Here is a 288,358-nt window from a genome sequence, read left to right on the forward strand (position 1 = left end):
CTCCTTTCCTGCTATGTAATAAAAGACACTAGGAGGCAGATTTATCAAAATGTGAGTTTAGAGCTTAATAAATAAAAGCAGACATTCTATTCATTCCTATTTGATTTTTACAACCATGATTATCAAATGTTTCTAACCTATTGATAAATACAATTCTAAAAATCCCATAGGAATATAAAATCTGCCCCAAGGTTTGTACAGGCTCAGTAACCCATGGCAACTAATAAACAGGTAGCATTTCGTGTTTAATAGTAAACATGTTATTGGTTGCTATGGGCTACTGAACCTGGACAAATATAGTGTATTTATTACATATAGGGGTTTGTATCATATGTGCAGAAAGAATATGGTAGCCTATGCAAGATTCACTGCTACATTTACAAATTAGTTGTGCATTATTTAGTCTACATAAAAAAAAAATTTCATGCTTTTTTGGAAAGAATACTAGGGAGACAGAACATTATTTTTTGTCTCATTTCTATTCCTTAAGCTGCTTGATTGATGGTACAGTAAACGGTTGATAGAATTTACAGTAAAAAGTTGCATCCATGCCCAAGTAAATATGTTTATATGATTTTCCTGTACACTTTTTCTGTCTTTACATTTTTAGATAAAAATTGAATCTTAAAAAACATTTAATCCAGCACTCCTTTTCTTACATTTTAACTCAGTCTTTTTTCTTTAATTCCTCAGACACTAAATTCAAAGCATGACAAGTTTGAGTGACATTAACTTACTAAAACCTACGAGTATTCTGTCCTCATACCTTTCATTAAACCGGCTTGACTTCTTGTAGGACTGAATGTGCTTTCCACTTGTCACTTTGGGATGAGTCGGAGGAGGCATAGCAATAATTGACTGTGTGGTATGGTATAAATAATAAAAAAGAACAATCCAACACAAATTAGAGGTGGGTAAGTGTATTTATTGTAGGATTGTGTCTTTACTGAAGGTTAATTTGTTGCTCTCGGGAAAACTCTATTGATGCTGTAAAAAACAAAGGGTAAACAGAACTAATTTCAAGAGCTCTACTTCTGCTGTGAAGTGGGAAATAAACTGCTATAAGAGCTAGCAATTACTTTGAGTTAACAAATCTTTTTTGTTGTATACTTTAAATCCCAAAGAACAGAGCAAATAAAACACTCGAATGCATTTCTTGAGCACTACTTTATCAAATTAAGAAAGTTTTAAAAGTAACTTTAGTTAATGATGAGTTTTATACATATACAGCAGGAAGACATGGCAAACACAAAAGCCAATTAGTTCATAATGGTATTTAGGATTAATGATGGGACTGTTTATATTGTTTTGTAGCTAGAATTAAAAATTAAGATTTTGCCTGTATCCTTTAGAGCATCTTTGTTAGATATACTAGATATAGATAATACTGATTGGCTACTTTTTACAATTGTTTCCTTTACAGTTTTTCTTTGCACAGGCTTTATATCTCAGGCTGTTTTCGAAATCTTGAAATAAATGTCAATATTTGAAATTGACTGTGGTTCGTCTGCTCTTACTATATTTAGCTTATTCTTTTATTTAATTAAAAATATGTGTACTACAGATATGGGATCCATTATCCGGAAACCTGTTTTTCCAGAAAGCTCTGAATTACGGGAGACAGTCTACCATAGACTCCATTTTAATCAAATAATTCAGATTTTTAAAATTGGATTTTCTTCTTCTCTGTAATAATAAAACAGTACCTTGATCCCAACGAAGATCCTATTGGGTTTATTTAATGTTTAAATTAATTTTAAGTAGACTTAGGTGGTTACTGTATTTATTAAAGATCGAGTGTGCGAGTTTTTTTCTACCTCGGATAAACTCACAATTTAAACAAACTTGAATGTTTGCATAGTTATGAAAATATGCAAATATAATAAACTCGATTGAATGCAATCAGGAAAAAAAAAGTAATTCATTGAGTAAATACCCTTGAGTTTTCGAGCAAAAACCAGCATAAAACACCCAAAAGGCTAGAAACATCATCAAATGGTTAAAGGGACCTCTGCCATTGACTTTTACATGAATGGACAGGTTTTAGCTGGAGCATTTTCAAATTTGGAGTTTTAGGAGCTTCGGGCAAAATAAATCTTTTATTTTTCCCCGAAAGTTATATAGTAAAACTAACCTCGAAAAAGGAAAATATTTCGATAAAAAATACAACTCAACCTTTAATAAATAACCCCATTAAAGGAGAACTAAACGCTAAAAATGAATGTGGCTAATTGTACAAAATACTGTAAATATATAATAAGTTATAAATAACTTATTGCACTAGACTAAAGTTTCAGCTTCTCAATAGCAGCAATGATCCAGGACTTCAAACTTGTCACAGGGGGTCACCATCTTGGAAAGTGTCTGTGACACTCACATGCTCCGTGGGCTCTGAGCAGCTGTTGAGAAGCTAAATTTAGGGGTCGTCGCAAATTATCAAGCAGAAAATGAGGTTGGTCTGTAATATAAGCTGATGCTACAGGGCTGATTATTAAATTCTGATGCTAATTGCACTGGTTTCTGTGCTGCCATGTAGTAATTACCTGTATTAATTACTAATCAGCCTTTTATTGTGACATTTATATTGCATGTGTAAGTATATTTTTAGTTGGTCCCTAAGCTCAAGTGACAGCAGCACAGAGCATGTGCAGTGAATCCGCAGAAAAGAAGATGGGGAGCAACTGGGGTATTTTGGTGGCACAGATCTTTACTACTAAAGCACAAAATATAATGTACAACATTTCTAGATATTTCTTAATTACACTTTAGTTCTCCTTAAATGTATGTCAATCCAAATTACAGAAAGACCCCTACAGAAAGACAGAAGACCCCAGGCCCCCGAGCATTCTGGATAATAGATCCCTTACCTGTACTTACTGTATTTTAAAAAGTTGAAGAACTTTAATGTTATCAACCTGTTTTTCTCTCTCTTCTTTTTTTCCCAAATACTATAACCCTAAACAAATATGGCAAATCTCCTATGAATATATACCAGTTTATCTGTTTCTATGGGGCAAATTTACTAAAGGGCGAAGTAACTAACACTGGCGAAAATTCGCCAGCATGCCGTTATTTCGGTACTTTACTAACGGTCGCTGTCATAACTTCGCTAGGGAAGGAGATACACTCTAGCGGTACTTCGCTCCCTAACGCCAGGTGAATTTGTACTCTGGCGAATGGACGTAACTCCACAAATTCACTAAGATGCGGAATTTACTGAACGTTACCTCTTGCGCCAGACTTGCCTTCACCACCTCAGACCAGGCGAAGTGCAATAAAGCAGATAGGACTTCCTCAGTCACAAAAAATGCTGGTGACTTCTACTTTTTTCAGGGTGATTGGCTGCAAAAGAGCGTAAATGTTTTTTTGTGGTAGCCGGCTTCCCCCCTATATTTCCTAACATATGGCACATAAACTATACAGTGGGCTCATGTGTAGGGAATTATAACAACTTTATTTTATTAAGGTTTCCCTGGGCTTGTGTAGTGTAATTTTTTTGCCGCAACATATACGTCCATCCAACTTTAACTTCCTGCCGTATGCAAATTAGGCAACGATATTGCAGCTTCGCTTCACTTGGTGCAGTAACGCTAGCGCAACTTCACCAGTGTTCTGAGCCCTGGATGCAACTTCGGATTTTAGTGAATTAGCGTTGTCCTGGCGAATCTACTCCTGCCGAAGTGTTGCGATGTGAGTGAAGCCATCGCTGGCGAATTTTCGGAGGTTAGTGAATTTGCCCCTATGAGTGAATGGAACCCATGTTCAAGTTTTTATAATAATTTTTACATATCTGTAATATGTATGTTAAATTTGCTTTTTATGCAGAATAGTATTTCATTTTGCAGCAAAAAAGTGGTGCAAGCATATCTACCTTCTACCATAATGTCCTAACAAATATTCTTTTCATTTATTATTAGATGCATGTAACATCAGCATAAGGGGCATACAGTATGGGGCAGATTTATCAAGGGTCGAATTGAAAACTCGAAGTAAAAAAATTCAAATTTCAAGCATTTTTGTTTACTTCGACTAGGGAATAGTCCAAATTCGATTTGAATTTGAAATAAATTCGGAAATTTGAATATCGAAATTTATTATGTACTGGCTTTTTAAAACTTCAACTTCGGCTATTCGGCATCTAAAATCTGCCGAATTGCTGTTTTAGTCTATAGGGGACCTCCTAGAACCTATTGGTTCTGAGTTTTTTTTTAAAGTACTTTGAATCAAATTTGATCGATAGTACAACAGCCTCTACTCCACTACTTTTCCGACTTCACTGTAAAAACCCCATTAAGATGGAACCTCCTTTGTTCTTTTAGTATGTTATAGAATATCCAATTCTAAGCAACTTTTCACTTGGTGTTCATTATTTATTTTTTATAGTTTCTGAATTATTTGCAGTTTTCTTCTGACTCTTTCCAACTTTCAAATGGCGTCACTGACTCCATCTAAAAATAAATGCTCTGTACGGCTACAAATGTATTGTTATTGCTACTTTTTATTACTTATCTTTCTATTCAGGCCTCTACAAATCATATTCCAGTCTCTTATTCAAATCAATGCATGGTTGCTAGGGGAATTTGAGCCCTGGCAACAAGATTGCCGAAATTGCAAACTGGAGAGCTGCTCACTAGGTGCACTTGCATGCAGTGAATTCGCTGCAAACACTGTTTAGAATGTGCAAATTGATAGAGAGCAAGCAGAAATTAAGCTAGAAAAATGCATTTCAAACAGAGAGAATACATATTAACCAAAATAACATTTAGATCCTCTAGTGGTACACAACCAAAGGCACCTAAGATTTGCTTGTTTTTCTGAAATAAGATACTGTCCTGAGAAAGTGCTGTTAATGGAGGCATGAAACGAGTCAGCAGCTTTTTAATCACACATTGCCAATGTCTGATTGATCTGCTGTTATGAATAATAGAGATGTCTGCTTTTTTAACTGAACTGCTCACGCACAATGGAACAGAAGTAGGCTGCTGGTTGAAACAGGCCCATCTGCTAAATGCATATTAGGGACCAAATATAAAGCAGTTCTTTATAAGGGTAGACAGCTCAACCAGCTGGCAGGATAAGTATTGTGACTTAACAGATTGTTGTACCAGCCATGGCCTTCATTAACTTATACAAACTCTTGTGACCACGGAGCACCAGCAAGTTTAAAACATCCGTTTATTTGAAAATTGTTAAAAAATGAAAACAGAGCGTAATGAGCCCAATAGCTCCATAGCTTTGACGCGTTTCGTGGACAAACCACTTCCTCAAAAAGCTTTTTGAGGAAGTGGTTTGTCCACGAAACGTGTCAAAGCTATGGAGCTATTGGGCTCATTACGCTCTGTTTTCATTTTTTAAAAATTTTCAAATAAACGGATGTTTTAAACTTCATGGTGCTCCGTGGTCAAGAGTTTGTTGATGGATACATGCGTCGGGAGCGTTTTTCACGTAGCAGCACAGCGGCTGTACATCGACGGGTCTGTGAGTAGGGATGTAGCGAACTGCCGATTTGGTGTTCGCGAACTTCGAACACCCGCTAAAATCATTCGATTCGAACGATCGAAGGATTTTAATCGTTCGATCGAACGATTTTCATTCGAATCGAACGATCGAAGCATTCGATCGAATGCTTTTCATTCGATCGAATGCTTACAATCGTTCGAACGAATGGAAATCGTTCGATTTTTAGCGGTCGAAGGAATTCGAATGGTCGAATGGTCGAACGATTTGTATTCGAATCGAACGCGAACTCAAAATGCGAACGTCGCGCGACGTTCGCGAACATTCGGCGGACGCAAACGGTCGAAGTTCGCGCTAACAAGTTCGCCGGCGAACAGTTCGCTACATCCCTATCTGTGAGTGCTCCCTACTCTCCTTTTCTCTTCATTAACTTATACATTAGGTCAAATGATAAAAAAATCACCTCCAGAAATCATGAACTTTTTTCTCTATTGCATTTTTTTGCAGCAATCTCAATTGCTTTTCACTATTAGTTGGCAGGGTTTCATTTTCTTTTACTATTTTCTTTTTTTTGCAGTCATTTACATGATTGAAGGCTAAACACAATCTCCATAAATTAATAAATCTGCCCTTTAGTACATGTCTATAACAAAACATGACAGTTTACTATAGCTATTTGCTATAAAACATGCAATTACTGTTGTCTGATAAGGCCCTCCTGGATATTAAATAACAGCATAATAATATCTATGGTATTTTTTCTGTAGACATTATGGGACATAGTCATCAAAGAGTGAAGTTAGAGATCACCACAGTCCATTAGTGTGAAATCTCACCACTCTCAATTAATTTCTATCGGACTCTTAAGGCAGTATTTATCAATGTATTTATCAATGAGAGAAAGTGAAAGTTCACTCTTTGATGAATATGCCTTTAAATATGCTATAGAAATGAACTGAGAGTGGCAGAATTGCACTTGAGTGCACTGTGATGATCTCTGACTTCACTCTCTGGTAAATATGCCCCTATGACACCTTAGTACAGATTTACCAAAATGTGAGTTTAGAGGTTAATAAATAAAAACTCACCCACATTGTATTCATTCCTATGGGATTTTTAGTATTGTTTTATTATTGGGTGAAAGTTAGAACTCAAAATGACAAATACGGTTCTAAAATGCCCATAGGAATGAATAGAACGTGGGTGAGTTTAAACTCACATTTTTATAAATCTGCCCCTTAAAAAATAAAACAAAATATATATAATATAATATACAGAGCCCCTGAAATGAAGTGTTGTGTTAAAAAAAGCTTTAGTTCCTCACATTTTTATGCAGTCTTTTTGTTCAACCCACTGACTTAAAGCTGAAAGTCTGCAGTTCAAGTGCATCTGAGTTGTTTCATTTCAAAATTCATTGAGGTAATGTACAGAACCAAAATTAGAAAAAAAAAGTTGTCTCTGTCCAACTATTTATGGACCTACAGTAACTGGCACAGGCAGGGATGAGACTAAATCATCAAGGGTGAGCAAAATATGTGGACAGGTGGCAAGCAAATGTGGTCAGGAACAGTTCAATTTTCAGAAAAATTAGTAACTGAAGGGCTTCGGCCAAATCTGAAAACCAGAAATCATCTTTTCATCATCAATCATCTTTTCAATCATCAATCATGATTTTCACCCGAAAACTCACATTTTTGCCGAAAACCCAGCGCACATATGAAAATTGGGACTTTTATGCAACCTCAACAGGTCTGAGATGCCAGTTTTTTTGATTCAGACTTTTCCATCCACTGGGTTTAATAAATTCGGATTTTATATATAAAAAAAAAAAATCACAAATTTTTCGCCATTTTTGCATTGAGTTTAATAAATAACCCCCTTAATAAAAATTTGTGAACTACACATGCCCACAAATGCAAAGAAACATGCCAACCAGAAACCAGAGGAGAGCAGCATTATGCCATGGGTTCATCTTCACCCACACCTCCAGGCATGCATTACAGCAACCCCTTTTATTTTCTAGAAATTACACTTAAGTATGCTGATAAGGTATATATATATATATATATATATATATATATATATATATATATATATATATATATATATATATATATATATATATATATATATATATATATATATATATATATATATATAGTCAACTACAAGAGGTCCTCGGCACTCAACCCATTATCAATATATTTAAGACAGAGACATTCTGTGCACACTGCCACTGAAAAATGCCTTACCCCTTAAACAACACAGGGATTGTTTGTCCATATATTGCAATATATTTAAGCTGGCCAACTACGTCAAAGTCATCCCATATCTGGCCAGTCCTACGCTTAATTTTCATCTGATTCACTAAGAATTCAATTGCTTAATTATACATTTTACAAAGGGACTACGTTTTACCTGCAACTTACTAGCTGCTTTCAAAGTAAAACTCTCATACTTGTCTGCCCTTTTATTAGACACCAGTGGGATCACCTGACTATAGCTGGGAGGGGTGGGAGCTACAACATGGAGCTGGTCACTGCTCCTGTATAACTATAACAAACAAGGGAAAGTTGTGCTCACCACTATTTTTTATTTATTTTATTTTATTTTATTTATTGCAATATATGGACAAACAATCCCTGTTTTGTTTAAAGGGTAAGGCATTTTTCAGTGGCAGTGTGCACAGAATGTCTCTGTCTTAAATATATTGATAATGGGTTGAGTGCAGAGGACTCTTGTAGTTGACTATATGTATTTTGTGGTCACACCCTCATTGCACCCCCGCCTAATGGTTTTAAAAAATAGTGGTGAGCACAACTTTCCCTTGTTTGTTATAGTTATACAGGAGCAGTGACCAGCTCCATGTTGTAGCTCCCACCCCTCCCAGCTATAGTCAGGTGATCCCACTGGTGTCTAATAAAAGGGCAGACAAGTATGGGAGTTTTACTTTGAAAGCAGCTAGTAAGTTGCAGGTAAAACTTAGTCCCTTTGTAAAATGTATAATTAAGCAATTGAATTCTTAGGGAATCAGATGAAAATTAAGCGTAGGACTGGCCAGATATGGGATGACTTTGACGTAGTTGGCCAGCTTAAATATATTGCAATATATGGACAAACAATCCCTGTTTTGTTTAAAGGGTAAGGCATTTTTCAGTGGCAGTATGCACAAAATGTCTCTGTCTTAAATATATTGATAATGGGTTGAGTGCAGAGGACTCTTGTATTTGACTATATGTATTTTGTGGTCACACCCTCATTGCACCCCCGCCTAATGGTTTTAAAAAATAGTGGTGAGCACAACTTTCCCTTGTTTGTTATATATATATATATATATATATATATATATATATATATATATATATATATAGTTCTTTTATTTACTGCTGGACTTTAATTATAATGGTATGAAAACAACTCATTTTCTTTTAGGGCAATATACAGTTATGCTACCATGAAAAAGATAAGACTATAATTTCTTTCTTACTCTTAACAACATCAGCTAATGTATCATATCGATTAGATATAATTTAAATGGCAATAAAATTCGATTTTCATTAGTCAATCAAGTCCATTTACAGCTAATGATTATTTTATGCATCATAGTGCTCTTCTCCATTCTGAATTTCAAAACCATTATAGTAATTACAGGTTGTTTTTTAATACTTTTTGAATAATTAGGATATTATAATCACAAGCTACTTAAAGACTTACGCATAAAGCTGAATACCTTAGCAGATATTTTTTGATAAGTGTAATCTGCATTTAAAAAGAAGCAAGAATGATATAGTACTGTTTAGCACTTTTAAGACATGAAAATCTCAATTTTTTTTATCAGTAAAATAATTATTTACTCTAAATCCTGCTAAAAATAATTTTTGTTTTTTCTGCTTTCAATGAGTGAAAATAAATAGAAAAAAACCTAAAGTATTCAAATAGCTTGCATAGTGTAATATGGCAAAACTTGATTGTAATTTATCATGGTATCAGTGGAGGGGACTCCAAAGTGCTCATAATTTTATGTAAATTGTTATTAATATAGCACTACTTACAGTATGTACAGAGCACTGTTTAGTGGAACAATAAATTAATAGAACAAACAGGGTTATTACAAAAATAAATACAAAGTACAGTTACCATAAAGATTAGGAGTTTAGTTTCAGAGAGACAAGAGGATAGAGGTTCCTGCCTGGTTGAGTTTACAATATAAGTTTGTGCAAATAGCCGCAGGTCATCAAAGCGCAATCCAGCAGACTGTTCTTTGAATCAAGTGTAGCCTGTGGCCATGCTCTATTCAAAAGGGCAGGCAAGGGGAGGCACAAAGGATTCCTCCTATGAGATACCTTCCGCTACCTTGCAAGTCATTCTGAAGTGCAAGGTAGGAGTGGCAGGATGCGCAGCCCACACTGAGGATAGACCATTTATGCCTCATTTATAATGGGAACAGCAAATACAAAGCACTAAAATGGACACAAAATAGACCTTGCTGTGTCTGGAACACCAGACACAATGACATGCAAGTGTCTTGCTACGAGGGTGGTAATTTGCTGTCATATTTGTGCATCATGATTTAATTGCTTGCATATTAGTTATACTGGTAGGGCTTCCTGAGATATCTCATTTTAAGAAGAAGGATTTTGAGAAGGCAATACACAACAGTGTGACTTGTAGGAATTGGCGTGCAATGCTACATTTGAAACAGTACCACAAAACGTTAAAATAACATTTTGTAATTTGTTAAAAAGGGTAGATACCTGCTATACATAACTATGAGAACACAGCTAGGCCAGTACATAATTCCAATATCCAAAGATCAAAAATGCGAAAGAAAAGTTAATAATCTGCAATTTATGACAAATTACCCTGCCTTCAGCAGTTGCCATGTCCAGTCAAATTTGCTGGGGGGGGTATTTAAATGGATTTGTGATTACTTGAACCATGTAACATTTAAAAAAGATATTCATTCAAACCATGTTGTATGAATAAATACTATACTGCAGCTTAGTTCTGCCTGGTGACCTTTCTTCCACATGTTTGTGTTTTGAATGTTATATATGCTCCAATGGAGAGACAGAGGGTTTAAGGTCAAGATTTTGCTTAATATAGTCTGATTCCAGGCACAATACAAATTCCAGTATTGGTGATCAAAAGAGACTACTAACTCCTGGTTGGCTTTGGATGTTCTATGTTGCGACCAAATATAATAAGTTTCCCCTTTTTGCCTACTTTAAATTGACCTTTAATGTTTTAAGTTGATCAACGTAACAGCTAGTTTGAGATGTTTTCCCATTTACAGAACCACTATTGAAATGTCTTATAATACATTTTATTTTAGTAGACATGCCATTTTTTTCACCAATAGTCATTGCATTTGTCACTGCAGCAATAACTTGCACCTACATTCTTTTGACCATAATTCAGCAAGGAAATGCAAGGTAAAATGAAAAATGTAATCACATTGATAAAAGAGTTTCACATACAGAGATGGTGATTTCATAACATAACACTTCTAGTTTCCCTAACCTGCTGTCTTTTTGAATCATAATATTAATTTTGAATTCAGTTTGATTCAAAGCTTAGCATTTTTATTTAATATGCATATTCTCTCCAGCTGTTGGCTTTTTTCCATGGATTACATTACAAAGAAGAAGTATTAAATGTATCGATTTCTCATTTATAATGCTGGAGTGATGTATAGATATTAGTTGTGGAAGCAATCCAGATCTTCAAAAATTGCACAGTATTGATTACAGACTTGATGATCTCATTTAAGTTAATCTGTTAAATGTATAACTTTAGCTTTGAGAGCACATATATGAATATTCAAGCAATAAGCCATAAAATTTTGCAAATACTGAATAAGATCCATCTCTCTCTCTCTCCTCTTTCCAGGGCACATGTAAACATAGAAGCACACAGAGAGGGTTATTTATTAATGGTCAAGTTGTAAAATCTTGCAAAATTTTTGTTTTTTTAATAGAAAACTTGAATTTTTAGATTTATTTTCAAAATTAATAATATCCCAATGCTGCAAAAAGCCTGAATCCAAAAAACTTGAAAAATGTGAGCAATTCAGGAAAAAAGCCCAAAAAATTAGAGCAATTATGGGTTTCGCTCGATTTTATCAAGTTTTTCCACAATCTGATTAAATAGAGGATTTTTTAAATTAATAAATAAGATAAAATTGGGTAGCGGAGTTTGGTCATGTTTTTTAAATAAAGTATGAGATACAGTAAATAAAAATTTTAGTAAATAAACCCCAAGTGTGTCTACATTACTGTATGTAATGTTATTGTAGAAATAAACACCCTTGTAAGTTTGAAGTACTGATGAGGAATGAAACAATAACTAGTTTCTGCAATCCACCATATGTGAATGGTGCTTTCCAGTACATAGGTTAATATTCATTATAGTACCACTTTCTAGTTTAAGCAGGGAGCCATTGTTCTCCATAAAACAGAGAGAGATAGAGCAGTGAAATATTGTGAGAACGATGCTACAGATGAGAGTTTGCTGACAGAATAATGTTTTAACCAGGCATTTACAAGAAAGGGGAAACTCAGTTCACCTTTTTGTGTTATATCTTCCAATGCAATAATCCCAAACCCAAAGAACTAATTTATTTCCTTGTCATACTCTTTCACTGAACTTTTCAAACTTAACTAGACAAAAGCTGTTGTCTACTGCATGTCTAAATCTTTCCACCTCCACAAAGTCTACTCAGATTGCAGTTATTTTGTAATAAATGGTTTAACTGTTTGTCTCTAGCTGAGGGGTTTCACATTTAATGGGCAAACACTTGCTGTCATTATACAGTATGCTGGATGAGTGAGCGCTGCCATTGCATACATTGGCATCTATTTCACAATGATTGAGTTCGTTGGGCCAGAGGGATTTTGCAAGACTGGGTTTTCATGGTTGATATATTTTTAGTCATTTGTCATAAACTCATTCCAGCACACTTCTTGTAAGACGGAATGTTTAATTAATTCAAGTGCCAACGAGCAACATTTATAGTATATAGTATTGAGTGCTCAGTTTTAGTTCCAATTGTAGGATCATCATGCTATTCATTTTATGTATTTAGCAGGCAAACTTTACATTCAGATCAAAATTCTTAAAGAGATACTGACACAACATATTGAAAATTCTAACTGATGCTGAAGTGCCATGTCCATGACCTTATGTATGAGGATGGCATTGTTCCTTTTTTTTTTAAAGCTAAAACAACCTGAAAAAACAACTACATCTTAGATCTAATGGGTTTTTTCACCCCTATTCATTGAATTAAAGCAAAAAGAGTAAAACGTATTTGCCATTATGCTCTGATGAGTGGCAGGGAAAGATGTGATCTGGTCAAATGCTTTATAAGGACAAACACTTAAGCCACTCCTTTATGTTTGGTTAAAGGAGAAAGCATAAGTGAACATTCTTGTCATTACCCTCTCCTGAAATGCCTCAGTAAGTAATCTATATTCATCATTTCTCCATGTCTCCAACATGAGAATTTCTCATGTGACCTAAGTATTACTGCCCATGCATTGGACTTGTGGTGGAAAGAATGCTCTGAAATTCATCATTTTGTCAAGAGAAGGAAAACAGACATTTGCTAACAGCTTCTCATTTATTTGGAACTTAAATAAAGTTTAGAAAAACAAGGAAATCCTAGGGAAAACCATTCTCGGTAAACATATTAAAGTAACATAGCTAATAATTTGAGTTATTGCTGTTTTTTTAACTTTTATTATCAGGGGATAGGAAACAATTATCAGTTTGTCTGAACATAAACAGTGATTGATTACAATAACAGCCAATGCATTTGATCTGTGCTATTGTGCATCACTAACGTAATCAGTAGTTCTAAAGATCTAGAAAGCTCATGACAAAAAACCCAAACATTTGCATGAAAAAGCTGGGCACATAAAACCTGCAGAGTTTCTACAGAAGTCAATGGAAATTGTCTAACTTTATTTCCCAGTCTATTTTTAGCCTCATTGAAAATGAATTGAACAATTTGATTTTTTTTCACTTGTGTGTGAATTTTCTTCTGCGAAAAAAAGCTAGTGCCTGAAAAAAGTATTTTGTAGAAAACTGTCGTATCCATTTCCCCTCAACTTTGAAAATTGATTCAGTACAATGGCCTTGAATTTGTCCTAAAATTGTCCTTTAAAAAAAGACCTTGAAGATACATGTTATTGAAGTTGTCCCCAATAAGTCAATGCCATTTTGAACTGGATACATGCTCTGAATTGCAGAGAAGCTGAATGTAGGATCATAGGTTAAAAACATTAGACAGCAATGTTAATTCTGACAACCATTTTGAAACAAGGGGAAAAAATATTTTATTATATATATTAAAATGCTTTGCAAACATTTGCATGAAGTCTGGGGTAATAACACTTAAAATAGTAGCGGGGTCATTCCATGAATCCATCTTTCTTTGCCCTATTTATGATGTTGGTGATAAAGTCATTGGTAATAAAAAAAAAATAGTTATCTCTATCCTTACCTACCTATATTATGCAGCCATTATAGGGTTTTTTTTATTAATAAACGATTCACCCCGAGCCCATGACCCCTCACCATCTCCTTTCCTCATTTTTAATGAGGGTCGGGATTACTAATTTGAATGATGGTTATGGTGGGGTGAAGTACACAGCGCCAAGGAGTCTTGGGAAACTCACAACTGCAGTTTTTGCTTGTAATTGTACTTTTTCAAATATACAAGAGCACAAATCTAATTAAATAGCGGCACTGGGATCACAACATATGTGCCAACTGCTTATATTTCTTTGGAGTGTAGCCCATTTCAGTTGTCAAAACCACAGATAACTGATAACCTTTATTATTATCACTATCCTGAAGATACTATTTTGGTCTTTCTGCAACTTATAGTAGCTGTTGATATTCTTAAAAGTATATTTTAATCTTTTCTCTTCTTTATTGAGCAATAATCTGTATATCCATAAGGATATGGTTACATAGAGGTGTAGATAAATACATGTAGGGGTACATTAACTAAGCTCGAGTGAAGGATTATAATAAAAAATTCTTTGAATTTCGAAGGTTTTTTTTGGCTACTTCGACCATTGAATTGGCTACTTCGACCTTCGAATCAAACGTTTCGAACTAAAAATCGTTCGACTATTCGACCATTCGATAGTCGAAGTACTTCGACTACCTACTTCGCCACCTAAAACCTACCGAGCACCAATGTTAGCCTATGGGGAAGGTCCCCATAAGCTTTCCTTGCTTTTTTTGATCAAAGGAAAATCGTTCGATCGATGGATTAAAATCCTGGGGGAAGACACTGTACTGTCGTGTGTTTTTGAATGTATTAACATGAATTTTAGCTGAGGTTAAAATGCACTAATAAATGTAAGAAAGTAAGAAGCTGTAGTATTTGAAGTGGACCTATAGTTCTTACTATAAAGATAGCATATGCCCCAAAATTCTCAATTCAATTATATACATTCTTCTGCATTTACAGTGCAATACACCATATTTGCAAAAAGCAATCAAAAAGCCTGCACCAAATGGTATTGGCCAAAGGATCAATTTAAGCAAATTCAAGAAATGCTAGCAGTAACAGAATAATGCAATTGCTATTGCATTTATAAAACATGATTGCTTAGTACAATGGGAATACTGTTATTAGTGTGATACAATAACATCCTGAAAATCCTTAAGCTGGGATACAAATGTATTTTATAAGTACTTACATAGTAAACACGAAACATATTGTTTCATTTTATCATGGTCATTGTATTCTTGGCCTCTTGGTAGAAGTATATTTAAATAGTTTAATTCTAAAATCTGCAAAACAAGAGCTGCACATTTAACTACTAGTATCTTCTTTTTGGTATTTTCTATTTTATATATTTAAGAAATTAACAAACTAAGAAGCAAAATAAAATGTTTATTAGGTGTTTCTGCTTTTGGTTAACTTTATGTAGAATAATACAAGGCTATAATATTTTAAAGTTGTGTAGAGTAATTGCCTGTGTGTTAAATATGTCTTGTCTGGGTGATCTTTTATTTGTCCCCTACAAGTTCTGTCTCGGTTTATTTCAACACAGCAACACATTTTAAGTCCCCTTTGAGAATTAAATAAGAAAAGATGGAAGAATGTATATTTAAGGTATTTGAAGCTGACAGGAGGGCCTTTCATCAGTTATACACTCTATTCTTTTTTTGGAGAAAAAGAAATACCCCTGGTTTTACCACTTATCCACATTCTCAATTTTCATCAGGTCTGTCAAAAGGTGAAATTGACTTTTTCAGATTACATTGCTAAAAACTGCACTGTGTGCACTTTCCCAAGAAAAAACATCCTGTAACTTAAAACCGAATGTGACAATTTATAGCTAGTTTGAAATTGTTAACTGAGAAGAGGAATTACAGATAAAATAAGTGTCTACTTCTGGCATCAAAATGTCCTTGTTTAGGTGACAACGCACCAGCAGGTCGTGTATGGATTGAAGACAAATGCAACGTGTGTTATTAGTTTCATGTGGATGGGTCATTTATTACATTTACACCAAAGGAATGTGTATAGATGACAATACGAGAACTAATGGAAATGTGTATAATTTGATTTTGTTTTATAAAGAAGATAAATAGCAATGTATATAAAACAGTTTGCTGACAGGGCTGTTACTGTTTGAGTTGCTACATAATATGAATTAGAGAGAGGCAATTATGAGTCCTCCATCTGTTTTTGAACTTGATTTTCTCTCAGCTTTAGCAGCTAGTAATGTAACTCAGTTTTGTGGCTCTGTCTGAAGGCACAGATGCATTTTTACTATGCCAAACATGTACTGACGTTATTTTCCCTAAGCATCATATCTGCATATCTACAAACAAACCCAATAGCTACAAATTTCATATGCAAAATATTATTATTGTTGTAATGAAAATACAATAAAATACAAGTTAAAAAGTTAACTATATAAATTATTTGCAATAAAAAAAGTTAAAAGTGGGATAATTAAGACAACATGTGCTGCATCAAAATTGGTGCTAATATTCACAAGACTTAAAAGACAAAATTAAAATATAATTTCTGAAAATGCCACATTACCTAAACCTTGTCTTGTCAGTTATCCTCTCAAAACAACATCTCTCATATTTATACATGTCTACAGAAAAATACTAACTTAGCACATCCTTAATTTATAGAGTCTGGGGACAAAGACCGACAAGACAAACTGACAGAGATAGCAACCTTATGCAGAAGTGCTTCTCAAGTACTAGGTGCAGCTGTATACAACATTATTGTTTAATTGCTAGACTCAAGTTTTAGTAGCTGTACTGCCTTGTTTATTCATTTTATTATTTTATTTATGCTTTTTTAAAGAGATGAGCAAAACTTCCATCTTTTGCTGAAAAAGTAGCAAAACCATGGACAAATTCACAAAATGATGTGGGTTAAACATGGAACAAAAGTCTTGCAAATGTTGCTTAATAAATATATATTTCAATATATTCCCCTTGTAAGCAATTCAATGAAGTCTGGCATGGTGCCGACAAACTGGCAAATTGCTATTGGGGTGCTGCTTAGTGATGGGCGAATTTATTCGGCAGGAGCGAATTTGCGTGATTCGCGAAACGGGGGCGAAAATTCACTGGCGTCAAAAATGGACGCCGGCACGGTTTCTCTAATTATTCGCCGTTTCGCGCAAATCTGCCCATCACTAGTGCTGCTATTCAAAAAGAGATCCCGTTCTCAGCCTAAAAACTTTAGGCCGATTAGTCTGACATCAGTGGTAGGAAAGCTTTTCGAAGGGTTATTAAAAGATGAGATACTGGACTTCATAGCAAATCATAATACTATGAGTTTGTTCCAGCAAGACTTTATGCATAATAGATCTTGCCAGACTAACTTAATTTCTTTTTATGAGAAGGTGAGCAGGGACCTTGATTCTGGGATGGCAGTGGATGTGATTTACTTAGACTTTGCTAAAGCATTTGATACAGTGCCGCACAGAAGGTTACTGGTTAAATTAAGGAATGTTGGCTTGGAACAAAGTATTTGTACCTGGTAGAGAAATGGCTAAAAGAAAGACTACAAAGAGTGGTGGTAAATGGAATATTTTTTAATTGGACCAGTGTTGTTAGTGGAGAACCGCAGGTCTCTGTACTTAGTCCTATGCTTTTCAACTTGTTTATTAATTACTTGGAGGAGGGCATTAAGTACTGTTTCTATTTTTGCTTATGATACAATATTGTGCAGAACTATAGGTTCTGTGCAGGATTCTTCCACTTTGAGAGATTTGACTAAATTGGAAAACTGGGCAGCAAACTTGAAAATGAGGTTCAATGTTGATAAATGCAAGGTTATGCACTTTGGCATAAATAATATAATAACCAGGTCCCTGGTAAGGCCTCTGCTGGAGTATGCAGTGCAGTTTTGGACTCCAGTCCTTAAGAGGGATATAAATGAGCTGGAGAGAGTGCAGAGACGTGCAACCAAACTGATAAGGGGGATGGAAGATTTAAATTATGATGGTAGACTGTCTAGGTTGGGGTTGTTTTCTCTGGAAAAAAGACGCTTGTGAAGGGTTTACAAGTACATTAGAGGACATTATAGACAAATAGCAGGCGACCTTTTTACCCATAAAGAGGATCACTGCATCAGAGGCCACCCCTTCAGACTAGAAGAAAAGAACTTTCATTTGAAGCAACGTAGGGGGTTCTTCACAGTGAGGACAGTGAGGTTGTGGAATGCCTGGTGATGTTATCATGAACGATTCTGTTAATACTTTTAAAAGTGGCTTGGATAATTTCTTGGACAGATAATATCAAAGGCTATTGTGATACTAAACTCTATAGTTAGTATAGATATAGGTATATATAATTTATGTGAGGGTATGGAGGAGTGTGTGTATGGATGCTGGGTTTTCATTTGGAGGGGTTGAACTTGATGGACTTTTTCTTTTTCAACCTGATTTAACTATGTAACTATGATATTTCACTAAAAGTTTGTCAAATTCTCTTGTATCAATGGATGTTTTTTTTGCACATTTTTTCTTGATGGTTGATGTCTAAATTTCCCAATAAATGTTTTTTTCAGAAACAGTGGTACTTACGTTTGTAAGTGACTGGAGGGGGGGGGCACATGGGTCATATCTGTTGCTTTTGAATCTGAGCTGAATGCTGAGGATCAATTGCAAACTCACTGAACAGTTATGTCCCATGTGGTCCCCCTTCAAGTCGCTGACTAGCTCAAGAGTTAGAGAGCTGAAAAGCAGGAAGTAGTGTTCTGACTTTTATGTTAGACATTTACTCACTCCAGCCTTTAAGATTTAATATATTAGAACAGTTTTTTATTTTGCACAACCTATCTATTTACCCAATTTTTATTTTTACACAGAACTATTCATTTAATGTATATTGTGACAAGCAATTATAATACAGCACGTTACCAGTGCTGTTCTTTTGTTCTATTATATTTTTTTCATAATAGTGCTCAAAATAGCGCTGTACACTAAGGGATATATTTATTATGCTGTGAATGAAATTTGCAGGAAAAGCCATGTAAAAAGCTGTGTAAAATAAATGGCGACTTTATCAAGGTGTGTTTTATTTTATGCCATGTGTACACCAGATTTGGCGCCATAATTTTACATTGTTTCCAGTGGAAGTCACTCTAAGGGGCAGATTTTCATATGGTCGAATAATGTAGTTATTGAGAAGCCATTCCATGCTCTTGTCACTTGTATGATATCTGTATTTGATTTTTTTCACATTTGCATTACTGATAGTAATTGCATTAATTCGTCTCTTAGTTCAGAATAAGGTTTTTGTTAGGTGCTAAATTTGTAACTCTACATGCGAGAACTTTAAAACTTGCAAATGTTCTTGCTGCGCAAAGTTGTCAGAAGATCCATCAACATCTTGTCACTTATCTCCTAAACCGTTTACAATAATATTTGTCAGCTTTGCACAGTAATGTGACTGACTTTATCCTATCGTAAGATGCTGTCAATCTATTTTATGAATTTAATAAAATTTCAGATGAAAACTGAGCTTGAATCAGACAACAACAGTTTGTGCCATTTGTTTTAATTGATAGTGATTGAGGCACTGGTTTAACTTTAACAGCTTTGGATTTTAGTGTGACACAGTGCCTTGAAAAAGAATTTTCCGTTGTCCCGACTTTGTCATGTTTTGTAATAAATGACACACACTAAATATTGGAACCCTTTCTTGCCACTATGTTCAGGTCATCCATTTCACACACTTTCTTTTCTACTAAAATCGAATCTGCTGGTGTTCAGCAATACTGTGAATTACCCATGATCCTATGGGAAATTTCACAGGACACAATACTATGGTCCTGCAAGATCTTCCAAACAATGAATAACAATGCATACAAAGTTATGTACTGTTTCATTAGAACAACAAGGGCAAAGAGTCTCTGAGACTAAAGAAATGAATACATACATAAAGTACATGCATGAGCTGTAAATGTTGAGGGATGTTCCTTGAAAATGATTAATACTCAATATTTCAATTAAACATAAGAACTTTACAGAGGCATGTAACCTCTGCTACATTGATTATATAGTTTCCCCAGTGGCTGTAGTTATAATTCAACCAAACTGTCATTAATATTTCCTACCTATATGTGACTGTTTTGCAGGTGTTTCCAGGTATGGAATCTAGTAGAAAACTATATATACTACTATATCTATTCACCCCTGCCAAGGATTTTTTGGACTACATTTGCACCCAACTCAAAGGGGGACATTTACTTAGCTCGAGTGAAGGAATAGAAGAAAAAATACTTTGAATTTCGAATGTTTTTTTGGCTACTTCGACCTTCGACTACGACTTAGAATCGCACGGTTCGAACTAAAAATCGTTCGACTATTCGACCATTTGAAAGTCGAAGTACTGTCTCTTTAAAAAAAACTTCGACCAAGTACTTTGCCACCTAAAACCTACCGAACATCAATGTTAGCCTATGAGGAAGGTCCCCATAGGCTTCCTAACAATTTTCTGATCGAAGGAAAATCGTTCTATCGATGGATTTAATTGTTCGATCGAACGATTATTACTTTGAGCGTTCGATCGTAGGAATAGCGGTAAATCCTTCGACTTCGATATTCGAAGTTGAAGGATTTTACTTCGATGGTCGAATATCGAGGGTTAATTGACCCTCGATATTCGACCCTAAGTAAATGTGCCCCAAAGTATTTCACACAGTATATGATTCATAAACATTTTATATAGAGAGAGGTATGGAATGTGACTGTTTGAACAGTGTTTGTGCTATTGCTTATTGGTGTTTTTGCACTGATACTGTAGTGACAATGTAGTGAGTATCAATATTCATGGTTGAGAGTTCGTAAAATGAATCTGTAAAACTCAATTCCTTTACATTCCTATTTATTGTATTCCTAGCTGATATTAGCATTCAACTCTGAGAAATATGCCCAAGAAAATATATAGCTCTTACTGGATCACCTGCTCTCCTGCTAGTCCACGTCTTGGAAATCACAAGAAAGAGTTCCTCCTTTGGTAGCTTGGGGCCAATTTAACAAAATCCCGAGGTTGCTTTTCGAGGTTCATTTTGAGAAAAAAATGTGTAAATAAACCACAAAATGCGAATATACTCAAGAATATTCTTCGAGACCATGAATAGGTATTTATGAAAGAAGAAACCTGCAAAAAGTCACCAGAAAAAACTTGGCTAGTAAAAGCTAGCTAGGTATGGTTCATTCGTTTAGCCTCATTTAAAATGAATAAAACAATGTCATTATTACTGGCTCTGCAAAAAAAATGCACGTGGGAATATCCTGTAACTAGTGATGAGCAAATTTGCCCCTTCTTGGGCACTTTTTTTTTTCACTTCAAATGTATTGGAGTGAATGGGCAATTTTCCATAGCTACATTTTTTTTGCTGTGAATTTTCATCGCAGTTTCTCAAAAAAAACGGCACCAGTGTTGCACCAAAGAATTAACTATTCCAATTTCAAGAGATTTATGTGATACGAAACAAGAAATTGTCAAGCAAAATCAATCATCTAGCAATACCATTTTAAGTGATACTAAATCACTTTAATTGCTATTATTAAGTTCTGGACATTTTTATATATAACATTGTATAATAAAAATTATATTAAGAACTAAAAACAGCAAAACAGTAAAAGGAGAAAGGAATAAAGATGGCAGGATAAACAAAACTCCCTACTTCAGTGCAAAATATTGTAGGTTTAAAGAGCGAGAACAGGTAGAATCAGACCACAGGAGCTCCCATATCTTTAAATCTCACTGTTAACACAATAAAAATAGAAATAAAATTATTATGTAGCAGTCATTCTAAATCTATAAATAGACACGTGTTAAAAACAAGCATATCAATAAAGTCAACTACAAGCACTTACTTATATAAATAACACTGGTGAGATTTAAAGATATGGGAGCTCCTGAGTCAAAGTAATTCTGGGGTATCAGTCCCCTGAATTCAGTATTGGAGCCAGAGATAAGTAAACTCAAGAGGTCTAATATTGAGATGAAGCAAAGTAAGGCTTCCTGTCCTTGATACTTATGTTGCAGTGGTTATTTAAAAGGATTTTAATACATTGTGTCACTGTTCACTATATAAAAGATTTTTATGTATTACTTGTTACTATATAACACTTATCTCCAATCCACTTTTTTTGTAACAATATATGAGTATGAGGCACTTAACATATGGGATAATTTGGTATATTGAATGTGATTTGGCATGAAAATAACTCACTGTGAATCATGGGTAATATGGGGGTGGAATGGTGTGACTTCTCCCTGTTGTGGGTATAGAAACACATTTAGACACTGTTAATTAATGGCTTGACAAAGGGCCTGTGTAGCCCGAAACGTTGCCTATGGCATTTGAGTTAAGTTTTTCACTATTTTCAACAATACCGGAGTGCTGCTGCTTTATTTGATATATGCATATTTTGCCCTGGCAGGGAGTACGGCTTGCACCCGGGGCTGCAAGGAGCCTAATCCACTTTTGAAGCACACTTCAACTACATTTACAGTATGCTGTAGAAACCACAAAAGTTAATTTGCATGGTGCATAAGAGAAGAAGAGGGGTATATGTAATTAAAATGTATCATTTGGCTGCTTAGTTCTTTTTATATATTAAGTGTTACTTATGTGTATGAGAATTCCATTTGCTTTCATAATTCAAAATTCACATTTTGGGAGGGGGGGGGGAGAATCATATTTAACTATTTCTATTCTCATACAGCTTTCTGTTCTCTGGTTTAAAACCCGAACACTGCTATAAATTAAGGTCTGCACAGAGAGGATACAAACTGTTAATGGGATTTGCATATAAAAATGACATATGAATCATCCTTTTTACTTTTAGATGTAGCATTAGGGTACCTTTATGAGTGTCTTTCTTTCTCATGAAATCTTGGAGCTATCATTCCAGGGAGAATGTGCTTGTGAAACATTCAGATGGGGCTTCCTGATGTAATCTAAGGCTCACAATTTAAAGGGGGCTTGCACATTTTGTGAGCCACAAAGAAATATAAAGGAGATACTCTTACTACCAAATTAACCCTTTGAAAGACAGATGGAAAAGATGCTTGTATCCAATTATTTACCAAATACATTCAGGTATAGAACAGTACTATTTTGAGAAAAAATCTCCCTGTGTCTGAGGGAATATCAGTATCCACTTCCCCTAGAAGGCAGACCTCAGGGGCTAACATTTCTGGCCCTTTCTTAATCTCAGAAACATATCCAGTTACCCCCCTCCAGCATATTGAGTAGCTATTGCTACTGCAGTTCCATACTAGAAAAATACTCAGCTCTCCATTAATTACATCTAGAGCAGGCATTTTCCCCAGATAAATTGCATCTTAGCTAAAGTATTGTACATGGCAAGTATAGGTATCGGACCCATTATTCGGAAACCTGCTATGCAGAAAACTCTGATTTACAGAAAATCCCATAGAATCTATTTTATCGAAATAATTTATTTTTTCTAAATGATTTCCTATTTCTCTGTAATAATAAAACAATACATTGTATGTGATCCCAACTGAGATATGAAGGGTTTATTAATGTTTACATGATTTTCTAGTAGATTTAAGGTATTAAGATCCAAATTATGGAAAGCCCCAGACCATGAGCATTCTGGATAACAGGTCCCATACCTGTAGTAGAAATGCTGAATACATTTAAATTGATCATATTTCTAATAGAGATTAACACCTTCTATATAGATTTGGTGGTAGCCTCCCTGGTCCCCTTGTTCAGCATACAGTAGGTACACTAGGTAAGCAATCTTGTTGAAGATAGAATCTTAGCAATTAAACCTAAAGACTTATATAAGGGGGAACCCATGTTTAATTACTTCTATAAACAATTATCTTTTCAAATTTAACATATTAAACACACAAATCTATATCAGGGCCTAACAATAATTATTAAGGCCAAGACTTGTGTAGACCAATTACCATGGAAAGCCCCTTAATGGTGTTTAAGTTAAAAGCAGAGTGAAACCAAAAGTTTTGTCAACAGAATCTAGCAGACCAGTACTCAAATGAGAAAAATTAACGACTTAGATTTCAACCATAATGGTGAATTAGCGGATTTGTATGAAAAAGGCAAATGTACTTATTTTTAACATTTACTAATTAAGTGTTTAACTTTGAACAAATAACCAGAAAACAATACTTGTTAATTGGCTGCTCTGAGTCACAAGATGTAATGCAAACTTTGACTTTAACTACTGTACATCAATCTCTTTGTTTGTTAGTAGGTTTCATTTTTTATTTATTTGGTGCACTTGATCATTTGGTTTGATATTCTCTGGTTTGATATTACTTTATTCAGACATCAGCAACATCGACAAAACCAAAGAAACCGAGAGCTCAAAGCCATGAAGACATTTGAGGGCCAAATTATTGATTATACAAGTGCCTGAAGCAGCACAGAACAGCCACAATAATTGGTTCTCATTAGACTCTTCTCATCGTAATGATAATTTTGCATTTTCAAGAATAGGATAGATAAAAACAAACCTCTCTGTCTAATATGCGTTATCTGTTTCAAACCTTGTTAACAGTCAACTACTTTGTACTACTACTCAGCCACTTCTTCTACTTCTGTACATAGATGGAGTCATCTTAGTGGACTGAAAAGTAATGTTTTTTTAAATAAAGAGCAAAATATATTACAATAGAACCCCTATTTTATGTTTTTTAGGGGACCAGAAAAAAAATGGTGTAAAATACAGGAAAATGTAAAATTAGGGAAATGTATTAATCATAATATATAGGTGGGACCACAAAACAACAATGTAAAATGAGGGGAAACTTAAAATCAGGGGATGTAAAATTGAGGTTTCACTGTATTGATTCATTTTCATTTAGGAACAATTTCATATTGTTATAATGTTTTGATGGTCAGATCAACTGCATATTAAGCAGTTTTTTGCTCACTGCTGTACAGTTACTGCAGCACATTGTTTTCAGCATTCTTAAAATAACTCTAGTTATAGCTATTTGGCTGCAGGGGGAATTTGCTGGATTTGGCCTACTTAATTAAGTTTTGCTTTTGTGAAACGGTATACACAAATTCAGTACTTTTGAAACATAGAAATCCTTTGCTACTGCAATGTCGGCCAATAGAATAAGATATCTTTGTGTGTGCTGTATTTAGACAATATTGTATTACTTTTTTTCAATATAAGGGACACAACTGAAAGGGAAGTGGTCCACAATCCAAAAAACGGTTTCTGAGAAATGATTGGTGAAAACTATATTTTATCAATAATGTAGTGAAAACATTCCTACTTGTTGGAGTTTGGGGCATTGCTTTACCCTGGAACAGAGCGCTGCTTTTCTTTTCTGGCTGGTTTAATATTTGGTGACCTTATTTTACTTGACTATGGATCAGAAATCAGAAAGTATATTGATAAGCTAAATGGTAGTTCAAAACAACATATGATCAAAAATCCTATATTAAAAATTGGGAGAAGCACACATGATTTGTGAGCAAAGGCCCTTTATTTATTTGAAAATGTATTTCGGAGGTAATACCCCTTTTTCAGGTGAAACCCAAAAATGACGTGTTTCCTAGTGCTTAGTGATATCATTATTATCAATGGTTTACTACGTTTATCACACAAAATAATGTGCCTTATTAGGTATTATTATATATCATATTGTAATAAACCTCAGTTCTTGGACCTTTATACCAGCTTGACCTGTAGCTTTGGTAAATATACAGCATGTAATGGAACTTCTAAGAATTATTATATTTTACAGATGATGAAGGTATTCCCTTCTGATATCTGTCTCTTCTTAGCGATTGTTTGTTTTTATTTTCCCTTCCTTTTAGAAGTTCACCTCATAAAACATCTTCAAAGTTAAATCTGTCTAACATCATCGGCTTCGGATCTAAACAAATACATTTTTAACACATTTGTCACACATCTTTTGAACCTTGAAAGAATTTTTCTTTCAATGCTCTCTCTTTTTTGTTCTTCTTAACACACTAAAAAAACAACAACTTTTCAGTGAGGTGAAACTTCAAAAGGGTTTGTCATTGAATATAGTGTTCTCAAGTAACAGAGATGAGCACATGCACCAAAACATATTTAACTACAGTATGAAATCGTACATGATGCAGTGCTCTTGGTTAATAATTAAAATGAATCCGTATGAAAAAACCAAGAACAACAACCAGAATAATAAAAAAATAATGTTCATTTTTAGGCAGGAGAAATGAAATTAGAATATTGAAAAAGATGCATGATGACTGGGTAAAGTGGGGCTCAGAATGTAAATAAGGTAGTAAAGGTATACAGATATGGGACCTTTTACCCAGACCTTCCCAGCAATAGTCAGGTGATCTCACTGGTGTCTAATAAAAGGGCAGCCAAGTTTGGGCGTTTTACTTTAAAAGCAGCTAGTAAGTTGCAGGTAAAACTTAGTCCCTTTGTAAAATGTATAATTAAGCAATAGAATTCTTAATGAATCAGATGAAAATTGAGCGTAGGACTGGCCTGATATGGGATGACTTTGACGTAGTTGGCCATCTTAAATATATTGCAATATATGGACAAACAACCACTGTTTTGTTTAAAGGGTAAGGCATTTTGTAGTAGCAGTATGCACAAAATGTCTCTGTCTTAAAGGGATCCTGTCATCGGAAAACATGTTTTTTTCAAAACGCATCAGTTAATAGCGCTACTCCAGCAGAATTCTGCACTGAAATCCATTTCTTAAAAGAGCAAATAGATTTTTTTATATTCAATTTTGAAATCTGACATGGGGCTAGACATTTTGTCAATTTCCCAGCTTCCCCTGGTCATATGACTTGTGCCTGCACTTTAGGAGAGAAATGCTTTCTGGTAGGCTGCTGTTTTTCCTTCTCAATGTAACTGAATATGTCTCAGAGAGACATGGGTTTTTACTATTGAGTGTTGTTCTTAGATCTACCAGGCAGCTTTTATCTTGTGTTAGGGAGCTGATATCTGGTTACCTTCCCATTGTTCTTTTGTTAGGCTGCTGGGGGGGAAAAGGGAGGGGGGTGATATCACTCCAACTTGCAGTACAGCAGTAAAGAGTGATTGAAGTTTATCAGAGCACAAGTCACATGACTTGGGGCAGCTGGGAAATTGACAATATGTCTAGCCCCATGTTAGATTTAAAAATTGAATATAAAAAAATCTGTTTGCTCTTTTGAGAAATGGATTTCAGTGCAGAATTCTGCTGGAGCAGCACTATTAACTTGAAAAAATGCTTTTTTCCCATGACAGTATCCCTTTAAATATATTGATAATGGGTTGAGTGCAGAGGACTCTTGTATTTGTTTTTACCCAGAATGCTCAGGACCTGGAGTTTTACAGATAATGGATCTTTCCATAATCCATGGATCTTCATACCCTTGGGGGCAGATTTATCAAGGGTCGAATTCAAGTTGAAAATACTTTGAAATTCGACCATCGAATTTAAATACTTTGAATTCGAATACGATAAAATCCTTCGAATCAAACTATTCAAAGTATTTTAGTGATCAATCGAAGGATTTTAATTCGATGTGTAAAGACTTGGAAAAAGTTTGTAGGAGGTCCCCATAGGCTAACATAGCAATTCGGCAGGTTTAATTTGTATTAAAGTATTGAAGTCAAAGTTTTTTTAAAGAGACAGTACTTCAATTATCGAATGGTCGAATAGTCAAACTATTTTTACTTCGAATCTAATTCGAAGTAAATTTGAAGTCATAGTATCCTATTCGATGATCGAAGTATCCAAAAAATGAATTTGAATTTTGAATTTTTTTACTTTGAAAATTCCCTCTAATTCACTTCGACCCTTGATAAATCTGCCCCTAAAGGTGGCCATACACGGGCCGATAAAAGCTGCCGACAGACCAAGTCGGCAGTTTATTGGCCCGTGTATGGGGGCCCCCGACGGGCTTCCCCGATCGAGATCTGGCCGAAAGTCGGCCAGATCTCGATCGGATGGGATTGAAAATCCCGTCGGATCACGGGCGCATCTGTTCGTTGATGCGGTCCCGCGATCCGACCGCCCGTTTGCGAATGCTAGGATCCGATCGTTGGGCCCTAGGGCCCACGATCGGATCTGCCCGATATTGCCCACCTCAAGGTGGGCATATTGGAGGGAGATCCGCTCGTTTGGCGCCAAACGAGCGGATCTATCCATGTATGGTCACCTTAAGTCTACTAGAAAATAATTTAAACTTTAAATAAACCCTATAGGCTGGTTTTGCTTCCAACACTGTTTTCATTATATCTTAGTTTGGATCAAGTACAAGGTATTGTTTTATTATTACAGAGAAAAAGAAATGATTTAAAAAATTTGGATTATCTGGATAAAATTGAGTATATCGGAAACTGCCTTTCTGTAAGCTTTCTGGATAACAGGCTTCCAGGTAATGGATCCCATACCTGTAGTTTTAAAAATGATGCTAAAAAATACATTTTGTGTAACCCAGCACCAACAGGGATTTACAAACAGTGATCTAAAATAAAAGCCATAGTCATAGAGCAAGGCCAGTCTTATGAATTTGCATCTGCTATACAGTGCTGCCTACATAATTAGCACTATACAAATAAACATATGCATACATTTAAATGAGAACTATAGCCGAATATAATCTTTCTAGAACCCCAGTACTTTGTGTAAATTAACTGTACCAGCCAAAAGGCGCTAAAGTCATGGCATGGCATGGATTTTTTCATTTACCTGCACTTTCATCCGCTCATCAATGACTTGGCCATAGAAGATTCAGATACAGATTAAAGCTGCTGATATTGGTCCTTTAGACTGATTCAGCAGTTTACCTGCCTGTGTATGGGGGCGTCTGACGGGTCTCCACAATCGATAACTGGGCAGAAATTTGCCTGATATCGATCGGGCAGGTTTGATTTTTCCTTTGATCGAGGACGGCAGTTGATGCAGTTGTGTGACCCATCGGCACCCATTTCCTTTGTATACTCCAATCATTTGTCCCTAGGGCCGAATGTTTGGATTAACCTGATATCGCCCTGCCGTTGGTGGGCATATCAGGAAAAGATCCGCTCATTTTTCGTATTTACTTGCTCTCTAAATTTTTCCTATGAACTTGAATTGGTTGTGCCAAAATAATTATTAGCCTAAAATAACAGCATTAATATCGCAATCATGGGATGTAAAAGAATATATGCCTTGATTTTACATTGTGTAATTCATTTTACTCAGCATGATAAATATTTATAATAATATATAGAGATATTCTTTATGTAAAGAATAGTGATGTAATACACAAAAAAAAAAATCTTCAGGTGAAATTTACATTTCATGGACACAGTATTAAACAAATGCTGCAAATTGTGTATTCTAAAGGTAAATTCCCACAGTGCATTTCATTGATACTGCATTCCAATACAAACATGTTTCTTTACTGAATCCGGCATACCAGGGTGATACCTATCTCTTGAACTGCTATTATGGAAGTGTGAGCTACTAGATAGAGCAATGAGATAAAACAACCTAAGGTTATGTTCTTATAAATTACACCTTTTGCTATTTCCACATACCCAAAGAAACTGAATACAGCAATATAGGCATGCAAACAGAATTTTTATTAAGCTCGATGTCCACTAGCAAATAAACGCATCAGAGCACTATTTGATAAAAATACGAGAAGTTACACTTGATGCACAAAATAAACAAGTTGAACACTCGACTAGCTCAACTAATTTGGATAGCTGCACCATTTTGCTCGCATACGCAGCCTTTTCTGCTTTTATTGCTTTTTGTCAGGGTTGACAGTAATCCTTTTAAAGCTTGTGCTACTGAAAATCAAGACTCCTTGGAAGAAAATCAAGCCTAATGGGAAAGGAAACTAGTGCTGGCAGTCTGCATTTTCACATTTTCGGGACTGCAGAATAAGTGAAATGCTTAATGAAGATGAGTTGGCACAATAGTTTGGAAAAATTGAGAGTCACTAACATGAGATTCAGACAATGATTAGGAGAAACAGTTTTCTTATCAATAACAATGGGGTAATTGCAGCTTAAAGCTTAATGTTGTTGTCATGTGGTTTACTTAAATCATTAATCAAGTATTCTGCATTCTTATTTTCTGCAAGCTGGTTTCTACAGTCAGTTATCCATTATGTCTTAGATAATCTATTTATTTAGCCTTCAGTTTGGCGATTTTATGCTCAACCCCCTGCTTTACAACTTCAATAACAAAGTAACTTTCACACACGAGGAGATATATTACATAAGCAGTAGAACATCTTATACGATTTTTAAATACTGTAACTAAATGCATAGTATCTGATTTGTTCAGTTAGCAACAAAGACAACTTTCATGGCACAATCCCATTCCCCACAGCTTTTGTTTATAACCCCTTCTGGTAGTGCTACTTAGCTGGTGACAGACTGCTTTAGTTAAGTATAGCAATTCTATAACGTGTGCGCAGACTGCGAAGATACCTTGAATAAGAATTAATATTTATTGTATTCTAACAACAAAAGCATGTGAGCTCATTGCTCACTTTTTCATTAACTATTGTATATCCCCAGCATCCCAAAATATACATAGCTATTCAAATCCACATGATCGTGTTATTAACTCTTTATATACATAGCAGCAGCAATATCCCTAAACAGTTATATGTATTTTGTTAAAGGGGAATGGGTAATTTCACTTAAGGGAGACAGAAACCTGCTGTGGTTCATTAAGCTCTTTAACAAGAATGCCTTGTGCAAAATAAAAAAATAAAATTCCATAAATCCTCATTTATAAACTTAAAATGTAATATTGCAACCCACTGCCAATCCATATATATATATATATATATATATTAGCCTGCAGCATGTACCCAATCATAATGCAATCCATAAAAAAAGTGTTTTCAAAATGAAGATCCAATACACTTCTAGTGAGATTATCAACTCTTAAATCCCTTCTTATTTTTTCCATTTTCTGGAATACGAATTGTGCGAAATCACGTTTTAATATATTTGGCTATTGCCGCAGGTCTTGGTCAGTGGAGTTAGGTGTTTTCGTCCCTGCAACGACCTGCATGTACTGTCCATAGTTAACCAGGTCAGGTTCTTGTATCACATTATTAATCACTTAGTTAAAGGAACAGTAGCATCAAAAAATTAAATTGTTTTAAAGAAATAAAAATATAACGCAGTGTTTCCCTGCTCTGGTAAAACTGCTGTGTTTGCTTCAGAAACACTACTATTATTTATATAAATAAGCTGCTGTGTAGCTATGGGGGCAGCCATTCAAAGGAGAAAAGGCTCAAGTTACACAGCACATAAGCTCTGTAGAACATAATTGTGTTATCTGTTATCCACTGTTTATCCTGTGCCATACTACACAGCAGCTTGTTTACATGAACTATAGTAGTGTTTTAGATTCGTTTTTACCAGTCCAGGGCAACACAATTTTTTTGTGTTACTGTTCCTTTAATCATTTAGTTGCATAAAATACTTATGACTTCTGTTCCATAATCATTTAAGGAATCTGCAGTCTGTGTGCACTTCATGGAATTGCTATAGCGATCTTGGCAGCTTGTGTGCAAGCACACATATATTTGGTGCTCAGGCAATCATAAAAGAAACACTGTGTGAGTTTACTAATCATGTGGGGTTTTGTGCTAAAAAAAACTCAGCACTCTTTGTAAGTTTGCCAAAACAGGATTTTGTAATGAAGTAAAACTTTCTTCCTTTGGCCCAAAATCCAGTGGGATTATTAAACTCACATGGGTTTCCTTTATGATTGCCTGAACACGAAAGATCAGGCAGGGTGCTTGTGACAGATTACCCTTTCCACCTTTTCTAATAATTGAATCCCCTACAACTAAAATCTGCCTTTCCTTCCTGGCACTCCCCCAATAGTATAGATTATTTTCCAAGAATTAAAATTTCACAATACTACAAAATAAAGGTTATGGTAAAATGGAACTGTCCAAGACTCCTTTACTCTATAGCTTACTAAATATTGTCCTGGATGAGATTATTGGTACCCAGATGTGAGCCCTCACAAGTAGTGGAGGCAGGGTGTTGTGCAGTTAAAACTATCAGGTAGTACTCAGAAAATGGCGTGAGTGGTTCTTATCAGCTAAATAACCCTGAGCCTAACTGTCTCTCCTAGAGAGACCAATAACAGGAAATAGCTGATTAATTACTAGATCCTGCACTTATCTGGGGTTCCCCTCTTGACTCCCTTCCTCTATCAGGGAGTCCCTGGCAAAAGCCCTTAGAACCAAATGGCTCCCAAATATACTGTATATCTTTATACACTACCACTTGTAGCTAAACTAGGGAGATCCAAAGGTCACGATTTGACCCAGGAAGAGTAGCCTGTCTCCTTAATAAACTACAGGGCCCCATAGTGGCCAAACATTAGGAGACTGCACAATAAAAGGGGAACTATTTACCACTCCCCTGCACAAGAGAGAAGAATAAGCATGTAAATAAGGAAACATTGGCGGCACAGACCATTAGTGCCACACTCTTACCATCTACCCCTGACTCTTACCCAGTGACAAACACTGCCAGCCTAGGCCACATGCCAAAGTGTCACCAAGGGACAAATTTATCAAAGGTCGAGGTGAATTTTCAAATTTAAAAAAATCAAATTTTAAACTATTTTTGTGTACTTCGACTAAGGAACAGTTCAAATGCGATTCAAATTTGCAAAAAAATGTGAAAATTCGAATATCGAAATTTATCATGTACGGTCTCTCTAAAACCTGCCAAATTACTGTTTTAGCCTATGGGGGACCTTCTAGAACCTATTTGGAGTCAATTGGTGGACTTTGAAAAATCAAAGTTTTTTTGGGGAAAACTTTGGATCAAACTCGATCAAATGCGCTATTCCTTCCATTTGAACTATTCATCTGAATACGGACCTATTCGATTGAAAACTGACCTATTCGAACCAAAAAAACCTTTGACTTAATTTCGGTTGGTCTTTTTGAATTCGAATTTTGAAGTTTTTTTTAATTCGAAATTCGACCCATGATGAATCTGCCCCCAAGTGTGCGCAAGTGCTGATCAAAGATACACAAGAGATCCCGATGTCACTTCTCAAAAGTCCTTTAGAGCTGTACAGACAAAGACAAGACATCCTCTACACTCATAATCAATAACCTAAAGACATTATATTTTATGTATTAAGCTAACAAAAGATTCCCTCCCCTTTAAACAAAACAGGGATTGTGTGTCCATAAACTACAATATATTCAAGATGGCCAATTAAATAATCCCTGCCTATTCTTCTATTTTGATTTTTTGGCAGTACTGTGAAATGTTAAAATGATAAAATGTAAGGACAAGCTTAGAAAAGATGCTATATTTTTGAACACTTGCTATACTGTCCTAAAGCCCTAAAATAAAGATATAGTGGAGGTCATTTATCAACACTGGGAAAATTTGCCCATGGGCAGTTACCCATGGCAACCAATCAAATTGCTGCATTCATTGTTCTTCTTGCAGTTGGCTTTAAAAAGCTTATCACTGATTGGTTGCTATATGTAACTGTCCATGAGCAAATTTGCCCTGTGTTGATAAATGAGCCCCACTGAGTACAATTGTTGCTGCATTCGCTGTTGTATATATCACTGGGTCAGTAGTGGGTTGTTTATCTTGATAAAGGTCTCAACGTAGATGTAAACTTTGATCACAATAAAACTTTTGGTTTTTTTCTAAATCCTGGGAGTGCTGGATACAATATCACTCTCTGATATAAAGTCATTCAGTAATGGGAAAATACTTATTGTGAGTACACAGATTTTATTTATGGTACAACTGAACATTTACTGCTGTTGCAGAGGTCACATCTTCAACCCCATTGCATTCCATTTCATTATGCAGTGCAAACAAGAATTTAAACTACTCCCAACTACTCATCTTGCCATTTGTCTAAAACTTAAGGAAGATGTTCTATGGCAAGGTTCACTATCAAGATTGATTATGCAAAGTAATGTTCAGAGACAGATGTTGTGGAACAAGCAGGGGAGTTCTTAAATTATTAACAGGTTGTATGTTTAAATAATAAAACCTAAAGGGCAGCACTGCAGGTCTGTTGGATACTGTTAGTAATAAATTACTTCAAGTTCTAGATTTAAGATATTCTAACAGTATGCAGCTAATTACAAGCAGCCACAGTGCTTCCCTTCATTTCAAAATTTACATTCCAAATGCGAAACTGTACTACTTTCTTAAAGTAAACGAGAATTAAAATAGCGTCTTTCAATTGCCATGGACTGACAGATCTGATATTAAAGATTAATGCAGTTTTTTTTAGGAGAATATTATTTTCACTGTATACCTAAACATCAATTTATGCATATTTCATCCTTAAGAATGGTAGGAGAGCTCATGAAAGATTCAAAATAAAATAATGATTAAAATAGCCCACATTCATGAAGCTGAATTATACGTTTGAGAGTACACCCATTCTTGAAATGAGTCATATCCCAAAGTGTCCCAGTTGTACAACTTCCAGTTTTCCCAGCATTCAAGGATCATAATTTGAGATTAAAGTGGAGGCTGTAATGGTTTTCCACACAGGGAACTGGGGTTAAAATGGTGTTTTTTTTCAGGCTGTTTAACTGTAAAGAAGGAGAATAATTGCCAGTGCACAGTTTGCCATCAAATAATTGTTACCAACAAATTAGGTATTAGTAACACACTTTGGCCAAAATATGTAAGCTCATATGTCATGTCAAGCCCCCTCCTTTGTATGTGAGACCTACACTGTCTATTATTATTCCAAGTCTGCAATTCATTTAAGATCATTAGTCTCCCAGCAGACAGTGTGACTGAGTAGGAAGACCATGTTGCACTTACTTAAAGGGGTTTTAGTATCATGTAGAGATATTCTGAGACAATTTGCAATTGGTTTTCATTTTCTATTATCTGTGGTCTTTAAGTTAATTCGTTTTTTATTCAGCTGATCTTCTGTTTGCCATTTTGTCAATCTGGTTGCTAGGGTCCAAATCACCCTAGCAGCCATGCACTGATTTGAATAAGAGACTGAAATATGAATAGGAGAGGCCTAAATAGAAAGATAAGTAATAAAATATAGCAATTACAATACATTTGTAGCCTTATAGAGTATTTGTTTTTTAGATGTGTCAGTGACACCCATTTGAAATCTGGAAGGCAAACAATTTAAAAACTATACACTATAAATTATGAAGACTACGGGGCCGACTCACTAAGGGTCGAATATCGAGGGTTAATTAACCCTCGATATTCGACTAGGAATTAAAATCCTTCGACTTCGAATATCGAAGGATTTAGCTCAGATAATTCCTTCGATCGAATGATAAGATCCTTCGAATCGAAGGATTCGAAGGATTTTAATCCAACGATCGAAGGATTATCCTTTGATCAAAAAAAGTTAGGCAAGCCTATGGGGACCTTCCCCATAGGCTAACATTGACTGGTAGCTTTTAGATGGCGAACTAGGGGGTCGAAGTTTTTTTTGAAGAGACAGTACTTTGACTATCGAATGGTCGAATAGTCGAACGATTTTTACTTCGAATCCTTCGATTCAAAGTCGTAGTCATAGTCGAAGTAGCCCATTCGATGGTCGAAGTAGCCCAAAAAAAACTTTGAAATTTGAAGTTTTTTAACTTCGAATCCTTCACTCGAAGTTAGTGAATCGGCCCCTACGTGAAAAATTGCTTAGGATTGGCATTTTATAACATACTAAAAGTTAACTTAAAGGTGAACCTCCCCTTTGACGCAAGAGTTGTAGTGAGAAAGCAGGGAGCTTTTAAGCTCCTTTTTCACCTTCCAGTCTTCTCTACAACTCCTGAGCTAAAGGGGTTGTTCACCTTTTAGATAACTTTTAGTATGATGTAGAAAGTGATATTCTGAGACAATTTGAGGTTGGTTTCCATTTTTTATTATTTGTGTTTTTTGAGTTATTTAGCTTTTTATTCAGCAGCTCTCCAGTTTGTAATTTGGGGAATCTGGTTGATAGGGTCTGAATCATTGATTTAAGTCTGTAGGATGAAAAAGAGAGGGTCTGGGTAGAAATATGAGTAATAAAAAGTAGCCAAAACAATACATTTGTAGCTTTATAGAGAATCGGTTTTTAGAGTCAGTAGAAGAAGGCAAATAATTAAAAAACTATTAAAGATGAAGTCCAATTGGAAAGTTGCTTAGAATTAGCCATTCTATAACACACTAAAAGTTAACTTAAAGGTGAACCACCTCTTTAAGGGTAAGTGCAACACGATCTTGCTACTCAGTCACACTTTTTGCTGGGGGACTTGATTTTAAGTGCACTACAGACATAGAATGCTAATGTTTAGGACATGGCTCGTAAGCACACTTTCCTATAATTCAAGGAAAAAACAGTGACACCCAGGAATGCACAACAATACAATATGTTCAGCCGAAATAATTCAGCACCTCACAGCATGGAATCATTCTGTCCTTCAAACCTATTATTAGCTCACATGTGTAACCCCAGTTTTCATAGAAGATGCAGTGATGGAAAAAAATAGGCCACACAATTGGGCAAAAATGCACTTAATCCTACTGTCATGTAAAGCAATCCTGAACTGGATTGTGGTCATGGACCAAGGCAGGGGCCCGACACCAGAATAAAGAAGTATTTAGAAAACAGAAATCAGCACACTTGGATACAAGCTGACTTGACCTACAGTGGTTAGTGACTGAGCTCTGAGCTACAGATCATAAAAGGGAGCCAACGGGAATATCTGACCGGTTGAGTAACAGCTGAGGCAGACCATGCCTACTGGAAAACTCAAAGATAACAAGGCACTGCCTTATCTGTCTGTTCATATAGAGCACAGGTATTGTAGAATGATAATAAGCTGCAGGTCTCAGAATACAGGCTTATTAAGCACAATCAGACTTGAAATACAACAGGCAGTGAGTGAGCTCTGAGCTGGCTATTTTATAGGGAAGCTGATAGGGAACTCTAATAATAATAATTGCTGAATCAGACTATTCCTATAGGAAAACTCAAGGATAACTCTGCAGTGAACCAGAAACCAGAAAGTGTTACATAGTGTTACAAAGTGATATTGAATACTGCCTAGTAAGCTGCATGTCCCTGGTTCAAATTCAAGCAAGATGCGGTCTCTGTTGTTACCTGGCACCAAGGTTTGGTACAGGGGGTCACTCTATTTAAAATCTACCTTTACTAAAAGTAAATACTGAGTTGTTTTGTGCTGCATCTACAGGAGACTGAACTTGCACCAAGTGAATTACATGTAAGTGAAGACTTGTAAATATAAATAGTTATATGCTGCCCCATGAAAAGTATTCGATTAGTTGCCTCCCTAAATACTTCCCTGGAAAGAATGTTGGATTGTTGGTAAAAACATGGTAAAGTTTAGCAACTTATTGCACTTTGCACTTCTTGTTTAGTACAATGATCCATTGAGTCTTTTAACTAGATTGTCTTCATGTTAATTGTTGACTTTTTTTGCCTCAGTATTCTCATTCTGTTCAGTAGTCAAATTTAGAAAATCTTATGCCAACACATATTTCAGATTCTACCAATTTATTTGTGTTATTTACTGAAAAAGCGTTTTCAAGATTAATATTATTTAATATTGTGTCTGAGTATAACTTCACAAAAATAATGGTACTATATTATATGAAAAACTTGAAAGTAATCTGCTGTTTATCAAGGGATTTTATTCTAATTTATTACTAAAGGGAGTTTAATATTTACATGTTTGCCATTTTACTGACAGGGAAAATAATTGCTTTTATGCCAGATGGTGAAAATTCCTCAGTTCATCACTTAAAATCGTTTTAAATATTACATCAAAATTTTCTCCAATTCCCACTTTATTTATATTACAGCAACATGAGCACAATAAGTCATTAGTTCTGCCCTTCGCAACGTATTAATCTTAACCAGTGATGTTTAATCATTCAACAAGTAATAGCAATTACTGAAAAATTAATATGCACTATATGGTCATAAATTATCAATTTTTTCTAACTAGAGGCAATAAAACATGCGTGTATGCATGAATAAATACATACATAAACAAACTTTTAAGTTGTTTGATCATAACTTTCTTATCTTTAATTTAAAATATGCAGAGCTGATTTACATTTTTACAGTTTAAGAATATTTACTAAGCTTTGCATACTTTTCAGTGAAATGCCCTGTTTCACCTGGTAACAATGGGTCATCTGTTTCTGCCATGAAAATGCTACATCACAGCAACTGTGATATCACTTCCTTTATGTTACTGATTTTTAGCCAGATATCAATTGAGAAGACCATCAGGAAGCCCCCCATACACAGTCAAAAGTAGAAATGCAGTTTTAAGCTCTAAGCGTCTATTCTCATAAATACTTAACCAAGTTTGGATAATTATTGAACTTAGATTTTTGGGGACATTTATCAGTATGGCTATGAAATGTTTTTAGGCTGTGAATGCTCTGAATTACCACTGAGACAGTAGAAAGTTACTTTTTACATTGTGTGAAGTATTATGTGTATTTTGGAAAGCAATTACAGATTATGGGACCTGTTATCCAGAATGCTTGGGACCTGGGGTTTTCCGGATAATGGATCTTTCTGTAATTTGGATCTTAAGGGGGAAATTTACTGACGTCATTTCGGCACTTCGCCGATTTACTAACGGTAGCTGGCGTAAATTCGCTGGCGTAATTTCGCCAAGGGATAGACTCTGGCTTTGCACTCTAAGGCCAGGTGAATTTTCGGTCTGGCGAAACTTAAGTTTTTGATTGTTCTGACAGTTACCTCTATCGCCAGACTTGCCTTTGGTTTTCTAAGTCCCAATAAACGCTGCTGTTTTATACTATTTAAAAGGTGATAGATTGAAAAAGATTGTACATTTTTTTTTGGGGGTACCCTCCTTCCCCCCTACATTTGCTAACATATAGCACCTAAACTATACTGTGGGCACATGTGTAGGGCAATATAACAACTTTATATAATTTTATTAAGGTTCCCTGGCCTTGTGTAGTGTAATGTATTTGCTGCAGCATATAAATCCATTGTACTTTAACTGCACACCGTATGCTAATTAGCCAATGCTAGCGTAACTTCGAACTGCTGAGCATAATTTCACCAGCGTTCGGTACCCTGTGCGCAACTTCGGATCTTCCTGAATTAGCATTGTCCAGGCGAATTTACGCATGGAGAAGTGTTGCGATGTGCGTGAAGCCAGAATTTTCGCCGGTTAGTGAATTTGCCCCTTAATCTAGTAGAAAATCATGTATAAATTAAATAATCCCAATCAGATGGTTTTGCTTCCAATAAGAATTAATTATATCTTCATTTGGATCAAGCACAAGGTACTGTTTCATTATTACAGAGCAAAGGGAAATTTTTAAAGATTTGGATTACTTGATTATAATGGGGTCGATGAGAGAAAACCTTTCTGTAATTCAGAACTTTCTGGATAATGGGTTTCCGGATAACGGATCCCATACCTGTATAAAGATTACAGGACTTGATCTGGTGGGCCTTTTTTGGTGATTAAAGAAACTGACAACTCTAAAATGGAAATCCAGGGAGTTTAGATGGTCTTATATTCCATATGATTACATTGGCCACTAGACGTATGCTATGCATTTAGTCATCAAATCTGTAGGGAAGCATGTTTGGCCTGGCTATATATGCATCTGGTTAGTAAGGGATTCAGCCAGAGTGTTGTATGTAGATCATCTTACACCTACACAAGTTATGGAAATGATTTGATCACTTTTAAGGAACTAAAGCAATAATATTGGCATATATGCACTTTCATTTACTTAATTGAAGGTATTGCACCAGAGGCGTGTTTTTGTGCTTCCCTACAGATGTGCTGACTTAACTTGTAGGATCTGGCAGAGTGGATCTATTTGGGGAGCTGTTATCAAGTCATTACACCACGATATAGCACTGAATTAACTTTATTTTGCATGCTATGCATTTACTTGCTCAGTTCACTTCCTTTCAATATCCTTTGTTTGTCTTATTGTATTTTGCTAGGGTTGTCAATATTAAAGTAATTAATAATATCAGTTTAATGTTTACCCTCCCCCCCCAAAAAAAATAGCATACATGGTAAAATAAGTTACCACTTAAACATTTTCTTGGCTGGTCAGCATAATTACTTCTGGATGGTCTCCTGAATAGGTTTAGAAACAACTTTATTTATGAATCCTCCTTGTAGATCCCAGGTATGGATGACTCTTTGACCTTACTATTCCATTTGCATTCCATTGTTTTTTTCTTTTTTTTCTAAATCCTAAACTAAACTACATTTATTTATTAACCTCACCTCAGAACATTATGGGGCACATTTACTAAGGGTCAAAGTGAAATATTCGAATTGAAAAACTTTGAATTTCGAAGTAATTTTTGGGTACTTTGACCATCGAGTAGGCCAAATTCGACTTCGATTCGAAGTGAAAATGCTTCAACTATTTGACCATTCGATAATCGAAGTACTGTCTCTTTAAAAAACTTTGACTTTGACACTTCACCACCTTAAACCTGCTGAATTGCTATATTAGCCTATGGGGACCTCCTAGAACAAATAGCCAACATTTGGCTACGTTTTTACACATTGCAGTGCCCATTTTTCTTACTTTACTTTTCTGCAAAGGACTTTGGAAGTAATGCCTCCTGAAGAGAGGTATTAATGGCAGGGTTCCCTTTTGTTTGTGCACCATGTACTTTGCAGTTGCACACATCTGCAGGCAATTAATTGAAGGAGACTCAATGGGCACATTTGGTTCCAAGCAATGTTCATAGGTGCTTAGGAGCAACATTTCTTAATAGCTTTTAAGCTTGCAATTATGCTTTCATTTTAGTGTTTTGCTCTTCTATTCATAAAAGAGCCTTTATGACCTATCTGCAATGTTCTTTTAATAACTTGGATTGCTTCTTTATTATCTGTGTACTAACCTGGCATTTCCTACAGGTTCTCCTAGCTGTAGTCTCATTCATGCTTTATGCTAAGGGTTACACACTTTGTATAATATTTCACATTAAGGGGCAAATTTAGTTAAGGACGAATATCAAAATTAACCCTCGATATTCGACTGTCGAAGTTAAATCATTCGACTTCCAATATTGAAGTTGAAAGATTTAGCGCTATTCGTTTGATCGAACGATTAAATCCTTCGAATCGTTCGATTAGAAGGATTTTAATCCATTGATCGAACGATTTTTGTTCGACCTAAAAAACATTAGAAAGCCTATGGGGACCTTCCCCATAGGCTACCATTGACTTCGGTAGCTTTAAGGTGGCGAACTAGGGGGTCGAAGTTTTTTCTTAAAGAGACAGTACTTCGACTATCGAATGGTCGAATAGTCGAACGATTTTTAGTTCGAATCGAAGTCGAAGTAGCCAAAAAAACATTCGAAATTCTAAGTTTTTTTTCTCTATTCCTTCACTCAAGCTAAGTAAATGGGCCCCCAATTGTAAGAAATGCATGCAACACATTATGGCTACAACATTGGGATTGGGCAAGGTTTATTTTGATACTTGAATAGATACTACTAAATAGATTTTTTTTTTGCTATCCACCTCCACTTCTAAGTTAAAATAATTGTTATACCAGAGTAATGATTGCATCAAATGCAATGCAATTTGTAGTACCATTTTGTCATATGGCTTTATGGTTGTGTGCTATCCCCTCCAAATAGTAAGTCTGCCACTCTTGATAGGCTTTAAGACCCATGAATTCTGTGTTGGCTTACAGTTAATTTTGAATTGCTCAATTGGAGGAAGCAACTCTTCGACAGCTACACTTTGTTATCTACTGTATATAAACCAATTTGATTAATCATGTTTTTAATGTAATGTAAATTGTAATTCATCTGAAAATGTACTATTCCTCATAACATAGTAGATTTCTTTAGTGGGATTTATTTTACCCTTGAATCCCCTCTGCAGCTTGTTGCTGATTGGCTGCTATTTGCCATTTGCAAAAACAGAAAAGATCAGGGGTCAGCAAAGTGAGAGATGGGTCACAAAGCATTTCAGTTAACATGTTCAAAGGCTTATAATGTATTATGAAGGAATGCCATGCTAGATGAGGGTGCAATTCTCTAAAGAAAGGTGTTTTAGGAGATTATTTAAAGACCTTAAATCTGTCTATCTGTGGGAGGGCGTTCTAGTGGTAGAGTGCTGCTCTTCACTACTTGTCAGGAACAATAAGTAACCATCCTGGATAATTCAAAAATATTAGGAACTATAACACAGCCCTGTTCTTTTGCATCCCAGACACAATCAATCACTTATGAAGGCTAAACAATTCTAATTATTATTATTATTATTATCATTATTATTGCTGCTGGCAATATTTGTACTTAAGGTTCAGGCTGAATCCTGTAGCACAATCGGTTACAAGCCCATTCCAATTCATTCATATCATTAATGCTGCCTGAACCTACCTAGGTAGGCAACCTGTCAGCAATAACAATAATTAACCTTTAATTATAGGACATATGTAGGATCACAATGTAAGAGCGGCAGGACACTGCATTCATCACTGAGTCCGATTTATTTTTCGCAGGAGGGTGCAACTACCTTCCTGAATGATCACTAAGGGGCACACTCTAGTGCCTCTTAATACTCTTGTGACCTTGGAGTCATAAATGACCCCTTTGTTGTCTGCACTGGAAATAAAGCATGAGCATCAACACATCCCCTATACCACAGCCCTAAATGTTGCTCTAAAATTGCAAGTAAAAGGAACCTTTCTAACTAAAAGTTAAAGCACATTTTTAATGGCTATTAAAGTCAAAGGAACATAAAGATGTGAATACATTATAATTAATATGAAATTATTATTATTGTAATATGCATGAAACTAACTTGTATATTTACAAAGCTTCCATATTATATTATACATGTTTTAAATAATACCTTAAGAATCGCCTGAGTCCTCTAAAAGGGAAAAAAACATTAAATATGTAACCAGTTTATGGAGCCAAGAACATTGCACGGTTCGTAAACAACTATCATAAAAATATTTTATCTTAACAATCAGATGCAGTTTCAGAATATATTCTGATAACTCCTAGAGGAGTCTGTAAATTAAAATATAGTGCTACCCATTTTTCATCAGTTTTATTTCTTTAAAATGATGTAGAATATGATAAAGTCTGCAAAATTAGGGGCGGCAGAATATCCTTTTGAAAAGCGATACACTGGAGAATATGCTGTAGTAGTGTATATAAAGTATACACTAATGTAAATGTTTTCCACCATTGAATATATCATAGTCCCTAGCACTTTAGAGTTTTTCCTATAGAAACCATTTCTACATACTGTATGTTAAGCTTTCTCATGATATCGTTTCAATAAGCACTACAGTGTAAAGTAATTCATAGGACTGGTTCTTATAAACCTGTCTATGCATTAAAATTGTAATCTTATTTTTTATATATCAATTCTGTCTTTTAATCTATTTTTTACCATTAAAAAACTCATCTTTTTTTGTAGAAGTGTTAGTCTAATTCTCCATGTCATGATTTATGAATCCCAATTCCTTACCACTTTTTCCCCCTCTTTTAATCTTATCAGTTTCACCCAACATTCTTGAAATATTCTAAAGGCTGTTTGAATCCCCCTTTTCACAAAGGGTTACTGCAGGATATGGCTAAAAGCGATAAGCAGTCAGTCTTCCTTCTGCCTTTGTATGTTGTGATACCTTTTGGAACTATGATATATTTAGGAAGTATCCCTTAAAGACTGGACAGTACTTTCTATGGAAATACTTCATTACAGATTTTAAAGGAACTGTGTATACAGATGGTGGTTCTTCATTTATTTGTCCATTAAGGAGTAAGTAGACTATACAGTCTCCCCCTCATATGTAACAAAAGGCACAAAGTATGACCAGGTGTAGTAACTCATGCAAACTATAAGGGGTCTATTTATCATGCTGTGTAAAAAGGGGAGTGAAACATTAACAGTGATGTTGCTCATAGAAAACAAAGATTTGATTGGTTGCTAACTGTTGACATTTAATTGCTGATTGGTTTCTCTGGGCAACATCGCTCCACTTTTTACATGGCGTGATAAATAGGCCCCTAAATGTTTCTTATTAAACAGATGATTTGTGAATTCTAAATAGTTTCTATAGGTGATTACACTTGCAAGACACTTTGTACCTCTTATTACAATAGCCCACTGTTTTTATGCACATAATGTACTGCTGTTTATTTCATATGTATTATTGTTTGTTTATAGATCAGCTGTGACTGTAGTGGTGGAATCCCACCCACCCCTTCTTGCTGGGACTGATATAAACTATATATGCAGGTCTGCCACAGATTTATAATTTATTATTCACAATATACATAATCCTTGCTATTAAATTTCAATTACAGGTATGGGACCTGTTATCCAGAATGCTCGGGACCTGGGGTTTGCCATATAACAGATATTTCCGTAATTTGGGTCTTCATGCCTTAAGTCTACTAGAAATTCATTTAAACATTGAATAAACCCAATAGGCTGGTTTTGCTTCCAATAAGGATTAATTATATCTTAGTTGGGATCTAGTACAAGCTACTGTTATATTATTACAGAGAAAAAGGAAATCATTTTTAAAAATTTGGATTATTTGGATAAAATGGAGTCTATGGGAGACAGCCATTCCATAATTCGGAGCTTTCTGGATATCGGGTTTCCGGATAAGGGATCCCATACCTGTACTTAAATAACCAAGCAAAATAATGGCAGACACCAGCCACTGAGCATTCATTTCCAAAAGATTTTAAGCAAGGACAAAAAACACCAAGCTCTGACAAAAAACATAAAATCGGAAAGAAAAATGCTCATTTCATTTAAAAAAATATAAATAACCATTGATCATGACAACAAAAACTAAACTTTAAAAAGGGCAGGGGATTGGTCATTGTACTGGATGAGACAGGAGGAAAAGAGCAGGAAGGGAAGGTAAGCCCTTAATAAAGGAGGAGGAGATGTACAGTAGATGGGAACATAGCAGAAGTAATACCCCTATTGCTCTGCAAGACCTATCCAAAGGTATTACTTGCCCCCCAGACTTAGATCAGTCAAAGGAGAATAAAGAAGGGACTAAAATCCACCTAAACTTCACAGTCTCAATAATGTTGTTAATCGAGTCTTAAAAATGTGCTAGGTGCAATTAAAAGTTTTCATGTAATAACTGTGCAATGAAAAATATTGCAATGAAAAATGTTGAATTTTGTTTTTATTCACAAGTTTTTAAAAATCTTTTTATTGCATTGCCCCAGTAATATTCAAATTTTTATGGTAGATAAATTGGGTTTATTTTACATTTATCAATTAGTTACATAATCTGGAAAGTTTTTACAATAGCTGAATGAATAAAGAGTGGATTAATAAAGAATGAGTATTCAGGGGTGGTTCTGCACATTAATATGCATGACATCAAGTGTACATATAAAATTAATATTTCAATGTAAATTACTAGATTTCCTTTTCACTATTAAACTATTAATTAGTCAGTCATATACATTTTTTAATTATGTCCTAAAAGACACAACTTTTTGAATTCATCCAGGTCTAAACAAAACTCCCCAGAGCTCGGGGCCCAGTTTAACTTTTTTTTGTATTAAAAATGTACAGTGTCAGACTGGGACACCAGGGGCCCACCCAAAAACTTTTGAATAGGGCCCACCAATTAATCTTAGATCAGGGGCCCACTCTTAGTAATATTATACTTTCTCTCCTCACTCAACCTCTGTTCTCCTAGTCTCTTTTCCTTACATTCTACAATCTTTTATTCCATCTATTTCTCATAGAAATAGGGAATGGCCATGAAATAGGCCAAATGTTTAGCAGCATAAGGGCCCACTGACACCTTGGCCCACCAAGACTTTTCCTGGTATCCCTGTGGGCCCGTCCAACACTGAAAAAGCATAACCTATGGAGTCCTAACCATGTACAGTGATGCCCAATTTTTATTTTGCAGAAAAATGTAGCAGGAGAGCATCTGTATTAGGGAACATATATAGCTCTCTGTATCTCATAATACAGCTTAATTTCCACAAAATAGTTTCATCTTGAAGACACTGTCTCATGGGGACAGAATGTTTGCAAATTTACATGTCATTCAGGTGTATGAGGAAGGAGGGGGCACACATACATGTCTTACCCAAGCCTCCCCTCATGAACACAGCACTGCTGAACACAGGTAGCACTATATTTATGAGACAAAACAGGTATTTGGCTCTATTTTGGCATATCTTCTACCTGCGGAACAAAGTGCAGAATAAAACCTCAAGGTGGGCTGCACCCGTTTTTGTAATTTCCACTCTGCCCTTCAGGTAATAAATGACTGCTACAGAGTATAGAACAGTAATTAAAAATAAACATTAGGAGCGTGCAGTATAACCGATTCTTATTTTACTGCCATCACTTTGGAAAGACATGAGGCCTTTATAATGAAGCATATCATGGAACTGGAAGATGGCCTCCAGTGATTTCATTATAGCTAAATGCCACCCCAGGACATTGGGCACTTTTGCATCAGTTAAAATCATGGATGTCAGTGTCCAAAGGACTGAGTGATTGAACTATGAGCAACAAATTGTACCCACCATGAATATAGTTGCCAAAATATGGATTGAACCATTACTTTTAAAGGGATTCTGTCATGGGAAAACATGTTTTTAAACATTTTACAAAATGCATCAGTTAATAGCTCTCCTTAAGCAGAATCCTGCATTGAAATCAATATTTCAAGACCAAACAGATTCTCTTTTATATGTAGAGGGTGATTAACTAGACTTCTTTTTCTTTCTGGTCAAGGTTTTTTAGGCAAAAACTCACATTTCTAGATGAAAAAAACTAAAATTTTTTGAGATTTATTCAACCCCCGAAGCTGCTAAAAGTTTGAATTCTAAAATCCGCCATCTCATCAACGGAACAATTGAAAGGTAACAGGATAACAACTCCCTGGGGCTCATTTATAAACAGTGGGCAAATTTGCACCTGGGCAGTAACCTATAGCAACCAATGAAAGGTTTGATTTCATTGTTCAACCTGCAGGTGGCTGAAAATAGCCAGTCACTGATTGGTTGCTATGGGTTACTGCCCAGGAGCAAATTTGCCCACTGTTTATAACTGAGCCCCCCTGACACTTGCATTGTTTAAAATGCTCCCATGCCCCACCTAGCAGTAGATATAAGAACAGCACTCAACAATAGTAAAAAAATCCAAGTCGTGACTTACCCAAGTCATGAATCCTTCTGTTATATTGAGTAGGAGAAACAATGGCCCATCTGAAAGCAGTTAAATCATGGCTCTTCTGAAAGCACATGCCCGGGAAAACTGACCTGAGATGGCTGCCTACACATCAATAATATAACTAAAAAAAATACTGTACACAGTATAAATTAGTAGTAAAAACATCATGACGTTAAATCCCCTTGAGTTTTAAATAATAGCATCGTTATGTTTATTAGTCACAATAGAATCAAGCTTGCAAGGCTCTTTTGGGACTGATATTTTATAAACATATAAACTCTCAGCACCTTAGCATAAGGTACTGTTTTACTATCAAAAAGTGCACTTTTATTAAACATTAATGGTAACTGACTTTACTACAGCTTTCATTTACTCACCACAAAGTTTTGACTGTAAAAGATGATCTTGGCATAATTCACAGCAAGTCTTCCTTACCCAACAAAACAGTTGCTTGAGTCAGCATATAGTTCCCTAGCAAACAGACATGGTGGATATAGAAGTCTGACAGAATTCAACAGGAGTAAGGGGTCCAAGCTTCACAACAGTGGTTAAAAGGCAGTGTAATTGTAAACATATAAATAAAGCCTGACATGAAGTGGACTAGAAGGACATCTGAGCAGAGTGATTTAGTAGAAGAGTATCCAAATAGTCTAATGGACAGCTGTGAGTGATTTATCAGCAAACCTATTTAGTAGTAGTAGATTGAACCCTTGGAAAGTAAATAGCCTCTTTTTTATTGCTTTGGTGATAGGTATACATGATCAAAAATAACCAAAACTGATTACTGAACTCAACAAAATGTATGAAATAGATTTAAATCAAATATAATTGAAACATTTTTCTTTTGATACAGGGAAAAAAGAGCATTTATGGCTTATATGTTACCATAAATGTAAAACATTGTATTTGAAAATATATTTCATTCATTTAAATTAGTACCACAGCTTTAAAGTGCCAGTGTAATCATTGGCTTTATGCCAGACATTATGTGCAGTACTGCTCAGCTGTTTCGTTGTATTTGCTTTTAAAGAACCACCCAAGGACAGAAAAGAGTGTGAATTTATTGGTATGGGGAAGGGCCAGCATTAGTGACCTGCCACAAGATACACTACAAAAATCAACTAGAGTTTTAATAATAGACTCCATTGAAAGAATTAAACTACAGCTATATGCTGTATGCCATTGGTCAATGACTTTGTATCTGTCAAGGGAAGCCTGGGACAGCGTATGCTGGTTGAGGGATTATGACAGGGGAGCTGCCAGGCAGGGGTTGTTAGTTGGGATTAGTTATGTAGTGGGGGCGGGTTAGTTAACTTGAGGCAGCAGCAGTTAGGGAGGGTATCCATTTTGGATAGACAAAAAGTAGTCTCACCTTCCCTCCCTTGGATTAACCCTTTGTGCTAGCCACAATTGTGGTTGGGTTTAGTGGGATACAGGTTAAGTTGATGTGGTATGGAGAGCATTTGGGATTTATGATTAAATTAAGCTGCAAAGAGGATAGCCCATTGCTGGGGGGCGGGTCCCTGGCAATGAGGATAGTTGGTTGACAGTGTGGATTTTACCAAGTCGCAGGTTGGTCAGTGGGACTTGGTTGATGGTTTTCTTCTCTAAAAGCATTGGTTTCTGGGAGGGTTATGTTACATTGGTTGAAGCATGCAATCCGGCAAACCTACCGTGCTGGAGGGCACAAGCAGCTGGTGGCTGGTACAATGGTCATGCACCTAATTTGGTCCATTGCCAGGGATCTTGCAGATGGCAAGATACTAGGTTATTGTTATATTACGGTCATGGTTTTATTGTTATAATGCTGTTAATATGGAATTGTTATTTATTTATATGTTTATGGTTATGTATTCTTAACGCTTATGTATTGTTATAAAGCTGTGGCCAACAAAGGTTCCATTTGTAAAACAAGTGGTGAGAGTTATTTATTTCTAGGAAGGTTTGGGGCAGTTATTTGTCTCTGCCCATGTCATGTGATTAGCTTTTCATTTACAGTAGTTTATGTATTGTGGAGAAAGTGGCTTGAGATAAAAATGGTCATTTACTGAGACACAAGTGCTGTATTCTTGGGATGATAGCAGGTCTATATGCTCCATTAGGATATGCAGAGACCTCTGGCTGCACTTGCAAAGCAGCATGCAAAGGGCAACAAACATGGCAAATTGTGCTTATCTGTGTGCACTCTACCATTTGGGTGGTAAATGACTCCTAAATAGTTTACCTTGCTGGTCCCCTATGAAGACCTTACCTTGTTTCACTTTTCCCAAAACAAGCCAATTAAAATTAAATAACTAAGTAATTACAGGTATGAGACCTGTTATCCAGAATACTCAGGATCCAGGATTTTCTGGATAGGGGATCTTATAGCATTTTGGATCTCTATACTAAAAAATTATTTAAACAATTAAACCAAAAGGGAGTTTTTTTAAAATGTGACTTATTTGATTAAATTGGAGTCTATGGGAGATAGTCTTCCCATAATTAAGAGCTTTTTTGCTAAAGTGTTTTCAGAAAATGGATCCCAAACCTGTATAAATAATCCCATGTGATGTCCACACATTTGTAGGTCTGTTAAAGGACATTTCAAATTGCTAGCAACATGTTTCTTTTTCCTAACTTTGTGAAAAATAGGCTGTAAAAACACAAATTATAATAACATTTTAACGGGAAAGGGTGCATTAGCACTTAAATTCAGTATAATGAAGACTCAAAAATAATTGGATACACTGAATCACATTAACTTATTCAGCAATAGTATACAGTAGGTATTGGTAGTGCACATCTAATTTAATGATTAGAGTTGTAGGAAAATGTAGCTTATAAAACTCATTATTCTGCTTTTGTTATAAAGCAATGGAAAGGAATCATGCAATTACAGTCTTAATAATTAGTCTACCTTTAATTTCATTTTCAATTTTCTCCAGAGTGTAATACATGCAGAACAGAAAAATTTGCACACGCCGCAGATTTGCTAATGATTTTCTGTATAAACGATCTTTCCTATTTCATAGGAGTAGCATTTTCTAAAAAGTCATCGGCATGATTAATTGTTCCCTTTGTGTTTACAAGTAATAGTGCTTTAACATATCTGTTAATTCCATGCAGCAATTCTTTAATGTTTCACATAGAATACCCATTAAACCAGTGGGTGTGAAATTGTGTCTGTGCACAAAACATAGCATGATTTAATTAGATGTCATGTCTAAATGTGCATCAGGCATTCAGAATGTTTATGAATGAAACTTTCATATTGTTCTGTTTTAAAGCTGTTGTCACTAGACAGATTTTTCATTAAAGGAAAGAATGTGCCAAACAGTGCAGCTCAAATCCAGCCAAATTAAAAATATATTTTCTTGGATTATATAGCATATTTGACATTTTGAACTGAAGCAAAATGAGAGTATTAATGTGTTCATTAAAGTATTTTCTAATAACTATAGCAATTTTGCTAAATACAGCACCTGCAGTCATGGATGTGTGCAGTCTTGGCTTGAAACTAAAGAACTGATTTAAACAAATAATAAAGTCTTGATGAATGGAATGTTTTCTAATTGGTCCAGTGTTATTAGTGTAGTACATCAGGGGTCTGAACTAAACTATGCAAAACTATAGGGTTCATTTATGATTGTGTAGGGGACTGGTAAATTAGTCTCCCAGTATTATTTAGCAGGCAGTCCCCTAGTGTTATAGACATCTAACTGAGTCCAATATTTGCTTTAGTAGCCACTGAATGCCATTGCCTAGAGTTACACAGCATGTTATCCACTAAAGTTTCCAGATCCTTTTCAATTAACTATGGCCCCAATACTCATTTACTGTATAACTAGTGTATGAAAAATGAAATCTTTCTCTTATGATTATCCATAATAAGGCTGGAGAAAGAGATGGCTTTGTTATACCAAGCTGAGAGGCCTGCAATAACGATCGTATACGTTTCTAATATGGTAGCCAACTAACACAGATGGGGTCAGTTATAACCACAGCTGCAGTTTTAGCATGTTTTGTAACCACATCTCAATTCCAGCATAACTGTGGCTGTGAGGTGGTGATGCACCCTGTGCAATTGCAGCAATGACATTAAAACATATGCATATGCCTGCACTTTTCCAAGACTCAGACACAGTTGAGCTGAAAATCTTCAATGTTGGATGTTGTCATTTCCAATGCTAATTTTTAAAATTATGTCTGTGTCTAATTTTTTGTGCAAAAGTTCAATGCATTATTCATGAAGATCCTGGGAGAATCCCCCCATGCACTCCATAGGGAAACCGTACTAACCGGCGACGGCTTCTCAGCCATCGCAACACTTCGCCAGATGAAAATTCGCTCAGACAATGCTAATTTACTACAATGCAAAGTTTCGTCCTGGGTGTAGAACGGTGGTGAATTTTCACTAGCGTTACTTTGGCAATGCGAGCAAATCAAAGCGAAGAAGCGCTAGCGTTCAATTCTGCCTAGTGCAACTTCGCGAGAGGTCTTGTGCCCAGGCTAATTTTCATACGGTGGGAAATTTAAAGTTGAATGGACCTCTTTAAGTTACATGCTGCATCTAATACATTACATTTACACTGATAACTACACATGCCAAGGGAACCCTAAGTCAATTGAGTAGTTATAATGCCCTACACAAAAGCCTAGTGTAAAATAATGTTTTCATATGTTATAAAATGTTTGGGGGAAATCCGTTACACAAAAAAAAAATAATTTAAACCCTTTTGCAGCCTATCACCCTGAAAAAAGGAAAAGACGCAAATGTTTTTTGGACTGAAGTTTTTCCACTTGAAATATATGATGTAAGTAACAAGATTGAGGAAGTTCTATGCACTCCATTGCACTTCGCCTGGTCTGAGCTGGCAAAGGCAAGTCTGGTGAGAGAGGTAACGTTCAGTAAAATCCGCATTTTAGTGAATTTGCCGAGTAACGTCGATTGACCAGAGTGAAAAGTCGCCTGGCGTTAGAGTGTGAATCACCACTAGCGTCTATCTCCTTCACCAGTGAAGTCCCTGAAAGCGGTAATGCTGGAGAATTGCCACCAGCGTTAGTCACTTCACCCTTTAGTAAATCTGCCCCCATGTGATTTGCAAGAGGAAGCAGGAAGGAAATGGCAGCACCAAGTGCAAGTAGACCTTTAGATGCAAGAATATTTTATGAATTACTTTTTTTTTTGCTTAAAGTGATACTGACACTAAAACGACTTTTTAAAATATGAATGTACATTAAGGGGCCGATTCATCAATAGTCGAATATCGAGGGTTAATTAACCCTCGATATTCGACTGGGAACTAAAATCGTTCGACTTCGAATATCGAAGTCGAACGATTTTGCGCAAATCCTGCGATCGATCGATCGAAGGATTTTTCGTTCGACCGAACGATTAAATCCTTCGAATCGAACGATTCGAAGGATTTGAATCCAACGATCGAAGGAAAATCCTTCGATCAAAAAATCACAGGCAAGCCTATGGGGACCTTCCCCATAGGCTAACATTGACTTCGGTAGGTTTTATCTACCGAAGTAGGTGGTCGAAGTATTTTTTAAAGAGACAGTACTTCGATTATCGAATGGTCGAATAGTCGAACGATTTTTACTTCGAATCGTTCGTATCGTTCGAATTCGAACGAATTTAACCAATTCGATGGTCGAAGTACCCAAAAAATACTTCGAAATTCGAAGTTTTTTACATTCGAATTCTTCACTCGAATTTTGTAAATCTGCCCCTAAAAGTTACCTATAGGTCGTGTTGATCGTTTTTTGCTGAGCGGTTTGTTTTGGTAAGTTATTGTTAGTTGAAGTTTCTAAACCTGACTGTTTTGCCAACCTGACTGTCCCATCTCAGCCTGCCAGTTAAAGTTTCTGCAGTAAAGCACTGAGACCTCAACAGCGCTTGTAAATTTGAATGAAGCTGTCTTTCTAAAATCAGCCCTAAATATTACTATTAGTTTGATAGTTACTGCCAAATAACTTTGTATAAAGAATTAGCAAAATGCATGCAGGTCATACACCCCTTTGAGAGGGCGCAATCTGAGTGTAAGGGGCAGGGCATTTAATGCCATGTTCTGCTTCAACACAGAGACCACTTGGCTTGATCTCAATATCTCTGCACATTGATTGTCTTTTGTCACTTTGGCTTTATATAGTTTGTATCTTTTAGAACTTATTGGTTCCAGTATGGGGCAATAATGAGTCTGCTCACAAGCAGCATATTTAAGATGATATATTTTTGTTCCTTAAATCCTTGGGGAAAAGTGTTCTTTCTCACATTTTAGTGCCAAATAACAAAGGATAAAATGCATTGAAAGGAAAATTCACATGTGATAATAGCCTCTACAAATTAAAATAGCATGTAGAAAAAACCTTTTCGAATTGCCAAAGGGAATTGTCATCAGATATCTGGGATTATATGAATTAACACATTAAATATTACATTGGAATTACTCCTTATTAATTATCCAAACTAACCCAAACCTTAGCATAATGATAAGTAGTGCCACTTTGTACAGTTTCCTTGACAGCTTGTATGGAAAATGATTTGACTGGAAATAAGCATGGCCAATTATGCATCAGTTAAAAGTGAAAAAAATGCCTATGTATATTAAAACGTGTATTTTACAAATGCTTGCAAACAAACAAACTCTGCTGTTGACACAAGCACTGCTTGCTCTGAAATGTGGTGATGTTATAGATAATGACATTCTTTTGCTTTTTCCCTCCATGTAAAACAAAACCCAATTTTCTTGGGTTAATGGGGAGCACTTTGGGTAACTTTGGGAAAATTTAGATCAATACAGGATCCCTCTATGGTTTTTACAGTTACTGAAAAACATTACCAAAGTTCCTCTTTTGGGAATTAACTCTTGCCCTAGTGAAGACTGAATTTGCAACCTGAAATTCAATTAAATTTAGCAGCTGGAAAGTTTATTTTAGAGCTATACAATGAGACATTGACTATCTGGCATTACAGATGTACTTTATATATTGGCAGATTAAAAAAAAAAAAAAAAAAAAATAAATATATATATATATATATATATATATATATATATATATATATATATATATATATATATATATATATATATACTGTATACACACAATACAGTTCAGATACCAGCACTTACATATAAATAACAATACCAGCTTGTGTGCAGTCCACATGATGCATTGAAGTGACAGGAAACAAAAGGTAGGTCACATGTAAAGGTCTTAGGTGAATTAAGGTGAAAATTTGTTTGTGCAGGCTGATGTTTCGGCTAATACAACAGCCATGGATAAAGGCTGTTGTCAGCCTTCACTTCCAAGGCCTGGTGAAAGTAATCTAGACTACTGGATTCATTTAAATCAAGTAATTGGCCTTGCCAATGAGTTTTTAAAAAGACAGGGGAAATGTGTCCCAGACCCAGGTCATAAAGTGGTAATGATGTTTATTAGATACTGCCTAGAGACAGATTTGCAGGGTGTATTCAGGTGTAAGGCTGCTGGAAAATTGACTGTGTGTGAGGTTCAAAAGAAGATAGATAAAGCTACAGGAGGCAGGAATGTCCAAAAAAAAAATGTCAAAAAAAAACTGCCACACCAGTTAAACTAAAAAGCCTGCCCTTAGAGGGTAGGCACACATTTGTAAACCCCAATTTGTCATGATACCCATGACCTAGAGAATTGCTATGGGGAACATGTTCAAACCATAACAGATGAAATGCTGGTTATATTTCAACACACACAAAGGGTTGCACCATATAACAATTTGTTCTGTACTACTGTTGTTGAAGAAAAATGAGAACTAAATGATATAATTGATAGGTATCCAATGGCCTGTACAATCAGTGAACAAGTAGAGGAGGTAGTGCAAGCTAATTTACTAAAACAAAGTTCTGGTTTATCAAATGGCATTGTACTTGTAGGCTGTGGTGGCAACTAAGGGTTCAGTATGAAATACTGTTAGACATGTTTAACTGTAAAATGTTTGAGCCAATATAAGTGGTGCCAGGACAAACTGATGATATAATCATTGGTATAAATGTTATCAAACACATTACCCATCAGCTAAAAAGAAAAGAGGACAGGTGCTAATTGCTCCTGAAAAGCATAGCAATGATTCCAATTCCTTTTTACATCTATTAGCTACTGTAAGCCACTGGGAAGGGGACACAATCCCAGAAAAAGTAGGTACTGTAAATCTTAACACTTATATTACCTTGCAGCTCCACCAGGAACATTTAGTATGGGGTAAGCTCCCAGAAAAGTGTAGTTTATCAGTTGACAGCACAGTCATCATAGAACCTACTACCTTTAAGTCATGTCCAGGTAATGTTTTGGTAGGGTGCTCAGTCACACTACTTTTGGGTGACAGGTGGATTCCTATGAAACTGATTAATACATCTGATAAATAGAAAAGCAACAATTGCTGATGTCCACCCATGTATTGCTTTAGAAGACTTTGAACATCAGGAAAAAGTAAAGATGTGACAACATCACTCAGTACATGAAAATACTTACATTGGTAATTCGATGATAAGAGGATGTTCCATATCCGAAAAATGTTAACCTCATGAAGATATCAGGATTGTCATGAAAAGTCTTGGCTTAGAGCTGAACATAGATTTATGTGAGGTCTTGGAATTCTGGAAACAAAAACTAGGAAATTATTTATTAGGAACAGATATTTTCCTGGGGAAGCTCGACTGTGGCGAGGCTAAGGACTTTATACTGTACATCGTATACGACTAACAGAAGACAGACCTTTTAGTATTCCATACTGAAGAGTTCCTCCTGAGCATTTTCAAAAATTGTGTGAAGTTTTGAATGAAATGGAGGAGAAGGGAATTATCTGAAAATCCAATTTATAGCATCGCTATACTCGAAGAAGACACAAATTACACCAGTGCACCTGTTGGACTATTTGAGTATAACAGAATGGGACAAGGATTATGCAATAGCCCTGCAACTTTTGCCCGTATGATGACATCAATCTTTGGTGACCAAAATTTCCTAAGTTTATTTTGTTATTTGGATGATCTCTTGGTATTTGGAAAGACTGAACATGAAGCCACAGAATTGAAATGGTCTTTAGTCAACTTCATGAATATAACCTGCTCCCAAGAAATGTAAACTCTTAAGGCAATCTGTAAGGCCCTTCTCCACTAAAAAATGATGTTCTGAAAGGTATCCATGTTGATGCTGAACACCAAGGTCAAGACTGAACAAACTTTCCAGCCAGTGAAAGATTTTTCTGGATTCAGATGAAAGAGGATATTAAAACCAATGTAAGGCAGTGCAAGTGATTTGTAGTTAGTAAAACTCTAGAACCAAAAGGAAGAGCTCCTCTTGAATCCACCATTACTACCAACCCAATGGAACTTGTATGTATTGATTTTTGGTCTACTGAGTACAGAATAATGAAAGCATTGATGATATGTTCAGGGTCAGACTGGGCTGGGAAAAAACCTGGTGGGCTCCAACTCCTGTGGGCCCCACCAGCCCAGACCTGCTCCCTGCAAATATGATCTCCAGGTAACGGCAAAAAAACCTGTATGCATGTGCAATCGCGAGAATAAAATCCAGTATGTGTGCGCATGCGCAATTTTGATGCTGTGCACCGCAGCGGAGAAAGGGGCAAGGGGCCCTTGAGCCCCCCAGTCCAACCCTGGTTCTGTTTGTTACAGGCCATTTTACAAAACAAGCTTGTGCATTGCCATGTTTAAACCAGACTGCAAAGCAAGTAAATGTTGGGACAATTTCTTTTGTGTATATGAATTACCTGACAGGTTACATTCAGACAGAGGAGCTAATTTTGAAAGTGAACTGATTAGTGAGCTTCTCTTCAATTAGCTGAAGTAGAAGAATCTCACACAATGCCCTATCATCCTATGGAAAATGGTCAAGCTCTTTAATCATACACTTGGAAATATGTTAAGATATAGGGATATCTAGTAAATAACTGCCTGTTGTAATGTATATACAGTATACCTTATTATATGTAAATGTTGTTACCACTCACTGTTTCAGTTATGTTAAAAAACAAGTGCATTAAGATCTATGGGCGAGGTGGGCTGATGGGCTTGGTGTTTTCATGACAGTGACAGTGTGATTCCCTGCTGTTTTACAGCATTCCACCTTAATAAAAAGAGTCGAAAAAACCCAGAACAACTCCTTTTATCAGCAGCTGTGTGTCTATTTGCTGAGTGAGTGTGGGGGCTTAGGTGTCTGCAAAGGCTGGTGCAACAAGGCAGGTTACAGAGGCACAAAGGGGTGCTAAATCAGTTGCGCTTAATTTGTCAAAATGAATTCAGTTGCACATTGCTGCAAATTAAACACAGAATATTTTAAAATGTTGTCTGGTGTCATTCCCAGTATTTGCCCTGCAAGTGACATGTGCACACTGGCTCGCTGTGGGAACCCTGAAGCTATTGCCTGGTCAGGAGGTGGCAGTAACTCCAAGGTTCCCCTGTATCAATAGCTGCAGTAGAGCTAGAATTAGAATGGAAGGTAAAAAGGACTGAGCAATGCTGAGCTCAGCTATCTTCCAGTGTGAAGAGTGTATTTTGAATAAAATACATGAAAGTGGTGTTACACTCAACTCACTGCAAAGGACAAATGTAAGTTGCCCACTGTGCTTGCAGATATAAATGAGCCCTTATCGGGGGAATGCAATTAAATTTGCAAAGAGCAAAACAATTCACACCAATAAGAATAAAAATCCACATCTCGCAATGTAATATTGTTCCTTAAACTGTTAATGCATTGCGAATTGTAATTGCAATTGCTTGAAGATGTAGTAATCTTTTGGAGCAATAAGAAGTTTTATTACAATTACTGCATATTGGCGCAAACTATAACATTAGCAAAGGGTTCCGTGTTCGCAAAAGCTTTATTAAATTTGCGCAAAGCAAAATTTGTGTGCGCACAGGCATACCTTTTCACATTTCGAATAGTTTTTCCATTACTGACTTTAATTACATTCCCCCATATATGTTTTGAGATAAGTGTTTGCCAACTTTGTTGTTAGGAATTGATTGAGGTCCAGTCTTGCAGGTAGATTTGTTCCAGGTTCTTCAGTTTAGTGGAATAACACTGTAGGGGCAGATTTGTCAAAGTGTGAAATTAGAGCTCACCACAGAAAAACTCACTTTCTATTCATTCCAATGCGATTTTAGAAGCATATTTATCAATAGATGTAAGTTCAACATTTGATAAATATACTTCTTACAAAGGAAAAAGGGTTTTTCTGTGGTGAGCTCTAATTTCAAACGTTGATAAATTTTCCCTTATAATGAATTATGTTTTTTAAATAAAAATGCAGCAGAGAGCATTTTTTTTATTCAGTATAAGAGAAATGAGAGAATTGATCATCTCTTTGAATACTTTCTCAAGCAGTAAATAACTAAATATATAAAGAGAGAGAGACACAGACAGAGATACAGATATAAATAAAGCTAAATGTCAACTATCGTATGCAATACTGTTTATTTGATGGGAAATTACATTTCTTTATTTCAGAGCTTTCTGAATAGTTTCCAGATGATGGATCCAAAATCTTTAATAGTTTCTAAAGCACCATTTATTTTAAGGGTAAACCTTACTCTGTGGTATGTCTAAACTTAATTTCAATCAAATGATTACATTCTCTTCTGACAGATTGCTCCATGCATACACATTTCAGTTTATTTTAGCTTAACTGAAAATGTGTTTTAATTAATATAAGAATAATAACATTAAAATGCATCCAATTGGCTCATAAACCAAGAACCTGACAGCCTGCTAAATGGTATCCTGCAATGAAGAATATTACATAATTAATTACCTAAACAGTGAATGTCTGAAACACAGCGAGGAAAACAGGAAAATGCTGACAGAAGGAAATTCACATTCTACTGCCTCACCCAATTTACAGGAAAACGGGAAATCATGAACAATTGATACACTCGGTTAGCTCCCATCATGGAGACTGAGTTCACATGTAGCCTTAGGGGTATCTTACACAGTTTAGCACTGAAAATAAAAGGTAATGTTCTTGGCAAAGAGCTTGAGGGATTAAATGTGTGAGGCTGGCAGCAGCCTTGAATTGTAGTCAATAAAATGGAGCAAATAGTAATTTTGTAATTTTACTGTGCCGGTTCTGCCCAATGAGTCAGGCACTTGTGAAGTAAACCATGTAAATAGAAAATACTGTTCAACTCCTTCTTTCTGGGGAACATTAGCTAGTATGAATCCCAATGGCATCATGATGGCGTGTTTAGCTAAACAAAAATCTAAAGCTATTTATGTGGCAGAAATATTGAACTAACAAAGTCATTTACGATATTGTTAAAAAAAAGGTAATTAATAACTATACTAAATACATTTAATTGTGGATAATTCACTAATATCCTTTTTTTAAGCAAAGGTATGCCATAAAATAATTAAACATACATATACCAACAAAAGAATATTTATTTATTTTGTGCTTTGATACAGTGAATGAGTGCATTGCTTGATGGTAGGAATTCTACTCCTGGACCAAGGGTAATAAATTGTCTAATTTACTAAGGGGCAGATTTATCAATGTTGTAACTCGTGTTTTTTTTTAGCTGAAACTCAAATAGAAGTTTACAAAACTTGAATGCTTGAGTTAAATGTAAAAAATTTCCATCAAATAGTTCATCTAAAAGCCAATGGAAGTCTATTAAAAATATATATTTAATATATTTTTATATATTTTTTTAAAGTTATCAAATTAATTGAAAGAGATGTGTGGAATGTGATTTTGCTGCATTCAAGTTTTGTTTTTCATATTTTTAATCAATCAAGAATACGAGTTAATGGGGTATATTTATCAAAGAATTAAGGTAGAGATCACCACAGTCCGCTAGAGTGAAATTCCACTTTCCATTCATTTCTATGGTATTTTTAAGAGTTTTTGTGGGTTTTTTTTATTATCTAAAAGCCAAAATGTCACCAAAAGCATTGGAGTCAATGGCCATTTTTTCTTTATGTCAAATGCATTTTTTTCATGTGCTTTTTTTTTTTGCTTCAAATGCATTGGTCTTTATAGACGGGTTTGCCTACTTTTTTCCCAGCATAAAAAAAGTTGGGGTTTTTTGTTAAAAAAAATGCATGGATAATTTTTTTTTTTCAAATTCTTTATTTTGAGTTTTCTTAGAAAAGAAGGGTACACAAAAAAGCGGAACAGAAAAAGAAATAAGGGAATGTGTAATAAGCATCAAATAATAATAAAATAAAAAAAATATATCTATAAAGCTGAACAACAAAATAAGGCAGCAAGTCACACCTTAAATGCTACCCTTACATACTTTAACAATAATATAGAAACATTAAACAATATATAATATAAGCATACAAAATTTTACTTTAACCAATAAAAGTCTCCATATAGTTTATCCATACTGACCATATTTTCCAATATTGACCACTTTTATTGTTACATAGTTACATAGTTAATTTGGATTTAAAAAATACAAAATCCATCAAGTTCAACCCCTCCAAATGAAAACCCAGCATCCATACACACACCCCTCCCTACTTTCACATAAATTCTATATACCCATACCTATACTAACTATAGAGTTTAGTATCACAATAACCTTTGATATTATGTCTGTCCAAAAAATCATCCAAGCCATTCTTAAAGGCATTAACTGAATCAGCCATCACAACATCACCCGGCAGTGCATTCCACAACCTCACTGTCCTGACTGTGAAGAACCCCCTACGTTGCTTCAAATGAAAGTTCGTTTCCTCTAGTCTAAAGGGGTGGCCTCTGGTACGGTGATCCACTTTATGGGTAAAAAGGTCCCCTGCTATAATGTCCTCTAATGTACTTGTAAAGTGTAATCATGTCCCCTCGCAAGCGCCTTTTTTCCAGAGAAAACAACCCCAACCTTGACAGTCTACCCTCATAATTTAAGTTTTCCATCCCTCTAACCAATTTAGTTGCACGTCTCTGCACGCTCTCCAGCTCATTTATATCCCTCTTAAGGACTGGAGTCCAAAATGCACTGCATACTCCAGATGAGGCCTTACCAGGGACCTATAAAGAGGCAGAATTATGTTTTCATCCCTTGAGTTAATGCCCTTTTTTATGCAAGACAGAACTTTATTTGCTTTAGTAGCCACAGAATGACACTGCCCAGAATTAGACAACTTGTTATTTACAAAAAACCCAGATCCTTCTCATTTAAAGAAACTCCCAACACACTGCCATTTAGTATATAACTTGCATTTAAATTATTTTTAATTAAATGTTGTTAGCATTATTCTGTTTTCCTTGTAACAGAGGGACCTCCTTAGCTGGTAAACTGTATGACCCCCTTACTCCTCCCCCATGACGCCTTACTAATCCCACTGCCCCGTCTACCCTAACTTCCCCATAAATCTTTATCTCACCTGCCCTCCCCCCTTGCCTAGTTTAAACACTCCTCCAACTTCTTAGCCATTCTTTCCCCTAGCACCGTGGACCCCCTTCCATTGAGTAGCAAACCGTCACAACTGTATAGGTTGTACCCCAAGGAAAAATCAGAAAATTGTTCTGAAACTGGGCATGTAAGACAAATATGATTTGTTTTGAGACCAAACGTTTAATGTCACCTTTATAAGGGGGTGATCTGAATTTATTTTCTAACCATAAAGTATTTTCTATTGAATATTTAAATAAAGTTAAATAAAGAACACCATTACAGAATCCTAGAGAGTTGCATGGGGAAATTTTAATGCTATTGTTTTTTCTGATGCAAAAAAAAATGCATTTTTTTCTGGCAAAACGCTAATGCTGTCATTGATGTTTATTCTTTTCCATATTTTTTTCCAGAAATTTGTCACTGGCGGAAGTGGGCAATTCACTGCAAAACTGTATCATACAAAAGTTTATTTATTACATTCATTTTACAAAAGCACTTACTTATATACATGAGAAGCACAGCCTTACTAGGACACAAATAGGGTCAACTTTCCATATGAGGAACAAACATTACTTATTATGTTAAGAAAATAAATCTGTGCCATATATTTATCACTGCAGCATCTTTGGAGAGAATTTGGATATTGTAATTTACTTTAAGGGATTTTGTGACCTGTGTAATGCACCGTAAATAATATGTCATTTTGTGTAGATGCTATGTATAGAACTTCAGGGGACATTGTGAGCAAAGACTTGCATGGTAATGAAATATGCTACTGGATTTGGTGTGGCGTATAATTGCAAAAACTTTTAGATCTGTACTGTATAGAATATTTGGAGGAACTGTAAATGTTTTACTGTTGATGGCACAATAAATATTTTTATGTTAATGTTGGGAGTGTGCATTTCTATAGAAACAGTAGAATTCTTAAATGGATTCTGTCTGCTTTTTCAAAACATATTAATGAAAGGGGTTGTTCATCTTTCAGTTAAAGGAAAACTATACCCCCCCCAAACAATGTAGGTCTCTATAAAAAGATATTGCATAAAACAACTCATATGTAAAACCCTGCTTCATGTAAATAAACCATTTTCATAATAATATACTTTTTTAGTAGTATGTGCCATTGGGTAATCCTAAATCGAAAATTTCCATTTTAAAAAATAAGGGTCGCCCCCTGGAATTGTACGATTCACTGTGCACACAAACATACCAAACAAAACATACTTGTTAGGTCACATGAGCCAATTAACAGACAGAGTTCTCTGTTTTGCTTCAACACTTCTTCCTGTTACAGTTAGAGTTGTAGTATTTCTGGTCAGGTGATCTCTGAGACAGCGCAGAGACCATCACAAAATGGTGCTTCAAGGCAAGAGATGTAAAAGGGCAATATTTACTTAAATATATATTTCAGTTTGGTAAGAGTCTTTAATATGTCACTTAATATGATGTAAACTATCTGTTGCTTAAGTATTCAATTTGGGGGTATAGTTTTCCTGTAACTTTTAGTATGATGTAGAGAGTACCGTATATACTCGAGTATAAACCGACCCGAGTATAAGCCGAGGTACCTAATTTTACCTTCAAAAACTGGGAAAACTTATTGACTTGAGGATAAGCCTAGACACAACTACAGCCCTGTCTCCCAGCAGCGCACATTCCGCCAAATCGACCCCCCCCAGCGATCAACCGGACTTCTTTGCAAAGTTGATGGTGACAGAGAATTGCCAAACGGATTACTGTGTGCATTGTCCCACTGTCCCACTACCATGTGCAGAGGGTGCTGTGTAATATTGCCATCACTGTTAATCTTTCGTATAACCAACAGAGGGCGCTGTGTGATATTGCCATCACTGTTAATCCTTCATATAACAAACAGAGGGTGCTGTGTGCTATTGCAGTCACTGTTATTCTTTCATATAACCAACAGAGGGCGCTGTGTGATATTGCAGTCACTGTTATTCTTTCATATAACCAACAGAGGGCGCTGTGTGATATTGCAGTCACTGTTATTCTTTCATATAACTAACAGAGGGCGCTGTGTGATATTGCAGTCACTGTTATTCTTTGATATAAACAACAGAGGGCGCACTGTTATTCTTTCATATAACTAACAGAGGGTGCTGTGTGATATTGCAGTCACTGTTATTCTTTCATATAACCAACAGATGGTGCTGTGTGATATTGCAGTCACTGTTATTCTTTCATATAACCAACAGAGGGCACACTGTTATTCTTTCATATAACCAACAGATGGCGCTGTGTGATATTGCAGTCACTGTTATTCTTTTATATAACCAACAGAGGGTGCACTGTTATTATTTCATATAACCAACAGAGGGCGCTGTGTGATATTGCAGTCTCTCCCCAAGCGAACTGCTGGTATAGGAATGATTAAAAGTGACTGCAATCTCAGCTACTGCCCACTGACTCGAGTATAAGCCGAGGTAGACTTTTCCAGCACATTTTGGATGCTGAAAAACTCGGCTTATACTCGAGTATATACGGTAATATTCTGAGACAATTTTCAATTGGTTTTAATGTGTTATTATTTGTGGCTATTGAATTATTTAGCTTTTTATACAGCAGCTCTCCAGTTTTCAATTTCAGCAATCTGGTTGCTAGGGTCTAAATTACAATAGCAACCATGCATTTATTTGAATAAGATACTGTAATACAGATAGGAGAGGACCTTAACAGAAAGGTGATTAATAAAAAGTAGAAATAACAATATATTTGTAGCCTTACAGAGCCCTTGTTCTTTTGATAGGTGACAGTGACCTCTATTTGAAAGCTAGAATGAGTCAGAAGAAAATTAATAATTAAAAATTATCTAGCCTTAAAGGGCACCTGTAGGGTAAAAATGTTATCCCCAACCAAAGGTGCAGGCTAATAGAGCCCACATTCTGGTTGGGGATAACAGCAGTTTTTTTTTTAAAAAAAAAGCCCCCCACCAGCGCTACGCTAACCACACCAGGAGTGAAGCATAATTAAAAGTTGCCCCGAATTGTTCATTATGCGTATGGAGATGACGTCACATGCGAGTGACCGGATATGGCTGCTTGCACCGGGAGCTTCCCTCCTGGTGCGGGTAGTGTAGCGCTGGCAGGGGGCATTTTTTAAAAACCTATTGTTATGCCCAACAGGAATGCAGGCTCTATTAGCCCGCACCTTTGGTTGGGGTTAACATTTTTACCCAACATGTGCCCTTTAAGTGTACTGTACTGAACTATTACCTACTTTTCAGGGCAGCTTTTCTAAATTTACTTTGAAGTAACTACTGACCTCAGCATAAAAACAAGACAAAAATACCATGCTGAATAAATGCACCTACACGATCAGGCTAAAAATAGAATAAATAATTTTAAAAGTGTTCCTTTAAATTTCAGGTTGGAAGGCAGCAGAATAGACAGGCAAATAATTCAAAATCTACAAAAACACACAAAAATACTGTTTTCTGTATCTACATCAAACAAACATTTATTTTATTAGGAATGGGATTGATGGGATAAGGCAATTTTTCCAAAAACACACATTAAGAGGCAGATTTCTCAAAGGTCGAGGTGAATTTTCGAATGAAAAAAATGTGAATTTCGAGCAATTTTTTGTGTACTTCGACTAGGGAATAGTAGAAATTCGTTTTGGATTTAAACTTTTTTTAGAAAATTCGAATATCGAAATTTATCATGTATTATATCTTTAGTAATTTGACTTCGACCATTCGCCAAACCTGCCGAATTGCTGTTACTTACTAGAACCTATTTGGAGTCAATTGGTGGATTTTGAAAAATCAAAAAAGTTTTTTTTGGGGAAAAAAGTTTGAATTGAATTCTATCGAATGCGCTATTCCTTCGATTCGTATGATCGAAAATGGACCTATTCGACCAAAAAAAATTGGTCTTTTTGAATTCAAATTTCGAAGTTTTTTTCAATTTGAAATCCGACCCTTAATAAATATGCCCCTTAAAAGTGGCATCTTCAGTGTAGTCCTAATTAATATTTTCCATGATTATTTTCGGGTAATGACATTGAGTACCATGTCATGACCAGTGTTATGTATGCAATGTTCAGGGTCAATAAAAGCTATCTACCAATGAGAGTGTAAATCTTCACTTTAGTTAGTAAATATGTCTCTCTGCTATAAAACCATAGCAATATATACCGATACTGCTCTGAAGATAAGCTATGACCTCATGAATTTATTTTGAATTTAAAAAATATATTTTGTAAGGGTTTAACATAATCTTATAATCATAAACTATTTATTATGCAGAACCAGTAAAGAAAATGTTAATATTTATGGTTTATCCACAGTTTTTTGCTGTTCCATAGCTAATGAATAGCATATGCCAAAACTCATTTTTTTATTGACAAGAATATAAAGTGACATCCCGAGACTCCCGATATATTTTATTAATTTATCCTAAACCCTGAACATTAATCACATTTTATAATGTCTAGCATATGCAGCATTTAAAAATCTAAAGGGATGTTTAGAAGTTTCAGCAGATAATAGAAAACTAACTAAAAAAACAAAGCAATTTTTTTCAAAGTTAATACTAATGCAGTACAGGTATAGGTCCTGTTAGTAATGAGAAACATTTTAAAGCTAAAAACATGAAGGGTGTTATTTATCAAGGTTGAATGTTAGAGATTTTTATACCTCAAACGAAATCACAACTCGAATGGTTGATTCTGCGAGTAGCAAAAACCAAAAACTCAAATTGATTGATTGAGTTTTTAGAGAAAAAAACTTGAATTGCTCAAATTTTTAAAGTTTTCGGGCAAAATGCTCAGAAAAACCTCAAACATCATGAAGGCTATTAACATCTTCAAATGGTTAAAGGGACCTCTGCCATTGACTCCTACATGACTTTAGATGGTGTATTTTCAGATTCAAGCTATTTCCAGGGTATTTAATATATTTGGGGCTAAAGTTCCAACTCCTCATGGTTTTTAATGTACTTTCAGTGCCACTACTTCTGCCCCTCACAGTATGATGTATTTAAAATCTGGCTTTATTGTTCATAGTTAGTGATGGGCGAATTTAGGGCTTTTCGCTTCGCCGAAAAAATTTGTGAATTTCCAGCGCCCATATTTTTTTTGGCACTGGCAAATTTTCGCAGCGGTTTTTGCGAATTTATTCGCCGGCAGCAAATCGCAGGAATTCGCTAAAGCGACCCAAATACATTGTAAGAAGTATATGCAGTTTTGCCTGTTCACCCACTTACTAAAATACAGGACAGTACCGGCAGTGCTATTATAGCACTGCCCATGCAGCTCCTAACAGGTCAGGCAGCTGAATCATTTAGCAGAGGTGTCAGGAAACTGTTATCTGGTTACCTGCCCATTTTTCTGTTAAAAGATTTGTGGGGGGAGGGAGGCGGATGCTATCACTCCAATGTGTAATGCGGCAGTAAAGAATGACTGAATCTTATTAGAGCGCACATTACATGACTAAGGGCACCTGGGAAATTAAAAACATGCCTTGCCCCATGCAAAAAATTCAAAATTCAATGCAAAAAAACCTGTTTGCTCTTTTAGAAGAAATGGATTTCAGTGCAGAATTCTGCAGGAGCAGCACTATTAATGATGGTGAAAGCACGAGTGCAGGTTTGAGGCAACTGTGAAAATAAGGGCTTTAGGTGTTCACTGCATTATTATGAGCTTGGGATCACTGAATTAGCATGGCTTTTTGGCCAGATACAATGACTATAGTACTTAAACATGGGAAGCACACCTCTATATGAAACACAGTCCCTATATCCAACTTGTTTTGATACGCTCATTTTTATTGCCTCCCTTGTTGCTACATGAATATTAAAAATGTATTTGTAATAAGGAAAAGTAAGACACCAACCAATGAAACAGGTAACAACATGTGGTGTCGTGGGAAGTTTATTAAACCTATCAATTTTTAGATGCAAAGTGTTTGATAAGTGCAACATCAGCCTTTTTGCCTTGCCAGAGTCAATGGGCTTAATGGATTTGCATAATATAATCACTTTGTGACAGAGATAGATCATGGTATTTAAAAATATATGAGCACACTGTAGACCTGATCTTCCTAACGGTCTTTTATGATGTCTGTTGATACCTACTATCAAATGAGACAACTTTCTTTTTGATTTAGTTTCTTCTTCTTTAAAACATTTAACACTTATTTTAGCATAGGCTACATCCCTCTTCACCCTTACCAAAATTTTGAAATAACACGGTTAATTAAAGAAAAACATTTTATGGAAGAAATTCTTTTTAATTAAATCCATAAATTAAATCAGTTTATTTACCAAGTAATTATAATAGCTATTTGGAAACTTTTATTGCTTTAATAACAATAAAAATCATTATAACAGTTGGAAAAAGACCAACATGGTAAATAGCAATAACACTCACCAACACACATTTCAAAACAGCCACTTTGCATTTTGCATAGCAATTGTAATTTTATATGACTTTGTTCTAGACTCTCTATAATGCATTGCTTACATACCCAGATCCCTTACACTATCTTTAGAGTGTAGATCTTAAGGGTCATTTTCAAATGACTGTAAAGTTTATCTCTCAATAGCAACAGGCCAAAGGGTCTCCATCAGTATTTTAAATATCACAATTTTGAAAGGTTTTATTTTATTGTTCAGACATTTCAGGGCACAGTGATAGTAAAACTATGTATTACATAACTTACTTGGTATTCATAGTCACTGCATTCATTATTATTATTATTATTATTATTATTCATTAGTGTCAAATATCAAACAAACCCATGTCTGCTTCTGAGTTAATCAAATCAGGATCTTTCTCTGCTTACTGGAATTTTAATTATTATTGCTATTACTAGTGATCACTAGGGCCACTAGTTTCCTCTTTTAAACTCAAGTTGGTTATACTTTTTTACTCTGTACTCTCTAGCTCAGGCTCCTACAGTATATGTGCACTAACCCTATAACAGGTTAAGCCCCATTGATGGCATCCTCCAATCCTTAGCCTCCCTTTTTTAACCACCTTTTCAGGTGGGGTATCAAGAAGAGTAATCGTTTCTAACATAAGCGTTGTTATCTAGAGGGGGCACTCCCATAATGCTTCCCAAAGGAAATGTTTCCTTCTGGAATGAATTCCCATTCTCTGCTGCATTATACAGGGATGCCTATTTATCAGGAATGAGCAGTCATTTTGGTATAATATTTATAATAATTGTTCAGCTGTATTTATTTTAATTACACATAACTTCCCATGTTCAAGTGGTAAAAAGGGCAAGACAAAGGGGCAGATTTAAATAGGGTTGAATATCGAGGGTTAATTAACCGAATTAGACAAATTGAAATCCTTCGACTTTGAATATCGAAGTCGAAGGATTTAGCGCTATTCCTATGATCGAATGATTCAAGGTATTATCTTTCGATCGAACGAATGCTTAAATCCTTCAAATCGAACAATTCGAAGGATTTTAATGCATAAGGATTATTCCTTTGATCAGAAAATTTTCCTTCGATCAGAAAATTTGGATTTTCCTTCGATCAGAAAATTGTTAGGAAGCCTATGGGGACCTTCCCCATAGGCTAACATTGGCCTCGGTAGGTTTTAGGTGGCAAAGTATTTTTTAAAGAGACAGTACTTCCATGGTTGAATAGTCGAACGATTTTTACTTCGGATCTTTCGATTTGAAGTCGAAGTCGTAGTCGAAGATCGAAGTAGCCTATTCGATGGTCGAAGTAGCCATATTCGACCATTCGAAATTCGAAGTATTTTTTCTTCTAATCCTTCACGTGAGCTAAGTAAATGGGCCCCAAAATGTAGAGCGGAAATAAGCTGTTATGATTCTGCTCTTGAGTCATGGTCCAGAGGACCAGCACTAAGAGAAATGTATAGAGTACACTGGTCATACAGATGTGCAACACCGTAGCTACCAAGGCTGTAGCAGCTCATTTATGACAATCCCTTGAAAAAATAAAAATGAAATTGAAATAATTGTGCAAAAGCTGTAGGAACAAACTTTAGTATTTTTTGGGATCTTCTGGGGTGCTGCTGAAGATCTAGGGAATCATTTAGTATTAAGCACAGAATCATAAAAAATTCTGTTGTTGCAGTGATTCATTAACTGGTACAGAACACATTTTATATTGGAGTTTGGAATGACTGCTTTTCTTGAGTAATCATTAAAGACAAACATTGCTTCTGAAGAATATTGGAGACTTCAGTTTCCTTTACCATCACTGCAGTACAAGGCCTTAAACACCCTGCAATAACTAAAGGTTATGCTTTAACAAGCAAGTCGGTTCCTGACAAGGGCTCAGCAAAACTCAATTATATTAAGTCTCTCAGTATAATTCCTAGAAGTCAGTACTGAATGATATGTGACTGATGCCCTCTCTCTTTAAAAATAATATTTTACTCCATTCATAAGTAAACAATTCTGCAAAACGTTATTTCTCACGGAATTATTTCCACTAGAATTTGTGGCACGCAGTGCATTGTGGATACTACAGTACTCTCTCTTACTTATTTTTTTTCTTGCAGTATAGTACTATGGGTAATTTAATACCCTGCAAATGGCTAAATGGAAATAGATTTTTTTTTTTTTGGATACCATGTGTATTTGTGACAAGTCGTACATGCAACATCAGGTAGCAAATCTCATAAACTAATATCAATACAGATTTAAATAGAGGTAAATATTTCATGAGGTTCAATTTATGTGCTGGTTAAATAAAATAGGAACATTATAGACTTTAGTGGACATAGTAGATGAATTTGAAACATTTATCCAAGTTTAGGGTAAGTGAAACCTACCTAAGTATATAATAAGCAGCATGGAATAGTTATGCCATTGATGCGTTTGCCAACCATAGGGGTGGGTGGCTATAAATTATATATCCTCAATAGAATATTTATACCAAAACACTATTGTGTCTTTAAAAAAACAACAAAATAAGCAGTCCTATACACTTTGCTATGGAGAAAAGTATAGAACTGCTTGGAAAGGTCCTCTTCCCTTTGTCACCAAACATGACTGATAGATGCGGATCTGTACTGATTTATGCAGCTTATACCTCTAAGAGGGTTTCCACCAGGAGTGCCCATACAATGTATATTGTTATATTTAACAAACAACTATTTCTTATGTAACCATAACATAATTAATATCTGAATGAAAAGCCTGAAACAGGAGGGTGATTTAGACAAGCTGTTTGTTGACAGTTTCTACTGATCACCAGCTAAAGGTCTACTGGCAGATCCCGATCTACATTTTGGGCACCCCTGGTTTACACCTATAGCCCAAGGTAATGGCATGCAAGTATGGAATCTGCTATCCAAACTGCTTGGGGGTTTTCTATAACCTAGACTTCTGTACATTTATGTAAAAACAATAAAAATTACATAAACCCAATAGGATTGTTTTGCCTCCAGTAAGGATTAATTATATCTGGGATCTGGGATAAAATAAAATGTACTGTATCATTAGACTGTATTATTAGTACAGAGAAAATTAACAAAAATTAAAACCATGAATTATTTGTTTAAAATTGAGTTTATGGGACACGGCCTTCCTGTAATTCAGAGCTTTCTAGATCACGGATCCTATACCAATATTAAATTCTTTTACTTTCTGCGTTTCTGTGCATGATCTGGTTGCTGGATGTTTTGAAAGATTAAGAACTATGCACATTTTTTACAGAATGTGTTTACACGGTTTGCTGTAAAACCAACACCAACTTACACCTAAAATATACAAATAAGAGGAAAAGCCGAACAAGAAAATGCTTAACCCAATCTCTTTTCCTTTAGGCTTTAAGATTATTTATGATGAGGGCAGGATAACACATTTTATGATTACTATTGCTGTTCATGCTTAGCCAGTAGCTAAAAGATATAACACAGATATTTTATTTCAATTTATGCATGAATACCCATGTGTGTGACAAATATATGCACATTATCCATTGTTACGATTGTTGACTACTTGTTACTTGTATATTTACAGTTCTTGTCAGATTTTTATTACAAAGTGGATAGTAGAATGGAACATTTTAGACATTTTCCTTAAGCAATCTCTGTTACACGTTTGTTAATTAAAATCTACATTGTTTAATAAATTATTAAAGAAATATATATGTATGGCATAAACTCTAAATATAACTGAAAATTAAAATAGTTGCATTTATAGTAAAACTCAGGCTCAACATCAAAGCATAGCTTTGATATTATTAATATTTTACTGCATGCTATCTAAAGTAAAAAGAAGTGAAAATGTTGAACGTTAAATACATCTGGCATATCTAAAAAAGCTATGCTAGATTTCCAATATACCCAGGACTTTAAAAGCATTATTTATACTGAAGTATGTATTTTAGAGAAACTATTTTCTGCAGCTCAATGAAAATATAAACTACGGAACATAAAGTTAGAAAATGACACATTAAACCATTTCAAAGAGACACTGTTTTTGACATAAAATGTGTCCCATATTTACAATGTAAACAGTCACATTATTTATTTTCTATTGTGCAGAATGCCTGGCCATAATTTTAATCTAACGTCCCTTCTGATGGCATAGAACAGATTTGAAGTTTCACCTATAAATTACATCAGTAAATAATGTTCAGTGAGCAACCAACACTGCCGTAAATTTGATCAGATATGATCTAGAAGTCCCACTCACATTCTCATACTCTTTACAACTGTAGTAAACTGCACTGACTTAGAAAACAGAAGGTATTTTGGGAAAATGCATGAAATCTAATGCTTTTAGAATTATTGAATAAAGAATGTGGGATAATGCTGCTGCAGTTAATAGCTCAGGTTAAAAAAAAAAAGTAATATAAAAAGTAATATAAGGGAAAAATAAGGAAAAAGCACTAGGGAAACTGATGGGGCAAAGGTTGAAAAAGGAGACAATACTTTAATTATAAAACCAAAACCATAATCAATTTGTTATTTAAGCAGAAAATAAAGAATATTTTCAATTAAACTTTAGACCATGAGCCCCAAAGATGGAAGTATGCAATGTTAAAAATGTATTTCAATCTTTAGTATAAGATTTATTACTTGAAATTAAAACTGTTATTCTACCAGCTACACCAGATATGGCCACATTATTATATTTTGTACATTATTTATTATTGATCCAGACCAGACCAAATTCTTCTTGTGACCACCAATATGGCCATCTGCAACAACTGGTGCAGCCACTAAAAATATGGGGTGGCCTCATTCACAGTTTAAAGCTACAGTACATTATATGGTATAGAGAATAGACCTAAGCAGGTTCCGAACTATGAGCTTGACATTGATGATGAATGTGACCCCAAAGTTCCCATGTATTGTCATTGTTCTGTAATAGAAGAGGCCAACTTTTTATTTTCTTCACACCTCCACACTACCATACTACCAGTTTCAAGAAAAATACACCTTTTAAAATGCTTTTCACCACTCTTCATAACTGTTCTACAGATACTGTATATATATCATGACAACCACAAAAAGAGTGAAATATTAGAGCTCATTTACATCCGCAGTGACCAAAGTGCAATTTTGAGCTTAGCCGCCATGTTTTTTTCCCCACAATGCAGCATTTTTTATGCCGAATGCCAGTGTCATTAAAGGGGATGTAAAGGCAAAATGTGAAGGCATTGGGGTAAATCTATCAAAGAGTGAAGTTCCGCCACTAGAGTGAAATTCCGCAGCTCTCAATTCATTTCTATGGGATTTTGAAAGGCGCATTTATCAATGGGTGAAAGTGAAAGTTCACCCTTTGATAAATACACCTATAAAAATCCCATAGAAATGAATGAAGAGTGGCGGAATTTCACTCTAGCGGCGGAACTTCACTATTAACTTCACTCTTTGATAAATATACCCCATTATGTCTAACATAGTCGTGCTGTGCCTGATGGAATTGCAACTGATTGTGCCAAATATTTTAGAAGTCTGCCTGGTGCAATTTCTGGTGTTCTGGTGCTTGTGTCAGTTCTCGTGCTTGGCATGTGAGTGATGTCTGTGCTTTTAGGTACAAGTGTGCAAATGTATTGACCCAGGGCACGCGAGAGCCCTTAATCTATAATGGAACATAGAAAGGACTGAGTGGTGCCAAGAACAACTCACAAGTGGGAAGAGTTCATTAGGGAGCAAGTACCTTTAATGAAAAGGTTGTAGGTGTAACTCACTGCTGGGTAAAGCGCAAGTTTGTCTCTGCCTCTGCAGACTCGAGCCCTGTTATATTATTTAGCCTACCCAGTGTCGGACTGGGATGCCACATGCCCACCAGAAAACCTTAGACCGTGGGTCCACTTTCCAAACTATAATTCCTCCTCTTCTTACTCAACCTCTTTATTCTCCTAGTCTTTTATATCTGCTTACTATATTCTTCCATTATTATGCATTTTGTCCCCAATGAAGAAATAGAGAATGACCATGAAATTGGCCAAGTGTCTAGAACAAGAGGACCCACTGACACTTGCACCCACCGGGCGCTTTCTTGGTATCCCAGTGGGCAAGTTTGACAGTGAGCCTACCCCCAGACAAATTAAATAAATAAATACCAGAATCAATAACTTATTGATTGGATGAGGCTATCGAGAAGAGCATATAAATGCATCGATAAAGATGGACATATAAATATACCCACCATTACAGATTTGTATTTTTATGATTTTTTTTTATTACTATTAACTTATGTAACCCTATAAATTACCTATAACTACATTGTTCCATTCATTTTCAATTAGGCTGAAAAACGTTGCTTTAATATACTGGGGAAATATAAACTGTAAATACATTTATTATACTATATCCCCATTTACTTCTATGGCAATGCAGCAGTTTTTACTAGCAAATTAATTAATTTATTCATTAGTGGATTTGGTATGGAGATCCAGATTACAGAAAGCCCCTTATTTGGAAAACCCCAGGTCTTGAGCATTATTGTGCAAGTACAATAATTTGACAACCAAAATTCTAAGGGCTTATTTATCTATAAATTGTGGAACATCTGACAGATGTTATGAAACTGTCCATTATTGATCTTGACAGATATTCCAAAATTAATTATCTTGTCTAGGCTCTACAAAGATATATATAAAATTCTACCATTCATAAAATTAAACATTAAATTACTTGTAGAGTTCCTGTGTGAAGAATACATGTGCTTTTATTAGGTATCCTCTAATTTATCAGAATATTTGTTTCTCCTAATATTTTTTCTGAAAAGTCTCTCAGGGGCTTAAATGGCCTTATATAGATTTGATTCTAAATGCTTTTAGCAATTTGTTATATGTTGAGGTTTATCAACTCCATATATGTGACAGGCAACCTTCATTTAATACAAAACTTGAGTTTTTGACATCAAATAACAAGCTGATTCCTCAGAGGAAACCTCTTGAGGTTATGTTTCCTTTCTGCAATACTCAATAAGGATCAATCAATGGAGATGCAATTCAATTTCATGGTTTTTAGTTCTGTTAAATCCCTTAGGAAATCTTCAGGATTGTCAGATACAAATGGCTCCTTAAATTTGATTTAAATAAGATGGCATGGTCGTTATGCTCATTTTATAAAATACTATTACTTGGCACTAGTTTGTTAAGAAGTAAACATTTAATAATAACTACAGTATAATGTTTTACAGGACGACTCTTATATGGTGCAATAAACAATTCTAAAATATTAATTGTGAATAATAGTTATGACATAAATTACTGACTGCATTGGTGAGCTGATCATTTATGGAAGTGTTTTTTGTATGAACTTATTGTGCTATCAAAACCTGTTTTTAATTAAAGCTTATGACTGTTAGATTAATACCCTGTGACATGCAGTTCTTTCCCAACACCCCAGGAGTCTCAGTGAGTACCAAATATTATTTACTTTTTAACACCAGTTCCTCAATATCTGTCAAACAGCAATGCTGAATACATTCAAAATGCTCAGTAAACAGCACTTACTATAGATTTAACATTTTTAAACCAGCAACCATGAACTATTATCTCCACCATATTGCAGAAGGTGTTGAGAAGTTTATAGAGGGACAAACAGCCTTTAGATTATATGATTGCTACATTATGGAAAGAGTGAGGACATTCTTCCAACAGGCTCAGTTGGATCATGTCTTATCTCTGTTGATGATTGCTTTTGTAACACCACAATAACAATATATTGTGCATATATCTCATAAGTTTTATTGACTACTGTTACTATTGTGAGCATTAATCATGAAAGATAATTACTTCTTTATATTAATCCAGTGAAGGTTTTCTTATGACATTTTAGCAATTTCATTGTTGTCAATTTCTTGTTTTTCCCATATAAATTCCATTTTATGTAAATGTCTGTAAATGTTGTAAACATGCTAATTCCAATCAATCAAGCAGGTATTGCACTTATTTTGCTATGCATAATACAGTATATTGTTTATTTAGGAACCACAATTTTAGCTAGGAAAATTGATCTGCATATTTGCATTGGATTTTTAACATGCATATATGTGTTATTTGGTAATACTATGCATGTTTGGCATCAAACTGTTCAAAAGACCCCTGGCATTCATATTTAGGAGGTTTTATCTTTGTATGTAAATACATATGGTAGAAAGCAAGCTATACACTGCAAATCTGAGGCAGTTTTAATTAAAAATGACATTTGAGAAATGGCGGTTGTTTGCTATGGTGCGAGGAGGGATTAGTTGGGAATTGGTGGCAAGGGTAAAATGGGTTTATTGGGTTAAGTGTGGCAGGGTTGCCATCATCAGAGACAGTGAGAGGGGACTTGGAAGGTAACCTGGCTTCGGTGCAAGATGCAAGTAAGATGCAGTCCTCCATGGAAAAGGGGAAGATGGTAATGACAGGGGACATCCCTGTTGCAGCAGGATTGAACCTTTGATTAGGTTTGGCAAAAATGACTAAAATAACTTTAAAATCAGAATTTTAATGGAAACATGTCTCTTCTAGAGCAGTGAATGCAAAGGGCAAATGGACCAGGATTGCCCCTGTTATATGCAGCTTTAAAATAGGAGTATTGGGCAATAGGCAGTATGCATTCCTCTGTGCACTGAACTGGAAGCCAGCTTTGTTGTGAAGAAGCTTCAGCAATCAAGCTTCAATTTGCAGTTCAAATTTAAGTTCACAGTCTCTCACAACATTCCTCCCAAAGCTGTCCAAAGTTGAAACCATATATTGAAAAGTTTGATGATCATTGACTTACTTCCCTTGCTCTCATACTGTAGGTTTCCTTCAGGAAATGACCCTAAAGATATTATTTGCCATTTATTGTACCATTGTAGGAAACTGCCAGTAAAAGGGGTCAGTAAGGAAAAGTCATCTCCCATTTGGAATTTTTTTCAAATGTTTTGATAATTTATGCATGAATAACACATTAGGTTTTGAATGCAATATGCAGCAAATTAATGTTATTTATCCTGACAGTGAAACCACTTTCTAATAATTTACAAAAAAATATTGGTACCAGATACCAGTGTGTTGACTGTGTCCGAACCAGATATATTTTTCATAATGTTCTAAAAATGTTTTTCTAGTTTAAAACAAAAATTTTGCTCTATGTGAAATATTTGAGTACTCAAATTAATTGAAAAAAGAACCTCTGTTGATAACAGATTTTTATGTGAACCTTCCAAACAAGTTTCTCTTACTTACAACATTTAGGGGCCGATTCACTAAGCTCGAGTGAAGGATTCGAATGAAAAATACTTCGAATTTCGAAGTATTTTTTGGGTACTTCGACCATCGAATGGGCTACTTCGACCTTCGACTACGACCTTCGATTCGAACGATTCGAAGGAAAAATCGTTCGACTATTCGACCATTCGATAGTCGAAGTACTTTCCCTTTAAAAAAAACTTTGACCCCCTACTTCGGCAGATAAAACCTACCGAAGTCAATGTTAGCCTATGGGGAAGGTCCCCATAGGCTTGCTAAACTTTTTTTGATCGAAGGATTTTCCTTCGATCGTTGGATTAAAATCCTTCGAATCGTTCGATTCGAAGGATTTAATCGTTTGATCGAACGAAAAATCCTTCGATCGATCGAACGTTTAGCGCTAAATCCTTCAACTTCGATATTCGAAGTCGAAGGATTTCAATTCGAGGGTCGAATTTCTAAGTATTTTTTACTTCGAAATTCGACCCTTAGTGAATCTGCCCCCAAGAAATGTAATATTCTATATAACTGTTGCAAATTATTTCAAATGTACTCTTTTGCTAAGAACAATACACTGAGTCATAAAAGTTTATCCAGCACTTTTTGTTCATTATAACCTCAAGCAAAAAATAAACCATAAAATATTCATTCAGCATTTTTTATATGCATTTAAATCTGCTTATAACTGCAGTGCATTGCTGCATTTGTCACTGATCATTACTGAAATGTATCATATTATTACATAATGTCTTGCAAAGCGTATGGACAAATAATATTGTTGTACTTATTTTACCAAAATTTAATTAAGAATATATTCAGCAGGTTCTTTATAAAGTTGACAGTTTGTTGAGAAAGTTGGTTGCAATTGAGATTACTTTATATTAAAAAGAGAACCATGTTCTTGAATGTTAAGTCAATTATGTTTATCTTAATTCATTAGTAATAGTTGTTTCAGAGAGAAAATATATTTGATTTAATTTTCAGAAACATGTTTACATTTTTAGTCAGCAAAATTTATATTGTATGCAACCTTGAATGACCATGTGTGGTTAAAGGAGAATGAAAGTTAGAATACATTTGGATCTCTCAATGGCGCACGCACAATAAAATACCCTGGCCCAGGGCAGTTTTCTGATAACTGGAGTTCCAGTCCAAAGTCAGAGTTCCAGCCCAGGTAAGTGATTACAGTCATTGGGATGCCTTAGGCAACCCCTGGTGATTTTAACTGTCATTCTCCTTTAAGTAGAGAAGGACCAATTACAAAGGTAAAACATTGACCATACTAACTTATTATACTGTATATTATGGAAAACATAACTGCAATTTTTGTGGTTCCCACCTAAGGTTGATTCCTTAATTCAATTAGCATTTATGAACTGCCAAATTCCCCTGAGGACAATGCACAAAAGGGCAAAGTTAAAACAAAGTGTAAAGCATAGAATGTGTTATCATCTGACTTTTTTCCTTACAATCCAGAATTTCCTAGGAGACTATGCATGGGACCTGTTATCCAAAATGCTTGAGACCTGGGGTTTTCTGAATAAGGGGTTTTTGGATCCCCATAATCTAAGTCTGCTAAAAGAAAAATATTGACACAAGTGTCACTTTTTTTAACCTACAACCTGCAAGGGTTGTGTTACTTCTGATGCTTATCATGAAAATTACATGTGCACCCAAAACATTAGTCACAAGTTTGCTGCTTCAATTGACAGAAGAGACTGTGGGAGTCATGGAGCTAGCACCACTTCCGAAGAGGGTTTTCATGCAGGACCCAAAAATGTAGTAAAGGATTCAGCGCCGGATTCACTGGGCGGGCGCCCCTAGGCCGTGCGCTCCGCGCGGTCCTAGTGCCCGTCCGCACTACCACACGCTGGCGCAAAAGCGCCAGGGTGCGAGCGCCAAAGCATGCCGCAGCATGCCGCCCCCAAAAATGTGCCGCCCTAGGCCTGGGCCTATGTGGCCTCGCCACAAATCCGGGCCTGAAAGGATTCACAAGGGTAGCAATTCTGTCTTGCAATGCTGGGGTTTTTGATTTGATTCTGGCTTGTGCGCGATTGATAAGGTGTTTGTATATCATACCCATGGCTGTGAGGGTTTCCTCTGGGTGCTCTAGTTTCATTCCACATTCCAAAAACATACAGGCTTACTTGTCTCCCTTGTTGTGTGAATGTTAGGCACCTTAGTTGTAAGTTGTTCTTCACAACCACAGTGAGGGTGTGAAATGCCCTGCCAGATGATGTTGTGAGGGCTGATTCTGTTATTACCAAGCACAATATTGGCAATAGGCTATTGTGATACTAAAATCTACAATTCGTATAGATATTGGTATATGTAGTTTATGTGAGTGTATGGAGGAATCAATGAGTGTGTGTATGTCTGTTAATTGTCCCCATAGCGACAGTTTTCTAGTGGATGATCACAATAACAGTAGTTGAAATGAAAAGTGTGCCATAAAGCCAAAACCATAATTGTCATAGCAGCAGTCTTCATTACATGGTCTCTCAAAAGGCAGAAGTTGCTGTGGTAGAAAGGGTATGTATATGACACGTCATATACGCAATAACCTCTCCCTTTGATAAGATCTTTATGAAAGCTATGTTTATGATGTGTTTCTCACAGTGGTCTCCATGGCACTGGTTATCATATAAATACCAGTCATATAGTCACATACAAAGTCCCATAATAATAATCAGTTGCACTGGCAATGTTTTCTATGGGAGGTTGGTGACATTTGTTAAGGTACAGTATAGTAGGCTGGAATAGGTTTTAGGACAAGGAAAGCCTCACCCTACATGTTACCCATCTGAAAGAATGCATTAAAAGCAAACTGAAATCTCATATCCAGCTTCTATATTCTGCACTATATTCCCTGAAGGTCTCAAAAGAATTAGCCACTTTCACAGGTTAGAAGAAGTAATGTGATTGGAAGCAACACCAAGACTGCGGTGCATGTGCAGAACATCCAGTACAAGTCTTCCAGCACAGAGCAACCCATTAAAATGAACAAGATCAGTAGTTGCCACTAGGTGGTGCATGCACACAAGGAGCACAAGGAGTCTAGAAGAGGATGTAAACAGATCCAATATGGCCCCATTAATCTTGAAAATTAGGAGAATTTCAGGGAATATAATGCAGTGATTAGCAGGAGGTGGGGTGGACTTTTGTTAGACAAAGTGCAGGTTTGGGGGCTTTTTTTGTTCTTTAACCGACATTGACTGCCATGGTACCATCTTTTTTGGCTAAACATTCCCTTGCAGTTACTGGTTATCAAGATAATATTCTACATGTTCTCAGCACATTCCAAAATCATCCCAAAATAATCAAATATATTAGCTGAAGTCATCCAGTATTGTAAACATTGATCAAATATAGCAACTACTTGGCTGTAATGGTTTGCAAAGACTGTAGTGGATTAAATGTAGAGAAGTTATAAATCCATACCATATTGGGCCCAATTCTATTCACTGACATGCTATGTCATGATATGTCATGTAATCCTAGATTTTTCATATTTATGTCAGAGCAGTTTTAACTATGTACACTATGGGGGTTATTTACTAAACTCTGTGATTTTTTTTATATTTTATACAAAATCAGACTTAAAAAATCATTTTTTTCAAAATTTATTAAACCCTGTGGATGGAAAATTATGAATCTGAAAATCCGGCATCTCAGACCTATCAAGGTTGTATATAAGTCAATGGGAGAAGTCCCAATGATTTTTTGATGTGCGCTAGGTTTCGCGCTATTCCCTGATGTTTTTGGGTGAAAATTCTGAAAATTCGGATGAAAAAAATCCAAATAAAAGTGAAAATATGATTTTTTTTTCCGCAAAGCAAATTTTCGGGAAAATAAATAATAAATAAGTGTAAAAAACCCGAGCAACTTTGATTCGAGTTTGTAGCAGAAAATATTACGATAATTTAAAACTTTGATAAATAACCACCTACGAGTTTTTTCAGTCTATATAGTAGGTAATTTTGCATTGACCAGATTACTACATTGTTAATTATTGTTTCACTTGTTAATTATTTCTATTTCCTCACCCTTTAGATTGTAAGTTCTTGTCAACAGGGCCTTCTGCTCCCATTTTCATGCTCTAACTTGTTAAATTATTGTAGCACCCGGTTAGTTATACATTTATGTAAAGCATTGCATAATTAGCTGGCATTATATAAATGACATTTATGCATCAACTAAAATGCAGCTTCATTATACAATATCTATTTGCAGTAATGGCTATAACACTCTCAAAATACAGGATCTGCTGTGAGTCGTATTCTCAGGATATGTCTGTGGGGAAATCCTTATTAGGCTATCTATAGAAAAGAGGTCAGGTCATAGGGGATAGGGGTATGGGATTCTGGGGGCTTAGCTAGAAGCTCATATTGAGCCAAATATCCATATGGACTTGTACTTTATTTTGGATTTATGCTATTTCTCCTGCTTATTATTTTTTATGGACTTCTGATATTGTAGGGTATTTTCCAATTTGCTGCTACAGCTTTACAGGCAGCCGTTAAAATATGGTTTATCAATTTCTTTGAAGGGTAAGAAAAGCTCTTCACTGGCTTCCCTAATAGAAAGATCAAATGGTCTCTCCCTGTACCTCCTCCCACAAGTGGCAATATAAGGGATATTTCACCTGTCTTATACAGAATGACATTTTTGCCTTAAAATATTCAAGTCATCTGGCATATGTTGGCAAAGCCAATAGACAAGTACATATAAGCCTTAATTAGTTCAGAAGTGCCAATTAACAATTCAACAACTTTGGTTACATAATGTAAGTTAACTTAAGTGGCAGGTGCTGGAACAGGTGTTCTGTCCTTGTGGAGGCATAGATAAAAAGTTACTACAACATAAGCTACATTGGATATGGAAATTGGACATTCTGGCTCCTAAGATATTGAATGCAGAAGCCAGTTGTAAACCTTTTTATTAGACATGTGATTATGCATATTCATTAACCTTGTGTTATTTTGGTGACAGATGGAGAAGGGTTTATAGTTGGGAAGAAAGATAGATTCCCCCTTCTCCATTCATTTTCAATAAGATATAAATATCTTATTTTCCATTCTTTAGTCTTCCCATAGGTAAACACTCTTATTACATTCTGTATGCTTCAGTGTGAAATTGGTCTTATGAACTTTAAAGCACAATATTGAATTGCAGAAGAGGTTAATGCATGCTTTAAATATTTTATTTCTTTACTCCAACCACTATCGATTTTAAAAGCTTTATAGGAATTTTAAAGCCGAGGTTAAAGAACTAGGAACACAAAAAAGTAGATGTGTTACTATGTAACCATGGAGGGGAATGTACAAGTTATGACAATAGCTAATATAAGTATGGTGTTTATGATCCAGAAAAACATTATCCAGTACTAAGCGTCATGCCATTATCCATAGTTCCATATTAGCAAATAAGTCTTAATATTTGACAGATTTGCTTTTTCCTGCAATAATAAAATATTACCTATTACTTGATGGTTATTTAGATATCATTAATCTATGTTTATGTCGAAATAATCCTAGTGGGGTTTTACAGCTTTAAATGTTTTAGTAGCCTTAAGGAAAGAAAAACATAATAGTCTGCATTTGAATGTTATTAACCATTTTTCAACCCCCTACGACTCATTCCCTCTTGCAACTTTACCTTCTTCTATTGATTTGATAGACTTTGAAGTCCTAGTGCTTTTTTAATGTACGCACACCCTGGTGGGCTAGTGGCCAGCGGAAATGCCCTCGGCGTGGTTCCTTGTTCCTCCATTGCCGGTTTCTCTATGGCACACGCAGCATGCCCTTCCTGGTTTTATGTGCCAGCGTGATGATGTCATTGCACCTTGACGCGTAATTCAATGGTTTTTAAAGGGGCTTTGAATGAGAGCTGATTGCCCATTGTTAGATCTAACTTGATTAGTTCCTGGGTGTTTATTCCTTGTGAATTCTGGTTTTGACCCTTGCCTGCCTGACTATTCTAAATTTTGCAATCTTGACCTTTGCTGGCCTGACTATTCTACACTCTCCAATCCTCATCCTTGCCAGTCTGACTATCCTGTGAACTCTGCCTCTACTGACCCAGCCTGTCTGACCTTGCTTGAACTCTGCCTGTACTGACTCGGCAAGTTGTGTTGCCTTCCGTTCTAAAATCCTTGGTAAACAATTGTGCCCCTTTGCCTGTCCAGAGCTCTTGCTTTGCTCCTCTTTTATTAAGACCTGGTGGCATCTGAGAAGCAGAGGGCTCCTCCTGAGGCCAAAGGTGGCTGCTACAGAGGCACCTGTTCTGGATTTAGGGAGCCGATCAGGACAGCTTTCAGTGGAAGGTAGTGCATAGATTCTCTGAAAAGCAGAAGGAGATGTTTCATTATATTGGGACCCAAATTAAGAGGCCCCATACAACCAAATTTCCCAGCTGCCCCTGGTCATGTGACTTGTGCCTGCACTTTAGGAGAGAAATGCTTTCTGGCAGGCTGCTGTTTTTCCTTCTCAATGTAACTGAATGTGTCTCAGTGGGACATGAGTTTTTACTATTGAGTGCTGTTCTTAGATCTACCAGGCAGCTGTTATCTAGTGTTAGGGAGCTGCTATCTGGTTACCTTCCCATTGTTCTTTTGTTTGGCTGCTGTGGGTGGAAAGAGAGGGGGGGATATCACTCCAACTTGCAGTACAGCAGTAAAGAGTGATTGAAGTTTATCAGAGCACAAGTCACATGACTTGGGGCAGCTGGGAAATTGACAATATGTCTAGCCCCATGTCAGATTTCAAAATTGAATATAAAAAAATCTGTTTGCTCTTTTGAGAAATGGATTTCAGTGCAGAATTCTGCTGGAGCCGGACTTTTAACTGATTCAGTTTGAAATTTTTTTTTTCCCATGACAGTATCCCTTTGAATTGAGACCAACTTATTTGTTACCTGTTAATGTTAACTGATGTGTCATTCCTATGCTTTGAAAATGTTGTGTGAAGTTTACTAAACAATTATCAATGGCTACAAACAAATGTAAAAATAGTTAGCAGAGAGACAGAGAGAGGTTAGAGGTAGTTTATATTGTATGTTGGCATAATAGGCTCCATTTTATTTGGTGCCCTGTCATCATTTACTTTTCTTAATGCCTCATAAGCATTGTTGCATGGAACCAGTTATTGTTTTACCATGTCTCAATCAAACAATGACTTGGGTAATTGAATTATGATGTTTATCTTGGACCTTGTTGCTGAGTACTGCAGTGTAACAACGACTCGCCCTGGTGGTCTGGTGGTCTAGTGGGACTTCCGAGTTTTATGCGCGGTGCGCGTGATGTCATCATGCTATGGAGCTAAATTCAAAATGTATTTAAAGGGACTTTGGGCTAGAAACGTTGCCCATTGTTAGATCTAACTCTTTAGTATATTGGTGCGATTTACTGTATATCTGTTTATATTCTGCCTGTCTGACTATTCTGAACTCTGCCAATATTGATCCCTGCCTGCCTGACTATTCTGAACTCTGCCGATATTGACCCTTGCCTGCCTGACTATTCTGAACTTTGCCGATATTGACCCTTGCCTACCTGACTATTCTGAACTTTGCCGATATTGACCCTTGCCTGCCTGACTATTCTCTGAACGGTGCCTGTACAGGCCCTGGCGTGATTGACCTTGCATGATCTCCGACTGTACTGACCACTGCCTGTCTGACCCTGCTTGAACTCCACCTGTATCGACCTCGGCCTGCCTGACTATGCTTTTTGTCTACTCCCTGAACTTTTGCCTTCCGTCCAAAACCTTGGAAATGCACGTGGCCCTTTGCTTTTCTACTTTCAAGTTAAGACCTGGCGGCGTCTGAGTAGCTGAGGGCTCCTCCCTGGGCTAAAAGTGGCAGCTACAGGCAGAAGATTGAGCTGAGACCAGGGAGCTTAGCACTTGTTCTGAATTTAGGGAGCCGTACGTGAAATGCAGTTTATAATTTAAAACTACTTGTATTTGAAAGGTAAATAAATCATAGCCAGATGTTCACTTCAAGCTAATCCCATGCAAAGAGCCACTTGCTGTTTTAACTAAAATCATTATATTAACCATTTTAAAAAAAGCTGTTTGAAATGGGCCACAATGCTCTAATCCTCTGTTTAGCAACTTCTGCAGCTGAGTGGGCAAAATCAGCATTTAGGTGCAGGGTGCAAAGCAGAGCTTATATTGATGCAGGAAAAGAACATGAACTGTACTGACAAAAATACCTTTGTGAATAACATTTTAATGTATGCAACTTAACCCTATGCACTGTACCTAGAGTTTGTAAATAAGCCCTCTTATGTATATAAATATAGCATTTTAAAGGAAATAAAGCATTTTACTATTCTTATTTACATGGAAAAATATTCTTTAGGATCATAAAATGTAAATATCTCAATATTTATGGTTTACATTCATGACATTGCCATTTTCTGCCAATGATGTACATTTTCTGTTGGTAAAACCTTAAACATCCATGAGATTTCTGATGTAGATGCTGCTATTTTTTCCCTTACAATGACAGCAGCATCTATCACTTTTCCCATCTTTCTTGAGAACACCATTTATCACTTAAAAAGTCAGCTTCTTGCGAGATTTAAACAGGGATCTCCTGGGTGCAGCTGATGATTAAAGAGCTCTTCAATTTTTTTTCCCTTGATTTGTTTTGTTTATAAATTTTGTGTCCTTATGTTTTAACTGTGTAGACTTTATTCTTTTGGGAAATAAATGGATTTTTGTGCAATTCATATATATATATTTATGTATATACGCAATATGTTGGCGCTATATAAATACATGTTAATAATATATGTATATGTGTATGTGTATGTATATATATATATATATATATATATATATATATATATATATGTGTGTGTGTGTGTGTGTGTGTGTGTGTTGTTAAAATGTTAATTCATATTGGCAAGATGCAATATATTTCACATGTTATATAATAAAATATGCATGGAAACACCGGGGAACTGGCAATCTATATCATGCAATGCCATGTAATTACCTGGATTTAAAACAAACCAGAGAAATGGCGAAAAAAGCATATGACTAAGATTACATTAAGCACCTGTTCTGTATCACATCCATAAAGTCATTGGTTCTTATTCTTAATAGACTATATTCAGTTGTAGTAGGTAGACTATTCAAAATAATGTCTCTAATGCATTGCAATGCTCAGACTGCCATGAAAATCATATATATAGTACAAAACAAGTATTCTTTCATGCTAACTTCATAATGTGAAAAACAACTGAGACAATAGATTGTGAAACAAGAAAAGTTTAATAGTCAATAGTCTTGTATAACTAACCGCGAAAAATATTCGGTATTCCACTGAAAAGGGATTACTGTACCACATCATAGGGCTCATTTAAGTCCGCAAGTGCGGATGTGGATTCTGCAATTTCCCCACAGTCAGTTGCATGTAAAACCATGTTCATTAAAGGTTCTTGCATCAAAACGCATTTATTCCCCTTCCATATACTGTAGTTGCATTCGGCACTGCTCAGCCCTTCCTGCCTTTCTTTCTAAATTGGGTGCTGTGCCTGTTGATGCAGGGGAAACCTGTAGCTACCACCATCTCATGACCAGGCAGTAGCTCCAGGGTTGCATAAGATCTGGGTGCAGACGTCAAACACTGAAAATGTGGCTCGGCAGACGTCTGTGCAATTGTGTACAATTTGCAATTCAATGCATATGCAGATGTATCCATTTGGGAAAATTGGACACCAAAGCGTAAAAAGAGAATCACTGATGTGCGTTTCGAAATGACACTGGAATTCTGGTAAAAATTGCCAATTTTGAAAAGTTGGTCTGGGCAGTCTCCCCTTCAAAAGCCGCATATGCAGGTGGTGGGGGAGGATCTAGTCCACAGATTGAAACCAAGGTTTTATATTTTGATCACAGGTAAACAGGTTAGGGACCACCATATGGGGTTTACCTCGATGTGGTATGGCGGCTTACCAACGACTGTGAGACACCCATTATATTTGCTGCACTTATCACTAGGTAACACTTGCACAGACCCACAAACATTACACCTATTACACTCCTCATTTAGCTTTTCCTTTTTCATCTCCTTCTACATCTATACCCACACCTGTTCTTATATTTATACTTACACACATACACACACAAGTGTGCACTTATATATACAACTTTACTTTTCCTTCATTATAGTCTCTTCACAATCACCTTCTTTTAAAAATGGGCATTGGTCTGGGCAGTCTCCCCTTCAAAAGCCGCATATGCAGGTGGCGGGGGAGGATCTAGTCCACAGATTGAAACCAAGGTTTTATATTTTGATCACAGGTAAACAGGTTAGGGACCGCCGTATGGGGTTTACCTTGACGTGGTATGGCAGTTTACCAATTTTATGATCATAACTTTATAACAAAAAACCCTGTTTTTCTTTTTTTTTTTAGACAGGGGATTATTGTATTAAATATGTTTTTATATGGCCTTAGGAGTGCACCCACAACTGCCTCTTATCTCTATTAAAGCCAAAGGACTAAACAGTATCACTAAGAGATACTAAATTCTAAAGCAGATTAGAAATGCTGATATAGCTTTAATCCAAGAAACTCATTTTGCCCGAGACTCCTCTTACAAATTTCAATCTAAAAACTATCCTAAAGGTTATTATGCTTTAAATATACAAAAAAAAGCTGGGGTAGCTATCCTTATATATAAGGACTGCCCCTGACAGTTGACCAGACTCTTTGCGACCCAAATGGGCAATACATTATTTTGCAAGGCAGATACATGGAGATGCCAATTCTTATTGTTAATGCATATTCGCTAAACAGGAGCCAAATCAAGTTTTTAAAAATGGTTTTCACAAAATGCTCTAGATTTAATATTCCATACCAGATTATAGGAGGGGATTTAAATGTTGTTTTTAGCAAATCAAAGATGTTACCCTTCTTTGATTGTTGGAGGATAAATCACCCAATAGATAGCCAACAAATGTATTATTTCCCAGTACATAAAGTGCATTTCCCAGATAGATTGCTTTCTTATATCACAACCATGCCTACAGTTACAATTCTCCACAGAAATTCTCCCGATTACCTGGTCTGACCAGTCACCAATAACTTTATGTCTGGAACTTTCAATACTTCCTCCTAGGGAACCACATTGGCGTATGCACAAGACACTTCTGCATGATCTAACAATGTTTAAACAAATAGAACTGGCACTTAGGGAATACTTTCAATTTAATGAGGAATCAGTCCAATCCTTATCTACTCTTTGGGAGGCCCATAAGGCTACCATAAGAGGACACATTATAGCTCTCTCAATACAAAAGAAAAAACAATCCCTACTTAAGTACAATACCCTCAAAGTCCAGCTCTTTACTCTTGAAAGCCAATATAACAAAAGTAACTCCAGACCATTGTTAACACAAACACTAAGCACTAGAAAATATCTGTCTATACTTCAACACACAGCAGCACAAAACGATATTATATGGACAAAACAAAGGTTCTACAAAAAAGGGGACAAACAGCATACAATATTGGCAAGGAAATTAAGGGAACAGCAAACACAATCCAGAATCTCCTCCATACAAAATCCTACAGGTCAATTTACCTATAATCAAACTCAGATTGGGTAAATATTCCATAACTACTACTCCCAACTATATAATATACAGACAGCTCAGCAAGTTGACCCAGATTTACTGTCTACATTTCTTACAGAGGCAGGGCTCCCTAAATTAACATAAGAGGACATTCAAGTACTAAATGAAGATATAACATTAGAGGAACTAGCCAACACACAGAAAAAACAGCAGGTCCCGACGGTCTACCTTATAAATATTATAAAGTATTTGCACATACTGTATCTTGAATCCCTACCTGGTGAAATAATTCCACAAATTCTTGTAGGTCAACCCAATACCAAATTCAAATTTAAAGTCTTACCTATCCCTAACTCCTAAGGAAAATAAGGATCATTCAAACTGTGCTATTTGAAGCTTTTTTTCCAAAATTTTAGCTAACAGACTAGCTCCCATTCTTCCTAGGCTGATCAATGAGGATCAGGTTGGTTTCATTCAAGGTAGTCAAGCGGGTGACAACACAATATAGATGATAGACCTGATAGAGGTGCTGAATAGGAGGCACATTCAGGCAATACCCTTGAGCCTAGATGCTGAAAAAGCATTTGATTGTCTAAGCTGGCCTTACTTGTTTGCCCTAGTTCAAACCCTAAATTTCTTAGGTCCCTTTCTCTTAGCCCTTCAAACATTTATAGTAACCCTACTACACAGCTAAAATGCCCTGGCCAGATATCGTCAGTTATCAACATCAGGAATGGCACAAGGCAGGGGTGCCCTCTTTCCTCACTTCTGTATGCACTCAGCACAGAACCCATATTTGCCACTATTAGAAATTCAGTAGATATTACAGGGGTCAATAGTAATGGGGCACAGTTTAAAATATTGCTATTTGCTGACCATGTACTGCTTACACTGACAACCCAACAATTTTTTTTACCAAATCTACATAAGGTTTTGGACATCTATAGCAAACTTTATAAATACAAAGCCAATGTCAACAAAACAGAGGCATTTCCACTTAACATCCCCTGGAATGCCTTGCTGGCCCTTCAATCATTTTTCCAGTTTAAGTGGAAAACTGTCTCACTATCCTACCTAGGGACCCAAATTACACCACAATACTCTGACCTCTTTAAGCAAAACCTCACCCCTTTAATTCAGCAAATGAAATTGTTGTTAAAAAAATGGTCTACATATCCAATCTCCTGGTTTGGCAAAATATCCGCAGTAAAAATGAATATTTTACCTAAGTTCTTGTATTTATTTCAAACGCTACCCATCTCTGTTCCTTTATATGTATTAAAGGAAATTCAATTGTGCTGTCATAAAATTATATGGAGCAATAGCAGACACAGAATCTCAGGTAGAGTGTTAACGACTTCCACTAACTATGGAGTTCCCTCCATCCAAAAATATTATGAGGCTGCTCAACTTAAACTAATTTTGGCATGGTCAAGATGGACTTCAAATAACAACTGGAGTTTTATAGAGAATGCTTTTTCACCAGAAGGCCATGTAAACCATCTCATTTGGTCTCAACCAGCCCGTACTCCCTCCCACACTGAGTATGTTAACTCTGTGGAACAGGCATAGAACCAAATTGTCCTCCACAAAGTCTCCAAATTTGATGTTTTTAAACAATCCAAGCTTTCAACCTGGTATCTATCACCACTTTACTACCAGATGGCAATTTATTCAGTTCCAGACAATAAGCGACCTGATTAATCCGCTTACCATAGATATGATTTCCGTCAATGACCTAACAGAGAAAATACCGCAAGGAACATGCAGATTCTTCGAATATCTGCAACTTAGACACTTTCATAAACTTTTTGTGATGAGATCAAGAATACACCACCTACCCCCTTTAAGAACCTTGCAAAATGAGGGCTTCCACAAAGGGGTCTCATATCAAAGATCTATAAAACACTCAACAACCCTCATTAGGACACTCTCCTAAGACATCCATACATGACTAAATGGGATGCTACTGTACCTCAACCATTATTGGATAACGACTGGACAGCTACATTGGTACCACACACCGGCCAAACTGCATTCTTTCTTTCCTGACCATTCACCACTCTGCTGGAGAGGCTGCGCGGAAATTGGCAATGTGTCTCATATTTTTTGGACTCACAAGTAGACTTATTCACAAATCCGTAACAAAAGTCATTCTAACTTTTCTGATGGGCAAACCTAAGTAAGACATCCATAAGCATTCACAAGCTCACCTCAATAAAATCTATATGGCTATGCTATATCTATACTCGCATGAGTATAGCAGCTAAATGGAAGACACAAGCCATACCTTCACTAGGCAAAATAAAAAACAGAGTAAATAGCAATAAAGTCTTCGAGGCAAGCATAGCAGAACTACATAACCAAATGACTCATTTTACAGAAATATGGTCAGCCTAGGAACTACTGTCACAGGTCTGAGATGCTAACTGGGCCTAGTCCCCTGAGGCAAGGCCACCAAACATAAAAATTATTGTACAAAGGTACTTGAAAAATGGTCCATCCCACCAAAAGAACCTACTTTATAAAGTCTAGTTATTACCATCTCTCATCCTGCTAAAAAATGTTTTAGTTCACTACAGATCCTCAGCGATATATTGTCACTATGTAGTAGAAAAACAGATGCCACAGTACTATTACTTTGTTTTTTCCTTTAATTATTTTGGTTCTATACAAAGCAATGTTAAGATTGATTGGTATGAATACTTTTTGATGTAAAATGCTTTGTAATTAATAAAACATGTAAGTAACAAAAAAAAAAAAAGAATTAGTACTGATGATGACAGACAAGACTCTTCAGTTTTATTGGCTGCAGAATTATGCTACTACATGAGAGGTAGGAACATTCCACTGATTACCACAAATGTGGAAAGGGGAGAACAAAACTGATCTAAATGCTTTTTGCCTCCAGTATCTGAATACCATGACAAGGGGACTCCTCAACTGACCCTTCACCATCCCACTGAACCTCATTGTTACATACATAAATGAAACTCCAGGGACCAGAAATGGGGTAAAATGGCTGCAGCGTTTATTTATATTTTATCAATTAAATAGGACCATGCCAGCCTCACCCCAAGGCAATCTTTAAAGCCAGAATTTAACAAGAGATCACTATTATGCTCTGCCATTCCTCACTAAAGACTTGAGATCAGCGCTATGTCATTTTATCCACCATTGAGTATTAGGCTGCCTCTACCTACAGAGAGGATGGCCCCAGAGTATGCTACAGGAAGGAGCTTATGTTAAATGAATGACAAATCCTTAATCCAGTGAATGTTTCTGATTGCCATTGTGGTCAGGAAGAATTTTTTTCCCTCTTGAGGCATAATTGGCACTGGCTTCAGGCTAGGGTGTTTTACCATCTTCTAGATGTATTTTAAGTTTTATTTGTCACAGCAGTGGTAGGACCTTGCCAGAGTACTGCACATACAATTTTAGAAGAGGGATAAAAGAGGTTCTCTCCTGTGACTGCACGGTGGGTTGATTGATACAGACGTTATTTCTGCTTGTGCTACGTGACAGCCTGCTTGGATTTCCTATCATAGAGACACTGCAGATTCAGGAGTGGCAGCAGCAGGGTTGCTGAACTTCTCGTATGGTGGGATAACAGTGCATTATGAAAAATATCCACATCTACAGTAGTTATTAATAGAAAATATGAGAACTTAAAGAAAAAAAAAACTCCTGACATTTCTCAAAATATGCAAAAAAGGGGAGGGTGGATGTAATGTTTCTACCTGCTCAAAAGATAAGGAAGTGAATAGCATCTTCCCCTGACATCACATCCCTCTCTTTCTCCACCCACAGTCCAGCTTTACCCTGCCTTAATGAATTGCTTTTCATCCAATCACAGCTACATTCTGACAATCTCTAAATATAAATCAGCGCAATCTGGCTGCTGATCATTCAGATTCCTTTTCATGCAGCCCCTGCACATATAGCTCCAGGACTTTCCTTTCTTATAAATGTAAACATGCTGTTCTTTGGCACCCCGCAATTCCATTATTGGTGTTCTTAGTTAACATAAAATCCAATGTGCTGTAAGTCAGCATCTTTCTATTAACCAGAATATTTAGTGATGGCATTTTCAGCCCCCTAAGTGTTACAGTAATTAGTAGATACACAGCTACAAGGTCCCAACTTCTCTAATTTCTGGGTGAACTTGCATAACATTTACCAGATCTACATTGAGAAACATTGTGCTAATTTTCTCTGACTTTTTAGATCTAAGCAGATTGCAAACTTATCTACTGCTTTTGCTCTGTTGATATGAGTAAGTTAACAGTGTTTGGCATATTCAGATGATAACATATTTTAATGGTGAATAATGAATGTTGTTCCTAAAAATGGACCATCTTCATGATACTATTGAATACTAATGTGATCATATCATTCTTGTTTCTAACATGGGCCATATTCATGCTAAAACTCCTGTAAAACTGTGCACTTACTGCAATATGTAAAAGGCAAGGCAAATTGAGATGCAACCCGCAGGTCATCATAGAGCATGATCCACCTAGTATTATCATTTGAAGGCATTGGTGGCACATGGTATTTCATATTGGAGGCATATTTGTGTAAGGCATATATATGTTGTTACATTACATTATACATCTGTTTAATTTCCCGTTTTACAAAATAATTCAGATCAGGCACTTTACCATCCATGTCAAATGCATCAAAATAAAAATGAATTGCACAATATATATATATATATATATATATATATATATATATATATATATATATATATATATATATATATACACAGTAGAATATGATAGGAGCCAATCCTTTAGAATCAAAACTCAAAATTTTCAATTTCTAATGATGGGGATGGGCAAGACATCCTGCTTAGTGCTGTTTTTGTGTCCGCACTTCATTTTTCTTTTTAGCAAACGTTCACTATTTTGAATCCCAATCATATTATAAATTCCTGAGTGAGATAGTTTCCAATTTTGGACACATCCTTGAATCTGCCAGCAATTTTTGAAATAAACGCCTGAAGGCAATGATGCATGCAGATTTTTCAGACCTATAAATTAAGTGAATGTCAGACAGTGGCTGGATGGGATCAACAATAGGTTATGAAAAAGTTACTAGACGTAACATTCAGAAGTTACATTATTATTAACCTGCATATGTTTTTATGTGTGCTGTTATGTGATCTATGTTGCCATTGTAGGACCCATGCCCAACTCTTACCTTAGTCTTCTCACTCTATAAGCTACTTCTGTACACACCTCAGATTCCAAGACAGGGTATCTTTGGGAGCAGAGGAGGAGTGTATTTTCCCGGACCTGCACCTAAACCTAACCCGTAATGGTCATCCGAATTTCAGCCTGACCTGGCCCAATTGACAATAAACCCATGGTTCTGCGTGTGTTTCAAGTCAACCTGCACATAACTATTTAACATAATGTACATTCTTATCACTTATATAGAAACCCTTTATCCAGAAAGCTCCAAAATATGGGAAGAACAACTCCATAGATTCAATTATGAGCAAATGATTAAGATTTTTTCAAGATGATTTCCTTTTTTTGACATATGTCTATATTGGTGGCACCATATTCCTATTGGGTTTATTTAATGTTTAAATGTTTTTTAGTAGAATTAAGGTATAGTAATTCATATGTAAATGCCTTGCATCCAGTTATTTGTGCATAACGGGTACAAAATTATGATTTGTGCCTGAAATTGCATTTTTAAGGGAAACACTGTTGATCAAATTGAATATGCTACTGTATTTAAGAGATATAGACCATCTACTAGTGCAGATGATGGCAAAGTCAGCTCTTCTTCCTTAGCAAAGCTTTATTTGCAAATCGATTGTTCTGCAGAAGAAGGCAATGATGAGCCCTGTGGAACTGACCATAAACTAGTATAATTGTTCAAGGTCTGTGAGACCTTGTCATTGCAGAACAGGGATTGCTCTTCTACCTCTCCTAGATAACAGTATAAATCAGTGCCACAGTCACTGAGAAAATAGAGAAAATAACAAACAACAGAACTTAGCACATTATTGTTAACATTCAGTACAGACACCAGGGTGTCACAACACAACCATGTGTGTGTCTAGAACCATAAAAGGATTCAAGGATGTTTTTGTGTGTTCTAAAGTGCTATAGTGTTTTCTCCAAAATAAAAATCATTATATGGAAATCCTTTTGTCTGCAGAAGACAACTATGAAGAGTCTTGTGTATTTGTCATAGTAGAACTGGAGTGCCTCTTTTAACTCTGTTGTACTGGTTTATACAAAGAATAATGACTTTCCCCATTATTTCAGAAAAACTAATTTATTATCAATTCCAAGTGGCAACAAATCTGCTTAAAATCTGCAGTAACAAAGTAAACTTTTCAGTAACATGCTGATCCACACAAGTGTTAAAAGTAAATGTGGCATTATTAGTGTTAAATGATCCAAAAAGCCATTGGTAAAAATTGGCATTTGAAAGGCTAAGTCAAAATGCGTCTTTAAAATCAACGACAATTAACAGCAAGGCTGGACACCTGACAATTCTGGCACATGGGCCAGTAATCATAGATAGGCTAGTGAGATAATCTTTTTGTTTTAATTAATGATACTTGAGGATTTGCAGTATACTTTATAAGCCTTGGTTGCCCCCCTGTTGCAGTACAATTAAGTGCTGATATGACCATGCAGTGTTGCTTTGACAGCTTGCCAAAACAGTAAGGCAGTGTAATTGTTTTATTTAATGCTCTTGTATTATTTCTAGGTAGCTTTATGCTACCCTTAAATCTTTGTGAATTAATTAGGAAATTGTGCATATGCTACCCATAAAGGATAAGTAAGGCTTTATTTGAAAATCACATAAAATTACTCTAAAGAGCTCCCAGAATAACATACATTTTATGTATTCAGATGTATTTAGTTTCTCTATTATAGCCAGTTTAACTGCAGCTCTTTAAGTTACTTCCTTGTCTAGCATGCAGCTCTGTTCAATTTTGCTTTCTAAGCACTCCTACTCTCTCCAACTGTGAAGACCTTAAAGAAGTGCCTATTGGGCATGCTTACAACCTCTATTTCAATGGAAATCAGACATGTGCAGTAGGCAGCAAAAGGGTGTGGAGCTTCTCAATAGACAACTAATAAGCTCCAGCTGAACTGGCTGTAATGGAGAAAGGACATCTGAATGCAGGGATAAAGTTATGTTATTCTGGGGGCTATTTAGAGTAATTTAGAGCTAAAAAAAGGTTTCTTATTCTTTAAGGCAACTGCATTGGGTTGGTTATGGTTAGGGTGACGGTAACCAGAGCATGACATTACCATGTATGACCCTTTTATGTGTATTCATTCAGTAATGTATATTGATTCTGTAATATATTTATTAGCAATTACCTATACAAATAATTTCAAAAATCACTAAAAATGGTTAATTTTCAATATGTAAAAATCATAGATGACCCTACAGGCCCCAGTGAGGGGGACCCAATGGACTAGTCCGAGTCTGACACATCCACCCAGGTCACCATCTAGAAAAGCTCAACATATCCATACCATGACCTCACTGTTTAATATAAATCGGGGAGAGTCCTCCAAAACTTCAATTATGCCACTGATAAAAATGTTTATTTGGCATTACAACTCCTTTAAACACAAAAATTTTCATCTTCTAAAAATACTGATGTAAACTATTTTGCTTTACAAAACCCTGCTATATTCCACCTAGAAAAATTACTCAACTGGAAAGTTTTACACAAGAAAAACAAATTAACAACAGTCATTATTAAACACAATAGATTTGTCATAAAATTACAACTAATTCTATAAACAAACTCATCATTTGTCATTCCAATGTGATATTTCATTCAGAAATAATAAAAGCACTTATCTTTTTTCACAGACATAATTTGATAAAGCAAGTAAAGGGATTCATAAAATGTCATAAAGTCCCATTATCTCTAAAACACGAAAATAAAAAAGCTGAAACTATGTATTAATTTTGAGACTTTCATCTAGTATTAGGATTTAAATTTATATATGAAATATTTCTTGGTATATAATTACTAATTTTCTGTTTGTTTCCTGTGTTTTGGAATACAGACAACACAAATAAGCCAACAGAATGAAGGGGGAGAATTATTATTAACATGTATTTATATAGCGCCAACATATTGCGTAGCACTGTATATACACAATTATTCTTGTAAATTCATAAATGTACATATAAAGCTTATAATAAGTCAACAGTTTGGCAAGTTTTTAAATGTCTAGATTTCATTGTATATACATCTAAAATTTAGTTTAAAATGTATGACTTGAAAAGTAGAAAGACTCAGTTGGTTGGAACAGAATTAGTATATTTTATGCACAACGATTCTCCACCAGATAAAATAACGCTAACACTCTGCGCGTGCAACACATCTCAGTCTCTTGTAGTATGGTCTCATGGCCTAAGCCTTCTCTAACGAGCAGTCTACTGTCCAAACATGCTCATTTGACCAGCAGGAAGAGACAAAGTTAACTTATAGATACACATAATTTGGAAATTAAAAGAGAATCAACAACTAAAACTGGAGACTTTTATTACAAAGGGTGAAAATTTTAATTTTATATCACAACAGACTTGTTATTGAAAAACACTGTTATAAAAATACATTATTTTCATGTCAGTAATGACTTCTAGCCATGGCCATGAAATAATAGCAAAAATAATTCTGTCACAAATTGAAGTGGTAATACTATAGTAATATACACACACTGAAATGAAGCAAGAGAAAAAAAGAAAATTTTTTGATGAGTGTATGGGATATGGCTTTCCTATAATTCTGAGCTTTCTGGATAAAGATTCTCATACCTGCACTAGTTGCTCTACAATAAGCTACACAATACACTGTGGGCTAATGGTCAGCCGTGGCTGCATAGTGCCAAAAAACCCTAGAGAAATTCTTAAAACAAGCCTAGAATTTTTGCTATGTGACACTTGAAGGTGCTCTTTCTGTTGCACTGTATACTACAGTTTATGCTCCAGTCTTTCCTGTTTTTCTCTTTTGCTTGACACAGGGACACCATTTATTAGTTCATTGGAAGAGCCTGAAATTATGACAGTATCAGAAAAGAACATGCACAGGTTGATCCAAAAGGCTATATTTAAATGTGGTACCTTTTATTTTAACTAATTTATGTAAAAATGCAAGCTTAAGATTTGAAAATTACATATATTTATTATGCATAATATATTAAGCATGTATGACTATGAAGATTTTCATTTTTTTTTTTTTTTTTTAGATTGACCTATACTAGATATATTAAGGATGATTAACCTAAATTTGCTATATGCTTTACACACACATGGACATGAAAATAGAAGTATGTAAAAGAAGATTCAGTACGGTTCAGCTAAGGATGTAAGGTGGCCATGTGATGCTATCAGACCCTTTAAATTATCTGTGTCCTATAGTATGGTTCTCTTGGAAAAAGGGCCCTGGAACACAGAGACCGTAGCCCATAATTGCATATAACGCTTCTCAAAACCACTACTCAAATTTCTATCCCTTCAAAAAAGTTAGATTTGAAAATGTTTTATACCAGCTCATATCATTTTGATTCAAATAGGGAGGACAACTACCAAACCAGTTATAAGCACACTCCATATATGCAAATAGGGCATACGATGGTATAAATATCCCTTAACAAATCTAGAAAAAAAATGATCAGCATGTGATAACGGTCAATTTGTAAAACCCAATGCACAATTCGTATTCTCACTTCCTCAGATATGGAAGGTTTGTTGGATTTATGAGTTTCATGACCAGGTTTTCATTTGTCCTGTGGTTTGATTGAGGTGGGTGGAATATGAGGGTGGCAATCATTGGATAACACAGCTGGCAGGTAGGGTGGACACTGTGTTCATATGGTGTAATTGCACAGCTGGTGGCCTCATGAATGTGTGGGCAGATTAAAAGACATCAAATTCAAACCATCAAAACAATGTGTGGAAGAATGGGTACATTAATTTTTAAAGACAATGTATATATAGTCATTTTTCATTTTCTGAAGCTATGCTAATATATATATATATATATATATATATATATATATATATATATATATATATATATATATATATATATATATATATATATATATATATATATATATATATTGTATATATATGACTAATTTCTCCAGATTACATACCTGTGAATAGTTACTGAACACAAATCTGACACCATTCAATTTAATCCCAAAATGTACTCTACCCAAACCTCAACAGTACCTATCTGGTAGAAATCCATTACTCTCAACTTTGAGATGGTTTGAAAAAATGTCTCTTTGACACAAGTCTGATATTTGCGCATTTAGATCTTGGTGGTAAAGTTGTAGTAGAGGGTGTAGTATATTGTGCATGTGTGATCCCTGGAGAAAAATGGTTTGTATGTCCATTTACTTTGACAAGACTGAGTTTGTATGTACTGGCTGAAATCCCTTTTTAAATTGCTTTGGATGGCCCCAGAGTATATGTCCCCTGGCTTTCAAAAGATGCCATGTCATCCCTGAGTTTGAATCATCAAATTATGAATAGTTTAAGTCATCCTAGTGCATTATATATTGACTATTGTCCATGATATGTCTGAGCTAGTATATTTATATTTCAGCTGTATCATCACTAGTAACTTCCCCACGTATTTTGGGGAGCATTAACATGTGTAATGTTTATTCTTTGACTGTGTATTATTATTTAATTTAGCATTATAAAATGTGATTAAATGCATAAATATACTGTAAGAAACACCTTTTTTTATTTCTTTATTTTTTTATTTATCTTTATAATAACATTACTATTTAATCATCATGACAACCCACCCCCTATAAAAGTAACTTCTATATAATCCTTAATGACACCTCAATATTGAAAATATGCACAACATTTTGTTGCTTAGGGTAACATACATAGTAAATTAGGCTGATAAAAGAAATGTCCATCAAGTTTAACTTTTTAAGTCTATATATAACCTGCCTAACTGCTAGTTGATCTACAATTTGCCACTGAGGCAGAAAAAAATGCTTTCTAACTCCAAGATGGCAATTGGACCAGTCCCTTAATCAACTTGTACTATGAGCCATCTTCCATAACCCTGTATTGCCTCACTTGCTTAAAAGCCAACCCCTTCTTAAAGCTAATGTATCAGCCCGTACAACTGATTCAGGGAGAGAATTCCACATTTCCACAGCTCTCACTTTAAAAAAATCCCTTATGAATATTTAGACAGAACCTCCTTTCTTCTAATGGGTGCCTTCTTGTCAGCTGGAAGGACATACTAGTAAATAAAGCATTAGAGAGGTTATTGTACAATCCCCTTTATACATAGTTATCATATCTCCCCTTAAGAGCCTCTTCTCCAGCGTGAACAACCCAAACTTGGCCAGTCTTTCCTCATAGCTGAAATTTTCCATACCTTTTACCAGCTTAGTTGCCCTTCTCTGGACCCTATCTAATTCAATAATATCCAGTTTCCTATCCATGTGCAAACAACTTCATTAATTCCAACAGACCTTAGTTTAGAAAGCAGTCATTTGTGGGGCACTGTATCAAATGCTTTGGCAAAATCCTAATCGATCAGATCTACTGCTCCCCCACTGTCCATCATCTTACTTAACTCATAATAAATGGTTCTTGGTGCTTTTACATTTACTTCTTAAAGGTATAAATTGAGAACAGTAAAGATTTAATATAATTTTAAATGACAACCATTGATTTTCTGTGTTCTTAGCAGAAAACATAATGTCCCAATCTATGCTCTGAAGGGCAGCCTTTAAGGTGCTAAAATTAGCTTTTCTGAAATTCAGAATTTTTGTTGCCCCAGTGTGTATTTGTTTTATTGCACCAGAAATTAAATGAGATCAGATTATGGTCACTATTGCCCAGGTGTTCAATTAAATGCACATTTGCTATACATTCTGGGTCATTATAGCTCACCAGATCCAATATAATTTTTTTTTATGATTGGCTCCTTAACAACCTGTTCCATTAAAATTGTCATGCAACAAGTTTAGAAACTTGTTCCCATTAACTTTCCTGGCAGTACTGTTGCTCCAGTCGATATCTGGTTAATTAAAACCGCCCCATTATCATTACTTGCCCCAAACTAGCAGCCTTTTCTATTTGCATCAGGGGCTTAGCCTCCTCCTCTTCACTTACATTAGGGGTCTATAATATACTCCTACAAATAATTTGCTGGACTCTTTACAATCAGTGAAAAGCTCCACCCATAAGGCTTTAGCCCCCTCATTTTCTAACATCACCTACTCCTTTTAAATCCTGCCTAACAAACAGACATATACCCATCCTCCGCCTCTTTTCCTCTGAAACAAAGTATAGCCACTACTATTAACTGGCCAATCATGCGAGTCTAGCACCAAGTGAGCAGCAGACTATTCAGCATTATCCACCTTATCCACCTTTCTAATAACTGAACCTCCTATTACCAAAAGCTGCCTTTCCTTCCTTATGTGCACTCAACCCAGGGTGCTCTTGAGAGTCAGCCTGCTCCATACATGCCAGGTCAGAGTGGTCCTCCTCAGCATCCTCACCCAAAATGGCAAATCTGTTGCTTTGGACCAACTATGGACCAGCCCCCCATACCCTTCCATCCCCTTCTTCCCCTCTTGACTGTCACAAACCTATTTCCCTCATTTGTCTCCACTGTCCCTTCTCCACCCCCCCCACTATACTGCCCCCTGCCAGAGGTTGCTCTGAAAGCCTCTTTTCCTACCCCATGTTTGCCGCTGCCCTCAGTGCTGCAAGTTCCCCTTAGAGTCCAGGATGAAAACCCCACCTGTATATTTTGCTCATAAATACTGCATGGAACTGCTGCTCCAACGCCACATACATGTGACAAGACACACACTGAGTGATACCGCAAACCCAAGTCTGCCTTTAGGTATTTAATGCTGCTAAACACTTAGCTCACGTGCAAAACTTGTCAGTGACTTGCAGTTACCCACTTATTAAGGTATCAAACACAAAATATGCCAATAATGTAGGAACATGGACATCAAGAACAGAGTAATTTTTTATTGACTCCTTAATTACTGTAGGTGTCACAAATAGTTGTCATAATCTCATACTCATCCTCTCATCATTATTGCTATGGTTTCAATGGCCCACTATATAACCAAGTAGTTTAAAGGCCATATACTTAGACATTCATACAGTACAATACAATACATTTGCATTATTAGTAACTCCTTTTTTGTTTGGTTGCTGGTTTTGGTACTTTCCACAATGACACGGGACTTGTAGGATTAACCATAAAATGAAACTACAAGCGATCTATCATGACTTAGTAGTTAGTTCAACTTTCTCAAATATATTTCTACATACAGCATTACATACAATTTGATTAGTATGGATGAAGATAACATGAACACATTTACCATGGGTGGCCATATCAATTGAATCACCCCCTATCAATTCATCTTAGAAAATCTAATACTTAACCAAAGCATTAGGGAAATTGTCCTTGGCATCCTGCTATGCTATCCCAATCTCTACCCACATAGCGCTAAAATTGTGCCAATCTTTGAAATAGTGTTGTACATATTTTTCCTCCTTTTTTTCTCTTCCAACTTTATAGCACTGTAAAAACGAAAACAAAAGTGTCTTTATCAAAAACAGATATGAATGTGCCATTCGGCAATTGCATGTTGTTTCTTATCCTTGGAATATTTCCCCAACACTTCTATTGAGCAAGTCTAATGAAAATGCTTTATGATGTCCCTTTAAGATCTCCGTAGCATTGTCACCACCCATACATCATTCTGACACTGCTAGCTTTCAAATTCATAGCCTTCTTATTTAATTGGCCTAACATGTTTTGCCATGAATGGAATGTGTCTTTTACATCACTTTCACAATTGTATACCTCTATATTTCACTCTTAACATCTGAATGTTTGCCTTTATGATTGACAATGACTTACTGTATTTATGTCCCCATTAGCTGTAAATATACAATGCTCATTAAGTTCTTTAGAATCGTATTCTTAATGGCAATTCAGCACAAGTAAAGTGTAAAGCTTATTTAGAACATTCACCATGTTTGTTGCTTTTGAAGGCATATACAAAATTCCATCAGGGCTCAAAAAGGCAATTGGATAAATGTTCTTGTGTCCTCCGGAAGGAATTACTGGTGAATAAAGCATTAAAGAGGTTATTTATAGTTCTCCTTTTTCCAATTAAGTGCCTTTCCAATGTCTATACAATCATTTTTTACATGTGAAACCTTCCATAGCCGTTAGCAGCTTAGTTGTTCTTCTTTGGATTTTCATTTTTTCATTAATATCCATTTTTAGAACCAGAGACCAAAACTGCACTGTATATTTTAGACGAGAACTTACCAGGGCTTTGTAAAAAGTAAGAGGTCATCTCCTCCTATAATTCAATATCCCTTTTAATGCAGGACAATTTATTGTAGTCTATTCATGTGGCTGACTGATATTGCTTTCTAGAGCTAAGTTTATTATTTACCAGTAACAACAGGTCCTTCTCCATCACGAATTCTCATAACTTAGTCCCATTAAGTGTATAAGTGTATCTGGATTTTTAGTTAGTCCAAAGTATAATAGACTTCTCTGTGTGTCTCTCTAAAGAGAATGTGGTCCTTGCTTATGACTTGTTTGAGTAGAACTACTGTATGTGTACCTCTACAGAGTCAATGCTTTAACTATGACTCCTGCGTTATGTATATTGAAGAATAGAAATGATTTAGTACTTTTTCTTTTTCAGTGTGATTACATTCCAACTTAGAGATATCTCCAAATCATCTAGATGTCTCAATCCTCAATTGCACCAATTTATGGTCTCAAGTCATTTAAAACACATTTTATATGTGACAGTAATTGCATGTCAGCATCTACAATACCTTCTATATAATCTATTATATATAGTTATGGTTGGGGTTGAGGATTTAAGAATAATACTGCTAATTGGGTCTATAAGTATATTTTTCCAATCATGATACCTTCCAGATATCACAGTGAATGTTGCTGACTGATTCAACCTACTTGGAAAATTGATCTGATGTATGAAATAGTAACCTCAAATCGATCAAATTTTTTCCCCTCAGACCTACTGAGATGTCAGTATTATCAATGAAAATTGATATTTGATTATTTGCACAATTTGTTTTGCATGTTCTTGATCTTATCATTATATTTAGCTACTCATTGTTAGTAAATATTTCCCTTTTCCTTATGGGAAGCCCTATTTTGAGTATTCACAATCAATAGAAACAAGCACATTCAAATTTTGCAAAAGGTATTGGATACAAATGTAATTAAATTATTGAGAACTTTTTCAATCAGGAAATTTCATATGAAATGTATGGTTTTCCATTTTTAGCTTCAACATTTGGTTTTGAAAAATCTGTCCCATTACTGGGGAAAGAACAATAATATGATTTTTAGAAGACAAGGATTCTATACACTGCAATGTAATATGCTATTTTTATATAGTTCACAAGGATTAGAATAATCTTAAATGCCATTAAATATATATGTAAATTCCAAATCTTTGGCATAGTAATATATTTTGTAGTAATATACCTTTTTGGTACTTCTAACATACTGATATAGAACATTATGCAAGAATACGTATACCAATGTAAATTGTGGTCAAAGCTTCAGTACAATGTTACATAATTTCATTTTTTAATGTACAGTACTTGATGTTAATATGTTTACATGAAATAATTATTATAAGATTTTTAAAATATGTAACTATAGCAATGTGTATGAGTGTACATATGGGTCAATATATATTATACAAAATACACTGACTGCTGAGGGTTTCTTTCTGTCAGGGGCTTAATGTACACAATAAATGAGGCAGATTTAGAGCTACAGGCATTTTACATTAATCTGTAATATTAAATTAGTTGGCAGAGTGTTGCTGCCTTAGCAAAAAATTCAGAGCTACAGTGGAATGGATGTTATGAGAGGATCATAACTTGTACAAATCTTCTGCTGTGACCTGCCATATGGGAAATAGAGATCCTCAAAGGAAAAATGAAAATGCCAAGTAATTACCAAATGTTTCTAAAAAGTTTGTTGCTTAAGTGGAATTACATTTTAATTTATCATATCAATTATCAGGAAAGCAATTTAATACATATACAAATATAAATTAAACAGATTTACTGGTTCAATTTTCATTAGCGATGCAAATTATGATGCACTGAGCACCTTTTATTTATTATTTATGAATGGTAAAAAGCTACCACTGTGTGTTTCAGTGTCAATCACAGTAGGCCATGAAAGTACAATATTTCACTGGAAACATTAACAGATGACACAATTCTCCCCAGATGCAATCTTTCAAATTTCTCGAACCTCAAGACATATGTTTTGCTTTAGATTCATTTCTTGCAGGTGTATTACTGTAATTAAGATTGGTGAAGGAGCTTTGTTGAAATAAAAGCAAAAAACAATATTTTCCTTAGTTATTGGGTTTTTTTTGTATGCAATCTGTAAGTTCATTGTATAGGGCCATTTATTGTACAGTCCTTTGATTTATGTTAGCACTTTATAATTCTGTGTTCAAAATAATAATAATTATAATAATACAAAGAACCTAATTCATAGAGTGAAATATACAGTGATTTGTTATTAAAGAACATTGTTTTTTTGAATAGTTCAATTTACATTTCTAAGTAAGTGCTGCCATATTGTTTGCTTTAGCTTCAATAAATGGAAACTTTCTCAACAGAGAATAAAAGTGACGGCTAAATGTGGCAGGTTTAATGGAGGGAAGGTATGTCTCTCTATGAATGTTCTGTGAGACAAAAGGCTGTCAAAGGCTGTACTCACTTTGGCTGAAAAGCCAGCCGATTAATGAATCATCATCGGTGATAAAGGGGTTGGACTATGAGTTACAGCTCTGTACAGAAACAGGGAATAGAGGAAGCAGGTCATGGCAGCTTAGAGATACCTGAAAAATTAAGGGACACTTTAAAAGCTTTTATGCAAAGGGCATGTCTTATAGTAAAACCACAATATCTGAGCATTATGAGAATAATTATGAACAGGGGTGAAGACTGGAGAACACACATAGTAGTATGTGTTTGGAAGAGAGCGGAAGACATATTATTTGGAATATTATGTGTTTTATTTATACAGAGGCAGTGGCCAGTTCCATGTTGTAGCTCCCACCCTTTTCAGCTGATCCCACTGGTGGCCAATAAAAGGGCAACCAAGTTTGGGAGTTTTACTCTGAAAGCAGCAAGCAAGTGGCAGGTAAAACTTTGGTTTCTGAAATGTATACAGAGGCAATAGAATTCTTAAAGGGATACTGTCATGGGAAAAAATTTTTTTTTCCAAAATGAATCAGTTAATAGTGCTGCTCCAGCAGAATTCTGCACTGAAATCCATTTCTCAAAATAGCAAACAGATTTTTTTATATTCAATTTTGAAATCTGACATGGGGCTAGACATATTGTCCATTTCCCAGCTGCCCCAAGTCAAGTGACTTGTGCTCTGATAAACTTCAATCACTCTTTACTGCTGTACTGCAAGTGAGAGTGATATCACCCCCTCCCTTTTCCCCCCCAACAGCCAAACAAAAGAACAATGGGAAGCTAACCAGATAGCAGCTCCCTAACACAAGATAACAGCTGCCTGGTAGATCTAAGAACAACACTCAATAGTAAAATCCAGGTCCCACTGAGACACATTCAGTTACATTGAAAAGGAAAAACAGCAGCCTGCCAGAAAGCATTTCTCTCCTGAAGTGCAGGCACAAGTCACATGACTGGGGGCAGCTGGGAAATTGACAAAATGTCTAGCCCCATGTCAGATTTCAAAATTGAGTATAAAAAAATCTGTTTGCTCTTTTGAGAAATGGATTTCAGTGCAGAATTCTGCTGGAACAGCACTATTAACTGATTAATTTTGAAAAAAATTTTTTTCCCATGACAGTATCACTTTAATGAATGATATGCAAGTTCAGTGTAGGACTGGCCACATCGGGGATGACTTTGACGTAGTTGGCCATCTTAAATATATTGCAATATATAGACAAACAATCCTTGTTTTGTTTAAAGGGTAAGGCATTTTTAGTAGCTTAAGGCACAAAATGCAAAATGTTTCAATGTCCTTAATATATTGATAATGGGTTTAGTGCAGAGGACCTCTTGTATTTGTCTATGTGAGTTTTGTGGTCACAGCGTCATTGCACCCCCACTTAAAAATTTGTGGTGAGCACAACTTTCCCTTGTCTCTTATAGTAAATATATATATACACACAAACACACACACACACACACACACACACACACACACACACACACACACACACACACACACACACACACACACACACACAACACACACACACACACACACACACACACACACACACACACACACACATATATATCTATATCTATATATATATGTGTGTGTTTATAATAAGGTATGCGATCTGTTATCCTCAAACCCATTATCAAGAAAGCTCAGAATTACAGAATGCCCATCTCCCATAGACTCAATTTTATCCAAATAATCCAAATTTTTAAAAATGATTCCCTTTTTCTCTGTAATAATAAAACAGTAGCTTGTACTTGATGCAGACTAAGATATAAATAATCCTTTAGAGGAGATGCATGCCACATACAGTACTATAACATATTATGACTAACTGGTAACTGAACTTAACTGTGCATCTACATAATAACTTGTCATCTATAGCTGACTTAACTTAACTATCTGAATGGTGGGGCTTACTGCACTGACAGTTCAGGCCATCTAGGAAAGGATTTTTTGGTAAGTAATATCTTCCTTTCTCTAGACTGGCCCTCCTGTCAGTGCAGACGCTATGGGGAAGTTCTAAAGCTGTCCCAAGACTAGGAAGGGTTACAGTTACTGTACTACGGCCTGTATGACCTTCCTCCCAAACGCTGCAGGAGCCTGGCATTATATGAGGAGGGTGGAGCCAAAAACTGTTTATTTCTTCTGTCCTGCCTCCGGAGGTGGAACTTAACCCCATAGCGTCTGCACTGACAAGAGGGCCAGTCTAGAAAAATTAAAATTTTCACTTCGACCCTTGATAAATCTTTATAAATTGATAAAGTCAGAATTTATCTCAATATTTTCTGCTATAAACTCCAATCAAATCTGCTTGAGTTTTTACCCTTATTTATTATTAAATTTTCCTGATAATTTGCTTTGTTGGAAAAAAATATGATTTTCATGATTTTTTTGGATTTTGCCATTCGATTTTCACGAATTTCACAATTTTTTAGGAATCTTCACCCGAAAACTCAGAAAACTCAGAAAACATCGGGGTATTGCACAAAAACCCAGCGCACATCAAAAAATCATTGGGACTTCTCCCATTGACTTATATGCAGCCCGACAGGTCTGAGATGCCAGATTTTCAGATTTTGACTTTTCCATCCTTAGGGTTTAATAAATTCCATTAATTCGTGATTTCTTAAAAGTCAGATTTTACATAAAAAATCTAAAATTTTTCATGATTTTTTCATTCGGGGTTTAGTAAATAACCCCCCTAATGTATGAAGATCCAAATGACGAAAATATCCATTACCCGGAAAACCCCAGCTCCCGAGCATTCTGGATAACAGGTCCTATACCTATACTAAAGTTAGAAAGGAAATGCGAAAGCATTCAGGGTGGAACACTGGTCTCTCCAATTTGGTAAGTTTATATAGACTAATACTCTTGTGCTGGATAGTAAATGTGTGTCTAGCAGCCTGATGATGTATACATATTATTGGAAACATGTGTTTGTCCATCTTATTATGTTTGCTACCTTTTTAATATCTCTTCTATCTCATATTCTTTTTTCTCTATGACAGAAGGAATGAATCAGAATCATTTTAATTGAATGTTAGTATTTGAAGATTGAATTGCATGGATATTAGAAGAAAATACAGTGCAAGACTAAGGGGCCGATTCATCAAGGGTCGAATATCGAGGGTTAATTAACCCTCGATATTCGACTAGGAATTGAAATCCTAGGATTTAGCGCAAATGCTACGATCGTACGATCGAAGGATTATTCCTTCGATCGAACGATTAAATCCTTCGAATCGAACGATTCGAAGGATTTTAATCCATCGATCGAAGGAATATCCTTCGATCAAAAAAACTTAGGCAAGCCTATGGGGACCTTCCCCATAGGCTAACATTGACTTCGGTAGCTTTTAGCTTTTTTTACTTCGAATCCTTCACTCGAGCTTGATGAATCGGCCCCTAATTTTACATCAATGGGCTGATTTTTGGCTGATATTTATCATTCTGTAGCTTTTTTTTCAAGCTGTTTAGCTGTGTACTACTCTTAAAAATACACTTATCCTTTCACCATTTAGCAATTCATGTTCTGCACTGGAATGATTCGTTCTAGTGTTGAAATGTATTGTGCAAATCCTTTCAATGTGCTTCAGGGAGTAGGGATTCAGGCATGTCTTAAAATAAACAAACGTTTCATATGGAGGTGAAGAAAAAAGTTACACAGTCAGTGGGGAATATTTGGAATTTTCTCCTTGTCCTTGTTCTACTGACAGATACAATATATCATAAAAATATATTTTGCATAATCATCTATTGGGTTCACTAGAAATACAACAACATATTTATTACTGTATCTGATGCAGAAAAATATATAAATGCATTTTCTTTGCAGGTGGAGATAAGGCTGATCTGTCATCTTCTGTGCCCTGTGTACACTGACAAGCATGGTATCAAGGCAAGTACAGAGCAGATTTTGGAACAAAAATTGATACTTTCAAGTTTTGTACTGAAAGTCACTTTGTATGTGCTGACTAGTGATGAGTGAATTTTTCCTGTCTCGACAAAAAATTCACAAAACAGCGAAAATTTTGCCAAACACATTGAAGTCAACGGGTATTTTTATGTGCGACAATTTTTACTCGCGCAACAATTTTTCTTGCTCCAAATGCATTAAGGGAGTTTTTTTTTGTGGCGACTTTTTTGTCCTGTACATTAGTCAAAGGGTGTTTTTTCTTATGGCGACTTTTGTCATAATGCATTAAAGTCAATAGGCGGTTTTTTCTCATGGGTTTTTCTTATGGGCATTTTTTCTTGGCAATTTTTATCCGCAGTTTCACAAAAAAATTTGCAAATGACAAATTTGGAATTTTGCTCATCACTAGTAAAGATGCTGTGCCTGATATTGCACCCAAAACTTTGTGATGAAGACAGCAGATTAGCCTTTGCTCTATCTGTTTTTTTATGCAGACAGAGAAAACACAGAATATGCCACTATCCTTAATGTATATTTGCTATATATAATTAGTAAAAAGTAGAAACAACCACTACTAACAGTTCAGGTTATTTGTTAGGCTTTTCAATGGAGTTTCAATGTCATTTTTTCAGTAGGCGTGCAATGCCTCTATACAGTCCCTATATTGGTTAACAAGCTGGACATTGTAAATGTTTATTTTATTTATGTTTTCCTAGCTTATAAAAACAAGATTTTCAATCACATTGAAAATAAATGGAACAATGGGATTTTTATTTTTGTGAATTTTTTTTCTATGACAAAACATGACTGAGACTATTCTGTCCAAGTCTTCTCCTAAAGGGTTTCTGTCATGAAAAAAAAACGCATCAGCTAATAGTGCTGTTCCAGCAGAATTCTGCACTGAAATCCAATGGAGCTAGACATGTTGTTAGCTTTCCAGGTCCCTCAGTAATGTGATAAACTTAAGTAACTCTTTACTGCTGCACTGCAAGTTGCAGTGAGTTAATATACCCCCCCTTCCCCCCCATGCAGCCGATCAATAGAACAGTGGGTATGTAACAAGATAACAGCTTCCTGACACAAATTAACAGTTCCTTGATTTATATGAAAATGGCACACAATACTAAAAGTCCAAGTCCTACTGTGACTCCTTCAGTTACATTGAGTTGGAGAAATAATAGCCTATATGAAAGCAGTTCCATCATGAAGTGCTGGCACTTGCTGATAGCACTGGATCAGGCAAAATGACCTAAGATGGCTGCCTACACACCAATATTACAACTAAAAAAAATACAATTCAGGAATAAAATTTTATATGGTAGTATGAATTATGGTAGTGTGAATTATTTGCAGTGTATACAATGTAATTTATAAATAAAAATGACCATAAAAATCATGACAGATTCCCTTTAAATATGATAGATAAACACAGTTGTAGATAAAAATGTCAGTTTTTCTTTCCGCAATTCTTTTTCTATAGAAGTCAACAGTAATAATTTCAAGCAACTTTATTTTCCCAGTTTATTTAAACATTTGGGATTTTCAGCCTCATTGAAGATGGAACTTTTTTTCCCGTGAAAAAATATATGAATGTTCTGATGCATTTTTTCTTAAACAAACTAACATTCGAAAAAAAAGTTGCATGAATTATGCTGCTTTTTTCACGCTTGCACTTCTTTCCCTTGAGTTAGAAAATTAGTAAATGGCCCTCCACATGAATAATACCTGAAAATGCAGGCAGGGAATTTTTGATTTTACTGGCCTTTAAAGGCTTATTAAATTACTAACCTTTTAAAGCTAATGGCAAATGGAACATGGTACTGCCATTGTCATAGATCCATTGGTGAAGTTAAAGAAGACACAAGGTTAACCTTTTGTTGTAATGTTCCTAACACACCTGTTTGATTCCTATCCAAAGCCATCTCAAATTCTTTCTAAACCAAAAAGCAGAAATAGAACTAGTGGATCAATTTTGCACAAAGAGTTTATTTCAATAAATAAGGGACAGATTTGATAACTGTATAAATGATGTTGCTTTTCAGTACTGGAGACCAAAACTGTATTACACCAGTGCTTCTGTGAATGTGTCTGACTTACACTAACTACTGTATATAAGGAATCTTAGGAATCTTTGAAAACTCCATGCTGATAACTTGAGTCAAGGACCTTTGGGCAAATTGGTGAGTCTACACCTCAGTATAACTAATTATTATCATTTTCATTCATCGTGTAATAAGAAAGGGAGAAACAGAGAGAGAGAGAGAGAGAGAGAGAGAGAGAGAGAAGAAGATGTACAGTATTCATCTTTTTATAAATCATAATGTTTATTTATTTAAAATTGCAATTACATTTGTAAATTTGAAGTTTAGAAGTGTTCAGTATTTAAAACTGGCAGAGGGATAAACAACATAAATTATTTGACTCCATTTTGTAGTAGGAACATTTTTTTATTATTTAATTTATGTAGGAAGCCACTAATTGAAAAAAAAGGAAAATAACAGAAATGGAATTCAAAAAAAACATTAGGCAAAAAACATACCATACATTTTATGAAAGTAAAAAAAAAAAAAATAGAACTTGACGGTATTGATAATTTAGTTACAGATGGTTCAAAAATATTAACTACGTTTGGTATAATCACAACTACATTTATAGATATATAAAGTCAATCTTAAATGCTATATAAATGCTATATAGAAAATCTAATTTTGGAAAGGAATGGCTAGAATTTTTCTTTTTGCAGAAATTTTTTTTTCCGTATTGGACGATTAAGACAAATACACTGCATTTGATTAAACTGCAATAACAAACAAGTTATGATAATGCAAAAAGGAACCTTACGGGGCATTTATGAGAAAAAGACATTTACATTAGAAGCGACTCCTACTAAGTTTGTTTCCTATTAAACATTTCAGGTAATTTGTTAGGCATTTCAAATGCAATCACTAAGCTGTCCCAGAAGGTTTGCAATTTCTCTCTTCAATAAAGAAAAATTAGTTAAAACCAGACACAGCAGTTCCCATATCAGTTAACAAGCCTTTAGGAGCCCTCTTAAACAGGAGTCTTACGATTTCTTTCCACCCTGCTGTTGGACAGATGGTCGATTTCATATAGAAACAATCTAACTCTTATTTTATTTTCATTTAGATTCAACCAAATAATACTGATTAGTAAACTAAATTAATGAGCTTAATGACATTTTATGCAACTGTACATAAAATATTTCAACAGAAGTAATGTTTGAATAATTTAAAGCATGCATCTACATGTTTGAGTAACCTGAAAATGCATATGTTCAGCTTGCTCATATAAACATAAAGACATATAGACGTGTGATGCATGCAAACCAAGGTGCACATATGCACCTGCTACTTTAAATTCATCAGTATTAGAAAATAATTGTGCTTGCAAAGCCTCAAAACTTGAGAGAGGTTTGTATGAAAAAAAATTAGAGGTTTGCATAAAAAATGAAGATGCTTTATGAAGCAGCATAACATTATTCTGTTTTCTGTGTTGTTAAAAATGTAGAATATAGTCATCACAATCCTTTGTGCTGCAGTCAGTTGGTAAGTGCCTAGTTTGACATAGAACCTATTACTTACTTTAATAAAGAGGAGGTTCATTAAGTTGCTGCCAATATCCTCTGCTTGAAAGGGTTTGCTCTTATCTCTCCTGCCTTTACAGAATCTTCAGTTCACACCTTCAGTGCAAGGACTACTGCCCCTTCTAATCTCCAATGGAGGAAGGGGAATAGGACAGCAGGAGCACTCTTGCTCTGTGATGGCAGATAAATTGTCAATTTTTCTTCTATTTAAGCAATAAACCAAATTATCACGGCTGCAACATAACATCAATGGTCTGACTTTAGTTAAAGTCAAATGTGTTACTTATCACAAATAAAATGGAGTCAGTTCCACATAAAAGCAGTAAAGCAGGGGGTACACATATATACTGAAAATTAGGGCACTGAAAAGATGTGTGTAAATACTACTGTATGTACTGTATGTACCGATTCTGTCTTTTTGGTTACTAGTCACTCAACCAGATAGCTATTGAAATTCAAAATTTAAGAAATCAGAACAATGAAAGATAAAAACAACTGCAAATTGCAAACATACTAAAGTTCTACCCCATTACAATTACTAAAATACCGTTTAATATACAAGGAACAACATATAGAGAAAAAGCAAAACACAGTTGTTTGTTCAGAGCTTTCTGGAAAATGTATTTTTTTAGATTATAGGTCCCATGATGCACTGATTTGTGGGAAAACCCTATAGGCATGCACCTAGAGAACAAGTTAATAGGAGCGGTAGACCTGCCACTGCTCATGGGGCAGCTGTGTTGTGTCTTTTGTAATGACACAACAGTAATGGATATGTTCTATGTTACTAAAGCGTGTGTGTAGTTGGTAAAGGATGGGTGATAATTAGAAAAAGATAAAATTAGGAATAAACTTGCATTTAAGAATCTACCACCATAAAACAGAATTATCTACCACCAATGACAAGTCTAATATCAATGCCTCTTAAGATTTTATTGGAAGCCTAACATCTATAATGTTTTGGGGAGACTGTCACTTTCCACAAAAGAACTCAAAGATCAGGTGAATGACAATCCATAAAAAGCCAAGGATATCTCATTTAAAACTTGGTCTGACAAAGACTGAAATTTTATTAAAACTTAATAATTCAAAAAAGGTAATACCTATACGGCAATATAAATATGGAGCCCATAAAGAAATCAGTGTGTCAGCAGGCAGTGATAAGTATCCATAGATATGTTAAATATAGTTTAGTGATTTACTCACCTATGTTTGAGAAAATATTTTTTTTGCAAGACCAAAACACTGGAATTTGAATATTTTAGAGCATTCTGCATAAAAGTTTTTCTGATAATAGATCCAATATCTTTATAATTTTTTTTTATTCTATAGCAAGTACATACTTGTGTTTTTTCTTAAAAAGTTTTATTCAGAACTCAAACACATTAAACCTGTCAACAACATTCAAGTGACAATTAGTTTGTCATTACTGACTTGGGAAAGATTTAAACTGATGAGCTATAGAAAATCCGTGTGCCAAAGCACAGTCATTACAATACACTTGTGTTACATTATATAAACTTTTCAAATACAAGGGCGAACTAAACTACCAAACTTATTAAAATGTCAAGGATCCAAGATGATTTGCAGTTAATACTAATCATTTATATGTTATGAAATTCAAAAAGCGTAAGCATGAAAAGAAAAAAAAGCATCTCAGTATCAAATGTAAACATCAGCATATATCAGTATGGTAGTAGAATGCAACCAAATTAAGTAGTGTAATATAACATCATGTTCCTTTGAGTGAATAGAAGGTGAGACAGAAGGTATCAAAACTTTTATGCAGATGTTTACCTAATATTTTTTCCCAAATAATTTTGATTGACGAATATTTTTCATCTAAAAGACAGTTGAGTGCTGAAGTTTTTAGTACCGTCTGAAAGGGGACAATAGGTCCTCCTCACCGAATTCCATCTGTTTCCTAAATTAGTCTTCCCACTAAAGCTACCATTTGAAAATTATCCAAATGATTGTTGCATTTAAAGCTAGATTAAAATCTTCAGGCGGTACTGAATTTAATTTGCCTACAACTTTTAAGATTTACAGTACAGTAAGTCCAAAAAAACAAATGTTATGTAATTTACACTTGACAGATGGAAAAAAGGGACAGGTACCCATTGGACACATAGTAAAAGGCTTTAAACTTGTTTTATTGTAAACAGTTGGGATAAAGTACCTAAAAAATACCTAATGAAATGGATTTGGCTCCAATTCCAAGTCCAAGTCCATATTTCTTTACAGAAAAATTAAGGAGATTTATCAAAGGTCAAATTGAGATTCCTAACATTGGCAGCATTAAAAATTTTGTTACATTGAATAACCTTTTCCTGACATTCTGGAAAAATTCGGGAATATTGGAAAATACTGTTACTTAAAAATAAAAAATATGATGCATATTTGTCAAAAAATGTCACCACTTGTAACACATGCAGCAGTAATCATCATTGCCCCTTATTATTTTCTTTTTGAAAAATGCGTGACCACAGTTTTATGCCATATACTTGCCAATAAACATCCTTAGGCTATTTGTGTAGGATGTTTTACTGGATAAAGATTTTTCTTCTAATAAATATTGACCTAAATGGATTCAGTGAATGCATGCCTTTCCATGATTATTACACCACTATACATTCAAAATTAAATTAGGGATTATATTATTACAGTATGTGCCTTGAATGGACAGCACGTTGGATAAAAAGTAGTAAAAAAATATTAATTTACAGGATGAGAGGGTAATTCAAATCCAAACAATGGAGGTTCTACCAACATACGTTTCGCTGAGGCTTTATCAAGGCAAAATGGACTCGCTTGTGCAAGGTTATTTAAAGCTTCTGTGTTGAGAAAATTGTGCGACAATTGTGTCACCAGTGACATTGAGGCACCCCATCAACACGTGACATACATGGAAGCTCAATCGTCGCACAACGATGATCTGATATCATGGATCAGCGTGCCTCCATTTTTTGGATATTAGAATTGATTCCAAACATTTGATTTTGTATTATTAATCCAATTGTAGATAGCAAATATTACTAGCCTTCCTTGACTGCATTTAAACCTTCTCAATTCTCGTTTGACTCTATGGCACTGAGGGATTTGTGGTCTTATAGGGAAGATTAGTTCTCCTCATTAGATAGAAAGATAACCATTGTGTTTGCAGTCCCCAGCATCCTACTTTCTCTCCATGGGGGTCCCAAGGCCTAGAAATACCAATCTGATAGAAGCTTCTTGGGATATCTCCACCTCTTCACTTTCTTCATTTTTCTGACTTATATTTCTTAAATGCTTGGTTTTTTAAAATTAGGAACTCATTTTCTAACACGTATCAGCACTAGCAATTTTCTTATAACCAATTCTATTTAATTTACTGAATCACTGGCAACCTGATGTTGCAATTAGGATTAGCACTAGCAATTTAATTCAAATTTATTTCATAGGTGTACGATTTAAAGTTTTAAATCACTTTAATTTATTAATGAGCTGACATGTATGTACGTAATTAATTGGCATGCAGCAATTTGGAGCATTGATAAAACACATATTAAATTAGCACAGGCACTTTAATCCATTGATTTTGTATTAAAAAATGTTATCAATTAATTACAACCATTAATGAATAACACCAATGACTATATAGTATCATTTTAGCACCCTTACTGCATTGGCACATAGCACTTTGTCAGTGGGTAGAGATCAAGAATTGGTTGTGGTTGGAGAGTGAATGAAATAATGTATAAACTACCACCATTGCATTTTATCATCATCTCTAACACAACTGGTTTGTTTTTGCTTGAATAGTAATTTGTACAGTTTTCCAATAGGTCATGGTGCTAAGAAAACTCAAGAAAGCTACATTAGAGATTAATTTATGTTTATGCAATTTGTAAAAATTTATGCAAAAATGTAATTGCATCTTTTCATGCTTTCTATAGAGTGATTGGTCAAAATGTTATTTTATTTAAAAAAAAACCTAAAAAAAACCTAAAAAAAAAACCTGCCTAGATGTTCAGCAAATTGCTCAAGGGTTTTTTGGTTGATTTTTTACACTGTTTTTCATCAGTATATTAACAAATTTTCGAAGTACTGCTCCAAAAACCTGATTTAGCTACTTATTACTCCTTACACCTTAAACAGTACAGGATCTGTTATCTGAAAACCTATTATACAGAAAGCTCAGAATTATGGGAAGGCCAATCACCCATAGATTATTTTTTAATAAAGTAATTCATATTTTAAAAAAATATTTCCTTCTCTGTAATAATAAAACAGTACCTTGTACTTGATCCCAGCTAAAATATAATTTAAGCCTTACAAAAGGCCAAACAATCCTATTTGATTTGTTTAATGTTTATATTATTTTTTTAGTGATCCAAATTAGAGAAAGACCCCAAAACCCATTTCCGAAACATTTTTGATAGCAGGTCCCATACCTGTGCTGAAATTTCATTATGTAAAATAATGATATAATATTCATTATGTATAAGTGTATATTTGCCAATTTTATTTTAGAAAGATTAATGCTATTTACAATTATTGCAAATGGACAATGTACAAGAAGGTAAATCTTTTACATGCAAATTACACTTCACCTCTGTGTTTGTGTTGTCTAGTGATTCGTCATTATCCATGATTTATTTTACCCATATATTAATAAATTCAATTTGTAAGGGACACAAAAAAATTGTATAAATTAACAAAAATTTTATTCTGGAGATTAAAATGCAGTAAGTATGGTACAATCAGTCAGTAATACAGTACATATAATCATCAGAATTTGTTGTGCGTGTTGCATTTTCAAAATTCTCTTTAGATGTAAGGTAAAAACAATCTAAGCATTGATTTTTTATAACCAAACTGTTGTTTAATATTGTGACATGCGTTTATCCTGCAATTGAAAATAACTTTTATAATAGGAATAGCATATTAAAGACAAAAGAAAACTTAACAAGATATATCGAAATGCTGGAATAGTTGTACAGCAGCAATTTTTCCAGTAAGCTTAGCACTGTTTGCTGAGTTTTGCACTATCAAGCTATTAGTAGGCTGGTCAATGCATTGCTTTATGAGGCAATTATTTCAGCACACTGTATTCAAAATATACATTAGAACTTAACCTTCTGAATCTTGAAGCACCATTTTTATCACCCAACATTAGAAAAGTGTTAGAGTCAGCATTTTACCAATTTTTATTACCCAGAATCATTTAATAAAGAATTGTGCTGCTAACTTCACATCTTCATGAATTTACACAGTGTGTTATATGTTAGAATTGTCAGTTAGAAAGCAGAAGTAATAAAAACATGTTATTTTTTCCATTTATAAGCATCTCACTTATGGAAGCATACATCGTGTATAGAATATGTGCCTGAAAACAGAAGTAAACAAATTCTAACTTTCTTAAAGGGGACCTGTCACCTGAAAAAATTATTCCAAATCCTATTTTATGACATTAGTCAAGAAAAATAAACTTTAATTACATGGTTTAAATTATTTGAATCTTGTTTCCTTTTGTCTGGGAATTCATAATTATAACAAGCAGGCAGGAGCCATTTTGTGGACACTGCTATTAAGACAAGCCTTGCATCATCTCAGAATCTTGTTTGTGCACCAGAATGGGGGACCTGATGTCCATCCCCATGTCCTGGCTACACACTTAAATGGGGGAATGTGGGGAGTGCAGTGATATCTAGGAAGTGCTGAATGGAAAGTGAAAGTAGTTGCCTGCCCTGCCTCTATGCCTACGGCATAGAGGAGGGGCAGACAACATTTGATTGACAGCTATGATTTTTAAATTAATTTACAACAGCTATAAATTGTTTAATAAAAAAAGTATTTGGATTTCATGTTTAATTTGAAAAGGACTTTTATTATACAGCTTTTTATGTCTGGGTGACAGGTCCACTTTAAGGAGGATGTATAAGTAAAAGATAACTGGTGACCCAAAATTGACCTCCAAAGATTGTCAGGTAAGTAAATATTTAAAATGCAAATAATGTAAAAATATGCCTGAGCACAGCAGTCAAACCCCTGCTTGCCATAGGCCTAAGATCTTAAAAACCAATATAATGTCTTGTCACATCGGGCCACTATTAATGTCTGCTTCGTGGGTATATCTTACTGCATTTGCTTACCTGTTGCTGGTATAAAAGTGTAACATAACCTTCTCAGTATATATAGTAACTTACATTACATAGGTGTATACTATTCAGTGTGATTGTGACAGGGAGTTAGCATTATGAATACATAACTACAGGGTTACAATAATTGGAGCATGTTTGGAGAAAACAGGATAGACCTAATTGCTAGCAAGAAATGTAAGACTGTAAACTATACTACTTAAAATAGTTGTCAGGTCTGGAAACAAATATGTATTGTTATATGAAAAAATATTGTGAGTGATGATCATATTTTGTTTTCATCATGGTATCTGCAGGGTTGCTGTCAAGGCAATGAGCAGTATTGTCTTAATGCTATTTTAAAATTTAGATATGCCTTCAACAACATGACTCATATGATATCACACAAGACTAGGACATAGGCAAGGGACTGACTGCAAAGGAGAAAAGCAAAATGGAAACAATTCATACTCCCAGTGCCATACAAAGGGTTACATTATAAACATGAAAAACAAAATGCATAAAAAATTTGCAGCAAACATTTCCAGCAAACAGTAATCACATCAGGATAACATGCCATTAGGGTGGACACCACAGAATCATCACAGACTATATGGATAAATAGATACCAAGGTAATTGATTTATTTTGGTTAGAAAAAAGGATTGAAGACCTGGAAATATTGTTAATAATGCAAATTAATGAGATGTCCATGGAAGAAGACATTTAATTTATAGGAGATTTGAATATGCCCAATGTGAACCGGAATGTACTTTCTAAATATCATCAAGGATATTCTGGATATACAGTGGAACTTGTTTTAGAGATAAAATTGCAAGTGCAATATTTTATTGAATGTAGCTGTAGGGAACAGTCAGCACTATTTAAAAGCCACTTAATTGGGAAGTGGAAATTAAAGCACTATATAAACAGTAAAGTAGTGAGTTCATATAATTGTGTAAATGAGCATTTTACTTATTTATAAAACTATAACCTTGTTGCAAATGTTTCTTTCCAATTCCATGTCAACCCAACTTTTACTCCACCTGGCTTTACTCGCATGGCTCTATTTATGAAACCGCCAATATCTCATTTTATATTAGAGGAGGACTTTGAATGTGCCTCCTAGTAACCACAATAATTAACAAAAGACTATTGTAAGATTACATACACAAATACATTTAGCGAAAGATAGGATTGTATGTGGCAGAGATTTAACACAACGTAATTGCAAGAAAAGTGTATCTTCAGCACACTTGCATTAAAAATACAAGAAAACAGATTTGCAACAAATTCCATGATTTTTCCCCAGGATTTTACAGGATCATAATTAGGCTATTTGTGGTAAATATTTATTTGTAATTGTGTATCTCTGCCCAATTTTACAAATATTTAATAAATGTGCACCTTAGTGCAGAGGAGAGGATGCTAGAATTCCCCATGTTAAAATACAAGCCTATGGGTAGGCAGGCGCATATCCAGCGATTTATTCAATTCAATTTAACTGTCATTTACGAGCATAGAGCAGTGTGGACAGGGCAAGTTGGCATGTTTTTTTTTTATCAACAATGTTTACTCTAGAATTTCAGCACAAATGTGGCCATGTAGGGACTGATGCATCAAACAAATGATATCATGCTTGCATGTGTTTGGATATTGGATGCAAGTTGTGACTACTATTGTGGGGGAAAAAGGACTCAAAGGGGTAACTAGGCGTTTCGTTTCTTATCTCTGCTCTTTCCTGATATATTTAATTTTGACAAGGGCACCAAGAGCTGCAGCAGGACTGATATAAATAAAAATGCAAAACACAAACTAAATAGTTATTAACTGTTCAGAATCAGAAGAACTTAACCTAGGAATTTCAAATTAAAGAAAGCAAACAATGCGGTAACAGTGTCAAAACAGATCAAATACTATGTCACACACACAGATGTTTTACTGGTAACAAAATTAAAATAAAAGAGGGGAAATTATACTGACACTTTTTAAGTCATGGGAGATATCTTATTTTTTACACATTGAAGGACTTGTCTACAGGAAAAACATGAATTGTTTACAGTAGGGCATTCAAGATGTTTTATGATCTACACAGCATAACATGTTGAAAATGTTAGAAAAAGTAATATTTATTGTTTAGAGGAGAGAAGAAAGAGCAGGCTGATGCTCTGAAATGATAGAGAAAATGAAATATGTTCATATGGGAAGTACTGTCTGCAAAAAGATCATGGCAAGAACCAAAAGGGCATCACCCCGAAACGTTGCATCTCGCAAATAAAACACAGCAAGGGTTGTCCCTGCTTGCAATTAAGACCTGTGTGCCGGTTGAATTTATTTACTCATTAAGTTTGGAGGATTCCGAAGCCTTCTCTGCTGGGCACCGGGCAACTCACGACACTGAGAGCCAGGGTGAGCAAGCTGGTAACTACACTCTATAAGAAGCAAAATATGGAAAGTTGGAAGGCAGAAACCTGAAATGTAACATAAGAAACCGTTCTTAATACAAAAGATGACCGTGATAAATATAATATCACTATACCAAATCATTATTGTAACTTTTATGATATAGTAAAGAATGTGTGCATAGTGTCCTTGCTTGCTTACAGAATCTATGATGCTTGCACTCAAGTTACAGAGCACCAGTTCCATAGTTTATGTCTCTGGGATCATGTTTTTCATGTTTTTCTATGTGAATTTTTAGTTGCCTGGCAATTAATGACCATGCTCACTTAAGCAACTGCATCTATAATGTTCAAAAAGTGTTCAACAAGTTATAATATAGAAGAATTATTAGTAATCAGTGTGGTTTATGATGGAAATATTATGTTAAACAAAATTAATAGCTTTTTCCAATAAAGTGAGCAGTAGGTTAAATAGTTGTATTGGATGTTATTTACTTAAATTATGCAAAGGCCTTTAATTCAATGTTGCATGATTACTGCAAAAATGAAGTGCTGCACATAGAATGTTTGCAGATAAAGAATTTGCTGATGAACCACAAGAGTCAGGGTTGGGACCCTTTAATTAATGGATGTGGTCATGAGTGAAATTTTTCTCCATGTTTCGCAGTGAAAATTATGCCAATAGACTCCGATGGGTGAAAAAAAGTGTCAAGTGTCAAAAAAAAGTTTGTTGTGCATCAAAACTTGTTTGATTACCATAGACTTTAATTTGGTGAATTTTCAACATTTTGTGAATTTTTTGCAAATCTAAACGGGTCAGATTCACCCATCACTAGCTGTGATCGTGAGAATAAACTATGTAGAACAAAAGAATTTTCTCCTTGTGCACAAACTGCAATCTAATATGTGTTTACTGTAGAAAATATAGTTGCACTTACAACAATAAGGGGCAGATTCATTAAGGGTCGAATTTCGAAGTTAAAAATACTTCGAAATTCGACCCTCGAATATCGAAGTCGAAGGATTTAGCGCTAAACGTTCGTTCGTTCGATCGAAGGATTTTTCGTTCGATTGAACGATTAAATCCTTCGAATCGAACGGTTCGAAGGATTTTAATCCAACGATCGAAGGAAAATCCTTCGATCAAAAAAAGGTTAGCAAACCTATGGGGACCTTCCCCATAGGCTAACATTGACTTCGGTAGGTTTTATCTGCCGAAGTAGGGGGTTGAAGTTTTTTTTAAAGGAAAAGTACTTCGACTATCGAATGGTCGAATAGTCGAACGATTTTTCGTTCGATTCGTTCGATTTCGTTCGTATTCGAACGAATTTAACCAATTCGATGGTCGAAGTACCCAAAAAATACTTCGAAATTCGAATCTTTTTCATTCGAGTCCTTCACTCGAGCTTAGTGAATCAGCCCCTAAATCTATTGTTATATTTTATTTATTGTTATATATAATTTATAAATGTATTTTAATATAATGCATTTCCTTGTCTTTACATAAATGGGTTGCTTACAGTATGGTACTTAATACAATGAGATAAGGGCTACTGGCATCCCCATAAGATTCTGTAGTTTAACATATTTGTTGGTTTTGAGGTTGGTAAGAAAAGACATGCTTTTAAGGCTTTCAAGTTAGCTGGGATACCTGAAACATTTGACAGGTATAAGTAGGCCACTACATCATGCAAAAAAAGCCATCAAACATGCTAAAATTGATATGGGAAAGGGCATTGCAGCAAGGAGTAAAATTAACCCAAAATTATTTTTGAAATATGTAACTGGTAAAAAACCAGGATGGAAACCGGATGGGGTGGGACCATTGTTGTCAGAGGGGGTCAGTTGAGAAAAGAGATAAAGCAGAAATTCTGAACTGTTTTCATCTGTCTACATAAATGAGGAACCAAGTAAGGAAGATTTCCTTCTAAAAGCAAAAGTCCCAATTCTATTAATTCAACAAATGATGAATGGTTCACACAATGGGAAATTCAAAAGAGACAAGAACATGTAAAGATAAATAAAAGGTCCAGGACCAGATGTTATTCATCCCATGGTTCTAAAAGAGCTTAGCTCTGATTGCCAAACCTCTTTACTTAATTTTTTAGGATTCATTGAGGTCTGGCATGGTGCAGAGAGACTGGTGAATTGCTAATGTGGTGCGACTATTCAAAAAGGGATCCTGTTCCCATCCTCAAAACTATAGGCCAGTTAGTCTGACATCAGTGGTAGGAAAGCTTTTCGAAGGGGTATTAAGGGATAAAATAGTTGACTTCTTTGCAAATCATAATACTGTAAGTTTGTGCCAGAATGGTTTTATGTGTAAGCGATCTTGCCAGACAGATCTAATTGCCTTTTATGAGGAGGTGAGCAGGAAAATGGCAGTGGATAAATTAAGGAATATTGGCCTGGGACATATTATTTGTAATTGAATAGAGAACTGGCTGAAGGATAGACAAAGCGTGGTGGTAAATGACCAGTGTTGCCAGTGGAGCACCGCAAGGGTCTATACTTGGCTCCTTTCTTTTCAACATGTGCCTGGAAGTGGGCATTGAAAGTATGATTTCTATTTTTGCTGATGATACTAAATTGTGATACTAAATTGTGCAGAACTATAAATTCCATGCAAGATGTTACCACTTTGCAGAGTGATTTGACTAGATTAAAAATCTAGGTTATGCAAGGTTATGCACTTTGGCAGAAATAATATAAATGCAAGTTATAAACTAAATGGCTGTGCATTGGGGGTTTCCTTAATTGAGAAGGATCTAGGGTTTTTTGTAGGTAACAAGGTAACAAGTTGTCAAGTTAGCGCATAAAAACTGACCAAGAAATCACTTCAGCCGATGATTAAGCAACATGTTATCTGCATGTTTTGTGGGGTAAATAGAAGGCATAGAAAGAGACTGACGCTATTGTACGTTTGATAATTCAAATGAGGGGGTACGGACTCAACCGGAAAAAATCCACATCGGAACCAATATTCTAAAACTTAAATAGCTTTATTGATTAAAATCACAAATAGCGGGCAGGGTGAAGCGTAGCTCGACGCGTTTCGTGACCTCTGGGTCACTTCATATTTCATATTGTACGTTTGGACCCTTTCGCTAGGCAACTTTTCACTCAGGGCAATGGTCGTTACTCAAATTCACTAGTGTGCGAATTTTACCTCTTTCACCAGAGTTTCCTTCGCCACCTTAGACCAGGAGAACTGATAAAATTAAGCTACATCCTCCTCAATCTGTATGCCGGAAAGTCATCGTAAAAGTTGCAAAAAATGCTGGTGTCTTTTCATATTTTAAATCAGGATTGCCTTAAAAAGTCCTAAGTATTAAAGATTTTTGTGATAACAATTTTTTTAACCAATTTGAGGGGCATGCCACATTTGTTTTAGGGCGGGCTCATGTCTATAGCATTAGAGGATCTCTTTACTCTTTATTTTGCTTCCTTGGACATGTGTAATAATACGTAGCCACTTCAAGCATTTTAACCCACATTTCTGATAAAGCAGTCTATGGGGTAAATTTATCAAAGAGTGAAGTTCCGCAGGTCTCAATTAATTTCTAATGGATTTTGAAAGGCGTATTTATTAATGGGTGAAAGTTCACCCTTTGATAAATACGCCTATAAAAATCCCATAGAAATGAATGGAGAGTGGCGGAATTTCACTCTAGTGGTGGAACTTCACTATTAACTTCACTCTTTGATAAATATACCCCCTATATGAGCTATATGTACCCGCAATATGCAAATTGACTTTAGCGTAAGAGTACTAACACATTTTTGCTAGGCAGAATTGAATGCTAGCAAAAGATCACTAAGAAATGCTCGCGCTGATTAATTACTGCTAACAAAATTTCGCAAGCGTTCAGCTGCAGAGAAGCGACTTCGCATTTTAGTGAATTATCATAGTGGGAACGAATTTGCAACTGACAAAGGGGAGCAAAGTGTGGTGAAGCGGTCCCTGCCAAAAATTTGCCCCATAGTATTAGGTGCCAAGTGCAAACATCCCTAAGTATAGGGCATAGGAATGCCATGGTTCCACTGAATAGTTTGATGCCCATTGTGCATTGGATTACCAAAGTATCTGCCATTCAAAGCCCCCAAAATGAATTTAGTTCATACAAACTGTCCCAGCATGAAACCTCCTAAATTTGAATACCAGGGGTGTACAGAATAATTTGATGCCCAATATACATAGAGTTACCGAACTATGTGGCATACAGAGACCCCAAATGATAAACAGCACATATGAATTTTGACGACTGACACTCTAGCTGCTGCAGTATAAGCAAACAGTATGTGTATTCTGTGCCATATAATAAAAAAATAAAAAAATGTCTAAATATGTCTTTCTGCTGCAGACTATAAAACTGCAAAGCCATGCTAAACATAGTGATTTTATGAAATTTTTTAAAAATCGTCACTAAGCTTGCATTGTACCCCATATGTGCTCCATATTTCATAATTAGTGATAGGTGAATTTATTCGGCAGGTGCAAATTTGCGGCAACGTTTTTTGCCGCCGGCGACAGTTTCGGACGCCGGCAACGATTAATGGAAACTTTAAAAAAAATAGGCATTTTGCGATTTTTTTGCCCGTTTCACGAATTTTGCGGGACAAATCCGCCCATCACTATTCATAATGTACTAGCATAAAACATCCTAAATATGAATACCAGGGGGCAACTGAATAGTTTGATGCCCAATATGCATAGATTTACCAAACTATGTGGTGTGCAGAGGCACCAAAATGGATATACAGCACATAAAATTTCTATGGGCAAAAAACAAGTAACAAAGAAATTTCAGAATGCAATAACATCCCTGAAATGCAATAAAACCACTAAAACCAATGCTTTTCTTGGCTTAGTGTAATCAGCTTTCAGAATCACAGTTTGAATATTTTAGCTTGGCCAAATAAGTTTTATGGACAGAAAAAAGCGAGCAACGCCTATGCAGAAAGGAAAATGCAATAAAACGGCTAAAAATGCAATAATATGCTTAAAAATGCACCAAAATCACTCCACTCCTTTGTGCTGCAGACTGTAGAATCTACGTTCTGTGGCACTTTGGTACTTTTATCCACGTTACATAGCTTATAACTTAGTCCTAGCTGTGAACCAACCCTTTTTTGTAATTACAAGGTTTACATTTGTTAATATTGGCATCTTATTCACAGGAATGCAAGTCACTTTTGAATATTCTATGTTTATTACAATACATTTACAAAAGAGAAGATACATATGTATGTGTGTATATATATATATATATATATATATATATAAATATATATATATATATGCTTTTTTCTGCATTCTTAATGTAGTCATTGGCATTTGATTTTACATTATTAAAAAAAAGCCAGTTAGCTGTATACTGTATACTAATACTCTCTACCCTCAAGTTAGCTTTATGATACTTCAAATTTAATTTTAATAATACATTTAAAAATTTATGGACACAATCATTAATGAAAATGAGGCATGAATTGTTAATTATGCTATTATATAGATAAGTGTGACTGGGTTTAAACTGATTCTTTTTTTTATAGTTCCTTTTACTTGAATGGCTAATATACGATGCAGGGATTATTAATGAACTGGGCACTCGGTGTGGAGCGATTTTTCATATTACAATTACAGTAGTTTTCATTACCGAATTGAAATAAAAAATATATGAAAAAGTAATTACAATTGTTAAATTCACTAAGGCTTGCTTCATTTGCATTAATTACACGAAGTGTATTTTAATTTAAGGGGAACTGTTCTTGATGTAATAATTTTGCCAAACTGTTGTGAATGTTCAATTATGCTTTTTGCACAGGTAAGTTTTATTACTTTTTTCTTCATGAGTTTGAGATATAAATGATTTATGAGTGTGCTTCCTCAACCTAACATATTTGAAAACAGATTTATTAACCACATACTACAGTGGATTGTTTAATAATAGCAACTGTTAGAATTAGGAGGTTTTTTAAAATCCAAAAGCTAAAAACTAGAAAAATTTTAAAAAGTTTTTACCATAAAATCAGAATTTTTAGTGAAAAAAACCTCACATTTTTCAAGGCTGCAAAAAGTCCAAATCAGAAAATCCAGCATCTCAGACTTGCCGAGGTTGTATATAAGTCAATGGGAGAGGTCCTTATCATATTTCGAAGTTTCTGTGGTCTGCTCTGGAATTAGCCTGAAAATCTGACTATTTCGGGCTTTTTGGGCCAATATCTGAAACCATTCTGGCTTTTCAGGAAAAAGCCTAAAAAATCTAGCGATTCTGGAAAAAAATCTGAAAAATTGCACGACTTGGGTTTTTGCTCTTTTTTATAGAGTTTTTCCCCAATCCAATTAAATTGTGTTTTTTTAATAATAAATAAGGTAAAATAGAGGATTCTAGGTCTGACTATTTTTAAAAAAAATGATAAATTCGGATTTTGATAAATAAACCCCTTAATGGTTACAGTGGAACCAGGAGTGGTTTTGAAAAAAATCTCTCTCTTAAGTGCTACAGAATATGAATTGGTATCAGCCACATCATTAGAAAATGTGCTTATAGTTAAGGCAGTGTAGAAGTTGAAAAGTACTGACATGATACCATCAAAAAGAGGATACAACATACTCATATACCTTGACTGAAAATGGAAATGTCTAAACCTACATACAGGTATGGGATCTGTTATCTAGAAACCATCTCCCATAGACTCCATTTTAATCAAATACAGTATTTCAAATTTTAAAAACTGATTTCCCTGTACTTGATCCCAACTATGAAATAATTGATCCGTACTGGAGGCAAAACAATCCTATTGAGATTTTTTATGTGTAATTCATTTTTTAGAAGACAAAGTATGGCGATTCAAATTACAGAAAGATCTCTTATCTGGTACAGCTTAGATCCCAATCATTTTGGATAACTGATTCCATACCTGTAGCTTGATGTGGCTTGAACTCCCATCTAGACAGTATATCTGGTCTCATTACACCACCACTACCAACATACTTTTGGATATCACAGGATCCGCTGGGCCTAATTAGCCCCATTTATCCAACAGCCTTTAATGTGATATGTTACACCAGGGCCTAAACATTGCAGGATTCCTCATTTTGGGACTACCCCCTAGTTATCCAACATGGGACTAACATGACGTATGTGGATTCAATCTTCCAAGGCACCATCCAGATGTGAATAATAGGCATATGACAGACCTGTCCTTAACTATTTAATAAATAGTATCCATTTCAGCACGTAAGTCAGTGTCCATTCCAACTATTCGCTTTTCACACACCTGATACACAATTCAGGTGGTGTGATTAAGCACATACAAGAGAGGGATCCCTCCTTCAGGATGCAGTACTGCTTGGTTTTAATATGTTTTTAACTCTTATTTCGGTTGTGAATAAATATTGCCTTTTAAGCATTTGAGTTTGAATTATTTATATTATGAAATATTATGAGAGTTGATTTGCTTGGGGGTTAAGTCCCGTTTTTGATAGTTTTCAATTGATTAATGTGTTTGTGGACACCCCAATACTCTCAACTCTTGACTACAACAATCATTGGTTTTCTTTGCTTAAAGAACTTTTGGTATTTCCTACCCCTTTAATTACATTTCTCCATGATACAGAGCAGCTTGTAAAACTGCATAATCATTCACAGTTATAATTCCTGCATCTTCTAGATGTAGCTTGCATTATATTTATTTTTCATCTTACACTAGTCTCTCACAAGCAAAGAACCTTTGTGCCAACATAGTAATTAGCAAATTGCTTTTCTTGTTTATATTGTGTCTATTTAATGAACTCCAGGTGTCAGCTGGAATAATTTATTTCAATCGTTGAATTAAAGCAAGCCAGATAAATATACTGTACATAATATATTATATATTGTGTATGTTCAGAGTTACTGATTCTTGTAATAGATACTGTATATGTGTCACATTTTCCTCAGATTCGGATTAGTCTGGAATTATTTAGTCTAAAAATGGCTCTCTTTTTAGCTTTATAAGTTTGCTACCTTTATGTAATTATTTTAAATATACTTGAGTAATTATTTTGGTCAATATAAAATGCTAGAATGACTTGACCATATATCTTCTAAATTATTTTAGGCCCTCTAAGAGGTGTATCTGTAGCACATTCCTTGAGAATTATTAGATGATATTTCCTAGGGTAGATGGATATAATTGTAACCATAATGTAATATTGGTCAACACTATAAAGTGGCAGTATATCTATGAGGGACATTTTTATTTATCAATGCTTTGTCTCCCCTTTTTTGTATCAAGTTTATTATTTAATTATCTTATTATGTCTATCCATTTTTAGCAAGATTTTTACATATGCAAATGTTGTTATATGCTTCATGATGATTGACATGGGTGGCTCTTCACTGTGCTTACTACCAGCTGATTTGTTGCCCTTTCACTGAAGGAATTATTAATTTACCTAGGAAAACTATGTTTTAATTTTTTTCAGTACTTTCTAAATTTTCTTAATCTAATTGCAAGGCTATAAAAGCCACTAACTCTTAGGGGCATATTTATCAAAGGTCGAGTGATGGAGGGTTTTTTACATCGAATTAACTTGAATGACCTCGAATTACATCGAATTACTTCAAAACTCGAAAAGTATCTTATTTAAAAAACAAAACTTGAATTTCTAAAACTCGAATGAATATTACTGACCCAAAAACTCAAAACAAAGTCAAATTGAATTTGACGGAACTCAAATCAAATTTTTTTCGGAGGTCGAATATCATGGAAGGCTATTAACATCTTCAAATGGGTCACTGGACTTCTGCCATTGACTTCTAAATGAACTCTTAAGGTTTTAGGTGGCATACTATTGAGTTGTTCCCAGAGTCGAGGTATCATAAATCTCAAATTCAAATTAGATTTTGGATTATTCCCAACTCGAATTTGTGAGTTTTGACCAAAAATCCAACTCGAAAATTAGAATTCAAATTTACCATTCGAAAATGAATAAACCTGCCCCTACCCCAGAATACTATACTGTTTGTAACATATGAATAAATACTCAAATTAAAGGCATTCATGGGCCAGATATCTTGTATGGGTGGGCTAGAGTTCAGAACTACTTTCTACAATATTGTATTGTTGGGACAGCCCCTGTCATATGCACTAACTGTAGTGGTGTAACTTTGGGGGGTAATTTTCTTTTTCCTGCCTCTTGACCTAAATTGAGGATCATGAAAAAAATGTGCAGGTCTCCAGAAACAAAAGGGAAAATGCAGATGGCCTGCAATGCAGAAAAAGAGTTTAATCAGTGATGCAACTTAAATTCCTTAAAGCAGAAGCAGACCCAGCCTCCCTCTGCAGTCACAGAGATTGTTTCCTCTGACTAACTGGACTGCATAACTACTAGTAAACAGTCTCTGAATAGTGAATGTTTTTGCTAAAGACAAAAGCGTCACCTGGTATCCAGAGAACTAAACCTACTAAAAAAAAAAGTCCCACTGGGCCCCGTAGTTTGTTCTTTGCCAAAATCATAATTACATTTGTAATTACATTTCTTTATCTAGAATGCAGAATACCATTGATGTGTCAGTGATTTTGTTGTTTATGTTAAACAACATAATTTTGTATTTTTGGCCTTATGATATTACAGTGTAATCAGGTAACATCAGTTACCATGGATAGTACTTTGATGCTGTGCCAAACCATGGAGAAAAGGCCAATAATGTGCCAAGTTACTCTGTGTCAGATTTCAACCTTGAAACTCTTGTGTGTGCACACTTTTGGGAAGTTTAGTGCGGTATTGCCATTTTCTTATTTTTCATAGAAACCGCATGATATATAGCCCAAAACTTATAACACAATTATATTACTTTTGTTTAACTCAGTACTACACTTTCTAACTTCATATTGCTACAGTATAACAAACCAAGCACAATTTAGTATTATTACATCCTAGAAACTATATTTATCTGCAAAGTAAAAAGTTGTGTTTACTAATTTGGATCTGTCAGAAAGTAATTGCCTTTCTCTGCAGTTCTTCACTTTTTTAATAATGCTGATTCTAATTTATATATTATTTGCAGCTGCATCTGTCAGCTTAAAGCTTATTACATTTTATTTAGCCAGCCATACATTAAAATAAAAATCTAATGATTATTAAGCCAGTGTATTTATAAAAATCTTGGGAGTACTTGAAAGATAAAGAAGAAAAAACATTTCTTACAATGCCCTAAATAATCTCTTACAGCAAAACAAAAGTGTAATGCTGTTGGTACTGTATTGAGCTTGTTTTTGATTTAGATGAACTGCATTTTCACTGGGCACACTGGCTAATTTGACACAGGCATATAAATTCGAGATTTATCCAATCTTTACCCTGGGAATAATTTGAATTCGCCACCCAAAACCTGCCAAGTTTATGTATAAGTCAAAGGGAGAAGATATTAATAGCCTTCCTGACATTCAAGTTTTTTTCAGAGAAAAAACTCTATTCGAGTTTAGTTGAATTTGAATCGAATTCGATTCGAGTTTTCAAGTTGGTAAAATTAGTTCAAGTTTTAGATATTCAATTGTATCCTTAAATAACCTCCCAAATAGAATTCCGAATAAAATCGAATTTATTAGAGTTAAAAAAAACTCACATGAATTTGAATCAATAAATGGGCCTCACCGTGTGTATAATCACAAAACAATTACTTTTGATTATTTTTTTGTATAGTTTTATTATGTCCCATTTTAGAACTCACAGTCATTATTAAGTGAATTTATCAAGATTTTTCCATTGATAACACCAAGGGGCCGATTCATGAAGCTCGAGTGAAGGATTCGAAGTAAAAAAACTTCGAATTTCGAAGTGTTTTTTGGGCTACTTCGACCGTCGAATGGGCTACTTCGACCTTCGACTACGACTACCACTACGAATCGAAGGATTCGCACTAAAAATTGTTCGACTATTCGACCATTCGATAGTCGAAGTACTGTCTCTTTAAAAAAAACTTCGACCCCCTACTTCGGCAGCTAAAAGCTACCAAAGTCAATGTTAGCCTATGGGGAAGGTCCCCATAGGCTTGCCTACGTTTTTTTGATCGAAGGATATTCCTTCGATCGTTGGATTAAAATCCTTCGAATCGTTCGATTCGAAGGATTTAATCGTTCGATCGAAGGAATAATCCTTCGATCGTTCGATCGCAGCATTTGCGCTAAATCCTTCGACTTCGATATTCGAAGTCGAAGGATTTTAGTTCCTAGTCGAATATCGAGGGTTAATTAACCCTCGATATTCGACCCTTAATACATCTGCCCCCAAGGAGTCATTTTAGCAAACGTCAAATTTTAGTTTTTTCATGATTTGAGAAAAACGCTGGCAAAAAAACCTGAATATACGCGAGAATTTTTTTTAGGACCTCGAATGATCAGGATTTATTAAGGGGTTTGCGTTTAACCTTTGAGTTAACTTTTGGTATGATGTAGAGAGTGATATATACTAGATCCATAGATAAATAGACAATTTGCAATTGTTTTTAATTTGTTATAATTTGTAGTTTTTGAGTTATTTAGCTTCTAATTTGGCAGCTCTCCAGTTTGCACTTTCAGCAATCTGGTTGCTAGGGTCCAAATTACCCTAGCAACCATTCATTGATTTGAATAAGAAACTGGAATATAAATAGGAAAGGCCCCAAATAGAAAGATGAGTAATAAAAAGTAGAATAACAAAAAAAATGTAGCTTTACGGAGCATTTGTTTTTAGATGGTGTCAGTGACCCTCATTTGAAAGCTGGAAAGAGTCAGGAGAAAAATGCAAATAGTGAAAAAAATATAAAAACTAGATAATGAAGATCAATTGAAAAGTTGCTTAGGATTGGTCATTCTATAACATACTAAAAGTTACCTTAAAGGTGAACCACACCTTTAAAGAATAAAACCATGAAAAGTCTCAAGTGAAAACTGAGAGGTTCAATAGGAGTCAATGGGTATTGTCTCTTTAATTATCCCAGTTCATTAAAACAATCATGTTTTTAGTCTTATTTATCATTTGATTGGCCATAAATTGGTTTATCACTATGATTTCTATTATTGTAGTAATAGCGAATAGTGATGGGCGAATTCGCTGCGAATTTGCCTGTTTTGCCGCCAGCGAATAAATTTGCGAATTTGCAGCGAAAATTCACCGGCATCGAAAAAAAGTTGACGTCTGCGACGATAAACGAACACGCATTGACTTTAATGGGCGTCGGCGTCAACTTTGATGCCGTCGGCCATTTTGAATTCGCCAGCGTAAAAATGAAGGTGATTCGTGAATTTTTCGCCAGTTTCGTGAATTCTCAAAATTCGTGGCACAGAGATACGAGACAAATTCACCCATCACTAATAGCGAATGTTATACAATTACATGTGTCACAATCATCAGTCTCTAGGTTAACTTTATCACAGCCATTCTAGTTTTAGCCAACTTCCCTTTTTAGTGTTATTCGTTATCGAATATTAAAATAGTCTTTTCATTAACATGTGAGTATCACAAGACTTGATTGGCCATTGATAGTTACTAATCATTTTAATCACAGATGCAGTTTGAATTAGTATTAATATGATGGCAATTAATGATTGCTTATCAATGTGATGCTCACCAGTAGCTGACAAGACCTGGTCCTAACAAGAATCAGAATACATAATGTGCAGCATGTCTAGCCTAGTTTTTTGTTAAGCTTTGATCTCTTTCTGTACAGGGAATAGAAAAAGTAAGATTGGGTAGTAGACGAGGAAATTTGGCAGGGCTGTTAGCAAAAAGAGAACTGTTTTGGATTTTTTATTTGCATACTCGGTTACCACTTGGTTTGAACTACGAGTTTGATGTAACGTGTTTTACGTAAATTATAATGTAACTGGTTATGTTTATAACGAGGTAGATATATAGAACTGTATGGGGCAGATAAGAGAATGTGACATATACAAATAATAATATTAGGAGAGAGAACCTAATGTAATGGGGCAGTGATTGCCATTTAAATGCTTGTTTAAATGTGGGTATCCTAATATGTAAATAAAATAGTTCTGAGATGTAACAGAGTATAGGCAGAGAAACAATGCTAATATGACCAATTTGATAAGATATGTATGTTGCTTTAAGAAAAGAAATGTGAGGTGGCAACACGTGATTGGTTTTAACGTTTGGGGAGGGATTTCCTGGGGTATACATTTTGTGACCAAATGCCTATGAATAAGTGCCTGTGGGTGCGAAACGCGTAAGGCAGAGCATCAATTGGTCTGTATGCCTACTTTTTAATATTTATGCTAAATAAAGAGTAACTTTTTAACTTTGAGAGTATTGACTGGGAATATATTTTTGGATTTTTGATTTGGGTGCCCTTTGGAGTTGGGGGCTATATTCCAGCATTTTTGGCCCTTTGTTTTGACAGGCCTGTGTAGACTGCAGCAGCTGAGTAACAAGTATTTTTAAGCTTTGATCTCTATTAAGAAGATATTTGCCTGTGTTTTACTCACTGCAGAGAATTTGCAAAACATATGACAGGTCAACTGCCATTCTGAACAGCAGTGTGAGGAAACCTGTTTTTTGTATCATGTCTCAGTCACTATAGAGCAAATGAATCCAAATAATGATTGTAATCACTTGCTTTTCTTTCTCTTTCTTTCCCCTTTGGTTCCTACTTCCTGGACAGAGTGCTCACTCACACCTCCTCCCCTTTAATTGGTGATGAGTTATCAATTCCAACTGCCTTTTCCAGCCCCAGTGAACACAGCTCCTTATATTCTCCATATTTGCTCTAATATAGCTTTCTACAAGAAATATAACTTTCCAGCTATTGGGTCATACTCATATATTCAGATGTATTACTCTGACAACCATTTCTTTGTTGACTGATTATCTGTTGGCAATTAAACATCCAGCTATGATATCAAAGTAAAGTATATATCAATTAAAAAAAGAAACATGGGTATTAAATGGGACACTGTAGGTATCTTATATCTAATGGTTCTAGTGACAAAGTATTTGGCTAGGGATTTAGCTGGCATAGTCCAAGAGCTGTGCTAAGACATTTATCCATTCCACATTAAAATGAGGAACTTGAGATAAAAGTATAACTCTCCATGTATTGCTCACAGTAACAACATTGCGGGGCAAATTTATCAAAGGTCGAGGTGAATTTTCGAATGAAAAAAATTTGAATTTTGAGCTATTTTTGTGTACTTTGACTAGGGAATAGTCCAAATTCGATTAAAATTTGAAAAAAATTCAAAAACTCGAATATTGAAATTCATCATGTACTGTCTCTTTAAAAATTCGACTATGGGTGACCTCCTAGAACCTATTTGGCATCCATTGGGAAAAACGTTGAATCGAATTAGTTCGAATGCACTATTCCTTCAATTCGTTCGATTCGAATATGGCCGAAACTGACCTATTCTATCGAAAATGGACCTATTCGACCAAAAAAAAAAAACCTCAACTTATTTCGATTGGTCTTTTTGAATTCGAATTTTGACGTTTTTTCAATTCGAAATTCGACCCTTGATAAATATGCCCCTATGGCACTGTATAGTTGAAATAAATGTACATGAATATGAGTAAATATTATTACTTTATTCAATATGTATTAGCCACTCAGTAAGTCCAGTAAGCCAAACTGTGTCTCAGCAGAACAGCTACCAAATAGGCAATCAGGTTTTTCAGTGTTTCAGTATATAACCCTTTTTAACTTGTGACCACCATACTACACTGGACACTCCAATACATTTGAGTTTGACTTCAGTTCTCCCATTTTAATCTTTAATTCTTCAATTTTAAATATTATATTAGCTGATACCAAGCTGCTACTGGGAAACAAGAAGGGGAGAAAGCAAAACTAATTAAAATGTAAACTTTGGAAAAAGAAATGAAAAATAGAAAGAACATGAAAAAAATCATTATTTTCTCTGTAATAAAACACTACCTTGAACTTGATCCTAACTAAGCTGCATGAATCTGGTGAATCTGGCAAAATAATCATATTTGGTTTATTTAAATGTTTTTTTTAGCAGATTTAAGGAATGGTGATCCAAATTACATAAAGACTCCTTATTATAAAAGCTTTAAAATATGGCTCTCTCCTATAGAATCAATTTTAAGGAAATAATTTAATTTTTAATCATTTAAATTTTCTCTGTAATAAAAACACTACCTTGTACTTGATCCTAACTAAGCTGCACAAATCTATGCTGGTGGCAGAATAATCCTATTTGGTTTATTGAAATGTTTTTTAGAAGATTTAAGGAATGGTGATCTAAATTACATAAAGACTCCTTATCATAAAAACCCCAGGTCCCAAGCATTCCAGATAATAGCTCCCATATCAGTACTTGTAAATGTTTCCATTGTAACCTGCAGTCTCTAGATAGCATATCTATGGATCTAGTATATAACAATTCATTTATGCTATATATCTTATATATATGCTATAAATCTTGTCAAATTTACACTTTACCAAATGTTGACAATTTTGTTCTTACTAACAAAACAAGTTTACTAAAAATGGAATTACTGTAATGTCAGGACAAACAAACCTGTGTTGAGTTTGTATGTAACCTGCCTATTCAGCACTCTGCAAGCAGATAGAATGTATATAGCAATGTAGGTTAATTATTTTTGATCTTAGCTTGTCAATTTGTATTTCTCACTTGTCTACCAGAACATACCATGTGAATCAGTAGTAACCTAATTATACTTATTAGACAGGTGCATTAAGCTGATGTTCCATAGATCATTTCTCAAACCATAAATAAAATATGAGGAAACAATTAGGAGCATCTTACAACACAAACAACAGAAAAAGAAACACTGGAATGGTGTAATTATATTTTTGCAGTACCAAGTCAGCAGTTTTCTTAACTTTTCCATAACAAGATTACAAAAGATGGAAAAGAAGAGCTTACTTCAGCTTTTATGAAGGATGTAAGCAATTTTAAATTGCTCTTTGTCTCCAGAGACACAGTGACAATAATTCTAATAAAATGTAATAAAAGCTTCTTAGAAAAAATGTTTGTGTTTTTATTTAGCATGTCTAATTTAAGTTATACTAGCACAGGATTAAAAGCATCTTGGATAATCAACATTTTTCTGGTCTGCACTCCAAATGACAATGCTTCTGTCTGTATTTTTCACTTGCAGAAACCTTACTTCCAATTAAACTTACCAACAACGCACATTTTTAACAACACACTATTTTTTTCCCATTTATAAAACTGATTTGTTGTAAATAAAAAAGTTAAACACTCCTTAAATCATTTTGTATTGGCAAAGATTTGTTTTAGTTTTCAGCAAAACTTAATACCTAGAATTCTAAAATAGCTATTGTTATCCTAGTGCTCATAAAATGTTTTCTGAAACAACAAAAATGCAGTGAGCCCTTTTTTATATGGTCATTCAATATCTGTTTATATGAAGCATAACAGATAGCAGTCCAGTATCACGATTACTATAAACAATCAATAACATTGTGGGGCAGATTTATCAAGGGTCGAAGCTCAAAGTTAAAAAACTTCGAAATTTGACCATCGAATTGGCTAAATTCGATAGTTGAAGTTTACTTTTTGAATTTTTTTGGCCGTTTTCAGTCGAAGTTAAATCGTTCGATCGGTTGTAGATATCGTTCGAATCGAACGTTTCGAACGATTTAATAGATCGATCGAAACGATTTTCAAAAAAAAAACTTTGACTTTTTAAAACGTAGCCAAATTTTGGCTCTAGGTTCTAGAAGGTCCCCATAGGCTAACATAGCAATTCGGCAGGTTTAAAGTGGCGAAGTGTCAAAGTCGGAGTTTTTAAAGAGACAGTACTTCGATTTTCAAATGGTCGAATATTCAAAGTATTTTCAATTTGAATCGAAGTCTAATTTGGCCTATTCGATGGTCGAAGTACCCAAAAAATACCTCGAAATTCAACGTTTTTTAGTTCGAAAATTAACTTTGACCCTTAGTAAATGTGCCCCTTAGTAAATGTGCCCCTATACTGTATGTATAAAAAAGTTCCCCGCTTGTTCTATTGTTTGTTTGTGTCTTTGTTCTTTATATGTTTGGATGAGGTATGACTGACTAAAGCAAAACTTCATCAGGTTGCCATATATGAGCTTCTCCACACAGTCAGATGGATACAATATACAGTATAAACCATACACTGTAGGAGACCATATATTTTTTATTGCTTCACAGTTGACCCAAATGATCTGAACAGAAAATGAAGACACAGAGCAGCCGATCCTCTTAAATTCCTTTCTGCTGACCAACAATAATTTTCTGCCAGAGCCAATCCAAGAGCCACAAGAATCACAAGTTTATTGGTTTAAACCATCCACAAATGACCATACATCCCCCTAGATGGCCTTGCAGTATTGTAGAAATTGGCTAAACTACCAGACCAAATCTGGTTATGTATGACAGCTTTAGGGTCCATGCTCTCATCCATGAAGAGGTCAATCACTAATATTGTGCAAAAACATCTGACCCTTGCATGTAACAACCCTACAGTATGTATTGTGGGCCCAGTCTGGTAATGTTATTTTAAATAATCACATATCATTCGTTTCACACAAAAGTTTTTACAAACAGTCTTCTGATCTAGGAGGTCATCACTACTATTGATAAAATAGGATAAACTGCCACAGAAGGAAGCTAGATAGACTGAATACTAGAAATTCAAATTAAGGATTTGCCCTCAGTCCTTTTTGTAAAAAAAAAAATCTATATATAATCAAATAAGGTATTGCTGAATTACTTTAGCGAAACTAATATTAAAAACTGAATGGAGTGATTAGAAATGTGTTATATTAATGGGAGCTTTAGTACCCTGGTATGGGAATATTTTCGTGGTAAGAGTCAGTATTACTGGGCTTGTGGCCAACTGTGGTGCAGTATGATCAGTATCAGTGGAAAAAATAGATTTTTCATTGCAAGTACTATTGAACTACTGTTTACAGCAGAAGTGTGGTATCACTGCCTTTAATAAGTGATATCTAATATGGCCCAAATTAAAATTTTTAGTCAAACTTACCCTTTTTTATTTTTCAAAATACACTAGCCTATAATTGAATTAAAGTTAACAGCTTTTCTTGTATCAGACATAGATAAATTTATCTTGTGTTCACAGAATTAACAGTCACATGTAGGGTCAATCTGATATACAATGCAGGTAGTTTCTCTCACACAGAGATCTTTAATTGCACACACCTAAAGCTCCATCAATCATACAGAGACTTTTTAATGATACTCGTTGTTAAGATAACCGATGATATTGCTTTGAGCCATTCTGCAAGGAGAAGACGTTCTGTTTTGGAAACACAGTAAATAAAACAGCCCCTTAAAAAGGCATTCAGAAAAAAATAGAAATATATAACTTAAATATTTATACTGTTCAGTTTCATCATAAAAGTAATTAAATACTCAAAATCCTAATACATTTGTGGTATCCATCACATTTTCTTGGTTCAAAGTTTTTCTGTGTGCATTGTGTTGTAGGGATACATATAATATAGCTAATTTAAAGGAACAGTAACACCAAAAATAACGTATTTTAAATATATATATATATATATAATATACACTAATACACATATATAGATACAGTTAGGAGCACTCACGGGTATCGTGATAAAGAAGTATCTTTTATTGGAGTGTTACAAACTACCCCTCATCAACGCGTTTCGGTTCTCTCTGAATGAACCGTCGTCAGGATGCCGAGTATATATATATATATACATATATATACTAATACACACACACATATGTATATATATATATATATATATATATATATATATATATATATATATATATAGGGATGTAGCGAACGTCGGAAAAAAAGTTCGCGAACATATTCGCGAACTTGCGCAAAAATGCGAGCGGTTCGCGAACGGTTCGCGAACCCCATAGACTTCAATGGGAAGGCGAACTTTAACATCTAGAAAAGACATTTCTGGCCAGAAAAATGATTTTAAAGTTGTTTAAAGGGTGCAACGACCTGGACAGTGGCATGCCAGAGGGGGATCAAGGGCAAAAATGTATCTGAAAAATCTGCCTGTGTGTGCTTGGAAGAGATAGTGTAGGGGGAGAGCTGTTAGTGATTTCAGGGACAGATGATAGTAAGTTTGCTGGCTAGTAATCTGCTTGATACTGCTCTGTATTGGAGGGACAGAAGTCTGCAGGGATTTGAGGGACATTTTAGCTTAGGTAGCTTTGCTGGCTAGTAATCTACTGTTCTCTTTAAACAACTGCCATACGTTGACCTTGTAGGCATTGTTTGCCCAGTTTTTTTGGACGCAGCCACTGAAGCACAGTTGCCAGAAAAAATATGCCATATAAATGCTGAAAATAGTCATTTTTCGCCATACGTTGACCTTGTAGACATTGTTTGCCCAGTTTTTTTGGACGCAGCCACTGAAGCACAGTTGCCAGAAAAAATATGCCATATAAATGCTGAAAATAGTAATTTTTCGCCATACGTTGACCTTGTAGACATTGTTTGCCCAGTTTTTTTGGTTGCAGCCACTGAAGCACAGTTGCCAGAAAAAATATGCCACATAAATGCTGAAAATAGTCATTTTTTGCCATATACGTTGAGTCAACGTATGGCAAAAAATGACTATTTTCAGCATTTATATGGCATATTTTTCTGGCCTCTGTGCTTCAGTGGCTGTGGCCAAAAAAACTGGGCAAACAATGCCTACAAGGTCAACGTCGTTGACCTTGTAGGCATTGTTTGCCCAGTTTTTTTGGCCACAGCCACTGAAGCACAGAGGCCAGAAAAAATATGCCATATAAATGCTGAAAATAGTCATTTTTTTGGTCGCAGCCACTGAAGCACAGTTGCCAGAAAAATTATGCCATATAAATGCTGAAAATATAAATTTTTTTGGTTGCAGCCACTGAAGCACAGAGGCCAGAAAAATTATGCCATATAAATGCAGAAAATATGAATTTTTTTGGTCGCAGCCACTGAAGCACAGTTGACAGAAAAATTATGCCATATAAATGCTGAAAATATAAATTTTTTTGGTTGCAGCCACTGAAGCACAGAGGCCAGAAAAATTATGCCATATAAATGCAGAAAATATGCATTTTTTTGGTCGCAGCCACTGAAGCACAGTTGCCAGAAAAATTATGCCATATAAATGCTGAAAATAGTAATTTTTTTGGTTGCAGCCACTGAAGCACAGAGGCCAGAAAAATTATGCCATATAAATGCAGAAAATATGCATTTTTTTGGTCGCAGCCACTGAAGCACAGTTGACAGAAAAATTATGCCATATAAATGCTGAAAATATAAATTTTTTTGGTTGCAGCCACTGAAGCACAGAGGCCAGAAAAATTATGTCATATAAATGCAGAAAATAGGCATTTTTTTGGTCGCAGCCACTGAAGCACAGAGGCCAGAAAAAATTAAACCAGTAGGGTTTGCACCCTAGTTTGTAACGGTGGCGGAGGGAGGAGGAGGACGCTAAAGGACAGCTGTGTGTGGAGTCATGAGGCTTGAAGAGAAGGACAGCTGCATAGAAGTCAGAACAAGTCTTCCGGCGTGCAGTAACCCTCCGAGATCCACCCCTCATTCATTTTAATAAAGGTCAGGTAATCGACACTTTTGTGACCTAGGCGAGTTCTCTTCTCAGTTACAATCCCTCCTGCTGCACTGAAGGTCCTTTCTGAGAGCACACTTGAGGCTGGGCAAGACAAGAGGTTCATGGCAAATTGTGACAGCTCTGGCCACAGATCAAGCCTGCGCACCCAGTAGTCCAGGGGTTCATCGCTCCTCAGAGTGTCGATATCTGCAGTTAATGCCAGGTAGTCCGCTACCTGCCGGTCGAGGCGTTCTTTGAGGGTGGATCCAGAAGGGTTGTGGCGCTGCCTTGGACAGAAAAACATTTGCATGTCTGACGTTACAGACTGGCCAAAGGGCTTTGTCCTTGCAGGTGTGCTCGTGGCAGGATTACTGGCACCTCTGCCCCTGGAATGTTGATGAGTTCCTGAAGTGACATCACCCTTAAAAGCATTGTACAACATGTTTTGCAGGCTGGTTTGTAAATGCCGCATCTTTTCGGACTTGTGGTATGTTGGTAACATTTCTGACACTTTATGCTTGTACCGAGGGTCTAGTAGCGTTGCGACCCAGTACAGGTCCTTCTCCTTAAGCCTCTTGATACGGGGGTCCTTCAACAGGCATGACAGCATGAAAGACCCCATTCTCACAAGGTTGGATGCAGAGCTATCCATCTCCGCTTCCTCATTATCAAGGACTGCATCATCCACGGTCTCCTCCCCCCAGCCACGTACAAGACCAGGGGTCCCCAAAAGGTCACCACTAGCCCCCTGGGAAGCCTGCTCCTGTTGGTCCTCCTCCTCCTCCTCCACAAAGCCACCTTCCTCCTCTGACTCCACTTCTGGCACCTCTCCCTGCGTTGCAGCATGTGCCTGGGTTCGTTCTGGTGATTCCGACCAGAAATCGTGCGCTTCCAGCTCCTCGTCACGCTGGTCTACAGCCTCATCTGTCACTCGTCGCACGGCACGCTCCAGGAATAAAGCGAAGGGTATTAGGTCGCTGATGGTGCCTTCGGTGCGACTGACCATATTTGTCACCTCTTCAAAAGGTCGCATGAGCCTGCAGGCATCGCGCATAAGCACCCAGTAACGGGGGAAAAAAAATCCCCAGCTGTGCAGATCCAGTCCTACCACCCAGTTCAAAAAGGTACTCGTTGACGGCCCTTTGTTGTTGCAGCAGACGTTCCAACATAAGGAGCGTTGAATTCCAGCGAGTCTGGCTGTCAGAAATCAAACGCCTGACTGGCATGTTGTAGCGCTGCTGAATGTCAGCAAGGCGTGCCATGGCTGTGTAGGAACGTCTGAAATGGGCCGACACCTTTCTGGACTGGGTGAGAACGTCCTGGAATCCTGGGTACTTGGAGACAAAACGTTGGACTATTAAATTTAACACATGTGCCATGCAGGGCACATGTGTTAAATTGCCTAGTCTCAACGCTGCCAACAGATTGCTTCCATTGTCACACACCACTTTTCCGATCTGCAGTTGGTGTGGGGTCAGCCACCGATCGGCCTGTGACTGCAGAGATGACAGGAGTACAGATCCGGTATGGTTTTTGCTTTCCAGGCACGTCATCCCCAAGACAGCGTGACAACGGCGTACCTGGCACGTCGAATAGCCTAGGGGGAGCTGGGGGTGCACAGGTGTGGAGGAGGAGAAGGAGGACCCAGCAGCAGAGTAAGAAGAAGAAGAAGACGAGGTAGAGAGCGATGGAGGAGTAGAGGTGGTGGCAGAACCGCGTGCAATCCGTGGCGGTGACACCAACTCCACTGTTGTTGTTGAGCTACCCATTCCCTGCTTCCCAGCCATTACCAAGTTCACCCAGTGGGCAGTGTAGGTGACATACCTGCCCTGACCATGCTTGGAGGACCATGCGTCAGTAGTCATATGGACCTTTGGCCCAACACTAAGTGACAGAGATGCGGTAACTTGGCTCTGCACATGTTGGTACAGGTGTGGTATTCCCTTTTTAGAAAAAAAATTGCGGCTGGGTACCTTCCACTGCGGTGTCCCAATTGCTACAAATTTGCGGAAGGCCTCAGAGTCCACCAGCTGGTATGGTAAAAGCTGGCGGGCTAAGAGTGCAGACAAGCCAGCTGTCAGACGCCGGGCAAGGGGGTGACAGTCAGACATTGGCTTCTTACGCTCAAACATGGCCTTCACAGAAACTTGGCTGGTGGCAGATGACTGGGAATGGGAACAGGTGGTCAAGGTGGAAGGCGGAGTGGAGGGTGGTTCAGACGGGTCAAGGAGAGCAGAGGTAGAGCAGTAAGATGCTGGACCAGAAGGAGTGTGGCTTTTAGTTTGCCTGTTGCCTTTGAGGTGTTGCTCCCAAAGTGCTTTGTGCTTGCCGCTCATGTGCCTTCGCATAGAAGTTGTACCTATGTGGCTGTTGGGCTTACCAAGGCTCAGTTTCTGACTGCACTCATTGCAAATTACAATGCTTTTGTCAGAGGCACACACATTAAAAAAATCCCACACTGCTGACTTTTTGGAAGTGTGCGATCTGGCGGTAACAGTAGAAGTTGGCGGAGTTGGCGGTATTGGCGGCAATGGCGGGTGCGTTGGCCGGCTGAACACAGGTGCCGATACATGTTGTTGCCCTACTGATCCCTGCGGGCTGTCCTCCCTGCTTCTTCTAAGTCTTATTCTCCTACTGCCTCTCTGACTCTCCGTCTCTCCATCTGAACTACCCTCCTCTTGCTCTCTTCTACTAGGCACCCACAAAACATCAATCTCCTCATCATCATTCTCCTCAGATGCATCAATTTCTTCTGACACATCACAGAAGGAAGCAGCAGCGGGGACCTCCTCCTCATCACTCATTATGTCCATCTCTATCGTGTTCTCTGCCAGAATTAAATCTGGTGTAAGGTCCTCATCTCCTTCATCTTCTTCTGGCAATAATGGTTGCGCATTACTCAGTTCAAGAAACTCATGGGAAAATAACTCCTCTGACCCCAGTGAAGAAGGGGCACCGGTGGTGGAGGAAGTGTTACGTGGGGTGGCCATAGCAGTGGAGGATGAGGAGGATGTTGTGGTAAAGTTAGAAACGGTAGAGGATGGGGTGTGCTGTGTAAGCCAGTCAACTACCTCTTCAGCATTTTGGGAGTTCAGGGTCATTGGCTTTTTAAAACTGGGCAATTTGCTAGGGCCACAGGATTGCATAGCAGCACGGCCCTAGCACGGCCTCTGCGTGGCGGCCTGCCTTTGCCTGGCATTATTTTTAAAAAAAACAACAACAACAAAAACTCAGTTGGTTTTTCTGGAAACGATAATACACACAGCTAGATGGCGGGTTGAAGAAAACACTGTGCAAATAATGCCTACAAAGTCAACGTATACACTACTAACAGGGTGGATACGGATTACGTAAAATATATGAATGCTGCTTGAAAAAAAGTAACTCAAGTGGTTTTTCTAGAGACGATAATATTATCAATATTTAGACAAAATGTGAACAAGCTCACACAGCTCGATGGCGGGTTGAAGAAACAGTGTTGCAAATAATGCCTACAAGGTCAACGTAATACACTACTACAGCGGTGGATACGGATTACGTAAAATATATGAATGCTGCTTGAAAAAAGTAACTCAAGTGGTTTTTTCTAGAGACGATAATATTATCAATATTTAGACAAAATGTGAACAAGCTCACACAGCTCGATGGCGGGTTGAAGAAAACAGTGTGCAAATAATGCCTACAAGGTCAACGTATACACTACTACAGCGGTGGATACGGATTACGTAAAATATATGAATGCTGCTTGAAAAAAGTGACTCCGGTGTTTTTTTCTGGAGACGGTAATATTATGGATATTTAGACAGAATGGGAACAAGGTCACACAGCTCGATGGCGGGTTGAAGAAAACAGTGTGCAAATAATGCCTACAAGGCCAACGTATACACTACTACAAGCGGTGGATACGGATTACGTAAAATATATGAATGCTGCTTGAAAAAAGTGACTCCGGTGTTTTTTCTGGAGACGGTAATATTATGGATATTTAGACAGAATGGGAACAAGGTCACACAGCTCGATGGCGGGTTGAAGAAAACAGTGTGCAAATAATGCCTACAAGGCCAACGTATACACTACTACAGCGGTGGATACGGATTACGTAAAATATATGAATGCTGCTTGAAAAAAGTGACTCCGGTGTTTTTTCTGGAGACGGTAATATTATGGATATTTAGACAGAATGGGAACAAGGTCACACAGCTCGATGGCGGGTTGAAGAAAACAGTGTGCAAATAATGCCTACAAGGCCAACGTATACACTACTACAGCGGTGGATACGGATTACGTAAAATATATGAATGCTGCTTGAAAAAAGTGACTCCGGTGTTTTTTCTGGAGACGGTAATATTATGGATATTTAGACAGAATGGGAACAAGGTCACACAGCTCGATGGCGGGTTGAAGAAAACAGTGTGCAAATAATGCCTACAAGGCCAACGTATACACTACTACAGCGGTGGATACGGATTACGTAAAATATATTATGGCTGCTTGAAAAAGTGACTCCGGTGTTTTTTCTGGAGACGGTAATATTATGGATATTTAGACAGAATGGGAACAAGGTCACACAGCTCGATGGCGGGTTGAAGAAAACACTGTGCAAATAATGCCTACAGGGCAAATAATGCCTAAAAGGTCAACTTATACACTACTACAGCGGTAGTAAAAAAAAAAAGTAAAATAAAAAAAAAATGAATATTAAAAAAAAAAATTAAAGTTGGTGCTGCTGAACTACTAGGAGCAGCAGATTAGCACACCAGTCCCACTCCCCAACACTGCTAGACTAATAGCACTGGGCTCTTATAGTAGTAGTAGTAGTAGTAGTAGTAAAACAACAAAAAAATAAATAAAAGCAGTCCTTACAAGGACTACTGTTATTGCAGCAGTCAGCAGATGAGATCAGAAGCAGGACAGCTGCCCACTGCAGCTACATACAGAGCACTGCAGTAGAAGGTAGATTACTAGCCAGCAAAGCTACCTAAGCTTAAATGTCCCTCAAACCCCTGCAGACTTCTGTCCCTCCAATAACAGAGCAGTATCAAAACGATTACTAGCCAGCAAACTTTCAACTGTCCCTGAAATCACTAACAGGCAGCAGCTCTCTCCCTACACTATCTCTTCAGCACACACAGGCAGAGTGAAAAAACGCTGCAGGGCTTCGTTTTTTATAGGGAAGGGGAGTGGTCCAGGGGAGAGCTTCCTGATTGGCTGCCATGTACCTGCTGGTCTGGGGTGAGAGGGCAAAAAAAAGCGCCAACAATGGCGAACCCAAAATGGCGAACGTCGCGCGACGTTCGCGAACTTCCGGCGAGCGCGAACACCCGATGTTCGCGCGAACAAGTTCGCCGGCGAACAGTTCGCGACATCTCTATATATATATATGTATATATATATATAGTAATGTTTCTGAAGCAAACACACTAGTTTTATCAATGTTGAGCATCAGACAGTACCCTATATTTTAATTACTTTAAAACACTTTTTTTAATGTTACTGTTCCTTTAAGAACCAACAAAAGGCAATTTCAAAAGCAGTGTGAAGGAACAGAGTCAGACCTTAGAGAAGCAAAGGACAGAGCAGAAAGATTAACAGATATAAAATTAGGAACTTCATTCCTAGTCAAAGTGGACCTCACTTGCCTTTCATATAGGTCCCTTGCCGTCTCAGTCTCTGCCAGAATGACCCTCTGCCTTAGGACTTGGGAGGCAGACTCTCATCCCAATGCTCCCTGTGTGCTCTGCCATTCCAAGTTCAAGTTCTGTTCAGGAAGGAATTAGATTACCAAGGCTTTGGGTGAAAAGATACAGTCATCAAGGCAGCCCATGCTAGGATGAGGGAAGTCTAGACAAATCAGAAGTAGGAAAGATACTCCAAAGATAGATTCCTGGTCTGGGAATCAGAAGGGTTCCTTTTTTGCAATTCAATCACAAGTTGGCAGCTAACACTTAGGAAGAAATATTTCTTAAGGTGGTTATCCCTAGGGAGAGACACAATTCAGGGGCATCTGGGAAAGCTCCATATCAGACAACTGGGTCCTAGACAGCATCTGAGTGGATTACAGGCTGGAGTTCTTCCAGCTGATACTAAATCACCTGAGACAGATAATCATGACTAATAGCAGCCTTGAGGTGGAAGAAGATGGGGTTGGTCCAATAGCTCAACAATCTGATTTACCTATCAGGTTTAAGAACTAAAGCCATAGTCCAAAGGGATATGGTGATTCAGGCTCTGGCACATCATGCTTGGTGAATAAATAATTTAAAAAGTAAGTTTATACTTTTTCCAGAAATCATCTTTCTGGAAGTCAAGATAGACTCAAGAATGTGGACTGCAACCCTGTCAGAACGAAGACAGAACAATCTACAGAAAGTGGTTTGGCAATCCTGTTGGTGACCAGAGTGCCAGACAGCACACTTTTCCGGGTAGTAGACATGATGGCATTCTCGGTCTGCCTGGTCTTTTAGGCACAATGTGGCGTTCTTGAGGTTCATTGATCAGGGCAGGGGGCTCAGTCCAGATCCCTGCGGATTGATTCTTGATTGATTCTTGGGAAAGTTCAAGAATGAGGTTGCAGCCCACAGGGGTATCTCTGTTCCCAGAGGATTAGATGGTATTAACAATGGACACATCAGGTGCAGGATGGTGAGTAGTGCTCCAAGATTGCGCAGCTCAGGGATTGTAGCCACAACTCATCTCAGATGTGAACTCATTTATTTTAGAACTACGAAACATATTCCAGCCATATAGTTAGGAATTTCTTGTTCCCACCGAATTGTAAGTATAAAGCAATTTTCTCTTTTGCATGTGTCATAACTGACCTGAGCCTGCATCTGGATTCTGGTTGCTTTGACCTTAACTATGCATTCTGCAGCATACTTTACCTAGTGCCTTGTCTACAATTCTCGTCAGCCTTGGGAATATATACAATCCTAATAAAATCCTGGGATATCAATCTAATATTCTGCCTGTCTGCACTCTAATGCAGCTAATGGACTCCTGCAGTACATAAAAATGCATGTCCAATGCCTCTTTATAAGTGTAATGGTGAGGGAAACAAGTAAGACATTACAATTTTAAAATTAAAATAAGAAAATCTGCCAATGTGACAAATGGATTACTTATCAAATGAGGGACAAATTAGAATTTTTCATTTTAAGCTGTGTTATTGTGTCACTGACACATTTCAGCACAGTGTATAAGTCAACATCACTGCTATCAAGCATGGTGGCAGCAAAGACTGGGATATTTGCCAAAATTAAGAAAGAAAATAGGAGTAATGTGCCAGAAAATTCTCAGAGAAGGACCATTATTCAGCCTGATCAAGAGCTAATAAAGAAAAGAATATACAGGTGCATTTCAGTAGGGCAATCATCCACAGCATTAAAACCAATCTAATGATAGGTAGCACGAAAAAATAACATTTACTAGTCTATTTGGCATATAAATGGTGGCAGATTGCACTCTGTGACTACTAAAGCAAATAAAGTTCTGTCTTGCATAAAAAAGGGCATTAACTCAAGGGATGAAAACATAATTATGCCTCTTTATAGGTCCCTGGTAAGGCCTCATCTGGAGTATGCAGTTCAGTTTTGGACTCCAGTCCTTAAGAGGGATATAAATGAGCTGGAGAGAGTGCAGAGACGTGCAACTAAATTGGTTAGAGGGACGAAAGACTTAAATTATGAGGGTAGACTGTCAAGGTTGGGGTTGTTTTCTCTGGAAAAAAGGCGCTTGCGAGGGGACATGATTACACTTTACAAGTACATTAGAGGACACTATAGACAAATGGCAGGGGACCTTTTTACCCATAAAGTGGATCACCGTACCAGAGGCCACCCCTTTAGACTAGAAGAAAAGAACTTTCATTTGAAGCAACGTAGAGGGTTCTTCACAGTCAGGATAGTGAGGTTGTGGAATGCACTGCCGGGTGATGTTGTGATGGCTGATTCAGTTAATGCCTTTAAGAATGGCTTGGATGATTTTTTGGACAGACATAATATCAAAGGCTATTGTGATACTAAACTCTATAGTTAGTATAGGTATGGGTATATAGAATTTTAATTAAAAGTAGTTAGGGGTGTGTGTATGGATGCTGGGTTTTCATTTGGAGGGGTTGAACTTGATGGACTTTGTCTTTTTTCAACCCAATTTAACTATGTAACTATGTAACTATGTAACTCCGTAATGAAAAAAACTGTAAAAAGTGCTCTACTTTTAGTGCATCAAACCCTTTCACAGCAGTAATTTTTGAGCTAAATTTCAGTTTAGTTGCAGTTAAAAAAATTCTGAGGTTTAAGATATAACCCAACAATGCTGTTAGTTAATCACCTGGTAGTTGCCACTGGTCAAAAATAAACTTTATTTTTGGCTTAAGTCATTTGGTCACCTTACTAGATTGTGTAATTATAGCTAAAAAACATTTGTGATGTATTCAATTTTTCTGTGTATGGGTATGGGACCTGTTATTGAGAATGTTCAGGACCTGCCCTTTTCTGGATAATGGATCTTTCTGTAATTTGGATCTCCATAATATTAGTAATTCTACTAAAAAATCATTTAAACATTGAATCAATCAAATTGGATTGTTTGCCAATAAGGATTAATTATATCTAGTTTGGATCAAGTACAAGGTACAGTTTGATTATTACAGTGATAAGGGAAATTCTTAACAATTAGAATTATTTGCTTATAATGGAGTATGGGCGATGACCTTCCCATAATTCTGAGCTTTCTGGATAATGGATCCTATACCTGTACATTTTATACAGTAAACAAGGTGATTCTTTCAGAATACATGAATGGATTACATGAAAATATGTAAACACTGCAAAGTGCTCTTACAAAAGTTGCAGTTTAAGAGAGCCCTAAAACTAGAGTACCGTATATAATCGAGTATAAGCCGAGTTTTTCAGCATCCAAAATGTGCTGAAAAAGTCTACCTCAGCTTATACTCGAGTCAGTGGGCAGTAGCTGAGATTGCAGTCACTTTTAATCATTCCTATACCAACAGTTCGCTTGGGGAGAGACTGCAATATCACACAGCGCCCTCTGTTGGTTATATGAAAGAATAACAGTGACTGGAATATCACACAGTGCCCTCTGTTGGTTATATGAAGGATTAACAGTGATGGCAATATCACACAGCGCCCTCTGTTGGTTATACGAAAGATTAACAGTGATGGCAATATCACTGTCAGGGAGCCGGGAGCTCCCTCCAGGGAGGTAGTCAGGATCGAGGAGGAAGCCCTCTTGAGGGAACAAGGTCGCGGTGTCCAAAGGGTTAATCAAAAGGGTAGTCGAGATCCAGGCAAAAGTTCACAGGCAGGCAGATATCAGCAAAGTCCAAAGTCCAGGCAAAGGGTCAGAATATAAATCAGGAACAAGATTAGGCAATAAGGCACACAGGAAACCCAGGATACACTTTAGGGAAGTAATCCTATTCTTGGGCGCCATTCTGGCGTCTGGATGGTGTTTTTATTTTGAATTTGGCGCCATTGACGTCATTGACGTCCTTGCGCCGACGTTGGCGCACTGACGTCATCGCGCCGGCGCCGCTTACCCACGTGGCGGCCATGGGCGCCGCCATTTTGGGAGCGACGCCGGCAGGAGAGGACGCGCCGCCCGGAGCTCCTGGACCTGCTCCGGGCGGCGATCGCGACAGAACCCCCCCCCCTCACGGGGGGCCTCCGGACCACCAGGACTTGGCTTCTGGGGAAATTTGGAGTGGAACTCCCTCACCAGACGAGGAGCATGGACATCAGAGCGTCCCTCCCAGGAACATTCTTCAGGGCCAAAGCCTTTCCACTTGATGAGGTACTGAAGAGAACCCCTGGAGATTCTGGAGTCAAGGATCTTCTCCACTTCATATTCTTGTTGACCATCCACAGAGATAGTAGGAGGAGGGGGCTGGACAACAGAAAAGCGGTTGGAGGTAGCGGGTTTCACCAAGGAGACATGAAACACGTTGGGAATTCGCATCTCAGGGGGAAGCTGAAGTCTGACAGCCACAGGATTGATCACCTCCAGGATGGAAAAAGGACCTACGAACCTCGGACCCAACTTAGGAGATGGTACCTTCAACCGAATGTTCCTGGAAGACAACCAGACTTTATCACCGACCTTGTAGGGAGGAGAGGGTCTACGTCTACGATCTGCAAATGTCTTATGAACCAGAGCACTCTTCTCCAGGTTGGACTTGGTTGCAGCCCAAATAGCAGACATGTGGGCTGCATGGTCATCAGCGGCCGGGACATCGGACAACACAAAGTCTTGTGGGAAGGCTTGGGGATGTTGACCATACACCGACATAAATGGGGACCTTCCAGGGGAAGTGTGGCAGGCATTGTTATGAGCAAATTCCGCCCACGGGAGGAGATCAGACCAATCATCTTGACAAAGGGAAACGTGGTTTCTCAAGAACTGTTCCAAGGCTTGGTTCACTCGCTCAGCCGCTCCATTCGTCTGGGGATGATAAGCTGAGGAGAACTGAAGATTAATACCCAGATCTTTGCACAGGGAGCGCCAGAACTTTGCAGTGAATTGGGACCCTCTGTCAGAAACGATCTCGGCCGGGAAGCCATGCAGGCGAAAAATGAACTGGATGAACAACTGTGACAACTCCACTGCAGATGGAAGCTTCCGTAGAGGGACGAAGTGGGCCATCTTGCTGAAGCGGTCAATGACAACCCAGATCACGGTGTTCCCACTGGAGGGAGGAAGTTCAACAATGAAGTCCATTGCCAAATGTGTCCAAGGACGAGAGGGAACAGGCAACGGCTGTAGTAACCCGCTAGGGCGAGAATGGCTAGACTTGGAAGTGGCACAAACGGTACAGGCAGCAACAAAGTCTTTGACATCTTTACAAATAGTCGGCCACCAGACTAGACGTCGTAAAAGTTCAAGAGTCCTAGCAGGACCAGGATGTCCCGCCTGCTTGGAACTATGAGTCTGTTGCAGGATAGGCAGACGAAGTTCAGGAGGAACGAATGCCATTCCAATGGGAGTATCAGGAGGGGCAGAAAATTGACTAGCCAGGATTTGATCAGCAAATTGAGGGTACAAAGAGGCGATGATCTTGACAGGAGGAATAATAGGCTCTTGTCTTTCAGGAGTACGATCCACCGGAGTGAAACTTCGAGATAGAGCATCGGCCTTCCGATTCTTGGAGCCAGGGCGAAAAGTCAAGACAAAGTTAAATCGAGAAAAGAAGAGAGACCACCTTGCTTGTCTGGGATTCAGCCTCTTGAGAGATTGGATAAACTCAAGATTTTTATGATCCGTGTAGATTGTGACTGGGATCAAGGAACCTTCAAGGAGGTGACGCCACTCTTCTAAGGCAAGCTTAACAGCCAGGAGTTCTCGATTTCCTACATCATAATTTTGTTCAGCAGGAGAGAACTTTTTAGAGAAATATGCACATGGGTGCAGTTTCCCATCAGAGGGATGTCTTTGGGACAGGATAGCACCAGCTCCAACTTCAGAAGCATCTACCTCGATGAAGAAAGGTAACTCCGGATCAGGATGGCGGAGAACCGAAGCAGAAGTGAAGGCATCCTTCAAGGACTGAAAAGCTTCTATAGCGGGCGGGGGCCATGAGCTGGGTTTACCCCCTTTTCGGATGAGGGCCAGGATAGGAGCAATACGAGAAGAGAATCCCTTTATGAACTGCCGGTAGTAATTGGCAAAACCAATGAATCTCTGGATTGCCTTAGTGCTCAGCGGTAGAGGCCACTCTTGGATTGCAGACACTTTCACAGGATCCATCTCGAAACCCTCTGGGGAGATGATATAACCCAGAAAAGGGATCTTGGACACTTCAAACACACATTTCTCCAGTTTGGCAAAGAGAGAGTTCTTCCTCAAACGAGAGAGGACTTCCTTCACCTGGGAACGATGGCTTGAAAGGTCCTTGGAGAAAATCAGGATGTCGTCAAGGTACACGACCACAAACTTTCCCAAGAGATCCCGGAAAATGTCGTTCACGAATTCTTGGAAGACAGCGGGGGCATTGCAGAGACCAAAGGGCATTACGAGGTACTCATAGTGCCCATCCCGAGTGTTGAATGCTGTCTTCCATTCGTCACCTTCCCGGATGCGGATAAGGTTATACGCCCCACGGAGATCCAACTTAGTGAAGATTTTAGCCCCCTTCAGTTGGTCAAAGAGTTCGGCAATCAAGGGCAAGGGATACCGGTTCTTAACCGTAATCTTATTAAGACCCCGGTAGTCGATGCAAGGACGTAGGCCTCCATCCTTCTTTTCCACGAAGAAGAATCCAGCCCCGGCAGGAGAAGTAGAAGGGCGAATAAACCCCCACTGGAGATTTTCTTGGATATACTGCTTCATGGCAGTGGTCTCCGCTGGAGAGAGAGGATAAGTACGACCTCTAGGGGCATGGTTCCAGGCAGGAGATCGACAGGACAATCGTATTGTCGATGTGGAGGAAGGAATTCTGCAGACTTCTTACAGAACACATCAGCGAATTCCTTGTAAAAGGGGGGTAGAGTCTTCAGATCAGACAAAGAGATATTCACCCTCTGGAGGGGTTCAGCAGGAAGACAGTGCTGCTGGCAAAATGGGCTCCAACGGGAAATCTGTCCTGCGGACCAATCAATGGAAGGATTATGCAGGCGCAGCCAAGGGAGACCCAACACAACTGGAACGGATGGGCAGGAAATAATTAGGAACGAAAGTCTTTCTTTATGCAGCGTCCCAACCTGCACAGGCAATTCCCCAGTCGTCATGGAGATAAATTCAGCCTCCAGGGGTCTGTCGTCAATGGCAGTGACTCGGAGAGGAGTAGACAATGGGAATAAGGGAACTTCCATGTGTTTGGCGAAAAGAGCGTCCATGAAGTTCCCAGCAGCTCCAGAGTCAATGAAAGCGGAGCCGACAATGGTCTTAGTGGCTAGGCGAATCTGTAAAGGAAGGAGAAACCTGTGAGAGTTCTCTTGAGACTTTGGAGTAGTGCCCCCTACATGAGTTACCCTGGAAATACCTCGGGGAACAGAACTCGTGGGCTTCACCGGACAAGAGTTCGCAAAATGAGACTGTCCGCCACAATACAGACATAAGCCAGCCATTCGTCTACGGAGTCTTTCTTGTTCAGAGAGACGAGCCCTTCCAACTTGCATCGGTTCCTCCGGAGGAAAAGGAGCGGCTTGAGCAGCTGGAGTTTGCAAGAGAGGTCTCTGGAAGCGAGGTGCCAACACGGGTTGAAATCGTTTACAACTCTCCCTCTCTACTTGATGCTCTCTAAGACGAGTGTCCACCTTAATGGATAGTGCAATCAGATCTTCCAGCAGATCAGGGAACTCCCTGGAGACAAGATCATCTTTAATGCGAATAGACAGACCTTGATAGAATACGGCCTTATAGGCATCGTCATTCCAGGAAGTTTCAGCCATCAAAGTTCTAAAGTCAATAGCATAGTCACTGACACTGCGGTTACCCTGTCGGAGTTGCAGAAGACGAGAAGGGGCATTAGTGACCCGACCCGGGCATCAAACACAGTACGAAATGCTTGAAGAAAAGCCTTGGCATCAAAAGTCAGTGGAGAATTCTTCTCCCAAAGAGATGTTGCCCACTCAAGCGGTTTGCCCACCAAACGAGACATCACATACCCCACCTTGGAACGTTCATTGGGGAAATGCGAGGGTTGAAACTCGAACTGGATCTGGCACTGTGTAGTGAAACCTCTGCAGGCCTGTGGGTCCCCACTGAAGCGAGGAGGAGGCGGAATACGAGGCTCACCAGACGAGAAACCTGTGCTAGACGAGACGTCCGCCATGGGAGGATTTGCAGCCGCTTGGGAAGCAGGAGGCGCTGGAGGCACTCGGGAGAGAAGGGTATCGAGTGCCTGTGCTATGTGGTACTGCTGGGCTTCATGTTCCTCCATGCGGGATGCCAGTCCGCGGAGCGCTCGTCCGACATCAGGCGTAGCTTCCTCAGTAGGATCCATGGCCCAAGAATAATGTCAGGGAGCCGGGAGCTCCCTCCAGGGAGGTAGTCAGGATCGAGGAGGAAGCCCTCTTGAGGGAACAAGGTCGCGGTGTCCAAAGGGTTAATCAAAAGGGTAGTCGAGATCCAGGCAAAAGTTCACAGGCAGGCAGATATCAGCAAAGTCCAAAGTCCAGGCAAAGGGTCAGAATATAAATCAGGAACAAGATTAGGCAATAAGGCACACAGGAAACCCAGGATACACTTTAGGGAAATAATCCTATTCTTGGGCGCCATTCTGGCGTCTGGATGGTGTTTTTATTTTGAATTTGGCGCCATTGACGTCCTTGCGCCGACGTCGGCGCACTGACGTCATCGCGCCGGCGCCGCTTACCCACGTGGCGGCCATGGGCGCCACCATTTAGGGAGCGACGCCGGCAGGAGAGGACGCGCCGCCCGGAGCTCCTGGACCTGCTCCGGGCGGCGATCGCGACAATCACACAGCACCCTCTGCACATGGTAGTGGGACAGTGGGACAATGCACACAGTAATCTGCTTGGCACCATCAACTTTGCAAAGAAGTCCGGTTGATCGCTGGGGGGGTCGCTTTGGCGGAATGTGCGCTGCTGGGAGACAGGGCTGTAGTTGTGTCTAGGCTTATACTCGAGTTACTAAGTTTTCCCAGTTTTCATAGGTAAAATTAGGTACCTCGGCTTATACTCGGGTCGGCTTATACTCGAGTATATACGGTACCTACTGTACATGCAAAGTCTACAGGTTCACAGGTATGGATAGCAAAAGTATAAAGGCATATTAATGGAGGTTGTTCTCATACATGCTAAACTGGGGTTTGGATCACTTTAGTCCTTTAATAAATTCCTGGAAATAAAAAAAATTGATGATATGGTTTAAAAAAACCTACAAATAAAGAAGGGTATTCTGTCCTGTTGCCTAAAGAGATATATAAAATGGAACTTGGCAGGACAGATGGGGGAACTGTAGATATTGAGATGCCTGTAGCTTTGGATACTATGCTTGTCCAAGAAGTTATCTAAAGGCATTTAAAGAACATCACTCAGCAGGTACTTTTAACTCATCTAGAGATATATAGGAGCGTTGTTCGATTAAAAAAAGGCCATTAAATGTGTTTTTTTAATATCTTTAACATATAAAAAGTTGCTGCCTAAAACCTGGAAAACTTTCTATTTTGTTAAAAATGCACATTCTGGGAAATAAAATCTCACACAAGAGAAAAGAAAACAATTAATGGAAGAAAACACATCAACACCGTTGAGATCTCTCTTGTATTTTGTTACTACATTTGTCATAATCCTGACATTTGATGGATAATAAATCAGCCCCAAAGTACATCAAGTGAGTCAAGTGGACAAAATCTGCAAACAAGCAGGCTTAAATACCAAACCAAAAACAATCCAATACAAGGTGTAGCGATAATCAGAGACCATGACACACAAAATACAAGTTAATTTCCCTCTCTAAGACCTCAGGAAACAAATTCAATTTGCAACATGGCAATGAGGTAGGACTGAAAATAATTGTTTTCTTTGACTGGCTATGGGAATAGAGCTATTTAACCCTTGTGTAAATCTTTAATTGAAATCCCTGCAGCCTTCATCCAAGGGGAAAGAAACAACTAAGTTGATGACTATGGAAAACAGCCATAGAGTGTACTTGCATAACGTAGAGCTGTCGCTGATATAAACATACACAATGGTTAGTTGGTGACTCACAGAGTGATTGAGTTCATTGCAGCTGGGCTAAAAAGCATAGGTTGAGAAATACATAAATAACACATTTAATATATAAACAACTGTATATTTTTTTTTACTGCAGAGTGCTAAAAAATAACAAACACAGCAAACGGCACACAGCAGCAAGTTCTGTACCCCTATGCTGCTTGAAAATGCTAACATTGTAGTGGAATGTACTTACTTGACTATGCTAGTTTTTTTTTAGTATAATGTTCTGAAAATAATAAACCATGGAAATAATAACATAATTAACTTATTTTAACCCAACCTAGTAAAGTGTGATTGCCTTTTTTGCCACTGGCAGACGTACTGTATATATTTTAAATTATACAGTTCTTGTAATTCTGCTAACAAATAATATATTACAGGCATCTTTATCTGCATTTTAATGTACAATATAAAATTATATTTAAAAAAAAATGTAGTGCTAGAGGAAAAAGTCAATTGCATGCTAACATAATCACTTTAAAATGCTTCAGGAGCAATAGAGTACCTGCCTATTCCCAGAAAATCTCACAGGGGCTAAATTAATGCATGCGTATTGTATTGATTGAAGCAAATAAGTGTCTAAATGATTTGATGTGAGGCATGGAAATTATAAAGGGTAGCAGGAAAATGCAGCTTGAAAGAAATATGCAGTTTCATTATAGTATGAATTTCACCAATCCACCTTCCTCTTAGGAATTTAACAAATAGGCCTAAGTGCACTTAGCTGTTCTTGACATCTGTTGAAATTACATCTGCCTGTGCAGGAAGAATCATGGGAATAGGTCTTGGGTATTGTCAGGATCAGTAAGCCACAGGAAACTGCCATACTGCCTGTAAAATTACAAAAAAGAAGACTCTGTATTAGCACTTTGAGGTTAAACTATACTGATTATGTCTTCTCTAAATGAATCCAGCCTGTGATTTAATGAAGCTGGCTGCTACAAGTTCTGTACGAAGGTGCGGGGGGGGGGGGGGCAAAATGGAGTGAGTCAAAGGTAATGAATAATAATGTTTCTGCACACTATATACATGCAGTTTGTTAGAACAGTTCTACTTTATATCTTTTTTATGAGACATTATGAACTGTTATGAAACTCCAGCTCTCCTTGGTAAACAACAGTGATTGCAGCATTAGAATTGATGGAGGCAGGAGAAATACTGCTTTGGTTCAAAAATAATGTTGCATATGTGCCTGTGTTTTCATTACACCAATAATTCTGGGAAAGCATGGATCAGTTAATCATTTTTACTGAATGTGATAGCATTCAATCACCACGGCATAAAGTTTCATGGAATTATTTTCAAAGTTATAAATACTGTAGTTTGGTCATGTTTTATTCATCTATTCCTAAGGAAACAAAGATATATATTATTTGGCATCTGTGGCCACCATCAAACTAGCCCCAGCTAAGGTTATTCTAGCAATGATCTTCCTAAAATAAACTGCTCCTTTGCATCTTAATAAACATTGAAAACCTTTTACCATTGGCTAACTGTGTTGTAATCATTGTAAGATAATTAGACATCCCTCCCTAGCTTTACAGCTATAGTCCTTTCTTTGAACATAATTTTGCCTGGATTTATTAACAGGGGTTGTATAAGCATAACAAGGAATATAGAATTGCAATACAGATATGGGACTTGTTATCCAGAAAGTTCTGAATTACTAGGAAAGTCATCCCGGTTTGTGTCACCATGATCAAGATAGCAGAATCACAATTGGAGAAAGCACTCTACCCTTTCTTGCTGTGCAATGAATCCTTTAAAGCCAGATTTACCATAAAGATGCAGCTGGGCTTCAGAGTGCAGAAACGAACGCAGGATTCACCATTACCACAGTGTGTAGCAGAGACCACGTGAACGCTAGAGCGAGAGAGGCACATTACATGACCTGGAAGGAGCCAGAAATCCTGCAGAAGAATTCAGCACAAACACAGCATCTCCTCCAAGCCAAGGAAGTGTTTTAGGCAGTGGAGGTGAGGGACAGGAGGCAGAAAGCACTCAGGACAAGAAAGATGCAAGAAGAGATGCAGCTTACCACCAGGGCAACCAATACACCCTGCACAGGGGAGGGTGATGAAAGGAATACTGTCATGGGAAAAAAAAAACATTTTCAAAATGAATCAGTTAATAATGCTGCTCCAGCAGAATTCTGCAGTGAAATCCATTTCTCAAAAGAGCAAACAGATTTTTTTATATTCAATTTTGAAATCTGACATGGGGCTAGACATATTGTCAATTTCCCAGCTGCCCCAAGTCATGTGACTTGTGCTCTGATAAACTTCAATCACTCTTTACTGCTGTACTTGCAAGTTGGAGTGATATCACCCCCTCCCTTTTCCCCCCAGCAGCCAAACAAAAGAACAATGGGAAGGTAACCAGATAACAGCTCCCTAACACAAGATAACAGCTGCCTGGTAGATCTAAGAATAACACTCAATAGTAAAAACCCATGTCTCACTGAGACACATTCAGTTACATTGAGAAGGAAAAACAGCAGCCTGCCAGAAAGCATTTCTCTCCGAAAGTGCAGGTACAAGTCACATGACCAGGGGCAGCTGGGAAATTGACAAAATATCTAGCCCCATGTCAGATTTCAAAATTTAATATAAAAAAATCTGTTTGCTCTTTTGAGAAATGGATTTCAGTGCAGAATTCTGCTGGAGTAGCACTATTAACTGATGTGTTTTGAAAAAAACATGTTTTCTGATGACAGGATCCCTTTAACCCAGTTTACAATCTCTCGTATGCTGAATCCCAGTGAGATTAAGGTCCTTAATTAGGGTATGGGGTTTGTATCTGTGTAAACACCTGACCCTTTTAAGGTACAGGTGGAAATGTTTAGATTTTACAGACAAATTAAATTGTACATTTTGTACATAGACAAATCAACAGCCACATGGAAACCCTCTACTAAAAAGAACATTCTAGCTAATAAATTGAAAGTTAAAAGTTCCTATATGCCCAACATTAATAATGCATCTATGGAGACATTTATACATTTGGTAAATACAGACAAAGTTTGGAAAAAACAGGATAACTTAAGCAGAGATGAAACATGATCCCTCAATTATTATTTAAAAGGTGGATAAGGGAGGGGGTGTTGATATTATGAACAGGAATGACTATGAGGAGGAGGCCATCAGACAACTTAACAACACAAAATGCTATAAAAATGTTTTTTTTACTTACAAATGGGATATTGATATTTTCCTGGAAGATTCTTTGGTAAATGGGACAATAGATCCAGACACACATGAACTCTTAAAGAAAAATAATCCAAGGGTTCCCATTTTTTACTTATTGCTAAAGATACATAAATATTGAATAAGCCACCGGGTAGACCCATCGTTTCTGTAGTGGACTCCTTACTACAGCCATTAGCAATGTACATTGCCTAAGAGACACTGCAGATTTTCTTAAAATATTGGAACATATTGAAATACCAACTGAGGAAGTTATACTTTGTACAATAGATGTGAAGGACCTCTACACTTCATTAATGCACAATAAGGGAATAGAGGGTGTAAGGGAGTATCAAACTATGGCCTCCCACAAAATTATGTTTGTATGTGATTCCTTGGATATTGTACTCACCAAAAGCTACTTCAGGTTGAGTGAGATGTTTTTCATGCAAAAACAAGGAACCAGTATGGGTGCAAATATGATACCTACTTATGCCAATATTTATAAGCATAAATTTGAAATGACCCATATACTGACACACTGTATTTGGATAAGGTATGCCAAATAAGGGCTGTGATTGGCCATTTGGTAGCCCCTATGTGGATTGTGAACCTACATTGAGGCTCAATTCGGAAGTACACCTGGTTTTTATACAACTAAAACTAGCCTACAAGCCTGGTATTGAAAAATAAGCAGCTTCTTTAAGGCCACTGGGAGCAACATCCAAGGGGTTGGAGAGCAACATGTTGCTCACAAGCTACTGGTTGGGGATCACTGCATTACATGAAACAACAATATTGGCAAAACATTTTTTTGAATTGAGACACACAGCCAAATTAAGTGGCAAGTTTTGGAATTAGTGGAGGCAAAAAATTAAAATATGAAACAAAAACTATTGCTACAAAGGGAAAGATTCTTGATATGGAGGTTGGAAACAGTGTATCCAAGAGGCATCGATGAACAACAGAATATAAGTTGCTTGTTGTAATGTTAGTGCATTTTCTTAAAATTAACTTATTCTTTAAATTAACCTATGCTTTTTTTTATAATTAACTGAAGCTTTGTATTTTATTCGCAGATAACCGGCTGTGGAATAGATACACATAAGAGTAATGATAATATGCCCAGCTGGTAACTTAATTTTTGTAATTTCTAATTAAATAGTGACTACACTGCATTGTTGAACTATAACACAATTCAAGGAAAATGGACTCTGGACTTTGTCATAAATATTCGGATAATCACACACACTATGAGGTCATGAAGGTGGGGTTATGGGGTACATTTAAGGGTTGTTTTAGCTCACTTTTGTAACCTGAAGAAGGGAGGTGTAGACCCCCTGGAACTTTGTTGTGCATCTGTGTGGTAAATCTGACTCAATAAAGGATTCATTGCACAGTAAGAAATGATAGAGTGCTTTATCTGTTTGTGATTCTTCAAACCAATCAATCCATTTTTCCTTGGTACAACCTGTTTGGCTGTAAGATAGAGGGCAACACAATATACATACTGAAGACCTACAGAAGTAGGTTGCATCCCCCCTGCAGAATAAATAATCCATTTTCAACCTAAATACAGAGGAGAAATTACTTCATTTATTTTTCTTAAGGAAATTAGATGTTATGTATTTTAAATCCAAATCCTTGTGGACATAAAAGGACTTACTGAACCTAATCCTTGAGAAAAAGTATTCCACTAGAACAGGCTATATCCTACCATCATCCTTAGGGATGGATCAGCATACAGTTCATTTTAACAGCCCACCTCTTTGTCAATATAAAACTGCAAGGCTTGAAGTCCTTAAAGACTAAAACTATACACGTAAGCTATTAAACTGCTATTAAACTTCAGCTTCTATCATTCTGATTGAAGGAGATGTAACTCAAAACCTGTTTCAAGTTTCCTGCCAATGTCCTGAAAGCTTTGAATGGAAAGTTTCATGTTAAAAGAAAAAAAAAAATTATATTTACTATGCAAATATAAAGTAATCTTGTGATATAGATTAACTATCCAAATGTTTTTTAAGCTATTAGCTATTCTTACTACAGATGGAGGATGCAAAATCAAAAACAGTTACTGAGAATTTGCTTACAGTAATTTAAACAAAACCTTTTCATTTTCCTTCTACTGTAAATTGAATTCACAAATACTGGATGATTAAACAGGTTGATGAGATCAGGAATCTAGAAAAAAAATGAGAGAAGAACCTGCAGCCAAAATGACAAATACTTCAATGTGGCTATAAAACACCCAGTTTAGTAGCACAGAGCCATAAGAATATATTGACCGGGGTCCAAACTCATCAGTAGATTGATCAATCCAGCTGACTTGCATTAATTGTGAAATAGAAAGAACGATGAGATCAATGATAGGAATGAAAGTGCAACAGTAATGATGCCACATCTAGCTAATCCAATAATGGAGGGCCTGATGTATAGCATATTGGAATTCTACTGTTCAGAGCCCTGTCAAAATAAAGTATATCCTCTAATTATGGGGAAAAATTGCGCTGGCGGCAGTTGAGCCAGCCTAATCAACCACTGCAACAGTAGTTCTTCTGATTAAACACTAAATGAAGTGGCACTCAAGTTCTATAACCTGCCTGAATTTCCTTACCTTAGAATATATTGCATTGTATATACTGTAAACCTAATTTTTATTACAGTTTTACACTGTCAACACGTTTCAACACATTTGAGATTAAATGTGCAATAGTTCAAAAATATATTCAAAGCTATAACGTAAACAACCTTTCCTTGCTAGTGAACATCTTTTGAGCATTTTCACAATGCCCCTTAGAACTCAATGAAATCTATATTTCTGGCAGGTAAATGTTCTAAAGGCTTTATCTTTAAAGATTAAATAATTCAAATATCTCATTACACAATATGAAAATCTCAGTGCTTAAATGGATTGGATAATGTTATACGGCTAATATGCATAACATTGTAGACACTGAAAAGTGTTTTTCAACACTAACCAGAAAAAGCTGTCAGCTTTGCTGTTGCAGTTTTCTAAGAGAAGCTGATGATTGCAGGACTGAGTGGTTGTGTATCAGGGATTTATCAAATAAAAAAATATTTTGGAAAATAATTGAGTTGGTGCTTATCTACAGATGATTTTTTTTTCTTATTACAGAAGAGAGATTTTATTTTCTGAGCTCTGCTGTTCTTGTTATTTCTGTTAGTAACTGTTATATGGCATGAGTTCACCAATAGGACTATTTCACTATTTTTTGGGCAAAGTTTGGTTTAAAACAACTGTATAACCAGAAAAACGTATTATGAAAACATTTATACTAATAGTGCTAGAAATAACTACTAATGAGTTATAATGAAATTACAATTAATATGTGACACAAAATTTGGTTTATTAAATGGCTTTGTCACGGTCGGCACCCTAAATCTCAGCTCTTGCTTCTGCCTTTAACAGCCGCCTTTCACCTCTGGAGGAGCCCTCAGCTAATCGGATGCTGCCAGGTCTTATTGAGAGAGGTGCCAAGCAAAGGGTTCTGAACGAGCAAAGGGGCACGGTAAAGCAAAGTCTTTGGGCAGAAGGTCACAGCACAAGGAGTAACAGTTGGTGTAGTCGAAGTCGGGGCAGGCAGAGTACAAGCGGAGTCAGACAGGCAGGGGTCAAACCAGGAGATCAATCAGAAGGGATACGGATACAGAAGAGCCGCCGATTACCAGGCAGGGTCAGAATTACAGAAGCCAGGATCGTCAAAACAGGCAGGGGTCACAACCGGTATCATATATCATACAGGAATTAACTCAGAAAGGCACCAGGAACTCACAAGAAATGAACCTATAATGGGCAATGAGAAATCCAAACTGTCACTTTAAATACTTTTAACTTCGAGCCATTGTGCGCTTGCGTCATCACGCCAGCGCGCAAGCACCAATAAATAGGAAGAATATAGCTATTCTTAATCCAAACCCTTAATATTATTTTTAAATGGATAAAAAAAACCCGGAAAAAACATTTTTTCCCAAATCAGTTTTACCGGTTTTGCAAAAATTAAAAACAAAATTTCCTTTAATTTTTTTACAGTGGGGTCGGCACATTCATGAATAGAACATTATAACAAGGTGCTAAAATAGTTACTGTTTGGTAAAATATAATCAGTTAGATATTTATATGCCAATGAAGATAATAATTGCCAGAAAGATGTACTGTAAGTATGGAGCACTGCCGTTGAACTCTGATACCCCATGGCAATTCCTACGCAACAAAATGTTGGCTTTGGGGGAGTATATGGCAGAACAATGGTGTGCAGCCAGCTGACCTTTCTGGAGCTATTTACAAATGTAGTGCCTGTGTTTGTATGGGAAAGGGTACTGTGAGATAGAAGCATTGTGTTTTTCCTCACATAAAAGGATTGTGGTGCAGGGTATTAATAACTGTTCACTTCATCACAACATTAGGCTGCATAGGGTGGTTATAATGTCTTAGGGTTAAAGGATGCTGTATGGCTGGTCATCTGGTGGGGGATGCAGAAAAGTGGTCACATTTCCCTCATCAGTCTCAGATGCTGAACTTGAAACTAATGTAGCTGGTCAAAAAGTCAGTAGAAAAAACCTTGGAAGACATCAGAGATTGTGAGGGAAGATTGGTAGCAGTTGGAGATTTAGGCTGAAAGCTTCAGGAGCAGAGTGGTTGCTGATAGGATGCTTTATGTAGCGTGGTTCACTGTCCTCACCATGAAAACAAACTATGCTGCTTCAAATGAAAATTTGGGGGTGGCAGATCTCAACACTGCACTTCTTGTGCCAGTTCAATGGCGCGTAGAGAAGAAAGACTAAGACAAGACTTGGATGGTTGCCCTCCTTTCCCTTCTCCTAGGTTGCTGTGACTAGACAGTTTTCCAGATTAGGGATTTGTGGGAGGCCAATAGGTAACTAACCAGTTCTGAATGTCCAGTGGGTGGAAGGACTAGCAGCAGAAAAAGCATCCCTCCCTTCATATGGGTTATGAAAGGAGGTGATGTTGCAGTAGGCCTGGGATGCTGGGGGAGGTGGTGATCCTCAAATGGTACTTGGCAAAGAAGGCAACAAGCAGACTTTAGGCTACAGCTCATGTATGTTCCTTTTGGATGACATGGCATTGTTTGCTACTAATGTTTGTTTTACAAATACATTTTGGATGGTATACTTGTTAGCTATGTTAAGCAATTTTGTTACTCAACAACTCTAGTCTTCTCTTTTCTAAAAGTGCATACTTTGATGGACTTCTGTCTTTGTTCAACCCAAATGTAACTACTGTATTCATGTAAAAATAGTGTCACCTTTGGTGCATGTCTCCACTAACCTCTTTAGGGTTACATTATGTTGGTGCAATTCATTTTCAGCTATGGATGCTATGGAATTACTGGCATGTCCAGGCTGCTAATTCCAGTATTCCCTCAATTTATTAAGAGCAATTGGGGTGGAAGAATGTTTTGAAAAACTTTTATTTGAGGCTGTTTGTTACTTTTACTAACAACATGTTTATCCGACATTAAAATCAACCTTGTAGTTTTCTGCTATGCATCTGCAGTAATGATTCTGAAAATATTAACAATTTTAGTTATATTCAGTTATTTCCTTCACAAGTGTGCTAGTTTGCTACTATGTATGTATTCAAAAATCAATTCCTTCAAATATTTGCTTTGCTTTTACATATTATGTTTTTGTTCAGTGACAGAAAGTGCAACCTTCTATGAATAATTTGATTTGAATTGCTCAGTGCAAAATGTGCAAACAGGATATGGAATATTTGCTGGAGTCTAATATGGAAATCCTATTTATAAGATGTAGCCAATAAACAAGAAGAAAAAGCATTGAATTTAACCCTACAAATATAAAGTACACTTTCTTCCAAATTCAAAATTGGTAAATCTCTTTCTATGCGCCAAACCACCACACTTTCCAAACTTAGCACTTTTGAACAAATATATGAAAATCACCTTGAAGCTTGCGTTTTACATTATCTTATTTCGCACACGTCATGAGGTACAATGATCAGACTTCATAAAAATTAAAGCCAGGGGTCCACCAAACAGTTTGTTGCCCAGCATGCAAAGTATCTGGCATGTGAAGACCCCAAAACAGAAAATATGAATCATTATGCGTGTACTTCAACTGAAAAATTAAAATATGTATTGCATTTTATAAAGCCACAGAAAAATACATTAACCTCAAAACATCTTATATCGTTTTGAAATATAGATATTGTGATAGATAATATTAATAATCAAAAATCTGTGAAGATGTCTTTTTTCTTCAAACTACCAAGCTGCAAAGCTTTTCTCGGCTTAGTGGTTCTGATTGAAATATCTGCCTTAAAGCTTGATAAAATATCATAAATATGAATGCCAGAGGTCCATTGAACAGTTTGACCAGTATGCATAGGATTATGCAACTACATAGTATGAGCTGCGTACATAAATATTTTATGGTATATATATAGATATGCAAAAACATACTGCCTGTTTTATGTTTTTCTTCCTCCAACCACTTTTCCCCACTTAATGTCCTTACTGTTAATGTTTTTTTTCTCTTGTTCTTGAGAATTGAAAAAAAAAAACTATATATACAGCACTGTTACTACATGAAGGGGCCCATTTATTAAACCTAAAATTTATCTGGTCGAGTTTTTAAAGGGAAAACGCTTATTTTTAGAGGAAAAAATCCCCCCCAAAGATGCTAAAAATTTGAATTAGAAAATACTCGATAATAATAATCTCAAATGTGTCACGGTCATGTAGAAGTCAATGGCAGATGTCCATGAAGTTGTTTCTTGGCATTGTGATCTGCGCTGGATAATCTGATAAAGATGGGGTAATCCGATAAAGTCGAGTTTTTGGAGCGTCAATCGTACTATTCCCATTGATGCTTGATTTTGGCTCTACGTTTTTTTGGTCCTACTTTTTCGAGAAAAATTATTGATAAATGAGTTGAAATCAGGGCTGGAGATATGGTCGACTTTGTTTTAATAAAACACTGAGATAAACTTGAGATTTAGTAAATAACCCCCTAAATATTGACTTGTACCATTTAATTAATAATGAAACTAAAAAATTGCTCTTCAATATATTTAATGTACATTCAAAGTTACCTATAGGTCATATTGATGCCAACCTGATTGACTAATGGACTACTGTTACACAAATATGGTGGCCCCTTGATAGAGGAACATGGTGGATCAAAGAGGTAATGTAAAAGCATGAGGCATTTACATCTATAGCAAAATTATATATTGCACACAAAGACAAAATTATGATAAATGCAATATCTTGTGTCATTATCTCTTTATGAATATGCTTGCAGCCATTTTTTAATAGACCTTTTCCATAAGCAATTTAAACTTAAACTAAGTCAGATAGTAGCACAGGAGGAATAATCACATAAGGTTCTGTCAAGCTTACTCCTCCACATGAGCTATTCTGAGTATATCTAAAAGGAATTGTTGTTAATGACAGGTTTTGGCATCTTTCCTCTTTTTTAGGAACCTGCAAGATATATCTAATTATTTCCTGATTTTATCTCTACTCAGTAATATCAGTTATGCAATGCTTACAAAATCTTTGTAATATACATAAATACAATTTTTTTAAAAAATCACTCATCATGAGGTAGTTTTAACATTGTTTTGATTGCGGGTGAGAGGTGTTAGCATAGTTCAATAAATCTATATTTCAGTCTGAAGTTCTGCCCACAAGTGGAAGTATGTTTGAAATCCAGCAAAAAGTGGTGCAGGAGCAAATGCACTTTTTAAATCAGTTTAATTAAATAAAAATATTTCCTTCAGAAACTCTGGGTGAGTTAATAAAATTAAAAAAGGCAAAACAAACTTCATAACTCCTACTGTTATCATGATTCCTACTCATTCATCACACGGATAGAGAAGATCTGCCAGAATAGAAAACATTACATTTATGAATCATGAAAATTTAGATCCAACCATTGACCATAGGGCCAATATTGTAGTGGGGAGGGGGGCATTGGCATTAGCATTTTAGAAAACTGGCCTAATTTTTTCCATTGCCAGGGACTGACTGTGTTTCAATGATAATGGTTCAGTTTTTTTTGGAGGAGAAAATAGCTAGAATCTTGGAGATTTTAAATTGGGCAAGGGGGTGGGGTGGGAGCAGTAGGAAGTTTAGCCGAAGACAGGTTACATGAGGATCTGGGTATAGTAAGTTAATGGGAATGGAGAGATCTAATGCACAGCAGGGAGGACAATATGCCACTTATATTAGATGTAATAACTGGTACCTGAATTAAATGTATGTAAGTTGGGAAAGCTATAATGGCTTTGTTCCAAATAATAATATAGGGTAAATAGAAAAGGAGGTGAGATGTGTTTTTACATTAAGCATGTTTCTAACCCCAAATTGTGAAGGTGAAAAAGAGGGCTAATGTCTTATGGGTTGAACTGTGGATCACATATTTTTACAGGCTGGCTTCCACCCATAGTTCATTCATTCCCGCTCTCTTTGTTAGTATCACCAAAGTAGAATCAGGCTAAAAGAAGAAGCTAAGTGAAATAATTCAAAAGAGTATCTATAGCTTCCACGATATAACCTGTATAAATATGTGATCCACAGCATTATATATATATATATATATATATATATATATATATATATATATATATATATATATATATATATATAGCAGTCCAGTGAAAGCACTCACGGCAATGACCCTTCAGGGGTATATCAAAATATTTTTATTAGTGCATGGTGCATCTCAACGTGTTTCGACTCGCAGAGAGCTGTCGTCATGTGATGTGATGTTGTGAAGATGGGCGCAAAGAACTAAATGCACGTACTCTAATATTCCACTTCTCCCTTGACCCAAGCATGTCAAAGTAAGCTGGATAACTACTGTATGTACAACAATGCAGCTAACGATATGTAGATGTCTGGATGAAGGAGGCAGGAAAAGTAGAGAAACACGCACCAATCTGCTCAGAGGAGAACAAAGTAATAAGCACTGGCCAATTGCTGTATACATGTTTTGGCTTGATTTGCGCATCACCATGGCAACCTTGTGAGTCAGTTGCAATTGGTGCTCACTTACTGATGGGAGGGCTCTGCTAGGGTCAGTGCTTAGGAGAGCTTATTCTCCTTGTGCACAAGGTGTGTCTTGGTCTTAAGGAAGTAGAGGTGAATCTTGGGATTTTTGTACTTGATCAGTTACTGCTAGTTCTTTAACAAATCAGAAAGAAAATTAATTTGCTTTTAAATTATATAATTAATTGCCATTGCAAATTTTCTTCATACTGAATACTGTAATCTGGCATCACTAACAGTAAAGAAATATTTCCAATGTTAATAGTGAGACCTCCTTTCCTCCATTATCAATCAATTCAAAAATGAGACGCCTGCGCCGTTTCGCAAATTCGCTAGAGATCATTTCTTTAATTTTCAGAAACAATGTTCTAAAGCTTGGACATATCCAAACTATATGTAGGATGTCCATTTCTTACAATATTGCTGCAGTAAGTTTTCAAGTGTACTTGATGATGCTTATTAATCCCTTTTGAGGGCGGAATAATTGATTTTCCTTGGCTAAATATGTGCAGTTTAACAGTAGCTAAGAGGTAGATGTTTAATAATTTGTCTTGCTTTTTAACTGAAAGCACAAATTCATCTGTGATCATTTTATTCTTAATGATCGATTCCCTTTAAACAAAACAAGATGTAGGCTGGGTAGCTAAAATGTAAAAAATAATATTTCAAAAAACATCTAGACAGTCCTGTACAATAGAAGAAAAATGAGTGGAATATCTTGTGTTATTAGGGAATGTTTGTTTTTTAAATAACAGGATATATTGCAGGCATAGTATGTTAGTACATTTCAGGTCATAAATTAAATATGCAGTGGGTTCTGACTTATATGGTTTCCCTGCAAGCTTACATAAAGCAATAGATTTATATTGAACACTAAGGGGCAGATTTACTAAGGGTCGAATATCGAGGGTTAATTAACCCTCGATATTCGACTAGGAACTAAAATCGTTCGACTTCGAATATCGAAGTCGAACGATTTAGCGCTAATCGTACGATCGAAGGATTATTCGTTCGATCGAACGATTAAATCCTTCGAATCGAACGATTCGAAGGATTTTAATCCAACGATCGAAGGAATATCCTTCGATCAAAAAAACACAGGCAAGCCTATGGGGACCTTCCCCATAGGCTAACATTGAGTTCGGTAGCTTTTAGCTGCCGAACTAGGGGGTCGAAGTTTTTCTTAAAGATACAGTACTTCGATTATCGAATGGTCGAATAGTCGAACGATTTTTAGTAGGAATCGTTCGACTCGTAGTCGAAGTCGTAGTCGAAGGTAGAAGTAGCCCATTCGATGGTCGAAGTAGCCAAAAAAACACTTCGAAATTCGACGTTTTTTTAATTCGAATCCTTCACTCGAGCTTTGTAAATGTGCCCCTAAGTGGCATTATTTTCTGAGGCCTCTTAAAAAGCACGTTTCAAAAGAGGTAAAAACATTTAACTGCAGGTGTAGAATTTCTAGCAGGAACAGAAAATATGCTACATGTTTGTGACATTCTACATTTTCTGACATTAAAATTGAAATTGAAATTACTACAAAAGATCACTTTAAAACAAACAAGCAAACATATTCTTTAGGTAATAAATTCATCCTGCACACTCTAATTTTACAGATAGGGGTAAAGGATGTCCCTACAAAGAAAGATTACAAAATATTAAGACATTGTCTTGGCATTTACCTAGAACTTACATTCTCTCATATTATAACTTTTTCTGTCTTAATACAGCAGTTTACGTCTTTTGCCCTTCCTGTGTCTAACCTTAAACATTATTTCTCCTTCTAGTACTTGTCCCTATTGTTAACTGAAAATCCCAACTTGACTTAGTTAAACCCAAGAATTTGAAAATGCTCTCAATCAAGTCTTAGCATTAAGATGCAAAACAAAACATTTTATATCCTATATGCAATGGAGGTTTGAAAATACTAATAAGCATTTTTAATACATAAATATTAAACATATACAGGTTTAGACTATGAGTTAATACAAAAATGTAAATAACTTGCCATATTGTATTTTTCAATTACAAGTTAGGGACTATTATACCTAACAATGCTTTATATTTTCAGTCAGTTCTTACTACCATCCAGTGTCATGCTGAATAAGTAGATATAGTATAGTATATATAGATATAGTGCCCACAGCAGTATTATCCAAAACATTTCTGTGATTCTGGAGTTCTGTTTTTATATGCTTAAAGCAGTATTCATAACATTCTTATTTAATTCATGGATTACCTTTGACTGTTTTGTCCGGCTAAATAAAGCATCCAACTGAATTTATGGATTTTAAGATGTAGTAATTTCATGGCTCAAATAGCCAAGATGTATATACTGTAGGTATTGTACACATTTATGTGCCACAGATTGTAGATATTACCATCTGCAGCACTTTCGAGAGAGGGATTGGAGAAGCACCTTTTTATTGCATTATTCTTGATTACTTGTTCTGGCCTTGAAAATTTTGTGTGCTATATTTTTATTTTAGTGCCACAGCATACACTATGGTTTGGTAAATCTAGTCTGGACCTAGTTTAGTTTGTAGTAGAAATACATGTTTACTCATTTTTTATTCAGCAGAATCCAAATATATATATATATATATATATATATATATTGTTTTCTAAATGTTTAAGACTGTTTGGGGGTCTTATTATTTATCCTGAAATTCCAATCTGGAACAAAAATCTATAAATAAATAGGTCACTCAGAATATCACTATCTACATAATACAAAGGGGCCCTTTTTTAAACCTCAATTTTTTCTGGTCAAGATTTTTAGGGTGAGAACTCTAATTTTTCGTGGAAAAATAATAACTCGAATTTGTAAAGATTTATCATACCACAGAGCTTCTAAAAATCAAAATTCGAATAAACGCCATCTCAAACCTGTTGAGGTTATGTAGAAGGTAATGGCAGATGGCCTGAAATTGTTTCTTGACATCATGATCTGTGCTGAATAATCCAAAAAAATTGCGGTTTTCAGGTAATAATTCGATATAGATAAGATAGAGTTTTCCGATATGATACGAATTGGCACTCGATTATGTCATGACCTTTTGTTGCTTCAATTTTTTTTGGAGAAAAAACATTGATAAATGAGTAAAAATCACAGAAGGGACTTTGGTCAGATTTCTTTTACAAAAATATTAGATTAATTTGAGTTTTAGTAAATGTGCCCCCACAAGTTAATTTAAAAGTCAAGACCTCCTTTAACTCAAGGGTTAAAAATATAATTTTGCCTCTTTACAGGTCTCTGGTAAGGCCTATGCAGTGCAATTCTGGTCCCTGGTCCTTAAAAAGAATATTAACGAGCTGGAGAGTGTGCAGAGATGTTCAAATCAACAGGTGAACTAAATGGAAGAATTAAAATATGAGTAAAGACAGTAGAGTCGCGGTCACAGTAGAGTTTAGAGGTTGCTTTCTCTGGAAAAAAGGCTCTTGCAAGGGGGCATGATTATTGATGGGTGAATAAATCCGCCAGACATGAACTCGCAGTGAATTTCCGGTTTCACTCTAGTGAATTAATTTGCGAAAATTGTGGCGATAATTTGCAGGCGTAAATATCAAATTTATTGCACGCTCATTGACTTTAATGCATTTGGACCAAAAAGGCATGCCTATAAAAATTGTCCCTCACGTCAAAATTGGCGCGCATCAAAATTATTTTGACCCCCATTGACTTCAATGCGTTTCGCAAATTTTGCAGTAAATTCTCAAATATTTCTGCAAAGCGAAAGGCCACAAATTCGCCCATCAATAGACATAATTACTCTTTACAAGTACGTTACAGGACCTTATAAACATATAGTGGGGGGAGCAAAGAATCAGAGGTGACCCTTTTATACCTTCAGTTGAAGCAGCAACAATTATTCTCAACAATGGGATCAGTGAATAACCTGCCAGGAGATAGTGTAAAGGCAGATTATGTTAATGCCTTTAAGAGTGACTTGTTGACAAGCATAATAGCCAAGTTTACAACAATCTCAAACATAGATAAATATAGGTATGTATGTATACTGAGTTTTATACAGTATATGTGAGTGTCTACATAGATCTGTGTGTATAGGAAGATATATGTGTAGCGCGAAATTCGCGAAACGGCGAAAAATTCGCGAAACGGCAAAAAATTCGCAAAACGGCGCTGGCGTCTAGTTTTTTTACGCTGGTGCCCGTTTTTTGACACAGGCAGCCGTTTTTGACGCTGGCGTCAGTTTTTTCTGACGCCGGCGAATTTTTTCGGGCGAATTTTCACGGGCGTTTTGCGAATTTATTCGCTGGCGGCGAATCGCGCAAATTCGCCGCAAATTCGCCGCAAATTCGCGCCTGGCGAATAAATTCGCCCATCACTATATATGTGTACTGGGGGTCATTTGAAGAGGTTGAACTTGATTTTTTCAACCTAAAATCCTAAAATTACTATATACTATAGAACTTTATATTTTAATTGACTAATCATCTATTATATTATATATTGTTATATAATGTATTTTAGCATGGTTAATAATAAAATGCAATAAAAAGTACTTTGCAACACAGTACACTTCCAAAACAAGTATAGAATGCACATGCTAGAATACAGGAGCAAAACAATGGACCTGTAGGCAAACTGCTCTTGTCTGGCATGTGACAGATCAGTGTTCTCCTCAGACCCTTTTTTGCTGGGCCGAATTTCTCCCTCCCTGTCCAGTTTCCCTGAGGCCCACACCTCACATGCTGTATTAGAATTCTTCTTTAAGAAGCTGAAAGTACTGGGCGCAATATTTACAGAAGCAGACAGTCCAGCTGCCTTCTGCAAAAGCTGTTATAATAGGCTGGGAGGTAGGGAGATATGTAATTGTGGATTTTTTCATGCCAGCTCAAATTTTTCCCATCCCTGTATTTTTTTTATGGGGAGAATGGTGCAGTCATGCCTACAGTTTCCTATGGAAGAAATTTAGAATTTCATTGGTCTCTTTAGCAAAGCTCATATCTCATCATGTCATATCCTATATAATAAAGTTGAAGTGTCTCTGCGTCCAGTCCCTGTGTCTTGGGATTGCGCTACTGCACATGTGCCCCACGGACCGTCTCTGACAAATTTTTAAGTTGAAGTGTCTCTGCGTCCAGTGTGTTACCACAACAAAATGGCGCCCAAGCCCACCATAAAGCGACAAACTCAGTTCTACCATCACAATTCAAAAAGAAACAGCCGGCACTGAAAGGGGCGGCGCTACGTGCAACACACCCTCCCCACATCAACGGCCAGAGCATTAAACCCGCCACGCCAACAGCGCCCACCCACTGCCTCTTCCATGAACTATGGAGGCTGAACCCCATCTCCGTCTCCTGATTGGTCGAAATGTCTTGAAGGGCGGCACTCACAGTAATAGGTGGGGACGTAGTAAATCATTGTGTCAGGACCATGCATGTCCACACCTACTTACGAAGCTGCAGTTGACGGCCCGCGCAGGTTGGGAGGTGGAGAGTATAGAATTTGTAAGCATAAAGTAGCCAATGAGAGAGCGGAGGATGCTTTTGGAGGCAGGGAATAGGGGGTTAGAGACTGTAGTTGCTCGGTGAGAGACTGTGAACATCCAGTCACTGCACTTCCTTCCCTGAACCGTCTCTGGCGATTCTTTTTTAGATAACAAAGTTGAAGTGTCTCTGCGTCCAGTCCCTGTGTCCGTGGGATTGCGCTACTGCCGTCTCTGGCGAATTTTTTAAAGACTAGAACAATTCTGTTTTTATAAATGTTTGACTACATATGTTCTAGCGCCCGTTAATTTAACGGGCTTAATGTCTAGTAAAATATAAACTGCCTGAATCACTTCAGATATACAGTTACACACACTCAGAAGTAATCTCTTGCTATAAGTAAAACTGCAGTTGTAAAGCACTGCATTAAGTAGGACATTTTTGGCCTAAAGTCCACAAACAACTTTGTGTGCTGCTGCTAGTATAAAAACGTGACTTGGGGCAGCTGGGAAATTGACAATATGTCTAGCCCCATGTCAGATTTCAAAATTGAATCTGTTTGCTCTTTTGAGAAATGGATTTCAGTGCAGAATTCTGCTGGAGCAGCACTATTAACTGATTAATTTTGAATTTTTTTTTTTTTCCCATGACAGTATCCCTTTAATGTTTACATGATTTTCTAGATTTAAAGATTGATTATTTGGAAAACCCCAGGTCCTGAGCCTTCTGAATTAGAGGTCCCATACCTGTATCACAAGCTGAGACCCATAATAGATCATTTTAATTATGGGAAGTATTTATTACAGTTATTTTGTTGAATAGCATTTTCTTATTCATTGCTTTGAAAGACAAGTATATTCTTTTAATTCTGCATGATGAATCATAATTTCTTTACAAAAAGAAAATATTTCCAATAAGCCCAGTACATAAATATACTTTTAATGAAAATATGTTTCTGTTGCAAGAAAAGGCTGTTTACTTACCATAAAAGTGTCAGAATACTGAATTAGTAATATACCCATTGCTAGAATAATGACCCACTATGTTTGTGGAAGTTTAACCTTATTTATAAGAAATTATATAGTATTTTAATACTAATTTAGACTATTTATATATAATTACTTAAAATGAAATTAGATTATGTTCATATGATGTTGCAAAAGCACAATGGCCTCAGAATCTCACAAATTACCATCTGTTCCCACAATGACTTAAAGAAAGGTTTATTAATGGGGCGTTTGAGGCACTCTTGAACATAAATTCTCATTGACTTCAATGGCCATTTAAATTACACTGTGGCTCAATAGTTACTGTCACACTTAAATGAAAATCCCCAAGAGAATTACACAGCTGCTGTATATCTCAAGCAGCATCAATGAGAATCTGCAACACAATTTGTCCACAATGTTATTTATTTTCATAGATAAAAAGTATAGGTTATGCTTGCTTTAAGAAAAATTAGGTTGGTAAAAGAAAAGAGCACTGCAGGATATAGAAGAAAATTGTAACATTTAGTAATCTTATGCAGTCAGCTATCCATGGTTGTTCAAACCACTAACTACAACATTAATAATGTATGGAGTTAATTAGATAATATAAATATTGTGTTGCTATGTCAACAAAACATAGTAACTACCTCTAATTAGGAGTGAAATATGATATTAATTTAAGATATAGTAATGTAATACAAGATTCTAAAGCAACAGTTCTTACTGGTCACCTGTTTAAAAGCAAGCATGTTATTGGTTGATATGGGTTCCTGCACCTGGGCAAACCTAATGTATTTTATGACATACATAGTTACATAGTTACATAGTTAAATTGGGTTGAAAAAAGACAAAGTCCATCAAGTTCAACCCCTCCAAATGAAAACCCAGCATCTATACACACACCCCTCCCTACTTTCATATAAATTCTATATACCCATACCTATACTAACTATAGAGTTCAGTATCACAATAGCCTTTGACATTATGTCTGTCCAAAAAATCATCCAAGCCATTCTTAAAGGCATTAACAGAATCAGCCATCATAAAATCACCCGGCAGTGCATTCCACAACCTCACTGTCCTGACTGTGAAGAACCCCCTACGTTGCTTCAAATGAAAGTTCTTTTCTAGTCTAAAGGGGTGGCCTCTGGTACAGTGATCCACATATGGGCAAAGAAATTATAACATGATGGTATATAAAGATTTCATGGCCCAAAAGAATGCATGGTAGATTTTCAGGTTTTTGACTCAGTTTCTTAGTGGTCAGGGAAATGATCTAATAATGATATGAAGCTAAAATTCTGGGTGCAAATTTCTAATAAGTGATAAAAGTTTTAATTGATTTGCCACAAAGTAAGTGTTTATAAATATGGGTAACAGCACTTCCTTATTCAAAAAAACAACTTGCTTGGGTAGAGACAGAGTTTGTATTAAGTATAAACTGTATATACATCTGAAATTGGAATTCTCTTCAAATCAGCTCAGTATCTCATGACTGCTATGGTTGCCATGCCAGTTGCATATAAATACCCATAATAACTATAGTCAACTTTTACAAAACAAATAAGCAAATACAATGGTATTACTTCCTACGTATATTAGCAAAATAAATGGGTCAAATGTCATTCATAGCAAGTCAGTGACAACCTTTTTGAGGTCCTCATATTGGAATATTCAGGAATTTCAATTACCATGTGAACACTACTTTTTTCCCCAATAAAGGATTCAGAATTTTGTACCCTGTTACATAACCTGTACCCACAGACATTTGGTGGAACACAACACAGAGGGGTATAACACCAACACCAGGATGCCACCAGCAAGGGAATAAGTACGTAAAATATCACAGTTGAAACGTCAATAATGTCCTCTCAAGACATACCCATTTAATAGGCAATAATGTGCTATGCAACACTGACAAAGTGATAGTAGGTGCTTTGTGTTTTCATTGATGCTAACAATATGTACTTTATTCCTAATGAGTTTTACTAGGCTTGTAATGTGCTAATCAACACTGAGAACCTGATAGTATATACCTTATGTTTCTATCAATCCTAACAATCTGTAGTTTGTCTCTGTGTGTTTTCTATTGCTTCTAATAACTTGCTTTTAGGAGTTTGTTAATTGATTTGGTCTTGATTAAACTGCTAAGGTTACGATGTGTGCCTGCTGCTTCTAATATTGCCAACAATTAGTTCATGATACATAATGTGTTAAAATTGTGCATAACTAACGACATCTTTTTGCTTGTTTGTGTTAATTAACTTTTGATATTTGCCATTAATATTTTTTGTAGAGTTATAATAGTATCACTGTTTTTTTTTTTAACAGAAACAGCTGAACTTTCTGCTTCACCCCTAATAGTGAATACCCTTTTGTAAATAATTTAATGTAAGTGATTCAGTAATGGTTCATATATATTGTGAGAATTCTCACAAATGGCAGACTTGGCAATATTGATGCAGATTTACTAAAGGGTAAAGTGACTGTCTTTAGCGAAAATTTGTCAGATGTCCCATCCGCAGGGACATTGCCAATTTACTAACAGGCATAGATGACAATTTGCTAGCAAAAGAGACGGTCGCCAAGAGTTTCCTTTGCCATTTTAGACCAGGCAAACTGATAAGATGAAGCTTCATCCTCCTCAATCTTATGTCATTGACATCATATCCTGTATGCTGGAAACTCATAAAAGTTATATAAAATGCTGGTGTTTCTTCTTCATTTTTCAAAGCCGGATTGCCTTCAAAAGTCCTAATTTTAAAAGATTTTTGTGTTAACAATTTTTTTTAACCAATTTGAGGGGCATGCCACATTTGTTTTAGGGTGGGCTCATGTCTAGGGCATTAGAGGATCTCTTTACTCATACCAACATCTCTAATAAAGATGTCTCTATGACCTATACACACCCACTCTATTCAAATTGACCTAATCGTAAAAGTACTAACAAAGTTTCGCTAGGCAGAATTGAACGCTAGTGAAAGATCACTAAGAAATGCACGCACTGACAAATTAACGCTAGCAAAACTTCATCAGTGTTCGGCTGCTGAGACACAACTTCGCATTTTAGTGAATTAGCGTAGTGTGAAGTGTGATGGAACATCACGAAGTGTGATGGAACGTTCGTTGGTGAAAGTTCACCCTTTAGTGAATTTGCCCCAATGTCTCAAAGTCATAGACTGCGACTTCCAAGACAACTTTAAACAGAAGTCTGTCTGTTTTATTCAGACCCAGTATTGGGGATGGCACTCGTGTCTGGGGCATGGCACGATCGGTCATTTTTCCTAAGTGCTAATATTTCACAAGTAGGGATGGGCGAATTTGACCCGTTTCGTTTCGTCGCTGATGGGCATTAAAGTCTATGGGCGTCAAAAAAATTTTGTTGCGCGACTAAATTTTTTTGACACGCGTCTTTTTATTTTGACGCACAAAGCCATACAAGTCTATGGGCGTCATTTTTTCGGCAAAACAAAGCAAAAAAAATTCACCCATCCCTATTCACAAGTGCTTAGAAATGACAGTTAAACAAGGCAGTTGGACAAGGCATTGACAAGGCAAAAGGAACAGGACTATCTTCTATCAACTTCGAACCAGCTGGGATAAGAAGAACACAGATTTGTTTGTACCTGCCAGTTTGTAACTTCTTACTCCAAACATGCTTTATTCTGCATTTCTCCTCCTTTCACTCTCATGCTTCATAAAACATTTTTCACTACCTCCTCCCTCAAATCCCAGTTCTATACAAATCTCAGCCTCTCTACTCTCTACTCTTTCCCTCTCCACACATGACGTTTATAAAGTACTCTGTTTAGCTATTCCACAAAACTCCTGTTTTTCATACAAACTAAGAACTTACAAATCCCGCTCTCACTTAGTCTATCTTTCCTTTCTATTGCTGGCAGCTGGGGACATTTCCCCAAACCCTGGCCCTTACCCCATGCCTTCATGACACAGCCCTGTCCTGGTTCTCTTCTTACATCACCAATCGTTCCTTCAGTGTCTCCTACAACAGAGTAGCATCTTCTCCCCTACCTCTTTCTGTTGGAGTTCCTCAAGGCTCTGTCCTGGGACCATTACTATTCTCCCTCTATACTTCCTCCCTCGGCAAATTAATCAACTCGTATGGTTACCACCTCTATGCTGACGATACTCAGATCTATCTCTCATCTCCTGATCTCAACCCAGAACTCCTAACTCGCGTCTCCTCCTGCCTGTCCGCTATCTCTACCTGGATGTTGCAACGCTACCTTACATTAAACCTCTCTAAAACTCAAATGGTTCTCTTTCCTCCAACTAACAACAGGAACATCTTGGAAGTATCCATCATAGTTAACAATTCCACTATCACCCCCTCTCCCCAGGCCCGGTGCCTTGGGGTTATCCTAGATTCTGCCCTGTCATTCACTTCTCATATCCAGTCACTTATTAAATCAGTCACTTCCACCTAAGGAACATATCCAAAATACGATCATTTATCAATGCCAAAATTCTTATTCACTCTCTCGTCATATCACGTCTAGACTACTGTAACTCTCTTTTAATTGGCCTTCCCTTCCAGAGACTGTCACCTCTCCAGTCCATAATGAACACTGCTGCGAGGCTCATACACCACAGCAACCGCTCCTCCTCTGCCTCACCATTCTGTCAATCCCTGCACTGGCTTCTGTTACCTTTCAGAATCAAATTCAAATTAATGACACTGACATTCAAAGCACTTCATAACTCTGCCCCACCCTACATCTCTGAACTCATCTCTATATACTCACCCAACCGCTTACTACGCTCCTCTACTGACCTGCTACTCAACTATTCTCTCATTACCTACTCACATGCTCACATTCAAGACTTTGCAAGGGCTGCACCCCTCCTCTGGAACTCTCTCCCATGGTCTGTCTGACTTTCTCCCAACCTTTCTGCTTTCAAGAAATCTCTTAAAACGCACTTCTTTCGAGAAATTTGCCCTCACTCTGCTTAACTACCAAACGCAACACCACATACAGTACCACATTTCTCACCCACTTAATTAGATCTTGCCCACTCCCACACCTTGTGTATTACTCCCTTCCCTTTAGAGTGTATGCCTATGCATAGGGCCTTCCTGACCTTAAGCAGACACAGGGAGGAACTCAGCAAATGAAGAAAGCACTTCTGTAGAAGGGGCCTCATCTAGCATCTGCTGACACTCTGAATTCTGTCAGTAACTTACAAAGTGAACTCTCATCACTGGGTGTCATTAATAAGAGAAATAATAAATGGGGGAACATCACCCATTCCTTCACCTTTCCTGCCTTGGGCATTTGGTTATTGTAGCGTCAGAATGATAGGGGCATTTGTTATTAGATTTTATTATTCTTACACTCTGACACATAACCATTTGTCCGTCATTGGAATAGGCTGTTCTCATATAAATGTGGTCATATAAAAATATATTATCACTGGTCTTGATTGTGATGTATGTAAACCATATGTTCTATGTATATAATTCATGTGATTTAGTTGTATAATCACATTTACTTTACAGTGCTACGCAGTATGTTGGCGCTATATAAATACATGTTAATAATAATAATAAATTGAGTTTTCAAAACAGTGCAACAGTATATAACAAACATATACAGTAATCTCATAGATTAATCGTCCCTGGCTGTCCACATATATATGGCAATTTGACAGAGCTTTAGCTATCCTTAGGTTGTTTACTCCAAAAATACAGGTTTTCCAGACCTGGCTCTCCACATCTCCTATTTCCTGCCTCCCTGGTAGAGAACTCCCCTACCACAGGTGGTCACATCACTCTCTGCACCTGAACTAGCTATCACACATAGTAATGGGTGAATGTATTCACCAGGCGCGAATTCGCGGCAAATTTGCCCATTTTGCCACCTGTGAATAAATTCGCGAATTTGGCACAAAAATTAGCTGGCGGCAAAATTCGTTGAGAAACGGGACAAATTCGCCCATCACTAATCACACACTAACTGCACCCGAGCCTCTGTTATTCTGCTCATATGCTAGGTTTTGTAAAAGATCTTTCTGGGAGATACTGTATATGATGCAAACTGTAATATTTTCTGAAATGTCATAAAAAGCGCTTCCTTTAGCATTGCTTTGCAGTGTGATAACTTGGAGTAGAAAGATATAATTGCCCATTTTGGATTCATCAGAGCTTTCATCGGACAATATATATGGTTTTCAGAGGCCTTTGTACTGTTAGGGGTCTTATGCAGTCAGAAAGTTTCTTCACATTTGCAGTCGAGAAGATTCATATGGACTGTTTTCATTTGACTTCCAAGCATGCCACATCAAATTGTTCAATTTGTTCAGAAAAGCTTTGCAGTTTAGTAGTTTTGATTAGAAAGACACAATTACCATTTGTTTTTAATTTTGTAGCCTATATCTTGTTACAGAAGTAGAAATAACACCAAAATTCTAGTATATTTTGAAAGCTAGGGTTTAACAAAGTTACAAGATGTCAGCCCCCTGTGGCCAACTTTGAAAGCATAAATCATTTGTTTGATTAGGCTTTGTGGTGCAGAAAGTTCATGTTTATGTTTAGTATACAAAATACAACATTTCTAGCCTAATTCTATTTTAGACTTTCCTAGTCCTTTAATGTAGGGGTACCTCAAGGCTCTGTACATGGCCTATAATTGTTCTCCCTATACACCCAAATATATTTATCCACCGCTTCATTAACAGCTGAAACTGATGCTAGAATCTCTAACTGCCGTCTAGCAATCTCCAACTGGATGAACCAGCACCAACTCAAACTCAACCTAACAAAAACTAAACTAATCATCTTTCCACCTAAGCCTGGTCCTACTCCCCTATTTATTATCTCTATTGAGGGCATGCTCATTAACCCTGTCAATTCAGCACACTGTCTGGGGGCAATCTTTGACTCCTCTCTCTCTTTCTCTGATCATATTAAAGGAACAGTAACACCAAAAAACAAAAGTGTCTTAAAGTAACTAAAATATAATGTACTGTTCCCCTGCATTAGGACAATTGGTGAGTTTGCTTTAGAATCACTACTATACTTTATATAAACAAGCTGCTGTTTAGAAATGGGGGCAGCCATTCAAGGCTTAGGTTACATAACAGATAACACATGTACGCTGTAGAATCCCATTGTATTTTACTTTATCTGTAACCTGTGCCTTTTCTTCTTTTTCAGTTTGAATGGCTGCCCCCATGGCTATACAGCTGGCTATTTATATAAATTATAGCAGTGTTTCTAATGCAAACACATAACTTTTATCAATGCAGGGCAATAATACATGATATTTGAATTACTTTAAAACACTTTCATTTTTTGGTGTTACTGTTTCTTTTTCTTTTTTTTGTCTATTTGTGCCCATGAGGAAGACCCTTAAGGTTGAAATGCGTTAGGCTCCCCTCTTTATATAATTTTTGTACATTTTTGTAATTTTTTTCTTGTTTTTGCTTTTTTGTAATAAATTCATTATTTTTGGAATTGGGTGTGCAATCCATTATTTGTACTATTTGAGGTTCTTATCATGGTTTCCCATAAAACAAAGAATAACTTTCAACTGGAACTTATATGACAGTGTCACTCCCCCTATTTGTGTCTTTAAGTTACCATTTCATTTAGACTTTAAGCTCTATAAAACAGGGAGATCCATACTATTGTCTGCTTGACACTGAGCCCTTAATCTGTATTATAACTATACTTTATTTTTGTACTTATTTGTATTGCTTATTGCAATGACTCCCTGTTTGTTCTACTAATTAATTGTTCTGATTTACAGTGCTTTGCCCTCAAAATATAAATACATATACATACATACAATACTGATTTATTTAAATTAAGTGATATGGTGTGAAAGCTCACTTAACTCAATTGTCTGAAGTCTGTAACTGTAGTAGAATTGAAATGTATTATTTAACAAAATATGTTCCTTTCTTTTAAATTTCTAAATCAAACTTAGGAAACCAGTTTTATTTACCTGCATGCTTCTTATACAGTAGGTTCATTCATTTGCTAACAACTACATACTAATTCATTGCAAACATTTAGAATGCTGCCTATATTTCTCTGCATGCATTGTTTTAGAATAGCGGGTATTGCCAGTTTCTATAATTACATAATAAAATCTTTTGCTAGATAGAAATAAATTTAATTGAGTGTTGACACTGATATATTATGCAACAGTAGTTAGTATGTTAGATTCTTTTCTACCTTGACAGTCTGGAGGTAGTCATCAGTGTATTTGATAAAGTGTTTTATGCAAATTAATTCACATTTGGATAGAGAATGCAATGCTTAAACTGATTTGGGTGTAAATTGTCAAACGATTATGCTGAAATACAAACTTTTTTTATTGGATATAGAATTTATTTAGATTTAATTACATAATCATTGATGTCAAATGACAATCATGATCCCAAAAAAGCAGAAAATCATCAAGCACATTATACAGTAAATAGCAAATTTGAATGGTAATACAATTTTATACATAAATGCATTACAAATACAAGATGATTCCTAAAACCCATTTAATTTTAATAATGCACACCAATGGATTTTTAGGTGGTATGGTTTATTCAAATATGAAATGTAACCTGCATAACTTTAAGACATTTAAAATTGAAAACATAGAAACTAGCACCCATAATTTACCTGTTTTAAACACTTTGTTGTTTGAGCAAAAAGTTGGATAGACTTTTTTGTGGTTGTTATAGAAAATGTTTGTTATAGGAAACAAAGATATGTATTTTATAAAGAGCAAAGTACCACAGTATGTTTTTATCAACAGAGATGCTGTCCAACGTGCACTGACCTTGATGCTTTATTAGTATAAACAGCACTGCCAAACAGAGCTCATTTCATCACAATGAATACAGCAGACATGCATTTCCATCATGTGCTTTGACCCCAACTTTAAAATAATATGCTCACTGTGAAATTGTAGAAAACAGGCAATTTCCTACTTAAGGAATGCAAAATCCAATTTGTGCAGCCACACAGTGTAGTATCATACCCTCAAGCATCCTAGTTTAATTGGACATTCACAAAAAATGTTCAGTGCAGGACTTTTCTGGGGTGTAACATAAAACCGTATTATCAGACATTTCTAAGAAGGAAAAAAATTCAATGAACTAAATGTGGCTGAAAATATTGAACATTTTGCAGAATAGATTTTTAATACGTAAAGGAACTGAACAATTAACATTTGAAGAAATAAAATAACAACAACACATGTTAGGTTATGGGAGTGCTATAACAACCCATCACTACAGAAAAAAAAAATATTTGCACTGAAAGTATAGTTTATAACAGAGGTAAACAATCTCTAAAATAAAGTTGTATTAGTAATGACTGAATGTTTTCCTGAATTTTTTGTTATAATGGGACAAAAATTTGCTGTGGAGAATTTTTCACAGAGAAAAAACTTAATTCGCTTCAATGCATTTGGGGGCAAATTCACTAAGATTCGTAGTTGCGCCAGGCGTAACTTCGCCGCACTTCGCCGCACTTCGCCAGGCGTAGTTTCGCCAGCGCTTTGCAAATTCACTAAAATCCAAAGTTGCGCTCAGGGGTAGCGTAAGGTTGCGAAGTTGCGCTAGCATTGATTCGCTAAGTAAAGCGAAGTTACGCTAGCGAAGGCTAATTTGCATACGGCGCCAAATTCAAAAAATTTTGACTTTTTTTGAAGCAATCCCTATCCACTCTATTGCGCTTCGCCTGGTCTGAGGTGGCGAAGGAGGTCTAGCGTAAAAGGTAGCGTTCAGTACACTGCGCGCGTTAGTGAATTTGCGTAGTTACTTCGCTTGCGAAACTTCGCCAGGCGTAAGGGTGCGAAGTAACACTAGCGAAACTACGCCAGCGTTCGTTAGTGAATTTGCGCAGTAACGAAAATGCCAAACACTAGCGAAGTAACGCTAGCGTTCGGCACTTCGGCGCTTAGTGAATTTGCCCCTTGGAGTGAGACAAAACTTGAGAAAAATGACGAGAGAAAAAGTTGCCCATAATACTACTATAATATATTTTGCTACAAAAACTCATAGTGACTAAAAAGTCTGCCATAGACTAATATAATTTGCTACAAAAAAAAATCACCCATAGGGGCAAATTCACTAAAGCGTGAAGCGCCTAACGATAGCGCAAATTCGCCAGCGTGACGTCATTTCGTTACTTTGCTGATTTACTAACGGGCGCTGGCGTGCATTTGGCACCTAAACTATACAGTGGGCACATGTGTAGGGCAAAATAACAACTCTATTTTACTTTATGAAGTTTTCCCAGGCTTGTGTAGTGTAATGTATTTGCTGCTACATATACGTCCATTGTACTTTAACTTGGTGCCGTATGAAAATTAGGCATCGCTAGCGTAACTTCGCTTTGCTTGACCGCAAATTTGCTTCCGTTTGCCTCCGTGAGCGTAACTTCGCATTTTAGTGAATTTGCGTAGTGCTGGCAAAACTACGCCTGGCGAAGTGTGGCGAAGCTTTAGCTGGTGCAACTTCGGATCTTAGTGAATTTGCCCCATAGACTTAGCATAGCAAAGCAAAACAAGGCAAATACATATTAAAATTGAAGGTGCAAATATTTGTTCATAATACACAATTCTTATTCATTATACGCCATGAATATACTAGAATTATGTTCTTATAAATAGTGATCAGTGAATTTTTTTCAGCAGGCTTGGATTTGCAGCGAAATTCTACATTCTGCCATCTATGAATTTTTTTGCTAAACTGCAACAAAAACGCACAGTGAAAAAAAATCTGCAGCAATAAAAAAGTTGCAGAGACAAAGGGGGAAATTTACTAAAGGGCCAGCGTTACTTAATCTTGCCACTTCGCTGATTTAGTAACGGGCGCTGGCGTAAATTCACTAGCGAAAGAGACTCTGGCGCTACTTCGCACTCTAATGCCAGGCGAATTTTCGCACTGGCAAATGGGCGTAACTACGCTAATTCACTAATTATTTGATTTTACTGAACGTTACCTCTATCGTCAGACTTGCCTTTGCCACCTCATTCCAGGAGAAGTGCAATAGAGTAGATAGGACTTGGTCCAAAAAAAGTTGAAAATGTTTCTAAGTCCCAAAAAACGCCGGCGTTTTTTCATATTTAAAGGGTGATAGACTGAAAAAGATCGTAAATTTTTTTTGGGTACCCTCCTTCCCCCCTACATTTGCTAACATATGGCACATAAACTATACTGCGGGGGCATTATAACAACTTAATATAATTTAATTAATGTTCCCTGGCCTTGTGTAGTGTAATATATTTGCTGCAGCATATACGGCCAGTGTTCTTTAACTGCACTTCGTATGCTAATTAGCCAACGTTATCGTAACTTCAAACTGCTTATCGTATTTTCGCTAGTGCAACTTCGCAAACGTTCGGAACCCTGGCGAATTTTTGCGGGTTAGTGAATTTGCCCCAAAAATGCCCGTTGACTTTGCATTTGGGGTAAAAAAAAATTTGCTCATCAAAAAAAACCTGTTGCCTTTTGACTTCAATGCATTTTGCCAATTTTTTGCCGTTCACAAATTTTTCAGCAGTTTGCAAACCGGACAGATTCGCTCATCATTCTTATAAACACTACTTACTGATATATTTTCTGTGACATAACTCACTGAAACTTGTGTTTTATTATAACTAATGTACCCTCTGCTGAAAAATATATGGATATTAGAATTACCCTCAGTGTTCCATGACCTATATAATAACCTTTTGGCTCCTCTGTGACAAATGTCTTCATAGTTTACAATATGGGGTACATTATTCAATATATATTCTACAGTTTGGTCATCTCTCAGTTGCACTTTAAATGATATTCTTATAAACAGTGTTCTGATATAACTTAAGGAGACACATTCAGTGTGCCTTTTAGAAGTCTCCACATATTTTTAAATTTGAAAAAGGAGATTTTTCTCTGCAGAAACAGCATATAGAGATGTGGGGTTGACATGTTTATTTTTGTGCCCACTCACACTCGGAGCCAAGGGTATATGTGGAGGGGGGTCAATGCAGGGTATGTAGGTATCAAAGGACCCTTGTTGCATATGTATTATTAAAATGATCCTTTATATAGCACTTGTACATTGCACTGTGCTTTACAGACTAACAAAGGCATGAACAGAACACCTTGCAAATCCTGCCCTATTTAGAAGAAAACTCCAGAGCTCAACAGTGCATGGCAGCAATGCTAACCACAGTTCCACTATGCCCACCTGATGATGTTAAGTTCATCTCAGCAGTAAAAACTTTATCTAAACTGAGCATTTGGTAATATTTTTTTCAACATTAGAAAACTGTATTCCATTGAATCAAGTATCCTTAGCTTTGCTTCTAATTTTTTTAGTGTGTCTTACAGTTTCATTAGAACAATAACTTCATTTTAGAGATTAATGCTTAAATAACATTCTGGTAAAACATGAAAGTGCTTCCTACCTAAAGGAATAATAATAATGAATTTTGTGATGTCAAAATGTTGTCAGGGTTATCATCAAGCAACCGAAAACTCTATTTTACTGAAACTTTGCAAAGTGATTGATGTGCCAACAAAATATTGGTCAAAGAAGATTGATGGGATTTTTGTTTAACAATGTTTTCAGCAAATGAGTGACTACGATTTTTTCAGATAGTCTCGAAAGACATTAAATGGCAAGTAATGAATTGCACATACAAAGGCACTGGTTAATTATTTCTAAGTTCATTACATTTTGTAATATGCATTATATTATGAATGATCCATTAATTATTTGCTTGCGGCCTTTACTGCTCCATTTTACAAAGTATTAAGGGACATTTTCCATTAATGAAGTTCCATCCTATACTATATGTTATGTTCTTTCCCCTATTCCCATAACTTAACTTAATTAAATGTTCAGAGTGTCCTGCTGACATTTAGCTTGTTTTTGCTTTCTTAAGAGAAGCTCATGATACTAGTCTTTGTTTGATGCCATGAGGTGTTCCAAAATCATGTATGTAATGGGACCCTTACAGACCATCCTTTCTGGTGTTATTTCACCATGGCATCAGCTTTGTCCAAAGATAAATAATGTTTTGCTTAATTACAACTGCACTTCTTTTAAACTAAGGGGAGTTATGCATCAAAAATAGAGTTAGCGTTTTCTCAGATAGAGTTTCTCAAATAGAGTTAGAAAAAATGCAGTGAAAATGCAAATATTCAAACAGGTATTTTCTAAAACCTCAAAAATTTGAGATTTTCAGCCTTATTGAAAATACATGGAACAATGTGATTCTTGCTGGTATACTGGTAACCTGACTTTTCAGTTTGACTTTCTTCTTAAATATTCTAGCTTTTAAGGGAGAAAATGCAAGAAGTTGCTCAAACATCATTCTGTATTGCAATGTGCCATAAGATGTTTTTTGAAAAATGTTATGTATTCACATATGTCCTGTGCTTTAACAGGCAATAATATTAGTGTTATGACTAATAAACAAGACAATATTCAGACATGACAATTAAGCTATTAGTTTTCTTGCTGAATAAAGCAAAATCATCCCCAAGTTTGGAAGATATTAATTCAAATGTCTTTAATAAATAAATTAAGCAATTATTTTAATATTTTCCATATTAATGGATGAAAATGGTGATTGGGGATGATAAAATTAATTTTCAGAATGACCAATATTCATATTTTTAGTAAACATTTACAGGAAACAGAGGAAGACACTGTTTATATATAGAATGTTTCCTTTAACTGAACTACCCCGCCATGTGTTTCCTTGTAATTCTTTTTGAAATTGTGCAATTAAACATATAGAACCCAATGCCAAAATGAACAGTGGCACACTATTCACTTACTCTGTATCTGCTGAATAGTGTTAGTGTTCTGATACACAGAAATCGAATATATTTTTTTACAATAATATATTTGTTTTTGATAAAGCATACAGCATTATGCAGAAATTGCGTAATTTTGATGTAGTATGATATAAGAAATGTAATAAGTCACTCTGGTTTAATTGAATGCAGAAATGTGGGATGGTATGCATGACATGGCAGGGCTGCTTTGTGGTTCCAGTGTGGGCCTCTTAGGAATGCCTCTCTCCAGGACATTTTTATATGATATTATTTTGTGTCAGCTAGAGTAGATCTGCCAAATGACAGTTAAATACTAACATGCACATGAACGTATAATATTTTATTTTATTTTGTCAAAAACTACACGTAGGCGCCGTTTCGCGCATTTTTCGGCGAAACGCCCCAAATTCGCCCATCACTATTTATAATCCGCCTCAAAGCATTTATTGATGCTTCTCATTTTGAGACTTTAATTGACATGAGGGAGAGTTTAGAATTTAACATATATGCATTTGTACACTGCTACAAATACCTCCTACAGTAGGCATTCCTTATGTACAGTATATATTTTGTGTGGTTGAAAAAATACATTAATCTCAAAATGCATGTTTTGCTTGATGGAAATAAATATATTTCAGATTAAGGAAGTCTAACATAGAATGTTTTCTCCCATTTGCTGAAATTGCTGACTGTGTGATATTCAGCTTCATAAAATGACAAGTGATACTTCGTTTTTGTTAAAAGGTTAATGTTTTATCTCCAAACCTTATAAATTGTGCTCTCTCTGCACTATAAAACATCTTACACTGATGGGTATGATTAGAGAAAAATGTTCATACTGTTAAAAACTGGAAAACTGGTAAAAAAATAAAAAGATGGATTTTCCATTCTGTGCTGTCAAGTGTTACAGCAGATACAATCAATAGATCATTGCATAATTATTATTGCAGATGATGCACATCCATGCTGTAAATCTTAAGGACAATTTAATGAGGCATAAAGCATATCAAAAATAGAAGCTACTTAAGTTTTTCACACACATTTACATTCATGTTTTCCAGTTGTTATTCTTGCTGTTAAACTTTTTCTTCTGTTTAAGTTAGTATAAATCCAATCATTTAACTAGTGAAATAGTAGAGAAACAGGAATTTTGAGGTTCCCTGTTTTAAAATTGTATTGAAAAGGGGGTTTTGATTTGGTAGATTTTTAACAGGAATTGGAACTGTTCAAATATTTTGGCAAAAAGCAATGAAAGTGTTTCACTCACCTTTGTCCATTAACCTAGTATGATAAAATAAACCCATTATACAGATATGGAATCCGTTATCTGGAAAACCATTATCCAGAATGCTCTGAATTACGGGAAGGCCATATAGACTCCATTTTATCCAAATATGCATATCTTTAAAAATAATTAATTTTTTCTCTGTAATAATAAAACAGTACCTTGTACTTGGTCCAAACTAAGATATTATTTATCCTTAATAAAGGCAAAATAAGTATTAGATTTATTTAATGTCTAAGTGATTTTCTAGTAGACTGTTTATCAACAGTCTCTTTTTGGGGTTTTAGTGGTTTTTGAAACTATGACTAAACTCACAAACTCTAAGGGGGTTATTTACTAAGCTCCGAATACCCGAAATTCCCCGAAATCCGAAAAATTTGTGATTTTTTTTTTATAAAATGGGACTTTTAAAAAAATCACGAATTTTTTGGAATATTTTAAACTCCGAGGGCTAAAAAGCCAGAATATAAAAACACGGCATCTCAAACCTGTCGAGGTTGCATAAAAGTCAATGAGAACAGTCACATTGATTTTTGGTTGTGTTGGGGGTTTCGGGTAATTCCACAATGTTTTCGGAGCTTTCGGGTGAAAAATCCGAAAAATTCAGGGAAAATTCACGAAAAAGTAATGAAAATCGGAGTTTTTCCCGCAAAGCAAATTTTTGGGAAAATGTAATAATAAAGAAGCATTAAAAACCCAAGCGGGTTAGATCAAAGTTTGTAGCAGCCGATATTGAGATAAATTCAGACCTTGATAAATAACCACCTAAAACTTAGAATTTCATGAAATTTATTACAAATTGCAAATATAAAAAGGACTAATGGAAAACGATGCTGAACTTTGCGCTTACAAATACGAATACCTCGAAAACATCTAAACGTCATTCAGACAATTCCTAAAAAAAATGTAAACCTTTAAAAGTCTGAATTGAATTAGAGTGTTCCAAAAAGATCAGAGCAGCCACTATTGACTTCTATAGGATCTTGACAACTTTTACTTGGAGAAGATTTGTATTAGTGGTTTTCTAAGTTTAAGATTTTCATAAATCTTAAACTTTTAGAGCTGTTTAAAAAATTTAGAAAACCGTATATTGTAGAGATTTTTGGAAAAGTTAGAAATTCGACTGTTAGTAAATTACCCCCTTAAGATGTGAAGATTCAAATTATAGAACGATCCTTTATTCAGAAAACCCCAGGTCCCAAGCATGCTTGATAATATGCCCCATACCTGTAGTGGGACTGTTGAACTGGAGGCAGGGTACATCCTTCATAAATTCATAAACCATGTTCCTGTGCAGTTTATTGAAATAAACCAATTACATATGTCACCTTAAACTCCACATAGTGATACTGTTCTAGTGACAGCAATTTTTCGCACTTTATTTGTGTTGAATGTTATTATAATGTTATTATGTATTGGTATTTCTAAATGTTATGCTTTTTAACTTTATGGGTTACTCCTTGATCGGCTTAATCTGCTCATGTATTACCAATCACCTTCCTAAGAGCCAAAGGATAAACTGATAAATGAGGTATCTCTTGCTCAGGTCTGTAGCTCATAATGACAGGAGTCAGACAGACTGAACAGCAGCAGGTGATCCTGATAGAAAAACAAAACTGCTAATCTAAAAATTATAAGAAAAATATGTAAAATGCATAAATGTTTAGAAGAACACTTTAAGAAATCTTACAATGAGTTATTTGGCTACATATACAAGTTTTCCTTTAAGTAAAATTTCCTCCAAACTGTTTAATTTTTTGATCCCTCCATTGGAAACACCTGTCACAATCACCAGAATTTAAGTTTGTTAATTTTATTGGTCCAATTGTTACTCCCAAACAGTAGATCCTTCTGTGAAGTCCGGACCTTTAACTTGGAATGTGATGTGCTTTTGATGCTGAACTGTTTGTGAGTAGGCAATTGGTGTTCTGTGATCGTTTTTAAAATATTTATTATACTATTATGCTATTATTTTCTCTTTTATCTTCACTTCATGTACTGAGTAATGAATTAACTGCGGAACACAAAACAAATATGACATGCAAGCTGAACATTGACTGTTTGTAAGTACATGCCCAAATGGGAAGCCTGATTCATGTGTGCACCTTGGGTGGATCCAATTAAACTTTTTTTTTGAACACTAGTGATGGGCGAATACATTTGGCAGGCATGGATCAGAATTGACGAGCGCATAAAAATGGCTGCACTTAAAAATAGCAGCGCATGAAAATAGCTGCACATAAAAATTATTCAGACACCCATTGATTTTAATGCATTGGACAAATAGACGCTTGTATAAAATTGTCGATCGCGTCAAAAATTGACACGGGTCAGAATTATTTTGACGCCCATTAACTTCAATGCGTTTCGCGAATTTTCGACACATTCACCCATTACTACTGAACACCTATTAACCCTATTGTGGCTGGATTGCCCTTATCAAACAACATAAAACAGTATTGACCTATGTGCGCTTCCTTCTCTTTTAGATATTTTGCAGCACTGACCAACTTTGCGGGAGAGTTGGAATTAAGGAAGAATACTTAGTGAAGTAGTGCAGTATTGATAAAAGCCTCTCCCAGTGCTTTTAATTGCCTTTGTTAATTTGATTACATGGTGATTAGTGATGGGTGAACCTGACCCATTTCGATTCACTGTAAATTCGCGAAATGGTGAAAATTTGCTGAAATGCATTGAAATCTATGGGCACAATTTTTTTTTTACGCACAATTATTTTTATTGACATACAACAATTTTTTTCGCCCCTTGGAGCTTATTTCGTAGTGAAACTTGGTGAAAAATTTCACTCATAACTAATGCCGATTTCTAATATTATGTTTTGTAGTCTATTTAATCTTTTCATTGCCAGCCAATTTGGTACATATTGCCAGACCATTTTTGAACATTCAAATTCGATTTTCAAAATTTATAATGTACTGGTCTTTTAAGAATTCAAATTAGAATATTCATCATCTTAAACCTGCTGAAATATTGTTTTAGCCTGTGGGGGACGTCCTGGGATCAATTTGGAGGTGTTTGTAGCCTTCCTGAAAATTTAATTTGATTCAAATTTGAGTTTGCGGGTCCATCCCATTCATACAAATTTAAAAATTCTATTTTTTTTGAAAATCTCAATTGTTTTTTTTTTTTTTCAATTTTCAAGTTCATGGGAGTTTATGGGTGTTTTTACAAACTCCCATGAAGTCGAAATTCAACCCTTGATAAATCTGCCCCTAAAAGTATGGAAATACTTTTCAGACAATAAAGTTGCTATAAAATATTTGCAGTGTGTATTTGTGTGTATTTTGAATGTTGTATTCTTTTCCATGACTTGACCATGCCCTATTGAATGTGAAAAAAAAATATTGATATTACAGTTGTCCAAAGTACTTTTGAGTTATTCTTTACATTGCTGTATTAACATAGGGGCAAACTCCCATCCAGATATTGTACTTCTGCAAAACAAAAAAGAAGATATTTCTTGTATGTAAACATGAACATATAAAGTTTTCTGTTCCTACTTAGTTGTCTTCTGGTTCTGCTCAACTTTCTGTGACTATTCTCGCTATGATTAAGTACAGTTGTGTTGAATTAAATTCCATATATTATGTTCAGATTGGTTACTGGTTGGTTCTAGCCCTGTCTGTTTCAAAGTTGGTTACACATAAATAGAGCAATAAATCAAATGTTTAGATGCACATAATCAGTTTTTAACAGTGCATTTCATATCTGCATGGCAACCAATTATTTCTGTCCAAAATAAATGCTTTTCATCAGTCATCATACATCAATGCCCTTAATGCTAAATTGTATCATTAACTCCTCTACACACTGGTTTCACCTTTAAATGACCTTTTAGCATGACTTACAGTGGTTTATTCACAGCAATATTCCGTTTAATTTTTTTGTTTTTACAGTTAATTATATATATTTTCTTATATTTGTCATCAAATTCTGCCTATTTTCTGTTTTACAGTTTAGCATTTTTTCTTCAGCACCCCACACACAGGATTATAAACCCTAACCTGTTAGATTATGCAAAGAAATTGATGCCTATGATTAAGGGAGTGATTCCCGAAACGCGTAGGGCGTTGGATCCTTGTATGTGTTTGGAATAAACATCTATTCCACGTATCGGAGTGCCGTCCTTTCTTCTGGATGTCTATATGCAAAGAAATTCCCTCAAGTGTTGAGCAAGCCTATTTAGCGCCAAAAAAAAGAAAAGTACAGTGTTGTATTGAAGCAGAAATCATTGCTCGTACAAAATTAAAAAATCATGAATTCTTCATGGGACCAATCCACCCAGAAGCATCTGATGCATTTTGCTCACACTTCTGAGCTAAATTATTAATGCTAATGATCCAGTGGGCAAATATAGTCAGAGCCATAGTCCTTGCCCTGTGTCCTTTTGTTTTTTAAATCAAATTGGTTCAAATTGTTTCTTAAAAAAGGACTTATCTAAAACTGAAGGTTTTAAATTGAACATGTTACAAGATGGCAGCAAGTTAGTGGTGAGCCTGCAGGCTGCGTCATAATTGTACCTTTGGGAATAAAGCTAAAGGGGTAGTTCACTTCTAAGTTAACTTATAGTATATTATATAATCAACACTAAGCAACGTTTCAATCTGTCTTCATTTTTTTTATTTTTACTGTATTTACCATCTTCTTATAACTCTGTTAAGTTTTTAAATGTGGAATCAGTGACCCTGCAGCCAAAAAACTATTGCTCTGTGAGACTACAATTTTATTGTTATTGCTACTTTTTATTACTTTTCTTTCAGTCCTATTCACATTACAGTCTTTAAGTCAAATCACTCCATGGAATGTTCCAAAAAGCTCAATTTCCCATAAGGCCTGGATATGTGTTACAGAGGATGAGCATGGAGGCATGAGCTGCAGTTTAACATAGGGTAGGATCCCATAAGAGATTATTATCTATTGCAGGTCTATATCCAAGGTTGAGTTGCTCTAAGAGTAATAGGCATTAAGGGATAAGTAACTGAGCCAAAATCATTTGCAAATGTATTAGTATACTGGTGACAGCTTACCACCATGAGAAAAGTGACACCTTTATGTAGAACAAGACTAGAGGTGATTTTCCTGTACATTCTATTTATTTTTGTAATTAATATTTGATTGCATTAATGAGCATTCTGTCAATAGCTTTATTGAATATTCATTGTGCCTCTCTCTGTGAATGAGGTAGTCATACAAGCATAAAACATTCTACTTTTTTCAAAGTCACTGTTTCATTTTTTGGGTGTTTGGTGATCTAATTGCTGCTTTAACATTGTAGCTGTTGGGTATAAACTTACATAGAAATATGCATTCATTGTTTTTAATTCTGCATTGTATTGTTGATTGAATTGCCTAGTGTGCAGATTTCTACCCTGACTATAGTAAATGAAAGTCAAGCCATAAAGTGCTAGCTAAACAGATTATATAAATTTGAGATATATTAGGAAGGTATTTTAATAGATATGTGTAAACATAAAAAGGCTGACAATGCATAGAATGGATAGAATAAAAAATAGGGAAAAAATAATTGTGAGGAGACAGGATAATGATAAAAGCCTCTGCATAATGACAACCACAATCTCCTCCTTCAAGCTTACTTAGCAAGAAATGCAGTAGAATATAAATGTCAGATCAACTGTATCAGAGAACTGGTAAATATGTGGATAAAGAGTATTCTTATGACCAAATGAAGATCATTTTATCTGTCTTACAAATCTTGCTATAATATACTTAGTAGTAGTGATGGGCGAATTTATTCGCCATGCGCGAATTCGCGGCGAATTTGCGCGATTCGCGTCCAGCGAATAAATTCGCGGAAAAAATTCGCCGGCGCCAAAATTTTATTTTTGGAAAAACGGACGCCAGCGTCAAAAACGGGCGCCGGCGTCGAAAAACGGGCGCCGGCATCAAAAACGAGACGCCCGCGCCATTTCGCGAATTTTTCGCCGTTTCGTGAATTTCACGCGAAATTCACGAATTTTTCGGCGAACCAAAACGGCGCAAATTCACCCATCACTACTTAGTAGTAAACTAAGTCCCCCCACAGATCCCCAGTTAACTGTGAGCATTAGCCATGCTACCGAACACTAACCCATTTGCATACTATTCATCTGCTGGTACCAAGCTCACTGCAAAAATGACACCCATAGTCTCCAATGGGTGAAAAAAAAATTGTTGCGTGTCAAAAAATTTTGTCGCCAATAGACTTCAATCCATTTCAGTGAATTTTCAGCGAAGCAAAACGGGTCAGATTTGTCCACAGTCATCACAATACATTTTATTCTTTAGATTAGTCCTGCATGATTTATTTGACAGATACTGACATGAAATGATCATGATACTAAAGTAACTTTTGTTTGCGTTTTACTTTTGAAATGGATGTGATACCTTATTTTACTTTATCTAACATGTGCTGTATAACTTTCAAATATAAAATATGGTATGGGAAAGATATCAACAAAGCTCAGATATTTTCCTGCAGATACAGTATATCTGTGCTTTGTTAATATCTGTCCCATACAATATTTTACAAAGTGCTTTGCTGTGTATGGGAGTTATCAAGGGTACTCTATTAATATTGTCCAGAGAGATGAGCAGCAACCAACTACATGCAGTATATTTTTACCTTTCACTTCTCTTGCAATGCGCTGCAATATGTTTACAATGCTTGACATGTTACTCTAGCTTTTTTTGGTAAATATGGCGGGGGAGGGTGGAATTTCAATGTGTGTATGAGTTTTAGCCCTGATTGTTGGTCCCTTAGAAAGAACACAGCAGTGCTCGAAACATTGGCTTTTTTTCAGTTAATAGCTCTGGTATGATATAAAATGATATTTTATACATATACAGTATGTATACTGTATACAGTGTATCTATCTATCTATATATATATATATATATATATATATATATATATATATATATATATATATATATATATATATATATATATCTTTGATAAAGGCCCCAATGTGGGCCAAACCGTTGGATACACGAGTGATATGAAAATAAAAGGAATCTGAACACTTGAAAATCTGGTGTGCTGGTCCATTTTGAAGGCTATACATATATATATATATATACATATATATATATATATATATATATATATATATATATATATATATATATATAATATATATATATATAATATATATATAGTCCAATTTTTTCAGCACACCACTTAACGATGAACATATGACCCAGGTGCTACCATCCAAATGCTGTACATATATTTATATATATATATATATATATATATATATATATATATATATATATATATACACACACACACACACTATATAAATATATATACACACTATATAAATATATATACTGTAAATCTATATATATATATTATTTATATATATATATATATATATATTGGTCTTATTGGTCTTGAAAAAGGTCTTAGGAACAGACCGAAACGTCGACCCACTTTTAACATGTATTTAATAAATTTGACATTTCAGACGTTGAAAAGATTCCCAGTGTGCACCTTATTTTTTGGATTTATATATATATACACACACACACACACACACACACACACACACACACACACACACACACACACACACACACACACACACACACACACACACACACACACACACACACACACACACACAACCACACACACACACACACACACACACACACACACACACACACACACACACACACACACACACACACACACACCACACACACACACACACACACACACACACACACACACAACACACACACACACACACACACACACACACACACACACACAACACACCACACACACACACACAACCTAATGAATAGAACCACTTCTGTAGGAGAACCATATCACAATCTTCTTATGCTTCTTTGATCTGAGGCAAACATGCATAGTGAAGTGAAAACCCCGATTTTTGCTTCAAATTAATCTTTTCACTCTACTGCTCATGTGCATCATGTGCATCAAGACTGAATTTTACAAGAAGTTGAAGAAGATGACATTGTGGCGCTTCTATAGTAGAACCCTGGTTGGTGCCGTTTTTAGAGAACAGGTTTAAGCAAAGTGGCAGTATTGATTTAGGGGCCGATTCACTAAGGGTCGAATTTCGAAGTTAAAAATACTTCGAAATTCGACCCTCGGATTGAAATCCTTCGACTTCGAATATCGAAGTCGAAGGATTTAGCGCTAATCCTGCGATCGATCGATCGAAGGATTTTCCGTTCGATCGAACGATTAAATCCTTCGAATCGAACGATTCGAAGGATTTTAATCCAACGATCGAAGGAAAATCCTTCGATCAAAAAATCACAGGCAAGCCTATGGGGACCTTCCCCATAGGCTAACATTGACTTCGGTAGCTTTTAGCTGCCGAAGTAGGGGGTCGAAGTTTTTTTTAAAGGGGAAGTACTTCGACTATCGAATGGTCGAATAGTCGAACGATTTTTCGTTTGATTCGTTCGATTTCGTTCGAATTCGAACGAATTTAACCAATTTGATGGTCGAAGTACCCAAAAAATACTTCGAAATTCGAAGTTTTTTCATTCGAATCCTTCACTCGAGCTTAGTGAATCAGCCCCTTAGTATCATAAGCAAAGATAGAGACATTACTTTCAATGCTAATCTCAAGGTTATTAATAAACCAATGAAAAATCAAAGGACCAAGGACAGATCTGCAGTACTCCACAAACTGCACTGGTCCAATTTCAAAATCTTACATTTACCACTAGTGATGGGCAAATCTGATCTTTTTCAATTCGCCATAAATTTGTGGAATGGTAAAAATTCACCGAAATGCATTGAAGTCTATGGGCGACAAAATTTTCCAGGTCAATATGCCTTAAACTAAATTGTCAAACTTTTGCATGTTGTATCAAATGCTTTAGAAAAGACTAAGTAAATCACAATTACTGCCACACAGTCTAGACATCTGCTCACCTCCCTTTAGAAAGCAATTAAATTGGCCTGGCATAAATTCATTTTAGCACAAGCTACCAAGTCATAGGGGCAGATATCCTAAAGGGTGAAGTGGCTACCTCTAGCGCCAATCCACTATCGTATAGTGAATTTACTCCTGGCAAAGTGCTGCGATGGTTGTGAAACCATCGCTGGCAAATTTTCGCCGGTTAGAGAATTTACCCCACAGTATATGCAATGGATATGCAATAGATTTAAGGATTTTATTTACCCCTGTTTCTTATGTCAAACTAACAGGCTTATAGTTTTCAGGCTGAGAATGAGATTTTTTTTTAATAGTGGCACCACATTAGCAATCCACCAATGTTTAGGCACCATGGCAGACCTCAAAGAATACTGAAAGGTAAAGAGTTTTATCAATCACAGAGTTATTTTATTAACCTGGGATGAATACCATACAGTCCTGCATACCTGTTTACCTTCATATGTTCTAGTCTCTATTGATAGATGGGTGAGAAAATTCAAACAAATAATATTAGAACTGAGCCTATTAAAAAGTAAACTTTCATTAGCTGGTTCCTCAGTTGTGTAGGCAGATGATAAATAACAGTTCAGAATTAGTGATGGGTGAATCTGACCCATTTTACTTCAACAAATATTAGCGAAATGACAAAAAAATTGGAAGAATGGGTGTTTTTTTCAACCACACAACTTTTTTTTTACTGTCCATTCTAGTGTGTTTTGTCTCAGTCAAACTTGAAGAATGTTGTGGATCCCTATTCAGAATATTGTTTTTTCCCTGCTCTCATCAACCAACTGACCTCTGATGCTAAGGGGCTGACTAATTAAAGTTCATATTTTTTCGTCAAAACTTAAACTTTTAGTGCTAGAAATCGTGCAAGGGTTAGAAATTACAGAGACACAATTCTACCCTACATGGACACGTTTAATGCTTTATGCACATGATCTATTGCAGTTATTATATTAACATAAACACATCACTCTATGACAGTATAAACATTGACATTTATGTGAAATTTCTGGCATAACTTTGTTTCTTCCATTTTCTTATTTCACAGTTCTCTGGTCTTTTTGTGAGTATATAAGAGAAAATACAAGGTGCATAGATAATCATAAAGATGAGAGAAAATTATGCGGTGAGCTGCTTGAATAAAAAAAAATATAAAATAATGTAATTTACAGGCATTACCTTTTTAATTAATGTATCTATTCAATGGCGATTCATTCTTTTAATTAAGCGCATGTATTGTTGAATTTTAATAGAAAACACCCATACAATCCCTTCATATACAAATTAATGCATAAGAACAAAGTTACTTTAGAAGAATTAAAGAAGAAGGAAAGCATTTTACAATTGGGGTGCCAAAAGTTAGAACCGGTGCGGTTTTCTGCTGATAGGAGCGCCAGCCTGGGGTGTCAGGTAAGTAAAAATAGTCACTTGGGGTGCCTAACTTTTGGCACCCACCAAGTGCAAAATGCTATTCCTTCTCCTTTTAGGATATTTTTTTTTGACAAAACAAACTTACATGAATGAAATTATCAAGTATGAATACTGGTCAAGGATCCTTTAAAATGTATAGGCTTTTGCTTTCTTTTGGGAAGGATATATACAGTATGTTATTGCTACATACTCCTCTGCTTTGCATCTGTCACTCAGATAATGTCTTTTGTGATTGCATGTAGTTTGCTCACTATGAAGGGCAGATTTCTCAAAAGTCAAATTTCGAGGTTTCAAAAAAATCTAATTTTTCAAATGCAGGTGAATGTGATCAACCCGCAAACTCGAATCGAATTTGAATCAGAAAACCCACGATTTTAAGGAAGAATGCAAACAACTCCAAGTTGAAAATAGGACGTCCCCCCAGTCAAATTCGAATTCATAAAGGTCCAGTACATGATAAATTTCAAAAATCAAATACATTTTTTTTTAAAACTCAAATCTAATTTTAACGAAAGTATCGTTGCACTACACTTGGGTGATCCTTTGGTAAAATATTCAATCTAAATGTCATCCGGTAAAATAGAGGGATAATAACTCACCAGTTAACATATATAATGGTTTCCTGACCTGAGCTGAGGACCGCACTTTACCTCATTTTATTTAATGGTGTTAACACAAAAGAAGATTCTTAATTGCAGACCTTACACCTGCACTCAAGCTCTGCTACTTTGTAACACAAATGGTCTAGCTAATAGCATTTGTATCCAAGACAGGAAATGTTTGTTACTTAGTATTGTTTTTAATGCTACATGTTTTTAATTCTTTAGCTAGCCAAATGAAAAGGGGTTTATAGCAGTATTGACACAATATATTACAATAATATATAATACAATGTTTTTTGTGTAGTTCAACTATCTGATGACTATGTTGATAGGACAGCCAATTAATGTTTCCTGCCGTCATGTGTATTTAAGGCATTCATATTGTGCTTTTCCACACTTTGAGAAAGGCCTCGGAGAGGCCGAAACATTAGTCATTTAATAAAACATTTTTGTTTAGGTCCTGAGAGTGCGGACCTTCTCTGTGTGATATGTCGGTTATACATACCATGTAATTAATACATATATTTTTTTCCACATTAAGCTGCTGGCTTATTTTTTACTTTTATCTACTACATTTCCTTGCACAGGGGCAGCTACTAGGTAGCTTTATGGCAAGAGGTGCTGTCCAAAGACATTGTTTTATATATATATATATATATAGATAGATAGATAGATAGATAGATAGATAGATAGATAGATAGATAGATAGATAGATAGAACACCATTTCTATTAGAGCAACATTGTTCATTGTGTTTATAATGCACTAATCTAGCATAAATACATTCTGATGGCAGAATGGATATTTTTTTGTGTTTCATATGGTTAAATCTTTCCTATAGGAATGTTGTGACTGTGGTGCTTCAGATCACAGAATGATCCTTTTTCTGGAAAACTCCAGGTCATTTCATATAATAGATACTACACCAGTGTGTAGTATGGCAGGAGAAGAACGTTGAGAACAGAAAAATATTTTATTATTTATAAATATACCCTTATGTTACCTTTGTAGAGGGTAAAAAGTAATCTAATACAACAGCAATATCTTAAATATAAACCCATGGAGTTTCAGTATTACATTCATTTGGATTTAATATATGTATAAAAAGTTGCAAGTGTGGCTATGTCAAAATTTAAAAAATATCACTAAGTTTGAATTATTGTTTCAGAAAAATATCCATGAATATGCAAATATATGTAAAGGTAAATATAAAATGCAATATTCAAGCATGTCAGACCAAACATTTGAAGAATTTCATTGACTGTGGTACACTGAATTCATGTTTAAACATATTAGGCTACAATATTTAATCCAGATAAGGTAGATAAGGTAGTATATAAACTGAAGATTAGAATACCATATTTTTTTCTTTAGCTGACCACATTAAATAATGGCATACCTAACAACATATAACTCCACTGACTTTAAATATATTTTTTTATTTATTTCAAGCATATATAAACTCTAGGTTGGGTAAGCAAGTACATTTAATTTAATGACACGCTTTCAGATTTAGCTCATTTGATCATGCCTCTTGCACCTGCCTCAGGGAGAATATAATGCAAATTTATGGCAGGAAATGTGCACGGATATATCTATATAGATGTACTGATGCAGAAAGAAATATAAGATTGCAAACTCATTGAAATTTAACTCATTTAGCACTTCTATGTCAATTACACTGCAGAATCATAGATAATTCTGAACATACTGGTTATATTTATCTGGTCAATTCCCAGATATTCATGTTTATATTGTTTTTTTTACTAGAAAATAATATAAACATGCAATAAGCATCATTACATTCACTGTTAATCCACTGGAAAGCAGTTTAAAAACATGTATTAAATATGGGTTGTTACATAAAAATTGTTTTATGTAATGTCTTAGTTAGGACATAGGACCATACCACTTCCCATAGTCATGTGACTCATGTTAAAGGGTCAAACTTCTAGGTTCCTATCCAAGGTTGTTTTTCCCCCAAATCCAGGGTATAGCATATGCTACTAGAATCCTGAACTCAATGGGTTATACCACATGCAAAAAGAATCAGAGACAGGGGAAAAAAGTTCTGTGGGTGGGGAAATTAATGCAAAAAATATACAGGTATGGAACCTGTTATCCAAAATGCTTGGAACCTTGGGTTTTCTGGAAAACGGGTCATTGCATAGCTCTCCATACCTTAAGCCTACTAAAACACAATTTAAACATAATTAAATCCAATAGCATAGTTTTGCTTCCAATAAGGATTAATTATATCTTAGTTGGGAACAAATATAAGGTACTGATTTATTACTACAGGGATAAATTAAATCATTTTTAAAAATGTTAATGGATTAAAATGAGGTCTATGGGAGATAGCCAATCTATAATTTGGAGCTTTCTGGGTAACAGGTTTTTGGATAATTGGATCCCATACCTGTATACAACTCTAGTCCCTGAACAAATTCTTGTATGTTAAGCTTTAAATTGTGCCACTGGTACATGGTTCAACTATACTATTTTGTTAACAATATACCCTGTAGTTATTTTCTGTTTTTTACAAAAACAATTGTTATAACACATGTAGTAAAAGAGAAAGGTAGTATTTTAGCCCAATATAAGCTTGTCTTTTTAGAACAGCTAGGCTACAAATTCAACAAATTGAATGATAATAAAGAAAATGCCAAAAACAATTTAAAAAGTACCTTATTCATTAAAAAGTCACCTAAATGGTAATGGCAATATTCTCGGCATGTGCCCTTCGAGCTCTAAACTTTATATCCCCTGTAGTGTCAGAGCTTCTGGAGCAAGTCCATAAAATGAAAATGTTTAAAATGTAGTTGCCTGGTATTTGTGGTTCTGTGAAATGGAAATGAGATATTACATATTTTGATTTAGCTTTTTGTATTTGGACTGGACTGTAATTACTAATATCATTTATATATATATATATATATATTATATATATATATATATATATATATATGTATATCTCATACATTTTTATGTTTAAAGCTTTTTATTTATCCAACTAATTAGGAAAGAGCACAAAGGAGAGAATATGTGAGTACAATCTAACAATTACAAGAAAATGCATTTTTTGTATTTTCTCTCAATTGCATCCTAGGACTAAAGAAGAACAGGGGCAGTGACATTGGGCATGGAGTTGATACATTTGGCAACAGAACAGTGATGTTTAATGTTGATGACACAGAAGCCAGTGATAGGCTGAATACTGCATTAAGGAGTTCATAACAAATTAGCATCCCCAGCAACTTTAATTTTCTTTGTACCACAAATGGAGGAACTGCATTTAAGCATCTAAAGGGGCAGGGTAAATTGGCTGCACTGTGTGTTTCTCCTACATCAGTATATGTAATCATTTTTGCTTCCTCAATTTTGCTTAATTTTAACACATTTGATCCCCATTCTTCTCTATTTTTGTTTATGGGTATAGTGCATCTTCAAGATTAGTTACTTTATTATTGGGCAGGTTGACTCTCCTCACCTCACCACCTCCAACTAAACAAGTGCTCCCACTTTCTGCCAGTCAACTACCTGTCATAACAAGAGTCTTGCCACCTCTCTAAATACTCCCAGTTGTAAGCTTTGGTCTGCACTTGACCTGTATAAGATTCTCTTAGAATTGCCAGGCCATGAAATAATCAATTATAACCCTCCATTTTATTCAAATGTTATGTCTTTGCTTACAGACACACACTGGCTCATGTATTAACAATTAACTTATTTGAACCTGGGCGCCAACCATAACAGACAATACATTTTTTGCCTTCATTGTTCTACCTGTAACTCACTACAAGACACTCTCCACTTGTCAGCTCTCCACCCACCAGGTATGTATAGGTAGTATATAGGTAAAAGGATTGCTTAGTTTGCATTCAGTTATTATGTTTTAAGCAAGTTATATTAGTAACTGACAGCTGTATGGGAAAAGAAGATTTCTAACAGAGCTATAAGACTAAAAGACCATAAAAACACATACAGATGAAGCCACTTGGATTTGTGAGTTAAATGCGTCATGACTCAGAGTTAATTGAAGAAACTGTGTTATCTAAAGTTATCTTAACTCATTTAATGCATTTAACCATTAGCATACCAAAGCACCATTGTTCACAATGGTGAATGCTTTAATTAGATGGGATGTTGTGTCACAGTTTTCTGTGTTAAATGAGATAAATGGGATATCTGTGTTTAGTTATTCTGTGTCAAACAGACAAACCAAAGTGGCTGCATCTGTATAGGGGCAGATTTATCAAGGGTCGAATTTCGAAATAAAAAATACTTCAACTTCGAATATCGAAGTCGAAGTATTTTTCACCGAATTTGGCCATTGAATGATCAAAGTAAAATCGTTCGATCGAATGATTAAATTGTTCGATTCAAACGATTCGAACGATTTTCGCGAGCGTTCGAACGATTTTACTTTGATGGGTGAAGACTTAGAAAAATGGTCTATAAGGTCCCCATAGGCTAACATAGCACTTCAGCAGGTTTAATTTGGCAAAGTATTGAAGTCGAAGTTTTTTTAAAGAGACAGTACTTCGATTATCGAATGGTCGAATATTCGAATGATTTTTACTTCGAATTGAAGTCAAAGTAAATTTGAAGTCATAGTATCCTATTTGATGGTCGAAGTATCCAAAAAATTACTTTGAATTTTGAATATTTTTAGTTTGAAAATTCCCTCGAATTCACTTCGACCCTTGATAAATCTGCCCCATACAGTAGTTTACAAAACCCATTTATTAACATTGGAGACAAAAATCTTCAATGATGTTGCCCATAGAGGCCAATTAGATCTTTGCTTTTGTTTTCTAACTTGTAGGTGGCTGTTCAAATATAATTGTTGGTTGGTTGCTAAAGGCAATGGCTGAACCAGACAAATACCAACTTGAGAGGTAGAGCATGGGTTACACACGACCCTCTTTCACCAGGATGGGCTTTTGCAAAATGGAAACACACATTCTGATGTTATTGAACTACAACTCACTACTGCCAAAAATTACACAAAAATAGAGTTGAACGCCAGGGTTTTTTTCAAAACAGTAGAACAGGTTTTATATAATACAAAGCACCACAGGGATTGTAATGCACACATGAGGTAGCCACATTACATCTCCAAGTACATTCACAGGTGCAGCAGAGACAGCATATAGACACACCACACTAGGCATAGCCCAAAGGAGTTGAGAGATCACCTACAAAGATTTTAGTACCACATTTGCCTTGGACCCCCACAGCAGACTTGGAACAGGGTTACACCATAGCCTAATTCCTTCATCGCTATTGCGGTCCCTTCACTATAGGCAAAGAAAAGCCTGGGGGAGAGCTACTCCCTTCTATCCTCCTAGTTAGAGCTTGAGCTGCTCTTTCTCACTAGCCTCACTGCCTCACTCTCTCTATAGAGTGCTATAACAGGAGCTACACTACACACTAGCTCACCTCGCTCACAGGGTCCCTGTACCCCGACACTCCTGGGGTCTTGTTGACTCCAGGCTCAGTGGAACAACTGCCCAGGTCAACTGCTGCAGGCCAAAGAGGAAGTGCAATGGTGTAGGACCTCGCACACCCAGCAAATAGATAATGCAGGGAAGCCTGATGCACACTGGTAGAGGCTTGGCCACCTCACGACAACGGTCAAGGAAAGAAATTCAAATGGCACACAGTACTACTAGAACACTTCAAGTATTTATTGTGGAGTGCAGTGCAATGTTTCGGGGTTTGCCCGCAAGAAACACTTGAAGTGTTCTAGCAGTCCTGTGTGCCATTTGGATTTCTTTCCTTGACCAAAGAGGACGTGCCCCACCTTGCAAAGCACTTTGTTACAGCACTGCAGGAAGTGGTCACAACCTAGAACCAATGGCATAGGTATGCAAATGAGGTATACAATGCTACATGGGATTTAACCCAGCAACAGTGGAAAGGAGGCACTGGCTAGGGAATGAAGCCATAAGGGCCATTACACTTATGGGTCCCTACAGCAACATCACCAGTTAAGAAATATGCCCGTTAGTATCAATACATCTTAATATACCTTCACTGTTTTTTTAACATTTTAGTACCAGATTTTTAAAATATAGGTATTTATCAATTATCCAGATTACTCGGGCCTGGGGTTTTCTAGAGAAGGAGACTTTTTGTAATTTGGATCACCATACCTTAAGTCTGCTAAAATTAATTTTAACATTAAATAAACCCAATAGGATTTTTGCTTTGCCACCAATATGGATCCATGCATTATTTTAGATTAAAAGTAAATCAATTATAAAAACGAAATTATTAGCTAAAATGGAGTCTAGGGGAGATGCTCTTCCTGTAATTCAGAGATATCTGGATAACGGATTTCCAGATAAGCGGTCCTATGCCTGTACTAAATATCTTTCCTGTACCTGTTACTGTATATTCAAAGAGGGAAATGCATTATTTCATTTGTAATTAAATATTGAAAAACACTGAGCAAAGAGATAGATAACAGACTGACAGAATGCAACAAGTACAGATTATAATGAAGTGCTTTTAACATTGACAAGTATAGCTATTTCCCTTGTGATTCAACAACAGTTTTTATTGTATCAAGATTTGCCTTGGATTTATAAAAAAAGATCTGATATAAAGTATACATTTGTGAGAAATGCAACATCAGCACTAAGGTAACTATTCCAAAAGGCTACTAGTCTCATAAAAATCATGGATGTTATGTCAGGAGCCAATGAATTCTAAGAGCTCTAGAATTGCACAGTCATGGAGATATATAACATTTAAACTACATTTTAAATTGTATTGTGTTGTATTTTTGTATTTTCTTGTATTATTCCTCTTAATTTTTGGTAAAGCCAGAAACAAATATTCAGACTTAACCTTAGTCCCAAATTTTCATCTGGAAAAGCTGTGCAGGAAGAGATGGCCCAATTTCTGTTCTATAAAATAGACCCGGTTTTGTGAAAAAAAAAACTGACCCGAACACTGCTTTTACACTGCTGTTGTATTTCTAATCTCTAATAAACTAATATACAAAGAACCGATATGCATTACTCCAAACACCTTCTATTGCATACAAAATATATTCATACTGTTATTGTATACTGGAACTAAAATCATTAAGGAGGTGATTTACCATATCTATCCTGCCACATTTAAGAAGTTCTTTTCCTTTGTGGTTTATAAAATAACTTCATTAAGTTGCTTTGATTTAATTGTAATACAATACCCGTTCATTTTCAGAAATGTACAATTTTGTGGGATGTGGAGCTCGATACTGTTGCTAAACTTTTACATCCCATGGCATGAATGGCATATGAAGTTACACAGGGACACATCAAAATAAGATTGGAATATGTATTTAACACAAAAAGAGTACAAAGAAGAGAAAAAATTAAGGTGGTATTTACAATGCTCCATGAAGTGTGCAAAGTGAAAAAAAAAAGCAAAAAATCTGCCATGTTTTCACTTTTGCCTATGTGGGGCATTGGGCAAATAGCTGCAGGCCTTTGTGTTCCAATTCAGAGCACAGAGACCTGCAGACTTCCCCTTGTGCTGACTGCATAAGACAGTGCTTGATTCAAGAAAGGCAGGGGGGGGCTCGTAGGCTTCCCATACCACATGTAATTCGGGCACACAAACTATGGAGCGGCAAGTGGTGCAGCAGCCATCGGGGCCCCATCCTTATCAGCAGAGCAAGTTTGGGGCACAATTATCTAATTATCCAAGTCTAAAGGAAATGATCTAATATTCAGGAGTATTTTGAAACTGTTCAGTTTGCCTAAATGTGTAATTGTGTGTGACTTTACAGGTAACATTAACATTTCCTATTATTGCTAAAATGCTTGTATTTAATCGAATACTGTTCAAATTATCCTCCCCATAAGATAATTTTCTGTATCCTAAATTGGTAGCATAATGTGTTTTTGGGGCAGGACAGTCACGACAAGACTATTGCTTATTTGTAATACAGTGGTAGGAATAGTGCTGGACAGGAGCCAATGTGCTATGTAACAAACAGTTTTAATAATAAAGAGAAAATGTGCACACACACCTCTGCAGACAAATATAAATGGAGGGCAGTAACAAGTCCTTGAAGCAGGCTGAGAGTCAGGGCTGGCAGCAAAAATCATGTCCATATAACGGGCCAAAGGTCGAGGGCAGGCAGCATACATACCATGTCTGAAAACAGGCAAGGGGGCAAACATGGAAATCAGATCAATGGAAACAAGGGCAGAAGCAGGACTTATTAGGCAGGAGCAGGGTCACAGGAGCAAGGTTGCAGGATTTCACAATCACTCAGCTTGGAGTAGGCAGATTGACCAACATTGGGGAGCTTAAATAGCCCTTTCATGAGCAATTGCCCACAGCTGGAATGTGGGCGTTAACCAGAGAATATTGGCTTGGAGGCAGAGTCACAGATGATATTTTGTCAGTGTCCGGCTGATGCCATACTGCCTCCTGTGGCTTAAGCAAGAGGAGCAGCGACCAGTATCCAACGGGTCTTTGGTTTGAAACCAACTTCAATAAAGGTGGGTTTTGAAAGGTACACTGAATGGGAGCAAATTTTGTATTATGCTTAGGGGGAAGTAACTTTGGAATCTCCTTTTGGTGTTGCTGTGATCCTGCATGACAACTGATATAAGTGTATATATATTTATTATATTATTTGCTGTGACGAAAAAATTCTCGAATGACAAAATTGCTGCGTGCACAAAAATTGTTGCGCATCTATATTTTTTGGATGCCCAGTGACTTTAATGCATTTGGACAAAAGAGTCACACTTAAAAAAAAAAATTGTTGCTTGTGTCAAAATTGACGCTCATATTATTTTGACACCCGTTGACTTCGATGCATATTGAAAATGTTTCACCATTTCACGAATTTCTCCGAAGTTTTGCAAATTTTTAATCGAAACGGGACAGATTTTCCCATCACTACACAAGAGATTTCAATATTCTGTAAATTGTTTTTTTATTAATGGTACTTGGTGATGTCAGCAGTTATAATCACTGCTTAGTGATGCAATTTCTGTCACTTTGACTGACTCACTGACACTTGTGGATTATAATAAATGTACCCTATGTTGTAAAATATGAGGATATTCACCTTGGAGTTCCATGACATGTATAATAGCACTTGGCATCTGGTCATGGAAATCCTTGGAAACTAATAACCTCCTCATATTTTACGGCAGGGGGTACATAATTAAATATATAATAAGGGTTATAATGTCACAAGGGGCCTAATTTTGCTATGTTATCGGCTGCTTGCTAATGGCCACTCACTAGTAATCCTATTGCATTCCTCCACTAACACCGCCAAAGGTGTATGCTATGCCCCTGGAGCTTGGTGCCTAACACCTGGGAGAATTCTATTTAAATATAAAAACAACTATATATTATTCTACATTTGTTAATATGCATATACCTACATATGTTAATATAGTAACAAAGATGGTTAAAAAGTGAGTATTATTAAATTGGCATATAAACCTGTATGTTTTTAATTTAAAATCTCTTTGCATTTCTGTTTGTGAGCCAAACTGCAGGAAAACATTTAATAAAAATTGTAATTCCCAAATATGATTGTAGTTTTGGCATACATAGGTGGTATTAGCTGCCAAATATATAAAGCATGTTGTTATTCAAAGCAAAATGAGAGAATAACCACAATAAAACAAATAAAAATTGCACTTTTTGTAATATTAATTATTACGATTATAATACTTTTCTTTAATTTAAATATTTAGGATGTTAAATATATTGCTCATCTGTGAAGGTTAGATACCAAGAAATTAGAATAATATTTAACATGCAGCATCTCAAACACTCTTATGATATGAACTTAGAGTAACCCTCATGTTTAACAAACAGCGTTATGTTCTTTGGTTCACAAGGATACGTCTTAGGACAAGATAATATATGACCTTTGATATTTAATTGCACAAGGAACAGATGAAAGCATCAATCAATATTGTGCAGAAGGAAGTTGCAGGTTCACTACTTTTTTCTATTATTACTGCATTGTTTATATTATTTGGAGACGCAATGATAAGTGACTTCCTGACATTTGCTTGAGACATTCAAAGGTATATATATTTAGTAGAATCGAAGAACTTCATTAATTTTGTATGTGTTTGTAAATATTCAGAATATATGGTTTATGTGTTGAAATTCATTTAAATCTGGGGCCTATTTACTAACATTCTAATTACTATTTTTTTTTTACAAATCATATTAATTGTCTAAAAATGTGTGTTTATATTTTCATTACCCTAAAACTAGAAATGTTTAAAACTCTTTCCAAGTAAAAGCAGTACAGGTCCCATAGAAATTAGTGGGAACTGTGCTGATCCAATGATATTGAACCTTTTTTTTTGCCATTCAGACTTTTAGAGAATTTTGGATTTTTTTTAGTATTTGTCTGAAAAAAACTCCACATTTTAGTGGTTTTAGAAATTTTCAGATTTTTTTTAGCAGATCTTTCGGCTTTTTTTTTACATTTGGGGTTTTTATTTTCTGATCTTTAATAAATGAAATGGCATTCGTAGTTTAAGAGAAAACGTGTTACTGAATATTAATGAATATTAATTAACATTCTCAAATAAATTTTTAACATAATTTGTAACATAATTTTCAATTGATAAATTGTAGTTTTACAAAAATACAATCAGTCCTTAAAGGAATTTGCTTTCTATGGCCCTTGGTGTCTCAATCATTCCATATAAAAATGACACATTTCATTGTCTAGTACATAATTTCTATAAACATATAGATTTTTTCCTAATAAACAGAAGTCTACCACTATATAATAGAAAGTAAATCTAGAAATATTACAGGGTTAGAATATGCTCAAATCAATGTATGTTTTTAGTAAACCCGCATGAAGACTGAGCATGCAGTTTATTTCGTTTCTGAAAGCAAACAACAAGTAGAAGATAACATAGCACACATCAACTAAACCTCGCACACTCTCTCTCAAAAAACAAAACAACATAAAGCCCAATAAAGCAGCATCCCTGCAAATTGTATCAATGAAAACAGCTATAGAAAATCCTCCTGAATAAGTTGGAATATAATCTAACCAAAGCCTCATCTACTAAGCTCAACAGAACAAATACATGGTTAATGAACAGACTCTATTAACAATATATAAACAAAGCAATAGCATACTAGAGATATTGCCAGTGAGTTTAGCAAGTGTAGGGACCCATAGGGTTAATATACCCCTATGGCTTTAATTCCCTACCCCTCCTACTTTCTCCCTAGTTGCTGGGCAGATAGTCATGTAGCTAAATGTAATTTGCATATCCAAGTTATTGGCCAGGAGCAGAAACGTAACTAGAGGGGGGCGGGCCCTGGCGCAGGATGCGCAGCCGGGCCCCCCGCCCCCCTCCATACACCAGGAACTGGCCGGGAATATGCGGCGCAAAGCGGCGCGTGGACTGCCGGGGGGGCCCTGAGGGGGTGCGGGTCCTGGCCCGCTCGCACCCCCTGCTCCCCCGATAGTTCCGCCACTGGCCAGGAGGCACTGTGACCACACCCTGTCACACTTGGTTTAGTGAGAGAGAAGAGGTGGATGTTCTTTGGCTTCTGGTTGCTGACACAGCTGGATGATCCAGGGAGCCTGAGTGCAACAAGGCCCAGTAAAGCCATGTGTCCTAGAGGGACCATACCTCTAGAGAGATAAGTCGGGGAGCAGGGACCCCTTGAATGAGGCCAGCTAGAGATAGGTTACTACCTGTAATAGGACTCTCTAGGAGATTAAGACAGGTATGTTAAGTAGCAAGAACAGATTGGCTTCGACTAGGAGGATAGCAAGGAGTTAGCTCTCCCCTCAGTTAAGACTGGCCTGTAGTATAGGGACACAGCCTAATAGGGAACTAGGGCTAGTGAGTTCCCTGATCCAACGTGTGGGATCCAGTTCATGGTTATGAGATCCTGAGGGTGTATCTATCCTGGTGTGATGCTATCACCTCAGGGAGTTCCAATATGCTGTCTCTGAGGGACATGTTGTAGCCATGTCATGATTGTCTGCTGGACATCTGTGACTTTTTAAGTACAACCCTGTGGATCATTTGTCTCTGACAAATAAAAGTTTTATTCTGTTTGATTGCAAGAATCTCCTGGCACCCATTTCTTTATTGGTTGAAGCACAGTAGTTGTAGTTAAACGACATCACACCTTTAAGCTTCCATTTAGCAAAGGCCCAAGCCTGAAGTGTTAAGAATCACGTGTAACCCATACTCTAGTGAACTAGCTGGTGATTAACCCTGTTGGTCTGTATAGCCCAAATAGTGTTATACTGCAAGTATTACAGTACCCCATAAATCTTTAGAAATCATCTAACATTTTCATGATATATAGATAACAAAACAGTGTACTAAAATACAAAATATAAGAGACATAATTTTATTACAATGCTGTGATCATTTACACAATATTTCCAATTCATGAGTAACCATAAATTGATGATTTTTGAAGCCAGTACCTAGGAGTTTTACACTGGTGCTGAAACACATAATGTTTCCTGTACTATATTCCTAGTTTTATGTTCTCCAGAATTTTAGTTATTGCACATCTCTGGCTAAAATGTTTTTTGATGATTTTTTTTTTTCAATTGGGTATAATTATCATTACTTCTGTAGGTGCCAGGGAGGTAACTACCCACTATTTTCTGTTTTTAAGCACTGGGTGGTAATTAATTTGTCCAGTCCCTGAAAATATCTCACTTAAAGGAGACTGGGATTTGATTGTGCCTGGAAACTTGCACCAAGAAAATTAAAAAAGCAATGGGTGTCCACAGAAATTTTTCCAAGGGGGGAGCAATAAGCTAATATTACATAGGGTAGAATCCCACTGAAGATTAACCTATTCGTGCAGTAGATAAATTAATTTTGCATAATATGGTCATTCATACACTTCTAGCTAAATTCATTTTTATTCATGAAAACTTTTACAACTGTTATTATTTAATGCTACTCTGTTGTGCTCAGAATATGTGGCAGACTTAAATTATAACCTGCTTTTCACATATTTAGGAATCAGGAAATTTCACATTCAGAACACACTTCCTCCCTCCTAAGCCCTCCCACTAACACGGAAACTGCTTGGGGATCCACTAAATCCACTATTTTCAGATTTGGCTGAAACCTGAATCCTTCGTGAAAGAATTAGCCAAATACCGAACCGAATTAGAACACTAATTTACATATGCAAATCAAGGAGAGGAGGGTAGAAAGAGAACAGCACACTTAGCACACAGTTAAAACATTTTTTACTTCCTTGCTTGTGTGATGAAAAGTCACTTGATCTTAAGGATTCATATTCAGTTCGGCCAGGCATGTGGATTTGGCCGAATCCTAATCCTACTGAAAAAGGCAGAATCCTGGCTGAATACCAAACCTAATCCTGAATTAAGTGCATCTCTAGTAACAGCCAATGAACACTCCACAAAGCATGCATCTTCTTTCCTCAGTGAATCCCCCTGCAAAGGCTATAGGTAAGATGCTGCTTAACAATAAACTTCAGGCTTCCCTTCAATTCCTCCTTTGTCCCTTCCAATGTCAATGTGTGAGTAAAAGGTTACTAAAGAATGTTTTGTGTTGTTGGGAATGAAATTTACAAACAATTTCTTGCAACTACACTGTAGCTGAAAAAGTCAGGGTGGGGCAACTGCCCCCTCTTGCCCTCTTCTGCAGACTCCCATGTACAAAGCACTTTATTTTAAAATGTATAGTTTTGTCTACTGATGCCTTTTGGCTGAAAAACAGGTTGGGGAAAATTGACCCCATCAGCTCCTGATATAAGTAAATGACAAACACCCAGTATGAAGCACACCAGGCAACCTCGGCTGATAAAATGCTCAAGCTGAGTGCTGAAAGGCTGACAGGGGATTTCTTCTGCAACTGTTTCCCACTGGATGGCAGACAAAACACCTCATAAGTCTAAATGTCCTACTCTTCTCAAGTCACAAGTGTACTGGAGACGTACTGTAATTCAATAGAACTCTCAAAACATAATTTCTGATTACCTATAAAATGTGTATAAATGTTTAAAAGAGAGACAGAACTGCTTTAATATTGTTGCTTTTGCACGTTTTACACAATTTAAACCATAAAAACCATACAAATAACCATTTTATCAAACATGCTGAAAAATATACATTTGCATATTTCTCACTGTTAATGTTATTGCATTGTAAATTAAAACATTCAATAAATATTGAAATCACTTGAAATTAAATCAGATGGGCCTCCACAAATTATAGTGCTTTGTGACAGCTGAATATTGATTAGGCACTTTCATCAGAATATTAAGGTTTTGTCTATTTGAAAGCAATAGAAATAGTGGATTGAGGGGAGCGATTAACAATAACCCGGATATTAATCAACTGAATGTCAGTTTGAATTTTTATTTAGAAAATCCCTTCTACATGCACAAAGCACTGAACATTTAAGGGGACCTGTCACACTAAGAAATACTTCCAAATTCTATTTTAGCATGTTAGTCAAGCAAAATAAACTTTACTTGCACTATATACAGTAAATTATTTAAATCTTGTTCCCTTCAATCTGGGAATTGCACAATCACAGCAAGCAGACAGACGCCATTTTGTAACCACTGTAATTAAGGCTCATTTTCTATCACCCCCAAAGTTTATGCTCCAGAGTGGAGTACCTGATGCACATGCCCATGCACTTTCAAAAGGCCAGTTGTGTTCTAAATATGTATGATTTGATTTCCCGTCAATTTTCTCTCCAAGTAGGGCTTAAAACTTCCTTGGGACACCCCACTGTGTTGTGCAGGAACTATGATATAAAGAAGATTAGGAAATGTTTAGGAAAAAATGTGAAGTGAAGGGTTAATCAGTCCCATTTTTCTTTGCTGAAATATTTGTGAAACAGAGGAAAGAATCTGCAAAATGCATCGAAGTCAATGGACTTTTTTTTGCAACAACTTTTTATTTGCTGTATTTCAGTGAAATACATGGAATTTATTTCCAGCAACTTTTTTTTTTTGGGGGGGGGGCACATTTTTCCACGTACATTGGGCTCTACATGAGTTTTTGTCATCACATTTTTTTTGCTGTGGAATTTTGCGTCACTTCCATAAAATCACTTCCATAAAAATGTTCACCAATGGTGTTTGTGGCATTTTGCAGTAAATCCATAATTGACGAAAAATGTTGTTCATCACTAGTTAAGGGAACTCAATGTGTGAAAAATAATGAGCCAAAATAGTAATAAGAATACTACAGTACATCTTAGTGCAGCAAAAAAATGCAGAGATTAAATAGGCCACTAAAATTTGGGTCTGATCTGAACATGTTCACACAAATCTTATTTCTATTGCTCTGTAATACTTTGCAATGCAATAAAAAATATACTCAACTTAATATGATGCACACTAATGCTATAAAATCATTCTATTCAATACTTTATCTTATGTTGGGCATAAGATGATGAAACCAAATGGGTCACATAGCATTTTACCTGGCACAAAGGAGAAACTTCCTACTAAACAATTGTTACTTAAAGCAGAGCACAAGCTATCATTCAATTAATTTTGTTGCCTGGCATCGACACCATTAGGAAAAGTTTGACCTAATTATGGCTTTTTGTGCATTATGCCCTTTAAGCAGATGGATGCAGAAAAAGGGTCATAAAATATTATTAAAAATGACATTCCTTGTCCTTGACATTCCTATCTTTTGAAATTGAATTATTGTACTTATTATAAATAATACCTTCACTGAAATAGACCATTGTTGGTTGAGAGGAGAAGCATAAATAACTAGTTTTAACACAGTTTGCTAGTTAATGTATGATACATTTTTTATTAAGAAAATGTTTTAATTAATAAATTATATAATAATACATTAACAAAAATATCATGTGGCAAAAGGAGAAAAGAATATAGGTATTTTTCTGTATCATGTAGGTTTCTTCAAACTTAAAAGGGTAGATCACTGTTGGGCGAATTTATTCGCCAGGCGGGAATTTGTGGCAAATTCCTGCAAAAATTCGTTGGCATAAAAAAAAATGGACGCTGGCGAATGTGCGTCAAAAACTAAAAGCTGGCACAGTTTTGTGAATTTTCCGCGTTTCACAAATTTCGAGGGTAATTTTTTGGGAAAGTGAAACGGCCCAAATTCTACAATCACTATAGATAACATTAAAATTAACTTTTAGTATGATTTATACAGCAGTATTCACAATGTGCAGTTAGTCTTAAGGTTTTGTATGTATTTTTTATTTATGCAACTCTTAAGTTTAGAATAAACTGTAATCTAAATATAACAACAATAAAATTTAAACATTATAGTCATTGCAATTATTTTTCAAAAATAATCATCCATCCATCCATCTGAAAGTTATTTTGAATAGGTTCATCTATAACATACTGAAACCTAATATAAAGGTGAGCATCTTTTACAAAGACTGTTTTAATAAAATAACATCTTGCAATTTAAACTTTTAAATTTAATTCTGAAGGTCCCCCTTTTGCTAGGATCTATTTGACCTTTGGACTACAAACTTTGGCTATATAAGGTAAAATACCCCACTTCCTTTAGATATTAGTTCATACAGTTGGGCTTATGTAGGGGTGCATAAACACCATCATCAATTTACCTGATTTTACAAATAGAAGGGAAACCATTAAAACTCAGATGAACCCACTTCCCAAAGCACCAGTCTGAAACTTGGGATCCTTTTAAAGCAGGTGTAGGCTGGGTCCACAAGAGCCAAAGGCCCATTGGTTTTTTCCTGGTGTCCCACCAGCCCAGTCTGACCCTATCCTTCTCTGAGCAGCAGCTCATTATCAGAGGGATTCTTATCAGACGGCTTCTCGGTGGACATTTGATTCATTTTATAAGATCCACACCCCTATTCATCGAGCCCATGTTACTTTAAAGGGGTGGGGAACTGCTCCCTGTGAAGAGAGACAGACTGTTATGATTTCTAAAAGACAGGTATATTTTGCCTTTAATATTTAATAATATATTAAAGGCAAAATATACCTGCCTAATATATACTATTTGTCAACATCAACTAACTCCATGCCACTGGGGAGATAATTATCCTGTCCTAGTATTTGTCCTGTTACTATTTTTAGTGTTTTGTGGGATGGAGTATTTTAAATGCCTGGCTGTATATTTTTGTCCTGATTTTGCTTATATATATAGTATTATAATTATTTTCCAGGGATTCGGAGAACAAACCTAATATAATGCTGTATTATGTTATATTAAAGGTCATAGCAAATTATACATTACCACTCCATAATTAATTCTCTTGACATAGACCCTGCACACTAAATATTATATGCTAATAGTGTAAACATTCTTGAAAATTAAACCTCAATAATTGATTGTAGGGATACTCAAAGATACAGTACATGGTAAGACAGATAGTAAAGTATTGTATACTGATTCATATTCAATAAATGTAAAACTGTTCAAAAGTATTTGCTCATTGTCCCCTCTCATGGGGACCTATAATAACACTGCTCATCACATATATCTGTGAGGGAATATAGGCCAATAGAAACCCCCTGGATCATGGGTGGAATTTAAGTAAAATAGTGAATACCATCAATATGGAGTGTAGTGGGATGAACTATATTTTGTGTTAATAGGAAAAATATTATAAAGGCAAACTCTAATAACATAATGTAGATCTACACTAGTCCAGATACAAATTGGCGAAACAAAAAAAAAAAATATTTAAAACTGTATGTAATTTCTTAATAAAGCAGGCTCCATTACATTTTCCTCTGGGCACCATTTTAAATTATTTTGGTTAAATCAAATAAAAACAAACCAGACCATGAAAGGGCACCTAACCCAAATCAACAAGGGACAAGAATGGAGTAAGTGCCTACATTTAACACATAATATCAACGATGATACTGGCTACAGATGACACAATAGATCACAGGTACAGGACACATTCAATGGTGATGCTGATACCAATCGTCAAACTTACCTGAGAGTTCTCCCTACTTGTAATGGGTGAATCTGTCTGAAAATTTGTGAAATGGATTGAAGTCAATGGGCGTCCAGAGAATTTTGCTGCGCAACAATTTTATACGTGCAACAATTTTTGAACCAATTGACAATTATTATACACGTGTGAATTTTGCCGCACAACTAATTTTTTTATGTTGCAGCGGATTTTTCACCAGTGAATTTTTGACGCAGCTAGACGCAGAAATTTGTAAGAGAATCCATTTATTCTACCATCACTACTCCCTACAATATTGGACATCTAAAAACTTTCTGATAAGGCTGAGAGATTTAGGAGGTTATTTACTAAACTCCATATTTCATGTTTTCAGAGTTTTTGGCCAAAAAGCACAAGAAATTCCCTGGAGTTTTCGGTGAAAAATCTGAAAAAATCGTGAAAATATGATCTCTTTCCCGCAAAGCAAATTTTTGGGAAAATGTAATAATAAATAAGCGTAAAAAACCTGAGCAGATTTGATCAGAGTTTGTAGCAGAAAATATTGAGTTAAAATCGGACTTTGATAAATAACCCCCTAAGGGTCCTAATGTCAAATCACTGTTAGGGGACTATTTATCATGCTGTGTAAAATTGGAGGAAAACATCACCAGTGATTTTGCCCAAATCAATTAGTCACCTACAAGTTAGAAAACAAAAGCAAAGATTTAATTGGTTGCTGTGTTTAACAACACTGGTGATGTTTTCCAACATTGCACTTGAGGAATGAGTCAAACATCTTTATTCCCACCAAAGTTTTCCCCTGCCCTAAAATGTCAAAATAAAATGTTTAGCAAGCTTTAGATGAGTAATAATCAATACAAAAAACCCTTTAGGTGTTATTATGACTCATACACAAAAATATACCTTTTTGATCTTTATTCAAATGGTATGTAAAGGTGATGTAATTGAGCACAAAACAAGAAAATTTTACTTAATTTCAATAATCTATTCAGCAAAAAAAAAAAAAAATGAACAGATACAATATGCTATTTCCTTCTGTGTAAAATGTATACCCATAGGTCTATCACTTGGATTTCCCCTGTTTGTCAGAAATAACCTCAAGTAGGTGGTTCTTATAACTGTCCACAAGCTACCATAGCTGGAAGAAATATTACTGCAATTTTTCTGCAGTAATATTTCTTCCAGCTATGATAGCTTGAAGTATTATATTAATTTTATGGTAGCTTGTGTATTATTTAATGGTTTCCTTCAGCATGTTGATTTAGATCAGAGCTTTTACATGGCCATTCCAGAACTTTCCCTTTCTTTATTTCAGCCATTCCCTGTTTTGTATTAAATCAGCATTCCAGATAAATATATAGAAACACAAGTATTCTCACAAACACTGACCAAGCCTTAAAATGGTATCTAATCTTAATTAATGTATATTAGCAACATTTATCCTGCACAAGTTTCATTTCAGTTTACAGACAAAATTGGCAGAGAACCAACAGCTTATTAAACTGACAGTTTATATAGGTATATAAAGAATGTGAGTTTCCTTCTGTACAAGTAGCTCGAACTTTCAAAGAGAGATCTGTTTTCATCTGACTGCTAACCTTACATAAAATATGGCCTATAATAACATTAAATTCCCATTAATTGATCAAGCCCAGACCTTTTTTGCTGTATCAGGATTGTATACAAATAATATTATCAACTGTATAGTTTGTTTATCCACATTAGTAGCACTCCAAATAGATGTAGACTTATACATGAACACTTTTGCCAATATTATGTTCTGTGGACAATAAAATATAGTCTATTTGTCTGAGATATTAAAATGATACTGACAGAGCCTGCACAAAGAATCCCCATTGTATCCTGGGGACACTGCCTTTTAGAAAATTAGTGCAGGAAATGTTATAGCTACTGTACTTAGAGCCAGAGCATCACAAAACACACATTACTTTCAACATAGATTATTTTTATGAGAAATTGTCCTCCCAAGGACCCCCTGGTTTTTCAAGATACATTAGAACTTTCCTGTACAACCCTTACTGTACCAGTTTAATGAATGCAAAAATATGCATGCTCCAGTCTGCTACTAATCAAAATAACAAGGAAGGCATATGGCCTCCATATTAAAATGTAAAGTGCAGAAAGCTGCACAGTTCAATATGATACAAATGAATAGCTAGGGTTTTGCATGGAGATTTGCATTAAAATTCTGATCTTGGTCAAGCGTATATGTTTTTTTAAAGCATCAGGAATCTATAGAGACACATGAGCTCATTTGTAATTTGGCCAAATTAGCAATACCCCATATAAATTGTATGTGCACGGGGGTCACTTTTGCACAGGTAAAGTACACAGGGTTTCAAACATCACAAGTAGCAGTCTTACTGACAAAGAATTTGTCCCTTATCAAAGACTCACAGCCACACTTGGGCACATTAATGCCATACAAGTAAATACTAGACACACTCGCAGCCCCTTGGAGAGTTCCCGTGCTGATTTAGCAGCAGCTTGCACCTCCGTACCTGTCAGGAACAGCCAGGAATCGAACCCTGGTCCCTGTTGTTGGGAGGCTCTGCATTACCAGGGTGAGCCACTGGAGGATCTCTGTCCTCATGTTAGACACTGCTCTGGACAGACTTGAAATATATTCTTTCTCCCCTGCCTCATTATCCACATGTGTCTTCCATTCCCAATTAATGACCCTTTATAAGCCTGTCCCTGCCCTAAGATCCTGGCTTGATTATCTGAGCTCCTGAGCCCGATCCAGCCCCTTACTTGCGACTCCTGATTCCTGACTCCTGACTCCTGTGTCCCCTGCCTGGTTCCTGTGTTCCCTGCCTCGACTCCTGATTCCTGTTCCCACCTGGTTCCTAATTCCTTTCTCTGTGGATTCCCTGGTTTGACCTTCGGCCTGTTATCTCGACCCTGCTTGAACGCTGCCTGCCTTTGACCTTGCCTTCTCTTTGGACCTTGCTTGCCTGCCGCCTGCCCAGACCTTCTCCGCCTGTTTATTGGACTTTGCTTTGCCTTTACCCAGGTTGTATCTTTCAGTTTATGATATTTCATTCATCTCCATTAAAAACTCCTTTATCATAACATGGCTTTTGCTGTTAAACCTGCAGTAAATGTGTATCACCTGGGTTATCCAGCATATAGGCTCCATTCAACAGCACCCAAACCTGACAGTATAATCAAGCCACACAATAAGGAGCCTGCTGTTAACCCCTCTATATCACCTGAACAGGGTGAACTGCAACTCTCTGCTCAGTGGCTCTCATCAGTTAAAAAATATGAAGGAGAAGAGGGAACTTTTTCTGACTTTCTACTCGCATGTAAGAAATTTGCCTCTATTCCTTTTGTCAAGCAGACTCCAGACTCTATGAAGAGCAGACTCGTTATAATATTCCTCTTAGGGGGTAAAGCACAAGAGTGGGCAGAGGCTTGCATTGATGAAGAAGCTCACTTTTTGGAAGACCCCTGTTCTTTTCTTTCTTTTTTGAAAACAACCTTCACGGGTGATTTATGGCCAGTCCCTTCCGACATTTTTTCCTCCTCAAGTTCTCCTGTCGTTCAAGGCTTTGTTAAGCCATTTCAACTTACCCCTCCAGTGCCAAGATATTCCCAACTTGTTGGCCTCAAAAATATCTATCAACCTGTTATACCCTATGACGAGAGTGAGGAAGAGGAAAGTTATTGGGAGGATATTTATGACGAGAGTGACTATGATGCCTGTAATGATGAAGACTGGGAAGATGTGGAGTCAGACGATGAAGTTCAAACTGCATTTACCACTAAATTTAAGGGTCGGTCAGTCTCCCAGTATCTGCCTGCAATGCACTCTCCAGCTATCTCCCAGTCTGCTTCTAAGCCTGTTGCTTTCCATAAATCAGCCTCCCTGGGTCTCAGGCCTGAACCACAGTTTATTTCTTTTTCTAATATACCACGGCCGGCTTCCCAGCCAAACTTCTCTCCCATCCCAGGCTCTGTGCCAGCAGCCCAGCCGGTTCCAGCAGCCCAGCCGGTTCCAGCAGCCCAGCCGGTTCCAGCAGCCCAGCCGGTTCCAGTGATGGCTTCCCAGTCGGTTCCAGCAGCCCAGTCGGTTCCAGCAGCCCAGTCGGTTCCAGCAGCCCAGCCGGTTCCAGCAGCCCAGCCGGTTCCAGCAGCCCAGCCGGTTCCAGCAGCCCAGCCGGTTCCAGCAGCCCAGCCGGTCCAGCAGCCCAGCCGGTCCCAGCAGCCCAGCCGGTCCCAGCAGCCCAGCCGGTCCCAGCAGCCCAGCCGGTCCCAGCAGCCCAGCCGGTCCCAGCAGCCCAGCCGGTCCCAGCAGCCCAGCCGGTCCCAGCAGCCCAGCCGGTCCCAGCAGCCCAGCCGGTCCCAGCAGCCCAGCCGGTCCCAGCAGCCCAGCCGGTCCCAGCAGCCCAGCCGGTCCCAGCAGCCCAGCCGGTCCCAGCAGCCCAGCCGGTCCCAGCAGCCCAGCCGGTCCCAGCAGCCCAGCCGGTCCCAGCAGCCCAGCCGGTCCCAGCAGCCCAGCCGGTCCCAGCAGCCCAGCCGGTCCCAGCAGCCCAGCCGGTCCCAGCAGCCCAGCCGGTCCCAGTGATGGCTTCCCAGCCGGTCCCAGTGATGGCTTCCCAGCCGGTCCCAGTGATGGCTTCCCAGCCGGTTCCCCGAAAGCTGCCTCCCGTGCCGGTTCCCCGAAAGCTGCCTCCCGTGCCGGTTCCCCGAAAGCTGCCTCCTGTGCCAGCAGCCTTCCAGCCTGCATCTCCTGTGCCAGCAGCCTTCCAGCCTGCATCTCCTGTGCCAGCAGCCTTCCAGCCTGCATCTCCTGTGCCAGCAGCCTTCCAGCCTGCATCTCCTGTGCCAGCAGCCTTCCAGCCTGCATCTCCTGTGCCAGCAGCCTTCCAGCCTGCATCTCCTGTGCCAGCAGCCTATGGGCCCAAGGACAAATCCACCTTCACTGCATTGAGATCCAATGGTTCTGATGCAACAGATACTACTGGACTCATTGTCATATATGGTGGTCATTCTGCTATCCTGGGCAACTCACCTGTAATGGGTGACTTGGCTGTTTCCTCTGCTCAGTTGGCTGACTCCTGCAATTCCTCTCCTGCTATGGGTGATGCTCCCGACCCTGGCTACTCCTCTATTCTGGCTCCCGATCCTGGCAACTTACCTGTTTGGACTCCTGCATCATGTGGTCCCCCGGTTCCAGAAGTGGCATCAGGTGGTCCCCCGGTTCCAGAAGTGGCATCAGGTGGTCCCCCGGTTCCAGAAGTGGCATCAGGTGGTCCCCCGGTTCCAGAAGTGGCATCAGGTGGTCCCCCGGTTCCAGAAGTGGCATCAGGTGGTCCCCCGGTTCCAGAAGTGGCATCAGGTGGTCCCCCGGTTCCAGAAGTGGCATCAGGTGGTCCCCCGGTTCCAGAAGTGGCATCAGGTGGTCCCCCGGTTCCAGAAGTGGCATCAGGTGGTCCCCCGGTTCCAGAAGTGGCATCAGGTGGTCCCCCGGTTCCAGAAGTGGCATCAGGTGGTCCCCCGGTTCCAGAAGTGGCATCAGGTGGTCCCCCGGTTCCAGAAGTGGCATCAGGTGGTCCCCCGGTTCCAGAAGTGGCATCAGGTGGTCCCCCGGCTCCTGACTCTGGCAAATCCTCTTCGGCTCCTGACTCTGGCAAATCCTCTTCGGCTCCTGACTCTGGCAAATCCTCTTCGGCTCCTGACTCTGGCAAATCCTCTTCGGCTCCTGACTCTGGCAAATCCTCTTCGGCTCCTGACTCTGGCAAATCCTCTTCGGCTCCTGACTCTGGCAAATCCTCTTCGGCTCCTGACTCTGGCAAATCCTCTTCGGCTCCTGACTCTGGCAAATCCTCTTCGGCTCCTGACTCTGGCAAATCCTCTTCGGCTCCTGACTCTGGCAAATCCTCTTCGGCTCCTGACCCTGGCAACTCCTCTTCGGCTCCTGACCCTGGCAACTCCTCTTCGGCTCCTGACCCTGGCAACTCCTCTTCGGCTCCTGACCCTGGCAACTCCTCTTTGGCTCCTGACCCTGGCAACTCCTCTTTGGCTCCTGACCCTGGCAACTCCTCTTTGGCTCCTGACCCTGGCAACTCCTCTTTGGCTCCTGACCCTGGCAACTCCTCTTTGGCTCCTGACCCTGGCAACTCCTCTTTGGCTCCTGACCCTGGCAACTCCTCTTTGGCTCCTGACCCCGGCAACTCCTCTTTGGCTCCTGACCCTGGCAACTCCTCTTCTGATTTGGCTCCTAGTTTATTTGGATTCATTTATTTCCACTGGTTTCAAGTCTATTTAAGAATATTCATTTTTTACTTTGTTTTCCTGTCCATATCCATACAGTTTTCCCATTGGTTTCTCAGTCCCACTTTAAATTATCTGGCTTTGACTGTGGACAATGATATGAATCAGAGACGTTTAAATGCTTGCTTGGACAATCTAGCTACTGCATCATTTCAAGAGTTTACTAAAAGGAACTTTCTCTTTGAACTCATGTACCCACCTGACCCTGGGATCGCCCTGAGGTCGATCCTTTGGGTGGGGGTAATGTCAGGAACAGCCAGGAATCGAACCCTGGTCCCTGTTGTTGGGAGGCTCTGCATTACCAGGGTGAGCCACTGGAGGATCTCTGTCCTCATGTTAGACACTGCTCTGGACAGACTTGAAATATATTCTTTCTCCCCTGCCTCATTATCCACATGTGTCTTCCATTCCCAATTAATGACCCTTTATAAGCCTGTCCCTGCCCTAAGATCCTGGCTTGATTATCTGAGCTCCTGAGCCCGATCCAGCCCCTTACTTGCGACTCCTGATTCCTGACTCCTGACTCCTGTGTCCCCTGCCTGGTTCCTGTGTTCCCTGCCTCGACTCCTGATTCCTGTTCCCACCTGGTTCCTAATTCCTTTCTCTGTGGATTCCCTGGTTTGACCTTCGGCCTGTTATCTCGACCCTGCTTGAACGCTGCCTGCCTTTGACCTTGCCTTCTCTTTGGACCTTGCTTGCCTGCCGCCTGCCCAGACCTTCTCCGCCTGTTTATTGGACTTTGCTTTGCCTTTACCCAGGTTGTATCTTTCAGTTTATGATATTTCATTCATCTCCATTAAAAACTCCTTTATCATAACATGGCTTTTGCTGTTAAACCTGCAGTAAATGTGTATCACCTGGGTTATCCAGCATATAGGCTCCATTCAACAGCACCCAAACCTGACAGTACCAATTCTTTGGAGTAGCAGATAGTAGACAGTACGTATCCAACAGTTCTTTTAATTCTGAGCAGACCCTTATTTTCACAGCCTTCTGTGCTGCTTGATATAGGATTGTAGGAGGGGTATACCCTCCTTCTATGATTTTCCCAGGAATCATACTACAAAATGTAGATTTGTATACTTGTCAATATTGGTATAATTATAGACATGAAAATATTGTCCAGTTCACTGAGATGTTAAGAAGATCTTTACAGAGTTGCCCTAGGTACTTCTACAAAAGGAAACTATATTTTTTAAAAAAAACCAGGAAGGAAATAGTACAGCCATTTCAAGTTAGTGCCACATCACCCACAACATCACCAAGAGATGAGCTGCAGGCACTATGCAACTTATCTATCTTACGTATGGTATCTTACACCTTTACCAGTCACACCACTTCCAACATGCATTATCTTACAAAGAACAGGTATTCCCCAGAACCACTGGTTCCCAGGATACTCTATATAATCTATAGAGTTTTTAGAGCAAAGGTAGGCAACTCTTCTGGAAGGGTATTTAGTGGAGTGCTGGCCACGCTTATTAACTGCCCCCCCCCCCACCATAATTTGTGGCGCTGTACAGCAGAGGTCTGCCATACAATCCATTGGGAAAACCCACCAAAACAATGAAGAAATAAATGTAATTCATACAACTTTCCTGCATACATAATTTAAAAAATATAAACAGTTTTGTTGGTAAATCAGTGGCAGATTATGATAGGAAAGATTGTGGCAGTTGACCGTTTGTCACAAAGTGACAGCCCATTTATCTAAAATAATGACCCCTTTTCGCTACTTGTTGAACTACAAAAAAGTGACTTCCAGTGACTTCTAGGTGAAAGCAGGCAAATACAGAGAAAGCAAAATTAATGTCATTTTTTCATTGCATATAGAGTCAGTTTAATCATAACTGCAACGGACTTTTGGTCCTTGTTCTTCTTAGTTTTTGTGCCCCATACTACACTTGCAAATATATTCAAACTGATGGGAGCTTTTTCAATAACACAATATGAGGGATAATGTACAATGCCCCACTAAGAAGGTTATTTATCAAAGTGTGAATTTATCTCAATATTTTCTGCTACAAACTCCGATCAAATCCACACTGGTTTTTTATGCTTATTGATTATTACATTTTCCTGAAAATTTGTTTTGTGGGAAAAAATCTGAATTTCAAAATTTTTTGAATTTTTTTCATCTGATTTTCACGAATTTCACGATTTTTTCTGAATTTTCACCCGAAAACTCTGAAAACGTCGGGGTATTGCACGAAACCCAGCACACATCAAAAAATCATTGGGACTTCTCCCATTGATTGATATGCAACCTCGACAGGTCTGAGATGCTGGATTTTCAGATTTGGACTTTTACATACTCAGGGTTTAATAAATTCTGAAAAATTCATGATTTTTTTAAAAGTCTGATTTTATGAAAAAAATCACAAATTTTTCGTATTCAGAGTTTAGTAAATAAGTGCAAAGTTCAACAAAATGCCTTTCTAAATGGAAAGATTGTGTCCAATGCATTTTTACGCTTTTGATGCTACTGCCCTAAATGCCTCCCCCAATGTATGCAATAATGCTGGAATCATGGGGTTAAAAATGCACATTTAATACCGTTAAGGAGTTTTGTTGACATTCTAAACAGTATATTACAAGACATTTGCACTTAAGTTTTTCTTTTCAGCATTTGTCGTTTCTGTAAAACGTTTCTCCATTTTTAACAGCTGTGTAATGTGAGTTACTTTACATAAAACCTTTTCCATAAAATTAGTGTGTATTTGGGAAGAAAAGGGAGAACCATACAGAACTAAACCAGAATTGGCTTATAAAGCAGGCACATTAATCTTTTACCACTGGTTACCTCGTGACTTAATGGACCACAAATCTCCATCTGCTGCACTGCAGAAGCTAACTGGATTTCCATTTATTATAAATAATGAATGCATGTAAAAAGTCTCGTGCTTAGTGAATAAATAGTTTCCAAAACAGAAAGCAAGAGGACTATATGGCATAGTATCATAAACTTATTAGAACATGATGGGACATTAATCAAAGTTTTAGTCCCATTTAGAACTGGGTTGAAAAAAATAACTAATAATTTATTAATCAATTATTCTTCTACAACATATATGCCTTTTTTATTTGTTCTATATAAGCAAAATATTTTGTGTATTGTACAATTTCATGCCCCATTGAAAAGCTTGAATTCTCTGTCATAATTAATTTGCAACTTCACCATTATAACTATTCCTCTCAGAAACAGTTACAAATGCTACACAAATGAAAAAAATGTTCAGATAAATATTTTTTCATGTTACTATTAGATGCTTGTATGTTATAATATAACTGGAATATTACCATTTTATGTACATTGAAACCAGTGTATTTTGTTTGCATATTTATAAATCTGCATCCTCATGTTCATGCCCCTCCTTTAGTTGTCAATCCTATAGGCAGTTTCCTTGGTCCTTTGGTGCCCCTGGAGAAGGGGGAACTGCAATGCAGCAGTGCAATCTGGTAACATCACATGCAGTAGTTCATGCCTCTTTGTCATCAAGCCAACATCACATAATGACAATATCTAACTGAAATGTTTTTTAAAAGATGGTTACCTGAAAATCTGCTATATATTTCACTTATATCTTTTTTTACCCAAACTCAGGCAAGGATATTGTTTTTCAAGCAACACAATGTTTATCCCTAAGAGGTTGCTGAATAACTTGTGATAAAAGCTTATTGAAGCTCCTTATGGAAACAATATCACATCTTCTTAACGTGTTTCCACTTTCCTGTTTTTTGACCCTTAGTAGCACTCCATCTTGCTGATGTTTCCTTTTTATGGGTACTCTGCATTACACTTTCTTATTACAATTTCTTCTCTTCTTGCAATGTCTTGCTCTACATAATTGTAAACAATTCTCTTATTTCATTTTTCATTAACTCTTTCAGTATATTTATTTCAAATGCTTTTCACCATAGAGGACCATAATATATATTTGTTATGAGACCTCTGTTTAATTACAGCAGTTATTAAGCTCCCAAATGTTTAGAAAGTTATGCAATTAAAATAAAACATTTTGAACACTTTTCATTTGGTTCCAGCTCTAAACTCTAAAACTGGTGGACATGACTATGACTAGTTGCTCATAAGAAAATAGAAATTTGTCAGTACTTTGCAATATGAACACTGAGACTGTGCACAGCAGAACAATTTATTTCCAATGAGCATGCACAAAGTAAGATTTATGACTTTTGCTGCTTAGATGACATTCCTTAGAGCTGCAGAGCTAGAGCAAATTAAAGGCATCTGTGAATACTATAGGGCGTGTTTTGTTAATGAGAGAGAAGAGACAGAGATAATAAGAAGATAATTAAGGTAACAACTTGTGAAAAATTAAAGTGTTTCGGTCTTTCATTTTTGAGTCTCTAAGTATAAACTTTGTAGTTGTTAATTTAATTGCTGATGTTCACTGTATCCCTGAAGAATAGAAAGGATTAATCATCTGATTTATTTCAACAAGACCAAAGTGAATTTAAATGCCACCAATTTAACCCTATCATTTGAACGATAATACGCAATTAACATTTTAATTAGCTTTGCACATTTATTTTGTGGTGGCAATAGTAACAGAAAAGAAAAAAGGTGGCATGGAAATTGAAATTTTGTGAACCAAAAGCATCTGGTAGCCAACTGGTAAAATGGGGTATTAGCCATTTTAGAACAGTGGTCATACTTATAATTAATAATAATTATGATAAACTGACAACTTAGTTTGCCAATTTTGCCACTGTTTTATATCTTTTCCACACTATTTCTCATTATTGTTACCATAGCAAGAAATGATCACTATGATGATTTATTTGATTCTGGAGTGCATGTCTCTAGATCAGTGCTATTCAACTGGCCCGCAGGACCCCCTTGGGTGGCTCCCCACATGAAAGTCTATATGCTGTGTCTGCTTACCATGTGTAAGATTTAAAAGGTATCACTACATAGATTAACTGTCCGCTGCATTGTTTACATCTCAAATTCAGACTATAAACTCGTGTATTGTTCACACCTTTAATCCCCTTTAATTCTCACCTGTTCACACTTCAGACAAATTATTGAATGGGCCCCAGGTCCTTATAAATTTCCATTTCTCCTGCTGTATTCTGCCTGCCCTATTCTCCCTGTGTTCCATACTCTGCCTGTCCTGTGCTGCCTGTGTGTGCCATACTTTGCCTGCTTTATGCTCCTTGTGTGTGACATACTCTGCCTGTCCCATGCTCAATGTGTGTGCCTTACTTTGCCTGCTCCGTGCTCCATGTGTCATAATTTTCCTGTCCTAATTTGCCTGTATGTGCCATACTCTGCCTGCCCTATGCTCCTGGGTGTTCTATACTCTGCCATCCCTATGCATAGTGGCATACATGGGGTGGCACATAGGCATTCACCCTCCTACCTCCTATTTGTCACTCTAACGTGTGCATCATTCAGCTGCATAACTTAGGGAGTGTCAACAGTCACTAGCTAATTGGAAAGTATTTTCACATATGTTCTGTTCCAACAATATAATTTGAATTGTTTTTTTTTTTTAATTATTTATATGAATGTTTTAAATATATTAGTGGAGGGTAATTATCCTTTAACCAAGACCTTTTTGCCAAGCATAAACCATTTTAAGAAAGGGTCAAGAGGAAAACAAAACACATTGATTTATAAATTATCTTTTACATTGAATAAAAAAAGTTATTACTTACACTGGAGTTCAGGCAACATCATTGAAATATAAGGTTTTGCATTGGAACTCGAGCTAGCAAAGACGGGCTACCAACTGTTTCTGAGATTTGCACTAAAGCACTGTGTATGTATAATAATACGATTTTAGCCCATCTCACCCTAACCAGGTTTGGTTTTCTATTTTGCTACGCTCCAAGTCCTACCCCCTCAGAAGCCATGTTCCAATATCTTGCACTTATGAGCTCTAACAGAATCAAAACAGGATGCATAGTTGGCCAAAGGGTCTTAAAGAAGTAAATTTGCATGTCTCCGCCCATGATGCCTTATGGGATAATTTATAGCTCTCATTTTTGGTATTTGGGCAGTGTTATGTGTATGGCATAAGACAAGTAAACACTTTTTGATTTCAGAAGGCTTCACTGTATGTATAATCAAATAAGTGCAGGTGCAATTTGTATTAAAAAAATGCATGACTGAGTGTTTAATTTTGCTGGAAGGAGGATGTGCTGAACTATAACAATACACTATCCTAAAGGATGCAGCATTGAATAAGAAATAAGAAATAAGAAGAAAGAGCCATGGTTTCTTTTAAAAAAATTAGTTACATGATGGGGTCGATTCATTAACTTCGAGTGAAGGATTCGAAGTAAAAAAACTTCGAATTTCGAAGTGTTTTTTGGGCTACTTCGACCATCGAATGGGCTAGTTCGACCTTCGACTACGACTACGACTTCGAATCGAAGGATTCGAAGTAAAAATCGTTCAACTATTCGACCATTCGATAGTCGAAGTACTGTCTCTTTAAAAAAAACTTCGACCCCCTAGTTCGGCAGATAAAAGCTACCGAAGTCAATGTTAGCCTATGGGGAAGGTCCCCATAGGCTTGCCTAAGTTTTTTTGATTGAAGGATATTCCTTCGAACGTTGGATTCAAATCCTTCGAATCGTTCGATTCAAAGGATTTAATCGTTCGATCGAAGGAATAATCCTTCGATCATACGATCGCAGAATTTGCGCTAAATCCTTCGACTTCGATATTCGAAGTCGAAGGATTTCAATTCCTAGTCGAATATCGAGGGTTAATTAACCCTTGATATTCGACCCTTGATGAATCGGCCCCCAAATGTATTAAATTATGGTGGGCTACAAGGAACTGTGGAAATCTTGTTGACAAGTCCTCATTAGGTATTATTCTGATAGCAGACTCCATTAATTTCTTTAAGAGAAATGTGGGTGCCTTTTTGGCCAAGCATAATATCCATGGATACAGAAATATCAAAACCTACAGTTATCTTTTTAAATAGTATATATGGTATGTGTGCATGTGTGAGTATATCAATAGCATATGCACAGTATATATAAACTATGGGGATCAACGGAGGGGTTGTCTTTTTTCAAAACAGCTAACTTGTATGTAAAACTCTACAATAATCTTATTTAAGTGATATTTATTTAGAGATCTGCAGTTTTGTTTTTCCATAAAGTTGTCATTATACAGCGAGACTATGGGGTTATTTACTAAGCCCCAAATGCAAAAATCACAAAAAAATTTTGATTTTTTTTTTAAAAAATCTGGCTTTAAAAAAAATATTTCAGAATTTATTAAACCCCAAGGCTAGAAAACTCAGAATCTAAAATCCAGACCTGTCGAGGTTGCATATTAGTCAATGGGAGAAGTCCCAATGATTTTATTGATGTGCGCTGGGTCTCGTGCCAAACCCCAGAGTTTTCTGAGGTTTTGGGCAAAAATCTGAGGTTTCGGGTGAAAACTAAAAAAAAAAACATGAAAATCGGGTGAAACCTCAGGAAAAAATTGTGAAAATCGGAGTTTTTACCGCAAATTTTTGGGAAAATGTAATAATAAATAGGAGTTAAAAACCCGGGCAGCTTTGATCGAAATTTGTAGCAGACAATATTGAGATAAGTTCGCACCTTAATAAATAACCCCCCAGGTATTTTGATCTCTCAGCACACTATGCAATCATTTTTTTTAATATATGTGTGGATTTATTGCATATTGAAGTTGGAATTATTGGTAGGTGCTATTAAAACTGGCATTGCATATTATTTTTCAAATAACGCTTTTCATGTCACCCATCTAATGTGTCCAAAATAAACGATTCAATAAATATTCTCATATAAAACATTTATAATTTGCATTTATAAATCTTCCCAAGCTACTCGTAACAAAATACTTTTGTAAGTTTGATAATGAAAAAAAGCTTAAAGTCATTTGGGCATTAACTGTAGTATGGTGAAAAATTAAGTAAGGTATATTAGCTTTGCTATTTGTGAAATCAATCATTGTTAAGCTAATTTGAAAATAGCAGGGTTTTTTTGAGAAACACATTTTAAAACCCCTAGAGTGCATATCTGCTTTTAATGTACAGTTACATGTCAACTTAAACCATTTCTGGCATCGTCGGCGCAAACCGCAAATGAAAATTGCTTTCTGCAGTTGAAAGCAGTATATTCTATTTTCCTATGTAACAAGACAGGACAAGGTTCTCAAATATAGGCTTTGGTAACTATGTACTTTGAGCATACAATAAAAGTACAATTCATTGGAAGATTACTGAAGTTGAAAAATGGTAAATGAAGAGGCAAAGGAAAGCAAGTGAACTCATTAAGGGAAATAAATATTATAGTTATGATTTTTTTTCACTCCAGGAAATAGATAAGATTGTTGTACTATAAATAGCAGAATACATTCATTATAGCATATGGAAATAAAGAAAATGGAGATGTTTTAATGTTAAATTCTTTGTGTTTTCAAGGTAAAAATAAAACAGTAAAAATATATGTGTCATTATACCGGTATGGGACCAGAATGAGAACTGGTATTTTCAAGATAAGGGATCTTTCCTTAATTTGGACCACCATACCTTCAGTCTACTAGAAAATCATTTAAACATTAAATAAACCCCCTCTAATAAGGATAATTACATCTTAGTTGGGATCAAGTACAAGGTACTGTTCCATTATTACAGAGAAAAAGGAAATCTTTTTTAAAAATGTAAACTATTTAATTTAAACTGAATGTATGTTAGATGGTAATTTGGAGCTTTCTGGATAATGGGTTTCTAGATAAAGGCTCCTGTCATGTCTGAACTCAGAGATCAAGAAGGCAAAATACAAATGTAGTTTAAATCCTACAGTTTTCTGGTTTCCAATATATTTACATGTGATATAGTACCTGTGAGCTGTGACCTGTTTGGCAAATGTGCCTTTTGGCTTCAGTGCCTTTTCCCAGTTTGTGTTCCCATCTTTAATGACACTAGCTTTTATATTTTGCCCTGAATTAACCCAAATATTTTATAATAACATTTAGGGGCTGATTCACTAACTTCGAGTGAAGGATTCGAAGGTAAAAAACGTCGAATTTCGAAGTTTTTTTTTGGCTACTTCGACCATCGAATGGGCTACTTTGACTACGACTACGACTTCGAAACAAAGGATTCGAAGTAAAAATCGTTCGACTATTCGACCATTTGATAGTCGAAGTACTGTCTCTTTAAAAAAAACTTTGACCCCCTAGTTCGCCATCTAAAAGCTACCTAAGTCAATGTTAGCCTATGGGGAAAGTCCCCATAGGCTTGGCTAACTTTTTTTGATCGAAGGATATTCCTTTGATCGTTGGATTAAAATCCTTCAAATTTTATCGAAGGATATTCCTTTGATCGTTGGATTAAAATCCTTCGTATTTTATCGTTCGATCGAACTATCTGCGCTAAATCCTTCGACTTCGATATTCGAAGTCGAAGGATTTTAATTCCTAGTCGAATATCGAGGGTTAATTAACCCTCGATATTCGACCCTTAGTGAATCGGCCCCTTAGTAATATGTTGGCACTAAGCTTAAGCCTAGTGGGCTATCATAGTTCAGAAACAATAATAAAAATTAGCGGGATTATGTGACTGAATCAGGTGGACACAGCTCTCCACAACATAGTTTGCAAATAAAACAAAAAAAGCTGTTGAACCTTTATAATACAGGAAAATGTTTCACCAGCTGTTTTTATAAAATCAATCTGGTTTGTTGTGAAATAAGAGGAGGATAACCTTTTAATACAAACTGTGTGATGAGACTTTTTCATCCCCAAGATACCCTTGTTAAAGCTATGTATTTTCTGAGACCAAGACAAAAGCTAAAGAGTATATGAAATCGTCACAGCTTTTTAAGAAAACATGTTTTTGTTTAATGTTCAATGTCTCTTGTTTACTGCAATTTTATTATGTTTATACATTTTGCAGTTCTGTTTACATTTTGTTCCAATGTATGCTAATTTATCTCTGCAAGCTTATAATGATGTTATTGTACCCAACAGCAACACAAATTCTGTGCTAATATTAAAATGCCACATAGTAGTTTTCATAAATTTATAATAAGATTCCTTGAAACTTAATTATATTGAACTAATCAAATTCTGCATTTATAATAATTCTGCTTATTATAATTAGGTTTTAAAAATACGTAAATGGAAGGCACTACAAACAAAGTGTTTCTGTGCTTACTTAAAAAATAAAAATGGTTGTCAAAATTGGCAAATTTTACTAGACTGTAATATAGGAGACTGAATTAGTCTCATAACGTATTAGAGTTGTGCTGTTTTGCATAAGCAAAGGGCACAAAGAACAAAGGCATACCATTGCCTTGCAGTTTATAAAAAACATAAGGACACCTCAACCTGGGATATAAGTTGATGACACCATATATATTTTTATTTTTTTTCCAACATGTTTTTATTCAATTATAACACATATAACATATGTTCACTTTTTGCAGTTATATATATATAGCAAGAACAAGTGCTTATCAAAGATGATCAGATTTTCAAGAATGTTTTTACAACAATATGTACAAAACATACAGCTCTAAATGTAGTACAAGGTCTTATAAGGGACTCGATGGGCATGATGCCAGTAGTCTGTTTATCTGATGACTCCTGGGGGGTGCAAAAACCAGTTCTTCTTGTTCACGGTGCCAGTTATCGAGGTATTGGGATGCCTCCATCACAAGTGGGTGTTCTCTGAGTGACTCCTCATCGTACCATGTCGTTTGTCTAAATGTATAGACCGTAAGATACCTAGCGTGGTGTGGGAGTGTTGTTATGTATGATAGCCAGGTGTGAAAAAATGTCGTTGTGTTGTGTTCTTTTCTGGTCATTGCTTCCAACCAATCCATATGGAATAGGTGGTGTAATTTTTGTTTGACTATCAACATAGACGGGGAATCCGTAGTCAACCACTGTTGTAAGATTGTTTTCCTAGCCGCAGCAGCCAGTCTGCCTATCAGGTTTTTGTCAGGTTTTGATAGCTGGGCATAGAATGTGGTATGACTGAATAATGCCCATTCAATTTGCAATTGGATAGGTTTCCCGATCATCTGTCCACCATATGTGACTACTTCTTGCCAAAAGGTTTGTAGTTTTGAACATGACCAAAGGTTGTGCAGTAAGTCAGCTCTTGGTGAGCGGCAGCGCAAGCAGCTGTCTGAGGAGAGATTTCCCATTTTATGTCTTCTAAGTGGGGTAAGATAAGAGTTATGTAGTATTTGGAGAGTCATCTCTTGATATCTACTCGCTGGGAGTAGTTTCATTATTTGTATGTGATGATTTAAAATATCTATTTGTGTTATGTCTGGGATATCTGTGGTCCATTTAAAGTTCGGGTGTTCCTCGTCTTCTATGTCTATTATTGTTCGTATCGTCTGATATATTTGTGATGTTGATTGTTTGATTGTTGAGTTTTTCCATAATTTGTATAGTGGGTCTTCCTTGTCTTTATCTTTTAATTGAGTCATAGTATGGGTTGCGAAATGAACGAGTTGTTGTCTCAAGAATATGTGTTGTGTGGTAAATGGGAATTTCTCTGTAAGTTGTGTTTGAGTAACTGGAGAGTGGTCACCCGTTAGTAAGTCTTTGAGGATAGAAAGACCGTTGTCACGCCACTGTAAAAGTATGGGGTTACGTATGCCTATGGGAAATTGTTTGTTTCCTATCCAGGATAAATATGGAGATATGAATGGTGATAGACCCTGTTTTTTCCTAGTTGTGTGCCACGCTTTATACGTGTCTGCGAATAGAGGATTGTCACGTAGGTGTGGGGGGGTTTCAGTAGGTGAAATGTGCAATAGGTAATTAAGGGAGTAGTCTTTGCTTAAGTATTGATCTAGGGAAGGTGAAGCGTATTGATCTCGATGGAGGAGCCAGTTACCTGCGTATCTCAGCAGTGCCGCGGTGTTATATTCTTTAATATTAGGGAGGTTAACTCCCCCTTGAGCTTTAGGTTGTTCCAGTTTGAACAAGCTGATCCTAGAGCGTTTCCTGTTCCAGATAAAGGTTCGGAATATATTGTTAATTCGTTTGATATCCGTGGGTTTGATGTAGTAAGGTAGCATTTGTATTGGGTATAAAAGCTTTGGGAATATGATCATTTTTATTAAATGTATTCTACCCAGGAAGGTAAGGTTTAGGTATTTCCATTGTTGCGTTTCTTGTTGTATTTCATCTATTGTTTTCCTTATGTTCAACGTATATAGATGTTTATGGTGTGATGGAGTTTTGATCCCTAGGTATTTTATGTAATTTTTGGTTTTCTTAAAGGGGAAGTGGGGAAGCCAGTCCGTAGGGTCTGAATGATGTAGTTGAAGAGCTTCCGATTTATGTAAATTTATTTGGAATCCAGCTATGCTCCCAAATCTTTGTATGATGTTTAATAATACAGGTACGTCGGATTTAGGTTGTCCAAGGAATAGAAAAATATCATCTGCGAATGCTGTAACTTTTAAGTTTGTTTTACCTATTTGTATACCCTTAAATGTTGTGTTGAGGATTATATGTTTAATTAGCGGGTCTATGGCGATATTAAAGAAAAGGGGCGATAAAGGGCACCCTTGTCGGGTACCTCTCTTGATTAGGAATCTATCAGAGTTTATGTTATTTACAGTTAAATATGTCGTAGGTGTGGAATATAAATTTTTGAATAAGTTAAATATATGTAAGCCAAAATGTTGGAATTTTAATAGACGTCGCAGATGTGCATGTGATATTCTATCGAAAGCTTTGTCAGCATCTAAGTTTATTAACATGCCGTGTTTTCTTTTTTCTAGGTTACTATAGTAAACTGCTGCTATAATTTTCCGAAGTCCTTGAACTGGATGTCTGTTTCTAAGGAAACCTACTTGATGTTCGGTGAGTATATTGGGTAGTATTTTTTGCAGTCTATCCGCCATAATTTTGGTCATGATTTTAACATCCTGGTTTAAAAGAGATATTGGTCTATATGAGGCTGGATCAGTCGGGTCTTTATTTTCTTTAGGGATTAAAATTATCCTAGCTACATTTGCTTCATGCCATGACACCATATATTTGGTTTTGTTACCCTTATCTTGCCCACACTAAATTAAATTTGCCACCCCAGCATGGGAATGGGTCTCTTGCCCACACATCCTTGCCTAGCAGGGAGTCGCTTACCGGCTCAGATGCGGAGGTCAGAATCAAGGAGGAAGCCAAATAGTGTAACAAAGTCCAAGTGAGTTATCCGAAGGGTTAAATAAAGTTTGTGGTCTTTATCCAGGCAGAGGGTCAAATACAGGCAGCAAGATTTGTGGTCAAAAGGAAAGCCGAGGTCAAGATCAGGAAACAGTCCAAAATAGTAGCAAAAGCACACCCAGGAATGTAGAGTACAAATCATATACATGGGCAGTGTTTCTGGTCTTTTGCCGACTATTAAACTTTGAATTTGGCACTGTGTGCTGATGCCGGCGTCACGTGCCGTGGTGTAGCGTCTTCCCCTGGGCCCACCATCTTGCGAGCGGCACGGCGGAGGAGAGGAGTGCCATTGGCCACTCCTCACAGAGTCACCTTGTGCTTAACACTTGGAACCTACATTCAGGTAGAATTCCAACTCTGCCACCATGATGATCTCTAAGTCCAGGGGTTTGAGAATGTTAGAAGCCTCAGGACATTAAGTGAAGCAGTGTCAGTAGTAATAAGCATGTTTATAATAACAGTGAGAAAGTTATAGGATTTTTACAAAGGGAGGGTGATGTAGGGGAGCTATGTATACTTGTCTCTCTGTGTAGGGAGGGGAGAAGCAGAGTGAAAGTTCCCAGATATCACTGTGTCAAACGTCATTAGGGAACCCCAGTGGCATAAAAGCGTGCTCTATTTAGGGTGCAGAAGGAAAGGGGGTCTTTGTCAGGGCTCTAAAGCTCTGTGTGTATCTGATTGCATACCAGGGAAGTTCCCAGGGAGGGGTATCACCGCCCAGTCTCTCCAACCCATAGTGTATCTGCTCTCCCCGGTAGCAGAGACCCAAGACTCCTGTAGCACCCCACACAAATAAATCAGTGCTGGATTTAGTGCAGTAGCAGAATAGGGTTACATGTAAATAAGGTTTGAAGGATAAGTGTTGCATAAAGTCATAGCGAAAGATTTATAAAAATGTGAGATTAAAGTTAACCACTGGAAAAAATAACTGATTTTCTATTTATTCCTATGGGATTTTTAATCAATGGGTGAAGGTTAGAGTTCATTATTTTATAAATACACTTTTAAAAATCCTATAAAAATGATGATAAAGTGGGTGAATTTTTTTCTGTGGTCAACTCGAATCTTAAATTTCATGAATTAATAGTATCATAATATAGACCGTGCACTTAGATAAGAGAGGGTTATGGGAGCAGTGAATAGGAGATTAGTATTTCAGGGTAGATAGATGCTGAAGCAATTTGAAAATAGTCAAATGGTAAAATCTGGCGTATGTTGTTGATGAAAGCAATGAACAACAGTTATGCCTGGATGAGATGTCCACTGTTCACGTGAAGGTTACATGCCAGCTACTAATCCAATGTCTGTCCAACTCTAAAATTAGAGCTCACCACAAAAACTCATCCACTTTCTATTCATTCCCATGGGGCTTTTAAAAGCATATTTATCTATGTTTGAAAGTTAAGAGTTCAACATTTGATAAATATGCTTCTAAAAATCACATAGGAATGAATCGATGGTGGGTGTTTTTCTGTGGTGAGCTCTACTGTCCCTGTTGTACTTAAATTTCCTGTACTTTAAATTACAAAAAATTGTTCCTTTGCAGGAGTCTTTTGCTTCAGAGAAAACAACCCCATCCTTGATAGTATTTCCTGATAGTTTGCTCCATTCCTTTCACCAGCTTAGTTGCACATCTCTGCACTTTCGCCAGCTCATTAATATCCTTCTTAATGACAAGATGTATTTAGAATCTTTAAGTTTAGAATTTTTTATTAAAATATACTGTATGGCTTTCTGAGGTCACCTTATTGTTAGGGCTTTTATGACTTGTGTGGAAATCTCTCTTAGGAATCTGCATAAAACTATTCATACAGTATTTGGTATGCTTGGAAAACATGGAACTTTTTATGCATGTAAAATAATGCGTCATCTATTTCAAAATCTTCTATGTCAATCAGCAGCTGGGCAGGTATCAATAGAAAAAAAGGTTGCACTTTGTGGACACGTCTGTTTTTTCAACATTATCTTGTACACAAAATATTAATAATTGACCTGGCATTCCATGAAAAACGTAGGTTCAGTTATTAAAGTTAATTTACTTTTACATCTGCCATTTTACTATCTTTTTTTCCAGAATGCAGATTCTAGAGCAGTATTTAAACCAAGCAGTTGCATTGGCTTACAGAGCTAAATAATATAGGATACTTGACAGCCATGAAAACAAATTGATGATGTCTTTAGCAATTACACAGATTTTGCAGCTGATTTAGCATTGTAAACTCTGTAAACTGTCTGTTTTAGAAAATCTGTTTGACATTTCATTGTAGATATAATACAAATAAAGCTCTGACACTTATAAAGGTGCCATCACTTGTTTTAAGATCCTGGTAGCTTGCAGTGATGTGATGTAGTATCTGTGAATTAAATTTGGAACGTAGTGGGCTGCTTATTACATTTGCCTCTAATTATAAAAAGTGTCAGTTATATCTGCTGTTACTGTCTGCCTACCTATAACAGTATCTGTGACATGCAGTTAAGGCCCAGAACTTTACTATATAAAATGTAAGAAATCTCTTTATAACTCATTAAAACAGAATATACTGTGCGGTTTTGAGAAAATCTGAGAAAATATATGTGATGGTGAACAATGGTAATCCATTTTTGGCTCATGTGGTTACTACACTGGGCACAAATCTGGCAAATAACGCTGTTCTGTTGAGTTGTTTTACAGGACACAAATAAGCAATACAATTTAACTGACTGTAAATAGGGAATGTGAATGTAGAAAACCTAACATGGTGATAGAATTAGTTAGCCAACTGGAATATATGCTCCCATTACAATTAACTTAACATTTAAAAGGCCTTCTTTGCCAAATTCTGCTGTTTCTAATTTTCATAATAGTAGATGAGGTTGAAAATAGACACACAGACATCAGGTTCAACTTTTTATTTCTGTGAAACATGTCTAGCTGCTAATACAGAGGAAGCCTCTTCCATTTGCCTCAGAGGTAGAAAAAAGTAATAATTCATGTCTCCAAGAGGGCAATTAGAACAGTCTGTGGGTGAACTTTGTGCTAAGAATGTTACAGTGACCTTTTATTTTCAAGGTATTCAACCCTCTCTTAAAACTATTTAATGTATCTGCCAGTACAACTATTTCAGTAAATCTATTTCACAGTTGCACAGCTATCAATTTAAAAAAAACCTTGGATTTTATAGACACTTTATTTTCCTCGAATCTAATTGGATGCCCTTGGTCCGCTGGAGTGATCTACTGTTGAATAAAGCATAAAAGGTTATTGTATACAGCCCTTGTTTATTTATACATAGTTAACATACCCACCCCTTAAGTGGCTACTTTCCAGTCTAAACAATGCCAATGTTGCCAGCCTTTCATCATAAATGAGACCTTCCATATCTTTTATTAACTAAGTTGCATTTGTTTCTCTATTACCTTAATATCGTTCTTAAGCACATTTTAACACATTTTAGATGTAGCATTACCATTGCTTTGTAAATTGGCAAAATTATCCTCCTATGAATCTATTCCCCATTCAAAGAAGACAATACTTTATTGGCCCTTCCTGATGCTAAATCGAAGGCTTAGTTTATTATCCACAAGTACCCCTAGGCCCTTCTCTATAAAGGATGTGCCTAACTTTGTCCCATCAAGGGACAAAAAAAAAAGTTGTTTTCATATTTTAAATACCAAATCCATAACCTTACTTTTAAGAACACTGCATTTCATATGCCTCTTAGTCACCGAGATTGACAGTCTCGTTTGTCCAGATCCCAGAAAAACGTAACTCATAAACCACAGATACATTACTTGTAAGGATCTCCCCCATGTCAATTATGCCTCTTAGTCACCCAGATTGACAGTCTCATTTGTCCAGATCCCAGAAAAAGGTAACTCATAAAACACAGATACATTGCTTGTACAGATCTCCCCCAAGTCATTAATGAGCAAATTGTTCAGCAGTGGGCCCAATAACCCACAACACCCCATTAGCACACAAACCCAAAACCAACAAGCCTTAGTTTATTCAGAGCTGTAGCAAAACCTTTGGCAAACACCAAGTAGATCACATCTACTGCCACCCCTCTGCCCAAACGTCCTACTTGTCCAAAATAGATGGCAAACTCACATGCTTACAATTGCTAGGTAGAGATTGTAATACCTTTGTGAAATATTGTAATTATATTAGTTGTCCTCTATTCCCTTAAAACTACAACAGATTAAAGGAAATCTTAGAATCTTCATGAACATGTCACCTGCCTATTATCATGCTCCATTCCTGCTTTACTTACTCAGCATAAAGGTTCCTACCTGCCAGCCACCCACCTGTGGTCCATCCTGACAATTTTCTATTACCCTAATAAAACAGATACAAATCCTTGAAAGTGCCTATATCGAAATTTGACTGGGGAAAATGTGAACAAAAATGTAATATTTATCATTTAGATATTTGTGAAAATCCCCAATGAGATCAAATGATCCACCCCAAATGAATTAGAGGTCGTCAATATATTGACCATATTATATAATGTTATTATGATGGGTGTTATCATATCCAAAATTTGGAACCATTCCCACCAGCCCATATATACTGTACGTTGGCATAGGAGGGGGCAAAGAATGCCCCACTAGCTGTAAAAAAAAAACCATTATAGTAAAAAAAAGTATGAGTAAAAATTCCAATTCAATTCAAGTGTAATTAATAAAATCTTGTGTGTACTGCTTCGAATTAGAATGTCTCAATGATAGCCCTTAAACCCCTATCATGTGGTATAGAGGAATACAAGGACTTTATGTCCATAGAAATCCAACAATATGTGTCTAACCAAGAATGGCCAGAATCCCGCAAAATAGCAAAACCAAAGGCCAGTGTCTATCCAATTCCGATAGTCCCTCGTTAGCCGATCCAATATTGGCCACAATAGGTCTCTCTTCAGTGAAGTCATGGATTTGTGTATCTTTGGGAGATGGTGGAAAATCGGTAACACAGGGAATTGTCCGATAATCCCTATCCTGAGAGTCCACCACTCCCAAAGAGACAACATATGATACCAAGCGCTCTATCTCAGCTGTAATTTTAGTCTGTGGATTTGAAGATAATTTCACATATGTGTTAGCATCATTTAGCTGGTGCTCAGCCTCAGGTATATAATCTTTAGTATTGACTACAACAACACTCCCACCTTGTGGCTAGGGTTCTCCTCCTGTAAAGACTGCAAATCAGATAGAAAGCATTGCTCCCCAAAAGTGTAAAGGAACATTAGCTCCCCCTCGTGCCTAGCATTTCCTAAATTCACATCAGTATCAGCTGTAATAAAATAATTTCTATAATTGTTAGTGTATATAGTATCTGTGAATATTTAGACAAAACCCCATTCCACTTCTAAATAGTCATTATTTATTATACTTTTCCAGACTCAAAATGTCCCAACAAAGCAACAATTCTTGCAACATCAATTTCTCCAAATTTTTAAATAACATGGATGTAGGATAATGCACCTAATTTTTTGTATCAACCCTCTCCCGATAAGGAAAATCTACTCACTCCATCTTCCAATTTCTCCAAGGCACACAAGGTGTTTAGTTCAGCAAGAACTGCAGCTCTATTGCCTTCCATGTATAGCTATATTTGTACTGTGTATTTAAAGGGATCCTATCATCGGAAAACATGTTTTTTTCAAAACGCATCAGTTAATAGTGCTACTCACATGACTTGGGGCAGCTGGGAAATTGACAATATGTCTAGCCCCATGTCAGATTTCAAAATCGAATATAAAAAAATCTGTTTGCTCTTTTGAGAAATGGATTTCAGTTCAGAATTCTGCTGGAGCAGCACTATTAACTGATTCATTTTGAAAAATTTTTTTTTTCCATGCCAGTATCCCTTTAAGGATTTAAGAAATTAAGCCAAAGTTATCCAATTACATTAAATTTGTGTCAAGAAAAGCTCCAACACTGGGGAGTATTTTGGCCCCTAGCTTGGTGTCTTCTTCCTCTACACTCAACACAGGAACCAATTGGCTTTCCCTAAAAGGAACTTTGAAATGTGAAGCTACTATGTGTAAAACTTGCAGAGTGATTGAGGTTAGCCATGATTTTAAATCAAATGTTACATGTTTTATATATCAGAATAGGGGCTTTTATAATTGCAATTCAAAATATATAGTCTATCTTCTGGAATGCAAATGCTGTATGAAGCAATATGTTGGTCGTTCCATTCGCTGTCTAAAAGATAGAATAAGAGAGCACTTAAGAGCACATAATATAAGTATTTTATATTCGAATCCTTCACTTGAGCTTAGTAAATGTGCCCCTTTGTGTTATGCTCCTCTAGGATTTGAGTGTGAAAGTTATAGAACCCTTGGACCTTTGAATTTGAGAGAGGCCTTTTGGATCTTTAAGTTAGACACAAGAGTACCTAGGCGCTTGAATACAAGATATGATCTTGCATATTTATATTAATCCCAATAGGGTTTAAGTATTTTAAAGAATTTCCAAAAAACCCACCCTCATTTCTCTGCATTTTTTCATTTTACATACACAGATTTTGGTTACATTTTGGCTCACATTTTCCCCAATCTAATTCCGATATAGGCACTTTCAAGGATTTTTATCTGTTTTTTTAGGGTAATAGAATAAAGTGTATGCTTTTATTTTTGTTCATTTGAAACTTACATTTATGTAATATGTAACATTCAATGTGAGTTTTCAACTTCAATTTTAATGGTTAATTTATATGTTGTCCATTAGAGGTCATAACATGTATTTAAGGAAGTAGCAATGACCGACTTTTTAGCCTATGATTAAGGGGATGTTCTTCTGAAATGTGTCAGGCAATGCAGGTACTTAACTTGTTGCAAGAAAGATTCTCTTTTTCATCCAGGTTGCCGTCAATTTTGGAGTGGTTACAAACACATTTATATGCCCATGGTACCCATCAAGTCAATGGTATAAAAATATAAAAAAAATAAAGTGAATGTTGAATGTTGAATGTTCTATTATGGGGGATTTGGATCCAGATCAGATCCAGTAGTACTCAGTAAATTAGCACACACAAGAGGCTTCAGTTTCAATCTTTGAATCCTCTCCTTTTATGTAGTTGACACTCCCTAGAAAAATATATTTTGACAAAAACATAGAGACAAATTAACTTTGTTACTGATAAAACTAACCATAATGCATGTGTGTTGTGTGAATGTATAATAGGGGCATCAGATTTGTAAGCACTGATAATAAAGATGATTTTATGTATGTGTAACACAGCATAATGTGTTGATACTACATGAATAAAAGATGACTATAATAATATCCCTTCCTTCCTTGACCAAAGCCCTTGGTTGAGCCAACTCAATTAATTTAAGATTTTTAAATTTGCCTTATTACAGGTATGGGATCTCAGGTAACCCATTATCCAGAAAGCTCTGAATTACGGAATGGCTATTTCCCATAGACTTCATTATAATCAAATAATCCAAATTTAAAAAAAAATGATTTCCCTTTTCTCTGCAATAATAAAACAGTACCTTGTACTTGATTCAAACTAAGATATAATTAATCCTTTTGGAAGCAAAACCAGCCTATTGCGTTTATTTAATATTTACATGATTGTCTAGTAGACTCAATGTTTGATCCAAATTATGGAAAGATCCATTATCCAGAAAAACGCAGGTCCTGAGCATTCTGGATAACAGGTTTATTATGCCTTATGAAACAATCACCAAAGAATAACACACAGCAAATGTTAACAAGTGGCAAGAAGTAATAGAATGACAGATAAATGGGGACAAATGAAATGAAGCCTTTTACACAGTGTTTAAAACTGCCAAATTAATTAAATTCTTGGAATGCCATATTAAAATTATGTCCAGATGGTATTATGATTCAGCCAGACTAATGACAAATTTCCCACATTCATATACTGAAAAATGAATGGCAAATTGTAATTCCGCTTGAAAATTTCTGCAATAGAATTGTAAAAAAGCTGTAAAACAAAAATGTATTTGTTCCTATCTAAACTTCTCAACCTAATGCATCCTTTACTCCCCAAACATTTTAAAATCTTGTCTGTAAATCTGATATTCAAGATTTAAAAACTTAAGAACCAACTGGACTTGCAGAATAATGTTGAAAATAATTCACCACTCATCTGGCTTCTTCAGTTCTACAGCTTATAATAATTCTAGGTCTATTTTCTCCATCCTAACAGCATTTCTATTAGCTTTTGCCAATCTCTGGAAAAGTGAAAACCTTCCTCTTTATAGTGAATAATGTCAACTAGGCAGAGACAAATGCAAACATTTTCTACATTCCATAACATTTTGCATCCTTGCATGAAGGGTGAATATGTTGTTTCTGATAACAGAACAGCATAGGGAACAGTTTACTAACACTATCAGTAAAGGTTTCCCAAATGAAGGGGGGGGGGGTTATATTAACTTATTTTTAATTTGAAAAACAAAGGTAAGAAAACAATTGTAACTTATTTCCACAGTACTTTTTTCCTTTTATTTTTTTTACTGTGAAAATTGTTATACATTTATAATATAAAATGTATTATTAATACATTTATTACAATAAATATGGCTATAAAGACTCGTATGCACAAGCATGTTTTCCTGTGTTCCCTTGCAGTAGCTTTTGTTCTGAGTTATGTTGAGAATGAGTTAATGCAGGCCATTGTTTTCTATAGTGTCTGCTCACTGCACCACATCTGCGTTCTACCTGCATTTGGCAGTTCCATGCGGCACAGTAAGCACAGACACTACAGAAAACAATGAGCTGTGTTAATTCATGCATTCCCTTGTGGTGAAATGCATAAAAAAAGACACAATAGCGGGGACGCAGAGGGGAAAATACAGTAAATGAGCTGGGACCGTATCTGCAGTTTACTGGCATCTCTTATATACTGCAGACCCAGGCTACATACCCTTGCCTTTTTTGTACAGAACGCTACTTATATTGTCTGTGTTTCATGCTGGTCTCAGCTGCACTGCATTACCTCTGTGGGTCATGCAATAAAAGTGGAAGGAAAAAAAATGCACAAATGAGACAATGTAACATTATTCATTTGACATTTCTTACATTGTGAATTTGTATGTTTTTCAGTTGCACATTTTATTACATACAGAATACACTAGTGCAAAGTATTGAAGTTGGAGTTGCTAAATACACTACAGGTTTGCAAAAGCTATATTACAATTAGCACAACAATGTGTTCTTTTTACTATTGAAGTAAAGTGTTCTATTTACAATGAAGGGGAATACAAATGTACTATGTAACTATGTAACAGTTATTCTATAGGCACTGTTCGGGAGTACTCAGTGTTGAGATATAAATAAATGTGTAAACATATATTCAAATCATAGTATCTTACCTCTGTAAGGGCTACCCAAAATCCAAACAGTGCATATGAATTCTCATGTATGACACTCTGGCTACTACAATTTAAACACCCGGTATATGTATTTTGTGCCATAAGACCCCCTAACAGCATGGAGACCCTAGAAAACCATATATCTGAAAGTACACATTCCAATGAATCTAAAATGGGTAAATACGTCTTTCTACTGCAAACTACCAAACTGCAAAGCCATGCTCAACATAACACTTTTTTCTGAAATTTCTGAAATCGTCACAAAGCTTGCATTTAACCCCATTATATACCCCACATTTCGCAACATACCAGCAGAAGGCATCCTAAATATGAATGCCAGGGGTCTACTAAACAGCTTGATGCATAGATACACCAAACTGTGTCATGCCCCAAATGGATATATAGCAGCCAAAATTTGAAATGCTATAAAATCACTAAAATCCAACAAAACCACAAAAATCAATGAATTTTTTTTTGCCTAGAGCAATCAGCAGTCAGAATCACAGTTTTAATATTTTGGCACTGCCAAATAGGTTTTACAGACAGAAATAAGCAAACAACACCTACACAATGCTGAAAATGCAATAAAATGGCTAAACATAAAATAAAATGTTTAGAAATGCACCGAAATCACAATATAATCACCAAAATAGCATAAACCAAAATTCTCACCAGTGTGGGGCTCTCCAATAGGTTCCAGACGATCACATATCCCTCATCCAGATCCCTGGCAGCGGATTCTTCTACACCATCACAATTACGGGCTATTTTGACACTCTTTTCTTGATGAATAAAAATGTCGTTATTTGTTCACATATAATAAAGGTTAGTCAGCTTTGACCCAGTGCATCATGTTTACTACTGGCGCGTTTCATACCCCAGGGCACTTCCTCCTTCCATGTGGCACGACAAGCGTCAATAGTAAGCATGATGCACTGGGTCAAAGCTGACAATCCTTTATTATTATTATTTATTCATCAAGAAAAGCATGTAAAAATAGTCCATAATTGTGATGGACCAAAATAACACACAAAAGGTATTGTGCAGTGCAATTAGCGAATACGCTATTCGCAATGGCAATAAAACTCTTTTTTTCTGGCAAAACAACACATGATGCAGAAAAAAAGCTACAAAATTGTCTGTGTGTATATGTGTGGGTACACGTGGCAAAATGTGTGTTGTGTGTGCAAGTATGTGTGAATGTGTTGAACCCCCCTGATCCCCCCCAAAATGTATGTGAGTGTGTGTAAGTGTGTAATAGTGTAAAGAGTGTGTGTTTTGTGTGTGTTAACACTAACCAGGGGTTGTTGCAGGCAGCAGATCCTCTGTGGCGTGGGACAGGCTGGAGATGCTGATCCATGTGATTCCGCAAAGATAAAGGTCCGGGGTCATTGATGGGGTAAGTTGGAAGTGTGGGCAGGAGCAGGCAGCAGCAGACCCACGTGTCTGCTGCACCATTGGGGGCCCTGGGCGATTGCGCCCCAGTGGCCACTTTCAACCCACTCTGCATGTTGCCTAGGGGCTTCTGAGCGAGAGGGGAAGGAGCAAGCAGCTTTAAAAGTCACTCATCTACTTCCTCACCTGGATATGCTGCACAACGTAGAATCTACATTCTGTGGCATTTCAAAAACATTATCCACAGAATGTAGACTCTACTTTCTGTGGCATTTAAAAAGTTAAGGTACCATTGAGCCCATGGAAAAGATCTCATTGGTGCTTTCCCCCCAACAGCTGTTTACCCCTAAAATAAATACTTAAGAAGTTTATATTAGGGATTAACCAAATCCACTGTTTTAGGATTCGGTCGAATCCCAAACCCTTTGTGAAAGATTCACCCAAAATCCGAACCAAATCTGGACACTAGTTTGCATATGTAAATTAGGGAAAAGAAGGGGAAAGAGAACCACATGCACAGTGTGCAGTTAAAAAACTTTTTGATTTCCTTGTTTGTGTAATGAAAAAGTCATGTGATTTTTTTGGATTCGGATTTGGTTCTGCCAGGCACTTGGATTGTCTGAATCAGAATCCTGCTGAAAAAGGCAGTATCTTGGCCGAATCCCGAACCAGATTCTGGATATCATATCATATTACTTTGGCATATTAGAGAATCTTACCAAACATGAATATATATTTAGGTAAATATTGTCCTTTTACATCTCTGAACCACCATACTGTGATGGTCTGTGATGCTTTAGAGATCACCTGACCAGAAATGCTGCAGCTCTAACTGTAATAAGAGGAAGTGTGAAAGCCTGCTCCTGCTCACACTTCCAATTTACCCAATCGATGACCCCGGCCCCTTACATTTTCTCTTTGCAAGGTTCTGTACATTAACAAAACTAATTTTAAAACCCTATTTAAGTCATTCATACAGTTTACATTAGTAGTTTACATTTACTGCAATCCCATTGACCAGGTTCCTACTTACTTCTAACTATCATTCTCCATTGAATCCCCAGAACATAATTTTGAGTATAATCCCTTATCAAAGCTTTAAATATTTTTTTTTTTTATCTTTCAAATATCTTTTATTAAGATTTAATATAAGAACAGGGGATTGCTATCATGAATTAACATTACAGAAAGTATGTTACACAGGATATAAAACATCAACATCATGCAGTATATTCATGTGCTTTTCCTGGTATCTATTCGTCACCCCTACTGACTATGTGTCAGAGTGTGTAAGTGTGTGCGGGGGCATGCAGAGGATGGGGGGGGGAGCATTTGTTTGTTGCATGAGACAACCTATTGGTAGGTTTGGTTTGTCATGCTATCAGCTGAGTATATTCTTGACTTCCTTTGAATACGACCCAAGTGAACCATTGTGCGGTATAGTTTCTGGCCTGTTTGTCAGTGTGTGTTGATCGTTCTTCAAATTGTTGGATCTCCTCTATCTTTAGCAACCATTCTCGGAGTGTTGGTATTTGCTGATTTTTCCAATACCTGGGTATCAATAGTTTTGCGGCATTTAGCAGATGCGGGAGGGCTGAGTTATTAAAATGGAACTTGTCTTCCATGGACATGTGAAATAGTAAGGTGTAAGCAGGATCGTTTAGGTTTCTATCCCCAGCTACATTTTGGCACACCTGGAGGACCGAGTCCCAGTAAGGCTTGATCATGGGACAAGACCAAAAGATGTGGAGCAAAGAGCCTTCATCGCTTCTGCATCTCCAACAGATGCTCGTTGTGTTAGGGTATATTTTATGGAGTTTCTGTGGCGTGTAGTACCATTTGGTCAGGATTTTGTAATTCAACTCTTGAATCCTATTGCACCTGGAGCTGTATGATAGAGTACGGATCATGTCTCTTGTTTCTTCCTCAGTCAGGTTTATGTTCAGGTCTTTAGACCAGGTTTTAATAAACGGTAGTTCCATGATGTTGTGCTCGCCTGTGACAGCCTTATAAATTGCAGATAGGGTATGTCTCGGAGGAGTAGCGCTGTTGCACAGCTGTTCAAATTTCGTGAGTTTTCTGCCAAAGACCCTGTCACCTCCTAGTGTACAATAAAAATGTTTAAGCTGACTGTATTGGAGATGCATACGTGGGGTAAAAGAACATCGCTGGTCCAATTTCTCCCTGGTGACCATGGTGCCTTTATCCACGAGGTGAATCATTTGTAACTGATCATCTACGAGCCACGGTTTGTATTCTTCTCTGTTTAATGCAGGCGGGATGTCTGGGTTATTTGTAATAGGCAACAGGGGAGAAGGAGCCTTCGTTATGTCCTGTGTTTGTTGGATGCTGTCCCACGTTTAAAGCGTGTGGTGTAACAGGGGATGTTTTCTGGTTAAGAGCCGTCTATGGTTCTTATTTATCCATGGGATATGGAGCAGGTGAGTTGAGGTCTCTTGCTGTTCTATTTCGATCCATAATTTGTTGTCCAGGTGGTGTGACCAGTCAACTATCCTGTTGAGAATGGCTGACTTATAGTAGCGGTGAATGTCTGGTAAGGAGACTCCGCCCGAGGGCCTAGGTCTAGTTAGTATCTGTTTGCGTAATCGGGGTGATTTGTCAAGCCAGATGAATCTGGTGATTGCTGTCTGAAATTTGTTCAGCCAGTTGTTCGAGTATTGGACCGGGAGGGCTTGAAATAGATATAGCAATCTGGGAAGTACGTTCATCTTCACTACATTCATGCGGCCGAACCATGAGAGTGTGGTGGATCTCCATCTTTTCAGGTCTGATTCTATTTTTTTGTATAGATTGATACAATTCAACTCTCCCCATATGGTATAATCCTTTGACATATTAAGGCCCAGGTAAGTGATGGTAGATGAAGCCCACTTGTATGGGAAATTCTGGGACATCCCTTGAATCGTGCGTTGTGGTATTGAAATGTTGAGGGCCTGTGACTTCTTTTGATTGATTTTGAAGTTGCTGACTTTTCCAAATTGGGTTAGGGTGTTGGTTAGATTTGGTATTGTGATAATTGGGTTGGTGACAAAGAATAATAAATCGTCAGCGTATGCCGCCGTTTTGTGGTGTCTGCCTCCGGCTTGAACTCCTCCAATGTCGGGATTGTTTCGTATGGCGATTAAAAGTGGTTCGAGTGTCAATACGAATAGCGTGGGAGATAGAGGGCAGCCTTGTCTGGTGCCATTTCTTATGGCTATGGGGTTTGATAGAAGGTTATTAATTTTCACTTTGGCAGTGGGATTATGGTATAGAGCTTGGATCCACTTTAGCAATCTTGGACCAAAACCATATTTCTGTAGGCATTTGAACATAAACTTCCAGTTTACCCGGTCGAAGGCTTTTTCTGCGTCCGTCGAGAGAAGAAGCATTTGCCGGGACCTAGTTTGTGCGTAGTGTAGGATATTAATTAACCTATTTGTATTATCTCTCGCCTCCCTATTTGGTACAAAGCCAACTTGTTCCGGGTCGATCAGATGCTCGAGAATTTGTTGGATTCGTTTCATTATGATTTTGGCTAATAGTTTCGCATCGTTATTGATCAGCGAGATTGGTCGGTAACTGCCGGGGTCTGTCGGGTCTTTATTGGGTTTCAGTAAGAGGGCTATCTGTGCTTCAAGAGACTGGGTGAGAACTCAGCTTCCGCCTGTATATCATTGAAAGCCTTGCATAAGTGGGGGGAGAGCAGGTGCTGGAATTCTTTGTAATAGGACATCGGGAACCCGTCTGGTCCTGGGCTTTTGCCAATAGGAGTTGTGGAGATGGCTCTTAATATTTCTTCAGTCGTGATGTCTGATTCAAGTTGTGCTTCCATATTTTTCGGGATTTTAGGCAAGTTGTGTTGGTCTAGGAACTGGGAGGCAGTAGCGTGGAAAGAAGTATCATCAGTAATGTGGGTTGGAGCGATCTGATACACTTTCGTGAAGTATTGAACAAACTCTTCCGCTATTTTTTCATTAGTGCATGAGAGGTTACCCGTAGTAGTTTTTATTTTGGGGATGTAATTTTTTCGCTAACTGTTGTTTAAGCGCATTTGCCAGCAGTTTTCCACATTTATTTCCATGCTCGTAATAGCGATGCTTAATCAGTGTTTGTATTCTGTTAGTGTACGTAGTTAGTATATCATTGAGTTCTCTTCGTGCTTCCAATAATTCCTGTGTCGTTTGTTGGGCTAGTGTTTGTTTGTGTTGAGCTTCTAGAAGTTTAATTTTGGCTAATGAAGCTTCGACCCGCTGGTTGTGCGCTTTCTTTCGTCTGGTTCCTATCTCGATGAGGGTCCCTCGTAGGACACATTTGTGTGCTTCCCAGCACGTCAGTGGAGATATGTCCGGCGTCCCATTTTCTCTGAAATAGTTGCGAATATTTCCGCCAATCTCTTCCACTAAGTCAGAATGTTTTAGGAAAGATTCATTCATTCGCCATGTAGGGTGTGGCTTGGAAGTACCCGGGAGATTAAGTTGTATTGAGATGGCTGCATGATCCGAGAATGTTCTGAGATGTACCTGAGAGTTGCAAACCTCTGTAAGTGCATGTTGGGATATGAATATATAGTCTATTCGGGTATAAATATTATGCCGTGCGGAATAGTAGGTATAATCTTTTTCTGTGAAGTGTTGAGTGCGCCAGACATCTACTAGCAGTAGATCGTGAAGTTGTTTCCTAATCCTAAATGAGGTCGTTGGAGGTACGCTAGATTTTCCGGAGGAGCAGTCGAGCTGTGGTTCCAGAGGGCTGTTGAGGTCTCCTCCTAATAAGAGCACTCCTTTTGTGAAATGATGGAGAAGTTGCGTAATATGCTGGAGTTCCTTGTCTTGGTCTTTGTTGGGTAAGTACACGTTGGCCAGGGTGTACTGGCGGCGTCCTATGATCCCCGTGATAAAAACGTATCTGCCTTTAGGGTCTACTTTGGTACCTGATACAGAAAAGTTCAAATTCTTAGAAAGGAGAATTGCTACTCCTTTGGTTTTGGTATCTTGCGGAGCACTAGTGTAGATTTCTGGGAAGTATGTTGTGCCATTTGGGGAGATGCCCCTTTTTAAAATGAGTTTCTTGTATAAAGGCTATATCAGCTTTATGTTTCCTTAGTTCAGCAGATAAGAGAATTCTTTTTTGTGGAGAGTTCAGACCGTTGGTGTTGATGGAAGTTATATTGAGTGAGTTGCATCTTCTGATTTTGGTTGGAGATAATCTCATGCTGCCTCTAGTGATGGCTGTTCCAGTGGGTGAGGGGGAATAGGGGTGGGAGGTTAGGGAGATGTGTGTTGGACCTGCAGATGGATATCTAACAGTTATGTGTGGGGTATTAAGACTCTACTACCTGGTGGAGGGTCACTCTCCAAGGTAGTACAAAAAGATGAGTGTGAGTGTGATCAGGGGTATATGACGAGTAGTAGATGATACATGTTGCGGTTCCACATTCAGGACTCGGTAGCTATAAGAGGGTGAAGGGCCACTGATGGTCCTGGTTAATATGGTGTAATTGGATATATTATGGCCGGTGGGGCTACTCTTGTAGACTAAGGCGGTAGCGTACCATAGGATAGCGGCAATGGGCGATAGCATTATAAAAAACAGGGGAAAAAAAACAGAGAACAATTAAACAGAATACAGTAATATAAAACTTTGAACCATACGAAATGCTTGGCGAAGTGGCATAGTACTAATGCACTATCTACCCTGTAAGAGATAGCAAGGTATTAGGAGAAGCATGGCATTGCTGTAAGCCAATTTTCCTCCTAATAGGCAGAGGAGAGAAAAAAAAAAAAAGGGGGGGGGTTAAGAATTATTAAGGGAGGGAGGCACCATAGTGGTGAACTTAATATTCGTACATGCATTGTAGGCGTATCAGGGATTAACATATGATGATGCAATTCAGTGTTTACGCATTAACGGGGAACACCATCTCCCCATATTGATTACACCATGTATTAGAGCAACAACGGAGTAGGGGATTAAGTATAGCAGGGTTCAAGATCCAAGACCTGTACCACGATGTGCAAAAATTGGACCTGGGGAGGGAGGAGCATAAAAAAAAAGGGGGGGGGAGCATGACCACAGAGTATACAGACCCTTGTACATACATTTTAGTTATCCAGAAAAAGCCATATAACAGTGCATTCCGGTGTACAGAAAGTAGTAAAAGACAGAACTCATAGTCGGTTCCTATGACATGCTAAAGATTTGCATCGGTGTATCAGATAGGTTATTGGAACAGAGTCTTGAGTATGGTTCAATTGTTGCTTCTGGAGTATAACTATCGGTACACAGTTATAGGTAGGGAGGAGGGTCATTAGCGCCTGAAGGAGAAGAAAAAAAAAAAAAAAACGGGGGGGGAGGGCGGGTAGAGGAAGGGGGTTTCCTGAAGGTAGAGTGACAGTCTTGCAATCCTTTGAAGCATCCAGGAGAAGGAGAGAAAATTAAATAAACAAAAAATAAAAAATTATATATAACAGTGCGGTCCAGCATTCCCACGTAAGTAATAAACCGGGTTGACATATAGTTACTAAGCCAATATTAGTATGAACAATGGTAAGGCGTAGAGATGGTTACTGGAGCAGAGTCGTTAAACAAAAGAAAGTTCGACAATGGTGCCTGTGGCATATTCTTCGGTATGCAGAAATAGATAGGGAAAATAAGGGCCTGCACACCCAAAAAAAAAAAAAAAAAAAAAAAAATTATAAAAAAGGGGGGGTAATGCCTCATGCGTCTATCAGACGTGAATCCACATGCCCGATCTGTAAATAGTGTAACTTGTGTAAACTTAGTGTGTGTCAGAACTTAACTGAAGTCTTAGAGGGAGAATGTAGGCTAGACTAGTGAGCCATGCAAAGTCTCCTGGTTGAAACCTACTCACGTCTGGGGCCCTCATTCGTTGAAGCTTGTGCAGGAGCGAGTTGTGCGCCATAAACATACTTTGCCCATTCCGTGAGGTCTACCGGAGGTATACCTGTGCCACGAAAGAATGCTTCTCCTTCATCCGGCTCACGCAGACTGTAGTTTTTCCCATTATGATGTGCTATAAGGGAAAAAGGGAATCCCAATTTATAAGGGGTGATGCGGTCCCTCAGCTTACTGGTGACTTCGCGCAGTAGTCGTCTCTGGGCAATGGTGGTTTGTGCCAGGTCCTGAAACAGTTCTATGGAGTCTTCTCCCATCTGTAGGCTGGGGGTCTCCCTTGCTTTGGATAGAATACGCTCTTTTGTTGTGAAGCTATGGAGACAGCACAAGATGTCTCTGGGCTTATCTTTTCTGCCGCCATATACTCTGTGGAAGCAGTCAACTGCTATGTCGTGGTCTAGGTTCTGGCCTAGCAAGCCATTAAAAAGTTTGAGGAGCCGTTGTTTGGCTTCAGTAATTTGCAAGTCTTCCGGAACTCCTCGAATGCATATATTATGGCGTCTATTTCTATTCTCGGCATCCTCTAGCCCTCTCCGCAAAAGGAATAATTGTCTTGAATGCAGACTGATGGTGGAATCATGTTGGGCCTGCTTCCGCTTGGTGTCTGTTTGGCGCGTCTCCATATTCACGAGTCGCGTGGAGAGTGCAGAGAGCTCTGTTTTAATGATTGCCGTCTCGCTCCTTTGCGCGTCTTTAATGTCCGCTAGTAGTTGCAGGAGGTCTGCTTTAGTGGGAAGGGTGGCCGTGAAGTCAGACAGTTTGTTAGCGGATGTAATCTGTCTGGTCGGCGAAGCTGCGCGTGATGAGGCCTCGCTGCCGTCCTCCATGTTGGGCTCTTGGGTAACCGTATCACCTTGTTTGCCAAAGAAATCAGCAATTTCCTTCGCTTTTTTTGCGATTGCGGTCTCTGGCTAAGTGGGGTGCTTGTCCCTTTCGATGTTCTGCCCATCTTCACCTATTAAACAGTCTAGAGGCTGATTTACCGAGTCCCGGTGTGGAGAGCCTAGATTTATGCCCTGCTCTCTCCGCCATTCGGCCCAAAGCTTTAAATAATTTGACCACTCCAGATGTCAAATTTATGTGTCCATAAATGGCAGGTACATTATTTTATCACTTTTAAATATTGGAATTACAGCACATTTCTTGGACACAGACATTTAACCTGGTGTTGTGTCACTTGTCAGAACATGGTGAGTAAATGTTAAATATTGTAAATGTGCCAGTACAGATTGTTGTAACATCACCAGTGTGGAATAGGGGTAACTATACTAATAAAGGAAAGCCCTGGAGCCAAATCACACTGGTTTATGTTTAGAGATTGGCAAAACCAGATGCAGCAGTGATTTGATGAGAATCAATGAGTTAAGGCAGGAGAAGAAGTGAAGAAATAGTTCACTTCCTTATATTCTGAGCAGGTAGAAATATCCCACTCAGGAGTTTTTTTTCTTTATGTTCTCATAATTTTTATTAATAACTGAATGTGGATGTTTTCCTGAATTCACTGCTAAATTGTGGTTTCTATACCTTTATCCAGAATACTTGGGACCTGTGTTTTTCTGGATAATGGATCTTTCCATAATTTGGATCTTCATACCTTAAGTCTATTAGAAAATCATGTAAACATTAAATAAACCTGATAAGCTGTTTCTACTTCCAATAAGGATAAATTATTTATTGGTTGGGAACTTGGGATCAAGTACAATTTACTGTTTTATTATTACAGAGAAAAGGAAAATTATGTTTTAAAATTTGGATTAATTTGATAAAATTAAGTTTATGGGAGATGGCCTTCTCGTAATTCGAAGCTTTCTGAATAACAGGTTTCCAGATCCCATACATATACAGTATCAACGTAAGAGTCAGCATTTTATTCATGCATGTTAATTCCAAATGCTTGATCCAGGGAATGTTTCCAATCGCCATTGGAGTCAGGAAGGAATTTTTTCCCTCTTGAGGCATAATTGACACTGGCTTCAGGTTTGGTTGTTTCCTTCCTCTGGACCAAAACAGTGGATATATGATAATGTATTTTAAGTTTTATTTTTCACAGCAGTGGTAGGACCTTACCATAGTATTTTAGAAGAGGAAGAAATGAGGTTCTCTCATGTAACTGCAAGGTGGGTTGATTGATACAGATGCTACTACTGCTTGTGCTACGTGACAGCCTGCTTGGATTTCCTATTATAGAGATACTGCAGATTCAGGACCGACAGCAGGGCTGCTGAACTTCTTTCAAGGTGGGAGATGCAGTTCCTGCTGGTAGCAGAGTTTGGGGCCATCCTCTCTGTACGTAGGAGGCAGCGTAACACTGGTGTATAATGATATATTGCTGATCTCAAGTCTTCAGTGAGGAATGACAGAGCATAGCAGGCTTTAGAGTATTGCCTTGGGTGAGGCTGGCAAGGTGGCAAGGCCCTATTTATTTGATAAAATGTGAATAAATGCTGTGGCCATTTTACCCTATTTCTGGCTCCTGGTGTTTCATTAAGGTATGTAACAATGGGGTCAGTCACAAACTAAAAATTATTAGATTGCTAAACCTTCAGTCTTTCTTCTTCATCAAGTCCAGACAAAAGGGGCAAATTTACTTACCCCTGAAATTGCGACAGCGACTCTTCGCTGACATCGCGATACTTCGCCAGGCATAGATTCGCCAGGACAATGCTGATGGACTAAAATCCGAATGCGAAGTTTCGCTAGCGTTACTGTGGCAAGCAAAGTGAAGTTGCGCTAGTGTTACTGTGGCAAGCAAAGTGAAGTTGCGCTAGCGTTGCCTAATTTGCATAAGGAAGGAAGTTAAATTACAATGGACGTATATGTTGCAGCCAATACATTACACTACACAAGCCTGGGAACCTTAATAAAATAAAATAGAGTTGTTATTTAGCCCTATACATGTGCCCGCCCACTGTACAGTTTATGTGCTATATGTTAGAAAATGTAGGGGGGAAGGAGGGTACCCCAAAAAAAATGACGATCTTTTGCAGCCTACCAACCTGTTAAAAGTAAAAGACGCCAGCATTTTTTGGGACTTAGAAAATTTTTCAACTATTTTTTGACCAAGTCCTATCTACTCTATTGCACTTTGCCTGGTCTGAGCTGGCAAAGGCAAGTCTGGCACAAGAGGTAACGTTCAGTCAAATCTCAATCTTAGTGAATTAGAGTAGTTACGTTCGTAGAACACTACTTCGCCTGGTGTTAGGGTGTGAAGTACCGCTAGAGTCTATCTCCTTCGCTAGTGAAATTATGCCAGTGCCAATTAGTAAATCTGTGAAGTTCCAAAATGACGTCATACTGGTGAATTTTCGCCAGTGTTAGTCACTTCGTCCTTTAGTAAATTTGCCCCAAAGTCTCTTCAAGTTTCAATATAAAATGTCCAAAAAAACAGCCAGGCCCGGATTTGTGGGCCTAGGGTGGCAAAATTGCAGGGGCGACATGCCGCCAAGCCGCATCCCTAAGGAGCACTGGTTCCCCCAATGCTTCTGTGCTTGAGTGTGGGCTCGAGCACACGTGTGATACGGAGCTGGCGCTGGACCATGCATCCTTGGGAGGAGGGGGGCATGTGTGATTGTGATTTTATAAACAATAAACGTTATTTATGCTGTGGGAGATGCACCTCTGTTTTAACCCATTGATAGATTGATGCTAAGGAAAATTAGTTTATGTGGAGCCCTCACATTATAACCCCTCCCTGGCCTCTATAAAAGTTTAAAGGGTAACTTAACCCAAACTTTTTCAAGATACACAACTGATCAGTCACTAAGGGTGATTTGAATTTTTTTATAACATATTACACTATATGCACTTTATATTTTATTGTTTATTCATGTAACAATTGCGTTCAGTGGGGTGGCTGAGGGTGAAAGGCCAATTGAGGTGTCCCCTTGTCATAGGCTTTGGCTGAAGATGGGAATTATTGCACCAGTGTGATCCAGGAGTAGGGATGTCGCGGACTGTTCGCCCGTGAACTAATTTGAGGGAACATCGACTATTCGCGTTCGGCGAATGTTCGCGAACGTCGCGCGACGTTCGCCAATTTCGGTTCGCCTTAGCTGGCGCTTATTTTTGCCCTCTCACCCCAGACCAGCAGATACATGGCAGCCAATCAGGAAGCTCTCCCTCCTGGACCACCCCCACACCCCCTGGATCACTCCCCTTCCATATATAAACTGAAGCCCTGCAGCGTTTTTTCATTCTGCCTGTGTGTGCTTGGAAGAGCTAGTGTAGGGAGAGAGCTGTTAGTGATTTGAGGGACAGTTGATAGTAACTTTGCTGGCTAGTAATCTACTTGATACTGCTCTGTATTGTAGGGACAGAACTCTGCAGGGATTTGAGGGACATTTTAGGTTAGGTAGCTACCTTCTACTGCAGTGCTCTGTATGTAGCTGCTGTGGGCAGCTGTCCTGCTGCTGATCTCTCATCTGCATCTGTTCTTCAAACAACTGCCACCTAGCTGTGTGATCTTTTTCACATTCTGTCTAAATATCAATAATAATACCGTCTCCAGAAACACCACCCGAGTGACGTTTTTCAAGCAGCAATAATATATTCCGTATCCACTGCTGTAGTGTATACGTTGACCTTGCAGGCATTATTTGCCCAGTCTTTAACCAAGTGCCACCTAGCTGTGTGAGCTTGTTCACATTCTGTCTAAATATCAATAATAATACCGTCTCCAGAAACACCACCTGAGTGACGTTTTCCAAGCAGCAATAATATATTCCGTATCCACTGCTGTAGTGTATACGTTGCCCTTGCAGGCATTGTTTGCCCAGTCTTTAACCAAGTGCCACCTAGCTGTGTGAGCTTTTTCACATTCCGTGTCCAGAAACATCACCTGAGTGACGTAGTGTGATTTCTGCCCTTTACAGCACAAAACGCAGTGCTGTGTCAACAATGGATTTTTCAGATACATTTTTGCCCTTGATCCCCCTCTGGCATGCTACTGTCCAGGTCGTTGCACCCTTTAAACAACTTTAAAATCATTTTTCTGGCCAGAAATGTCTTTTCTAGCTTTTAAAATTCGCCTTCCCATTGAAGTCTATGGGGTTCGTGACGTTCGCGAACTATTCGCATGTTTTGTCGCAAGTTTGCGAATATGTTCGCGAACATTTTTTCCGCCGCTCGCTACATCCCTATCCAGGAGGCATTTTCTTACAAAGTCAAAGCACCTGAAAACTGAAAGTGAAATAACCAAGGAACGATCTGACTTATTTTTGCTTTAAAACAATCAAATTACATGACATGATGTAAGGGACTGAACTAGCAGCATAAAGTAATTTATTTTCTAAATTCTATGATTTTATTCAAAATGTTAACGTAACTTTAAGCATTCAAAACAGTTTAACAATAATTTTCCAAAAAACCTTTGCATCTCCTTGCACCACTTGTCTGTGAAGAATAGAAGGCATTCTGGTGGTCCTGCTCTCCTCATATCAATTATACTGTGGCCTGGGTGCTCAAGCCCCAAGCTTGTAAATCAGATAATTCCCATAATATCAAACAATTACTCCTTAAAGTTTGTTAAGTAGGTTAAAACTCAGCAGAAGATATTGGTGGCACAGGTCCAGCAGCCCTGTTGCAGGTTTGTTCTCTTCCAGACCACTGACTCATGCAGTAGATTAAAAAGGAATAATTTTTATTAGAACATTAAACATTTAAAAGTATACAAATGCCAAACACATTCTGTAATATAGATAAGACAGTAGAATATTTTCGTTTTGAAAATCATTTGTGGAGGTGTTATGTTTGAGGTGGAATACATGCCTTTTTCTCAGTAGTCCATCTTGTTTAAGTGACTTTTGCTAAATCTCATTCATAGTCAGTGAAGCTGGCATTTCCAAGGGCCGTATACAAAGGCATCTAATCTGCCAGATTGGTCTGGAGGGACTGAATCAAAAGCTTTTATTGGTCTGTTATGGTCTGTCCAATTCCTGTTAGGGCCTGTTGAATGAAGCTGTTAATTAACTACTGTTCCACTAGTCAACAGATGATCAACAACAGTAATAGATTGATTCATGTAGGTATATTTACCAGTATAATTATTTTACTATACTTTAAGATTGATGTCTGCTATTAAGATTAATCAGTATGACTAAAAGCCTAATTGTAGCAGAAATGTTTAGTGTGATTATAGGTAGCTTAGCAATTTCAGTGAAATTCAGTGTGTGCCCCAAACCCTAATACAACTTAAATGGATTGTAAGTTTATGGACAGCCTATTAACGGTTTATGAACCCCTGAACAAATTATATTGCAAATGTGATAAAAGTTCATCTTATGTCATGCATTTTTTTTAAACCAATTATCTTTACATTTACAGCAAATCTCTGGAGAATCATGAATGAATGACTCCCATTAATTAATGTAAAAATATCCGATGATCTCTATTTTGCCAACTTATTGTATTTCTTTTTGAAAACCTTGTTAAAATAGTCCCCAATTGAAGGCTCAATTTGTTTATATCCATACCACAGATCCACTATAAAGCATACAGTATGTAGCACAAGTCAGACTTATATTCAAACATGCACATTATATGCACAGTAGCATTTTTATAAACAAATAAGTGAACCATCATCATTACTACTACCGTTACCATTAATAGTTTTGAGCTACCAGTAAAAATATATTAATATTGAGAGGGAATAATGTTCTGTGAGAGAGAATAATGTACTGTGTAAGCATGAACCTCCCACAGAATCCTGACTTGGTTGGATTCTGTTCTCAAGCTAGGTTTGGTCACTAATATCCTGGCCTTGAGAACAGAGCCACCTGTGTGGATCTAAGGATAGTTCTTTGTTTTTCTATGTGCTGAAGAGATACCTCTATGCTCTACCAATGTTTCTTTCACTCCAATACTCCTTTACATCGTTCCCATGTACAAGTCTATAAAAACCCTGTGATTACTTTGTTTTGGGTTCTGACTCTTGGTGAGCTCAAATCCACAGAGATTATGTCAAATAAACACTATCTTTTGGAAATATATTTTAAAATAGTAGTGAAATACATTGCCACCTATACCAATTCAGAACTGAAGGTGATATACCATCCATCACAGACTGATTTTGTAAAATAAACCTTTTAATCCAAGATGTGTTTGTAGTGTTATAACTATTCCTCAGTATGTTTTACTGACATCAATGTGCTATGATATTTATTATTTTTATATACAGTATATATATGTAGGGATGTGTAAAATAGCCACCCCCAGTATTATTTAGCAGGCAGTTTCCCTAGTGTTATAGACACCTAACTGGGTCCTAAAATACAGTTAGGAGGAGTAACTGTTTCCTATTTCTGCTTTAGGCTATGCCCCTTGTTGTTTCTCACAGTGACCAGTAGATGGCATTGTGCTAAAGTATAAAAGCTTCTAAAGCCATGCTTTCAGGGTCCATTTTGTGCTTGTCCTGGTCTGAGCAAGCAGACAGGACCCCTGTGGAACCTAAACCTAAATAGGGTTTAGTCAGTATAGTTTATCTCTTTAATAGGTCATTCTAGGAGTGACAGATGGTTAGTTTAGTTAGTTGAGCATCTTGAGGCTCCTCCGAGGATTGTGAGTGGGATTAAGATCCCGGTACTAATTGCCCAGAGTAGGGACTAAGTGTATAGACCTAGGGTAGAGTTGCCTCTCAGGTTCCACTTAGGGCAAAGGCTGAAAGCTGGGTGTACTTCCTAAAAGCTGCATACATTGTTTCATATCTCTGAGGGGACAGATACTGACCAAACGTGTTGTGAGTAACAGCCTATTAATGGTTGATATATGATCCTGTCTGCTTCTATGGATGTACACTTCATTTAGGATTGCATATTGTGTCTAATAAATCTGTTCAATTGTTAAGTTATAAGAACCACTGGCGCCCAATTATTTGCACCCTGAATACAGTTACAGTTGCACTACACCCTGCCTCCCCATTGCTGCAAGGGCTCACTCCCTAAGATTTTAAGATCTCATCCGGAGCATATTGACTGGGAGTGGAGCTTATAGTAGTGTAAGGTGCACTCAAATTTACTATAGCGCTACATATATATATATATATATATATATATATATATATATATATATATATATATATATATATATATATATATATATATATATATATATATATATATATATATATATATATATATATATATATATATATATATATATATATATATATATATATATATATATAATAAAACATATGGCTGGTCTATAGCTAATAACATCTGGTTAAAAAAATCACAATTTTCCAATCATTATTTCAGTTGCTTGCGGACACAAAATAATGGAATGAAAACTCAATTGAAAGCATTTCTGTAGCTGGTTTCATTGTACCCTTGAGCATTTGATAAGTTTGTGTTTAATCACAGAATCCTGTCCATGATGTTTCTGACAGGTAATTTCCTTAATGTAGCTGACAGAGATGGATTACACAGAAGCTGATTGGATCCTATGTTTTGTCTGCAATTGATAACACTAGATTAGTTCTATCAGTCTCTAAGTGCCTGGAATGATACAGTCTGTTTAGAAATCCCCAGATTACAACATTTATGGATTAACAGGTTCAGAGCCACATGAAATTAACTTTCCATGCATAAAGTATAGGATATATATATATATATATATATATATATATATATAATATCAAAACAGGGGGGTTGTGGAGCACTCTAAAGGCTTTAAAGTATATATATAAGTATAATAAATGCTATTGCATATGTACCCAAAACAGGGGTTATTTTGTTACAAAGTTATGATCATAAAATTGATAAGCCACCATACCACGTCAAGGTAAACCCCGAATGGCGGTCCCTAACTTGTTTTATATTTTATGTGCATTTTAGCATTACCTGTAATCAATGTCCGTTGAACGCTGTTTTTTCACTGAGGGCTAAATCCTCCCCAGCCAGCAATCAGGCTTTTAAAGGAGAGATATTCCCAAAACAAACGCCCAATTTTAAAAGCATAGGATCACCACTAGTTTAAAGGGGGGGTATGGGGTGCTACAACCACTGAAGCTATGCCACAGCTCCTGGCTAAATATACAATATCAAAACAGGGGGGTTGTGGGAGCACTCTAAAGGCTTTAAAGTATATATATAAGTATAATAAATGCTATTGCATATGTACCCAAAACAGGGGTTATTTTGTTACAAAGTTATGATCATAAAATTGATAAGCCACCATACCACGTCTAGGTAAACCCCGAATGGCGGTCCCTAACTTGTTTTATATTTTATGTGCATTTTAGCATTACCTGTAATCAATGTCCGTTGAACGCTGTATGGTGGTAACGTGGTATGGTGGCTTATCAATTTTATGATCATAACTTTGTAACAAAATAACCCCTGTTTTGGGTACATATGCAATAGCATTTATTATACTTATATATATACTTTAAAGCCTTTAGAGTGCTCCCACAACCCCCCTGTTTTGATATTATATATATATATATATATATATATATATATATATATATATATATATATATATATATATATATATATATATATATATATATATATATATATATATATATATATATAAAAACTTTTGGGTGCAGCGTTGTGGTTGAACTATACAAAACTTATGGCACTGCGTCTTGATAAATCTTGATAAAGGTTTTAACACAAAGGAAGTACAAACATTGAGTGGCAGTATTTATCAGTTATGACAGTGTTCCCTACTTCTATATACAATTAACTGTATGATTCTTAGTCAATGATAAACTATTTTCTTGATTGAGATGGGTTAGTTTTAGCAAAGGATTAATACTACGTGAGGCCCTAAGATACACTTTCCACAGAGGTCCGCGTCCCACTTTCCAAAGGGCCCCCCCAACTGCTGCTGCACCTGGTTGGGTGCCATGTAGCCCCTCATGCACACCCAGTACCTGCTTTCTGGCTGGCTGGGAGAAGATTAGGCATGGTGTGTCTGTGTGTGATTAAGCTCTACATGCTGGGTCTGCCTCGTCGTGCGGCGGTGATATAACTGGCGCTTGTCAATTCCCAAAAGCCGTGCTCACAATTTTTTTTTTAAATAGAACAAAAACAAATGGAAAAAGCCCCATGGGCCCCTCAGCACTGTGGGCCCCTAGGCTATAGCCTAGGTTAGCCTATGCATTAATTCACCCTTGGTTAGTTAGGTGAAAATGTGTACCTTATTGAAGTAACTTCCTATATATTTTTAATAGCTCCATAGTTATCTCTGATACTTGTCCTGACTACTGACATTACTACTTTCATACTTTCAGGGCATAACATTAACTATGTTTATCTTGGCCTACCTGTCACTCCTTTATTTCCCTTTCTTGCCTGTAAAACGTTAGCTTCACCTTAATTACGTTTGGCCCTTTTGTCTACCCATCCGGAGCTGCAGCTTCCAGGACATCCCATGGTTTTAGGGTGCTGTACCCTGACAATACCCTCCTCTGTTTGACAACTAGCAGTTCTTCCTCATATAGGAAATAATAAAAGTACACCAGGTCTGAGCAGGCAAAGTAATTTCAGAGTTATTTTAATCCGTCAATAGCAAAAATAGAAGCCACATTTTAGTCAGTATAAGAGTAAAACATTTTCAGTGAAGTTTTAATTTTATAAATAGATACACATCTTTAAAATTGGCATTTTTGCATGTTCTGCCTTATAAATAGAGCCCCCTGTTCCAGGAGGAATAGGAAGGTGAAATGTAAATTTCTTCTTATAAAGGCCCCATGTTTAAAGGTTAAAAATATGTAATAATTTGTCATAAAAGTAGCTACTGGTATAGTACACTTAATAAGATGCTTACTGAGTTGAACCTATATGCACATTTTAAGACAAACAGCATCATTCATATTATGATCTATAAAGAATATAGATCTGATTTTCCTGACAATGACGGATTAAAATTATGTGTAGAACAGAGAGTCTTAAAAAAATAGGGTATGTGGTATGGGAATTGTGTTTTGTTCTTTAATGTAGAGAACAATTAATCATTCCAATAATACAAGAATGGTGTGATTCATTGATGAGAAGTTCTCCATTAGTATGTGGAAAGTATATATTTTGATTAGAGTCATAAATTATAAAAGCAAAGCCTGCTAATAAGGTAACATACCTCAGTAGGATGTCAATGGCTAAATTGAACACACGCAGATAGGTTAGAAAAGGTCCCATGAAAATGGAAAACAAGCATTACAACTTGAAATATTTATTGAAAATTAAGTCTTAACAAATGTGTAAGGATTTAGCAATTTAGATATCCTCCCACTTTACCTGATATTTTATTTATGGAGGAATTTGAGAAAAGCATAAAAAATAAATTCCAACATTCTTCATTAATATATTAAATACTGAAAGATTCTTCTAATGCCTAAAGACTGGCACCCGTAAGAGGTGTTTGGAAAAAAAATGTATGCAAATATATATAATCTGCAAACAGCGTTACTAAAGCTGGTCCTACATACTGTAGGCTGGTAAAAACTGCCAACACAGCACCTCCAGCACCATCTGTAATGAGCTGTGGACAGTGGACTCAAACTGAACTTATTAGCAGTCTTGGAAAGTGTTGTTATTTGGTATTATATTTTCATTGTTCATGCCTACAGTGGCATAGCTGTTAAGTTTCACTGTGTAATAAAGTTTGTTTTAGAAGAAATCTACTTCTGGAATAGGGAAGGAATAGGCTTTGTTCAGGATAGGGGCAGCATGCTTTTCTTCTAAGAGAGTCCAGTCTCCATGGGACACATGCTGGCACTGCACAGAGTAAGGCCCACACAATAATCATCATCTGCCTGACAATACTTTGAGACAGCTCTGCTGACTAAGGAGGAGTATTTTATGGCACAACACCAAGGTGGCAGCTTATAGGCCAGTGAATAGGGGCCTCCAAATGAGCTGTCTGATGGACATCTAACCAACAATCAGCAAAATGTCAATTAGACAGCTTTGAAAAAAATTTCATTTGTTGAGAACTGCTTCTGCATGTTGATGTGGTTCTCAGCTTAACAGGTTTCTATTGGTCTGTAGTATAATCATGTTGTTGATCCCTAGGCAAACCATAGCATCTGCCCTATTTGGCTCAGAGCATTATTGAGAAAATTGGTTACAGATCTGCTCGTTTGTTTAGAGAGTGCCTCTATAAATGTATAGCCAGAGTTCACTTACTGAATTACAGTTATTTCTTAATATTTTTATTAACTAAACACAAAGCAAAATCTAAAGCTTAATAAATAAAAGTCATCCACATTCTATTCATTCCTATGGTATTTTCAGAATTGTATTTATCAATAAATGAAAGATAGAACTTTGAACTATTCGATAAATACGGTTGTAAAAATCCCATAGACATGAATAGAAAGTTGGTGAGTTATTGTTTATTAAGTTTTAAGCTAATTTTGATAAATCTGCCCCTTAATGATGTGTTGCATTTGACAAAAGAGAAAATACGAAAGAGAAAATATGCATAAATATATTGTATCTGGAATGTTTTATGACATTGATGCGCCAGTATTATAGTATTGGCCAGGCATAGTAAAGTAGTTCTCCTCCTCTTCTCCATCTCCTCAAATGCTAGCATTCAAGACTTTGCAAGGGTTGCACCCCTCCTCTGGAACTCTCTCCTACAGTCTGTCTGACTTTCTCCCAACCTTTCTGCTTTCAAGAAATCTCTTAAAACGCCTACCCTCACTCTGCTTAACTACCAAACGCAACACCACATACAGTACCACATTTCTCACCCACTTAATTTGATCTTTCCCACTCCCACACCTTGTGTATTACTCCCTTCCCTTTAGAGTGTATGCTCTTTTGCATAGGGCCTTCCTCATCTTTTGTACCGGTATTGATTGTGATGTATGTACTCCATATGTTCTATGTATATAATCCATGTGATGTAGTTGTATAATCACATTTACTTTACAGTGGTACGCAATATGTTGGCACTATATAAATACATGTTAATAATAATAATAATAATAATAATAAATAGTTATTTACTTATTTATTGTACAATTTCCCTTCAACTAGCAGTTAGGCAGATTTCACCTTGGCAAAAAAATTGTACTTGTTGGCTGGATGATGAATACTGCAGCAACATTTCAGTGGAGCATGTTGTCAGAATCAGAAGTGTAGAATAGCTAGGGATAGACTGTTTTCAATAGCAATGATATTTACATATACCTTTAAGGGCACTGAAGATATGTATAAAGAAGAGTTTAAAGCTATAGGTGGTGAATACAAAACATTAGCAAGGCATTAATTAACAGGAAAGAACATTTGGCATTATGTGTACAGATTGTAGATGTAGCCAGAGTAAACCCAAACTTATATTCCAGGTAATTATTGTTAAAGGTCTTGAAATATATTTTCATGAGTGTAATTAACAAAAAAGAAAGCTCAGCCAGAATTCCTTTTGGAATAGCAATGTCTAGATCTGTATCTAAAATATTCATGGACAAATGACTTCTTAAATACCAAATAAAATGATGATATGCGCATTCATATCTGTAACTGTACCATCAGCAGACTTGCATAAGTCACTTGTAGCCTCAAGCTAACTGCATAAATTACCAGAAACTATTACAGAGGTCATCCTTTGAGTCAAAAACTGCCATCTCTTCTACTGCTTTATTGTAAGAAGAAGACAAAAAAAACTTGAGGGAGGAGATAAACCATGCTTCTTCTGAACTGTAAAAATTAGACATTTATATCTCCACGTGCAACATAGTGGGAGAACAGTTTTTACATCATAGGTGTAATCTCTTGGATGGATTAAGAAATGTCCAAATTCTGTTATGGGTAGTGATGTTTACATTAGGTCCAGCATTAGTAGGGGTCAATCAGTTGCCTTGTTTCACCAATCAGCTACTGAGAGGCAATATAAGGGTCTATGCTTCTTGACTATTCTAAAATTCTTTCAAATTGTGATTTCCTGTTGTATGTAGTATTATCTTAGCTTTTTTGAGTTCCCCATATGCCCTCTACCATGTCAGTGAAAACTGCACTAGTACAGACAGTTGGCTTACTTCAAGCACAGGGTTTTAAATAATACTCCACAAATACTTAGGGGGTTATTTATCAAGGTCTGAATTTATCTCAATATCAGCTGCTACAAACTCCAATCTAACCCGATCGGGTTTTTAACGCTTATTTATTATTACATTTTCCCGAAAATTTGCTTTGTGGGAAAAGCTCAGATTTTCACGATTTTTACCCCCGAAAACTCAGAATTTTTCGGAGTTTTCACCCGAAAGCAACGAAAACATAGTGAAATTGCCCGAAACCCCGACACAACCAAAAATCGATGGGACTATTCCCATTGACTTTTATGCAATCTCGACAGGTTTGAGATGCCGTGTTTTTATATTCGGGCTTTTTAGCCCTCGGGGTTTAATAAATTCCGAAAAATTTGTGATATTTTTAAAAGTCAGATTTTAGAAAAAAAAAATCACAAATTTTTCGAATTTTGGGGAATTTCAGGGTATTCGGAACTTAGTAAATAACCCCCATAGTATCTTGCAGTCTCCCAGCTATACCAGCTCAACACTATTACCAGGGCTAAGCTAGAGTATCTGTATTTTGAAGCTTGCTTCACACGTATTGACACTTCAGCCTGGGTTCACTGGTAGACCAGCTGTGGGACAATTCTTTTGCTGTGAAAAGTTTCCCTCTCAAGTCCTGCTCTTGCTCCATTTCTCTCACCTGCTTCACTTATATTAAAAAAAATGTAATTTACAATTTTTAACACAAAATAATTGTAATCACAGGGAAAACATACAACTGTTTTTAAATAAGTACAGGTATAGGATCTTTTATGCAGAGTGCTTGGGACCAGGGGTTTTCCAGACAAGGGATCTTTCTGTAATTTGGATCTCCATCTAAGTAAAAATTAAACAGGATTGTTTGCCACCAATAAGGATTAATATCTTAGTTGGGATCAATTAAAAGGCACAATTGTATTATTACAGGAAAAAAGGAAATCATTTTAAAAATTTGATGGGGATGATGGTACTGGATGCATTAACACAAGTAAGCTATTAAAGCAAAATAGTTTCCTAACACTTCACATGAGGCATGGAGTACAACTAGATTTTGAGCTAGTTAATACTACCCTGACAATTAGACAGGAAAGGATGATACAATTAAGACTTCTCTATGAAGAAGTTCATTGGTGTTAGATGTCTTTTTTTTTGTTTTTTTATTGTTCTTTATTGCTTTTATTACAGATTATAATCCACATTGTATACAAGTAATCAACACATTTTGAAACAAAGTGTTAAAGTTTGTTGTGATCATCATTCTTTCACAATTTATAAAAATTAGGTCTGATTTATGGTGTGATTCCAATTGTTAACCAAGTAGATATTATTGAGAAGACTGTTTAAAGGGATGTGCTATTGTATGACTTTTAAGATTGATAAAATACCTTGTTGAATTGAAACATTACTTCTCTGTGACCTGATACTATAATAAAACCATTTTATTATATTTAAGTGCTGTCATCCAGATGAAAAATGGGCCTTATACTTTACACTTTGCTTAGTTATCTCTTAATATGGTCTCTCTCAGGGGACCACCTTTTCCTAAAGACTATATTCTTCCTCAAGTTCGTTGTATTAAGAAAATGTTAAAAGATGCACATAAAGTCCAGCAAAGCAGAAACCTAACTCTCTGGAAGAACAGCCTTAGGATATAAGAATTTCTTGTTCTTTATTCCAAAAGTAATATAAAATATCTGTAATGCAAAAAAGTATTCTTCCAGGTTAAACCAGAATTCCATCTTATCTCGAGCGAAAAAAATGCATAAAAATATGAGCAGGTATTTTCTGAAAACTTAAATAGTTGCCTTTTTTTTTTAAGAAAAAAAATTTGAAAAGTCACCAGAAAAAACTGTGACATTGTGACAGAGTTATGGTGTAAATATTTTCTGAGATATCTGTCGAGAACAACCTTTGCCTTTTCTTTTTTCTTTCCTTTCTTTTCTGTCTTTTCTACCTCTGCTGGCCAGCACAAAAAAAAAAATCTCCTCTTTTATCTCTTTTCTGTGCTAAACAATGGTAAACATGGCAACATCATGGTTAAAAGCCATATGGAAACATGCTACATATTTGCAGATCTAAAAAAGGGAAACATTTAAACATTAGTTATTTCCCTTAGGAATTAAACCTTTAACTTGCCATTAACACGTTCAACACATTTTTTAATATAAAAGTGCAAATGTGAAATATTTAAAGTTTTAAAAAGTTTTTACCTGATTTTTCCAGATTGTTCCATTTGCTCTTTGTTTGGTGAAACACAAAGTTGTGTCCTAATGATTGTCAGCTGTGCACAGGCATTACCATAGTTGGTAACATAAAAATTTTTAAATGAGAGTTTTTGTTTTTTCTCATTTTTTTTGTAATTTGCACAGACTATTAAGCAATTATGTACATGTGCATGTAAACATTGTAATTATTGTGAAAACTAATATTTGTTTAATTTTAAAATTTGTGATGTCATTAAAATTAATGATGGGCGAATAAATTCACCTGGCACGAATTTGCGGCGAATTTCCGTGTTTTGAAGCTGGCGAATATATTCGTGAATCTACCGCGAATATTTGCCGGAAAAATGAATTTGAATTGCATGTTGGAAGCTTTGAGTCAGACCACTCCCAGTCATTAAGAGTCAGTCTGGTTTTGGCTCTCCACAAGGAAAGACTGCATTGCTGTTTGTGGTGTCTTGTAGTATTGGCCTGTGTAACATTTTTATTTCTGTTTAAAGGAATAAAGCAGTGTTTTTCTTTGACAAGCAGGAAACTGAAGTAATGGATCCATACTACAGACATATTTACCCATTTTGGATTTGGGAAAATATGCATAGAATGCACTAAATGTGTTGATTTTGCATTAACTTTAATGCCATAAAACAATGCTGGCTCAATAGTATTGTGATTTGCAATGTAGTCAAGTATCTCATAATCTAATTATTTATCTTGCAAGGACCAAATATGATTTAACTTCAGGTTCCTGTATGCCCTGCTTATCTTAATAAAAAAACAAAAATCATAGATCTTTCATGATTAAAACAATAGTCACAAACTATATTAGACATTGAAATCATGTTGGCCAAGAGATTATACTGCCCCTTTAATTACCACGTTTTAAATTGTCTTTATTTAATTTATAGTTGTTGTTACAGTATTTCACTTATTGTATTTTCATATTGGTCTGTTGGTAATAGCTACATTTTGTCTGTATTCAATTTATAGTAGGGCATTTTGCCAAGATGATCTAAGATGGAAAACATTCTGCTTCGCTTAGTGCTACTGTATATCATTTGCAAAGACTGCAATTTAAGAGGCATCACATTAAACCTTATATTTTTGTTAGCATATCCCACTTTTAATGTATCATGGCGTGTCATATCCCAACCTGATTATCAAGAAAAAACATTTTGCAAAAAAGAATTCAATATTTTAAAAAATATATATACCTATATTTATGTTGTTCAGTTCTAAGTGCTTATTCCTGACAATTTAAGAATTATGTTTCTGTCTCATCTCTAATGATCTAAGGATTAGTCCATATCAAATGAATGCCGTGTTTTCTCTGTTAATGATACTTTGCTGTCTAGTATTGTTTTCATTATTTGCTATAGTGAAAACTAATTTGTTTTCTAGAAAGCTCTGTCAATTCCCCTGAACTCTAGGGTAACTAGCAGCTATAAAATATATCACTTGAGCAGGAAATTCTATACAGTATGTTGCACTGCTGAAGTCATTTTTGTGCTTTTCCTTTTTAACATTTGCTTCATCGTTTTGCTTAGGAGGCAGTCATGTTTAATAGCTCTTAAATTATGATTACAAATTAAACTAAAGCAGTATAAACACTTAATTACTTAATCTGCTTATTTAACCTCCCCATAGAATTAACATATTTGCATGCATATTTGTTCTCCAGTGTGTTACAGATAAATATCTCTGTTGAGCCTTCCATAAGAGTGCAATACAGAATCAACTTATATGACAAGAGTGAACCTCTTACTACAGAAAATAGAGATACAAGTAGGAATGTCAAGTCTTTTGTAAGCAACAGTTTTTTTTTTCTTCCAACAATTTACTTCAAAAACTTGGGGAAATTGTTTATTTCAGAAGTCCACTGCTAAATTAGAAGTGCAAAAATCAACTTACAGTACACATACTATATACATATTACTATAGAACAGAAATAAACACTTCTGTCCAAGTTACTGTATCAAACAACAGTCTCCCCTTATTACACATAGCAAATTTACACAACACACATACTGCAACATTTTTTGTTCAACCTAACTAAAAGGTAAGTTGCCCTCTAGTCCAGTGGTGTAAGGTGAAAGAAAGGGAATGTTAAGTGAAGGGAAGATCAAAGCATCAAAAGAGGGCAAAACATAAAGTAAATAAAAAAGAAAGTGCCCTGGACTCTCACCCACTTCTGGTTTTACAGAAATTATTTAGAAAACATACTAACTGGAATGTCTTAGTGGTTTATGTCAGATACTTTATGATATTCTAATTTTAAGGGATTTTAAAAGAACTTTACATCAAGCAGATTTCTCATAAAAAAAATGATTGGTGACTGTGTGCTTACATCCTTCTTAGTCAATATAAACAAATATATATACTGTAGATGTTTCAGGTAGTTGGACCGATGTCTCTACAGGGCAAGACCTTTGCATACACTTTCAGACACCCAACAGAGGCACAGACTGTCAAATGCATTATAACTGGCCCATGGCCAGTTTATATAAGGCATCTCCTAAAATTAAAAACACCAAAGTACAGAAAATAAAATCATTACAGTCTGTCCAGCTCTACCTAATACACAGGTGGCTTCCCTGTCTATCATGGGGTGAGGGCCTATTGCCCAAACTCCTACAAAAAACCAACAAGACTTTCCCTCTGTTTTCCACAGGATCTCACTCCCAAAGGCCCCTCTTAGGTAACTTGGCTTTCTCACAGGTTCCCTGGCTTCCTCTTAGCTTTCCCTCCATAGTCAGACCTGCGGCTCTCTTTCTCATATCCAAAAAAAGCTGTCTCCTTCAGATATCCAAGGATGAACGCATTTGTTTGGATAGTTTGCCTGTCTTAGAAGACATCCAAGCACTTCTTAACCCTTTCATTGATGATTACTTAGATTTTACTTAGTGGTTAACATCCTGCTGGCAATATGACATTTGTTTGGTTAATGTCAACATGTTGATGGGCACTGGGCTATTCTCAGATGCAGGATTTTTGCTAGAGGGTAAAGGGTTAAAAGCATTAAGGGAAATAACCATCATGACATCACCAAGTAGAGCATTTCACATCCTGACCTTCATTAGGTGGGAAGAATATTTTAGGAAGTTTAGATAAAATAATAGTGATAAGTGAATCTGTCTGGCCATAAATTCTTGAAACGCATTGAAGTCAATGGGCATCAAACATTTTTTTTTTACACGCTAAATTTTTCTCGCTCCAAATGCATTAAAGTCTTTGAGGGTTTTTCTTATGGCTACTTTTAAGTCAAAATGCATAAAAGTCAACGGCTGTTTTTTCTTATGGCAACTTTTTTGTCCAAATGCATTATGGTCGTCTTTTTATTATGGGCATTTTTTTCTTATGGACATTTTTTATTTGCAACATATTTTTATCACTGCAAATTTTTCTGCTGCAAATTTTTGCCGCAGTTTCGCGAAAAAAATTGCAGATGGCGAAATGCGGAATTTTGCCGAAATCCATGACAGCTGGAAAAATTAGAAAAATACCTTTCCTCTAGCCTATGTGTATTATAGGTAGATGTTTTTTTTTTTTTTCAACTTTTTATTTATTACTTCCACAATCCAGTCAGATAATACAGCAGGCAGGCCACAGGGAATCAGAAATTCCTGGCAAGTAGAGGTAGGTGGACTGTGAAAGTATCATATAACAAAGAGTAAATACAATAGAAAGAAAAAGGAAAAGAAAAGAGAGTGATAGAGGAAAGCAGGGGGGGAAGGGTGTAGGACTCTAGCCAAGTGATAACATACAGCATGCCGATATATGGAAAACATATCACTTCAAGTTGCACCAGGAACCTCACAATTATCACTGAACCTCATAAAAGACATCATCAAAGGACAGTCACACCACAGTTGTTGGCAAGTTGGATGGAACTCGTAAGTCCGTCTCAGTCCAGAGCATCCACGGGTTCCAAATAGTAGCATAATTGTCCATGTTATGTTGGATCATTGCAGTAAGCTTTTCCATAGAGGACACCCACCATATTTTGCGTTTGATTTCCATTATTGTGGGAATACCTTCTTTCAATTTTCGGGCAATAGCACATCTGGTAGCCAAGCATATATGTGAGCAGCAGGCCCGGACTGGCAATCTGTAGGTTCTGGCAAATGCCAGAGGGGCTGCCATAAGATGCCATAGAAAGTCACTATTTAGTGGGCTGCTGAGTCGCTGATTGGGCCTCTCTGTATTGGATTGCCAGGGCCTATTTTGACTCCCAGTCCAGACCTGGTGAGCAGAGTTTAAATTCCGTCTTAGAAAGAGACGTAGATGGAAAGGTAAGAAGAGCAAGCCAAGGATCCGGCGTGATCTGTTTGTGTAAGATATCACTCAGAAGAGCAAATATGTCTTGCCAAAGAGCAGAAACTAGTGGGCATTCCCACCACATGTGTAAATCATCACCAAGTGCTTCACAGCCTCTAAAGCAAGTAGGATCAGAGTGGCATATTCGGTTTAGCTTTACTGGGGTAAGGTACCAATCATATAGTAGCTTATAGGCATTTTCTTTGATAATGGTGTTAATGGATGCTTTCCTGATATTGTCAAAGGCTCGTTCCCATTGTGCCTTCTCCTGTACCTTATTAAGTCTCGTTTCCCAGCGTTCCATATATTTGTTTTTTTCTGGAGTGGCAGAGGAGCGGAAGCAGTGGCGTAACTTCGGATTCCAGGGCCCCCCTGCAAAAAAATTTTCAGGGCCCCCTCTGCACAAGATAGTGGGAGAATTTCATGTATAATATCCCAAGAACTCATAGTAGGATGTTTTTGCCATATCATCACACACTCACTTTTCCAAATCACTTACTTTTGACCTCAATATTCTTCTGATTAAGACAATTAAGCCTTTCACTTTGTGTCTCCTTTTCTACCCATTCAACCTTATTTCCTTTTTATCAGGTGCCGCTTTTTTTGTCCTTGTGTTAATGTAACCTTCTCCACACAGTCCCACGCATTGGTTTTTAGCTTTGCATTTACCTCTGCACTCATATTCTATCTTCTGCTGCCCTTCTCCTCCCAAACTTGTCTTGTCGCAATCTGTTTCAAAATGGAGGGGGGCATGTGACGGCTGGTGCATTTCTCTCACCCTGCTTCTGAGCTACTGGTAAAGCTTCACGTGACCCGAGGTCACACACAGGATTAGAGGCCAGGAGTTTGCACTGAGAGGCTACTATTCAGCAATTGGAACCATTTTGGTGGGGCCCACTAGACAGAGTTTTTCTGTCTGGCACAGGATTCTAGGGCTGGATGACAACTAGTGACTGCCTTTCCCTATGACCCATTATAATTACTCACCATATGTCACTAATTTATTTTTATTGAGTTTAACTGAATACACAGCACAGGAATTACTTTTTACAGTATATGTAACTGACAAGTGAATTGTTTAAAGAACTACCTTTAAACCATCCTATTTGTATGGTAAACAGTACAAGGTTATACCTATGCTGCCATAGTTTATGGTATTTCTCTGTACAGGCTATAAACAACATACCTGCTGAATTGTGCTTAGTACAGGGGAATACCTATGCTGCCATAGTTTTATGGGATCTCTCTGTACAGGCTATGAGCAAACTTAGGGGCTGTTCCTGCTGAATTGAGCTTAGTACAGGGGAATACCTATGCTGGCATAGTTTTATGGGATCTCTCTGTACAGACTATGAGCAAACTTAGGGGGCTGTTTCTGCTGAATTGAGCTTAGTACAGGGGAATACCTATGCTGGCATAGTTTTATGGGATCTCTCTGTACAGACTATGAGCAAACTTAGGGGGCTGTTTCTGCTGAATTGAGCTTAGTACAGGGAATACCTATGCTGCCATAGTTTTATGGGATCTCTCTTACAGAATATGATCAAACTTAGGGACTGTTCCTGCTGAATTGTGCTTAGTACAGGGGAAAACCTATGCTGCCATAGTTTTATGGGATCTCTCTGTACAGACTATGAGCAAACTTGGAGGCTGTTACTGCAGAATTTAGACCATGCCCACTATGGTAGAAATATTAAATATATTAGCAGAATAGACACAGTCAGAGCCTGCTCTCCATTTGGGGGAAACAATACTATTTTTCAAACACTTTGCCCCCCAACAGTACTATGCTGTCCGCACCAGGAGGGAGCTCCCGATGCTGGCAGCCAGGCTTCATCACATGTTTGTGCTTAATAAGAGAGTCTACAACTCACGCATGCGCATAATCAGCAATCTGGGACACTAAGCTCAATTTGTATGCTGCCCAAATTGTGCTGGTTGGGAGCATTTTTTTCTAACAATAGTATTATTTCCCCAGCCGTAGTCTGGACTCAATTAATGTGGGAAGCAATTTACCCTCATAGGTTCCCTTTAAAAAGTAATATCTGTCCTACTGACATTTCCCTAGCACCGGTGCCAGTCATGTAATAATGAGGTTTATAGGAGGCTGCTTAAATATTGCCTATTGATTGCACTTCCCTTTACTGATGTGTCAGCCTAACTACAGCCTACATGTAAGCCTGGCTGGAGGGCCAAACAAGCAGATCCTTAGACTACTTGACAGCATGTGTGGCAGGCCCGAATCTCTTCTACCAGCAATAAACCCTCCCCTCAGAATCTCTGGGACCCAACGCAGCCACCTATGTACTAAAACATTAACAAAGCCTGTCTCCCAGTAATGCATAAATACAAAACAACACAGCAATTAATTTCTATACAATGATTTTGATAAATATAAAATGACACATCCTAATGAAATAGCTGTCTATTTCACTTGTAGTATATAGCCTATGGAGAACTGGTCAGTGCAAAGGAAAAGTCAGAGGTCTCAGTTAAACCAGTCCCAGTAAAACTGGCTGCCATTTGTTTTCCTCTGCTAGAAAAGGTCATTTTAATTTCACCCGTACAGCTGCTTGACACTCACCTCCTAAAGGTGACGCTTGCCTGACGGTCTGCGCGCAGATTTAAAGCAACTGCTGACAGATAATCAGCACCATGTGACAGGATTCCTCTTCAAGCCTGCCGACACACACAAAGGAACTGGCGTCAGAACAGAAGGTTTTGCAGCTTGTGAAAGGTTGCCAGTTTGGGAGGAGTGAGTACATCCTGCTTTAGCTTAAAGAGGCATGCGCAGTGCTGTGTTACAATACCAAAGAGCATTGTGCAACAGTGAAAAACGGAACAGTGCGAATGCTATCAGCTTTGGATTTTTTTACTGACGAAGCAGGCCCCGCCGGGCCCCCTGTACTCCCGGGCCCCCCCGCAACTGCGGGGTCTGCTTCCTCGGTAGTTACGCCACTGAGCGGAAGTGAGCATAAATCAAGGAAATTTGGCCCTTAGTGTGAGGGTGGGCGCAGAGAAATTCAAAAAAAGTTTTCGGGTTCGAAGTTGTACCTCTGTGAGTCCGGAGAAAGTGGCTGAGTTGCAGATAGCGATAATGTTCACGCAAAGGAATAGAGTATTTGGATCTCAAGTCCTCCCAAGTAATAATTTTGCCAAGTGGAGTAAGGCTATTGATATCAAGAAAGTCATTGTCTATCCACCACCTGAAAGAAAGCAAATCCTGTCCTGGAGGAAAAACTGGGTTACAGAATAGTGGAGTAAATGGGGACGGATTCGAGCAAAGCCCTACCCTATATTTATGTTTCAAACGATCCCACAACATGGAGGTATGTTTCAAGATAGGGTTAGTGGATACAATCGGAGGTCTAATCTCACGTGGGTACCACAGGAAACCCCTAGGGGACAAAGGTGACAACAATTGTGCTTCCAAGGATACCCATCTAACCGTATTCGTGGGCAGGTGAAGTTTAGTCATTTGAGCCGTCTGAGCCGCACACCAATAACTATAGAGGTTAGGAAAATTTAAGCCGCCTTGATGCAGAGATTGCATAAGAACCTGTTGAGACACCCTAGGGCATTTGTCATTCCAGAAAAAAGCTACCATTGCACGTTGAAGTTTAACAATATCTGGCTTACATATAGGAATCGGGAGGGTGCGAAATAAGTACAGTATTTTGGGAACTATAACCATTTTCAGAGAATGCAGTCTACCTAACCACGAAATCGTTTTTTTATTTTTCCAAGATCTGAGGGTAGATATAAGTGTCTTAATCATCGGAAGATAATTATGGGAATATAAATTTCTTAACCTTAGGTGTAAGTATAATCCCCAGATATTTAAAGGACATCTTCTGCCATTTAAAGGTAAAATTCAACTCCAGTAATTTCAGAACAGGTTTAGTTAACGAAAGCGCCAGTGCCTCAGACTTTGAGTTATTAACCTGAAAACCCGAAACTGCAGCATATTTGTGCAGTTCATTAAATAGATTAGGCAATGTGGTCTGTGGGCGAGTAAGTGAAAGTAGAGTATCATCCGCAAAGAGGGCAATTTTATAAGTGTCAAGCCCCACATTAATCCCGAAGATATCAGGGTTAAGTCTGATTTTCTGAGCTAGAGGTTCCATGCAAAGAGCAAAGAGCAGGGGTGACAGAGGGCAGCCTTGTCGCGTCCCATTCTGAATAGCAAAAGGTTTCGAGTAGTGACCTGCAGTACAAACTCTGGCTGTGGGGTTGTCATACAAGGCCATGATAGCCTCCCTAAATTGAGAAGTGCAGCCTACAGAATCTAAGACCTCTCTCAGAAATATCCAGTCCACCCTGTCGAAAGCCTTTTCCGCATCTAGGGAAAGAAAGACACTGGGGATCTGCAGGCTTTCGACATGGTGGAGTAGGTGCGTCGTCCGCCTGATATTATCCGCCGCATCTCTCCCCAACACAAAGCCCACCTGATCAGGGTGAATCAGTTGCGGCAGCACTTGTGCCAATCGATTAGCCAAAATTTTGGCATACAATTTAACATCAGTGTTGGTAAGAGAAATCGGACGGTAATTTTGGCAAAGCATAGGATCTTTCGGGGGCTTGGGTATAACTACAATATTGGCTCTAAGCATATCAGCAGGAAAGCGGCTTTTAGTCTGTAACAAGTCGTTAAAAAGAGATAGCATATGGGGAAGTAAAACATCTGTAAATTGTTTATAATATAGCATAGTAAAGCCATCAGGCCCCTGGGATTTTCTGGGTTTACATTGCTTAATCACCTCAATGATCTCCTCCCCAGTGATGTCTCTTTGGAGGGCTTGGGCAGTTTCAGGCGTCAATTTTGGCAGGGCACATTCGGCTAGGTATGCTTTAGCCTTCGCGGCATCTCTATCTTTCCGTGGTATAGTTGTCCCATCATAGAGTTTAGAATAATAGTGAGTGAATTCCCCCAAAATATCATCAGATCTATGAAGAATTTTCCCTTTAGAGCTCCTCAGAGATCTGATAGAAGTCGAGGAGGGCCCTCCGGATAACAGTTTAGCTAACATGGAATCTGCCTTATTCCCTTTTTCATAAAACAGACATCTTGTATAAGTAAGAGCCTTCTCAGCTTTTTCAATCAGGATATTTTTAAGTTCTCCCTGTTTAGCAATCAGTTGTTTAAGTACGTCAGGGTCTTGGTCTATCTTATGTGAGGTGGTCAACTGAAGGATATCAACTTTAAGCTGTTTAACCCTACAATCTCTCAGTTTCCGAAGACGGGATGCGTGTTGCATGAGTAACCCTCTCACCACTGTTTTGTGTGCGGCCCAGACCAGCTCTTTAGTAACTTCACCATTACCATTTTCAGAAAAATATTGTGGAATAGCGTGCGTCAACTCCTGGATAACTGTCTCGTCATTAAGTAATTGTTCATTCAATTTCCATTCCCCTCTAGGCCTAAAGTCACCCATTAGGAATACAGACAGCAAGATATCGTGATCAGACCACGTACAGGGGATAATTGCAGTTTTTAGCAGTCTATCTAGGAGTATGGTAGACGCCAGAATAATTTCTATCCTGCTATACGAATCATGGGGAGTAGAATAAAAAGTATAATCTTACTGTCTGGGTTTAAGACTCGCCAGGTATCCAGGAGGGACTGAGCTTTTGCCAAGGCACATAAACTTTTGGTCGCTTTGGGAGTAGGGTGGGGTTGGTGTGAGGAGGTGTTAGATCTATCTAAATTGGGTACAAGCACAGAATCGAAATCTCCAGCCACTATAAGCTCTCCACGGATTCCAAGGTACTGAAAAATTCAGATTGCCGTTCGTTAGGGGCGTAAATAGTTACCAACGTCAAGGGCATACTGCCAATGTTACCCAGCAGTAACAAAACTCGGCCGTCAGAATCAGAGCGAGATTCCGATATCTCAAAGGGACAATTTTTATGCAACAAAATTCCTACACCTCTGGTTTTGTTTTTAGCAGAGGAAAAGAAAAATATTTTTATGCCAATAATTAGGTTCTTTTCTGCGCACTAAGTGCGTTTCAGTCAAGAGAAGGATATGTGCCCCTGTAGACAATAAATCATGACAGGCCATCCGGCGTTTAACTGGTGTATTGAGTCCTTTACAATTAAGCGTGGCTATTTTAAGATCAGATTGTGGCGCTATGGAGGGTCTGTGGTTAGTGTCACAGCTGGAGTGAGGTATAGCAGAGGTGGAGATCACAACAGGCGAGAGTCCCACTGGGTTAGGAAGGGATTGGGTAGGGTGAGTATAGAGTACAGAAGACATAGAAAGCAAGAGTAAATACAATACAAATATAAAATAAGACAAAATAAAATACGTTTCAAATATAACTTGGGGACCTCCCGTCTCAAAAACAAAAGTCCACGAGAGGGTAGGTCAGGCAACTATCGTGCCCGTAGGGGCCGTCTATAGACGTGTGGGCCCCGGGGGGGGGGATGAAATTCCGGAGTCGTCACTCGGACGGCTAAGGTGTTTCCCCAACTCCTAACATGAGGAGAAATGCAGAGTCTCCCATAGATATGCCCAGCAGACCATGATGTAGGGATCAAAATTTCAAACCAGTATAACCATTACATTACCGTCCATGGAAAGTAGAAGGTTCACTCAGCGCTCTGGCGCAGTTGTGGTGGTTTCAGTCGAGTCGGTCTAACCGAAGGTGGTAGCTCATGTGGAAGGTGCAGGGCCCGTAAAAACTTGTCTTGATCCTGCAGGTGTCGAATAGTGTAGGTGCGGCCCTGGTGAGACGCTTGTAAGGAGAAAGGAAATCCCCAGCGATAAACAATCTTGTGCTGTCGCAGGAGCTCCGTAAGCGGTTTGAACTCCCGACGTCTAGCCAGAGTCGCAGGTGCCATGTTCGGGAAAAGAGCGATTTTATGGCCTTCCACTTCCAGCTCACCCGTAGGTTTAACAGCCTGCATGATATCCGCCTTGGTCTTGTAGTAATGCATACGTACTATAACATCTCTCGGCCTTTCTTCCGGACCCGGTTTAGGCCGCAGAGCCCTATGGGCCCTATCCATCTCCAACCTTTCCGGCTGCGTGTCCGGTAAAACCTCCTGGAACATATCAGTAAGCAGTGTGTGAAGATCCGTCACCGTCTCCGGTATCCCCCTCAAGCGGATATTGTTACGACGGGATCGGTTTTCGGCATCTTCTTGGGTGTATTGCAGGTGTTCAAGCTGCGAATGAATAGCCGAGATGTCGTTATCAACCTGATGGAGGTAGGCCGCAGAGCTGTCCACATGGTTCTCGAGATCATCAACCCGGTTGTTCAGGGTAGTGATTTCCGCTGCGAGTTCCTTAGTGGTTTTAGCATGTTCTGCTTTAACCATTTTCTCTATGTTCTGGAAGAGCAGGTGCAAATCTTGCTTCGTGATACTCTCAGCTTCCTCGCCGTCCACCTGTTCCCCAGCTTGGACGCCATCTTGGTCTTTCTGGCTAGGGTGGAAGAGGAGGCGCAGGTCAGAAGCAGTCGATTTCTTCGCTTTCGGAGCCATAGAGTCGGCTGCACTGATTCAACACCGCGGTTAGCACTCGTAGTCGGCAAATAGGTTCGGCTATGGTGGGCTAAAGGCCGAATATCTCCTCATGTAACACGGAGCTGGTCTAAAACACCTCCGCCATGTCTCGTAGTTGGCTCCGCCCCCTATAGGTAGATGTTTTGTTTAGTAAAGTTGTAAGTGTTTTATGTGTGCTAGTGTTTATTTTTTTAAATTTACTGGAATTCTGAACCTAAAAGTGTCTTTTGATAAGATTTTACATATATGTGCTAACATTTGTTGTGCAATGTTCGCTACAGTTTATAATGAACATGAACAACCAGAATCATCTATGTAGTGTTAGCTCGGTCACTAATAAAAACAAATCTATTTGTACAGACCTGTACTTACTGCACATACTTTCTCCTTTTGTTCATACATGAGGCTGTGTACTTTCGGAGAAACAAATAATAGGTTTTGGAATGCTGGAAGTGATTGATCTTGATATATTCAGAAGAGTACCTTTGGTCAGATTACTTTCCCAGCTCTTCCAATATTGTTTTACTATTTTGACACAGAAACTTAATAGGTTTTTTCCAAACTTGTGGTCACAATATTTTTTATTTCAATGTTAAAGCTTCCAAGAAGCCTTTAGATTTTTTGTGACTAACAATAGTATAGTATATATGAATGCCAATCAGCTCATCCAATCTCAGTAAGTCTTAGGGAAGGAGGTTGCAAACTCCATATTGTGAAAGAGGGGAAAAGGTAATTTTTACACTCACAAGAATGGGGAAAATTTTGATTTTTGGAGTAAAGCATTTCCATATATTTTATTCATCCATATACAATTATTTGCATACACAGTGGGGGTCATTTATAAAGTTCGTCCAGTGCATATTTATTTGCAAATGGTTGTATTGCCCATTTTTTTCTGAACAATGTCTTTCTGGTTTTTGCGGATTCACATCCTGTTGGTCAGTTAAGCACTGGTGATGGCCATTTTGGATGTAGCTGGCTTAGGTTGCCGAAGCAAACAGGTTTTGTAATCTAGTGACATATGTTTATCTCTAAAATCTCTTACCCTTCCTCCTCCACTGGCCACAAGCTAAGTAGGTCTGTTAGTTGTTTTATTATATCCCTTATATAGGAAGTGATTAATTATAAGTCTAGTTAAGTTTGTGGCAAGGGTTGACAACACTGCAGTTTAGTGGATCATTGAATGGGAACCAAATAACCCATATATTAAAATTAATATTAGGTACCAGGATTTTTAAAGGTCTAAACCAGGGTCCCCAGCCTTTTATACCCTTGAGCAAAATTCAGATGTAAAAAGAGTTGGAGAGCAATGCAAGTGTGAAAAATGTTCTTGGGCCGTATAAAATCTGTGCTGTAATTGGTCATTTGGTAGCCCATATGTGTACTGGCAGCCTACTTGGAGGCTCTGCTTGCCAAAATATCTAGTTTTTATGCAACCAAAACTTGTCTCTAAGCCTGGAATTCAAATATAAGCACCTGCTTTGAGGCCACTAGAAGCAAGGGATTGGCGAGCAACATATTACTCATGAGCCACTGGTTGGTGATCACTGGTCTATACAAAAAAGTTTTTTTTGGTTCTGCTTTTCATGATGTATCCCTTTGAAAATGTAATTTATATGTATGTACAGAGGGGCAGGGTTCTTGCTACCAGGTTGGCCCAAAATGTGTCAAGTGTTCCCAAAATGTTCCTGATTGCCAGGAAATTAAATTACTTACAGTACACTCAACCCCTCATTAGATTCATTTTTAATTCCATGACAGTACATTTATTTCTGGCAATGGAAAACCCTGAATATGACGTTGCTTCTCGAAAACTATAAAACACTGCCACTTTGTACATAAATAGTTATATAGACAGAAATATATTTGAAGAGAAAATGCATGCATAATCATATTTTTATCCAATGAGTTAAATATTTCCCAATCGGTTAGTGGTGTTATGTGTTTGGATAGGATAATGTAGAAAACAACTTCTATAGCCAATGCTGACAGCAATAAATACTTAAAATGCACTGATATGTAAGAACCTTATTTAATAAAGATGCACATCTATCTATCTCTCTCTCTCTCTCTCTCTCTCTCTCTCTCTCTCTCTCTCTCTCTCTCTCTCTCTCTCTCTCTCTCTATTGATCTATCTATCATCTATCTATCATCTATCTACTATCTATCTAACCCTTATTTTCTCTTGCTTTAAATTAATAGAGAGATATAATGCCAGCAGCTGTGTTTTGAACAAATCGGAAATATTTTATAAAATGTTGTCTGCTTGAACTGTTTAGTAATAGCTAGGTGTCACTGTTTTACCAGGATTCGCTATTTGTTGTTTGTTCTACGAATTGTCATAGCATTGTACATAAAATTAAGTTGAATTGAGGGGAGAGGAAAGAGTGGAACTTGGAACACAGGCTTTCTGATTAAAATTATATTTTGGTGA

The sequence above is a fragment of the Xenopus laevis genome, chromosome 9_10L (genome assembly GCF_017654675.1).
Source record: "Xenopus laevis strain J_2021 chromosome 9_10L, Xenopus_laevis_v10.1, whole genome shotgun sequence".
Taxonomy (NCBI): domain Eukaryota; kingdom Metazoa; phylum Chordata; class Amphibia; order Anura; family Pipidae; genus Xenopus; species Xenopus laevis.